Source organism: Artibeus jamaicensis, unplaced genomic scaffold, assembly GCF_021234435.1.
Source record: "Artibeus jamaicensis isolate MK-2021 breed Jamaican fruit bat unplaced genomic scaffold, CSHL_Jam_final contig_76, whole genome shotgun sequence".
In the NCBI taxonomy this organism is placed as follows: domain Eukaryota; kingdom Metazoa; phylum Chordata; class Mammalia; order Chiroptera; family Phyllostomidae; genus Artibeus; species Artibeus jamaicensis.
Window position 1 is genome coordinate 1,705,858 of NW_026521954.1, and position 246,643 is coordinate 1,952,500.

A 246,643-nucleotide genomic window follows, 5' to 3' on the forward strand; every position below is an offset into this window, starting at 1 on the left:
AAACGCACACCAGAGGCTGGGCTGGAGAACCGTCCAGACCCTGGGTAGGGGAGTTAGAACAAAGAGTTTGGGTGTGGTCAATGACCATCTGAAGAGCAACCACACGAGGTAGTCCTAAGAGCTGAGGTTACAGGTAACCCAGCTGAGTAGCTGGTGACAAAAAAACAGAGGAAAAGAGTCACCCCTGAATCCCTACTTCTGAAATTTGTCTGAATCAGAAAATATCATTACAACTAGAACCAATGGCCTAGTTTGGACATTCTTCTTGACGTCTATGTGCGCATATCTACCCACGGATATGGTAGTCAGGACAGGTTAGGGTAGGCTGTGATAACAAATATCTCCGATGCTAACCAACAAAAGCTTACTTGTTGTTCACACTAAATCCAGTGCAGATCCAGGCAGCTCTTCAGGGCATCTGCCTTCATGTAGCGGCTCACCATCACAGGCTTCCGTTTTGTTCACCTCCACCTCAACATGATGCTGCCTGGCTCACTGTGCTAAAAGAAAGGGGACGGGAGACAACACACCAGCATATCAGTGCTTTCCCTGGAAGGGACAAGCACTGTGTCATTTTTATTCCTAGGCTATTGGCTAGAACTAGTCACATCATTCCACCCAACTAACAAAGAGGCAGGGAAACATAGCATTACACACATCTAAGGCAGGAGGAAAACTGGAGACATCAGAGGGCCGCAGCAACATCTACCACAACATGTAAGAGCACAGTGCGGGTTTAGTTTGCTACCAAGATGGTAGAACCTTCTCTAGGCCTCAAGGACAATATGATTGTGCGTGGGACAAGTGCCGTGACGCGTGGGTTGTTGGCCAGCCTTGCCTCATGGTCTGTGGACAGGGATGGTCTGAAGGTGAATATGCCCTCAACCGGTTACAGCCAAGAGTGGCTTTGTGTCACTTTCTGCACAGATCTTCCTGCCAGCAATTACTCCTCTCACACTTTCTTATTTTTACTTGGTAATGAAGAAATGTGTTGGGCTCCCATATTCCTCTCCATCCCCAAGCCCACATTTCCTTTACACGACAGGCATTCTCTGAGAGCAAAAGCAGCATGTAATGGGCAGAATCATTTGTGCCAATGTATCTGTGTTGCCTAAAGAAGTTCTATCCTCTGCCCTGAAGTTCAAAAACAAGGCATCACATCGACGTATGCAGTGTTCGCCCTTGACCAGCCACCACAGCGCTTCCTAATTGTTGTGGACAGTTTTAGGTTGGGAAGATATATTTTCACCACAACTCACTATCTCTTCTTTAAAGGGACTTTCTTTAAGGAAGATTTTCTTACACCCAAACCAATGTCATGTTCTCTGTATTCAAAAGAGTGGGAAACACAAATGTACCCACTCCTTTCCTCCCACCCCTTTTTGGCTCAGTGGCCCCACCAATCCTTCATTCTCCCCCAAAAACTGGTTCGGAGCAGTCTGCTGTGGCAGAAAAATGCCAAGGCAAACGGGAAGGAAAGGAGGACCCCTCTGTGTCATGACTACATTCCCGGCAAACTTTCACCCTAACTCTGTCCAGCAGTGGAAAGGGTGGATGTGAGACATGCAAGACAGAGGCAGGGGCTGTTTCCACTCCTTCTGAGGCGTGTGCCTTGGCACAACACTCTCTTGGCCAATCTGTCTACCTGCCTATGGAAAGGAAGCCTTAATTCTGCTGATGTCATAGGACTATTGCAAGGAATAAATGAGATTATCTATGTGAAATGGCACAAAGAAAGTATTTAAAATTTATTTCTTCTTCTGGAAAGGACTGGTCCATCTCCCTCTCCCTGTCAAGCTCCCTCTGTCTCCTTTCTTCTTTGCCGAATTCTCTAGCTAACTAGCTAGCTGTCTCCAACCTTTCCAATCAATCCTTCTTGTGACAAGCTCTATTAAACACTGGCCAACTGAAATTCCACTAGACCTTAAACAAAGGGACAGTCTCTCATTATATTAGGAGGAGGCACTAAGGGAGAATTCCTAATAACAAACTTGCATATATTACTTATTGCTCCTTAATACAAACATATGTGCAGTGATCCTTGGCATATCTTCCTTAAGAAAAATGGTTTTAATATTAATACCCTCTCTTTTGACTTGAGTGAAAAATATCCCACAACAGAGAGTGAAGGGGTTTCAGGCGCCACATCTGGAAAGAACAAGGTAAGTTAACTCTTTCCCTGGAACCCCCTACCCCCAGGTTTGCACATCCCTATTAAAGTGCCTCCTGGTGCTTCCTCCTCATCAATCTCAAGCTGTCTTTTGGGAAAGCCAGGCCTCTGCTCTCGGGGCTTCAGCAGAATGGGGGCGGGGCCGGCTGCCTGCTGCCCTGCGCAGCACGGGGAAGGCACAGACCTACCAAAGTAAGTCCATTCGTGATCTCCTACCCGCATCCATGTGAACTGAAGGCACGTGTGTTTATTCACCCAGTTCTATAGCTAATGACTGTTGGGGTAAAATGATCGTTCCCCAGAGAATTCCCACTCAATCATTCCATACATATTTATTGGGCGCCTATGTGTTCCAGGAACTCTCCAAAGCTCTGAGGACCGTTGCTCCTCTCAAGAACCTCGTGTTCTGGTCATGGAGTGTGCTGAGTCTCAGCTGGGATCTCTGGCAGCAGGCCAGCCGGGAGATGGCAGTGACTGCAACTGGGGTGATGGTGGTGGAGATGGACAGCGAGCCGTGTCCAGGTATTTGGAGGAGGAACTGAAGAGTGAACGAGATGTGAGGACCAAGTTAAAAAGAGGAATCAGGGACCGCTGGAAGGTTTGGGACGTGGCACTACACAGGCAACGGTGCTCTTTGCAGAGATGGTGAAGACTGGGGGCTGCGGGCGGAGGGGACAAACCAGACAAGACAGTGAGATGCCAGGCTAAGGGAAGTACATGTGGGTGTCATCCACAGACGAAGGACTGAATGCATGGCTTGGGGGTGGGTCACACTGGTGGAGGGGAATATACTTCATCAGCACCATCTACAGTGGGGAGATAAGGGAAAGCACTCCTAACTGCTCAGAAACTTCCAAGTGCTGTTTTCTCAACAGCCGTGTGTCACATTAACATCCAGAACAGTGTTTCATTTCTTTCCTTCATCTCCTACTTCCAAATGGTGTACCTTTGGGCCAGAAAATAAGAAAAGGGCCCAGCTCTGGGCCATATACTTTTAACAGCTGTTCCCTCAGAAATGCAAAGAGAAGGCTTGACTCACAGGGGAGATCTGATTGTATTTTTTTCAGTGGACACTCTCCCTCCTCAATTTATCTCTGCAGGAAAGGAAGGGGTGGCTTTATTCACTCAGGTAATAAACAACCATTCAGCACGTACCATGGGCCCTCAGTGCCTGGGTGCCGGGGTTACACCAGCGATGAAAACAAACGAAGTCTGTGCCCTTATGGAACTTACTTTCTAGTGGGAAAAAGCAGAAAATAAACAACAAACACAATTTTGAAAATTCAGTGAGACAGTGTCTTAGAAACTGGTAGGATCTATGGAAAAACTAAAACAGGGTAAGAGGCATTCAGAGCACGGAGAATTCCAATTTGAAGTAGGTGGGTCAGGGTAGGTCTCCTGGGCAGGTGACATCAGAGAAGTGATGTGGAGGGGAGGAGTTGGCTGAGCAGGTTAGGGGACCGGCAGAGGGGACAGACAGGCAGAGGGGACAGTGAGGGCCTAGGTCAGGAACAGACCTGGCGAGTTGGAGGAACAGCAGTGAGGCGCTGTGAGTACAGTCCTGCCTGGAATCCGTCCCCTCCTAGCACCCCGAGCCTCACTCGTGCCTCCAAGCCCGGCTCAGTCCTGTCTCCTCCACGGTCACACTAGTGTTTCTCCTCCCAGCACAACCTCAACGCCCACACCCGGGGTCACACAGCTTAGCAGCTGTTTTCGAATAGATTGACCGATCTTGCCTTTCCAACCAAATCGGAAGTTTTCTGAATCTCAGGGACCGTGGTTTGTTCATTTTGTGTCATCCGTGGTACGTGCTAAGTAAATAAGAAATACGTGACTAATATATAAACTAAGTGAGCACTTCTTAAATGTTTATATTTGCACATAAATATGTACACACATGCACCTAGAATCTTCCCCTTATCTAATACTAACCTCCCCTATCCCCCCAACCAAGACCAGGCCTTGATATCAAAACACTGAGACCCAGATGGACGGGAGGGATGGTTAGGAGGCTTTGGGTGACTATGACTTGTCTGGAAATGAAGGGCTGTGTTTTGGAGAGGGAGACAGACCACCCTGCCACATCCTCCAGCTTTACCAGTAAGAAAGTTGACCCGCATTTCCCTCCTTATGTTCTCAATTGGTTAAGAACCTGGAGAGGTAGAAGAGTGATTAATTAGCATCCTCAGGCTTCCAACACAATTGAATTCTCCTGATAAGGCATCTTCGAGAAGTCTCTAAAATATTTAAACATTCAAACACATGAGCACATCAGTGATAAAGACTAGAAAGACGAATGCATCTACAACTATTTTTCTTTTTTTATCTTTATTATGTTTTCCCATTACCAGTTAGTCCTGGTCTGCGCCCCTGCCCCCCCCCCACCAATCACCACACTGTTGTCCATGCCCATGAGTCTACAGCTATTTCTCAAAGAAACAATGGCAACTTTGAAGGCTCTAATATGTCACATAATAACATTTTCAAGCTAAGAACTACTCCAGGGTCTTCGTTTTAATCAATGAGATGTAAAACCAGGGTCTTTGTTTTAACCAATGAGAAGTAAAACCATTGAACGTGTATTCTAATGCACATGAGAATTTTCACACTGGCACTGCGTGTCCCCATGGTGAGGCCCTGGGACGTGCGCGGGTCACTCTGGTGGTGTCCCTGATGCAAGTGCACGACCCGAAACAGGCCAGAAGGAACCAGCCCGACAACCCCAAACTGGGGGCAGCTTAAAAACAAGGGGCCGGTCCCCTTCAAAAAAAAACCCGCCAAAGTCAGGAAGTACCAAGAGAGAGCAAGGAATGCTGCAGATTAAAAGAGGGTAAAAAACACGGCATTTAAGTGCAACGTGTGACCCTGGAGTGGGGGAATCAATTGCTAGAAAGGACACTTTCGGGACCGTTCGCAAAATCTGAATATGAAATGTAGGTTAGGTAATAGCCCTGTATCGGTGTGAAATTCCCTACATTCAATGAGTTCATGAGTCGCTGCTCTTAACGTTCTTTGGAAATATTCACTGCTGCCATCATGGTCTCTGCAACGTGCTCTCGAACGTTCAGCAAAAGATCAATGAAATGTATTCCATATCTCATGTCGTATCACAGACATGCACAGACAGGCAAGTGGGGGAAACAGGATGCCCTGGGTGAGGATATACGGCAATTCACTGTATTGAACTTTTCAGTAGATATGCAACTTCCCAAATTAAAAGGTGAAAATCACAAGAAAAGATACAGCAAGATACGGGAATTCTTAGGCACTCTTCAAACTTTGAGAGAGGATTAAAGAAGCCTTGAGCATGCCATTAGAGACAGAAAATAATTTTGTAACAAATCCCCCACGTCTTAGTGCACCAAGGCTGTAATGTAGGTCAGCTCACAGGAGGATCTGCCCGGGCGACTGCTTTCCCGTCTGCGTGTCAGAAACAGACGCGCCCAAAGCGCCGGGCGGAAAGCGGTGGCGCACGCCTGGGGGCTGCTTTGCCCGCTCCCATTGGGGGTCATTCATCAGCCCTCCTCACTGCCGTCCCTCCCTGGCCTTGCTTCCTGCCATCTTCTCCGTGCCCATTTCTGCCTGTCCCTACACTAAAACACACTGTGCCTTCATAATGGCATTAGGAGAATCAAACAGTTGCCCAACACTCAGACTCGGCTACACCGGAGAACGTGTTTTTAAAATGCATCCCACTGCGCCCAGGGCTCTGCCATGGAGATGAATGCGCACGTGTACCCACTTTATGAGAGGACTGCCTGTTACACTGCCTTTTGAAGATCTTATTTATTCATTTCTAGAGAGAGGGGAAGGGACGGGAAAATGAGAGGGAGAGAAACATCGATGTGAGATTGACTGGTTGCCTCTCACATGCCCCCATCTGGGGATCTGGCCCACAGCCCAGGCATGCGCCCTGACTGGGAATTGAACCAGTGACCTTTTGGTTCACAGGCTGGTGCTCAACCCACTGAACCACACCAGCCAGGGCTTGTTATACTATTTTTTTTTTATTTCATTGAAAAGGACCCCAGACAGACATGCCTTATGACAAAGTGTTAAGGTGTGGTTACAATGAATAATTATGACTATTTTTATGTAATTCACTGCTATCATATATTTCAGATAATTTGCATATTTTTTTCTCATTATGCAGCCATAATACCTTCCATCTCCTCTTCATCAGAACATTCACAAGGCAACGCAACCTTTTATGGACTCCAGTATGTGTCAGGCACTCCGTTCCACAAACATCATCTTGTTGGCTACTCACTATGTTACTAGCTATATGGTCGTTTTGCCATGGATAATGTGTACTTTCCCCCCCAAATTTTTGAGGGGGAAATAAAGATATGCATTATATATAGGTATGATTACATACCATGGGTGTAATCATGGGTATAGCAATCCCACGTATAATGAGCACAAAGCTGTGGGTGCACATTATACACAGCAAAATGCAGGGATCTCTACTGCACAGACAAGAAACTTGAGGCTCAAGTAGTTAAGTTGCTTGCCCAAGGACACACAACTTGTTAACAGCGGAGCCAGAATCAGAGCCCGGATCTCCCTGAGTCCACCGTCCAGATCTTAACACTGCCGCTCACCCATCCCACCGTCTGCACAGCCCTGCCCTGGATGCCATCAGACCAACAGCGAGGCCACGTGGAGACTCCAGAGTCTTCAGAAAACCCAAGGACATGCCGAATAGGAGAACAAGGACATTTTCCACAGTGGGAAGAATGAGAGACTCCTGTTAAACCTTTACTCCTTTCACTGAATTATTTGAACTTCACACTCATGAGGTTGGGGCATGCCAATATATTTTATTGACATTTGTTCTCTTCCTGAGATTTTGTGGGACAATTTAAGACAGGCCTTTGAACCAGAATTGAGCTCTTCTGCCACCCACCCAAAACTTCAAAATGCCTGTTTTGTACAGATGCACCAAAAGCTTTAGGATTATAACTCACACATGAAAAGTACAGTCCCGACTATGAAAACCTGAAATACACACTGCACAAGTAATGGCAGTAAAAAGCCAATGATGTTTTAAAGATTTAGTATTTATCATTGTAACACAGCTTTTACATCTGATGCTGTATGAAGCTATGCGCTCACTTCGGAATCGATGCTGCTTTATTGCCTGCTGTTATATTTATGGAATGTTACTGTGAACAAAGCAGAGCAGGCCAGGTCTGCTCCCAACACAACCTATAAATAATGTAAATAAATAAACTAAGCAAGTCTTCACAAACCAGTGCATTATTTACTATTCCTTGTTGCTGAAATATGAGTTTAAATTGTGGTTACATATTAATATAAAATCTTAGCCATTTCTATTTCTCCCTGGCAGTCAAATCCTACAGTTTAACTCAGAATAAACCTTGCATGCCTTCTGACCTCTGTAAGTAAAAGTCACCCTCCCCCCCCGGAAACTAGTGTGGAAGTAACGTCTCCATCATAGGTCAACAACCTACAGTTCTCCCAAGGAAGTCTACATCAGCACCACAGCACAAACTGACCCAAGCGGGTGTTCTGCAGTCTTTGGCCAGTTGGATGTTGCAAGACAAAATGTTTAGGACTCAATCACACTGATCAAGGCTAGTATAACTTTCCTATATTATACTCCAAATTGAATCGCTTAGAACTTCTTGAAGTTTTTAAGTGTTTTTAATGATTAAATCTTTCATTTAAAAATATTAGTTGAGTCCTACCATGGTGGTGAGCTCTGTTCGCCTTAGGATATCACCATGAACTACAAAGATAAGAGTCTTTTACAAGACCACAGTTGAGGGTTAGTACAGCAGGAGATAGCAAACTAGTAAACAAATGAACAGGAGAAGTTCAGCAGTCATAAAGAAAACAAAACAGCCCTGGCTGGTGTAGCTCAGTGGATTGAGCATGGGCTGCAAACCAAAGGGTCGCCAGTTTGATTCCCAGTCAGGGCACATGCCTGGGTTGCGGGCCAGGCCCCCAGTATGGGGTGTGCAAGAGGCAACCACACATTGATGTTTCTCTCCCTCTCTTTCTCCCCTTTCCCTTCTCTCTAAAAGTAAATAAACAAAATCTAAAAAAAAAAAGAAAACAAAGCAGAGTAATAGGATAGAAAATGAGGGGATCGCTTTAGAAAGGGGGGTTGTTTTAAGGGAGGAACATTTGAACCAAAGCGCCCTATAGACAGACTAGCATATTTTAGCAGAGTTTCTCTTTCACTCTCCACCTTCTCCTCCCCTCCCACTCCTTCCTTCCATCTGTTTGGTGCCAGCTGAGGGCCTGTGAGGAAGAGACAGTACAAGCCCTGGTGAGGAACTTGGGTACCATTCCGCGGTGCGCTGGGGTGGAGTCCTCGTGGAGAAAGGAGCCGAGGGTAATGGTAGACAAGTGCCCATGGGTAGACAGCCATCCCACAGAGAGCAGTGACTCAGAAGGACGCCTGGGAACAACGGTGCAGTTGTGAGAGAGGGGAGGGTACCAGGAGATCACAGCAGAGGCAGAGGTGAGATCACAAGAGTTGCAAACAAACCGAGAGCGAGTACAGCCCTGGACAGCTTAGCCCGGGAGGAAGGGGTGGAGTAGGAGCTGAAGAGAAACGACAGCTGAAGGCGACATGGGCGACCTAGGGACCAACCCGACGTCAGCACCACCTGCACTCGGCCCTACCTGGTCCCAGCCTGGGATCTCTCCCCCTCAGGAGTGGCCTCGCTCAGAGCCCCAGGGCAATGAAGGTCTTACTTTTATCAGGAGGTTGTTCTCATCTCCTGCAGCTTTGCCATTCATGTATGGTGCCTCTGGTAGACTTATTATCTGAAATGAAAAGGCCAGAAAAAAAACTCCCAGAGTGTCCCAACCAGTGCCCTGGCTCTGGAGAGAATAAATGAACAAACGACCCAGGATAGAGGTGAAAGCTTCACGGGATGACCAGGCCCAAGGCAAACCTGTGGGTCCAAAGCGCTTTTCTGCCTACAATCATGGCATGCTTCACTCTGTGAGGTTAATGGGCCTTATTTTCCTCGTGCCTAGCACTATTCCAAGTTGTCTATTCTCTCTATAAGGCTGCCCCCTCGATAAAATATCAAGTGGAAAACACTATAATGACTGAGCGCATTCTAAGTAGTTAGACTCAAAGCAGTTGAATGCTAATCAATGTAACCCTTATTAAAGGTTCCTCTGCAAAATGGGAGTGGGACGGAGGAGGAAGAATGGTTTCCATCTACTGAGGACATTACCCAGGCCAGTTAAGGAAGGGCAGGTGAGAATGGCACAAGAAGTTGATTTTATAAAGCTTTTATTGACACATACGTAAGTATGCTCACCATCAGGTCAATGAATTTTCAAAAACTGAACATGCTCATGTACTTGGCCCCTGGATCAAGGCACTGAGTGTGACCAGCACCCCTGTCAGCCGCTTCCTGGCACTCCTGCCCCCTGGGGCAGCGACTCACCTGCTTCTAACACCACTGGTGCATTTTGCCTGTTTTTGAACTTTATGTAAATGGAACCATAGATTGCACGCTTTCGTATCTGACTCCTTGTGCTTACTACCATTATTGTGAGATTTTTTCATAACATTGCATGTACTCACAGTATTTGTTCTCATTGCTGTATAATGTAAGAAATCGCCTTGTAAATGTCAATATTTGACCCCCAGGAATGAATTCCAAGTGTGCTTCAAGAGGAAAAACATGAGCTCATCCCCAGAGTAAAATGAACTCCCTTGGCTGAAATCGTTTTTATTTTGCTCATTGAGCACTGAGCTCATAAAGCATTCTCTTAGACTTTCTTATTTAATTTGAAATTTACATCAGAGCTACTCTTAACATCAAGATACAGACAGATGAGTTCAAGTCACAACCCCTTCTGACTGCCAAAGGAACGAAGCCAAGCTGCTCCCTTGCTCCAATTTGATTTCTTTGCTCACGAGCAACTACGCTTGAAGACACACCAAGAACAGCTGCCAGCAGCCTCTCCTCTGGGACAGTCATCCGGCTCTGCCAGTGAGCGGATTGTTGGCATCTGTTCACAGGTTGCAAACATCAGGAGCACTTGTGATCATTACCGGGGTGATTCTAAGCCCTGCACACACACACATGCAAAGGCCTAGGCTCCTCTGCCCTCTGACTCCCCGGCAGGTTCTCCATCCCCCCTGCCAGTTTGCCTCTCCTGAATTACTCGTCCACGTCAGACACCCAGGGAACAGTGGGCTGGATCAAGAGGCTCCCAGCCCTCCCTCCCTGGACTGTAAACCACCTCTCGTTTTTGCTGGGACGGCAGTAAAATATGAAACGGGACAGGCAGAAACGGGCCTGAGTCTGACTTCAGGCGTCTTGCCAGGCCTGGCAGGAAATGGTCGCAGACAGCCCATGAAAACTTCCGTCTGCTCTGGGTCTCTGAAACCGAAGAGTTCAACCACGACAAGTTTTCAGGGCTCTATGATACTTCAGTTCACCACCATCGCCTGTAAAATCCTCAAGTTTCCTAAACTGGTGGGAGAAAGAAACATTTCCTTTTGGAAGAGGTTTACGCCCTTTGCCCACGCCGAGAGGCAGTGTGGGGCCGTGGGAAGAACACCACGTTCTAAGTCAGGTGTGAGAGCAAGCGCCCGACTTTACCGGCTGCAGGACCGGGGTCCTTTGGGAGCTTTGCAGGCCCTGGGCCTCTTCCTTTTGGAGGCTGACCCATCATTCCCCAAGTAAAGTGCTTTTTACTGTAATGTTTATTAAGTGTTAGGATTATCCAATGTATTTTTAGGGGGCAACATTGGTCATTTAGGTCTGCAGGGAGGTACTTGGGAACTGATGATCAGGACTTTGAGGACTCTTTGGGAAGTCATACCTCCTGCAGTACATTTTAGAAAAATATTATATAATTAGAGGAGAATTGGCCCTTCTTAATAAGCTGGTATTCTATTCTTGGATTCTAAAAAATTAGGCAGAGGTAAGAAATAATGCCAATCAGAAAAGGCATCTCATTCATGTCCACTATATGATTTGGTCACTTGAATATTTTTAAATATTTATTTTGGGAAAAAATACCAGCTCACTGACACCATTTAACACTGACAAAAAGTTGTGCATCTCCCACTTCCTGACCCTCCACTCTCCCCCTCACCCCAGAGAAAAGCAATGTTCGCAGCCAGCAGTACACTTCCAAACTTTTTTTATGTCTATAAAATATAAATAGCAATATTGGATCACACTCTTCACATGCTTTTAGTTTGCTTTTCTCCTTTAATTACATTATGGATATCCCTGTAAGCCAACACATAGAGGTAGAATCGTTCTTTTAAAGGCCCACATCAAAGTCCAGTGTACAGACCTTACTAAATAGTGCTGTTGGTGGGAAATGAGGTTGCTTCGGGTTTTCTCTTTTGTTTGCCAATAAAAGCAATGATGCAATATCAGTATACCTGCCCTTACACACCCGGTCTCCATTTCTGTGGGCCACCGTCCCACCCACGCTGCAAGGTCACAGCTGAAGTACATTATTTATTCTAACAGGTACTGACACATTACTCTCTTTAATCCATCAGGACTTTATTTTTTGTATGACAAGGTAGGGATTATAAATTTTGGTTTTTTCCCACTTGTGTGGCCAATTTTGCCAGTGTCATTTGTTAAATAAACCACCCTTTTAGGAGGTCGTGGTGTCACTTTTGATATAAGATCTCATAACGTCTGGATCTTTTCGTGGAGTTTCCGCTCTGTTTCACGGACCTATTGATCCGCGGTGACACCACTGCCTAACGAAGGTGATTAAAGTTCATTTTCATATCTAGCAGGTATGTCTTATTTTTCTTCTTTTGTATGTCTTTCTTGACTATTTTAAGATACACTTATTCTTCCATCTGAACTTTAAATTGTATTAAAAAATCTCATTAAGATTTTGAAAGAAATTGCAAATATGCATTTACTAATTTTAAAAGAAGTAAAAATTTTACAGTTTTAAGTCTTCCATATGAATGACTGTATATCTCACCACTTATTCAATAATATTTTTAGGTCTTTACTTAGGGAGATACAAGTCTTATAAAATTATTCCTAGGTATTTTTAATTTTTGTTGCTGTTATACATGTTTTTCAAAGTCTATTCCTAGCTGACACAAGTCAAATGTAGTAGATTTTGTATATTTATCAAATATCCAAACACTTTATCAAATCTCTTATCGAATCTAGTATTTTCTTTAGTCTTGTGGGTTTGCTGAGTAGCCAGTCTTATCATCTCCAAACACAGCAATTTTATTTCTTCTAATATTTATACCTATTTTTTTTAACTTTTTTCTCCTTGTTGTATTAGCTAGTACCTCTAAATCAATGTCAATAATTGTGGTTGCAGCAGAGAGCTCTATTTTGTGTCTGATTTTAAACAAAATAACTTCATCATTGAACTGTTCATTATATTTGCTAAAATAACTTGGTGGTCTTTTCATGTGTAAATAACTTTTCCTATATTCTTATTTTGCTTATAGTTTTATCAAAACGGCAGCTTCATTTTATAAGATCATGTTATCTAATGACTTAATACCATGATTTTTCTCCTCTTTTACTTTGTTGATTTGAAGAACTATTATGTACATTTTCTGATATTAAAACACCTTTACCTACAGAAATAAACCCTACTAAGTCACGGTGTGTTATTCATTTCATACAGAGCTACATTTAATAAACTAATGTTTCAGACATTTTCCATCCATATTTATAAATAAAATCAATAGATAATTATCAGGTTACAGTCACTGATTACGTTCACTTTGTCAAATGAACTAAGAAACTGTCCATTTTTTCGCTGTGGCCTAAAATTTATATAAATAACAGAAATTTCCATTTTATTTTATAACAACTTAAAGAGATATTATTAGATATTAACAGATGGGGTACTGTTGTTATACAAAGCTTTAAATACAACAAGGAATAAATATTAAGAAAAGCATGTACGTTGACTAAAGTCAAGAAACCATGAAGGGGCAAAGCTGGGAATAGAACCCCAGGCTTCTGATTCCAGGCCTGGACCTTGGTCCACGTACCATCTCACTTCCCCAGGCATGAGCCTGAAATCTAGAACTAAGCACACACGAGCAGAAATCTCACAGAAGGACCCGTGAAAGACAGCCTCGCTGGGAAAAAAACTCAATAGCACAGTCACAAGCCTCGCACAGAAGAGCTGTGAATTGCTGGAAGGCACGACCACGAGATTATATTCTCGGCGCTTGGTCTTCTGCCGTGGGGTTGCCCACATGGAGCCCAGGGAGCCCCACCAGTGCTTCAGGTGGCAGATGCATGAGGGGCGAGGTGCAGGGTTCTACACGACCGTGCAAAGTAATGACAATTTGTGCACACATGTTCCTTTACAATTTACAAAGAGTAAGTTTAGGGAGATTAAATTGTTTGTCAAAGATTTTATCTTAAAACTCCTTAAATTAGGCTCTTTGTGTGTTTCCTTCACAGCATTTATCACACTTACTGCAATTATTTTATTTATTTGTGCTACTTGTTCTTTGCAAATCCACTCCCCTCTCCTGCTGCAACAAAGGGGACATGAGGGCAGAGGCCACGTTGTGCTGCTGCTTTATCCACATACCCGAACACAGTGAAAAAGCATTCAAAACACATTTGTTATGTGAATGAAAAAATAAATACCACCTACCACGAATACCTAAAGTGATCCCTGCTTGAATTCTGTATAGAAAAGGGGCCAGTTTTCCCTCCGGACATGGCGTCCCCACCGCACACGCGGTTGGGAATAACACTGTCGGTTGTTGCCTTTCTAAATACAAAGTGTGCCGTACATCCAAGTCAGGGCCCTTGTGCCAATCTTACACAATCACTTCATGTGACAGTGACATTCTTTCTAAAGGCAAATCAGTGTGAACTCTCAATATCCCAAATTAGATCAAGCCACACAAGTTCAGATGAGTTGGATATTAATTACTCACCATCACTGGCCAAAGTCTGAAACCACCAGATGCCATTTTTCACGGGGCTGACATACTGAAAGGTACCATTTGTCAGGAGACTTCCCTTGCATTTTGGTCTCATTCCTCCACTGTTTTACTGAATTACCCAAAGCAATATTAGATGAGTTGCTAAATAATAAGCTCATTTGTAGCTAATTATTATAGGTAAATGGTGCAGTAAGTGAAGCACCCCACACCCTTCCCCAGCCTTTTTTTTTTTTGAAGCTTTTGAGATGTTCTCCAGGTAAATCCCATGCATAATGTAAGAGTGGCAATGTTGTTTGCATAATAAGCTATTTTCCACCACAGAAGCAGAAACATTTTATCGCTATAGAGAAAGCTCAAATTATGAATACATTTTCATATAAGTTGATTTATGTGAAAATTACAAATAAATGCAGAGCCAAGCTGCAAGTGAATTGTTTGTTCCCAGTTCAAGGAGTGGTGTTATTTGAAATTAAAAAAGAAAACAACCCCACCACATCCTGCTAAGAGAAATATTTTTGCTGTTATTCAGACTGGAGCATATACCATATGATCCAAGGAGAAAAGCATTACCTGGTCTGGCGGCAGGGCCTGAGCTGACATGAATTTATCCACTGATTTCTGAAGCCATCTTACCATGGACACTATAAACTATACATGTTATCTAAAATATAGGAATTTTTACTTGCACTTCGGCTGCAAAGATTCTCAGCACACTCTGTAACTACTTCTTCCGAGAGTCCAAGGAACTTGAAAGCATATAAATGGAGGTCCCTGGTCACCTCTTTGCAGGTGGAATCTAAATGTAGGTTAAAGACATAAAAGTGATTTCATGTAAGGCCCAAAGCTGCTCAGGTGCCTGTGGGATCCACAAAGTGGGATGCACATTTTTAATCCCAGGCAGAATTGTTGGGGGCACAGAACTTCTCCTGCTAGAAGGCTCCCCTAACTACTAGCCCCGTGTGCTGCTTCACTGGCAGTTGGTTGATCTGTTACAGGAATGTGACGCTGGCCACAAAGCTTTGGCTAATATTGAAGATGTGGAGAAGGCAGGTTTTAGGGGAAGGGAATGGTAACCTGGCACCTTGAACAAGTCTACACAGTAAAATAAATGCACCTTGTTTAGCAATTAAAGCAATGTATGTCTGTACTTTTCCTAGCCCTTTAACCTTGCCTAGGTTACCCTCACCATAGGCCATGGTCACTGAAAACACCCTGTCCTGGCTGTTGCCCCAGACCTCGGTCCACTGTGCTTTAACTGCTGCTGGATAATCCCCTAACTTTCAAGTTCTTTGTTCCTATAATATGGCATTTAGGTTCCCATAATCAGACCTACAGTGACTTACTGGACCTGGGTGTCTTATTCAGCTCTTAGCCCTGTGTGTGCCCCAGAATCTGATGAATCTCAAAGCCACAAAGGAGACGCCTATCACCACCGCTCTCTCTCCTGCTTCAGGAGGCCAATCTGAGAAGTGTACATAGCAAATGTAAATGTGAGTCTCAAATGTCAGTTCATTGACCTGTCAAGAGATGCTGTGTATGTAGATGTGACTTTTTGCAAGCCCTGTAAGCCACTGCTAAACCATCCAGTTTTTTATTTCTGTTTGTTTGTTTGTTTGTTTGTGTTTTGATAAGTATCTTGGAGCCAAAGCCTAGACAGGAAGCATGTAACTGGCCGAGCCTTGCTAGTTCAAAGAGACCAGAGCCAGCCCCTTCACTGTGCCCTGGATTCAGGCATTAAATGACCAACCAAGGACTCTTTCCATATTTATTCTGTTTTTATTTCTTATTTGCATGTCTTCGGTTGAGTCTGTGTTTTCTCTCCAATACTGTGCTGAGAGTCTGTGTGAGATGTGAAAATAAGTAATGTTGGGGAAAAACTGTCTTAATTAGATTGCCTTGCATTTTTACATTCCACATTCTGACAGACTGGGAGGAAGTACTTGGTCCACCATTCCCGCACCACTTAAATTTTTAGTCTAGTAACAGACCATGTGCTTGAGGCTCAAAAGTCAGGAGCATGAAGCAGACAATCTGTTCACATCTCTCCCTCTTCTATTATTCTCCAATTCTATCAATATGAATAGGCCAAAGATAAGCATGTTTCTCTTTAAATTAAATGCAAAATGCTAATTCTGACAAACACTATCAGATTAGTTTGTGTCCCTTGCTAATTCAAAAGGATGAAGGTAAAAGGGTCTCACCCCAGCTGGTGTGGCTCAGTTGGCCATTGTCTTGCAAACCCTGCAAAGGGTTGCTGGTTCGATTCCCAGTCAGGGCACATACCTGGGTTGTGCTTTGGTCCCAGTTCGGACGTGTAGAAGAGGCGGCCAGTCGATGTTTCTCTCCCTTTCTCTCTCTCCCTCCCTTTCCCCGCTCTCTAAAATCAATAAACATGCTCTCAGGTCAGTATTTTAAAAAAAAGTAAAAGGGGCTTTAAAGGACAATTGCCGCACGAGTCCACTTACCGGAGGTACACGGAACAGTTGACCATGTAAATACAGAAAGTACAGTGGTTGTCAGGAGCCGGGAGGAGAAGATGGAGAGTCCCTGTCTGACAGGTACAGTCTCGTTTTGCCAGGTGAGGAGTTCTGTGGACAGACGATGGTAACAGAACAATGGGAATGTACTTAATGCCACTGGGCTGCAGGCTTAAAATGATTAACATGGTAAATTTCACGTTAGTATATTGTACCACCAAAAATAATAAAAGGTATTTAGTGGGCCACAATGTTTTTAAAAATCAGATTTTCAAATTTTAATAGAACAACCATTGAGTCACTGATTTAATACTTACTATTGTGTTGGCCGGAAAGTTTGTTTTTTCTGTACAATGGCTCTAGCAGTGCTTAGTATTTTTAACTTCATTCAAAACAAGTTTGTTAGATTGTATTGTGATAGCTGTCATACAGCATGCATTTTTTTAAACTTATCAAAATTGGTGAATTTTTGTGTAGCCTTTTAATATTGAACATAGAAGAAAACAATGCAACATTTTTAGCATAGTATGCTTTATTATTTCAAGAAATGTAAAAATGCCACTGAAATGCAAAAAAAAAAAAGATTTGTGCAGTGTGTGGAGAAGGTTCTGTGCCTGGCTGGGGTGGCTCAGTGGATTGAGTGCAGGCTGAGAACCAAAGGGTCGCCGGTTCAGTTCCCAGTCAGGACGCATGCCTGGGTTGCAGGCCAGGTCCTTAGTAGGGGACACATGAAAGGCAACCACACATAGACGTTTCTCTCCCATTCCTTCTCCTTCCCTTCCCCTCTCTCTAAAAATAAATAAAATCTTTTTTAAAAAGTGATTTGCGAAGTTCCTTGGTACTGTGGACATTTTGGCCGAATGATTCCTTGCCGTGGAGCTCTCCTGTGCACTGGAAGGTGTGTAGCCCTGCCCCGGCCTCTAGCATTAGAAACCAACAGTGGCAGGCAGCCAACATACTCCCAATGTACAAGTCAATAAAGTTATTGGTGAAAATAAAAAATGTGTCTTTTATTTTATGGAAAAAAACCTAAATGGACTTTCTGGCCAACCCAATATACGCTTTGTACCCTGCTAGATATTGGGCATAGAGAACTACAAGAGACATATGCTCCGCCCTCAAGGAGGTGAGAGCTAATGGAGAAAGGCAGATAAACCACACCTAAAACAAAAGCAAACTAAGAGGACAGCTAGATCAGGAGTGAACCATAGAAATGAAGATCACATGGAGGGTTAGCAACAGGGGAGTGGGAGAAGGAGAAGGGGGGAGAAGGTACAAAGAATAAGTAGCATAGACGGTAGATAGAAAATAGATGGGAGGAGGGTAAGAATAGTAGGAGAAATAGAGAATGTAAAGAACTTGAGACGTGTTCATGAACTAAAGGGGGGATGGTGGGGGAGGGGTGTGCAGGGTGGAGGGGAATGAAGGGGGGAAATAGAACAAACGTAATGGCATAATCAGTAACATTTTAAAAATCTAAAAAAAAAAAGAAAGCGTTACAATTTGGTGAGGACTTGGGAAGAAAGGGGAAGCTGTTCAGACCTTGCTATAGACACCATCTCCTCACCCAGACTGTGGGATCAGAATATGCTTCCCAGAGTGAGGGGCACTTGAGAGATGAAGGGGAACTAACTGACCAGGGCAAAGGCTTCCACTTGGCACTTCCTCCCCCATTTCTCAACGTACCTTCTCCCCACTAAAAACTCTTGGATTTTCCATGAATCTGTAATTGCTTGTCACTTAGTAGTTTTCTGGAGATCAGGCTCACATCAGAAACAAACTTTCTCTCTCTTCATTCAATCTCAAATACCAAAAGAGAGTGCAACCCAGACACTGAGCCAAGGCCGATGATATAAAAAGAGATGGCATCATAATTCCTCCTTCATCTTTTGTATCCAAAGTTCTCTTTGGTATACGTTAAACGATGGGATTCTCCAAGGGCCCAGTAAAGCTTTTTAGAAGGCTGGAAGAAATTCTACAAAGGCGAAATGGTTGGCCAAAGTGGGTCCTTAGTAGCTCAGTGGTACGCTACATATTTGAGTCTATGCTTCTGTCCTCTCAGGCCTCCCGGTCATGCAGTTGACCTCAGTCTTCAGGCAGTTCTCCAGCATCCTTGGTACCTGCATGACCCCAACCAGTGGCACAAGTTTGGAGCAGCATCCCCACCCTCTCCCCACCTCAAAACATACATACGAGCCACACGCACAGCTCCTATCCCACTGGATTATGAATTTCACAAAGCCAGGACCCGGGCCTGCTTCGTTCCCTAATAAATACTCTCCATGCTTCTTACAATGTCACAGGTGCTCAATAAACATTTCTTAACAGAACAGAACCACCCTCTTGATCCCTGTCACACAGAGCTAGCCCCTGTCACATAGAGATATGACAGCAAGGCTCTGGGAGTCCGAGGGACTGAGGTTGAAATGCTGGCTCTGCCATTTCCTAACAATATGAATTTAGCCTAGTGACACTGAAATCCAAACATCAGTGTTCACACTTGTGAAATGGGAATGAGAACATGTTTCTCAGAGGTGTGAAAGGATGGGAGTTAATGATGTATGTGCCTGGCACATAAAAACAGTGTGAGGAGCACAGGCTGGTCGTCCCTCTCCACAAAAGAAGACAGCAAGGCCCCCCGAGGGGAGAGACTTCTCCAAGCACGCCGCTTCACCAGCTTCACAGACTTGGTTTGAAGGAAGGTTAAAGGGGTAGAATTACCAACCCTGGGGTTCATTAGATCAACATGATGTCTTGTAGCTGTGAGAAGAGCTAAAAATCAGGTCAGGTGGGACAATATGAGATAACCTAGAAGTGCTCCTCAAACTTTCATGTGCACATGAGTCACCCGGAGATTTTGTTAAAATGTAGCTTCAGATTCACTGGGTGGGGACTGAGATTCCACATTTGTGACAAGCTCCCTGACGCTCCTCGGGCTCCTGCTGCCTGCAGACCACACCGTGAGAAGCAGGGCTTTGAAGCGCTATGCAGAACACAAGGCGTTACCACCCCAAGGGCTGTCCCATCACAGCGAGAATATGGGACTGTCTCGTGTCCGGGCTCTGCGCAGCGACTTCCCCCAAGTACCGTGACTTTCTCTCTTAATGCCACAAAATCATCCTTTGACCCTGATAATAACCATGATAAACATCAGAATAAAGACCCCCGAGCTCCTTCTAGGCAGTATCTTTAGGCTGAGCACCATATTGTTTGTAGCTGCCTTAGCTTTTCTCCTCTTTAATCTGCTGTCAAGTCAGCGAACCGGATTCACATCAAAGTCAATTTGAATTCATTTTGTACAATTTCAACAGATACTACTTCAAAGGGCTCTGCTAACTTCAAAAATAATATTCATTACCTGGTTGTTGAAGGAAACTGCTCTCAGGATATTGTACACTGCCAACCCCTAATTTGGTAATTCTATCAGGAAAAGCAATTAAGTGTGTCTGACATGACTTGTTTTTATAAAACCATGATGCTTACTGCTCTTAATTTAATTCTCCTCTTACCACTTATAATTTCATTCTCATCTGACAGTTCATATTTTCTCTCTGAATGGTTCCACCCCCCCTTCTATTGCTAATCACAGAAAACTCAGTGAGTAACATCAGCCTTGATGTAGGAAGGGGACTGGAAAATGATGGGCAGTGCGCAGGCTTCCCTAAGGAAGGGCGGGGACTTCTGTTCCTCAGGGTCCCCGCAGCCCCTGGAGAAGGGTTTGGCACACAGATGGTGCTCAATAAATACTTGCTATCAAGCACCATGGCAGACACTGCAAAAGCAAAGAAAACTCTGACCCAGGATTTCACATGAGTCAGAAGGCAGACATTTAAAATAATAATAATACAAAGGAATCTAGGGGGGGAGAATGGTACTGTGAAAAGGTTTCCAGTGAAGAATGGACCCTACAATTTTATTTTATTTTCATTGCTGAAAAAGCATCCATCTAAAACACTGTCAGCAGTTTCTGTCTTATTGATTGCAGAGTGGAATTGCCTGTGATAATGTGTGAGTTATAGTAGCACAAATGAAGGGATGGCCAACCAACCTGGAAAAACAGAGGTCGGGGAAGACAGTGGGGAGGAGAAGTCACTTGGTGAGTTTCAAAGGATGAGCTGTGGTTGGAGGACAAGGAGACAAGAACACAGTTTATACACAGGGAGGAATGCATGCAAAGCTATAAACTCATGCAACTGTGTGGCGTGTTAGAACTGCAGGCATTTGCTTTGGCTAGAACAAAGGGCTCAGGGGGGAAGCAGCCAAAGGTGGATTTGATTTTAGGCAGGATGTCAATGTCTTTCCTCAATCAGGGAAGACTTGGGGAAGAATATGACTTGGGGAAAATATCATATGAGTTTAATTTCAGACATACTGAGGTCAAGGTGCTCATGGAACCTCCAGGTAGAATAAACAGCCAGATAAATGAGTCCAGAGCTCAGAGGTTTTAGCGGGGAGACAGATTTGGAAATTTCCCATATAGAATAGAGATAAGAATGGTGTGTGGTCAGAAGGGTAAAGCACCAACATTTCACAGACGGTCAAAGAACCAGAGAAAGGGAAGGGGACCCAGAAGGAATGTGAGAGATGCAGGATGAGAACCAGGGAAGATGGTGTCAGGATAGGCAAAGGAGAGGAAAGATTCAAAAAGAACAGAGTGGTCAGCATTGTCAAGAGCTGCTCAAGATAAATGCATTAACTCTGTTTTGAGAAGAAAGACATCACTTGTTCACTCAACATGTAAAAGGACCCACCTTTCACACTGTGCTCTCCACCGAAACTTTTCTTGTCTCTCAGAATATGGCAACAGGACAGATGAAAAAGCACCCCCGAAACTGAAGATAAAAGATTATCATCTGGCATTTGAGACCACCCATCTCGCACAAGTAACTCACCCTAAGGTGGTCTAGCAATTTGCTGACTAGGAGATAATGAAATTCTATGGAAATATAAAGAGAACTCCCCCCTGCTATATTCTGACTTACTTAGCATGAATTCATGAACTGTTATGAGTTAAGTGGGAGCACTGTGCTTATCGTCATCAATAAAAATGGATTTTTGAAGAACAAACAGCCAAATAAACACATGAAAAGATGTTCAACACCACTAACCACTAGGGAGATTCAAATCAAAACCACAATGAGATACCACTGTACACGCATTAGGATGGCCACTATTAACACACACACAAAGACTGAACAGTGTTGGCAAGGGTGTGGAGAAATTGGTAAGCCCTGTGCATTGGTGTTGGTAAAATGGTACAGCCACTGTTGAAAACTGCATTTCCTCAAAAAAATTAAGCATGGAATTAACATATAATTCAGCAATTCCATTCCTGGAATTGCTGAATTATATACAAGGTCTGTCTGGAAAATTCTTAGATATACGAGGTCTGTCCAGAAAAAGTCCAATCATTGTCAATATAACAAGAATGGTTTGTGCAACATCGATGAAACCTGGCAGCCAAGGAGAGTGGACTGGAAAGCACTTGTGTGAACAATGAGGACTTCACTGTACTAGTCGGTGGGGGCAGTAGAAGCTGTTGAGTGAGCAAGTATACCGTGTGGCCATTGCATTCAAAATGACTGAGCGAGTAGAGCGATAAATCTACAGCAAATTTTGTGTTAAACTTGAGCATTCCTCTGCAGAAAATATTCCAATGATTCAGAAGGCTGCAGCTCTGGGCAACTGGTGACTGGCAGCTTCATCACAACAATGCACCCATTCACACATCACATCTCATGCAGTGTTTGTCAGCAAAACATCAAACCACCCAGGAGACTCAGCCCCTTACAGCCCAGATTTGGTGCCCTGTGACTTCTGGCTTTTCCCAAAACTAAAATCACCTTTGAAAGGGAACAGATTTTGGATTGCATATAAGATTCAAGAAAATATGATGGGGCAGCTGATGGTGACTGAGAGAACTGTGTGAGGCTCCAAGGTGCCTACTTTGAAGGGGACTGAGACATCATTGTCCTATGTACAATGTTTTTTGCATTTTCTTCAATAAATGCCTCTATTTTGCATATTACATGGCTGGATAACTCTGGACAGGCCTCATATACCAAAATAACTCAAAGCAGGTGCTCAAACAGATACAGGGTGGGGCAAAAGTAGGTTTACAGTTGTTTATATGAAAAATAATAAGTAACAATACAAGAATAAGGTCTGTGTTTCATTTACTCACAGCTGTAAACCTACTTTTGTCCCACATTATATTTGTATATTAATGTTCTTAGTGGCTTTATTCACAACAGCTAAAAAGGTAAAAGCATCTAATTGATAGGTAAACAGATAAAGAAACTGTAGTATAGACATACGATGAAACACTATTCTGCTTTTAAAGGGAAGAAAATTCCCACACAGGCTACAACATGCATGGAACCTTGAAAACATTATGGCAAGTGAAACAGGCCCATTACAAAAAGACAAATATCATATGATTCCACTGACATAAGGCTCTTGTTCACAGAGACGGAAGGTGGAATGGTGGTTGCCAGGGCCCGGGGAGTGGGGGTGGGGGGTAGAGTCTCACGGGGACAGAGTTTCTTATGGGAAAATGCAAAGGCTATGGAGACAGACGGTGGTGATGGCCGCACAACCAAGTGAATGTACTTCACACCAGAGAACCGCAGGCTTAGAAGTGGTTAAATGGTAAATCCTGTGTTATGGAAACAAAAGAAGTCTATTTTCTTTTAAGATTGCCCAAGGGAGAAAAGGTTCTGATTGTGGGGGGCTAGAGATGAACAGTTTGCAAACGAAGAACCATCCTTAGAAAAGAAGGCCTTTCACGGAGCCAGTCGATCACTCTAACACTAACGCCGGCACCACCACCACTGCTACCATTTACTGTTTATTATGTTTCAGATATGTGAAGAATTTTACATACATTTTCTCATTTTCAGAAACATTGTAAAAGTAAAAAATGATTATCCCTAATTCATAGGAAAGAAAACCAGGTCTCAGAGAAGTTGTGTAAACTGCCAGAGTCACAAGGAATAAGAGGCAGAGCGGGCCCTGGCTGGTGTGGCTCAGTGGATTGAGCAAGGGCTGCAAACCAAAGGGTCGCTAGTTCAATTCCCAGTCAGGGCACAGGCCTGGGTTGCCGGCTAGGTCCACAGTGGGGGCCACATGAGAGGCAACCACACACTGATGTTTCTCTCCCTCTCTTTCTGCCTCCCTTCATCTCTCTCTAAAAATATATAAGTAAAATCTTTTTAGAAAGGGGGGGATTCAAATCCATAGGATCTGTCCCCAGAGCCTGTTCTCTCAGCCACTGCATCCCGGGCTAGGGCTCTGCAGCTGACTCCATCCAACACAAGGCTTCTGCCGTGTCCAGGCTGACCCGGGGAACTGCTGCAATGCGCCTGCTCCTTAATTCCCACTGAAAACTATTCCACGGGCCCTTCTGTCCTCTGTGTTTCTCGGTAGAAACAGCCTAGACCAATGCTTATAATGCGGGCTCTGCGGCCAGGCTGCATGTATATTTTTCCCCTTACAGTTGGGTAACTTAGATAATAGTTATTTAACCTGTTGGAGTCTTCATTTCCTCATCTGAAAATGGAGATTATAATCTTTTATAAAATTGTTGCTAGGATTAGATGAATTAATAAATGTAAAACAGAATGGCTCCTGGTCATCAGAAAGATTCAATTAGTAGTAACTATGTGTTTTTTATTAGTTTAAGTCACTTTGTGCCTCTGGAAGCTGATCGAGTCCTTCAAGTGGACCAACAATACTGCAGAACAAACGTGGAAGATTTGGAGATGCTCGCCAGTTCGATGCATTGCAGGGCCAGTCTCCAGTGGAAACCCCCAGGAAAGAATTCAAGCAGAGAATCTACCGTGTGCAGAGCACTGTGCTGGGAACCAAGATGAAGATTTCATCTGGATCCTTGAAAAGACCCCATGTGATAACCAATAACTGAGACACAGTATGCTTTGGAGTAGGAAAGGGCTGTGCTGAACGTATCACAGAGACAGAGACCTAGAAATAACACCGTTGCCTGAGTTCCTACTGCTGCCTGTAAAACGTCTCGTTACTCTGTGGAGTCTCAGACCAGGACGGCGCCTCCGGTGTCCCCAGCCGAGTCCAGCTTTTGCTGCACAGAAGCCCCGGCCTGGGCTGTCCCTTAAGCACCTGTCTCACAACGCGGAACCAGATTTAAGTCTTTTGTTTCCTTCTCTTGAATGGACCTGGAGCTCACACTTGGGATTACTAGAAAGGAAAGCACCTTGAAAAGCAGAAACTCGAAGTTACTATTTCACAGAGGACAACGTCGGCACATGGATCGGGAACAGTGTCTCTGCCAGTGGTTGAGAAGGAATGTCAGCTACTTGCCCTCGCGCCCACGAGAAGAGGGCCCAGGCTCTCCTCCGGGGCAGATTAGTTCCAAGTGGCGGCAAAGCATGATAATCCCTTAGAGTCACAAGCACGGGCCACTGATATGTACACAAATGCACTCAGCCGCATTCTGCATAAGAGCCAAATCCAGGAAACAACCCAAATATCCACGAAACAACAGAATGCTAAATGAAATGGAGTGTATGCGCACCACGAAGCAGTGCAAAGAAAAAGAACAAACTATGGCTCCACTCAACAATCCAAATGGCCCGCACAGACACAGTTTTGAAGAACTGAAACTGGACACTCACACACGTGTACACACAAACACACATATGGATCGTGTGAGTCCATTTATAAAGTCCAAATAGGCCAAACTGGTCTGTGCAGTAGAAGTCCAAAGAGCCCAGTTACGTCAGAACGAAGACGAGGGGGAAGTGAGTTGGCCAGAGGAAGCAAGAACTCTCCTAGGCTCCTGGTATTTCTTGACTTGTGTGTTCATTTTGTAATAGTTCACAAAGGCATACATTTATGATTGGTGCCCTTTATACGTATTTCAATATAAAGGATTTGTTTAAAGAGGAAGAGAAATTGGAAAAAACAAAACCCAAAACCCTGACCCAAAGCAAACTAAAAGTGCGCAGCAAACGGGGCTGCTTGCTGCCTCCCACACTAACAATCGCCCCACTGCCTGTAGAAAAGCATTCAAACTCCTGGGCGTGGAGCGCGAGGGGGTTAAGGTCACGGAGAGTGATATTCCCTGTCTTCACTTACCTAGCATTTGTACTCACCCTCCTCCACCAAGGCAAGGAGCCACTACCCACGTGGCAGAGTTTACATCTCAGAGGCAGCTAATCTCCCTGCATTCAACCAAGTCTCCCTGCCTTTGACTCATCCAAAATCAGTGGCCCAATTGTTTTGCTGACAAGGTAGCCATTTAAAGATTAAAATGTTCAACAAGTTTAATACAAGTCAGCGGCCCAAGGTTGACACAAGTAATGTTGCCTTGGAAGTCCAACAGCTATGTCCAGATAGGCAAAGACCCTGGGGTTCTCCTTTGCAGATTAGATTGTACTTGGGGTTCAGGTCTGGGCATCATGCTGTGAAAAGGGCAGAAATCAATCATACATGGCCATCAGAGAGAGACCATGATGATGAAAGAACTTGCGTCCATATCATGGAAGCAAAGGCTGAAAGCAGATCTTCCCAACCCATGTGCTTCGGCATCCTGGTCTGCTCCCAAAAGTCTGTCCCTTGAGCTGGCCCCGGGACAACGGAAGGCCCCACGCCAGCCAGCTCTGGTCTGGGCAGCCCTAGTAGGAGCTCTGCAAAACACTGTCCAAGCATGGGGGGTCTGAGGGTATCTTTCATGGTCCCCCAGGAGGTAAACAAGGCATGTGACATTTGCTGCTCACTGCTCAGCCTGGACACTGAGCACAGACAGGAAGCTGTTCCACCACCTCATTGACCTTGGCAGCCAGAGGCAGAGCCTTTTCTGACAATGGGGCCAAGGAGCTGCTGCCACCGTAGCTCGTATCTGGGTGCCCGAAGAACACCAGCGTTACCCTAAGTGCTGTTGGCCGGTGGCAGAAGTACAGAGGGCCCAGCAGGTGCTCCCGTGGATGATTCTGGCGCTGTCCTGAGCCTCTTCCCCTACAGAGACCAGCTTCCTCCCTCCGTGTGTGGCTGTTCTCCCCAGCACCGCACTGCTGTGCGCTGCTCAGACAATGCATGTGCATTTTGCAAAACAGAGCTTCAGCAGATTTTTAAATACTTAATATGAAAAAGTGCAATTATATTAGAAGTCCTTTTTTGCCAACATTGGAAATTTCAACATTTGTCAATAAAAGTAAAGAAAGAGCTATTAGAGTCTTTAACTATAATTTCAACTACTATACATTTTTGAATGGTTGTAAAAATGGGATTAGATTTTCTATCACAGCCACTTGTCTATCATGACTATCAAGAATTCCAAGAATTCATAGTTGACTCGTCTTGATCAGGAATTACATGTAGCCATTTCAAACATTAAACCTGATATGAAAGGTTATGCTTATGGATTCAAGCTAAGTTTCACTTTCAAACCTTTGGAAAGATTTTACTTGGAAATATGATACAAATTTAGTATCTTCCCTAACAATTCTGTATTTTATTTTCTTATCATAATCACATACTATAAAGATAAACATGGAATGAATTTTTCACCAATCCCAGAAAGACATCCCTAATTTTCCTCAGATTCACCTTATGGTACCATGCAAATATCATTTGCAACATCTGCCTTGGAGTTCAAAAGGCTGGGAAACACCGGTGGAAAAAATGTTAACGTAGGAGGAGAAACAGCATGGAAAAGCAAATCTACGGGGGTGGGGGGGCGGCCAGAAATTCAGTTGTTCTGAGTGCCCCCAAAGGGCTGCACTTGGGACTTAAAGTGAATTTCAGTCAAATCCTTAGAGTAAGCTCTGGCCGAAGAGAGAGGCCACGAATGTTCTGGATGACAACCTGTCAGAACGATGTACATGGAGATTCAAACATCAGAGCGAGACTGGTCTGGGGACCCTGTACGACCACCCCTGACTTCAGGCCCCGTGATTCGGTACCAGCCAGTGCAGGAAGCCTTCCAGCCTCTCCCACACAGAAAGCTCTTAAATTCTCAGAATGGAAAGCAAGAAGTCACCAAGAAATGTAAATAAAAAGTGATGCGCGTGCCACGCCTGGGAGAAAGATGTGGAAGTAAGATCGATGCGGCGCACATCGGGGCACCTCCACTGTGGCTCCTGTCTGCCCTGGGCAAAGGTGCCTGGGGACACAGGCTTTGCCAGGGCGCAGAACTCTCGTCTTTACTACACCACCCACTAACTACTAGACATCGGGGAAGTCCATTCTTTTTTCATTAATTTTCTCATCGATAAAAACAGTGGAGATGAACTGGGGAGGCTTGGTTGATTTCTAAGGTCTTCTCAGCTGTAAATTTTCATCTAAGATTGCAGCTGTAACTCTCTTGATTTAATTGTTCCTCATGTATACAATGAATAGGCAAGGTCTCTCATGTGAGGTACTTCCATTCAATTCAACATTTACTAAATAAACACACACTGTGTGCTGGACACAAAACTTTAACAGAAAAGGCACACTACAAAAAGGCGGCTAAAGGCGGGTACACTGAATGAGGCCCCTGAAGGACCTAAGGGCACTGAAACAAGTCCCAGGTCATACGGCACGTGAGGATGTGAAAGCCAACATGGTGACCACCAGAGTAATGAAATAAACCCCCCCACCCAATCCCGTCCTCCACAGAAACATAAGCAACTGCTGTGTGTGCCTTGAACAAAAAGCAGTCTGGACAGGCAATAGCTACGTCAGGACCCACGGCTTCCCTAGGGAGGAAACAAAGGATGGGAAGTTGAGTCCCGGCAGGGGTGGCTCAGTGGGCTGAGCGTCACCCTGTGAACAGAGAGGTTGCCAGTTTGGTTCCCAGTCAGGGCTCAGGCCTGTGTTGCAGGCCAGGTCCTCAGCTGGGCGCATGCGAGAGGCAACCGATCAATGTTCCTCCCACTCATCGATGTTTCTCTCCCTCTCTTTCATCCTCCCTTCCCCCCTCTCTAAAAATAAACAAATAAAATCTTTTTAAAAAGACTGGAAGTTGAGCAACAAATAAGCCTGAGTGGCACCAACAGGAGAGGTACCACCCAGTTCACCTGAGACAAAACAGAATGCCCGAAAACTTACCGATGGAGTCCAGGAAGCCAGGAGGCTCAATGCAACACACACTCCCCCGCGTAACCTGCTTAGGAAAGAGACTGGGGGGACGGTGGATCAGTTCCGCAGCCTGAGGTTCCCCAAGAATTCTGTGTGCGAACACAACCCACCCATGTAAATGTTACATGGTATCTTCTGTCCATTCAACAACTTGATGTCATTCTGTAATACAGTTTTGGCAAAATAGCATTTGTTCTATATGTCAGATAATCTCAGAAATGCTGGGAAAGGGAGATTTTTCCACTGGGCAGTGTTCTTCAGAACAAATTATCTAGGAACATTCATGAACAATTAAACAGAAAGGTAAATTAATAAAATAAATAAGACCCAGTTCCTGCAGCCATGGAATCCAAGAGCTAACTGCGCGCACAGGCATGTACCCGACTACCAATGTGCGAATACTGTGAGGATTGAACGGGGTAACATGTCCGGGGCGTTATAAACTATAAATTGCAACACATATCACATGTAAGGGTCTTTGACAGAGCAGCTCCTGATGCAGACCAACATCCCTTCAGTGAAAGAACATAATCCTTCCCTCTGATCACTCGAGTGACATCTAGACAGTGTCTGTCTCTAAAAATCATTATTCTAGGCAAGGCCGTGTGTGTCCCTCAGCTGAGCTGTGTCGTTTCCACCCAGCATCCAAGCACTTCAGTCCGTTGTAGACGCCCCCATCGTCCCCCAGTCTGAATGTCGCTTTGTTGTGGAGAGCTCTGCTCTCACGTAGAACTTGTCTGGAAGGTCGGGGCGCTTGCAGTCGGGCCTGACCAGAGATCATGGTTACTGGACCTCTCTGCGTTTTACAGCTTCCATCTCATTAATGCCAGCACTAATTTGTGGTCCAATCCAATACCACCCCCATAAGATCTGCATGAATACACACTGGATTTCAATCTGCCATTCAACAAGCATGAAGTCCTTTATGTTCATTATTAGCCAATCACGCAGCCCCAGTTTCTTTTCTCTGCATTTTTTTCCATAGTGAAATCATTTTGTTATTATCCCAGAGCAGTTGCTGGGTAGGACACATCAGACAGAAAAAACCCACAATGACAACAGTAACAGCCCTTCCCTCCTCTTTCTTTTCTCCGGCAAACACAACTGTTTAACCTGGAAACCCCAGTTCAAACTGAATCACCAATTTGTTCAAATCCTCCTTCCCTAAAATAGCTCTTACCTGGCAGTATATTATAAAAATAAGGCTGGTTTTTTTTTTGTTACCCTCTAAGAAGCAGAAGCACTGTCTAAATGAAAACTCACACTCTGGCCAAGAATCGAACCAGGATCCAAGGTCACCAGTGCCAGGGTGACGTCATTCCGATGCCCACCGTTTTCTTTTCCTGAAAACCGGGACCTGGGGTCGTTATCACGGAATTCTCTCGCCCTTGTGCACTTACGTGGGTAAGTGATTTCCCCTTCCCCGTCCCTGCGCCCCCATGTGTCATTACCAAAAGTGTTCCAGCCCGCAATAATGGTCCCCGTCTCCTGTTCCAACAAATGCCTTGTCCTTCAAGTTCCTCGGGTAATTTTCTGTTCTGCAATGAATTTCAGTTGCAAAATGGGTTCAGATAGGCTTGGCTATTCGTATTTTGAGCTAAATTAAAAGTAGGGTGAGAGTAAGTAAAGGGAAACAACAAACAGCTGAGTGTGTGGTTCAGCTGAAAGACCTGGCGGATTTCAAAGGGGGTCTTTTTTTTCTTTCCTTTTTGAGGATCAAAGACAGAAAATTTCAAAAGTATTTCCTCACACAAGAAGGACCTGCGAACTATTTTTTCTCCACCTCCTACTGAGACCTGGTCTCAAAGGTTGTGTCTCCCGGGAAGCAGATTCAAGCAGACTCGGAGAGGATGACTTAGGTGCCACGTGAATTGGAGGGGAGGGCTGAGTTCGATCCCTGTGGAAGAAAGGGAAGGAGGTGCGATGGGGCAGAGGGAGAAGCCCAAGGTCTTGGCCACCCCACAGGGAAGTCTGGAGCAAGAACGGCCCTTGAGAGCTGGGCCCAGTCAGGAGAACCCCTTCTCCTTTTATGTTTCAGCTTTCTGGATGCAAGCTACCTCCAAAGGGGGTGTGATCTTGGACCACAAGGCTCTCAGGCCACCCGCGGACAATTCCCTGAGACATTGGCCAACAGCCTTCCCAGAAGCTGAGGGACTGAGCCCTTTAGCCCTGACATGGGGAACCTGAGTGCGGCAGCCCACCACCCAAAGCACAAGGTACCCCCGTGTCACGGGAAATACCTGACAACCACCTTAAGCTGAAACAGGTTCCCTGAGACAATGTCTTGCCAAAGCTATTTAAATTCTGCTTTGATGGTTGGCACCAACCATAGCTAAAAAGTTTAATTTTTATGGGTTCAAAATATATATTCCTAAGCCCTGGCTGGTGTAGCTCAGTGGATTGAGCACGGGCCTGCGACCCACACAATCACGGTTTGATTCCCAGTCAGGGCACATGCCTGGGTTGCAGGCTGGTTCCCTGTAGGTCAGTTCCCAGCAGGGGATGCATGAAAGACAACCATACATTGATGTTTCTCTCCTTCTCTCCTTCCCTTCCCCTCTAAAGATAAATAAATAAAATATTTAAAAAAAAAAAATATATATATATATATATTCCTCCCATTTTCATGAAGTACAAACCTCTATTACTTGTGGTATAGGAGAAAATGAATGTCTTGGTGAATCTGGGGGGGTAGAACAATCCAGAGTTGGGAGACCTCAGCACACGTGACTACGATCCACCCCAACCAGCTGGAGTTAACTGTCATATTAACCCCACAAGGGCACGAGACGCGAGACAAAATCAGACTCTGCAACAGAAAACATGGATGGGTCTCCTGGTCTTCTCACGGCTTCAGCCATATTTCTCACATTCCCAAGGGTATAAAGAAAGAAAAGAAAACAAGTTCTCCAGCCTTCAAACAACTCAGAATAGAAAATGATGAGGTTTCGGATACAGTGGAAGGGTCGAGGGGCTTCATCCACACGACACGAAAGCAGACAAACAGCTTGGCAAAGGCTCTTGCAGTGACACACGCAGAATGAGATGGATGGCAAGACCATCCGAACACCCTACAGCAAAGTAAAAGAAGGAGAGGCAAGGGAAGAAAGGAGAAAAGGGGGAAGAAAGGAGAGAATTGGGGAGAGAGAGAGAAGGAAAGGAGGGAGGGCAGGTCTAGTGGGGGGTTGTGGGGCACGTCCTCACCCGACGCTCACCCAGCAGGGACCTCGGCTGAGGTTCCCCATCGCTCAGTCTCCCTGGCTCCTGAGCAGGAGGCCCGCCTGTGAGTCACCTCACATCCTTCACATCCATTCCTTTTCTGTTTAAATTCACCAAAGTTGATTTTTGTGGCTTGAAACCAAGAACCTGAATTCATTCATATGGTGAGCAACTAATTCATCTCAAAAGAAAACTAAAATTAAGTAACTGAGGAAATGAGAGATGCTAATAGGTGTAAATGTTATACACTTGGCCAATATACAATAAAATACTATAACTGACAAACCCAGGAGGTGGAGGAGGAAGGTGGAAGGAGTGCTAATTTCCTCACCTTTCCTAGCAGGGAATTAATAGGTACTAATTAAAATAGAAACGTGTAGTTTTAAAAATATAATGACTCATAATGTTTCTCATGATCATTTTATAAATGTTAGAGTGATGCTTAAGGTAATGCAGGTGAGGAAGCTTACATATAAAAATGTTAACTGACTTCACCAAAATCTAACAGCTAGCTCATTCAAACAGAAATTCAACAAATGTGCCTACTAGGGGCCACACACTAAGTGCTGGGCTTACAGTGGAAGCTGACCCGCTCTCACGGGGCAGCCAGACATTCATACGAAATTCCGACTGTGGTAAACACTGTGAAGGAAGAGAACGCACTTGACAGAGGATGGCCCAGACTCTCCTGACAACAGGGCATACATCGAACAAGAGACTTCAGAGTTGGCGAGGAAACTGCCTTACAAGGACCGCAGGGTGGCTAACGGCCGACAGAGGGAAGAGCAGGCGCCAAGTCGCCCAGGAAGGTGCACTGATCCGGCTGGGCCGCTGTAACATAACACCACAGACTGGGTGGCTCATGAACAACAGAAATTTACTCCTCACCGTTCTGGAGGCTGGGAGGTCCAAGATCAAGGTAAAGGCACATTCAGGGCCAGAGTCTGATTCCTGGTTCAGAAGGAAAGGAGTTGGCACGCTGGGAAAAAAAAAAGAAAGATGATGTGAATAAGTGAGGGAAGGGAAAGGGACATGAAATGGGGGTGACAAAGATGGCAGGAGCTACAACCTACCGGGCACGCTTGTGCGGACAAGCAATGGCTTTCAGCTTTCTCTAAGAGCACAGGAAAGTCTCTCAACCGTCTTCATCTGGGGAATGGTATGACGAAATCCACCTCGGGTACCAACGCCCAGGGCCGCCGGGCAGAAAGCAGTTTGGAGGGCGGGCTGCAAGGACAGAACAGGGAGCGCAGGTGAGGAGCGGTGGTCCGGGGGAGAAACGACTCTAGCTGAACCTGGCCGATGGCAGTAGAAATGGACAGAAGTGTATTAACTGGACAGAGATTTTCTGTTTTAAATTTTTATTGACTTTGTGGGGGTGACATTGTTAGTAAAATTTTACAGGTTTCAAGTGTACAATTCTATCATACATCAACTGTACACTGTATTGTGTTCAGCACCCAAAGTCAAGTCTCCTCCCGTCACCATTCACCCCCCATTTACCCTCTTCTGCTCCCCCGCCCTCCCTTCCCCGTGGTCATCACCATACTGTTGTCCATGTCTACAAGTTTTGTGGATTTTTTTTTGCTAAATCCCTTCACCTATTATACCCAGTCCCCCAAACCCTCTCCCCAAAATATCTTCAAAGTTAAGTCCAAAATCTTAGTGAGGGATTAGATGTGGGAGGTTTGGGGGAAGGAAGAGGGAAAAATCAGGAAAGACCCCCAGGTTTCTGGCTTGGGCTGCTGGGTGATATAATTCATTGAGAGGGTAAAGGTGTGGAAATCAATGTTTTGAGGAGTGATTATTAAGAATATTACACGTTTGCACAGTGTCTGCCCCAGTCCGCAGTCTCACCAACAATGTACGAGGGTTCCCTTTTCTCCACCTGCTCGACAACCCTGGTTGTTTGTTGATTTACTGAGGATAGCCCTTCTGACAAGTGTAAAATGATGTCTCCATATGGAAAACAATATGGAGGTTTCTCAAAAAATTAAAACTAGAATTACCTTATGACCCAGCAATTCCATTTCTGGGCGTTTATCTGAAGAAATCCAAAATAATTCAAAAAGATATATACACCCTTATGTTCACTGCAGTGTTATTCACAATAACCAAGATATGGAAGCAACCTAACTGACCATCAACATACATCTGGATAAAGAAGATGTGGTACATGTATGCAATGGAATATCACTAAGAAAAAGAATAAAATCTTAACATTTGCGACAGCACGGGTGGACACAGAGGGAGCTATGCTATGTGAAATAAGTCACACAGAGAAAGACAGATACCATATGATTTCACTTACATGTGGAATATAAAGAACAAAATGAACAAACAAAACAGAAGCAGCCTCAGCTACAGAGAACAAACTGATGGTTGCTGGATGGGAGCAGGTTGGGAGCTGAATGAAAAAGGTAAAGAGATTAAGTACAAACTGGCAGTTACAAAACAGTCACAGGGATGCAAAGCACAGCACAGGGCATACAGTCAGTAACACTGTACTAACTGGGATGGTGCCCCGTGGGTACTGGACTTAATGGGAGGCTGACTTCCTAAATTATATAAACGTCTGACCATCATGCTGTACACATGGGACGGAAAAAATTATATTGAATGTTAATTGTAATTGAAAAATTTTTTTAAAAGAAATCGCAAAATAAAGATTTTTAGACATTTCATGACTAAGATATCTGTAAAATATCCAAGTGGGGATGTCAATCCCCAGTTAGACCTGCAGTTCAGAAGAGAAGTGGAGGCTGGAATCATCAGCACACAAGACATTTTTAAACGTGGGAATGGAGAGAATGACCAGAACATAGAGAAAAAGAGGGCCTATGACCATCCCCAAGGAAATCAGAAACTCGGAGGTAGAACAGATCCAGGAGAGGCGATCTCGGGAGGCAGATAAACACCTAGGAGAGGAGGGTGTCCCGGAAGCTAAAAGGAGAAAGTGTTAAAGAGGAGGGGCTTTTCAACCTTGTTGACTGCTGCTACTAAGCCAAATAAAATGAGAGCTAAAGAGGGTCCATCATATCGGGCCATCAATGAATACAAGAGTATGTTGGGGCCCCAACCAGCTGGTCCAACTGGTTAGAGCACTGTCCCAATACACCCAGGTTGTGGGTTTGATCCCCAGTCAGGACACAGACAGGAAACAATAAATGAATGCATACATAAATAGAACAAAGCGATATTTCACTCTCTTTCCCTCTTCCCCTTCATCTCTCTCTCTAAAAATCAATACATAGAACAAAAGAATGTAAGGGATATTTTCGGTGGAGATGTGGAAACAGAAAATAGCCGTTTTGAGAAGTTTGGCAGTGATGAGAAGAGATACGGAGCAATTACTAAAAACGATTGGCTCAAGGGCGGAATCTGAGGACGCCCCTGAGACCCAGCAGAGAGGGAGGAAGATAAGGAGAGAGGAAGAGAAGGCACAGAGGCGGCAGGGGCGGGGCGAGCGTGAGAGAAACACGAAGGGATGGATGCAGACGCCGGAAGGGCTGTAGATACGATGATGGGAACACAAAGGTGCTCCCACCTGATGGCTTCCTTTTCTCAAAGAAGACAAGGTCACCGGCTAAAAACTAGCTGGGAAAAGGGAGGAAGGAGTGGGAGGGTTGAGGTATGAGCAAGTCATGAAACGGTCACTGGGAGAGGGGGGAAGCGAGCCCATCTCGGGTTTGAGGCAGGACGGCCACGCAGCACAAGGTGGCGAAGCCCAGGTGCTCCGGTGCAAGTTCAGAGGAAGCAAATGCTTGGGTTCACCTAAGGTCAGAATTTTGCCAGGTAAATGTGACAAAAGATGAAAGCCTCCAGGGAACTCAAAGTATTTATAAGGCATGATTACAATGACATGTCATGGAATCCAAGGTGTATGTAACGGGGAAGGGAAAGGGCAGGAGGGAGCTGTAAGATACAGAGGTAGGGGTTCGATCAGTAGACCAGAGATCTCAGACACCAAAGAACTGCTACAGCAGGGGATCACGCAAGAAACCTGAAAGTACAGGAGGTCAAACTGCAGAGTGGATGAGTGAGCCGTCATTTTGGAAGCGGTATGCACTTGATGATGACTAACATTTGGATGGAATGGAATGGAGATGAGAGTCACTGGGTTAGGTGCTAAATGGGTTAACACTTTGAACCTGAAGTCATCAATGGTGATAAGAGTTGGGCTGATTAAAAAGACTTGGCCAATGACAGAAGTCTCCAGTGAGTGAGTAGGGGTGGTGAACTAAGATTAGATCAAAAGAGCCCTGGCTGGTGTAGCTCAGTGGATTGTGCACTGGCCTGTGAACCAAAGGGTAGCAGGTTCTATTCCCAGTCAGGGCACATGCCTGGGTTGTAGGCCAGGTCCCCAGGAGCATTCAAGAGGCAGCCGCACATTGATGTTTCTTTCCCTCTCTTTCTCCCTCCCTTCCACTCTCTCTAAAAAGAAATAAATAAAATCTTAAAAAATAAAGATCAGGTCAAAGGACAGGCTCTTGAGCACCCGCCTCTCCCTCCTTTCGATTTCCTCAAGGTTCGTGCTCACACACTGGCCGGAGCAGACGAGGAGGTCATGGGATAAAGAAAAACACGGAGTGGAAATACCAGCCCTGACTCTGGGTAGGTGTGGAAAACCAACTTACTGCCAGAAGACAGTCTTGACAACTTTTGCTGCCCAGACAATCCTCAATAGGGGTCATGGCAACGCCACTCGGGATGAAGACTTTGCAAGCACAGCTGCAAGATCTACCTGTGGGAAGGTCCCACCTGGGCGGGAGGAAGGCAGGCAGACACAGAAGGGACATGGACGTTAGCACCTATCAGGTGCCGGCCTGGTGGAGGGCTCTGCACTCTGCACAAAGGCACCTCATTCCGAGTGCAGATATGACAGATGCACAGATTTATTCTGACCACTTTCCAGCGGCAACAGTGTTATGGAGTGAACTGTGCTCCTTATCCCCCAAATGTATATAAGTCAAAGCCCTCACCCGCCATGCGACTGTAGTTGGAGACAGGGCTTTAAGGAGGTAATTAAATAAGGCCATAAGGCTGGAGCCTTAATACAATAGGACTGATGATCTTACAAGAAGAAAGAGAGACAACAATGATCTGTGTGCACAGAAAAACTGGCAACGTGAGGACACAGTGAGAAGGTGGCCACCTGTAAGCCAACGAGTGCAGCCTCGGGAGAAGCCAACCCTGCCAGCACCTTGATCCTCGCCTTCCAGCCTCCAGGACTGGGAGAAATAAATTTCTGTGCTTTAAGCCACCCAGGGTGTGGCATTTTGTTATGTCAGCTCTAACAGACTATTATAAGCAGAAAAGTGTTTTTTGCTCTAATTATTAGTATACTAGGATGATTTCCCAATAGGGAGAAGTAAGATTGCTTGAGGAAGAAGTTAATTTTTTTTTTTGGAATTCACATAAAGATGCCATATGTGCCAGCAGTGACCCCGATAATTATAATGCCAGATATTTTCTCTTATGTTATCTCACTTAATCACATACAACTTTACAAAATAAGAATTTTAAGATGAAAAAAAGAAGCTCTAAGAAGTTCAGCAACTTTAACAGAGACAACCACATGCTAGTAAGAAGCTGATCAGAAATTTGTATCCAGATCAGCCTATTCCAAAACTCACATTTCCACTCTACCATTTCATATCCCAAAACAAATCCTGGTATAAAAAAGATGCCACTAATATCATTGTGCTTTTACTCTGTCTCAGCCACTCTGCTCGATGCTTTCACATACAAGAGCAATGTTAGAGGGGACAGAACTGAAGCCCAGAGAGGTTAAGTGACTTGCTCAAGGTCACACAGCTTTGCAAGTTGTAACCCTTTACTACTCCACCTTCCCCTTCCTCTCCTAACACTCCACCATGGCACTTTCTCTCTTCTCACATCAGCTGTTTCTGGGCAATTCATAAACACAAAATGGTCTTTCTCCTGTTTAACATGTTATTTAGATCCTTTTAGCATAAGCAACAGTATCAAAAGTTACTCACAGCCCTGGCTGGTGTAGCTCAGTGGATTGAGCATGGGCCTGTGAACCAAAGGATCGAGGTTCAATTCCCAGTCAGGGCACATGCCTGGATTGCAGGCCAGTTCCCAGCAGGAGACACATGAGAGGCAACCATATATTGATATTTCTCTCCTTCTCCCTCCCTTCCCCTCTAAAGATAAATAAATAAAATCTTTTTTAAAAAGTTACTCACAAGGTGAATAAGGTAGCAACTGTCTGATAATGCATTTGCTTCCAAAAAATAAGTGAAGATCAAGTTAGAGTCAAGCAATAGTTGCATTTCATTGAATAAATTTCTCGCTCTTCTTGATGCACATGGTTTTTATTTGGTTGATTTATGCGTTTCACTCTACAGATTAATTTGAGCCTCTATAAAAAGCAGAATTAGTAATATTCAGCCAAGATAGGAATCTTATTTTTGTTTTCATTTTAGTGGATATCAATTTGTTAGAATATTGTTAAGTGCAGTTGGTTATTTATTCACTCCCCCTTTTCCACTGAAGTTGAGTCATCTGAAAATCACTATACAAACACTTTCTGTCAATACTACCAAGATTTACCAAGTTACTGTAACTGGTATCTCTGAGAGCACTATGAATAATGCTATGTGATGTTACAGTTTATTGAATTTACGTAATAGAGAAGTGATCAATTAAAAAAATTCACAGTGAGTTTTGCCTGCAGCAGGCAGTATGTAGAAATGACCTCTAGACTGAAGAGATAAAACCAAAAAGCCTGGATGAACCCTCCTCATGTTCCCTCGTGTGGTTTGGAAGCATTTCCACGTATTCCTGAAAGCATTTCCTGTGGGGGTCACTAGGCGGAATGCTGCAGTAACAGTACCAGTGAGCCAGAGCCTTAGAATCAGCATTTGTTGAGCTCAGGATCTCTCTCTCTCTCTCTCTCTCTCTGCATCCCCCACCCTGTCTCCCATAACAAAGTACCATAAGCAGAGGAGCTTAAACAACAGAAATGTATCATCTCGCAATTCTAAAGGCTAAACGTGGGAATTTAAGGTATTGCCAGGACCAGGCCCCCTTTGCAAGTGCTAGGCAAGGCTGTTCCACGCCTCTCCCCTGGCCTCTGCTGGTCTGCTGCAATCTTTGACGCTCTCTGGCTTGAGGACGTTGCCCCGAGCTCTGTCTTCAAGTTCATATAGCATTCTCCCTGTTTGCCTATCTGTGTGCAAAATTTCCTTTCTCAAAAGGACACCAATCATATGGATAAGTATGACCTCATCTTAACTAATTATACCGATAAAGGCACTACTTCCAAATTAAGTCACATTCTGAGGTCCTAGGGGTTAGGACCCCAGCATATGAATTTTGGATTACACAATTCAATCCATAACCCTGTCACACTCAATATATAAACATGCTGTATAATCTCTCTTCTTACAAATAAAACTAAAATATAATAATATCTGATATGATCTTAATTTCCTCTATCCCTTCATAGCCAGCTTCTCAAAAAGTAATCTCTTTATTTCTTCACCCGATTTTTCCTAAACCCATTTTCATGTGGCTGGGCACCAAGGCCCTCAGTACTGTCGCCAACAACCACCTGACTTTGAAATCACCTCACGTTTTACCCCTCATCCTGCTAAACCTCTCTGTGGCTTCTGAAACCCTGAGTCACATCCTCCGTCCTCCTTCGGGATCTGCGTCCTTTCTTGGTATCGACATCACTGCCCTCGGATTTCCTGCTTCCTGCTCCCAGGCACCCTCAGCAGCAGCCCCGGGAAGCACGGTGGGAACTCTGGTCTCAGGCCACCTGTCTTCTCACTACTCTGCCAGTCCCTGCTCCTTGCTCCATCACTTGCTCCATCACTGTCTACTTCCTGTCGACTGATGTCTCCAGCCCATGAATCTAGCCCATCTGCCCTCTGAGTTCTAGGACATCCCCGAGAATCACCTCCTTCTGTGACTCCCAAGTGACCTAACACTCAACATATCTAAATAGAAAGCTTTCTGGTCCTGTGATCTCTGTGTTGAAGAATGGCACTACCACTGAGTCCTGGTCAGAAATCCAAGAATCACCCTGTCCCTTGTCAACCACTCTTACCCCTAAACGGAAATTCGCACAGACTCTGGCAGGGCCTCCCCTGGAAAGGTGTTGGAAGTGAAATTCACAATTCAGAACAGGGCTGAGAGGGGGCTCCCCAGTAGCTTGGAATCTGATTGTTCTCACAAGGACAAACAAGAAATTTGAGCTGCTCCAGGCCACTTGGTGAAATAGACAGCATTGCTCCCCCTTGCCTTTTAGAATTCTACTTCTCCATGTACTCCCCCCACCCCCCAAAGCTCAGCTCCTGTGCCCTGAGCCTCCCACCTGGGCTCAGTCGGCGCTCATTCCACCACTAGGCACCGTTAGCGTGGTGTCTGGAACCATGATCAAAGGAAGGGGCCTGCAAAAATATTTTAACTTAGTTTCTTTTAAAATCAGAAAACAACATGAATACAATCCCCCCTGGATTATAGTCACATATACATCAACACAACCATAAAAATAAGTTTTTTGACTTTTGATTTTATTGTTTTTAAGGAAGAAGGGGCCCACAAAAGCAAAATGCTTAGGGCACGGAACAGCCTGTCTGGGGCTGCGCTCCTTCTCTGACTGCCTTGCCCAGGGCCCTTCTCTGAGCTACAAAAGACACACAGACTAGTTCACACTGCAGCACCGAAGGCTGGTAATTTAACGGGGTGGCTGTCTAAGGAAGATTTGCTTCAAATTTGTCTGAAGTCAAAGAAAAGGCACTTCAAAAACTATGTATTTAATCCCCCTTTGCCTTTAAGTGTAGAGGAAATATATGGGCATAGTAAGAATTTCAGAAAACTCACAAAAGTTTAAAAATAGATATAAAGGTCATCTGTAATGCCAGAATAATCACTACCAATAATTTGATGTATTTTTCCCAGTAACCATGTGTGTGTCAGTTGGTTCTTAATAAAAAATGAGATTACCTTTTTTTGCTTATTATTTTGCCATGAGCAATTTCCTATAGCATTAGATGTTTGTGTTTTTAATGACATAATTAATATTTTTGTACAAAAAATTCTGTCCACAACAGTTGTTCCTTCAGTGAAATTTCTGTTCATGAACTTAAATTTATGACCCTGGGGTGATGATCTTTTCTACTTCTAAGGGCTCCCTATAGAACGATGATATTAATTTTTACATGAATGCACATTCTGGCTCCAGTTGACATGCTTTTCAATTGGGCATTATATTTTTTAATCATAGAGAAGTTCTTAGTTAAAATTTAATGAAATCTTGTTCCTGCTTTAGAGTTAGGCTTTAAAAGCCCTTTACCATCCTAACATATTTCTTTTCTTCCTAATGTTTTATGGAGTCTTGTTTTTACATTAAAGTTTTCTCCAAATGGAATTTATTTTAATACAAGCAGTGAGAAAATACTTTGTCATTCTTTTCCCCTCGGAAGTAGAAAATTATACAAAAATTATTTTTTGAATAATCCATCCCGTTGCTCCTTCACTGATTTTGTTTCCTTCAGTAAGCTGAAAGTGAGTCTGTTTCTTGACCTGCTAATCTAATTCATCATCTGCTGCCCGGTTCCTGGCAGCAGAGACAGAGAGAGAAAGAGACAGAGAGGGAAAGAGAAGAAGAAAGAGGGCGCTGAAGATGGAATGGGTCCAAGGTCACTGTAGTCCCTCCTCAGTCTGACTCACCCCAGGTGAAGAAATTTGGATTCCATCAACATTCCATGACTACACTGTGGCCTAAGGGCATTCTTACATATTATGTCAGTTACTTCCCCCTCAGTGTCAATACCAATCTTTTAATCAATTTCTTTCTTTCTTTTTTTTTACATTTTAAGACTAAAAGAATACAGACAAGGCTTTTATGTTCTCAGGCCCATGGAATAAATTTATTAGAGCAGTGACCATCCTAAGGACCGATAGTCCTAGAGTTCTCAATTTTTTTGAGGTCTGACCAATGTACCTCGGGATCAGGGATTCACATCCAGGGTCACACAGCTTACTGGAGAACACCCTTAATGCTATTTTATGGACATCGAAGTTCTGAGATTTTTTATCGTGTAATTTTTTATAAATCTATTTCACACCATAAATATCCAACCCCAAAAGAACACAGAAAGGCCGAAACGTTAAAGTCCCTAACCTAGAGCACGGGGAACAAGTTTCTAAGTGGCCACCGGACGATGGGCTCGAGTGAAGGTAGGTTTCACAGAAGGCTCAGCAGATGCGACACTTCTCTCTCTCCCGCCCTGATCCAGAACCTCTAGGGCCTCCCAGAGGAAAACCCCCTTCCCATCCCAGGAGAGGACCCGGCACAGCAGCGAAGACCGGCCCTGGGGCCAGCAGCCGACCTTGGGCGCTCCCCTCCTCCCCTCCTTCACTTTTGTACTAGGCCAGTAGCTCTACTTTCTGTGATTCAGTTTCCTTATCTATCATGTGAGTAAATTACTGGCAGGTGTGGCGTGGCTGTGGGGACCGAAAGGTCCGTTCAACACAGCTGAGCAGGAAGCAGGCCTCCTACAGGTAATGACTTCTACCTCAGTTTTGCATTTTGAAGAATTCATCTTTTTAAATTGGTCACATTAAAAATGCAGGCCCTAGGACATTGCTGACACTCCACAAGTGTCAGGCAAGGGTTTAACGAGGTGTTGCCTCTCTGGAACAATGGATTCAAACATTCATGAGAATTTCTTACAATGTCAATTTTAAAAAATTCAAACATCGGGGTTTTTTCCCCATTCACCATGTAACACGAAGGGAAAGAAGCAAAATTAACAGGTTCCATGAAAAGCCATGCTAATTTCCAGCCTGTGCTTTTAAGCCTCAGGGCAGGCTGGACCCGCAGCGCCGGCCTCGACTGCACAAGGCCCTAAGATGGGTGTGAACACCCGCCCGGCCTGAACAAGCTTCTGTTCCCACGCCACGAAAAGTGGCATAAATCCCCTATGTAATCCTCACCTTTCACTTTGCCCATCCCCTTCATAGTTAGCACAAAGGGACGATTTCACAGGCTTAAATGCAGACGGCCCGCTGAGGTTACGAACGACCACCACCTGCCTCAGACGGGTTTCCATCTTTGTCTTAATGAAGCAGAGAAAGCACGTGACATATTCACTTTCCTACCACTTCACTGTTGCCGCCTGGCCACTCATTTTTATAATACAATAGGCACTATAAAACAATAATTTTCAGAAGTTTTTAAAACAATAAGAACCTTTGTTTAAGCCAGACACCTAAGACAGATGACGGTGAGGTTGCCCTGGTGGCAGGGAAGTGGGAGACATTTAACCCTTCTCGGAAGCGCTGCCCCGGCCCAACCAGCATGCTCTCTGCCAGCCCGGGCTCTGGAACTAAATATAAGTCAGATCCCATCGGAGATGTGACGCTCCCGACCCTCCCTTAGCTGCCCCTCCTCTCACACAGATGGAAACCCGCAGTCCACAGCTGGCTGACTCTTCCGGTCTCTGACCACTTCTCAGTCCTGTATGTCCGAACACGCTCTGCCTGCTGCCCACCCCTGCCCCAGCACTGCCCCCATCTCAGTGCCCACGCCACCGCTATCCCCCCAGTCCTTAGGCAAGCCGGACAGACTCGCTCCTCAGCTGCTTTGCCTTGGCTGTTCCCCCACAAAACCACAGGCCTCAGATTAAATGTAATCTCTCCTTGGAGAAGCCTTCTGGGCTGCCTGTACGAAGTGGTCCGTTCCCACCCCTCTGGCTCTCAAACCCTATCATTTTTTCTTCTTAGCACTTACATTATTGACATACTTCTCAAGTGATGTAGACACTTTCTTACTGCCTGTGTCTCTCCATTAAGTGTGAGCTCACTAGGAGAGGAAATCTGTTTTGTTCACCACCAGTTCATAAAATAACACCTGACACACAGTAGGTGCTCAGTGAATATGTGCCAATGGAATGAGACACCTGCGCATGCTTCACAAGGCAGTTTGAAACTTCTGCAATGTGTTAAGTCAATACTATTCCAAGACTGATATGGGAACTCTGAAAATAACGGCATAAAAAGGCAACACTGGGGGTGTCACAAACACCAACACCAAAAGTGCAAGTTGTTTGCACATCGGAATTTTGTCTGAGCTTCGACTCAGGATGGGTTTGTGAATGGTGGAAATGAATCTCGTGAATCCAGATTATTTTTAACTCAAAAGCTTCAGGATATGAGAATGACAGAATCAAAGGCTATTGTGGGATGTTTCTTCCCGGTGTCCACCAGGGTTGTAGTCCACGATGCATAAAAAATTCACCAGCCCCGAAGATCTCCACACAAAGATGGGAGGAGAATCCTTGACTTCCCGCTTCTACCCACCTGCCTCCGGAAAAGTCCTGTGAGTCCCAGAAACACTTTATTCCTGTGCACAGGACATTCATTGTGCTTATCATCAAGCCGCGTCATCCAGGACCGATGTCCAGGTCTCCATACTGAAATTAGTGCTACATCTTTCTAACACAGTATCTTTTTTACCCTTCATCTGCTCCTCGGGATCCAGGAATCTCCCTTTTATGGACGTTTGGGGGCTTTCCATGGGCTCGATCTGGCTTACCAGAGCACAAAGCTGGTGAGCACTTTGAAAACACAACTAGAGAACACGAAATCCTGTCGCTTAAGCAAAAGACTAGACTATGGAAATGACTGAAATAAACAAAACAAAAAAAATCGCTCAACCAAAGTCCTGCCACCCTCATTAATACTCACAGGTTTAATGGTTTAATATAAGTTTTACCTTAACAGAGGTTTTGCCAGAGAAGGAGGCAGGTGGGAAGTGGTGTGGCCCAAGTCCCTGGGAATGAGGCAGGTTATTTTGGACCTTACCACCACCCATGTTTAAACTGAGGTTGAGGTGCTGCACTTGCCACTGCACTGTTGTTAAATTAATGTTTTACATATTTTATAGGTCCCTGAAACCTTGCTCTTAAGAAATTTCGTTGATTGCAGGGGGTTGGGGGGTGTCATAAGGGGTCTAAATGGTAATGGCAAAAAAAATGAAAAAAAATTTTGTTGTTGTTTTTCTGCCTAGAACATTCTTCTCCTCTGTGCTCCAAATAATTCCTACCCACATTGCAGGTCTCGGTTCCCCTTTCTCTGAGCCCCACAGGCCCCCCAACTCCTTCCCCACACCCTAAGAGGTGCCCTACCAGCCCCTCCCAGGCAGCCTCGGAAACCTGTACTTTTCCTTCAGTGCTCTTAGCTCACCTGGAGTCAATGTGCAGCATTTACCTGTTTAATGTAAACCTCAGAGAAGCTCCGTGTTTTTATTGCTCACGCTGTACCCCCAGCATCTCACATGGGTAAGTGTGCAGGCAATCTATGAATAAAGGAATTCATGAATGGAACACCTCCTACAGTGCATGTCGACATTGCCATAGCCCCACTTTATTAGGATAATAGGTCCCCTGCGCAAGAAAAAGCAGTGAGACTTGGAGGAAGATGTGAGTCATTTTCTCAAGGTTCCCATTCCCAAACCTCCCTAATGAGATCATTCAAATCCTTGCAGGTGCACACACAGGGTCAGGAAGCTCATGGAATCTTGGGCTTGAATTCTGATCAATATATAACCTTAAAATTTTTGAAACATTAGTAGGAATGGTAGAAGTCAAGTTAATCACCATTCTAAACCTTCAAGCTGACAATAAACAAACAGCAACCCCCCAAAAAAACCCCAAGCAATGCTTTTCAATGCCAAAATGCAGCAATGCCCTTGGCATTGGGCTACTGCCCCACATCTCAGAGGTGAGAACTCCCCAGGCACCCGGAGAACTGGCAGGCTTGGGAGCACTGGGAAGCGGCAGCTCCCAGGGGGAACCACGGCCACTGATGAAGATGAGAGTCCTTTGAGGGGCATCTTGGACACTGGGCATCAACTGCAAAGAGTCAAAGCAAGAAAACAGAATATGGCAGACAAGATGTGGGGTCTGTACCTGCCATCCAAGTTGTGGGGCTCGCTTTGGGGGCTGCAAGATATGTTGGCTAGGTGAGGTGTTTTCACGGCAAGAGACTCTGCAGCGCAAGTAAAAGTAAGAACAGGACGGCTAAATCGATGATGTGGGGACTTCATTTGTATCTGAAAGGTGATGTGCTTGGTAACCTTTGGATAATGCCATTGCACTTTAGGCATAAAGAGAAGGAAAAGAGAAGAAAGTTCAGGTTATGAGTATCGAGTGAGAAGATTCTGGCATGTAAAAAGTCCCCTCTTTGGGAAGAGAGAGACAGCATCAGAGTCACCACTATGGGCTGCAAATGCTACCAGGAGCAGAAACTGAGGAGTAAGTGCCAAAGCAGCAGTCACGTAGCATGACAATGCCGCCTGGAATGCTGAAGGCTTGGAAGTTTTCCTAATCCTTCTTTAATCTCCTGGGAGATATTTTTCCCCATAGAAATGCATCTTTAATTTTATAATGAAAATCAAGTGGCAAACAGATTTGAATTTACAGCCAACTGATGAAAAGGTATCTATTCCACTAGTGAATGGACATCTGTATTTATAAAAAGAAGGGGTTCTAGATGCTTAGCCTCTGAGGGAACCGTCTTCAGTTCATGCATTTGCCAAACGCTTACTGAGCCAGACGTGGGCTTAGGTGCTGAGAACACTGCAGTGAATAAAGCACTCTGCCCCCATGGGGTTTACATCCTAGTGAGGAGAGGCACCCCACAGACAAAGGGAGGAAGCAGAGAGCAATCAGGGAGGTTGGTGAGTGTAGGGGCAGTGCGGGACTCACTGAGAAGGTGAAATTTTGATGCGTCACTCAGGGATGTGCTAACTCTCACTGAACATTTAATCGAAGATTTAAAGAAGCCGAAGGAGCAAGTATCCAGAGGGCAGAGGGGCCCAGGCAGAGGGGGTGCTCCTCCCAGGCCCCTAAAACAGCAAGGCTGGTATGGATGGAGCGTGGAGAGCACCAGAGGGCGAGGTCAGGGAGCAGGGGTGAGGGGCAGGGCTAGTCAGGGTCTCTGCAGGCCTGAGTGACAAGGGAAACCAGTGTGGATCTGGACAGAGAAGTGACATGACCTGACTTCCCTTTAAAGAGCATCACCATGTCGGCGGCAGCCCAGACAGGGGATATGTCTGACCTCGTGCCCCTGAAGAAGATTGAGACTCGTTCCTACCCGACTGCCAACTCAACTTCAAAATTCCCACTGGGATTTTCAAAACTAGGCTGAGAGGGCATTTGGCACAATTGCTGAAAACAGCAGTTCTGTCATTTGAAACACACTGCAGAGACACGCAGGGCGGTGCAGGACGGAATGGAGCTGCCGCCCACAGGAAGTCCGCTTACACACGAGTCTGAGGCCGTGGCTTCTGGACCACGCCTGGAACTTGGTTTCCGTCTGGGCAGATGTCGGGTCTGGTCAGTGGCCAAGGGGAACCTGAGAGGAGACAAAAGGCAAAAACAGAACTGCACCTGACCCAAATCCTAAAGTTCAGTCCTGACAAAGGAACCAGGGACTGGTGCCCCAGACTGAAGCGTGCCCTGTCTGCCAGCACCTGAGCACTTACTCTGATGTCTGATGGAAATCCCAGGACAATGACTTCATATACTGAATCCCACTGGCCCCATGAGTCATTAAAACATCCCCGAAGAACTTCCCACAAAGCTGCCAACAGCAAGCATCAGAGGTCTCCGTCACAGAGAGAAGGGAAGGCTCAGGGAAGAGATCCTTCCAAGAGGAGCTAACTCTGAGGGGTGACCAGGAAGGGGACAGAGGGCGGGGGCAGGCAGTGTGTGGCGACTGAGTCCTGGCTGGGACCCCTGTCCATTCCTGTGTCCCTGGCCTCGCCATCCCGACTAACCGAGATAACACGCACAAACCCAGGCACTCAACAAAGCTGGCTCTCTCCCCTCTCCCTCAGCCATCCTGTTGTCTTTTACAAAGGCAGGAGGAGAAAAGCAGGCTTCAGGTGAGTTGTATGATATGATTCCACTTTTGCTAAACATACGTGTGAACACACACGTGCACATATTAGAAAAGAACTTCCAGAGGAATGGGTTTACCATCACTATCTCTGAATAGGGGTACTACGGGCAATGATTTTTGTTGTTGTGTATCTGTATTTTTCCTTACCCACAGTGAACACAGATTGATCATACTTGTTTAGAGGCAGAGAAATATGTATTACATTATAGAAAGGTTTCCAATTCTAGTGGTTCACATGAAAAAGAAAGGCCCTGATACGCTAATGTTTTGTCATCTGAATGTGCCAGAAAGTCGTTCCTGAATCACCCATCAGGGAAGGCCGCTTGGGTGTGGAATACCTGGCCGGCACATCACCCGACCCACAGACCACCTGGAGGAAGGCGGGACCCTAGGGCTCAGAGCACGTCTGCCACACCCCCTCAAGGCAGTGTGCTGTAAGCGCCCGGTTGCTCAATTATAAGCTTGCCAGTCAAAACACTTCAAATCAAGTGACTGGATTTTTGGAGGGTTCCACTGCCAAGGAAATGACTCCATGCAGTGTCTGTCTAGTGGGATACAGAAAAGTCTAAGGGTCGGCGATGGCTGCACTTGGCTTTCCATTTCCCCTTTTTTCTAACTGGGACTTTTTACTGCGTTCCTCTTCTTTGGCCACCATTATTACATGCTGGGTATTTTGGAGATGGTAAGTTATGGGGTTGCTAGCCTGTAAACAGCCACACTTGAACTTGACTTAGAGGAAAAGGCATTGTCCAGAAAGGCTGCCCTTGGAACTGCAGGTAGCAGTAACTAGATGTGACATGAGGTTGTTTTGAGGTAGGCTGGTAAGAAACTAGGAAAGTTCCCTGGCAAGAGGAATGAAGAAACTAAGACTAGTAGCTAAACAAATGGCCAGAATGGCTGAACAATTAACAGCCAGCTGATAAGTCATCAGACCCTACCCTTCGTAAATGAAGATGCCTAAGAGCAGATGGCTTAAAACCACCATGGTCAGGAAGGTAAATGACGAACACCAGTTATAGCCAGGCTAACCCCAGATAGAAACTAACCAGAAAACAACCCCAAAGCTCATTAAACCATCACTATAATGAAAACTGACACTGCAAGTAGAAGGGGGGCTGAGGGGGACAAGCACCAAGACACTTCCAGAAAGGACCATATTAGAACAAGACCTCCCTTCCCAACTAAAGGCAGCGTCAGAATTTGGCACCGCTAGGCTCAGATACCCTCTCACCTTGGAAACACATAAAATCTCAAGAACTCACTGACCACGTGTGCACCTCACCGGTCAGCTGGCCCACATCCACTCAGACGCGCACTTTTCACTTCGTTCACAGCAGCGCCAGCGCACTGGCTTCTTATTCTCCACCAGAATGAAACTTGCGCTGTTCTCACTGTCACCTGGACTCGTGTCTTGAAATTTTTCCTGCATGAATCAAGAACCTGGAGCCCACCTGACATGAGCCAGGTCCCGGACGGTGCCCAGGCAGGGCCAGTGTTCTATGCGGTAGCAGTCCAGTAACAGTTTATCTCAGACGGAGGAGTATGTGATTGCGTTTTGGTTAAACATGGGGCGGTCATGATAAAGGTATGCATTCTCGTGACTGTATGATGTGTATAGAAGGTGGTCAAGGGGTGGACCAACCTCGTGGATTTCCTTGGTGACTCCAGTGGCGACTATCTCATCCCTCTTCTCCTGGGAACACACTCTCTGCCCCTCGCCACAGTGGTAAGCATCAGACCTGGATCGACCAATCATAATATCCATCTTTTGGCAACAGAGTTTGATTGGTCCAAGGGGCAGGCATATGTCCCAGAGCAGAGCAAATCAGCGTCCTTGACTGGGATTCCCATACATCCACCAGGTGAAAGGAACTGTGGTTGAGGGTGGCTGTGTGCTCTGACAGGTGGACGGAGCAGATCTTCAGTAGAAGAGAAAGAGGGTGACACAAAGAGAAACCGGAGATCGGCAGGGAGGGAAGAAGGCCTGCCAGCACTGAGGACTGGCTCCCCGTTGCCGCAGCCTTGACTGCTGCAGTGAATCTCTGGCCCCTGTAGACTTGCCAGTGAGGTCAGTCACCCAGGCCCTTTGCCCCTTCAGTGCTGAGTTGGGTTTGTTGATGACACTTCTACCCGAGCCGTCAGCTGCAACAACTATTATCAAAGACGCACTGGATCCAAAACAATGTTGCTTTATCCTAAGAGCAGCCCAACTAGTTTATTTTTCATTCAAATCCATGCTGCTCTTCCACAGTTCCCTGTTCTTAGTCTACCTTCTTTGGTGTTAAAAGGCCTCGGGGTTACAATGACACATCAGAAAGAGAATGTAAACATTTTGTCATCGGGCCAACCATTTCAACATTTGTCCCAGCAACAACTGTTGTTAAGACAGACTTAGGTTTCCTCTGTGGAATTCCCTGGTAACGCAACATAAATAAAGAAATCAGCTCTGGGACGGGGGGCATCGTGGGGCAGCTGGGGTGGGGAGGGACAGCGCTCAGGGCTCCTACCAGAACTGTGTTTCCTGCGTGAGCTCAAATACTCAGGACCCTCCAGGAGTGCCACCTTGACAAATATGCAGAGAGTAGTCTCCCACCAGAGGAATTACCAAAGGAGCTAAAAGCAGAAACATGCTCTGCATAATCTCTAACCTCAGGGGACAACAAAAACAGAGAACTGCGTGTCAATCTCGTTTCCTTGTTAGCTGCATTATCATAAGTACGGGCCTTTCTGAGCACCATGCTTCGCTAACATCTACCCGGCTCTGCTTTTGGAAATAATAAATTCCATAGCAATTTTGTTTTCTGCCTTTGATCTTGACTATTTTGCTCATTTGTCCATAAACATGAGCTACTGAACTGAGTTTAAATTAAATAGTTAAGATTAAAACCTGAGGCCACCAGATTCGACAAAACCAGTGGCCCAAGAAGGGAATTCACTGTTGAAAGGAGTAATAATAAATGATTACATTTTTCTATCTTTGGATACCTCCATGTTAGGTTATTCGATAACAGCGTCTTGATTTATCCTGATGCTATGATAAGTCAAGAGAAAGGGAAGGGATGTACAGGACAGGATCTGCCTGAGTGTGGACGGTAAAAGGAGTTCTCATCATGTGAGTTTTACAAATCCTCTCCTTTTGTCAAAACACTCTTCTTATGATTCTGAGGAGGGAAATTGCTAGGACCAAGTCTGCACAGCAGAACTTTGTATCACTTGACTAATTTTAAAAGTACCAGTAGTTCATTCAACCAGCTTGGTAACTAGACTGTTAACTGAAATCTGGAATAGCAAAATCTTGAAAGCAAGACAGGGACAAAATGGGAGACTATTAAAAAACAAGTGACAGTGCACTTTAGGGTGTCTTCCGTTTACTGAAACATTAGCAGTGGGAGAAAAAGAGAGGCTAATGTGTGTCCGAACCTGTGGCCGCCCCCTGATGCTGAGCCTGGGGCAGCTGGCAAGCACGGTCTCCTCCATCTGCCCACCCAGCAGAGGAGTGAGTTCGGTGTCATTATCCTGGATTTGCAATGGGACTCAGAGCCCTACAACTTGTCTCAGAGCCTGTAAGTGGTGGAGGCTGAATTGGGGCCCAGGGCTGCTGGTTCCAAGGTCTGTGCTCTCCTCACTGCTTAGAGAGGGGCCAGGAGAGCAGCCCCAGCTACAGAGATCCTTCTCCTGGGCCTTTGTTCACTTGGGATTAAAATATACACAGAGGACTTCTTGTAATTATTATCTAATGATGACGAAGAAGACAATGATCAGAGTTTAGCAAGTGCCCTTTGTGTGCCAGGTTCTGTCTATGTGGCATGTATTAATTCCTTTCATCCTCAGAATGATGCGCCCTGGTGGGTATGATTATTATTCCCATTCTATAGATGGGGAAACCAAGGTTCTAAGGGTTAAGCAACTGGTGCAAGGACACCTAGCTGTGAAGTGGAAGATCCCATATAAAACCCAGGTGACTGGCTCCAGAGCGCACACCCCTCACTTCTGTGCTCTCCCGCTTCTAAGACACTCCGATGATGGCTGGTTGGCATGGCCTCCAGCTGTGTGATTCCACACCGTGCCGCTCAGACTCATTCAGAGACTCGCTCGTGCTCCCTCCTACTGGCAAAAATGTGACACGCGGGGCATGGAGCAGCTTACAAGTCTCGAAGAAAAAACAAATAAGATCTCTTTCAACTTTACTCCATAGAGAAACAAATCTACACTGGAAACCAGTATCTATGCTCTCGGAAACCTGAAACACCTGTGACAGTTTCAACAGGCTGAAACCCCTTGACCCCACAGGTTCAAGACAGGGGCTCCTCAAGGCAGGGCCCACGCCCAAAAGCCTGTTCTTATCTTCTGCATTTGTGGGTGACCTTTATTACAAAGCTGGCAGACCCACTTGGAGAAAGAAACCAAACCACACCACTAGGCTCTTTCATTAAATGGAAAGTAACCTCAGTAACAGCTGCTGTCATGAGTATTACAGAAAATACAGTACCTGCTTTCCAGAGCAGAATGTGTGAAGAGCAAGTCGAGTCATTGTTTGCACAGGTATATCTGTCCATGAACAAACAAACGCGGACCAATCCACTTGAATTTCACCAACTAGAAAAGACAGACAGCAGAGCATAAAACCATCTGACTCTTGCTTTTGACATTCAAGACTGTCTTCCTTTGCCATTTCATTTTTCTCTTACAATTCCAAAGAAGGCTTTTTCTTGACTTAAGGAACATTTTTAGCCCACAGAAAGGACTTTTAATACAGGTTGAAAGAGGAGCTTACAAGTTCACTCTCAAAGACACAGTAGAGCGCAGCTGCTTCTGTCTGCCTAGCACCCCTTCCTCAGGGAACCACACCCCCGGTGGGTACCAAAGGGTGGCCCTGGGACCCAGTGGGCCCATAACAGAACCTTCTCTTCCAAGTCGTAAAAACTGGTCCAAGGACGGCACAGGACAGCTCTTTCTGTTGTGGATTTAAGCTGGGGAGATGACACTTTGTCTCTGCCAGCCATCTTTCCTGCAACGTGAAGAGATGAGTTAGGTGGAGAGAGAGAAAACCCTGGCATCGGTGAGCCCCTTTCTCTCTAATTCTTGCAGCCCTTTATTCCTGCCTGTGAGACGCCCTAACAACCTCTGAGTTGAATGAGCCAATAAGTTGCCCTTTGTACTTAATCTGCTTTGAGTTGGAACCCAAAGTCATACTATGAAGGACTAAAAGTTTAAATCACTGCCTTGACCATGCACAGAGGGTGCCTGCCGGAGCTGGGGGTCTTTCCCTCTTACAAAGGACTGAGTTTTATACTCAACAAACCTGTCGTCTTGCTAGTCTCCATTGTCTTCCGCACTCAATCCACTGTTTCTTTTCCACTCCTCACTTAGCCCGAAATGCAAGCCAACATGATCGCTCTCTATCTGCAGTAACTTAGTTGTCTGGGAAGAGGCAGGGAGGTACCTTGCTTGCTCATATGCAGCGAAATTCTCAGACACCGCAAAGTAGACTGGTTTTCCAAGTGGTTACCTTGACACTATGATGTGTTTATTTCAGTCACACTGCCATTGCTTCAAGCAGTGGTGTTCAAGATAGCTGTATATTCAAATCACCCGAAGGGATTTTAAAAACACCAATGCCAAGGTCTCACCCCAGAGATTCCATTTTCATTGGTCTGAGGAAGGGCCTGGGCATAAACATTTCTCAAAATTCACCCAGCCAAGGTTGAGTCATCCAGGGCTGAGTCAGCCAAGGTCAAGATTGGCTGACTAGCCCCGGCCAGGTAGCTCACTTGGTTAGAGCACTGTCCAAATACACCAATGTTGTAGGTTTGGTCCCCAGACGGCTTGCATACAAGTATCGACCAATGAATGCATAAATAAGTGGAACAACAAATCAATGTTTCTCTCTCTCTGTAAAAACCAGTTAAAAAGCAGGAAAAAAAGACAGAAAGTATGTATATATGTTTTAATAATTTTTATGTTTGACTCAACTAGAATAACTTGTTGTCTGGCCATGCTTTAGGGGGCGGAGTTGGAGGAGGCACGGAAGCGTTAGCCCTGCGTAACCCACCTTCAGCATTTCCTGGGTGATGTTTGAATTCGTTAAAACATGTCGGGCTTTCTGCACACTAGCAGGCCCAACAGAGGGAGCCACATGCTGCGTGGATCACTGAGAGATCCAAACAGGTTGACAGGGCCCAGTCACAAGCAGCACCTGACAAAGGTCTGCGCCAGAGTCCTTGCAGATCTACCTAATACACAGAAATAAGCAGAAAGAAGCAGCCAAAATGGGAAGACTCCAGAAGAAAAGCTAGATGAAATGGAGGCAAGCTATTTATCAGATAGAGACTTTAGAGTAATGATTATAAGGATACTCAATAGCATGAAAAAAGAAATAGAAGCCATATAAAAGGTCTAGTCAGAAATAAAGAATGCAATATATAAAATAAATAATACACTGGAAGGAATAAACAGTAGGTTAGATGAAGCAGAAGACTGAATCTGTAATTTGGAAGATAAAGTTAAAAAAACCCAGGCATAGCAGGAGAAAGAAAAAGAAATTTTTTAAATGAGGAGTGCTTAAGAAACATTTTGGACAACATGAAGCATAACAACATCTATATCATGGGAATACCAGAAGGAGAAGAGAGCAAACAAGGCATCGAGAAACTATTTGAAGAAATAATGACCAAAAACGTCCTTAATCTGGTGAAAGAAAAAGACATACAAGTTCAGAAAACTCAAAGAGTCCCAAGCAAGTTAGATCTAAAGAGGCCTACGCCAAAACACACCATGATTAAAATGATAAAGCTTAAAGACAAGGAGAGAATCCTAAAGGACACAAGAGAAAAGCAGGTAGTTACCTACAAGGGAGCACCACGTAGATTTGTCATCTGATTTCTCAAAAGATGAGAGTGGTGTGAAATATTCAAGGTAATGAATAGAAAGGACCTACAAGCAAGGCTATTTTACCAGCAAGGTTATCACTTAAAATTGAAGGAGAACTAAGGAACTTCCCAGACTAGAAAAAGCTAGTTTATTAATGCCAAACCACGTTAAATGTTAACAAGTGTTAAAGAGCTAGCTTTAATAATAAAAAGAAAATTTAAAAAAAAACAGAGGAAAATAGTCTAATAATATAATGGCTCTACATATGTATCTATCAATAATCACCTTAAAGGTAAATGGCTTAAATGCTCCAACCAAAAGATGGAGGGTAGCTGAATAGATAAGAAAACAAGACCCATGTACATGCTGCCTCCAAGAGACTCATCTCAGATTGAAAGATACACAAGGACTGAAAGTAAAGGATAGAAGAAGATATTTTGTGTAAATGGAAAAGAAAAAAAAGCTGGGGTAGCAGTATTGATGTCCAACAAAATACTTTATTTTTGAATTTTGTTTATTTATTTTTAGAGAGAGGGGAAGCGAGGGAGAAAGAGAAAGAAAGAAACACCAATGTGTGAGGGATACATTGATTAGTTGCCTCCCCCACACCCCCAAATGGGGACCTGGCCTGCAACCCAGGCATTTGCCCTGACTGGAAATCAAACCAACGACCTTTTGGTTCACAAGCCAGTGCTCAATCCACTGAGTCACATCAGCCAGGGCCAACAAAACAAACTTTAAAACTAAGGCTATAGTAAGAGACAAAAAAGGACACTACATAATGATAAAGGGAACAATCCAGCAAGAGGATATAACCCTCGTAAACATTTATGCACCCAACACAGGAACACCTAAATATGTGAAGCAAACCTTGATGGACATAAAGGGAGAGACTGACAGAAATACAGTTATAGTCGGGGATTTTAACACCCCTTTGACTTCCATCATCTAGGCAGAAAATCAACCAGGAGACAGCGGCCTTAAATGACACTCTAGATCAGATAAATTTAATTGATATCTTCAGAGCACTTCACCCCAAAGCAGCAGAATATACACACTTTTCAAGTGCACATGGAACATTTTCTAGGATAGACCACATGTTGAGACACAAAACAAGTCTCGATAAATTTAAGAAGATTGAAATCATACCAAGCATCTCCTCTGACCACAATGCTATGAAACTAGAAATCAATCACAAGAAAAACAGTGAAAAACAAGCAAAAATACGGAAGCTAAATAATATGTTATTAAACGACGACTGGGTCAACAATGAGATCAAGGAAGAAGTCAAAAGATACCTTGAAACAGATGAACATGAGGACACAACAATCCCAAATCTGTGGGACACTGGGAAAGCAATTGTAAGAGGTAAGTTCACAGCATTACAGGCCTTTCTCAAAAAAAAAGCTCAAATAAACAATCTAACTTCACAGTTGAAAGAACTTGGAAAAGAACAACAAAGCCCAAAGTGAGTAGAAGTTATAAAATAATAAAAATTAGAGCAGAAATAAACAAAATGGACTCTAAAAAATGATACAAAAACATCAATAAATCCCAGAGCTGGTTCTTTGAAAAGATAAACAAGATTGACAAACCTTTAACTGGACTCATCAAGAAAAAAACGGAAGAGGACCCAAACAACTAAAATCATAAATGAAAAAGGAGAAATAACAACTGACACCAAACAAATACAAGGGATTGTAAAAAAAATGTTATCAACCATATGCCAACAAACTGGACAACGTGGAGGAAATGGATAAATTCTTAGAAACATACAATCTCCCAAAACTAAATCGGGAAGATCAGAGAATCTGAATAGGCAGATTACACTCATGAAACAGAAGCAGTCATCAAAAAACTCCCAACAAACAAGAGCCCTGGACCAGATGGCTTCACAGGAGAATTTTACCAAACATTCCAAGAAGAACTAATACCTCTCCTCAAACTATTTCATGAGATTTAAGAGAAGTCTCCCAAAGTCATTTTACAAGTCCAACATTACCCTAATTCCCAAACCAGATAAAGATTACAAAAAAATTACAAGCCGCTACCCTGATGAACACTAAAATCCTCAACAAAATATTAGCAAACTGAATACAGCAATACATCAGAAAGGGCACACACCATGATCAAGTGGGATTTATTCCGGGAATGCAAGGTTGGTACAACATTCGCAAATCAATAAATGTGATTCACCACGTAAACAAAATGAAGGATTAAAACCACATGATCATATAAATAGATGCAGGAAAGGCATTTAATAAAATCCAGTACCCATTGATGATAAAAACTAAGCAAAGTGGGATTAGAGGGACCACACACAAACATAATAAAGGCCACATGTGACAAACCCACTGCCAGCATCGTACTCAACAGGCAAAAACTACACGCGTTCCCCCTAAGATGGGAAATGAGAAAGGGATGTCCGCTTTCACCTCTTTTATTCAACATAGTACTGGAAGTCCTAGCCACAGCAATCAGAAAAGAAGAAGAAAAAAAGCTTCCAAATTAGAAAGGAAGAAGTAAAACTGTTGTTATTTACAGATGGCATGATAACGTACACAGAAAACCCCAAAGATTCCACCAAGAAACCACTAGAACTGATCAATGAATTCATCAAAGTAGCAAGATACAAAATTAATATCCAGAAATCAGTCGCATTTTTATATGCCAGTAACAAACCAACAGAAAGGGAAATTAAGAAAACAATCCCATTCCCAACTGCTACAAAAAGAATAAAATACCCAGGAATAAATGTAACCAAGGATGTAAAAGACCTATATTCAGAAAATTCTAAGACACTGAAGAAATAGAAGATACAAATAAGTGGAAGCATATACTGTGTTCGTGAGTAGGAAAAAATTGGCATAAACATCATTAAAATGCACATACTACCCAAAGCAATCTATAGATTCAATACAATTCCTACCAAGATTCCAATGACGTATTTCACAGAACTAGAACAAATACTTTAAAAATGTATATGGAACCACAAAAGGCCCAGCACAGCAATAGTGATCCTGAGAAAGAACAAACTTGGAGAAATCACACTACCCGATATCAAACTCTACTATAGGGCCATAGTAATCAAAACTGCATGGTACTGGCATAAAAACAGACATACAGATCAATTGAACAGAATAGAGAGCTTTTCTGGATTTTACTACACACAGGAGGAAGAGAGACGTGATTATATTTTATTTTTTAAATGTCCACTTGTTTCAAAGCAGTAATAATTCAAAATTATAAAACCCTTTCCACTGCTGAACATGTATTACAAGGTGAGGTTATGATGGGGAGGCTGGGGCCCGATGTGGGGGGTGGGGATGGAGGAGGAAAGGTGGGGGATTGAGGGATGGAGGCAGGGCAGCAGTTACAAGTGCCCAGCATCCCTCTGTGCTCTTCAAGGGATGTCCCGAGGGGAAAGGCTGGGCTTCCTCCACAGCCTCCAGGCAGTGGGAATTTTGAGCATCTGCCCACAAACGGGAAATTCTTTTAAAGATTTTATTTTTAGAGAGAGGAGAAGGGAGGGAGAAAAAGATGGAGAGAAACATCAATGTGTGGTGGCCTCTCACTCACCCCCTACTGAGGACCTGGCCCGCAACCCAGGCACTTGCCCTGGCTGGGAATCAAAGTGGCTACTCTATAGTTCTCAATCAACTGAGCCACACCAGCCAGGGCAAAGCCATGATTATATTTTAAAAGGCTCACTCAGTCACTGTTTGGAAAACAAATGGTTTCCCTGCTGCCAGTCTGCTCCATTGTCAACAAAGCAGAGGAAATCTTGTAAAACACCCCCGGACACTGACTCCCAGACAAATAAAACGTAACCACCACCACACTACATTCCGAGGGACTGTTCAGAGCAGCTTCATTTGTAAACAACCAAAGTGTCCTACAACAGGTGAGCGGTTAAACAAACTGTGGCACACAAAGCCATGGAATACTACTCAGCAATAAAAAGGAATAAACTATTGATACAACAATAAAGATGGACCTCAGGGGCATTAAACTAAGTGGGAGGTCTCAAAAGATCATATATTGCAGGATTCCATTCATATAACTATAGTTACCAAACAGGACCTGTTGGAGGAAGTGGATGAATGCTAATGGGGACCTCTCTGTACTTACTATCTGAGCAACTTCTTGTGAATCTGTTAACTATTTCAAAATTAAACATTTTTTACAGACAGCGTCATAGAAAATAAATTGTGTTTCAGTGGAAAAGTATGCACTGTCCAGATACAGCACACCCTCCTGGTTATCTGATTCCACTCTTTTCATTGCCTTTGAACTATTTTTACAACTTGGAAAGTTTAGATTGGTATCTGATAGACTTGTCTGGTAGCAGTTCCCTTCCCCTCTTCACCCATAACTCTCATAAAAAAAAAACATTTATGCATTCAATTGAACATTCCTTTATTTCAAATAAGTCCGTGTTTTTTGACTTTCCCCTTTGAATAATATGAGGGCAGCGAGGAAATTACAAAAAACCTTTAGCGTCCATTCACTTATCTGTCTGTATGAGAATCATGGCTGCACCTTTTCTGACAATTGCCTTTTGGGAACATAAATCTCATTCCCCAGTGTTACACCTCCAAGGTTCTCATTGGATTTAGGACTCCCAAACATTTCCCTGGGTATACGGCCTGGTCCTAGCCCGCCCCCTGGGCCTCATCTCCTCACTCAGCCCCACACTCAGCCCCTTGCCAGCATACTAGGAACATTCACCATCCTCTCGGCTTCCTGAGAACATCACGTTTTGTTCCTGCTCATGGCTCCTGCACCTGCTGTCCCTCAGCCTGGACTGCTTGTCTCATGGATTGAAATAATCTGCTTCATAGGCTTAAGTAAACTCTCAGCTCAACTGTGCCACCCCAGTGAGGTCGTCTCAACCACTGCATCAAAAGTAACATCCCCACCCTAATGTTTTCATCAGTTCTATCTGAAACAATAATCATATTATGTATTATATGTTTTAGATATTAGTATATTTATTATATAAGTATACTACATTATATTTCTTATAAGTTATAGGGACATATTCACTACAGATTATATAAACATACTGTGTTTATTATCTGCCCACTCCCATTCCAAAATAGTAGGATTTGGGAATCTGGTTCTGTTATATACCCCAGAGCTTAGAAAGGCACCTAGTGTACAGCAGACATTGAATAATCCCCTGAGTGAATAATGCATCTGGAAGGAGAAAGGTGCCCATCACTGGAGGCTTCTAAGCACGGTTTACACAACCACTTAACGGGGCCATAGAGAAGCTGTTGGCATAAACCTGGTCATAAGAAGGAAAGACCGTTAAGGCCCCTTCTAGCATGATGACCAGTCATGTTTCTGCTGTGCAATGGGAAATTCACAGGAATATTCCTCATTTTCCACCAAAGGACAGTATGCACACCCGTGTTCCAGCTGCAATATCATTTCAGCATTAAAATGTTGAAGCTAATCAGACATTTAATTTCAAAGTAGAAGGTCATTATCTTGTCACAAAATTTTATTCCAATTACTTTTTTTTCCTATTATACGAAATGAATTAAAAGTAGCACAAAACATTGGGAGATCAAACAGTCAATCAGAAGCTCATTAAATATCATTGAAATTGGTGCAATAAAAAGCATTTCCCATGGCTGACATTATTTAAAAGCTATATTCTGGATGGCTCAAGAAATTGACAAGCTGCCAATCAAAAAATCACCCGGTCCATAAATAGCCACTTGACTTTTAATAGTTCACTATCTATTTTTCTGAGATAAAGAGTAAATATCTAAAAAGATCTGAAGCAGGAGTGCAATTGCCATCCTATCAGCTCCTATGAGACCCTAAGAAGATATCAGCAAAGTCACCATCTGATAACTTAGACCAGCGATTTTCAACCGATGTGCCACAAGAATTTTCACAACATGCACCACCTGACTATTTGGTCAGGGGCACTGACGTCTTTTCCCTTAGACTGTCAAATGAGAAAAAAAACACGACATCCCACACAATAGCCATCCAGTGTTAATGAATCAAAATTATCCTATTTTTGGTCAGATCGGCAAAAATATATTTTTTGGTGTGCCACAGAATTTTAGTCATTAGTTTATGTGTGGCTGAGATGAAAATGGTTGAAAATCACTGATTTAGGCTATCACTTAGAGAAAGAGGCTTACAAAGTGCGACCAGTGATTTTATAAACACTTCAAAACATACATGTATTTAGATTACTCAACTAATACAATCCCAGGCAGGAATTAGTGGGTCAGTTGCAATTTTAAAATGGAGTTCAACTCCACACTTGGAATAAATGCCCACTTTATTTTCTAAAGAGTGATTATTAAACACTTCATTTTTCTGTGGACCCAGACATAGGTGACAGCTAGCGTGAGGATCTGAAAGCTAATCCTTTTTAACGTTATAATATTCTTCCTCTAGAAACACTCCCCCTCCCACCCCCACTTTTTTAGAAAAGTTAAACCACTAATTTTTAGCTTTTAGTTTTATAGAAACAACCAGTGTTTGACATACAGACTGGCAGGCCCTTTCAGTTGCTAAAATATAACACAAGTACTATTCCCAGTACTACTCTCTTAAGGTGATGGAGGTGATGGGATGATGCAAATTAAAAATACATAAGCAAAAGAGAAAGAACCCTACCCGCCAGCCACCACGGCTCACACACACACTGCCACTACCCTAATTTCTTTTCAAAAGCCTGGACTTACTGGCAAATTATCTGGGAGTAAAGTGGGAGGGAAAGATTTCAATGCAAAAGTCAGAACTGCTTTATAGAAAGAAAAGTGTGGGGAGGTTTGTTATCATTTATTTCCTCCAGTATATCATTCAATTTCAGCTGTCTCACATCTCAGGAGGAGCTCCTCCATTTCTCACTTATGTGCCTAAGAAATGTCTTTCTGGCATCTCATTCTCTCTCCCGTCTTTCACCAGCATTTCATTATTTTTTAACTGTCCCTCTCATCCCTGTCTCCCTTTTTCCTAGTGATCCACGTGTCCTCATTTAGCAGTTTTCAGAAGCCAGGGAGAAATGTTGCAAATAATGTTAAATATGATTAATATCTTGAATTCCTTGAAATATGACATGCATGAGTTACAATGAAACCTCTTTTATTTCCCCATGAAATGCTTTTGCATAATGAGAAAGAAAATGTCCTCTATGCCCTAATCAGCCCTGACAGTTCCTGGACTCCCAAATACTTTTATTTATGGCATTATTTATTTCATCTCTAATAAATGGAGGTTGGGGAGAAACCACAGCACAATCGGAGGAGGTTGCAGGAGACAGGGAGCCTATGTAGGGTGGAGGAATATAGCAGCTGAACCAGGAGAGAAAGAAGGCTTCCAAAGGAAGGGAGGGGCTGTGGGAAATGAGAGGCCAAAGACAGGAACCCCCAGAAAAAGAAAATGGGTCACTTTCCCAAGACTAAAGGGAAAGCTATGAAAACGAATGTAACTCAAGAGTGTAAAGATGAGGGTTTTACATCATGGAAGGAGATGTACCCAGAATTCAAACCTGGAGAATGAAGACTGAAGGCAGGAAAAACAAACCTGGGAAGGGCGTAGCTGGTATTGAAGTTCGCCTAAGGGAGGGGCGATCTGCTCTAAAAAGTGCCTGGAGGCCAGGAGAGGCCTCCAGATTTGAAGATATCTCTACCCCCATGAGACCCTCTTTCAAATGACAGAGGCTCACTAAGGAAATTGTGTGGCCTCCAGAAACCATGGCCTGGTGGCCCCAGACGCAGAGGGGAACTAGCTGGACAATACGGAAAGTGAGAGAGCTCTCGGGGCCGCATGGGTCCTACAAGCATACATATCAAATGACGGTTTTGAAAATATCTAATCGCCACCTCAAAGGGAGGCTTCAGATCATGCTTTACCCTCAATTGCTCAGAGTGTCTATATGCTATGAGAAGAAGTGAGAATCTGAATTCAAATGCCCTAGATGCATCTGTGTGAATGTGGGCTATTTCCTCGAGGAACCTCGGTTTTCTCATCTGTACAATGGGGGAAATGATTTTGTTGTGCACTCGCAGAGCCCCTATGGGGAACTAACCAAGTAATGTGAAAATCCAATGCCCTGTGCACCCTTAGGATGTGCACGAACTCGAAAGCCACTTGTTGGGTATGGGCAGAACCCCGATCGAAAAAAATGCACCGCGCCTAAGGTCAAGACCTTCGACAGGTTCTATTCAGAAGCCTGGTGGAGCAATTCCTGATCCGGGAAGAACTGGCTGTAACACCCTCCCAAGGCACGCACGCACGCACGCACGCCCTCTAGCCACCCCGCCCCGTCCGTCCCAACTATACCACCAGCCACGCGTGCAACGCCGAGAGTTTGGGGTAGTGCAGGGGGCGCCAGGAACTCGTTTCCGAAGCTGGACGCCGCCGGGGGCAGATCCTCGACTCCATCTCTAGGACTCCGAAGTCTCTCCTCGTTGGAAACTTCACCCCGTTACCAGGTCGCAACCCCCGTCCCTGCAGTCCCCTTTCCCCTTCCCGTCGAAGGCGCACACCAGCTGGCCTGCCCACCCTGCAGGCGGTGGCGGCGCCAGGCCCCGCCCCTCCCCCCATTATCATTAGCAGATATTACCCTAAACACTTGCTCTTTACTTCCTTTCTCCCTCCAGGCATTGGCGAGGCGGCCTGTCAATCAGCTCTCGGGCGGCAGCCCCCCGCGCGGGGGCTCAGCGATGCTAGGCTTAGCGACAAGCGGCAGTGACGGCGGCGGCGGCCAAGGCACAGACACACACCCTCCCACAGGCGCGCACTCGGGCAGCGCCGGCGAGCGGGCGGCGGAGGTTCCCTCGGAGCCCGGTGCGGGTCGGGGAGGGGGCGTGCGACCGGGGACCAGCCCTGAAGCGCAGCATGGAGGAAGAAATGCAGCCGGCGGAGGAGGGGCCCAGCCTCCCCAAAATCTACAAGCAGCGCAGCCCCTACAGCGTCCTCAAGACGTTCCCCGGCAAGAGATCCGCGCTGGCCAAGCGCTACGACAGACCCACCCTGGTGGAGCTGCCGCACGTCCGGCCGCCACCGCCGCCCTTCGCGCCGCACGCCGCCGTCTCCATCAGCAGCAGCGAGCCGCCGCCGCCGCAGCAGTTCCAGGCGCAGAGCACCTACCCCCCGGGGCCCGGCCGGGCGGCCGCTGCCGCAGCCGCTTCGTCGTCATCGCCTTCCGCCGCGTCCCAGGGCCACCTGAGGACTCCCGCCCAGCCGCCCGCCGCCCCCGCCGCATCTTCATCTTCGTCTTTCGCCGCCGTGGTCCGGTACGGTTCGGGCCCTGCGGCTGCCGCGGGCAGCAGCAGCGCTGGCAGCAGCAGCGCTGGCAGTGACGGTGCCAACCTGGAGCTCAGCGCAGGTACCAACTCTTAGGCGCAACTTTCCTTCCCGCCCAGGCTGGGGGAGGGGTGGGGACCTGGGAAGGGGAAGCTAGGGGACGGCGGACACCCTCTCGCGCCCAGGGCCTGGCGGGAGGGGCAGGAGTGGAGGGGGCCGGTCACCCGGCTGAGAGTCTGAGCGTCCGAGCGCACTCCGGACACCTCCCTGCGCGGGCAACAAGTTCTGGAGGATTGCGCTGCGCTGCCGCCGCCGCCGCCGCATCCCGGGCTTTCGACGGCGCGCGCGCATCTTTTAACAGGTGGCTCCGCCGCTGGGATCCGGATTGGCGCCCAGGAAGTGCAGCGGTAGCCTGTGGGCGGCGGGGATTGTTTGGGCGGGGACGCGAGAGGCAACCCTGGCGCCGAGGCCGCGGGGATCGGACACCCTAAGGTGACAGCCGCGGCCTCTCCCGGAATAGCTTGAACTGCTCCGGCAGCTCTCAGGGACGCCCTTACAGCCTCCGCTGCCCCACTTTTTCCCTAATATTTCTTTCCTTTATCTCCCTGTCTCCGATTGTTTTTCCATCTCTTTCCGCCTTGCCTTCTGGTCGTCTTTTTCTCCACCTCCTTGATGCACTCGGTGTTGCGGTCTACTCAGCTGGCTCTTAAGCGCGCGTTGTCCCTACCGCTCCTTTTCCCACCGACCCCTAGTTCCCATACCGTGGCTGGAAGACTCCGGGCTCCTCTGCCCCAGCCACGAGGTGTAACTGGCGCTCGCCCCTGCGGCCGACTTCGAAGAAGGAGACGTCCTGCCCCTCGCCCCAGCACCGAGAGTCCGTACGCTCCGGCCCCGCTTCCCACACACACCTCACCCGCCGGGTGGGACACTGCTGCACCGGAGGGGGGGGGGGGTATTCCACCCACAGTATCTGGGCCCGGGCCTGCGGAAATGCCTCGTGGGGCGCATCCACCTCAGGGAATGAGATTCCCCTTTTTTACCGGGAGCCAGCGGGCTGCCCCTTAGGAAAAGGCCAGCCCTCCTGTCCCAGCAGGGTGAAGAGAGATGGGCTGGTGGAAAGGCTAAGGCCTGGGGCCTGCGTACAAGGGCGCTCTCTGCTCCCCGAGGACGCGCAGCCACGTTTTTCCAGCTCATCAGAACTAAAAGTTCCTTCCTCGGGCCTTTTATGGCACCTTGGAGGCCCCCTCCCCCGCCGAATTCTGCATATCAGTGAATCTAAGGCTTTATTTCTCATGCAAATATGAGCATTGTCTCTAAGTGAGTTATAGGTTCCGACGTTAATATTCTGTTGTTTGTCAATATTTTGACACATGAAGGATTGGTTTTCAGAAAGAAAATCTAATTACAGGTTATAGTGAAGACCTGTTCTGTTATGTACCTCACTGATTTGGAGGTGTTTGCTTTGAGTGGTGTTTTTATTGTTTATGATATGGGGTTTTTTTTCAGTTGCTCTTGGCCCCTTTTCTGTTGTGTTTTTATACTCACAGTTACTTGCCCACTTTTATTTGTCTCCTTATTTTTCTTCTGTTTTACCACCTTAAGAGGTTTGTGTTCCTTCTTCCTGGGTTTTGTGCCCATTTATATTCCCCAGCTCTGCTTTATCTTTCTATAATTTTATTTTGTGTTTCAATGGTTTGGGTCCTTTTCCCATTTTCTATATCTTGCTTAACTCATTTGCATAACCTCAGTTCCACCATGCTTATCGGGGTTTTCCCCTTCCTTTTCTGTCCATTTTAGTCTTTACTCTTCTTGCCTTCTCCTTTCAGTCTTGGCTGAGTTTGTCTTTTACTTCCTTTTACACACTAGCAGTCTAACCCTTTGCCTTTTCCTTCTTTTCTCTACACCAGTCACTTGCTATCCTGTCCACCATCTTTCCTGCTCTGGCACTTTCCATGCTGCTTTCACTCATAAGCAGTTTCCTTTTCTTTCTTACCGTGTTCTAGATGCTCTTTCAGCATTTCTTTTGACTTCCTATTTAGTCTACTTTGTCTCCAGGTGGAAACCACATCACTGAATCTAAAGAAGTGGAAAGGGGCTTGTTGATGGCCCTGACACAACCTACATTTCTTATTTTCTTTTATTGTCAAGACTTCTTTTTTTTGGTTTGTTTGTTTTTCAAGAGAGGTCATAGAGAGGTAGTCTTAATAACACCAAGGGCAGGATGCCACATGCTTGTTGGAAAGATGAGAATTAAATGGTAGGTGTCTTCCATGTAGTGAAGAAAATGGTCGGGGGCAAAAAAAAATGCCCATATAACTAGGCATCATGAATTGTGGTCATATTAATCACTGATGGACAAAGCCATTCTTAACAGACACAGTGATGTGAGTGACCATCAGAGAGACGGTACCTGAAGAGCTGATTGGTTCTTTGAAGAACTAGTGGTTCCACTTTGAACCAATGAGCTTGTGTGCATAAAAGGATGGGCAGTTCAGCATACTGGATGGGGGTGGTGGGGAGCTTTGATTGTTGCCCCCTCACAAAAGTGTTATTGCAGTGTCTCAAACCACCTGGTAAACAGAAAATAGTCAGGGCATCATTGTGATTAAATGAGTCAAGGGTAGAAGAAGAGGGATGAGGGCGTCCAGAGTAAATGCAGTTGAAAAGATGAAAGGATCGAAGTGAGTCTTGTTTGCCATTAAGGGCCATAAACCATTGAGAGGAGGAGAACTATGTGATTAAAAATAGATTTTTTCAACATTCTTATAAAATCTCACGAACAGTATAATTTTCTTTAAAAGGGGTAATATACCATGGTTTTAAAAGCATATTTTTCCTCTGTGGGAGGCTTAGAGTTAAAACCCACGCAGATCTTGATACGCGGCCTAAATTTGGCGTCAGGAAATGGGAAATTGCATCTTTAAGCAGAGTACAATCAAAAATGAATTACAATAAATCCTATATAATTGCATAGGTCATTCTCTTTAATGAGATTTTATTAACCTGACTGTCAAGCTTTTGAGTCAGGCAGATATTTTATCTTCTTCAACTGATAAAAGTGTCAGCTATAAACCACCATATAAATATTCATAAATCTACACATCTGTGGCAGCCTATCAGCATCATTCTTTTGGACATTAAAAGCATTCTAATTACTTTCTGTCTAGCAGAGCTGAAATGCTGCCTGTTATAGTATGTGCTTGGCAGGCATGATTGCTTTTGTTTGCCATCACAAATAGCAGCATCCTATTTTATATACCGATGGTCCAGAAAATATTCAGGGATTGACTGAGCAGGATGAATATTAGGAAGCACCATCTGGTTTTGATAGCACCGAGTATATTAACTCATCTGTTAATTTTTGACACATCATTGATTTATTTATTTAGAAAAATTGCATCCTGTTTTGCTGTATTGATGTTTGCCATTATGAAAAAAGATGGGATGGCTTTTTTTTTTTTTTTTGAGACATAGTTCATTGATTTAACTCAAGGGTGATACTTCCAAAGAGGCTTTCATTTTCTGACTTCTATTCTCTATGCCATGGAGTCCTTTCTTAAAAGGAAGTCATATTAATGTTTTAAGGAAATGTATCAATTTTGCATTAGCTGGAAATCCTTTGGGTAGATATACTATACGGCTACTTGATAGTAGGTCTCAGAAATTTTTTTCTGCTTCTGCATTTTTAATATTAATATATTTCACCCTTCGCTGGGCTAAAATCAAAAGGTTACCACTAATCTCCACTACTGTGATCTCCTTCATAGACCCAGAATACTCTTGGGGATATGCCGTGATGGGCAAATTCCATTCAAGGCTTCACTTCCAAAGAAGGACATTAAAGTGGGTAGCCGGTGTTTGATTGCCGAGTCCCCTTCCCTCTTCTTACTCACTTGCCAGATGGATTAAACCACTGAAGTTCAGAAAAAAAATTGTAGGCATGAATTGTTTTGATTAAAAAATAATCATGGGTTCAGAGTTTGGAGTCAGACTAAGTGCAGTTTGCAGCGCGATACTGTCTCCCAACCGACGGCAAACTAAGTTAGAAAGAAGTGGTTATTTTAGAATGGTTTGTGACTGTGACATTTTGTGTTTGATTTTAGAGAAGTCCGGACACATAAGTATTTTAAAGCCCTTTTGTAAACTGTTGACTTTGTACTTCTCTGCCATCATCTGAGTGGAGCATTGTGTGACTAGGAGGAGTAGTGTTTAAAAATTTCAGAATCCACCTTCACACTTGCACAGTTAGGGATCACGGATCAGTGGCCATTCGGTTGTGTTCGTATGAAAACAGAACTTTTCTCTACTTCTTAGCAATAATGGGCACCATGCAATGCTCGAATTTCTAATCATGTTCTGTCTGGAAAGCTAAAAGCATTACTGGCTGCAGTATGTATTAAGTAGAAAGAGTTACTGTGTTCTCCAAGTGTAATAGTAATTATTTCTCATCATGCCCTTCAATGTATTGATGTTAACATTCTATTCCAATATTTTAAGATAGTGAAAAGAGACGAAATTAAATTTTAAGGCTTATGTTTGTTGTTTTTGCATATGTCAATTCTGAGGATAAAGCATTTTTTAAAAACTTCTAGCCAGAACTGTTTTATGATTGAAACTGTTCTCTCATGTTCTGAGTGTGCTTTATTTAATATATTATCTTCATAATGTAGGGTATTACATAATGATTTTTTTCTCAGCATATTATAAGTTTATTCTTCAATTAAGAAAACAAATTATAGTTGTCCCCGAGTCAGATTCTTTTCTCTTAATCTATAACCTAATGTGATTTATCAATATGATTAAAACTACTAAGTGTTTTTTGGGACATTGAACAAATATATTGAGAATTCTTTCTAGACAGTTCTACTTTAGCCTTTCCTTCATATTTTGTTCCTTTTATCAAGGTTATGGCAACCGTGTGTCGGCTTTAAATCAGTGGGGACTGTGCTGATTAAAATGCAAACAGTAAATACAACTTCAGGTCTAGAATGGGATTATAGGATTAAAATGCATGAAAACTGTTAGTGTGCTACCATTGAAAATTCCCAATCAATATCATCCTTTGATTTGACTAATAAAGAACAAAAACCTGGAAGTAAAAAAATGAGAGGACAACATCTTAAACCTCCCCAGTATTCAACTGTTTACTCCCTTGTTTCTTTGTTTTCTTGGTCCTTATAAAGAAATGATGCACAAACAGTTGAGGTCTTTCCCCATTAAGTTTTGGTTTAAATCTTGAGCTCAGTTCTTTATTCCACTGGGAAGGGGCAGAGGCATCATCAGTTCCAGTGGTTGGTGCAAGAGATACTTCCCATATCCACGTCCCTTTTTCTCCAAGGTAGTAAATGAACTTTATTCTGGCAGGTTCTTCAGCCCAGTTCTCAGTCCACGAATCCGTTCTAGCCTGAAACCGTGCCTGCCATCTGGGTCCTCTGTAGCACTCAAAGTAATTGTGTGAAACAACAGGCCTTCTTCACCTGTTATCTGTGGGATTCAGGACAAGAGTACGAATGCAGGCCCATACGTATATCTAGATAACGGAAAGGCCTGAGTCAAGCTATCAAACTGTTAAAATACGTTCTGTCCACCTCTCCTGACAAAGACACTGTCACAACAACTACATTTGACTTCAGTGCTTTCAGCCAGCCGGGGGGCCTTCTAGCACCTCCAGCTTCATCTTCCTGTCGGATGGACCACACACACACACACACACACTCACACACTGGTGGACGCCAGTTCAAACTTCCAAGCTCTGGAAGATGGCTCTGGGAAGAGACCAGCAGAGGCCTGCAGAGCAGTTTGAGCAGCAGACTGTGGGGCCTGGGGCAGCTCACCATGGGGAGGAACAGAGCCCTCCTGCCTGTGTCCAGGGCCGTACTGCTCCCTAAGAGTGAGGAAGCACCAGGCCAAGAAGAAAAGGTGGCGGATGCACAGCCCCCTCAAAGTGGCCCTGCCAGCCCCACCCCAGCCAGTGACCCTGAAACTGCTGTGAACTAAGGTCCCCTGTGTACAGCCACCCTGCGTGCACCTCAGGATTCCCTGAGGTCCTGTGCTGGCCCTCACACCCCGGTGCACTCAGACCTGCCCCACTGGTGGAGGCACTGCCTCTTCCTCTCCTGGACCCGGGAGCATTGGCCTCTGTGTGCCGGCTTCTCGTTTCTTCAGAGGGATGTAGGGATGGTGGCATTTTACAGGTTCGGGAGGTGTGAAGGGTGCTTCCTGTAGGCCAGGCACTGTGCTCTGCGCATCACGTATGTATTCTTATTAAATCACTGAAAAAGGAGACTTGGCCCCCTTCCCCCAATACCTTACTTATTTCAGGAAAGACTCCAAAAGCACAAAATGGAATCCGAAGTACTGCAGGGAAGTTTCTGAAAGGCGCTTGCCTTAATCACACATCCTGCATTTTCTGGAGAAAACAGTTTCTCAGTCACTAATCTAGGTCCTTGTTCCCATAGAAGCCCTTGAGCATGGCACCATTTTTCATTTTAAGTTACAGGGTTTTTTGCTTTTTTTTTTTCCAGAAAAAAATCCAATGTTTTCAGAGACAGCAAGTAGTTAGTTACATTTCTATCATAAGCAGTGGTACTGGCACCAAAAATCCACACTATTTTGTTTGTTGCCGTTGTTCTGGGGTGGGCATGGGGGGCATCCCCCTGCCTCTGAAGGCCCCCCCGCTCTGTGCTGTGAGTAGCTCCTTCTGGGTGGTGCTCGGGAAAGAACGGACTCCACCCTGTGACATTTGTGTTGAGAGTAAATTTTCAAGACCTTCAGACTGACAGTATTAAATCACATTTTCACAATTTGGGTTTTTTCCCCCCACTTTGTTTTTTGCACTGAATTGATTGCTTTCTGTTGGCTTTTTGCCTCTGCCGACTAAGAGTCAATGTGCTTTACGATTCACCTGTGTGAACTAACTGGCATTCTCAGCACATGCCATTTTAGGAGATTTGGCAACCTAATGGGAAAGGCTCTACTGCTTTTCAGATGATGCTGATACAGATCAGCCTAAACATTGGCCTTGACGAGAAATCCAAGTGAGCAGATAAATTGAAAGAGCCGTGGACACGGCTGTTGGAGAACACACACAGTTTTGCTTTGGGGGTCCTCATCGTCTGCCCGATGGGCCCACGCCTTGTTTTACCTCCCATATCTAGTGAGCTCTTATCTTTTCTTCTCCAGTTTGCATCTGGGAGCAACTACTCTCGGCAGGGATCGTACCAGCTGATTAATAGCAAGGGCATGAGGGCACTCCAGAAATAGAAGTAATGATTGCTCTAAGCCCACCTTTCAATGAGGAATTGAGTCTGCAGCGGCTGGCTCAATTCATTAGTGTAAAGACATTAATGAAGCCATAGGTGTGAGTTCAGACCTGTGCAGGCCAGTTACTGCCACAAAGAGGAAATTTCCACCCGGTGCCCAGAGTCACAGTCCAGCCATTTCCAGAGTGAGGGGCTAGGGCAGCTCATAGGGTGCCCCACCAGCCAGAACGACAGGAAGCTGTGCATCCTGTTAAAAGTGGATTCTCCATGTCACCTTGATGTGTTTAAAAAATGCATTTTTAAACATTTTTGAATGTTATACTCGAAACTGAGGACTTGACTTATCCTTCGTCTTTGACTGTTGGTCTCTGACGCGTCCGTTTGTGTGTTTCAGAGAGTCGCATGATCCTGGATGCCTTCGCCCAGCAGTGCAGTCGCGTTTTGAGCCTCTTAAATTGTGGAGGGAAACTTCTGGACTCCAGCCACTCTCAGTCCATGATTTCTTACGTGAAACAGGAAGGCCCAAGTTACACTGAAAGACAGGATCAGTGCCACATCGGAAAGGGGGTCCATAGCCAGACCTCAGACAATGTGGACATAGAGATGCAATATATGCAAAGGAAACAACAAACTTCTGCCTTTCTGAGAGTCTTCACTGACTCGCTACAAAATTACCTGCTCTCGGGAAGCTTTCCAACTCCGAACACCTCCTCGGTCAGCGAGTACAGCCACCTGGCGGACGTGGACCCTCTGTCAACCTCCCCGGTGCATACGCTAGGGGGCTGGACCTCGCCGGCAACGTCCGAATCCCATGGCCACCCGTCTTCTTCCACACTGCCAGAGGAGGAGGAGGAAGAGGAGGAGGAAGGCTACTGTCCTAGATGCCAAGAACTGGAGCACGAGGTCATTTCATTGCAGCAAGAAAATGAAGAGCTCAGAAGGAAATTAGAGAGCATCCCAGGTACAGGACAGCGGCAATTCGTTCCTTTCCACTGCCTCATTTGTGTGTGTGTGTGTGTGTGTGTGTGTGTGTGTGTGTGTGTGTGTGCGCGCGCACGCGAGCATGTGTGTGGTTTATTTGCTTTTGGCCAGTGATGGAGAAAAATTGGGAAAACAGGTATGCACAGGGTACCCTTAGCCTGCCCACACCTAACAGAATTTCAGGATGAGCCGCCCGCCTCGTCCTGTGTTTAAGCCACATTCTTCTTGGGTGTCGGCCTGAAGAGCACAGCCCCATTAAAAGATGTCTCGCCGTGGCTGGTTGGAGTGTCGTCCCAGAAACAGAAGGCCACTCACTGGCTCAATTCCCAGTCAGGGCACGTGCCTGGGTTGTGGGTTGGATCCCCGGTTGGATGCAAGAGGCAGCTGTTTCTCTCCCACATTGATGTTTCTCTCCCTCTCTCTCCTCTCCTCTCCTTCCCATCTCTCTTAAATCAATACGCATGTCCTCTGATGAGGATTATAAATAATAATTTTAAAAAGGTGTCTCTTATTAATACAAGTGACCCCTAGAAATGGTGCAGTGAGGTCAGAATAGGACCAGGGCTTTGAGTCTGAGTTTGCTTCAAAAAAATGGCCCTGTTCCTTTAAAATGGCTTTTGTATTTTTAAAGACTTTGACATATGCCTTTTATTAATCAGTGATAGAAATTAAAATGAAATGATACTTTCAGAGAGACAGGACTCAAGTAATAATGAACAAATGATCTCTTCTATTCCATTAATTTCTCATCTTTCTTGTTAAGTTACAACAAGCAGAGTCTCTTTTTAGCTTATAGACTCCCCCTTAAAGTTCGTAAGCAGCTATAAACTAAAAGTAACAGATCCAAGACAGAACAGTAACTAAGCCGGTCCCAGACTATTTGTGGCCCTCACTGAACATGAGGCAGGAATTTTCCAGTGAGCCACTGGATTTTCAGAAAAGTAAAACTCACCTTTACGATAAGGTCTTCTCTGGGTTGCAGGGCCTTTTTTTACTACTTGGAATGGTATTGATTTTGCTTATTTCTTTTAATTCATTCCGGCATGTCTGTGGTGGCTGATAAAAGATATTAATGTTAAGATCTTTAGCTGGAACAATATCTTCAAACCTTTTTAATCATACAGCCATTCATAAAATTGTGGAACCGACCCTTCTCTTGGGGGTCATTCTTACAGCCAGGCAGGGTGGGTGATCGTAGAGGAGAGGGTGGCGTCCAGCGGGGAGCAGAGGGGATAAGGTCATGGGGGCCCCTGCCGTAGGCCAGAGCCCAGACACCACTCCCCAGCCACTTCTCCGCCCTCCGAGTCATACTGCTGAGCACCTCTGAGATTCCTGTTCCTTTTTTCCCCCTGAAGTAGAGCATTCGTACCTGAGAGCAGTCCTTGAAGTAAAAGTTCAAAAGCAGTGAGCCTATCAGTTTACAAGGAAAAAAAGATTTCACCTGGGCAGCCGTGAAAGGGGGACAGGGAGGGTGCAGACCTTAGCAAAAACAAAGGTTCTTTCCAGCGCCACTCGAGAGGGTCTGTGTTACTGTATTACTTGTGAAACATTCAACAAAGTCCCACTAATTACCAGCTGCAGGCAAGCAAGGGGCTTCTGAACAGTATTGCTAACTTCCTTTCCGAAGTTAACTTGCAGATGTAGGCTATTGAACATGCATCCCAGAGAAGCAGCTTCAGCATGTTTTCTAATGTATTAGATTATCCCACTAGAAATTAGTCTGTTTAAAACTTTAACGTGTTTTGAAGAAAGTGAAAGTAGGTCAAAAGAAAAAAGCCACAAAAGGAAGAGGCATTTGGATCAGGAACACGAAGAGCTGCGAGACTGTTGAAGGGAGGACAAGGCTGGGGAAGCTGCTCAGTGAGGGGGTCAGGGCAGAGCACTCACGTTCAAGTTTAGAGGACCTGCCGTCAGCACTAGGTGGAGAGGAGTCTGGGTGGGTATAAAATACCGTTGCTTCATCTAAATTGAGCCCCCGGTGAGTGTAAGACACACTGGTGCTGCGGGTTCCCCTGAGAAGAGAAACGCTGCAGGTCATAATTGCGTGTTACAATGATCTTTGAACACCAAGTTCAGAGATTTTAAAATACGAGGAATATAGGTCTCAGAACCATAGATATGGTAATTTAAAAATAATTTCCTAAGTAAATAAGTATGACACATTATAGGGAAGATACACTTGTTGATATTATTAAAGAACTTTCTACTCTTTTTTTTATCCTCACCAAGGATATGTTCACTGATTTTAGAGAGAGGGGGAAGGAGAGAGAGAGAGGGAAACGTCGATGAGTTGACTCTCACACGACGGGAGCAAATCCACGACCTTCCGGTTTACAGGACAACATGCTCGCTGAGCCACACCAGGCAGGGCAGGAGCTTTTTACTCTTGGAGAAGTATCCTCATGATACATACTTCAGTTTTTCCTTGTCACTCCAGTATTTCCATTTCAGACAAAGAGGTTGGACCTGGGCAGCTGGTGTCTGTGGCAGACCTGGCAGTACAGTCCCAGTCTCCTGGCTCCCGATGTGTTTTATTCCCTGTTCCACCCTCAGAAGCTGTTGATTCTCGTTCTTCACGGTGGTTGTGTTCTCTAAAGTCGCTCCGAACATGGCACCATTACTCCTAGGGGAAATACAGAGCTAGGTTCCTCTGAGCCTCTGGCCACAGCATTGTCATCAGGCGATCTAGACGTAGCCGTGTTTTTATTTAAAGAGACCTTATTTAATGTATAGTGTTGGCTGATTAACATTGAACTCACAGCACTGTAACTAATGCCCAAATGAAACTTAACTAACACGTATTTTCTCCGTGAGGCACATTGCAGCATTCGTGCCTTTGGGAACATTAGTACTCAGTTGTACCTTCACAGTGTGTTTTAAACAGTGAAATCACCACCAGTGAGCACAAAAATGCAAAAACGGTGGCGCTGAATAGACCATGGAAAGGATACTTGTTTGTGGTGAAGGAGCTGAAATAGGCAGAGTGTTACCTTGTTCAGCCTCCGAGCGGGGGTGGGGGGGGGGGGGGGTGGTGCATCGGGCTACTCAGAGTTTTCCATGATCTGCGAATGACTACCAGAGCGCCACAGATACTGACCTGACCGGGACAAAACATGTTAGCGAATAGGCACGTTTGCAAATACAGAATCCTCAGACAAAGGGGATCGACTTCTATAAACTAGAGAACTATCCTTGGAGTATGCAGTTCTGATCCTGGTAGTCCACAGTGGTCGTTTTCTAAGTAAGAAGATTTTTTAAACGATAAATCAGTGTCACCTTTGGGGTAATAGTAATTTTGCTCAAACAAAAAGCCCTTGTAGTAAACTTAGTGCAGATTCGCTGGTACCCACCACCGCCATCCCCACCCCCAAACTCACACATACCTGTAGTGCCTGTGGGAGATGCTCAGGTTGACCCAGAGGTGTGGGGACAGCAAGGTTGACACGGGGCGTGAGGACATACATTCTGAGTAAAACGGATAGAGCAAATGACAGGAACAGAGAGGAATAAAGAATTGAATTCTGTAAGTTAGAATTCAGTAAAGGCCATCGCAAGTCCTGTTACAGCTTCAGGTGCGGCCGAGGGAGACAGAACAACGTAAGAGGAAAAGAAGGGATTTCGAGTACGACCTGAGTCTGATTTCCACTCCTACGTGCCAGCTGTGGTGTTCGGCACGTCACTTCACTGCTCGAGCTCACTTTCCCCTTTCTGTGAAGGGAGGCTGATCACAGTGCGAGAGTGTTGGAAGTACCAAGTGCATTTACAGCAGCCGAGTGCCTGGGTCTTCAGTAGGCACTCAAGAATGGAGGTGTTCAGAAAGAGGGGAACTTCTGTGCCTAGAAACACGGAAATGTTACATGTTTTTTTTTAGATTAGAAGTGGCATTCTTACCAGTCGGTTCATCCCCCAGGTTGGAAACCTCAGATCCATCCATAAAGCCCCTCTCCCCGCTGCCGCGGTCCGTCTCCTCTCCTGCGCTCCTGTGGATTCCAGCTCAGTCTGTTTGGGTTCCCCCCTGGCCCCTCTGCCTTCATCGGGGCCTGTGTCACACAGCACAGGCTCCTGCGGCAGCCACGCCACTCCTCTCCCAGACGCCACACCCTTCCCACTGAAAAACCTGGGCTCACCTACTGCTGAAGAGCCGCTGAGGGCTCCGCACGGTCTGCGGGATGAAGCCCAGTGCCCTCCGTGCGGCACGTGAGGTCCTTCACCGCCTGGATCTTTCCCTGCCTATTTTGGTAAACCTGACCCTCAAGTTCCCACCCCTCACCGAGCGTTCCAGCTCCACCAGACAGTTTGCGATTCCTGAGGTGCCACACACTTCTGCTCCTGGTCCTCCCTGACTCCTGCTGTTCCTTCTAAGAACATCTTGTCCTTTTCCTCACTTGAAAAACTCCCACTCATGTTTTGGTATCCAGTTCCCATGACACTCCTCTGTAACAAACCTCTCCCCCAGTTCCCAGGCAAGATTAACCACTTTCTGTAGCACATCGCATATTTCTGTTCATGTCGACGTCAGGGCAAGGTTTTACTTTCTGTGGCCTCTCTCTCCCGATGACTGACGAGAGGAGAGGCAGGCGCTGTACAGCTCTAGACGGCAGAGACTGAGTCATCTTTGTGTCCCCAGATATACCCCAGTGTCAGGCATGTAGCATCCACACACATCAGTTAAATTACACAGGACGCGTTGTCACCAAAAGCATAACCATGCCTCGAGTGTGCGCTGAGTGATACTTCAAGCTCATCGTTCATTTCTAGGTGTTTACAGTTCAGGAGCTTACACTTTACAGAGACGAAGTGAACAGGACACTTACGGGGCGATCAGGGCACAGCTGGCATGGTCGTCAAGGACAGTAAATAATTTCGGTCTCCCTGTCAAATTGTGTGTAGTGTGTTTTGAGATAACGTTTTGAGTTTTACAATTATCTAACGAGGTAGATTAAATAATGTGTGGGGAATGAGAAGAGAAACTACAGTCGAAATTGTAATGCAATGATCTGCAATGAAAAGTAGGCACTTGAAGCCCAAGTGCCCTTAATATAGGCAAAAACAGAACTGGAGCCTCGGAAGAGCCGCACTTAACAGTCACTCAGACGATAGACACAGCAGCCAAGGCAGCAGAGTCAATTAAGTGGCCTCTCGGAGGAATTAACTAGACTCCTAGTTGTAAAATAGCAACAGCTTACATTAGGCAGTATTTGCTGGGCGCTCTCTGCTCCACCTGTGTTATTTCTGTTAATCTGTGCAATAACTATGCAGTGGGTAATAGCCTTACAAATGCGATAAGAAAGGGTAAGTAACTTGGCCAAGATTACACAGTTCAAGAGTGCCAGAGTTGGTACTAAGAAAAACATACAGTGTTCAAGAATGACTTTGGGACCGATGTCCCGGCCTTCCTGCCCGTGAGCTCTTACGTACTAGTATTCTCGCAGACTGTGTGCAAGACCCTGTCTCTGCCGGCTCCACTCACCCCCCAGACTGCAGTGACACCCAGCCTTCTAGGCAGGGGCCGCCTTGGTGTCTGAGAGCAGCCCTGTCATGTATGTAGTGTGGGTACTTGATGGAGAATATTTGCAGTCCATCCTCTCAGTTTTTACTTAATGGATGCAAGAGAACTTTCTACTTTGTAACTTTTTTCCCCTGGGTATTTAATACTCTTTCCAGGATTGTCTAATAGGCATTTTAAAACGTTACTACATAAATACTAATTCCAGAATAGGTACTAGGGACATTTGGGTGCCTTCACGTTCTTTCTTTCCTTTTATTGGAAATTGCTATCATTTGGGGCTCCTCCTTGATTTTTTTCATTAACCCTATGAGATGGACCTGGCTTTCCTTGGCAGAACCTGCCTGGTGGGTCTGAGGTGGTAGCTTCTCCATCAGTAACAGTGCCTTGCTTAAAAGTCACAGTGTGCTCTAGGAGACAATTAGATGCGAAGGCCTCCTTGAGGATTCTGTTGGTCTTTTTGCTGCCCTAAGCCCTGACCTCCCTCCCTTCCAGGGTCTGGCCTGGACCCCACCTGAAACCCTGGCCCCTTACTCCCCGTTGGTGATGGCTCCACATCCTCGCTCAGAAATTCCACAGTGTGTCCTCGGAACTGTAGGTGGATGGAGCAAAAGGGCAGGACTGGATTCCCAGCACTCCCTGCTGGGTGCCCTGTGCATCTCGCAGGCAGGCAGTGTGGTGTAGCTGTGAGTCAGGGTAAAATTTCTTCCCCCTTCCATCTCTCCTTAAACACAGCTACCTCCACTTTCCAGACTGACTTTTTTCTCACACACAAAATATTTTACTTAATTCTGCAGCTTCCCTGGGTAAATCTAGGCAACCCTCCGCAGAGCCTTCAGTCAGGCATGACGTTCCAAATCCCTGACAGCAGGGCCTCTGGGTCCCGGAGGCCTCCGCCTTCCGGGGGAGGGGCTGCTCAGAGGGCCCGGACCCTGCTCATTTCAGTCTTTCAGCAATTGCCTGAGTCAGAGCCTTAGCTTCCTGGCCTTAAGCCTTGTGCCCATTTATCAACCTGCAGGACCCACTTGCCCCGAATAGAGCCCCCTACAGCCAGGAAATGCAACATGTTTGAATCAGCTGGCCCCACCCATAGCTCCGCACTGCTGCCTAAATACTGTGGGGTGTACAGAGTGGGGGAGGCAACCTCCGAGCCCTCCCAGGACATTGACCAATCAATGGGTGACACAGAGCAAAGGAAGGGCTGGCTCTATGTAGACATTCTTCAGACAACTTTCAGATTATTTTAATACGAGCCCACTGTAGAAATGTTTTAATGGTTTTTACAAGCATGATAAAGGATAAACATAATAGCTACCCTAATCTGCTAGTAAAATATAATCATGGTTAATTATTATTAACACTTGTTTCCAGTTTGTCTTCTATACATATAATTGCTTTTCGTCTTAATCCTTACGCGAGGATTTTAGAGAGAGAGGAAGAGAGGGAGAGAAACATTAGGGTGAGAAACATCGATTAGTTGCCTCCAGTCCATACCCAGCTGGGGATCGAACCTGCAACCTTTTGGTGCACAGAGTGACACTCCAACCAACTGAGCCACCCAGCCAGCACGACACATAATTACTTTTAACACGTGGAGGTCATAAGGAATACACAGGTTTTATTTTATTGAATTTATTGGGGTGACACTTGTTAACAAGATTATATGAGTTTCGAGTGTACAGTTCTGTACCCAGCATCTGCATATTGCAGTGTGTGCCCACCACCCAAAGTCTGTCTACCTCCTGTCTCCATATATTTGAGCCCTTTTCCCCTCCTCGGCCTCCCCCACCCCCTTTCCCTCCGGTAACCATAGCACTGTTGTCTGTGTTGGTATGAGTTTTTTGTTCATTCATTTGTTGCTTTTTGTTTTATATTCCACATTTGAGTGAAAAATCATATGGTTCTTGTCCTTTCTGTCTGGCTTATTTCGCTTCACTTGATATTCTCAGGATCCACCCCCATTGCACAACTGGCAGTATTTCATTCAGTTTTGTAAGCTTTTTGCTTCATTTAAACATTTTTTCATAAACATCTTAATGACTATAAAATATGGGTAAGGGATCAAAAGAAGTTTCATTCAAATCCTAGTCAGTCAGTGCTGACAAAGTTTGCTAAAACTTCCAAACTGAATCCTGCTAAATGCCCTGCCCATGTCCCAGAGCAGCGACACAAATACGGTTGCATCAGATTCTAACCGCGAACCGGGGGGGCAGAGCGCTGCTCTCAGGGTCCTCCTGCCAGCACTGCGCAGCGCAGACTCGGACACGGGAGCCAGGCGGAGCCCAAAGGCCACGGCGGGTGAAGGCCGGAACTCAAGCACGAACCTGTTCTCTGTCTCCGTTAGCTTCTCCAGTCGTCTGCTTTCCCCCCATAATTAACGCCCATTGCTAGGAGTTTCCATCACACACACACGCACACACACACACACACACACACCGTGGAATCAGAAGAGCAGATTAGACCTTGAACTAAGGAGTAGGAGTAGTTGACTGGTCTTACCAGACTCTGGCTTTGTCAAAGTCCTGCTTTAAACTGGTACAGCTGCACCTTCTGTTTGTTGACTTGTTTGGCAGCTGCCTCTTCAGTTTGAAGAATAGATTTAAATGGCCATTCAGGAGTGGCCTGTGACGAAAGACTAAGACACAGATCTCAAAAGATGGTTATTTAAGAAAAATCTTTTTTGGCAAGAAGAGGAATTTCCTAATCTACTCATACTTCCTGTCTTCAAATTCTTCAAAAGGATGTTGATGAAGCGTTCAATTTGTTATGTCACAATGTGATGTCTCCTAAAAATCCTAAAGCTGTTAGTGGGTAAAGATGATAATTTCTGTTTGCTGTCTTTTTAAAAAAGTGGTGAAAAAAAACAAAGCAAAGAAAGCCCAGTGGTGATACTTTAAATTTGGGGCTTCAGTTAAATCTTATTATCTTCAATATGACAAAAACATCTTAAGAAAACACACAGCTAAGACATGGTGACAGTAATTCACATATATTAGGTTTTGGGGTTTTTTAATATTTTATTTATTTATTTTGGGGGGAGGAGAGAGGAAGAGAAACATCAGTGTGTGGTTGCCTCTCATGTGTCCCCTGCTGGGGACCTGGCCTGCAACCCAGGCATGTGCCCTGACTGGGAGTCAAATCGGTGACCCTTTGCTTCACAGGCCCGTGCTCAATCCACTGAGCTACACCACCCAGGGCTATATTAGGTTTTTAACTGAGCTACCCAGGCCTTGAAAAACAATTAGTATTCCTGAAAAGGCTCTAATATAAATCTTAAGATGTAGGGATTCTTCATGCAGTGCTATAAAAAATGTCAGGCTCTATGTTGGCTTAATACCTGTTCAGTTTTATTTTAGTTATTCAATGATTCTATGAGACTAAGCTTCAAAAAACTAAGAACAATTAATGAAGTACACAATAACCAAATAGGAATTGGACCAATCAGTTAAGTTTCCTGAGAGAGAAGGGGACACTCACCATGGGAACTGCGTGGTCAGGGGTAGTCTGTTGGGAAACAGGACTACACTGCATGGCATTCCTGCTTCCTGAGGAGCTAGGCATAAAGCTGTCATTAGAAATGAGCGTTGCCCTGGATGATGTGGTTGCGCATCATCCTGCAAACCGAAAGGTCGCAGCTTCCGCTCCCGGTCTGGGCACACGCCTGGGTCGCAAGTTCAGGCCCCATTTAGGTGTGTACGAAAAGGTAGCCAATGGATTTTCCCTCTCACACCGATGTTTCTCTCTCTCTCTCTCTCTCCCCCCTTATCCCTTTCTCTAAAAAGCAATGACAAAAATCAGGTGAGGATAAAAGAATAAAGGTTATATTATTGATTAAAATAGTGAAACGTTAGTTTTTCAGCATTTTAATTTTAAAAAGCATCATCGGGTACTACAGTTACAACTTGAGTCAAAGAGGAAAGATCATGTCTCTTCTGTGAGCTGTTCCTGATCATTGTCATTGACCCAAATTCATCTTAGATTAAGTTCGTCTTGAAAGTTTTCAGGGAATTGTGCTGAGCCAAAAACTTTCCCCCAGACCGTGTCATCTGTCTGTATTTACAAACTGAAATAGCTCCAGCTGCCGTATGCAAGAAGATTCTGTCTCCTGTAGAAAATAAGTTCTTTTTAGAAGTTTGCATCAAAAGTCTTTTTCGACCACGTTCTGTTTTCTCGTGGCGGGACAGCTAAAGTCTAACTGTTGCCATTTCTTGCCCACAGTGCCCTGCCAGACCGTGCTAGATTACTTGAAGACGGTGCTACAGCATCACAACCAACTCGTGATCCCACAGCCCGCTGACCAGCCCACCGAGGTAGGTCTCCCTTTGCAAAAGCAAACGTTGTTCCCTTTGGAATTTCCTTAAAATGAAGCCCCCTGATGGCTTACCCACGTACATCAGAACAGATTGGCAGGCAAAACACATTTGCTCTCTGAGGCTTAGGGGTCTGTTACCCGTGACCTTGTAGACTGTGGCAAATGATGATGCATGCATTAATTCACACAGACTCAACTGCGTACTCGGGGGGAGTAAGAGAAAGAGCCGTAAGCACTGTGGGCAGCTTTCCACCATTCTTTGGGCACAGGGGGCCGGAGATGGGAGACAGCAGCCTGTCGTCCGCCCAGGTGGAGCCTGTGTTCCAGGATGCCCTTCTGTGACTTCCCCGACACTGAGACTCGAGTGTTTAGAAGGGTGTTTTCCAAACATCAGGGCCTCTGAACATGGGCATTTTGTACCCCTGGACCACCCATTTCTTCCACCGTGTAAGAGAAGTGGTCTGTTTCGATAGTGACGGTGATCTGTCCAACCACAGGGCACTTACAGGATTTTCAAGGCTCAGTCTTCTCTGTATGTTATCTTCACCTTAGAGGCGCAGAACCTAAATTCAGTAGAGGAAGTAACTGCTCTACCTTACAGGGTTTATAAATGCGTAGGGGCGATAGCAATTGATTTAGGTCATTGTTTGATGCGCTGTTCACGCTGGTGATCGTAGGGTGCTGAAGCTCTGTATCTGGTGGCCCAATATCCACCGGCATTTCCTGCGGGTAGTGAAGTGATACTACAGTTTATCCCTGTGCTTACTGTCTAGCAGCTGCACCTACACACTTGTTCCCACCAGGCCCCATGTCTCTCTGCTTAAGAGAAACACAAGCACACACAGCTGTGTCGTTTTCTGCTCACAGGAGACGAGGTGAAGAGGGTGGAGTCGGTCTGCTGTAGATTGAGACTGTCACCTTCCGTGGGACCTGAGACTTCTTGGGCAGTTGCTCCCTTTTCCTGTAATTGGAGGATTTCAAAGGTCCAGTCCTTTCCTGCAGCCCCAGCCTATGCCTGGTCTCACCACACTCCCTCTCTTGAATTTAGCAAAAAAGTGAGGTACCCAGTTGAATTTGGCCTGCTGGATTCGGCCACACTTACTTCAGACTTCTTGCGTGCCCCGCGCTCCCAGAGGAGGCAGTGCCCCGCACCCCCGAGACTGGCCCAGGTCTGTTTTACCCGGCGCCACCCTCCTCCTTCAGCGCTTGCCCCCTCGGTTTTTCCTTGTCTTGTGTGCTGATCTCTCTCCTGTGACTGGGTCATCCCCCTGAGCGGCACACACACTCGAGTCTTCCCACCCTGAAAAGAAGCCTTCCCTGACGCTTCCTCCCTCCATCACTCACTCACTGTCTTTTCTTTCTCCTTCCATCGCCCTAAGAACCCTCCGTCAGCACCTCCGTCCACACCACAGCACACCTTGCTCCCTGCGGGTTAGGTCCACAGCTCATCCCCATCAGCGTCCCCAGTGCCTACCATTGAAGGCGTTTGCTGAGTGGTGAGCTCACTTTTTCAAAAGAAAATAAACACTTGAAAGACGGGTGTATATTCGGCATCTCCACGCGTTTAATTCCCACTCGCTCTTCCACCTCCTGCAGTCTGTCTCACCGCACCACCTGTCGGGGTGCTCTGCAGGCGGCCGCCTCGGTGACTTTGCCAGGTACGCAGTCCAGGGGCCCTTTTATCAGCCTTCATCATCCCCCGGATCCCTCCCTCCTCCTCCTCCTCCTCCTCCTCCTCTGTCTTCTGGATCCCTGCCCCTTTTTAGTGTGCTTTAAGAGGTTTTCCACCCACTGCCCTCCCGAGTTGTATCCTGCATCTCTTCCTCCTGCTCTCCACTGTCCCCTCCGGTCAGTCACGTTCTCTCTCTGAACATGAACTGTGTGCAGGCTGACCTGTCCCGAATCTAGAGCCTGGCCAGCAGTGGAGCGCCCATGCAGCCCCAACTCAGGACACCTCTGAACACCCGTCCGGACTCCTGCTTTCCCCGCAGTAAAGGCGGCACCAGCCCCAGGCAGAAAGGTCCGGCGTCACGGACTCCTTCCTCTTCCTCATTCCTGACATCCACTGCTAGACAGCCAGGTTGCCCAGTCTTGCTTCTTGTGTCTAGGTCACTCTTGTCACTTTTCACCTGAACTGTGCCAGTGGGTTTTGTCTTCTCCATCCTCCATGCTAAAGTTATTTTTCTAAAGCACAGATCCAAAATACATGTCACATACTTAAAATCATTTGATTGCACCTTAGAACAGAGTCTGCAGTTTCTTAACTTTGACATTTCTGTTAAATAAGAGCACATCTTAAAAGCCCACTTTCTCCAAGAAGCCCTCCCTGATTGCCACACCCCCTCTGCGCTGCCAGAACACATTGTTCATGAGATGCATTCAGAACTTACTGAAAAGTTAGTGCATACCTGTGTCTTCCATGTGGTTATGTGTCTGGGAAACAAAAGGAACACGGTTCATCTTGGCTTTTCAAAGTGGACTCAACAGTAGGTCAGAAGAGGTGCTTACAGGGACCCTAACTGAGAAGATGATTTTAAATTAAGGGTGGTGGAAGTCCTCTGTCTCCAGCAGGCCTTTATAATGTCTCCTCGTCTTTGAGGGTCTCCTTCAAGTTCTTTCATTTTGTCAGTTTACTGTAATCAGAAGCTCTTCAACTGTCCCAGTGCTGCAGCAGTTAGAAAGAAAGAACAGGAGCTCTCCGTTGCAGCACTGTTGCTGAGTGTCCGCTGTGTGCTGGTCACGTCCCGTTCCCTGCCTCAGTCATTCAGCAGTGCCCTGCAGCACACACTGTCCTCGGCCTGGGGGAAGAGCACGGGAAAAAGCAGATAATAATCTCAGCCCTCATGGACTTATTCTTCTGGTGGGGAGTTGAGAGAACTCCTCACCACAAACCTGCACACTGGAGTCACTGCCCTTATTTTGACAGAAGAGCCCTGAAGTTTGGAGAAGTTAAGTCCCCTACTCGGGGCCTGCCCCAGAGCTCACCTGTATCTTGGCCTGTGGGGACGAAGAGGCCAGAGGGACAGAGTGCCTGTGGCCGACTCAGGCTGCTCGTCTGCACTCAGTGTGTGATGACAGTGTAGGAAAGGTTTCCTACAGAAATTCCTCCGACACAGTTCGTGGCCCGAGGCAACCAGCCCTGGCTCCCACCTTCCCCAGGCCCCAGTGGGCATCCCTGAGGGCTGAGGGGTCAACGAATCAGAACGCTGTAAGCCCTTCCCTCCCTGGGCCTAGGTGGTGGGGAGTTCCCTGGCTGGCTGCCTCTGCCTCCTCCCGGTCATACCCTCTGTTCCTCACCTGTGCAAAGGGCACCATCATTTCTCCTGGGATCATCTTGACCCCTCTGCGCCCCACACCCCCAATCTGTGAGTTGGTTGCCTAACCCCCTTGAGTTCAAGTCCTTCACGCTCGCTTCTCTGTCTGCTCTGCCTCAGACTCATGTCACTGCTCCTTCCCACCTCCTGCCATGAGACAGCAGCCTGGGCTGCAGGCCGTTTGGGAACCGGGGGTCCTGCCACCGTGTGATCATCTGTAGCACACAGAGCCGAGGTTTATGCTCCCGAATACTCATATTAAACCCATGCTCGTAGAGTTACGGGTTTAAAAAGGGAAACGTAAAAGTTTCCCTTTTGCAGACAGGGAAACTTGGGTTCAACAGATAGAAATAATAACTTGCCTGAAAAACACGACCAATGAGACCCAGAACCAAGTTCAGTTCACACCTAAGCCAAGTCTAAATTCAAAGTATAAACTTTGTGCCTCAGCTTCCTTTCTTAAAAAGGAAACTGAGGAATGTGGAAAGCAGGAGTGTGATTCAAGGAAACTTGAATCACAATCACACTACGGCTAATTCAGGGAAGGGTGAGTGCTGTGGAGATGAGCTTCCAGGGTGTGACCCGGTGACATTTTCATAGTCAAATCTGGCTGCCTCCTTCCTTCCTGTGGGCTTCTGTGCTGTTTGCCCTTGAGTGTTTCACTGAACAGAACCCTTTTGCAAATAAACCCTAATAGACCCAAACATTGCCAAATTTATAACTCGTAGTGAATTTGCAGAGTTGTTAAACTGAATGTGTTTTCCCTTCTTTATTTTGTGCACCTTAATTACTGGGGAAGGAGTCCGTTAAAACTGAGATCATGGGTTAATTAATCGTCTTGGACTGTAGAATTTTATGGACAACCAGAACGAAAGTAATGGTTGTGTAGGTGCAATTGACTAAACATGGCTTATAAATGTTACAGAAATTCCCATAATTAGTCCCATTGCAGCTATTTAGCTTGGGAATTTTATAGCAGACATAAATTACAAAGGTGAAAAGTGAGAAAAAATTGGAGTTGACATAGTGGCATCTGCAAAAGCTATAATTTGAGAAAATCTGTTATGCATTATTATTAATGATTTTTTCAGTTTCCACAGTCCCCCCTTTTAAAATTTACTCTTTAATGTTGGTTGTTTCCACTGTAATGTAGTGTCTTTCAAGTGTTAGGTGTATAAACACAATTAATACCTTATGAAAATAAGACCGACCACCAGAATCATTTCTGAAAGTACGTAACTGCCAACCGAAGGATGAAGAGACCTATTTGATCACACTCTTCAAAGTCATTCCTGCATATTTTAATAGATTGAAAAGGAAAGTTACGGCTTCTATTTAAATAGTGTTCCCTGTCATTGGATCTTGACACATTTTAACCTACCTGTTAAAACGCAAGTTATAAATAGCTCCTCTTTCAAAGGTGTTCATTATACCCCATTGGCTCTTGCTATAGAAAATGCAAATGTAATTTGAAAAGTGCCCGTTCTGAGTGTGAGCAATTATTTGGTGTGCTCTCCATACCTGGTCCACTGTCAGCACCCAGCCACTCGGCTGGAAAGCAGGTTCGCCTTTGAAATGGAGATCGCCTGGGCTCCTGGCTGGCTGGCTCCCTAGGTAATGAGAGACTGTTTCGCTTTTCCAGGGAAGCAAGCAGCTGTTGAACAACTATCCTGTCTACATAACGAGCAAACAGTGGGACGAGGCTGTAAATTCTTCAAAGAAGGACGGGAGGCGGCTCCTTCGATACCTCATCCGATTTGTTTTCACAACCGATGAGCTTAAGTACTCATGCGGCCTTGGGAAAAGGAAAAGGTCAGTGCAGTCAGGAGAGACAGGTCCTGAAAGACGCCCTCTGGATCCAGTTAAAGTAACATGCCTCCGAGGTACCGCATCCTTCCGCTCAGTGTCGCCATCTGTGATCTCATTTCACCGCATTGGCTGTGGCTCCCGTGCAAGTGTTCAGCCTTTACTGTTTTTTGGTTTTCCCCCACCGAGACCGTGTAGGCTTCGTGTGGCCCATCTCCTTGGTATCGAGAAGTTCTTTCTAAAATTTCTCGTGTGCTTGTAGCCTTGGTGTTCTCACTGAGTGGCACATAAGCATCACCTAGCACCTCATGTTTCACGCTTTAAACTCAGACTTTATACGCCGCCAGCGAAGGCCACCTCCAGCAGAGTGGAGTGTTGGGAGACGCGCCGAGGGAGGGAGAGGTGGGATGTTTTCCACTCATTAGGGAAAGGATGTGGCCGGTTTTCTTTCCCAGCCTGTGGACCGCCCCTCCCCCATCCCATCTACCTTCCTTCTCACGAATATTTGCCTCGAAATCCTAACAGTTCTTTAGTATTCACTTTCCTTAGTGCCTAAAATATTGTCCAGTCAGACTTCATTAGTTTCCAAAAAAAGGTCCCGTATTAAAAATGCTTAGGTTTCATCAGTATTAACAACTGATTGCTTTGCAGCAGAGCCGCACTTAGTGGCCAGGCCAGAGGGTGAGGAGGAGGAGTCAGCAGACACACAGCTCGTGCCGCAGGTGCACAGTGAACACACACAGCTAGGAAGGTCACAGAGCCAGCACATCGTTCACACCTGGAGAAACTCATACCAGAAAGCTCAGCTGTTACCTGTAGGGTTCAATAGTGATTTCACTGGTTGGAGACATTTGATAGTGATTTGCTCTGGACATGGATCAAAACGTTCTCTGGCGAGGAAGTCACATGGAGACAGGCGAACACTGATCAGACCTCAGTTGTCCCAGAAGCCAGTCTCTCTTACACTTTCTCCCGGATGCCCACTGGGGTTTGTGAACAGCTGAGATTTCTCACGCCCACCCGGAGCTCCGGAGCTTCTGACTGGCTGGGCTGGGGTGGGGGCGGGGAGGCACGTGTTGCCGCGCCTCTGGACCGCCCCCGGTGATCTGATGCCCACACTTCAGAAAACCACCCGGAATGAAAACACCCCTAAGGAGTGGGCACAGGTGCTCCAGAGCACCCCGCATTGGCCAGTCCGGAGATTCCACTTGCTCAGAGTGGGTGTGATGGAAATCTTCAGGGTCTTTCTGAGCAAAGTAGCCATGGTGTCCCTTCCTTTTCCATCATCATCAGAGGTGATGGAGTTACTCATCAAGCGCACCAAGGAGGCGAGGGGCCTGGGGGCTCCCCCGAGAGTACTGTCTCTCAGTGGGAACTCCAGAACTTGCCCTGAGGCTTCTAGGGGACTCGGGGTAAGGAGCGTCACAATGGTTTCCCTTTCCAGAAATTCTTATAAATGCTTCACATTTTAACTGGCAAGTTTGTGAGACTGGGGGATTAATATTCATCCCAAAGCACCAGTGCCGCTTTCCACTTTGTCCCCAAAGCCAGGCCCTCCGTGACGCTGCTGCAGCCCAGGCTCGCTGCCCAGACTCTGCCTCCTTCAGCTCATGCCTGCCTGGGGGCCGTGACCCACAGGCTTCGCCTGGAGAATACACGGGCAAGAAATGGTGACAACCTGTGTCCAGGGCAGCTGTTAGAGCATTTCCATGTCTGTCCCAAAGCCGAAATCCTGGGGCTTTCCTGTGACCTACATAGGATTTCTTCCCTAAAGGCTTAGGCCTGGTGACTCCCACAGTGGGTGTCCTTGTTTTGAGCCAGATTACAGTGGCCAGAGGAAGCCTCAGACCTTGGACACTTTGGGGAATAGAATCAAATCCTGGGCCGACCTGCTCCCGAAGGTGCCCTGAGGGAAGAGGACCTGTGAGAACAGAATGAGCTCTACTTTCAGCTCTGAGTTGGCTGTCACAGTGTTAGGGAAAGTCCGGTCACAGCAGTGGATGCTAAGGAGGGGGAGGTGCCCCAGAGCAGCACCCGCTCCCCGAGTGCCAGCTTGCAGTGTCCTGTCCATCAGCCTTTTTTCCCCTCATTGAGTCGTTGAGTCTCCCAGTGCCTCGTGCTCCTGTGAGAGGGGGTGTGGACAGAGACAGGTAAATCACTAAAACAGGTGCCGAGTACTTACTGAATACAGCGGGGACTCGAGGGGGTCAGAAGAGGAGCAGGAAGGAATCAGCTTCAGTAGCTGATAGTCTGGCTGGAGGTGATTGGAGGGGACTTGTGAAGAGCTGAGAACACAGGTGAAGTAATAGGAAGTGTCCATCTTTGGGCCCTTGAGGGCCCAGAATATCTCCTTTCTGTCTGCCCAGCAGTATAATGACGGTTACCCAGGCTGGAGAATTACCTGCATAGCTCCTAGGCTTGCTCCCCACCATCAGGTTCATGGCAGTTTGGCAGAGTGAGGAGCTGAAGAAGCAGTGCTTTCCCCAGGGAAGGCCACCGGGGCTGGTACTCGGGGGAGGCAAGCGAGTCTCTCACCTCAGGCACAGAGTCAAAGGGGGTGCCCTGCTTCTCTGAGACTGTACAGTGATGGGCACAGTTTCATTCATGAGATTTCTCTGGTCCGGGTCCTTGAAAGCATTCGCTTCTCCCAAGGGCTGGTAGAGCATGCATTTCGCAAAGACACTGCAGACAAATCCAGTCATACAGTCAGAACTGTTGTCTTGTGGGGGGGGGGGGTCACTGCTGGAGAAAGTGGTGTGTAAATAGTAGTCATCCTGAACTCAGCCAGCTGTGCAAAAAACACAGGCTGACTTAGAACCTTTCCTCAAGTGTTCACCTCATTGCACAACTGTTCTATTAAAAGAGCTACGTAGGAATGCGGCATGTGCCCTCGGGCCTGAGCAGACACAGGACGGGTTGAGGGTTGATGTTTCATAGGAGTCTTCATTACTTTTTATATAGTCACGCTCCCAGGTCTGCTCATTGCTTTCTGGTGAAGTTAAATATTTAGAGGACATTTCATCTTAAAAACATTTGTTAATGCATATATAGACACCACAAGTACAGAAAAGAAGTGTAGCCTGTAATATAAGATCTCAAGAATGTGCAAACCTTCTGTACTAAAATTTAGGCCATTCCTCACTTGTTGAGATTTTGACATTTTTTGCACTTAATCTACAAATCAGTAGCTGGTTGAAGAATACCACGTGAATGGTACTTGCTGTGTTCTGGAGATAGTTAACGTTTTAAAACTGTGTGGCAGTGACGACAGGGAGGGGTTTTGACTGCCAAGCAGGGCATCAACCCTGTCTTGCGAATCAGGTGTTCCCTGATTCCAGTAGCAAGTGTTCCTTAGAAGGATCTCCCACCCACTAGCGTGATGCTTACTCTTGCACACGAGTAGAAAGTAGGTTTGAAACGTTGGGTCTAATAGTGGCATCATCATGGCATTACATTGGAGTTCTCATGAAGCTTTTCTTACAGTGCTTCTGTTAACGTTTAAGCTGTCTCTCCTACCATCTTCTGCAAAAACCAGCTGTTTTTCCTCTCTTTTTTTATTGTCTCATGTATTCCTGCAGAATTCATTAGGATGCACTGCACCTCCAACCCCGACTGGTGGATGCCCTCGGAGGAGCAGATCAACAAGGTGTTCAGCGACGCCGTAGGCCATGCCCGGCAGGGGCGCGCGGTGGGGACATTCCTGCACAACGGGGGCTCGTTTTACGAAGGGGTCGATCCGCAGGCTGCCCAGGATGAGGTCTTCAACAAGAATTCCCAGGATGGGTCTGCGGATTAGCGGATAAAGCTTCTCCACGATAGCCACTGGTCCTCCCAAGAGTTCCCATTGCGAACATTCTGTTCCCGTGACTTTAGAGTCCAAAGCACCGCATTCTGTCACACATCCTAAATCTGAACTCTCCCAACCTAGTGACACACTTCCCAAACAGAAATCCATTTTAGGGTCATTTGGGAAGTCGGTGGAGCCTACCACAGATTTTCAGAGTATTATAGAAAAGAAAAAGCTACAGTTGATTTTGAAAGATTACTACTAGCTAGATGATGAGGGTGGAAAACAAAAAGATAGGCAGACTCCTAGACTCCTGTCTGAAATCAAGTGAACTCTGCTTCCTGAGCAGAGCTGGACCCGTGGGGACCACTTAAAAGGGACAAGGGGTGAGCATTCCCTTACTTTCACTACCCTAATCTCGATGTTTTCCGAAGACGTGAAGTCATACTTCTCAGCAGAGACACAGGACAGGTGAGATCATGTGCTGTGTCTGTGCTGATAGAGCCTGTTACTAACTAGAAACCAGAGAACAGACCACCTCTAGAAAGTGGTTAATGGGAAGTCAGCTGTTATTTCTCAGTTATTTTTACCAAAAAAATCCTACCGTGTGGATCAGGAAGACTCTGTGTGATCTCAGGAGTTTACAAGCAGTAATAGTTTCCATTATGTCAGTCAAGAAACATCCAAAGAACCTAAGCCATCATTCAGTGCTTGATTTTGTAGGCTCATAGATCCACAGTCCCGTAACCTTAAATCTGGCTTTACTGACACAGTGCCAAAGTGATGGGTTAAACAGACTCTCCATCAGTTAGTGTGGGGCACTGAAGGCCACACAAGTGGTGTGACTGATATGCTCACTGAATTGACCAGACGTTCTGGAATTGTGTACACATGGCTACGGGACCATTCTGACAACTATGCAATGGGCTTGTCTGTAATGTCTCTGAAATCTGAGGGTCTTTCTGTGCTCAGCTGGTCTTTAACATTTGCACAAAGCTTCTGTTTCTCATTGCCACTGATGAAAATGTTTCACCCCACTGTGTGCCTGCTTCCCCCAGTCCCCTCAGCTGCAAGCACTGGCTAGGTCACCATCTACTCTCCCTGGTTTCATTTGTTGAGTTCCATCTGTGAAGTCAGTAGTGTCTTCAGAACCACTTCCTGTTTGCAATGCTTCAGAGATGCTGGACTCTACTTCCAAGGGCTCCAGGTTTAGACAGCAGGAGAGTCTCTTACCAGACTAATCCACATCACTACGCCCTTCGTAAGGAAAGGGCTAAGTTGGCAGCATTGACTGAAGGCTGTTAATGTCGTCTATAGACATAACTAAGGATTTTGAAAATTGATTGGAAATTCATTTAAAGTTTATGAGCATCCATTTATATAGTGCTCTTTTTTGCCATTTTTTCAAAGTAAATAAATTGTCCTTTATGTTCAATAATTAGCACCAACTATATGCACAGGCCTAGTTTAGCATTTATAGAGATGGTCACTTACGAGATCTGTTAAATGATGTGGGGAAATTGAATAGTTTGGTCTTATTTGGGACCAGTTAGCTAAAATTCCCAGGCGTTTTTTTTTTCTTTAAGAAATAAAAGGGCAGATGTGATGTTGCTTATGAGAACTATAAGACTAATATCTTTGGCTATCCAGGGAAAAAGATAACTTCTTGAAGAGATTTAGAGGTCTAGGAAATTGATATATTGTAAGATTTTTTTGGTGGCATGAAATCTGGGCCAGAAGAAAAATACCACCGTAATCTCATCTGTCGATCCATTTTACATTTTTTGTCTTTTTGTTTGTTTTGCATTGGGCTTTAATTTTCTATACTGCTGAGGACCTATCTTTTTTGTATAGCAGCAATATTTGACCACTGCTTTTAAGAACCAAAAAGAAAAAGCCTTTCAGCTCTTACGGTTTTCCTGTAATCTTGAACATTCCACACATCTTCACATCTCAGCGCATCTTGGTCTGAGTCCGTCTGTGTTGCTCGGGGTCTTCGCCGAGGGCAGCCAACCCTTCGGTGATATGTGTTGGGGGACATAGGCCAGGAACCTGTGGGGGGAGCCTAGGGTCTGTGAGCAGTTTCTGGCCATCTCCGGGAAGCTGCACTGTTCAGGAAACTCACAGCTAACCCCAGTGCTGAGTGCTTTGGAGATACCATCCTTACTTGAAAGTTTTTCATCCAGCCCTTGAACCTGCCGTCACTGGCGTGTTCCTCATTTCTGCCATGGCATTCAGGTTGTTGTGTGTTCTGAGGCTTCACTAGGAATGTAGAGGGTAAGATTAGAGCATGTAATTGTCCTCATCTCCTTTGGTAGGGAATTGAGACAGACATGTAGCTACTTCACAGCTATAGAGCAAGAGGGTGATTTCATATTCTGGGTCTTTCTTAGCCCTCCCTAAATCATAAAACGTTGACCTAAGAGATTTCTGCATTAGGATTATAGGGAAATAGAAATTATTATGATATACTTGACTACTACATCTGTTTAATGTCAATAGCATGGTTTTTTCATCCTAGTAACTATTTCTGTATTATCAGATGTTTTACCCAAAATCTGGGCCATCCTCCAAACTCGGGAATCTACAAGTTCATGATTTCTACAATTTTTCTGCCACCTGTAATGGCTTCTCCCCCCTTCTGTTGCTGTGGGAATACAGAGGGAGCACCCGATGAGATGAGGCGCGCACTGTTTTCAGAAAAGCAAACAGCATTGCCTTCGTTTGGATTCTGCCATTTATCGTGTCCTCTAGAACCAACCCTAATCCCACTGGCTACCTCCTTCATTTTTTCTTAGATTGCGAACATTTGAAAAATCTCATCCTTGGGTAACTGCATTTTTAGAAAAGATTTAGTTGTGTAACTTTTCCTCAGTCAGTGCTGTGTCATTTCACAGAACCGAGAAGTGTGGTTTTTGACAGCTCATACACAGATTTTTAGAAACGTAATAGAAAATGGCTTTTGCACATATGGTGCAAGTCTGGATGATGTCTGTTTAATGTGGCAACACTCACCCAGAACTGCGCGGCAAAACATGTCAGATGGGAGGCTCGAGTCAGAGCTCCAGTGCCAATGTGTCTAAACAGTGTGCGTGTCGCTGTGATATATTTTTGTAAACACGGTGATGGCTTCTTTCAGTGGTGTGAGTGCTGGATAAAAATAAACACTCCACTTGGAATAATTAGGGAAATGTCACCCAGCTGAGGGCCCTGTGCAACATCATTAGCACTGTCAGCCAATGGCCTTTATTCTTTTACTCATGGTGTTTTTTAGAGGAGAGGGAAGAATTGGTACCAGACAACATGGGGTACAAAAATAACAACCCCTCGGCATTTGCCTCCTACTGTGTAAAATTCAAAGCTGTAACTGACACGTTTGCACACGAGACCTCACTTACATCCAGTTGTAAGAAATACTGAGTGGACTGGACTGCGCTCATCTGATGCTAGCTTGATCAGCTTGGCTACTGAAACCACTAAATTAGCAACATTTGTGGTAAAGGGACCAGATTAATTTTCCTCGTGACCATGCATAGCTGGCTAATACAAGGACTAGGTTTTCATTGAATCACAATTCCCCACATCACCATGAAAATACATCTGCTAATGAACAAAAACCTGTTCATTCTCAGAATAACTGCACCCAGCGGCCATGTGAGTCTTGACGGTGCTGGGAAACCCTTTCTGCCCATCCAAAACCACTGCCAACGGCAGCAGTGACAATGACTGCTTTCCATTGAGTCCTGTGCCAGGTGCTTGCTAACGCTCTACAACCACTTTCTAAGGCTGTTACCACTGATGATCCCCATTTCACTGATACGGACGCAGCCCAAGGTACTGGCTAATAAAAGGATGGACTTGGGCTCAGGAAGCTTAATGACTCGTTCAGTTTTCCCCACAAAGTGAAGTTCTCAAAAGCCCATTAATACGTTGGAAGAGGTTTGTGGTTTTACTTATGCCATTGAGGGAAAGTTGATATTTGTGTTATTAAAAACTGCTTTTAATGTATGTTGCCGCTTAAGTAGGAGCAGATAAACCACATATCCTCGGGGAACTGCTGAGGCTTCTGCTGTAGGCTTCACAGAACAAGATCCAGTGAGGAAGAGTAAAAAGTCTTTTGCAGTGAGTAAACTAAAACCAGTTATTCGTTCAGATTTATTTTATAGATTCCCAGTATAAAAATGCAGGGTTACAAAAGCAAAAATGTCCACTGAGTGAAGTGATATTTTGGGGAACTCCTGGATGTTAGAAAGGGCGTCAGTCAGCCAGTGTCCCGCGCCTTTTCACATTGGCTGTAGCCTAGAATCGAGGCATCTGCTTTGGAAGAGAGGGTTTTCATTTTTGGTGTCACTGTGAAAACTTGTGAAGAGTTTGTAGGAAAATACAGTGATCTGTTGATTCTTTCCTGTAGTCGTGGCTTTAACATCTCTGGCTGTGTTAAGTTCAAGAGCATGCCAAGGCCATGAGGGCCTAGCTTGTGTTTCTTTGGAACAGGGCATGCCGAAACCGAGAGATGGGTCCCGAAACTCGCCAGGTCGCTGGCCCGCCTGACCCTGCCCACTCTGAGCATTGCCTTTCTGCCTCTTCTCTGGAACTTCATGTAGCAGCCTGACCCTGGGGCCAACTTGCCTTTACTCTATTTTCTATAATGAACATTCATGGGGAAACTGTGACAAATCCATTGACCCTGATATTTTTATTGTTGGAGTCTTGTTGAATCCTCTAGGAATAATTTCTATTTGATTGTACTGTGTAGAGTTGATACCCACTAGAGATATGTTAATAAGACTATAATATAAATGCATAGTGTAATATAGAATAGCAAGATTTTTTTGTGAACAATTTATATAGAAGAGTAAGTTGTTTTTTAAGTGTTAGGCACATTTCTTTTAGGAACTTAAAATGTTATAAGAGTTTTTTAAGCATTCAATATTTTTAATTATAAGAAACATTTGTTACTAGAGCTGATTATTTCAGGTGTTCCAACTGGAGTATTGATTTATTACCTCATATACCTCTAGGATGGTGCGTGTTCTGTTGGAGATAAAATTGCACAATAAATGTCGAGTCTGTTTCGTGCTTTCACTTGCTTTGTTGCATCTTCCTCTACTTCTTTGAAGATACTTTTCGGGGGGTTGTTTGTTTTTTGGAAAAGGGAACGTTTTTCTCCCTCACGCTAAGGCTTTTCTCCTTGTCTCCAAATGCCGAGAAAATGGTATGTGCTTAATACCCAATTAAAAGCCACTCGTGTGTCCGGGGACTGGCCAAAAGTCATGCAAGAGATTCACTTGATCTAGTAAATGGAAGGGACGACCCGCGATGGCTCGGGAGCAGCATGAAATCCAAGATTCCCACCCGGCATTTGGTGCAGTCCCGCTGCGAACACATGCGTCCCGCTCACGGTGCCATTGGTCAGGGAGGGAGACCCTGCAGCGCCACCCTTGACCTTCAACAATGAACGAATGGTGGTTCACGGCTTCTGGACAGTGAACTGAGTGCGAGCGCCTCGTAGCTGTGGCTCAGGTGGCAGGGTTGTGGCTTTGCACTTGTCCTTAGTGTATAAAATATAAATCTGACCTACAGACCCTATAAAACAGCATCTAAGAATCATTTCACAAATCAGACTTAAAACTAAAATGAAACATTTCATTTTAGAGAAAAGGAAGACGTTTTATTTTTGCACTAGAAGATCTAGTGTTTTAACTGGGGGTTTTGAATGAAAGGGCAAGCAGGAATTTAATCCGAATAATCTGGGTTCAATTGAGATCTCCTGTTTTATTTTAAAACAGTAAAAGGATTAAGTGACCTGGGTTTTTTAATGTTTTGTAGCAGGACACGCAAGGTAAAGCTACAGTCCAAAAAGTATGAGGCCCTGGCTGGTGTGGCTCACTTGGTTAGAGTGGCATCCCATAAACTGAAAGGTCGCTGGTTCGATTCCTGCTCAGAGCACAGGTCTAAGGTTTAGCTCCCCAATCTGGGCAGGTGTGAGAGGCAGCCAATAGATGTTTCTGACATCTTGTTTCCCTCCCTTCCCCTCTCTAAAATCAACAAAAATCCTCAGGTGAGGGTTTTAAAGAAAAAGGTATTAGGAACAAGCTCTGCAAGAGCAATATACAAAAATCAGTTGTATTTCTGTGCACTAGCAAATCTGAAAATGAAGTTAAGAAAACTTTCATTTTCAGTAACGTCAGAAAGAATTAAATCCTGAGGAATAAGTATTTCACAGTGTTCAAATCTGGCGTTTGAACACTGTGAAAACTATAACACATTGTTAGAAGAAATTTTACAATACCTAGAAATAATGGCAAGACTGGCAAGACATCCCATGGTAATGGAGTGGAAGGATTAATACTGTTAAGACGGTGATACTCCCCATATTGATCGACAGGTGTATAGCCGTTCCTATGCACGTATCGGCTGGCTTCTCTACAAATTGGCAGGCTGATCCTGAAATTCACATGAAAATGCAAGGGACCCAGATGGCCAACAAAAATAAATCCTTACATTTGCAGTCAATGGATTTTTAACAAGGGTGCCCAGACAACTCGATAGAGAAAGAATAGTCTTTTTTAACAAACACTGTTGGGACCACAAAATAGCCACATCCAAAAGAATGAACTTGGTCCCCTGCCTCATACAATGCACAAAAATAACTCAAAATAGAATACAGACCTAAATGGAAGATCTTACATAATAAAACTTATGGTAAAAAAAAAAAGAGACTACATCATGATCTTGGATTAGGCAATGGTTTATTCAATACGATGCCCAAAAGCACAGGTTACAAAACAATAGGTAAGTTAGACTTCATCTAAATGACAAACTCGTGCTTCGAAGAACACAAAAATATAACCCACAGAAGGAGAGAAAAGATTTGTCAGTCAGATATCTGACAAGAGACTTGAAGCTGGCATACAGAGATCTTTCTTTTACAACTTGCCAATTAAAAGTGGTCAAGTAATCTGAATATACATTTTTCGGGGAAGAGAAGATGAGTGGCCAACGAGCACATGAAAAGATGCCCAACATCATTAGGCATTAGAGGAATGCAAATCAAACTACCGGGAAGTACCACTTCGCCAGGATGGCTGAAATGAAAAAGACACAATAGCAAATGCTGACTGCAACGTGGAGATGGAAACGTTCATACATTGCTGGTGGGAATGTAAACTAGTACCGTCACTTTGAAAAACAGTTTGGGGTAGACTTTCCGACTTCCGCCAAGATGGAGGATTAAGGTGGATGTGCCTGCCTCCTCTCACAACCAAGTTTAAGGACAACTAAATATTAGCATCAGAAAACACAACCAGAACACGGAAAACTGAACTTTTCGGAAGTCCGCAAACAGCAAATTCTCCGGCCCGGCCGGTAAGAGGCAAACCGGCGGCGGCGGGTGGAGGAGTTACAAAGGAGAACTCGTTCGACCCGGGCGCGGGCGCGGGACCCAGACGCGCGACTTTTCGGAAGTCCGCAAACAGCAAATTCTCCGGCCCGGCCGGTAAGAGGCAAACCGGCGGCGGCGGGTTGAGGAGTTACAAAGGAGAACTTGTTCGACCCGGGCGCGGGCGCGGAACCCAGACGCGCGAATCCAGACGCACGGGTTCCAAACCCAGGATTGGACCTAGTGAGCAGCCCACCGGGTGAGTGACTACGGAGGAGTCAGTGGGGAGGTGGTGGCAGCGAGTTGACTGTGGGTGCCCGGTTACGCGCGGGTGAGGGAGTGAGCGGGGACCGCGGCGGCGCCATTTCCCCCCCTCTGACCACGCCCCCCACATACAGCGTCACAACCAAGCGACCTGGGACTCCAAGGCGCCGCTTCTCTCACTTAAAGGGCCAGAACAGACCAAAAATGTCGCAGGGGGACCTCAAAGTCCCGGAGATAAATCTAAGTGACGAAGAAATAGCAAATCTCTCAGACGCACAGTTTAAAACACTGGTCGTCAGCTTCCTCACAGATCTGGTGGACTATAGCCACAAATTAGAGAAACATATGAAGGCTAAATTAAGGGAAATGAATGGAATTCCACAGGAAACCCATAGAGATGAAAAAAAACTGGGACTCAACTCAATGGAGTAAACCAGAAGGAAGAAAAAAATGATCAATCAGAAAGGAATGAAGAAATAAGAATTCAGAAAAATGAGGAGAAGCTTAGGAACTTCCAGGACATCTATAAACGCTCCAATATCCGAATTATAGGGGTACCAGAAGGGGGGAAAGACACAACCACCAGTGGAAAAACTATTTGAACAAATAATAAAAGAAAATTTCCCCAATCTGGCAAAGGAAACAGACTTCCAAGAAATCCAAGAAGCCCAGAGAGTACCAAAAAGTTGGACTCAAGAAGGAACACACCAAGGCATATCATAATTACGTTAGCCAAAATTAAAACGAAGGAGAGAATCCTGGAAGCAGCAAGAGCTAAGGGGACAATCACCTACAAAGGAGTCCCCATCAGGCTGTCAGCAGATTTCTCAAAAGAGACCTTACAGGCAAGAAGGGGCTGGAAAGAAATATTCCAAGTCATGAAAACTAAAGACCTACAACCAAGATTGCTCTACCCAGCAAAACTTTCATTTAGAACGGAAGGACAGATAAGGTGCTTCTCAGATAAGACCAAATTCAAGGAGTTCATCATCACCAAGCCCTTATTATATGAAATGTTAAAGGGACTTATCTAAGAAAAAGAAGTTAAAGAAACATGAACAGTGAAAGGACAACAAGCTCACAGTTATCAACAACCACACCTAAAACGAAAGCAAACTAAAAGGACAGCTAGATCAGGAGTGGAAACATAGAAATGAAGAGCTCAAGTAGGGTTAGCAACAGGGGAGTGGGAGTAGAAGACGGGGAGAGAAGGTACAGAAAACAAGTAGCATAGACAGTAGATAGAAAATAGATGGGGGGGGCAAGAATAGTATGGGAAATACAGAACCTAAAGGACTTGAGACACATGGACATAAGCTAAAGGGGGGGTAATCGGGGGGTTGGGGGGGCAGGGTGGAGGGGAATGAAGGGGGGAATAGAACAACTGTAACAGCATAAACAATTCAAAAAAAAAAAAAAAAAAAAACAGTTTGGCAGTTCCTTAAAATATGAAATATAGTGTTACCATTTGACCCAGCGATTCCACTCCTAAGTATAGAACGAAGAGAACTGAAAACATGTCTACCCAAAAGTGTACACAGATGTGGCCCCGGCCAGGCTGCTCTGTTGGTTAGAGTTGTCCTCAGCCTGTCAAGGCTGAGGGTCTCGTGCCTGATCGGGGCACATGCAAGAATCAACCAATGAATGCATTAAAAAAAAAATGGAACAAACCTTTCTCCCCCGCCTCCAAAAATTAAATTTTTTTAAGTATCCATTAATCCATGAATGGATAAACAAAATGTATATCCACACAGTCACATTTTATCTAGTTATAAAAAAGGATTGAAATACTAATGCACACTACATGGAGGAATCTTGAAAACATTATGCCAACTGAAAGCAGCCGGACAAAAAAGGCCACCACGTATCTCATGGTCCCATTTATATAAAGTATCCAATAGTCAAAAACAGGCCAGTTTCTCTTAGAGAATGCTGCTCAGTACACAGTTTACATAATTAAGGAACCAGATGTATTATGATGTAGTCCCTTTACAGTTGATTTCCCATTTCTGTAGTATATTTACTGAGAGCCGGATATGCTTGGCACTGTATAAGGTACCATCTCCCAAGAACCAAAGTAATAGAGCCAATAGCTTGGTACCTATTTGAAGAAAAATAACAAAGACCTATTATAGGAAAATCCAGCCGTAGTTGGTGCGGCTCAGTGGTTGAGCACTGACCTGCAATTCAGGGGGTCTCCGGTTCAATTCCCAGGCAGGGCACATGCCTGGGTTGCTGGCCAGGTTCCCAGTGGGGGGGCACATGAGAGACAACTACACATTGATGTTTCTGTCCCTCTCTTTATCCCTCCCTTCCCCTCTCTAAAAAAATAAAATCTTAAAAAAAAAAAAAGAAAAATTCCAGCTTCCACTGAGGAACTTGTTACCCCAAATAAAGTTGTGAAATTCAAAAAGCTATATGCATCAGGCATAAAATAAAAGAAGGTAAGTACCACTGAGTCTGTCTCTGTCACACCGAGGGACTTGAACCTGACCATCTCAGCCAACAGGCATGCCAGTTCAGGGAATGCATTATCCATGCGTGATTTTGTGTGCTCACAAATCCTGGTTCAACCTTTTTTCCCCTTTCCCTTTTCTCTCCTCTGCTTAGCGGAGGCTCAGACCTCACAGAGACATTGTCAGTGATACACAGCTGGTGTTTCAGCCCTTCTGTCAGGAGCACAGTTGATACAAAGATGTGGGCCCGGTGGACTGAAACTGCAGCGGCAGGGTGCTGTCAGCCTGAAGGGGTGAGGTGAGTGACAGGCTGGTGGCGCAGCAATTAGAGAGGAAATGTGATCTTCCAGCGGAGCCTGCAGGGAGGGAGCTGGGGACTCGACACCCTGACCCCGCCCCACTTCCCCCTGCTCTTCTCTGACGTGCCACTCTAGCTGAGAGCCACCCGAAACCAGAAAGAAGGGGAACGCATTGAGGTCCCTACAGGTCAGCCCCCCAGGGCATGAGCAAGGCGCAGAAGGGATAAAGGGAAGACAGTAGACACAATCCCTAACGGAGATGAGTCAGGCAGTTCAGAGGTCTCTTTGGTTCCACCTCGTTGAAATCTAGAGCGTTAACTTCTTTACATAAATGACTTCTTAATTCTTAATAATTTGAATAGCTAACGCATTAAGTCAGTAGGTAAGTGCTTTATTATCATTATTGCATAGAATCTTATTATGTAAACTGTAATATTATCCCCACTCTAAAGGTGAGCACACTGATGCTTAGAGGCATGTTCCCAAAGTCACAGAGCTGGTGGTGGTGCAGCCGGGAGGCTGACCCGGGTGAGCCAACTCTAGGTGAGAAGCCCGTGTTTTACCTCCAGTAAAAGTGATTTTCTAAGGTAGTGTCTCTAAGACTTTCAAGACAGAAAAAAGTTGCAATGATGAGGCTGACAAAACAGTAACTACCTACTAAGACTACCCACTGTATATATAACTGTCAATTTGGTTTTTGAATCACTGCTCAAAAGTTCTGGAAAAAACTCCTCGATGAACACTGGTGCAACCCTGGGTCCCCAGTGAGTCTTGGTTCTGACTGATTCTGACTCCGTCCCAGGGCTTCACAGAGACACAGACTCCATGCCTCTGCCAACAGTCCTCCGTACTCACTGGTCCTGCTTTGAAGAAACACGCTCCTGAATGAATGAACGAGGCCCCAGGCCAGGTATCATCCCGATACACCAAGGCTGCAGGTTTGATCCTCCTCGGTCAGGGCACATACAAGAAGCAACTGAGGAATGCATAAATAAGTGGAACAACAAATTGATGTTTTCTCTCTCTCGCTCTCAAATATCAATAATTTTTTAATTAAAAATAATGAAGTTGGATAAAATAGAATACCTTGGTCATTGTACTTACCAATTGTCAAATCTTAATAAATTTGGTTCAATTACTTTTTAAAGATTTTATTTATTTGCTTTTAGAGAGGAAGGGAGGAAGAAAGAGAGGGAGAGAAACATCAATGTGTGGGTGCCTCTCATGTGCCCCCTACTGAGGACCTGGCCTGCAAGCGAGGCATGTGGAATTGAACCAGCGACCCTGTGGTTCACAGGCTGGTGCTCAATCCTCTGAGCCACACTAGCCAGGTTTATAAACATTGCTTTAATGAAGTATATAATCCTGGTGAGAAGTATAAAGGAAGCCATTCCTTTGAAGTGTCATTAATAATTGAGAAGTTATGTATAGAAAGAATTTACAAATCTAATTCAACAGGCAGTTACCATCACTTATGGAAAAGTAAGGCCCAGCACCTTCTAGTAACTTGCTCACTTTACACACTTATTATCGGTGCCCTAACAAATATCAAAATAATGCAGTCCCCTAGGGCCATGAGGTTTTCACAACCACTTGTCCAAATTTCTTACTGTTGTCCCTTTTTCCCTTGGTTGCCAGGAAACTCAGTGTTAAGTTCTATCTCAATTGATGCTTCCATCAACCATCACTTTCTTGTCCTTGCATTTATCTTGTAAAGTTTCTTGTAAGTGCTTTATTATTATTATAAGCTGTCTATTTCTACCTGGAAGCAGGTACGTACATTAAAATGCTTCCTGGAACATATCTGGTGTAAAAGGTAGCCTGAGAAAGAAGACATCTCCTCCGCCCCTCTCTGCCACCTGCTCCCCCTTCCCCACACCAACAAAAACATTCCAAGTTGTTTGTTCCAGCTGACACACCTGGAGTCTGTCTTCACAACCGTGCTGTCGCTTCCCCTCCAGGGCTCTGTCCCTTCGTTGTCTACAATGAGGATAAAAATCTGATGGATAAGGGAGTGAGGCTCTTGCCCAGAGGAAAGGACAGGAGGTGACAGGGCACCTGACCGCTCCCTCTCTGGGGTCCCAGATGGGAGCCGTTGGGCAGAGCAACTCTGAACCTGTATCCTTGTCTGACTGGGTTCAAAGGGGATATAATCTGAGAGAAGTGACTATGGCTTTAAATTACACAGGTCTCAGTAACTTGTTACCGCAGCATAACTTAGTCTGCATTGGTCATTCACTACAAGAGTGAGTCTCAGTCTTTTGGGTCAAGACCACTTATGGGCCAAGAATCTTATAAGAATTAGGGACTCTCTTCCTAGATGAACATGTACTCAGGATTTCCCAGGAAATTCCAAGGGCTTCTTGAATTTAGGGGTAAAACCTATCCATAGTCCCATATTAAGAACTCCTAATCCAGAAACTTATTCTATGCTCTGAGTCAGTTTTTCCCTGATGGTTTATTTTACACTTGGCTCCTTCTTATAGCATTGTTGGCTACACAGAAGGACTTTGGAATAAAATACACTGCTCTAAAATGTTAAAATGAATTGCTTAAATTATTAATCTAGAAAGAGGGGATCAGAGAGACACACGAATGAGCCTGTTCTGAAAAGGAAAATTCCACTATTGAAAAGGCATTGTGCTACAATCATTATTGAAAGGAAGCAGCTTTGCTCCCCCAAATACCCTCAATATTAATGCATATACTTCTTGAAATTAGGCCAAGCCTTAATCTGGTGGATCCTTTAATATTAAAAACTTCATGATGTACTAAAATAACATTTATGAGGAAACATGTGTAAGGACACCTATTCCGTGCTAGAACAGCCCTCCCCACTCTGTCAGCCCGACAAGCCTGCCCACTTACTTTGCCGGCAGGCACACCCTGCAGACTCAGCACCCACGGCGCTCCCTGCCTGCCCCTGCTCTCCCTCCCCTCCCCTCTGCTCATCAGAAAAGCACATGGAACCGTCTGAGTGCCTTTATTCTGTGCAATGATATCTGTTTCCATGAACAGATGTTTCAATTGCCCAGGTACTAACTGCCTAGCCATGAAAATACTTGGGGAGAATATTGAAAATCTGGCTGCTCAAAATTTTCCCTAGCACAGAGCCAGGCCCATTGTACGGAGCACCAAAATATTTTCAACATGATAGCGCACTGTGTTCATGTAGGCGTGTATACATGCTGATTGACACAGCAAAACCTTAAAGACTTGATGAGGTCTGTGGGAAAGGATGTAGGCTGTCCCATGGGGGTCCACGAGACAAAGCCACAGGGCAGTGCCTCTGGTTGCTCCCACCGTCTCCCCCAACTCCCTGTGAAGAAAGGGGAAGCTGGGTGAGAAAACACTCCAGAAATAACTGGGTAGTTTTACTGTAATTTGAAAAGTGAGGATTTTAGTTATATAGGCTTGCAGAAATTTAAATATTGATCATATGCACAACTAATGAAGACATAGGTTTAGTTCTTCCAATCATTCTCCACACACAAGTAGCCAGAATGCGCGCACACACACAGTACTGTGATACCCTGAAGTGTGCAGAACTGAGTCAGAATCCCAGCCCATCATACCAGGCATGTCACGTTGGGCCAGTTACTTAAAACTTTCTGAGGCTCAGTTTTCTGATCTGTAAAATAACATTTACCTCTTCAAATTATTATAAGCATTGAAGCTGACACCTTGTTATTTTTTCTTTTTCTCATGTTTTCTGTATTCCTTGTTTACTGACTACTTTGGATCAGCTGAGTATTTACTGATCCCACTGACTCTCCACCTTTGGCTTGTTAGCCCTCTGCGTGCGTGCATGCGTGTGTTTTAGAAGTTGCTCTGACTTACAGTGTAACACCCTGGGACACACCCGGTCTGCCTGGACATGGAGTTAGGCCGCTTCACCACCAGCGTGAGAACTCCACCAGGCACCTCCACCTCCCCCTTCCAATCCTCCATGCTCTTGCTTTCATATTTTAATTCTACATTAAATTCCCATTTTATGGGTATTTAATTCAATTCCACTTTGGTCAAAGAACATATTTGGTATGATTTAAATCTTTTAAACTCTAATGGCCCATGGTTTATGGCCAACCATATGGCCTTTATTGGTAAATATTCTGAGTGCCCTTCAAAAGAACGTGCCTTTCTGTTTGGGGGTGGAATGTACTACCTGTGCAGATCGGTTGCTGTGGTCGCATCTTCTGTGTCCTTACTGATTTTTCAGCCGGCGTCTACTGATTATTGTTACATAGCTTTATGTGTTTCTCCTTCCGCTTCTGTCAGATTTTGCTTCATGTATTTTGAAGCTCTGTTTTTAGGTTCATAAGTACTTAGTATTGTTTTCACCTCTTGAAGAGTTAGCTCCTTTACCATTAAGCAATAGCCTTCTTTGTTCCTGGTAATACTTTTTATTCTAAAATTTATTTTGATATTAATATATCGATTCCAGCTTGGTATTGATATATTAATATCATACCAAGGGAAATGAAACAGATGGAAATCTGTATGGTATAGCTCACTCCATCCTATTATACTTGACCTATGTGAATCTTGATAATCACAGTGGATTTCTTATAGGCATCCTGTAAGTTGGGTCTCGCTTCTGTATTTATGCTGACCATCTCTGCCATTTAATTGCAGTGTTTAGATCATTGTACACTTACTTTGATTAATATAGTTTATCTTAAATCTACCATATTGCTATGGGTTTTCTAGTTGTCCCATCTCTTATTTCCTTTTTACTCTTTCTTGGCTCCGCTCGGGGTTTTATATTATTATGATTCCATTTTATGTCTTTTGTAGGCTTATTAGTTGTAGTAGTTCTTTTTTCCTTTCTTTTTCTTGTGGTTGCTTTGTGGCTTAGAGTATGTATCTCTCTAATTCATCACAATCTGCCTGGAAATATACCCCTGCACATCCAAGGACCTCGTCCCAGTTCACTCTTATCTCGTCTGCTGGCATTTGGACTATTGCGGTCACACGTTTCAGTTCTACATTTAATCTATACCACATATACAATATGTTATTATTTGCTTTAAACAGACAACTATCCATTAATATTAAAAACAAGAAAACATTTTTATATTCAATCACTTAACCCGGGCACTTTCCCTTCTTCGTGTAGGTTCCGATTTCCATCTGTTCCATTTCCCTTCTGCCTGAACAACTTGTTTTGACACCTCTCATCAGTCGGGGCCTCCTGGCAACTAATTCTTCCAGCCTAATACGTCTGGAAAATGCTTTATTTCACCTTCATTTTTGTTAAGACATTTTCATTGAGCATCAAATTCTAGGCTGAGCATTTTTATCCTTTAGCGCGGTAAAAATGCCTGTCTACTTTCTTCTGGCTGTTTCCGATGTTAAGTTTCCTGTATTTCTTATCTAAGTATCTCCATAACCACGTGTCTTTTCCCCCTTTGGCTGCTTCAAAACTCTTTATCACTATTTTTTTCAAATCTGACTGTGATATGCCTTGCTGTGGTGTTCCTTGTATTTATTCTGCTCGGGGTTTGTTGAACTTCTTGGATCTGCAGGTTTATCTTTTCATTCAAATTTAGAAAAATTTTCAGTCTTTTCTTCAAGTATATTTTCTATCCTCACTTCTTTTTTTAAAAAAAGATTTTACTTATTTATTTTTAGGGGGGGAAGGGAAGAAGAAAGAGAGGGAGAGAAACATTGATTGGTTGCCTCTTGTACACCCCCTGACTGGTGATCTAACCTGCAACCCAGGCGAGCGCCCCGACCAGGAACCAGTGACCTTTCACTTTGCTGGCGGACGCCCAACCAACCGAGCCACGCTGGTTTCGGCTCTGTCCTCACTTCTTCCTCTTCCCCCATTATTCTCTCTTTCCCAAAACACTCCAATTATGTGTTTTGGGAAAGAAAATAATGACTCCTCGAAGATCTCCACATCCTAACCCCTGGAATCTACAAATGTGTTAGGTTACATGGCAAAGGGGACCTTAAAACACAGGGAGTCCCTTGGATTATCTGGCTGGGCAGTGTAATCACAGGGGACTTGAAACGGAAAGAAACATAAGAGAAAGTCAGAGTGGCACAACGTGAAGGCCTGACTCTCCGTGCTGGCTTTGCAGTGGGTGGAGGGGGCCACGAGCCAAGAACGCAGGTGCCCTCTGGGCGCTGGAGGGTCCTTCCCCAAAGCCTCAGGAAGGAGACCCAACCCTGACACAACTGTGTCACAACTCACAATCTTCAAGACTGTGAGATAATACATTTGTGTTGTTTCGAGCCATCAATTTGTGGTAATTTGTTACCGCGGCCACAGCAAACTCACATGTTAGACTGCCTGATGTCTCACAGGCCACACGGCTCTCTGCTTCTGTCTGTGCAGCACTTTGGATGATGTATATAGCTCCAAATTCACTCATCTCATCTTTTTTAGTGCCTAACCTGGCACTCCCATCTAATGCATTCTTCTTTTCAAATATGCTATTACTCCTTAAAGTTTCATCTTTTACAAATATGTATGTAAATACATACATACACTCATGTATGTTCACTCACATCTGTCCTCAAAGTGGCTAAGAGAATAGATCTTAAAACTGCATCACAAGAAAAAAAGTGTAACTATGTATGGTGACAGATGTCAACTAGACTTATCATGGTGATCATTTTGCAATCTATGCAAATATTAATTTATTAAGCTGTACACCTGAAACTATTATAATGTTGTTATGTCCATTATACCTCAACAAAAGAAGTTAAGTAAATAACTTGTAAGAAAATGGAATTGCTTTAATTGGAAAACCCAGCCAAGCTCTGAGGGGCAGAGTCCTCGGCAACAGTAGGCCGGTCTCTAGGCCGCAACCAGACCCTGGGCCTCGGAGAAGTGACGGAGGCTAAGCGGCCGCAGGAGCAACCTCGCGGGGCTGGGCAAAAGAGAAGTCCCACGGGTCAAAGGAGGTGGGAACAGCTGCGACATGTACTGCTTTCCTTTTTGGAGGTCCAAGCTTCTTCACATTTAGAATAAACTGAGAAATCCTATATCAAATATAAACTGCCCATAAAATTGTAAATTGCTTCGATCTGAGTTTAACAGCCACCTCTCCTTTCATCTCTTACAAAATCATCTTAAGGCTACATCTGGAATTCAATAAGAAAAATTACAATAAAAATGGGTTTTAGAGTTTTCTCAGATTTATTTAATATTTCTACTGAGAATGGATAAATCACAGTTCCGACTCCAGGAAGAAACAATACCTTGAAGCTACACTTACGAAGAAACAAGTTAAGTACACCACAAGAGACACTATATATTCCATTTCAAAACAGGCGTGAGACTCTGATCCATTATGATTCTCCAGATCCAGCAGAAATGTAGCAAAATGGAATTCGCTCCATATTGAAGGCTATGGACCATCTGCATGAACACTCAGGGAAAGTGTTCTCAGGAATGAAAATGCACACGGAAATTCCTGTTAGAATAAGATTGTGTTAGCCTGAGTAGACGTGGGTACCAATCGAAAATCAATAGCCGTATGGTTGCACCCATTGTCCCTCTGGCCCAGAACACTCTCCACCCATCTCCCTCTGTACCTGGCCCCAAGGGCACTGCCAGGAGGCGGCTTTCCTGCCCACACTGCCCAGGTCGTTATGTGGTAATAAGAGTCTAGTGACACAGGGCACTCAAAAATTTTGTTGAGTGAATGTAATAATTAAAGTCTCAGTGTTTAAAAGTTCTTTTTCAGTCTTCTCTGACAAACATACTGTTTTCCAATGACCCACAGGGAGATCTGAGAGCATTGCAGATTGAATAGAGAGGGCATACTACCACCGTGTAGAGTTCCCACAGTGCACGCCCCTAGTACTGGGGGCGGGAATGCCTACGGGAGACTTTTGAAGTCTCGTGATGATAACCCAAGTTGAAAAATATAACTTTAATTCAGGGATTTTTACAACTATAGTTTTATGACACTAATGTTTTCAATGAGCTCAAGAAGATGAAAAAAATCGTTCCTTTTTCGTTACCTTTTTATTACAAAAGACAAGCTCATTGTAGGAAATATGTAAATAACAAGGGAGAAAAGAAAAATTACCCATTTTTGAGCATTGTGAACATTTAGTGTATTTCCTTTCAGTCCTTTTTCTATGTACACAAAATTGGAGTTATTCTGAATATAGTCACACATCCTGTTCTTATTTTTCCCCAAGGAGTCTTAGCATTTTCTAAAATTAACAAAACTAATGGTTGCTTATAAAAATGTTTGTGAAGCGCACACTAAAAACTAAAGGGCCTCTCCCACCCCAAACCCAAACCTAACAGTAACAACTTGAAGTGCTAGGTGTGTGTTCTTACTTAATTTCTATTATAAGCATTTTGCCATTTTATTAAATATTCTGCAGAAACTGCTTCCCAGACTTCATTATATTCAACCTTATAAGTATGCCATACTTAACTGTTTTCCTAAATTTTTTCACACTGAAGCAATTGTATTCCTAGAAGGGGAATGACTAAGTCAAAAGGTAAGAACATTTTCCAGGCGTTGATACCCACGACAAAGGTGGCACATCAGCACGCCTACTTCACAAACTTGCTCTAAGTCTTTCCGATTTCTCTACCCCTGGAGACCAGCATCATATGCGCCACATCCACTTATTCAACAGATAATCACTGCATGCCCAAGTGTCAGATGCCATTCTAGTGGCTGGAGATCCAGCTCTAATGGATGTCCCACTCTAGCAGAGAAAGGCAGAGAATAAATAAGAGTGAAATCAGAGTATGCCGGGTAACAAATGCTATGGTCAAAAACAAAGCAGGGGCAAAGTAGGGAGAAATGGGAAGGGTGTGCCGTTTTACAAGGGGCAGTGAGGGAAGGCCTCACTGATAAGGTGGCATTTGGGTGGGTATTTCAAGAAGCATGCTGGGCAGGTATGTGGGGGATGACTACGTCAGGCAGCGTAAAGGCCCCGGTTTGAGCACATGTTTAGGGTGTATGAAAAGCCGAAAGTCCAGTCTGGCTGGAACAGTGAGCGAGAGAACAGGAGAAAACAGGGTCAGAGAGACAGTGGGGAAACTAGGAAAGACTTGTAAGCCTTGTCAGGACTTTGTTATTCTGTGTGAGATGAAAGCCATAGGAGGGCTCTGAGAAATGTCATAATCTGACATATTTTCAAAACATGACAAACTGATGTGTTGAAATAAAATATGTGGGCCAGGATTATGGAGGAAACCAGTCAAGAGGCTCTTTTGAAAATTCAAGTCAGATATGCTAATGGCTGACATTAAGATAATAATTGAGATGATGATAAATGGATTCAAAATATTTCTCAGTAGATCTTGGTCAGCTGTTGAGTGTCCACTGTATAAGAAATGCAAGAGTTAGGCATGAATCCAAGGTTTTGGGAAACTGAAATGATGAAAATACCATTTACTAAGAAGGAAAAAACTGCAAAAGATTTCTTGAAGGTGAAGAAATTGGGGGTTTTGCTTTTGGATGTGTTGAGATATTAGTGATCTAGCAAATCTCAGTGGTACTTACAGTACATTGGTTGTCTTTCTGGTCTGGGTGTTTCAAGAATCTGGGTTGACAAGCAGCCCCTACCTGGACCACACTGTTCTCGTGGAAGGGGGAAGACAGCTATGGCAGAATAGCACAACAGCTCTTAAATACCTGCTCGGACGTGGAGTGTGGCACTTATGCTCATGTTGTATCGGCTAAAGCCTGTTGCATGACCAAGCCCAATGTCCATGGGAGGTACTGCAAATCATATAGCAATGGGATGAGTATTCAACAGGGATGTACAATATTTTTACACAAGGGCAGTGAATAATTGGGAACAACCATGTAATCTACCATATCAGCCAAGTAAGCCAAATCCAAGTAAGCACCTGGATTTGAGTCTAGGGTTCAAGGCTCAGGTTTCAATAATGGTTTTTTAGGTAATGGGATTGAACGGTCAGTGAGTGAGTGTAGACAAAGAAGAGACTAGCCCTGGCGCTCTCCAGTGTGTGCAGGTAAGAGAACGAGGAGGAACTCGTAAAAGGCACTGGAAACAAGCTGCCAGAGAGGTAGGTGGAGAACACAGAGTGGAGTTCTGGAAGCCAAAGAATTCAGTGTCAGATGCTAGCAGGTCAAGTTAGATGAGAATTTAAGATTGACCACTGTGGTTAGTATGGAGGTCAAGGACAGGGTGAGTGGAGAGGGACTGACAAAAGCCTGATTGGAATGGGCTTCTGAGAAAAATGGAAGGAGAGCTGCAAGAAGAGACAACCCCTTTGAGTTTTGCTGGAAAGAGAAACATCAATGGGAAAGTACTTGAAGAGGTTTTTGTCATTAGGGATTTCTCTGTGTGTGTGGATGTTTTTGCCCATTTTTCTAAGATGGGAGAAGTTACAGCACATTTATAAAAATCCAGAAATTTTGCGAAGACCTTACACATTGTCAAACTTAGTTAGGAAGCTCAAGTAAACCAGGAAAAGCAATCACAAATTAATTCTTTATGGGCATTGCTCAGAATACCTCCCATTAAGTGAATTCATATTAGGATCCCAACATCTTCTATACTTGAAATAGCCTGACCATCACTGGCCCATAATTACCAACTGCTTTCTCTGGTCCAGGCAGGCCTCAGTGATGCTAAGGAAGCCAGAGGTCACAGCCATGAATAATTTCCTCTGTTTTGGTTCTTAGAGGAGGGGGTGATCTGGAGGAGATATATACCCCTGACCAAGAGGAGTGATTTATTTTATCCAGTCAACAGTATTGCATTATCTTCCTTCTTCTTGAAGGGTCCCACTGGCATCTAGTACTATACACACACAATGCACACACACACACACACGTCTGTTTTTAAAAAGTCCAGCCATTGTTAATGAGAATGGTTTGCATGACATTGATGTAACCTGGCAGCCAGAGTGGACTGGAATGTGTGAACAATGATGGCTTCACCGTACTAGTCAGTGGGGGTGTTAGATGCTGAGTGAACATGTGCACTTTGTGGCCGTTACATTCAAATTTGCCTTAAGCTTGAACATTCCTCTGTAGAAACTATTTAGATGATTCAGAAGGCTTCCAAGGATGATGCAATGAGTGCAGTATAAATAAAAGTGTGGCACAAATGCTTCAAAGATGGTTGAGAATGTTGAGAGATCCACATTCTGGAAGGCCTGCACCAAGCAGAACACCTCAGAACGTTGAAGGTGTATGGGTCACGATCAACAAGGACTGGTGTCTGAGTGCAAGACTACGGGCAGAAGCTCATCTGGGGATTCCAAAACTGCTGTGTCTGAGATTTTGATGCAGGACCTTGGAATGAAGTGTGTCATGGCAAAATTCATTTGTGCTTTCTGTTGCCAGAGCAGAAGGAACATTGTGCTGCAGTTGCTAATGACTTGATTCAAACCACTACCAATGAACCAGATTTCCTCAAGGTTGTAACCAGAGCTGCATCGTGAGTCTACAGCTCAGGTCCGGAAACGAAGGCCTAGTCATTCCAACGGAAGTCACCTAGTTCTACATGCCCAAAGAAGGCGTAGTGAAGTCTCAGCAAGATCAAGACCATGTTAACTGTTTTTTCACTTGGAAGGTGTTGTCTATCATTAGTGTGCCCCTCCAGGCAAAACAGTTAATAAGGAGTACTACTTCAGTGTTCTTCAATGGTTGAAAGATGTAATACAATAAACAGCCACAGCTATGGGCAACTGGTGATTGGCAGCTTCATCACAACAATGTACCTGCTCATGCATCATGTTTTGTGCAGAGATTTTTGGCAAATCATCAAATCACCTAGGTGACTCAGCCTCCCTATAACCCAGTTCGGCACCCTACAACTTCTGGCTTTCCCAAAACTAAAATCACCTTTGAAAGAGAAGGGATTTTAGACCACTGATGAGTGTCGGGAAAATATGATGGGGCAGTTGATGGCAATTCCAACAAAAGATTTTGCAGTGTTTTGAACAGCAGAAGAAACGCTGGGAGAACTGTGTGAGGTCCTGAGGTGCCTACTTTGAAGGGGACTGAGGCATCATTGTCTTATGTACAATGTTTCTTGTATCTTCTTCAATAAATGTCTATTTTTCATATTACATGGCTGGATACATTCTGGACTATAGTATATAGTAAGTGCTCAATAAATAATGTCATGGGCTGTGTATCCATACAATAAGTATCACAAGGAAATTAAACCAATCCAAGTAATTCCTTAGAAATTCCAATACTGCTGATCACCCAACCCCTTAAAATCCTTCTAACCTCACCCTGGTCAGCCACAGTTCCCAGAGCAAAGCTAGTCATTCTCCTTTAAACAGGATCTAACAACAAAGATAATAGCATTCCTGTTACGAAAGGATTTTTTAAAATTTTTATTTCCTCGAGTGCTTTTAACAGTACCTATTTTAAAATATTTAATTTACACAACTTCAGGAACTCACTTCTTACATAAAATGTGGTAACCCTGTGACTCCTCCCTTTCTCGCCACTGGGCCCCCCAGTCCTCAGTTTCGTCATCATTAGAGGACATGGTGTCACACTGATTTAGCTCTTTGATGAAACACCATGTAAATTAACACTGACCTTCATAATCATATAATTAACCCAGGCAAGAATTTCTAATGGCTCAAGAACACATTTTAGGGTTGACTTGTTACTTAACATTCAGAATGTTGACTGTGTACTTGAATGAGAGTTGAAGTTCATTTTTTTAAAATCCTCACCTAAGGATATATGCATTGATTTGAGACAGAGAAATATTGATCAGCTGCCTCATACACATGCCCCCCAACCAGGGATGGAACCTGCAACCGTTTGGCCCAGGACGATGCTCTAACCAACTAAGCCACCCAGCCAGGCAAGTTCAAACTATTTTGAAGATGAAAAATTTTCTTGTTCTAAGTAACATTAGTTGGTAGCTTCAGGTTTTAGTTCACAAGCTAATTATATATCCATACATTTCTGAGTATGGATATATAATTAGGTGAGCTAGAATTTCTTAACCCTTGACTCCAACAGCAAAAAATAGGCACTATTTTATCGTACACTATAAAGCTGCTCTCAAACACTAAAGAGAGATTAGGTAGCTTTATTCTACCATATTAGTGCTGCCCAAAAGAACTTCCTGTGAAAACGGAAATGTTCCATCTGCACTGTCCAACGGGGTAGCCACTAGCCAGCAACATGTAGACTGGGGAACTGAATTTTTAGTGGTCTTTAATTAACTTAAATGTAAATTGCCCCATGTCATATCTGCTTGATGTAAAAATTTTCAGTGGACACAAAACTCTGAAAATTGGCTATGTACTTTTCAAATTGTAAGGAGATCCATTGAGGTCTATGTATTTCATTGTCTGGTAAGACAGAGGAAATATATATTCTAAACTTACCTATATGCATACATGTTTGTGTGCCTCTATTGATCAAATATCTGTAAGAATACACCACAAGTTTGTAACATTAGTTGCTTCTGGGAAAAATAAATGGGTACCTAGGGATCAAATACAAGTTTAAAATATTTTTTTGAAATTTTGATTAATGCTAATTTCCACACGTTGTCCTAAACTTCTCTCCTATATGGTTCAAGTCAATGACTGGTCAGTTGAACTGATTATCTTCTGGATATGTCTATAAGGTGGCCTATAAGTAATGCTTGAAAATAAATCTCCAGAATAACAGACAATTCCTTGCCCTCCATAAAACATCAACGTCCTACTCCAATCCCATCCTGATGTCTCCATCTCAAGCAGTCAAGCAGTCCAACTTGGACCTGGCTTGTTGTTCTGATGACTGAAAGTTAATTCATTTGCTTATTTTATAACAAAATGAGTGTTTTGTTTCCACTTTCTCTATAGTGTTACTTTGCTTGGACTCTTCTGCTCAGGAGAGTGACTTGGAGAACTAGACTGACTTCCAGTCCTGACTCAGCTCCTTAACAGCTGAGTCTCCTCGGACAGGCTGCATATCTAGTGTATCTCCATTTCCTCTTCTGCAAAACTGTGAATAACAACCCACACTTCACTGGCTCATACAAGGACTAGGTAGGCTTGTATATGTAAAATGGTAGCTGGTACAACTAGCTCAAATTATCCTGTTGATGGCCATTATAATATAAACAGGTATGCTTTTACTTTAAAACCTATTTTAAACCTCTGCAAGCCCTTAAAGACACAATTCTGCTGTAGTTTATCAAAATGTAATATAGTACCTACCACTAACAGACACACCTTTTTAGATTCGTGCTGTAGCAAACACACTGACATCCTAACAGCATGTTAATAATACTTCTCTTTACACTGAAAACTGGTTACAGTGTGACTGAGTTGCTGTATATTGGTTTTGTAAAACCAGAAACTTACAAACTAACAAGCATACTCAATGAGTAATAAATGCTATTCAAAAACAGGCATGATCACAGGCATGATTTTTAAGGTAAAATGTATCAATTAGAGTTTAGTTCTTAACACATGAGGTAAAGAAGAATTTATGTGTAAAAAACATTTATTCATCAGGGGAAAAAAATCCCAAACTAATAGTGAACTGCTCTTATTTACATAAGTAAGACGGTTATTAAAGAAAAATGCATCCTGAGGGACGGGGACCATCTCATCTGCCAGCGAAACTGGACAACTGAAATACAATGTAACAGAAACAAAATTTTTCTTTTTCCATAAAACCAAGTCTAGGAATGCTAGTAAACTTAAATGTAAATATAAAGGCTGCAAGACCAATTTTCTATATAAACACCTTCCAAAGTTCCATTTTAGAGACGGGAACAAGGGATTTTGGAGAGACAATCTTTGAATCAACATTTTACCTTCAATTCTTTGCTTCACTGACTTCTGACAGTTTGGCACACTGGGGGTCATCACATTTTTTAAAAATGCCAAAGCTTGATAGTGTAAATTCCAAATGTCTATGCAATTTTCTGTACTTCCCAGCATTCTACCTCAAAAAGTTATAAGATTTAAGACTTAAGCCATTTCTTGTAGATGCTACAATTTTAGCAAAGAGCATTAGCTAAATTATAGGATAATTAAGGTTACACTAAAATAATATACCCCAAATTCAAGTCCTGTGCCATTCTGTTATTCTGGGTTGTTTGGTATGTACGTGGGGTGACATACGAAGACATTAACTTTTGGCGGGGGAAATTTCTAATCTGATACTAGTTCAGTTTCCTTTACATGTTCAGGAATCCTCATCTTTGGAACTGGATACTCTTGGCCACCAACATGGTCCACTTAAAAATGGGTCTCCATCACTTTCCCTCCCTCCCTCCGCCATGGTCTAGACAATGTGCTACCCTGCCCTAGTGTGGGCCCTGAGGAGAGACCCAGTCTCAGCCGAAGCTGAGCACGGGTGAACCCCACCCCCGGAGGCTCCCAGATTTCAGCTCAGTACAAAGAGGAGTCATGGGCCCTTGACGGTCCTCTTCTCTGCCCAATGTTATTTTTGCAAGTATTCTACTACAGAAGCTATTTTCCTTGAAAATACTGACACTTATATGTTTAAATATTCAAATTATATGGATCTAGGCAAGACTTAAAGAACTATTAATTTGAAAAAAAACACAAGAACCTCAAACAAGATATTATCTTATTTTTAAAGAGAAAAGTCCAAAATCCTTGGTTTTCAAGTTAAAATTTGACTCGTTTAAAAGGAAAAAAGGTCCAGAGGTGTCATACGGTTCCTGATTCCATAAAAGTATTCAAATTGCTTGATATGCTGTACTTCTTCACATCAAATTTTGCTTAAATACACCGTAAAATATCAGTGCTGTTCTGCACTGAAAATAAGACAGAAACATAAGCCTTCAATTATTATTTAAGAATAGGTCTGACCTCAATCACATCAGATTAGAAAACTCAGAAATATCAGGAATTGGCTTCCTTTAGAGACCTAAAATATCTACCATTTGGAATAACTTCTGCACATCAACTTTAGATTTTTTTAAATGAGTTAAATTATTCTTGCCTAGCAATATAAAAATTTTCAGAGTAATTTCACCAAAAGGGGATTGGATGTCATTTGGTACCTTCCTTAAGCGGCAACATGGAATAACAAATGGCAGGTGGGAAAGGGGAGGGGAAGCGAGGGGGAATGGGAAGTGTGGAGGGAATTACAATGGGTAAAAAAAAGTTTCAGAAAATAGTAGGAAAACCATAAGAACAGAGAACCCAATTGTGTATGTATATGTATACATATAAAATAATTTTGCATCTTAAAAAATAAAACTGGAATGTTATTTTACTTAAAATGTACAACATGCAGAATGTTTTGTAATGGTAAAAAAAATGTACCACAATGTAAATTTTCACAATTTTCCAGTAAATGACATTTCTGGATCAAAAAACCTCTGAATGGAAAACTTAAAAACTGCTTCCGGCATTACAATTTGCTGTAATTCATAAACTGTACCCTAAGGGAGCTTTAGAAACTGACCTTACACAGGCAGTCAGGTCCTCCTGCCCAGCACTCCCTCATCCAGCAGAGATCACTCGGCCACCACTGTTGCATGGACGGGCCCAGTGCTACCTGAACAATTTAAAGTGCGTATGAGTTGTTCTGATGAATGGAAACAGAGCTATAGCTTTGCACTAAATTTTCAATTTCTGAATTTTGGTTTTCTGATCTTGATACTTTTATGATTGCTAGAAAGCTACCTACATGATACTGTAGGCCTATATTATGCTAAATGCCCATTTGTAACTGCAAAAAAACTCATGTTACAGACACAATACTGACTGTGATATCATACAAAATCACGGCCACGATTTCTGCGTAAGAGATTCACTTTACTCTTTCTTAATCTTAAAGCAAGAAATATCCCATAGTTCAGATTTACATAAGTAGTGCCTCTTTTAAAATAAATTAAAAATAAAATGCTGTCCTGTCTATAAAATTATAAATATTCCCAGTCCATTTTACAGAATGTCAAAATACTTACAAACCCATTATGTCCTAGTAAATACATACAATGGCACTGAAGCCAGTTAGAAAAACCAAACCAAACAAAAAACAAGTCATTACACTGGCCCATACAAAAAGCAGGGTTATTTTATATCTTTTAGCATTAGAAAAATTAAACCAAATAAGAAAAAAAAAGCAAATAAAAGATAAGAAAATTTACAAAATGGCACCTACAATGACCTCAAAGAGCATATTGGAAGGCCATCCTTCGATTCAGTAATTAAGGGAATTCTGGAATGAACATTTATGGATAACCAGGATAGGAGATTGTTCCTCTTAGTGCTCAGGGCAAAATCACAAGGTATGTGGAAATTATTTCCACATTCTATAGACAAACAGACTGAAACGAAGTGACCATTTAAAAACCACAAACCAAGATTTAGCCAGCATGTTCAAAATTGGCAGGTTTGGATGGAGTGAAATCTTCCATGGAAACAAAATTTAAAAAATCGAAATCCTACAGCTGCTGCTTATTTTTACCAATGTGAAGAAAGGAAACATGATTGCAAGGTACAACATACTCTGACAGGCCCAAATGAGAAAGTATCATCGACTTAACAAAAATGTTTCCCTACTAAACCATAAAAACATGATTTCCAAACTGATTCCGTGTGTGACGTGTCTCTCAGAAGAAGTAGTTTTAGTTCTGTGGATTGTTAAATCACCCTTTACATAAACGATTTCCTTCATCTTTTAAAAAAATGGCTTTTGAATGGCGCTAACTCCTTCAGCGTGGGAGAGAAGGCTCAACAAACTTGCTTCTGAGGCTTGTCCCGAAGTCATTCATTCCATCAAATCTATAATATCTCCAAATCAACATGTCGAACTTCAGGATTTCGTTTCTGGAAGGAAAAATCACCACCACATTATTTGCAGCAAAACAGAACCTTCTGGGTTTTTTAATTATTATTATTCCTTTGGATCAATAAAGCCATTGAAAACATTTGGTCAAACTACTTCACTATTGTTTTAATAGCAAGAAAAATTATGTAACAACAAAAAAATCAATATATTAATAAATCAAATATACTATGAATGATACAGTAAGTATCACCAACCTGGGTTTGTTCATATGTTCATTAATAAAGTAATAGATTAAGAGTCTATTAGGTGCCAAGATTGCAAAGCACTGAAAATATGCTCATTTGCAGTGAAAAGAAAATCACTAAAACAATAACCAAAAAAATACATTGATATTCATTTATTTTTGTAACAATCCATATAGTCTTGGGCCAGGCATTAGCAGAAAGTGGGGCTATGATTATTAAGTAAGACTCTGTTCCTGACCCTGAGGAACTCAGTTTAGCCAGGGAGACAAATGTAGCAACAGCCATACATGAGCTTAAGCATATTGTTAATAATAGTAACTGTTAATATTTAATGAGCACTTACTCTTGTGTCATCTATTGTGCTAAGGGCCTCATGTGCACGTACTTTAAAATCTTTCATAACAACCCAATTATTTCCATTTTACATACAGGAAAACTTAAGTTTGAAGAAATAACCTCACTAGTCCAAAGTCACACAGCTAGTAAGTGATGGAACCAGGGGAGATTCCAGATCTCAAGCTCCTATTACAATATACTAAATCACAACTCTAGGAACAAAAGTGTGAGGCTTATAACTTATGCTCATGAGTTCCAGAAAGACTTCACTGAGGATATACTAAGTGCAGTTTGAACGCGGTGTTTTTACAAAATAATGAAGAGGGTCTAGACTCAGCGGTGTCCAACCTTTTGGCATCTCTGGCCACAACAGAAAAAGAGTTGTCTTGGACCACACATTAAATACATTGTGACACATATTACAAAGAAATCTCATTATGTTTTAAGTAAACCTACACTTTTGTGTTGGGCCACATTCATAGCCATGTGGCACACAGGCCACAGGTTGGACACCCCTGGTGGGTATCAGCATGATATCAGAAGACACCAGGTAGATATCAGAAGAAACAGCATGAGCAGAGTCAGAGAAACTGGAAAGTCAGGCAGAAGCCAGGTTGTCAAAAATCTTAAATGCTAGCTTAGGAACATCAAATCAGTAACAACAAAACTATCTTCATTGTATGTCTATTTTGGGCCGGGCACCTAAGTATACAATTAACGGGAAACAAACAGTCCTTGTCTCTGATGAACTTACGACTGGTGAGGAAATACAGGTTAAGCACGCGGGCAATCACAACAGTCTGCTACTACAGAGCAAAGCACAGACTTCAGCTTTTCCCCCCATGGGTACATAGAGGAAAGACTCCTAACTCAATTTTGTGGGAATCAGAAGTGCAATAAAATGTAATATGATATTGTGAGAATGGAGGACAGAAGAGAGTGTATATAATAACTAAGTCTACATCTGTCGGAGACAAGATAATGTTTAACCCTGCAGAGGTTACAGTTAGAGAATTACAGCATAGGTTGCATGTGTCCTTGTGATACATTCATTACTAGCATGTGCCGAAATGCAAAAAAATTTCTAAAAATGCTGCAAATTTGTGTTTATTATATTTGTATAAGAAAATACTTGATTTTATTTTCAGTTACAATCTAGAGATTATTAAAGAAATATGAAAACAAAGAATAAAAATGTTTTTCAAATAACAGAAACATGGATATTGCTTAAAATTACAACCAAAAATGCCTTTAATATTAATTAATCAGAATCTTTGATAGTTGGCTTTGTAAAACGTTTGTAACAGTCACTGGGAACAATATTCCTATGCTTCAGGCATAAATACTTTTCACAACACTTGCAAAAATATTTTGATAAGCGACTCGAGTAGCAGTCACTAAAATTCTTCAACATCTCTTTATTGAATTGATATATTTTTCCAGAAATTTTCAATGGTAAATGAAAAAAAATACAACACTGACTTCAAAGCTTGCAAAAAAAAACATACACCAACACTGACTTTGGAGTTCGCTGTATCTCTCAGATACAATTTACTCTCAAATATCACGCACCATTACAGAACATGTTATAACCAAATTAATGGCTTAAATGTTATGGCTCAACATCAGTCATGTACAAATGTGCAATCTGTCATAATCTTGAACCTATGCACCCAGTATATATAACAATATTTAAGAAAAGAGTTTGTTTGTGTCCCTCATTAGCTGCGACCTCCACAGGGTTAAATCAGGAGTAGTAGTAGAAGACTTTAAGTAAAAATCTGGCAGTAAGTATTTTAAAAGTGTGAAATGTATTAAAAATGATTATTTCTGAAAAATAAAATTTAGCACCGAGGAGGGTGAGGCAAGTGACACTCATAAGCTTTTTGGTCCTGATTTTACAAACTTTGTGTATTATTTGATATAAAATAGGACAAATGAATCAGCAAGGGAAAAAGAGATCCTCTCTCAGTGATTCTGATAACCGGCCAGGATCAGTACTTCCTCACTTAAAAAGTATGCTAGGAACACTCGCACATTAGTCACCCTGAAGGAATTCAGTTGTGAACGCAAAACCTCGAGTTGAGCCCCAGCCCGAGCACCGCACTGGGTGTGCCCGGGGCTTCTCCTGTACCTTGTGTTGCTGGGTGGACCTGAGGGTGCTTTCTCTTGGACGCTGACTAGGAGTGGCCAGGGACTGCCGGACATGGGCACACTCTTCTCCTCACCATTTTCTTTACCTTAAACCATTTCTGCATCTAGAACTTTTAATTCAATACGGAATAAAAAAAGACTTCCTCAAGCTGAAATGAAACTGAATTTTATTTTCTTAGTTCATTCAACCCTTACCGATCCCAATATAACTTGAAAAAGTTTAGCTGTTCATGGAAAGTTTGAAATTATTCCATCTAAAAGCACTATGGGACAGATGTGTACTAGTAAAAATCTGATCTCAAGATAAAGAAGTCAAAAGTTAATTTACTTTGTTCCTTTAGATTGTTTTCAGAGAGAAAACTAATCAAATTTCTAAAATATAATGTGTCCAATACAAAGTAGACACACAAAGGTTTGCTGAATGAATAAATGAATAAAAGAAATATCTTAAAATTTTAATGTTTAATGCCTAACAAACTATCATGTACATAATAGAAATGGAATAAATATTTGTCAAACAGAGTTAAAAATCATTAACTGGTGTCCAACTTGTAATTTTCATTCACATATTCAACAAAAACTTACTGATCTATTATGTCCCAAGTACAACTGTTCAATGCAAACTGGAACATTTTATTTTTAAATTTATTTGTTCATTCACCCATCCATTCATTTATTTATTTGAGGGAGGGGAAGGGAGGGGAAAAGGGAGGAAGAGAAACATTGACGTGAGAGAGAAACATGCACCCCGACTGGGGACCATAGCCCAGGCCGTGAGCCCTGACCAGAAATCAAACCAGTGACCCTTCGCTTTGCGGGACAACACCCAACCTACTGAGTGACCGCACTGGTCAGAGCTAATTGGAACATTTCATACACCACAGATTTCATTCCAACACTCCTATTATGGGGAGAGAAAAACCAAATTATGTATTTATTTTGCAATGTTGCAGTCTCAAGGTAAGAAAATGGTACAGGAGAATGCAATTAGAGAAGCAAAAGGCAAAGTAAAGGGCAGAGTATTTAACTGGAACATTACTTATTATGAATTTGCAAATGCTATGGCATCTTCCCATTTCCAACAGACTTATTTCCTCCCAAACACAAAAAACTTCATGGAAGTACAGAAAAGGGTTGATCAACAGACTGAAATATAGAGGTAGAACAAAAAAAAAATCTTTCAAGTTAACAGTTCAAAGAGCTTCAAAACAAGAACAAGATATATTTCACATTTATAACAGGGGACTTTATAAATCAGCTTCTATTATTTTGAACATCTTTACATGAAGTAAGCAAGTGACACAGTTTAAGCTAAAAATACCACCTACTCGAATACTTGGGTCAGTGGCACTACTCAACGGAGATCGCTATTGTGCTGCAGAATTTTCTCACTGAGGGTGACCTTCCAAAGTAAATCAGTAATTACTAAACTTTAAACTGAGAAGGCAACCATGCTTAGATACTGAAAAGGAGGGAATATGCCACTGTACCAAGTTTCCGTTTTCAACGAAAATCATCTTATTTTGATGAGAAGGAAGAATAATTATATTCATGCATTTGGTTTCTGTCTTAACCCTGGAGAACTGTCTTTAACTTAATGTTACTTATACCTTATTACCTTAGTTAGAAATATTTCCACCTGAAAATGTGGGTTCAACTTGGCTTCCTGGTTTGAAAGGCTTACATAATTCAAAACCACTTATGAGATAGTTTGAACAGTTAATGATTAAATAGTTCCTAATTAAAACACCAAGTTATTAGCAAGAAACAAGCTTATCTGGTTATCGTAAGTGAATTTTAGAATGATTGACGTTGTATTTATTGTTAAATCTAGCTTCTGACTTATTGTTCTATTAAAGAGAATGGGTAAATAAGAATAGACAGAACTCATTCTCATGTCATCCTGTACAAAAACAATCGTTCCACATTTTACTCGGAACAGCAGTTCTCAACAAGTGTACTCCAGGGGTCACTGGAGTCTTGAGACCTTTCAAAGGGAGCTGCAAGATCAAAACTATTTTCATACTTTTGCCTAAGATGATATTTGCCTTTTTTTTATGATGCTGACATTTCCTCTGATGGCATAACAGCAATGGTAGATAAAACTGCCGGCACCTTTGCAAAAATCAGGGCAATGGCACAAAACCATATCAGCAGTCATTCTGTTTCTTGACTGCCAGACACTCACAGTATTTTTTTTAAAAGGTAATTTCACTTTAAAATGTCCTTTATGAAGTAGTAAAAAGTACTGATTTTTACAAACCTGAACTTGTGAGTACACTTTTAAATATATTATGTGACAAAATGGGATGCACAAAGCCCTTCTGCTTCATACTGAAGTCTGATGTCACAAGAAAAGCACTTCTGTGACTGCTTGAGTTAGGACCTGAATCAGATGGTTTTTTAAATTTAAACACCATTTTTATGTAAAAGAATAACTAACAGACTATGGTTACTCAAATTTGGATATTTGGCAGGGAGATGCTAAAAAAAAAAATAAAATGAGCCTGTTACTTCAAAGAAAACCACTAAAAGTATTTGTTGCTAATGATAAAATGCAAGCTTCTGAGTCAAAATCAGAATGTTGGAAAGCCCATATCCACTGTAAGCCTGACAGCTTTTACTTTAAAATTTAACATTTGAAAGCTGTGCTCAGATTCAGTCAACCCATTATTTTCCAAATGACCAATTTATAATACTACAGAGTCATGCATGGGTAAAATATCCATTCAGGGACAAAGATAGGCCAACAGATTTTAATATAATAGTATATAGTAGAGAATCATACCCAAAGACAGGTCTGGCCGTTGCCCTTGGCTACTGGAAGGTGATCTCTAAGCCCTCGGGATGTCCTGTCTGAAAATTACATCCTCGTTCACTTAGGCCGGAATATCTGTTCTGCCTCCAGAAGGAGCTGAAGATGTCAAGGCCAGCTACTTAGACAGTCAACTATGAAGCCCAATACAATCTCTTAATGCCAGGCTTAGTAGAGCTTTCCTGATGGCAACATTCCCTGCAAACTTTCAAACACAGTTGCTGGGAAAGAAATTCTGTCCATGGCTCTATGGGGAGAGGGCAACGGAAGCTCCCTGCTGAACTCGGACCTAGGTACCTCTTCCCTTGGCTAGTTTCAATCTCTGTCTTTTCATTGTAATAAACCATAACTGTGAGTTTAATAGCACTTAGTGAGTTCTGAAATTCCTAGTGAATCACCTAACCTGACAGTGTTCCTGGGAACCCCTTGAACTCTGCAGCTGTGTTAGAAACGAGGGCGTCCTGTAGACTCTGCTGCCTAATTTCACAAACATATAAAAAGTTCACTGATAGGGTTTCAGATTCCACACTGCAACTAAGCTTTGGTGTCATATCAAGAGAGAATATCACAATCACCTGAAAAGGCAGACGTTAAGAATACGTACAAAGGCTGTTCCCTTTCTGCATATTCTTCAACCAAAACAATATATGGGAACAGACTGAATGCAGAATAAGATATAGGAATCTAGCTATCTTACATTTTTGCCAAAATATAAAACAATACCACTGTTCTCACTAATTTTTCATTTTGGAAGAGTTTTTTGTTAAAATATTATTTATATTAACATGTAATAGATTTATTATGCTTTAAAATATTTTTTACTTTTCAGTTTTAATGTATGATTTGATAAATAACTATAAATCAAATAAAAGCCCTTTGGGTCTTCAGTAATTGTTAAGAATCTAAAGGGCCCTACCACCAAAATATTTGAGAAGTGCTTATGTAAAAACTTCAGAAATAATGCCTGACATACCTTGTGAACTATAACGTTAACAAAATCATCGTATTTGCAGTACTTCTATTAATCTGATCAGCTATCTAGATTCTAAAAGAGTAAATAAGCAGAAATAAAAACCTTTCACCCTCCATTTTTGTTTTTGTTGTTCTTCAGTTTCTTAAAGAACTAAAGAACAGTCAACATCAACTGAAGAAAAAGCATGGCCTTCAACACACTACACATGTTAAAGGTGGTTTACAAGTTTTGTTCACTGCAAACGAACAACTCCAATGTCAGTAAATGATCATTTGAGAGCACTGAGCGCTTTTTAAAACAGTCTGATCAAGTAATATTTCAGTAAAACAGACAATAGATTGTAGTGACCTCCAACTGAAGAAAAACAAACAGAAAATACAGAATAACATCACACAGACTACAAAGCAGGGTGTGTGTGTTTGTTTATGGTCACATGCTATTTTTTCCCCAACTTTTCAAAAGTTTAAAATTTCCCTTTTACCTTTCTATAGAAACCATCTAATTCTTAAAAATAGTAGAAAATGTTTGACTATTTTAGATACTAAGCAAGTTGTATGGAATAGTGATTGAAAGGACAGAAGTTGGAACTGAGCTACACAGGTTCAAATCCCAACTCCCCTACTTTCTTGGATAAACCATCTAACTTCTCTAATCCACCATTTTCTCACCCAGAGCAACCAACACATCATGGGTCACTGAGAGAATATACGCATGACGCAGTCAGCACAGGGTCTAACAGAGTAAGTGCTCAAAAAATAGGTATTATTATATCATAATGAATATATCTTACTTTTAGTTCTTTCTCAAGTCTGTCTACTTCAGCTCCTAAAGTATCAATAATATTTTCTCCATGTTTAAGCATAAAGGTCTCTAGTTCTTCAGGAGTTTTCACTTCTTGAATTTCCTATAAAGAAAATGATAGTAGAAAAACAAAATAAAATTATTTTTAAATCACAGTAGTACATTGATGATTTCCTTTAAAAACTGTAACACCATTAAGTTTAGTGAAAAATAAAAAACTTTCAAGTCATAGGTAATAAACCACCTGCTTCTGAAACACTTAGATTCAAGCCCTGGCTGGTGTCACTCAGTGGATTAAGTGCCAGCCTGTGAATCAAAGAGTATCTGGATCGATTCCCAGTCAGGGCACATGCCTGAGTTCTCAGCCAGGTCCCCAGTTAGGGGGACGCACAAGAGGTAACCACACATTGATGTTTCTCTCCCTGTCTTTCTCCCTCCCTTCCTGTCTCTGAGAATAAATAAATAAAATCTTAAAAAAAAAAAAACAAACCCTTAAATTCAAGAAAAAAATTGAGTAAAATGCTACATTAAGGTAGCACTAGAATTTAGTGGTAAAAGAACAGATTATTCAATAAATAGTGTCAGGGCAATTATTTTTCTATAAGGAAATAATATTAAACCCCTACCTCAGATTATTAAACAAAACAAACAATTTTCAGTGGATTAATAACCTAAGGGTACAAAACACACCATAAGCCCTGGCTGGTGTAGCTCAGTGGATTGAGCTCGGGCCTGCGAACCAGACAACCACGGTTCGATTCCCAGTCAGGGCACATGCCTGGGTTGCAGGCCAGTTCCCAGCAGGGGACACACAAGAGGCAACCACACATTGATATTTCTCTCCCTCTCGCCTCCCCTTCCCCTTGAAAAATAAATAAATAAAATCTAAGAAAAAAGAACGAAAACACACCATAAAACTTTTAGAAAAACAATGTTTGTAATAATGAGATAAGGAAGAATTACTGAGGCAAGATTACAAAACATAGAAAAAGAACACAAATTTGACATTAAAATTAAAAACCACATTAAATCTTCTGTAAAATAAAGTAAAATGGTAAATTACAAAATAGGAAATGACATTTGCATATACACGACTGAGGAAAGATTAGTATCATCACACATGTTAAATACAGAATGTTTACAAATCTGTCAGAGAGCAGAAATGAACTAAACAAAAAAACAAGGAGAGGCAATCCCAACGGTCAATAATCTCAATGTTTATTAACCTTACTACTACCAGGGAAATATAAATTTAAAACAGGATAACATTTCACACCTATCATGACAAACATTTCAAAACTCTGTCAATATAATCTATGAAGAATGTGAAGCAATAGAAATTTGATACACTAATGGCAGGAATTAACTGGACCCACTTTGGAGAAAACTTTCCAGCACCTAGAGAAGCTGAAGATGTGTCCACCCCGGGCCCCCTAGAGCCGACCCTAAAGAATCCCTTGCACATGTGAGCAAGGACACGTGTATGAACATAACACCGCGGCACTGTTTCTAACAGCTTAACATCAGAAACAATATAAATTCCACTAACTAGAGACTGGATAAATTGCAGATATTCGTAAGATAAGATAATATAGGAATTGAAATAAATTAACTAAAGGTCTATATATTAACATGGAAAAGAAACATGCCATTAAGGAAATTGTAGAGGCAATCATATTGTATAGTATCATTTATATCAATTTTTATACATCTAAAATGTTATTATATATTATGCTAATAAAAGTATGTTGAGAAGTATAAACACCTAAAAAGAAATGTACATACTAAATTCAGAATAATTGTTAGTTCTAGGGATAAAAGAGGGAGGATGGGACCTATAAGGAGAAAACAAGGACTTCAGCTATTTTTGCAACTGTTTTTCTTTCTTCCTTTTTTTTAAAGATTTTACTTATTTATCTTTAGAGGAGAGGGGAAGGAGAGAGGGAGTGAAATATTAATGTACGGTTGCCTCTCATGGGTCCCCTGCTGTGACCTGCAACCCAGGCATGTGTCCTGACTGGGAATCGAACCATGATCATTTGGTTCGAAGGCCCGCGCTCAGTCCACTGAGCTACACCAGCCAGGGCTCCTTTTTTTTTTTTTAAAGATCTTAAGCAAATACAGTATGGTAACATGTTAGGATCTGACAAAGGCAAGTGGCAACCCCTGCACTGTTCATTGTATTATCCTCTGTAAATTCCCTTTTAAACTATTCTTAACAACAAAAAAGCAGGGACTCTGGAGGCGCAGAGGTCTAAATTCACATGTAACTCCATATTATGGCCCTGCCATTTTAGGCGTCACTTAATCTCACTGTCTCTGCTCACCTACATAGAAACATGAAAACATCATCTCCTTAGCTCACAGGGTTGTTGAAGGTGAACCAGATGACATATATAAAGTGCCTGGCAAGCACTTCGATAATAAGTTTGCACTTCTATCTCCTCTGACCCAACTCTACAGTAAATAAAAGGGTCTCTGTCAAATTTTGAAGCCATAAGAAGTTGGCAGTTGAAGTGATTTTATAAGCTATAAAAGACAAGTTTTATTTTATGTACTTAAAAAGTAATTTTTCTAACCATTGGCTTTATAAGAAAACAATACATAAACTTACCTGTAGCATCTGGTCAAAATCTTGTTTTTCCAAATATGATCTTGTAACAACTCGTCCATCAAAATCTACTTCTGCCTTAAATCTCACTTTACCTAGTCCCAAATCTGTGGCTTTAACATCATGAATTGCCCTGCAATCAGTAACAATGGTTATAAATTTTTATGCATACACATATACACATAATACATTTTAATGGCACAAAGTCAAAATTACTTTTTCCATCAGTGATGAAAGTGGGTTGGATGACTCTGAGTGGTCACCAGTAAGTGCTACCTATCATCTGCCAAACAAATGTCCATTTAGCTATTTTTATTTTTACATAACACCAAAGGTGTAAACTTAACACATACTGTCTTATATCTGTATACATATAAATTAAAAAGTTAGTAGATTAAAAAAAACCCAACTTTAGCCCTCACCATTGTGGCTCAGTTGCTTGGAGCATCGCCCCATACACCAGAAGTGTATTCCTGGTCAGGGCACATACCTAGGTTGTGGGTTTGATCCCCAGTCGGGGCACATATGGGAAGCAACCAATTGATGTTTCCCTCTCACATCAGTGTTTTTTCCCTCTCTAAAATCAATAAACATTTAAAAAATAAACTCTGAATTATTTTTCTACAATCTAGTTATTTTATCTAATAATCCCCTTTTCCTTTTTTTAATAGTTTATTTAAAAGTTTTCAAACAACTTTATAAAGTACTCTATTAGAATAACTTAGTAAAAACTACCTAATGAGATGACTTAGTAAAAACTACCTAATGGGAAATAATGAGCCAACACATATATAAAATGCCTAATATATTACCAATTACATGACAGGCATGTATTGAATGGCTTTTACAAAGTACTATAGGAAAGATGGCATCTTTACAGACGGTAAGAGTCCCACGAGGGCGTAAGTGACTTGCCCAAGGTAATTCAACTGGTCAACAGCAGAGCAAGGACTCACTCCTAGACCTTCAGACTGTCCCACCCAGTGGTCTTTCCTTTATACCATCCTGCCACCCAGAAAGGGAAGCTCAAGCCTAATGCTTTTCATCCTTCCTGCCCTAACCCTTCGAAATCAATCTTCCCTAAAAAAAATCGAGAAATTATTTTCTTTCTAGGATAATCACTGTAACATATTTTCTTTACAAGATATATAGGAGAATAAGAAAACACCGTAAATCCTAGGAACATAGCTTCTAGGAAAACAAGCCTAAATGAGACTCGAGTACACTTAAAACATTTGACTCTAATTTCTGAGTGATCTTTTTTTTTTTTTTTGAGAAGAGATTTTATTGCCCTGGCTGGAGTGGTTCAGTGGACTGAGTGCTGACCTGAGTGCTCACCGCTCACCGGTTTGATTCCCAGTCAGAGCACATGCCTGGGTTGTGGGCCAGGTCCCCAGTAGGAAGCATGGTCCCAAAACCCAGGCATGTGGGAATTGAACCGGCAACCCTCTGATTCACAGACAGGCACTCAATCCACTGAACCATACCAGCCAGGGCTTTCTGAGTAATCTTGGGCAAGTCACTAAATACTGAGTCTGAAATGTTTTATCCATGTAAGTAAAGAAGCATATTTATTAACTATCTAGGGTAATAATAAGAATAATATTTATAATGAGTCTAAGTTGACATAAAACTTGTCCAGATTGACTAGAGGCTATATAATTCTTAGTCCTCCCAAAGTATTAATAAATTTGGTTATTTGGCTAATAATGGAATAGCAGCTAATGAGAATATTCTGTATATAACTAGCTACAGATAGAAAACTGTGATGGGCAGCTTTAGTCACAGCCCCGCCTCCTGTTATTTAAAGGCCTTGTACAACCCTCTCTCCCTGAATGTGAGCTAGACAGTGTCTTGCTCCTAACCAACAGAACATGGCAGAGTGATGAGATGTTGTTTTCAAAATAAGATGACTAATCTGTAACTTTTATCTTGTTTACTCTCAATCTTGATTGCCTTCTCAGCTTGCTTATTTTGATTAAGTAAGCTGTCTATGTTGGAGAGGACCATGTGGCAACAAAACAAAACAAAAAACAAATAAAGCAACTACCCTGACTGGTGTGGCTCAGTGGGCTGGGCGTAGACCCACAAACTGAAAGACTGCTGGTTTGATTCCCAGTCAGGGCACATGCCTGGATCGCAGGCCAGGTTCCTGGCTGCGGGCGTGCGGGAGGCAACCAATCAATGTTTCTCTCACACATGGATGTTTTTCTCCTTCTTTCTCCCCTCCACCCTCTCTAAAGATAAAGATTTTTTTTAAAAAAACACTGTTTTAAATCATGTCAATAATTGAGTAAGCTTACAAGCACATCCATCCCCGGAAGATGTCTCTAGTCCTAGCTAACACCTTGATGACATTCTGAAAAATGCTGAAGTAGAGGACCCAGATAAACCACGGCTGGATTCCTAGCCCACAGAAACGGTGAGGTAATAAATGTTGTTTTAAGTCACTGAGTTTTAGAGTAATTTGTCACATAGCAAAGATAACTAATAAACTCTAGAAAAATTCCAATTTGCCAGAGTCAACTTTTCCATTCATAGCTCTTTTTTAGACTTTAATTATAAGCAATATATGCAAAATGATAAACATACATGTACCTACCAACATAGTACCAAAATACATGAAGCAAAAATTGACAAAAATAAAAAGAGAAATAGGCAATTCAACAATAATAGCTGGAGACTTCAAAAATCCTACTTTCAGTAATGGATAGAACAATTAGGCAAGGCTATCAACAGGAAAATAGAAGCCATAAGAACTATAAACCAACCAACCTAACAGACATCTATGTAACAACAGCAGAATATACATTCTTCTCAAGTGCAAAAGGAACATTATCCAAGATAGATCATATGCTAGGGCATAAAAAAAAAAACCAGTACATTTTCAAGGACAGAAATAATACAGAGTATGTTCTCTGACCACAATGGAATGAAGTAAGAAATCAGTAACAAAAAAACATTTGGGAAATTCACAAAAACATGGAAATTAACACACTCCTAAAGAAGAAATCAAACGTGAGATTAGAAAATTATCTGAAATGAATGCAAACGACACATATACTAAAATTTATAGGATGCAGCAAAGTAGAGCTCAGAGGGAAATTCAAACTGTGAAACCCTACATTAAGAAGAAAGATATCAAATCAAAAACTTAACCTACCATCATAAGACACTGCAAAAAAAAGCAAACTAAACTTAAGCCTAAAGAAAAAAAATAATATAGATGACAGTAGAAATTCATGAAATAGAGACTAGAAAAACAATGGCAAATGTATTCAACCAAAAAATGGTTCCCTGAAAACATCAACAGAATTCACAAACTCTCAGTTAAACAAACCAAGAATAACGAGAGAAGACTCAAATTACCAGAATCAGAATTGGAAGAAGAGATATTACTCCCAGACCTAAAGAAGTAAAAAGAACTATAAATACTATGTACTGTTGTATGCCAACCAATTAGATGACTTAGAAGTAACGGACACCAATCCAGAAGAACCTATGCACCCTAATGTTCATACACAATTCAGCACAAGTTACAATAGCCAAGTGCTAGAAGCAACCTAGGTGCCCATCAGTAAATGAGTGGATCAAAAAACTGGTATCTTTAGCACAAAGGAATTTTATGCAGCAGAAAGAAAGAAGGAGCTCCTACCCTTTGCAACAGCATGGTTGGATCTGGAAAGCTTTATGCTATGCGAAATAAGCCAGGTGGTTAAAGACAAATACCATATGATCTCACCTTTAATAGGAATCTAATCAACAAAACAAACAAGCAAAATATAACTGAAGGCACTGAAATTTAGAACAGGCTGACAGTGACCAGAGGGGATAGGGGAGGGAATTTCAGGGGGAAGGGGAAGGGTTTGCAGGAACAAGTATAAAGGACACATGGATAAATAACAAGGGGCGGGTGGGGGGATGGAAATGGGAGGGAGATGGGGAGGGCTGGGGGGGTAGGCTGGGATGGGGGTAAAAGGCAGAAAACTGTACTTGAACAGCAATTAAAAATTTTAAAAAAGAAGAAGAAATGGACAAATTCCTAGATACAAAGTACCAAACTGACTCAAGCAGAAAAAGGCAACCTGAACAGATTATATAACATAAAGAGAATTAGTAATAAAAAACTAATTACACAGAAAAGCCAGATGGCATCGCTGCTGAATTCTACCAAACATTAAAAAAAGAAATACCTCAATTTCTTTTCAAACTTTTCAAAAATATATGGAGCAGTGAACATTTCCCAACTTATTTTATAAGGTATTACTATGATACCAAAATCAGACAAAGATATCACAAGGAAAAGATATCAATGTGGATGATTTTACCTTAAGCTATTAAGCCTAATACTTATTTTAAGAATGCTTAACTTGTCATCTTTTTTTTTTTTTAAAGATTTTATTTATTTGTCTTTAGAGGAGAAGGAAAAGAGAGAGGGAGAGCACTATCAATGTATGGTTAGTTGCCTCTCGTGTGTTCCCTGCTGGGAATTGGCCTGCAACCCAGGCATGTGCCCTGACTGGGAATCAAACCATGATCCTTTGGTTCACAGGCCCATGCTCAATCCACTGAGCTACACCAGCCAGGGCTTAACTTGTCATCTTGATTCAGCTAAGCAACTATTTTTCAAGATTAAACATATAGGGCTTAATTACTTATATGTTTTACTCATTCATATGGGCCATTCATTAAAGATATAATTTAAACATTTTAACAGAAAAAAATTCTTATCTTAAAGTTTAAAATATATGTAGCTAGTTGAAATTAGGATTTTAAACAACTGTTCCTTCCACTTCACTCTAAAACCACACTACTACTGAATTTCACGGAAAAATACTATTAGAACTCTACATCTCTTATGTCTACGGCCATACCACCCTGAACGCGCCCGATCTCGTCTGATCTCGGAAGTTAAGCAGGGTCGGGCCTGGTTAGTACTTGGATGGGAGAACTCTATATCTCTTCTGATTCTTCCCTAAGCCTTCAGTTCTTTATTCTTATGTAACTTAAAAAAACTTTTAAAACAAGCTAAAACAATAATTTTATTTTCAAAGTGAATATAAATTAAATTTAATTTGCTAATCACTTCCCCATGAATAAAAATCTTCTTAAATCTAGTATATTCAATTTGTAACTGTAATACAAATACAAGGCAAATATAAATATGATAGTTCCATCTAATTGGTTTCATGTCAAGGAAGCAACTAGTTTGCAAACTTCTGCTCCCATCTAACTGTTCCTAAATTCTAAAATTAAAGATACACAAAATTTAAAAGAAAACTTGAGGAATTTTCCAAATGCTTTCACTTGCTTTCTGACAAGGCTGCAATTCTGAAAAGTAACAGATTAAAAGGTTCTGAGGGCTAGGAATCCAAAACCTCTTCTGGATGTATTTATATAAACCAGCATATCTATTTCTTAACGACCTTGTAAACCCCAACAGCATCTCTGGAATAAGCTGACCTTACTGACGGGTCGTTCTCCAGGAGTTCAGTTAGCCGCTGTACTTGTTCTGGCTGGATGGATCGGCCTAGCAGTGCTTCTGTGTTAGTGTAGATGAGGAATGCTGAGACCACACCTAGTAAGGTGCCCACACCCAAAGAACCGAGGCTGTCGTACAGTGGATTGCCTGAATAAAGCACATAAGAAGTCAGTAAATTAGCATTTTCTGTTATTTCAATGAGCTTTAGTGAGCAAAGAATCAGTAAAAATTCATTCTGATTCCTTTCATCACTTTCTCCTAGTCGTTTGAAAACATACTACAAAATAGAATGATACAAGTTGCTTCATATTATATAGGAGCATTTCGGTGTTTAATTATTTAAGATCTATTCTTGCATCTGGTCATTATGTGGGCGAGGATTCAGGGCATTTTCAGATTAAAGAATTCATGTACACATTAATAAGGTAATAAAAAGCTCATCTGTGTTAGTGATATCAGTAGCACTTTTCCTACCCTCAGTTGACAAAATAATTGAGATCAAAACCTGAAAGAAATAACCATTTTTGTGTCTTATTTTTACCAAGGTTCTATGAGAGAATTAATTAAGCTATACAAAAAATTATATGGGTCACTCCTTTATTTTCCAACCAAGGGTGATACATATGAGGGCAGACCCCCAAAGCACCTGAATTTATTTATAAAAACTTGTGTATTTATTCTTACATGCTTAAATTCCAGTCACCTTCAAAATACTCTCCAATTGCTGCAAACATCTATTGAGACATTTTTTTCCACTGCTCTACAACTTTTGAACTCGTGATTTTGATGCCTTTTACTGCTTTTGACATTTTTTGTTTCACTTCTTCCACTTCAGCAAATACTTTCCCTTTGAGGACTTTTTTTTTTCATCCAGGGAAATGAAAAAAAGTTGTTTGGGGAGAGACTGGGTAAAAAGGGAGGGTGGGGAACAAGGGTCACACAGTTTTTGGTCAAAGGGTGTGGGTGGGTGGGCTTATAAATCACCCATCATGAAATGGGCAAACCTTTGAAAAGTCTTCAACAAAAATTCATGGAAGCCGAACACAGTCTCTTACAACAATGCCAGCTGGTACACTTGATATAAAACATTTGATACAGAGGGTTTCTAGAACACTCACCTAGTGAGGAAAGCCTGCCCTCCAGAAGATAATTCTTGGGTTTTTTGGGGTCCCCCTCATAGCTAATACTGTTCTAGATACAGAAAAGAAAGTTCTCTTGTTGCATGTTATGGGTCCTTTGGAGCAGTGGTTCTCAAAGTGTGGACCCCTGACCAGCAGCATCAGCATCACTTGAGAACTTAGTATAAATGCAAATGCCAGACCTCACCCCAGGTCTTCTGAATCAAAAACTCTGGAGGTGGGGTTTAGGATTCTGTGTTCCCCATCTTCATGATTCTGAAATTGTCTTCAATTGTTAGGGCTTAATCCTCTCCCAGAACCAATGAGAAGAGCTGCTTTACTATCTATAAAAGTGTAGTTTAATATTTATATAACTGAAATCAATATATTTTAAATCGTTACAAATTTTATATACAAGGATTTTATAATTAGAGGCCATTTTAACTCTAAAGATAAAATCTCAATATAAAATTTAAGTCTCTTGATAAAACATTTTACTAAAAAAGAACTTCAATTCAGATACTAGTTTTACTAACATTTAGTCAAAAATATAACACTATAAAGTAAACTGACTTATCTGTACTAAAGTGTTAAAAGTGATCCACTTGTAAGTAAAATATAATCTACTAGGAAGCCTATAATTAGACTTCAAAATCAAATGCATTGCTTTTTAGAAATCTAAATCTAACTATTTTTATTTAAAAAATATTTGTATAAATAATCCTACAGAAATCACTAGGTTATTTTATTTATTTCTTGACATGTTATTTAACTTAAATAAATTATTTTAACTAAATAAGATTTAATTCATGTGAAATACTCTTTAAACAAAAACTTTATAACTTTGATTTGACTGGTTAACATTACTGTATAAAAAAAAACTTATTAAAAGTTGACTTATTCATCAATCATACTTTTCTTAAGCCTAAAATTTTACTAAGTAATAATTTATATCCAAAAAAAGTCTAAAATGATAAAGGCAACCAGAGAAACAATCAAAACTTTCAGTAATATCCTGGATCACCGTGAACATCAGAGAATGATGGTTTAGTCCTAAAATGTATATTCAAAATGAGAAAATCCTATGCATATTTCAGAGCATTTTAAGAAACACTGTGGAACTATGAGAGCTCATCACCTCAAATTATTTGAAATATGCAAGAACAAATGGTTAAGAATGGAAGAAGTTCCATTCCAAGAGAATTCCAACCTGAGATATTTGAGTCTTTACATACTAAATGTGATTTTCTTTTAGAAAATAAAAATAAAATGATTCTTCTGTCTTCTGCTTCATCTCTATGGTACTGGCCTTCAAAACATTAATCACCAAAATGAGAATGGAACCAACTTGAGAGTTAAGGAAAAAGGAAGTTTTGCAATAGCCCTTACTATTGGTACTAACAGTGGAAAAGACAATTAACAAGAGCCACAATATATATTTATTTAGAGCTTCAGGGTTTCTTCAAGTTCTCTCTTGCATTTATCTTAATAAACCTGTGAGGTCCCCAGGACAAAGACTGATACTTCTAGAGGTAAAGAATAATTGTATAATTTATTAAGTCACAGTTTAGAAAGGTCTATAGCATCACAGAAATGCTCTATTAACAGTTTTCTTTACTTCATAGAGAAATTCCTAACTTAGAGAAATATTACATTTTTACTAAACAAATGTTTTATACAAAGAAGTTATTAGTTTAGGTTAGCATGAAATAAGCATCTAACAATCAACTGGTTTAAAATTATTCAATGATATAAAGAAAATTTCCACATATTAGAGAGTTATGTAAGCAGTACCAATAAATCACTGGTAATGTGAGAAATAATTACCTGTTATAGAAGTAAGGCCCATACAAGTGGCAGCTATTATCACTCCCAAGACGGCTGCAGTATCCTCCAATAATATAACATTGGTACTAGGATCACGACTTTGCATTACTTAATCATTGGTGGAGAGACAAGAAAGAAACGTTCTTAAATCTTAATTTGATACTCTCAGGTAACATTTAAATAAGTATACATTTAAAATGAGCATACAGGCCCTGGCTGGTATGGTTCAATGAATTGAGTGTCAGCCTGTGAACCAACAGGTCACCGGTTCAATTCCCAGTCAGAGCACATGCCTGGGTTGTGGGCCAGATTCCCAGGAGAAAGCACATGAGAAGCAGCCACACATTCATGTTTCTCTCCCTCTCTTTCTCCCTCCCTTCCCCTCTGTCTAAAAATAAATAAACTCTTTAAAAAAATTAAATGAATATAAAAATTAATTTTAAAAATACATGAGATTCCAGATTTTAAGAACACTGCTCAACACAAAAATAACTTCTTGGTTTACATTTTCAAATTGCTTTCTCAAATTATATAAACATATACAGAAATATTGTAAAGTTAAATCCAAACATAAAGTATTCATGTTCAAATTACTTTACATTTCTTGTTTTACAACATAAGCCACACATAGAAAATGAGATATATTTTGTACATATCTTAAAGAATAAAGCAATAGTACTAGGCAATTTTAAGCAAATAAGAGATGAAATAATACACCTGGTTTCTAAAACACATACCATACTGGTAAAACGACATTCCCTTGGCCTGAGCACTTCTACGAAGTTCATTCACAGCAACAAGAAGTGTTGCTGAAAGAAAAGCATTCATATCAGCAAGGAAGAAACTTCATGCCTCTAAACTTTAAAGATGCCATCTCAAACAATAAATACATATACACAATACTCTAATGCCAGAGTTGAAAATAAGGAAAAGTTCTCCATTAACTAGTCATCATCAAGACTCCCAACTAATCATCACAATATAACGAATCCTGTATTTCTAAACCATAACTTAAAAATCGTTACCACGACAACAGCCTTAATTTATTGGACAGGTACTATCTGGCAGGTACCATACTGACCACAGTCCCTTCTGGTCCTCCCAACCCTTTTGAGGCAGGTGGTATTAGCACCATTTTATAAACTGTCAAAAGTTAGGGAAACACTATGTACAGAAAGTGACAGTGTTGCAGAGCAAATGTGCTGTGAGTAAAGCAGTGAACTAGGCAGTTTCGTACGTGACAGTAGCACTTCTCTCATGACGCTGCTGTAGCTGAAGCTCTCAGAAACTGAGATACTTGTAGAGCAAAAAAGATAGCCTTTTCTAACTTACTATATCTCAATGTTTAAAATTCAGTGTGTAGTTATACTTTTATACCCCATTTCAAATGTTCTAAGCTTTAGGATATGATACTCAAATGAAAAAAGGCTTTTCCCTTGCTCATCCATTACAGAATCAGCCACAGTGCATCACACAAGGAATCTGCTCCCTGAAAGTAGATGAAGCTTAGATTCCCATTCCACATTTTTTTTACTGAACTGCTGGATATGTATCACCAAATTAAGAATAAAGAGTGACTATGATAGTACGTACCTCCTTCAGACACCAATGATCCTGCTAAAATACAGTATGCCTAGAAAATAAGTATTAAAATAAGGCATAAATTAATTATTTCTCTAAAAACCAACAATTCTTCATGCATAAAGTTGGTAATGTTTAAAACAGAAACACGAATTTGAATCCAAAACAGATAAGGATCTTGATGGGAAACAGCTCAAATGAGGAAAGATAGATGGCATCTTCATATGGGGAAACAGCTAAAAACTTAAAAATTTGATGGTCATCTCATTTTTTAATACTTAGAAGAGTTATATATATTTTATATGTATACGGGGGTGAGCAAAAGTTGGTTTGTTTACAGTTGTGAATACACAAAACAGAATTTCTTATATTATGTATTATTTTCTGTACAAATATGAGGTATTCTGTACAAATATAAGATGTAGTAACAGGCAGGTTACACAGTACCCGCAATCCAAAATGAGGCACTGTACCATTATATTACAGAATATTGTACCATGACCTAAGCTACATTCATGATTTAAGAAATAAAAGTGTTATTAGTATAAAAAATTTTCAAGTTCAAAATTAACACAAATATTTGAACTGTGGGGCTGTGAATACAAGATGTAGTAAGATCCACTCCCACAGTCAAGTAAAATTTGTCTGGATATCCAGGACAAAAAGAATCCTTTCTGATCCCTGACTCAGAAAGATAACTAACTATAAAAAGTAATCAATTTTTTTCTGTAACATTACTTTCCTTGTAGTCCCAAGACACTCTTGAATTTAATAAAGATATCGAGAGTAACTTTAATCCAAAGTACATAGAAAGAGTTAACCTAGCAACAAAATTTTTAAAGATTTTTAAATGAAATTGAAACCAATCATGTGTTGAATTTTTAACATTACATTTTTGGACCCTTATCCTTCTCTAAAATGGAGGTTTGGACATTTCAAACCCTGTCCAAAACTTTCCCAATTCTGTTAAGGATCTCCAAAGGCTGTGTGACTGGCGTGAGCACACCAAAGACATCACAGGAAGAACTGGGACACGGGCTTTCCGGTTTCAACCCCAGGCTCTTCCCACTCAAACAGGCTGCCAATCTGACAACTAAACTTCCAAGTAATTCTTTTTAGTCCTTCTACCTTCTTCCAGAAAGGACTTAAGACATGCTCATCACCCAATAAAAGGAAACAGGATACATCCACCAAGATTCCAAGATAATACCTAATAAATATAAATTAGTCTACGGTGTGCTGAATCTATTATTTATTAACAAAGAGTCATAGTTTGATGGAATTTCATTTAGTTGCTAAATGACAGAAAAGCTTCTAGAAGTTTTAAAACTTAAACACAATTGAAACTTTAATCAGTCCCTTACTCCAGAGTCATCAACTTCTTTGCCTCTATAAACTAATATTGTACAAATTAGATGAACACTAAGATATCTATAATGTGGCCAAATCTTTGAAGGATGGAGGAAATATCCTTCTTCATTTTAACTATATGAAATGTATTACAGTAAGAAACTAGTCAATAAAAACTGTAGAAGAAGCCTAGTTTAACAGGCTTGTTATTATGTAGGTGTACAGGTGTAACAAGATGTTAAAATGAGGCTCACTCCAGTTGAGAACACAGCAGGCTCCAAGTATCCCACATAACCAAAAAGTGGTGCTATACCATCTATTCAGGACTTGCACAGAAGGTGATCCAAGCCTGGTTTTATATCTCCTGGCTCCACACCAACTAGCCCACATAAGCTGAACTGAGGTTAAGGAGGCTATTGGGAACCACCCTGTCTAGTTTCAGAAGCTGTAGCCCCGGATGGCTAAGGCTGAGTAAAAAGACCTTGGAACCATAAGCCACTAAAGAGACAAATCTTATCTTCCCAGCAGGGGCACTGCCTCTGCCCCCTTTACTTCACCCTGCTTGACCCTGGACCAATGACAGGTAAGCTTCCTCAAGGGAGGGGTGACCTAAGACATGAACTGTTGCAAAGGGGCCATCGGGGAAGGACTTGGGGGGACTACAAAAAGGGGGTAAAGGATCCTCACCTCTTGGCTTTGACATAGCCTAAATCCTCATTCTGTCTGTAAGAAGTCTAATCTCTTGGCTGCCTCACTTCTCCCACCTGACTTAAGCCTGAAACATCGCCAGAGGTGGGTGTGGCCCTGTGCTGGAAAGAGCGGGTTTCTGGGGCAATCAGGCCTAAGAAAGAATGCATAAAATCCTGTGAAACCTGCTTTGCTAAGAACACCCTCAAGTTAAATAAGGGTCCAAACCTAATATGGGTTTGTTTCCCAAAGTTTTATTGCCCTTTGGCATTCACTCTTATCTCTTCAACCCTAACTCAGAATAATCCCTTATAGTTCTTAGAATGTTATCTATTCCTTGATCATTACTGCCTGAGAATGACTGAGTTTTACATATAAGCCCTGTATTCCTATGCAAATTAAACCCAATAAAAACCCACTGAGGAACAGGCTCCAGGCCCTTCTTCTTTCAGAGGTTGGCCACCTTGGTTCCCCAAGCAGACTATGTTTTGGTAGGATTTATTCTCATCCACTGTGGATGGTGTGTGTGTACTGGGGGGCGGGGGGGCGGGGTGTGTGCTCTGTAGGCAAAGCCCGCCCCCAGGAGGCCAAAGTGAGGATTGCTTTGGAAAAAACTTGAGCTGTTGAGATTGCTAATAAAGCTGGATGTGTGTCCCTAGAGGTTAGAGACCACAGTGAACTGTGTCTATAGCACACCTGAAAAATAAATGTATAGGCAATTCTTCTAACTAATATTGGCTGTATGAATAGAGTAAATGTCTGGGTTTGGGGCAAAAACTGTACTCTCACAAAGAATGTGTTAAAGGTATATGTTTTAAAGGACCAGACATGGAACTGAGTGGGGGCCTTGACACCAACTGTCCAAAAGCTTCTTGCCAAATGCAAATTTCTCAGGAGAAATAGTCCAGAAACACACTATGAACACAGAAGGGTGGACAGTGGGGATGACTGGGGTTGGGGGAAGTGATGAGGGGAAATTAGAGACAACTGCACTTGAACAACAATAAAAAAATTAAAAAAGAAGTACAAATTGGTAGGTACAAAACAGGGGAATGTTAAGAATAGTATAGGAAATGGAGAAGCAAAAGAATATGCACTACTCATGGACATGAACTAAGGGACGGGATCACTGAAGGGAGTGGGAGTACCTGGCAGAGGGGGACAGAGAGGGGAAAATTGGGACAACTGTAATAGCATAATCAATGGAATATATTTTTTAAAAAACTGAGCAGAGGGAGATTACCCAGAGAAGGGATTCCATTGGTTGAGGATTAAGCAATCCCATAATTCCATGGTACCAAGATAATCCTGCACCCATCATGAAAATACCAACGCCACTAATAAGTGAAGCAATATAGCGCATGTTTGAAAATCCATACCTGGAAAATAAAAACGATAATATACTTTGTAAGAAATACAAATGGTTTCCTTTCAAAATATGTTTACTAGGTCAATTAAAACAAAAATAAAAAGTTCTTACAATATTATAAGTTATAGTTTTATATTTAAGTAAAGTTTAAGTGCCAAACACAATCTAATCAGAAAAATCAACATATAGAGTGGAAAAGCCTGCAAGATCTTTGAAAACATATAAATTGAGTGACTATGACTTAATACAGGTACTTGCTAATTCCTTTACCAGTTAGTCTATTTTGATTTAGTAGAACAACTTTACTTTTATGTAGTACAAATGCTGGTAAAATTAATCTTTTAAAAAATGCTTTCAGATGTTTAATGAACAGAATAATATTTAAATTTCCTTGTAATACAATTTTTAATTGAGTTATTGTGACGATTTATACTACATATAATTTGATGCTGAATAGTTGTTGCTGGTTATATATAATAGTTTAGCACACAGCAACTGATTACTATTATTAGGACTAAGAGGTTCAGTTTTCTGGGTGTTTTTATGAGAATTTTTTAAAATCTCTATTATTTTTCAAGCATATTTGTTTTCTATGTGCATTCTTTTGTATTTCTGTATGTACCAATTAAATACTGAGCATTAAGTTAAAAAATAGGACATACTATAAAAGGAAAAGAATCATTCATTGATAAAAATATTTCCTAGGAAATTTATTTCCAAACCCAAATATATGGCACCCTTTTGGTGGATGAAAATTTAAATAAGAATTCTTGTTAAAAACTGATTTTTAAATTCTTTTTGTAAATATATAATTCTAACATAGGCAATTCTTAGTTTATAGATGTGATAGTGTTTTACAAGCTTGCTTTAGAAAAACTTATTTTCTTCTAAAAGTTTCCCCCACCAAAGTAATACAGGAGATGGAGATACATACATACATATACATATAAATATACATATATATCTCTCTATATACACACATGCACACACACACGCACACACACACATATAAGGTCTGTCTGGAAAAAGTCCAGTCACTGTTAATATAACAAGAATGGTTTATCAATGTTGATGTAACCTGGCAGTCAAGGAGAGTGGACTGGAATGTGCTTGTGGGAACAATGACAACTTCACTGTACTAGCAGTGAGATGATAGACACCCTTGACTGAATATGTGTACTGTGTGGCTGTCACATTCAAAATGACTGAGCGAGTAGAGCAACAAATCTGCATCAAATTTTGAGCCGAGCTTAAATAGTCCTCCACAGAAACTATTCGGATGATTGAGAAGGCTGAAGCTCTGGGCAGCTGGTGATTGGCAGCTTCATCATGACAACGCACCTGCTCATGCATCAAATCGTGTGCAGAGTTTTCTGGCAAAACATCAAATCACCCAGGTGACTCAGCCCCTCTACAGCCCAGATTTGGCATCCTGAAACTTCAGGCTTTTCCCAAAACTCAAATCACCTTTGAAAGGGAAGAGATTTCAGACTGTTGGTGAGACTCAGGAAAATGACAGGGCAGCTGATGGTGACTGGGTACCTACTCTGAAGGGGACTAAAACATCACTGTCCTATGTACAGTGTTCCTTGTATCTTGTATCTTCTTCAATAAATGTCTCTGTTTTTCATATTACGTGGCTGGAGACTTTCTGGACAGACCTCGTATGTATATATATATATATGTGTACATATATGTGTGTGTATATATGTAGATATGTGTGTTAAAGTAAATGAAGATATAAATTAAATAGCATAACTTTCATTATGTATTTTCAGTAAATTTGTAGGTTCTTACTGAAAATTTTAACTCAGTAGATCTGCACTGTCCAAAATAAATCACTAGCTACCTAAGGCTATTAAAATTGAAATTAATTAAACTCAATAAAATTTTAAGTGCAGTACACTAGCCACAGCTGCACTAGCCACATTTCAAGTGCTCAACAGCCACATATGCTTAGTGACTATTATATTAAAACAGATTTTTGTAAAAAAGTCTACCGGGCAGCACTGAAGTTATTGAAAATACCTTGAAAAGAAATCTTTACAACCTAAAATTTTAAGTTTTTACCCTGTTTTTAAAATTTTGGTGTATAATTTTCATCAGAGGAAAATAATATTAAAAATGTTACTATTTATAAGAAAACCGCGGTGTCTTGTTTTCAAACAAAGAAAGGCATTTTTATAAAGCACCGAGGCAGACTCCTTTACAGAAATAAAAGTACACTTTTTACTTAAGGTTGATCAAATTCTACTACTAAAGCGAGGTCTGAAAAATGATACATATAGGATTCAAAAGTTTAGCTGGTTATGTTAGAAGCAATAACAACAACAAAATCTCTGTATCAAATAACTAGTAGGATTCAAAATAATATATTCTAAGAAGCATACATATCTTACAAATAAATAATTTGAAATATTAACAGAATGCTATTTCAAATCACAGCAGGAGGCTTAAAACAGATTAAGAATGGATTTACTAGAAGTTAATGCTAAGCTTTTAGATTGAGTGGCCTATTAATCTAAGTATGAAATGTATGTTTCCCTTGACCAAGTAAAAAAGATAAAAAAATATGTGCTTTGTTTTGGGGAAAACAAACAAACAAAAAACAACAACCAAGATCTAGGCCATGTTACAAAGCATACAAATAATTTAAATTCCTTTTCAAATTATATGTTGTTTACTTAGAGCAGTGAGTCCTACATCATAGATGCTTTAGTAGAAGAAATAACTAAATCTTTAACACAAACTGCAGGTAAACAGCAGGTTCCTAAAATTCAGTTGCTTTTATTTTAATGACTTGCTACCAAAACAAACAAAAACATAAAAGCAATTTCCTTACGGATGAGTAGGATCTGGTGTTTGAACAGACTTACTGATGCCCAATGCTAGTAAACCCTACGAAGAAAGAAAAGGGTAAATAAATAATCATCAGCAAGATAGAGAGTATAATGTGGTAAAGCCAATCCAGAGGATGCAATCTGTAAATGACAAAGAAACACTATATAAACAATGTCCAACAGCCCAGTCATTCTGGTTTCTAATACTTAATGCTCCCCCTTCTGCAATCATCTTTCCCTTTTATGGATTTCCTCAAACTATCATGCTTAAATGCTGTCTCAGAATATTTTCTGGTTGTTTGGGGTATAAGACAGAAGACAGAGCAAGGACCATGTCTTCTAAACTCTCAATACACATCAAACTCAAGTGTGCAATACATTCATATAAATTAATCCTTAATACTTAATTCTACTGCTATTCAATCTGTTACAAAAATTAATTTGTTCTTCTAGTTACAAAATTAACACATGCTCATTGTAAAGAAAATCAAACAGTAGAGAGGGAACCATTTAAGGGTCTGGAATATGTTTCACACTACCTTTATGTACAACTGTATATAATTTTTAATGCTGTTTTGCATATAAAGACAATACCGGATTGCAGAGAGTGTTGTGTATGCATTTTGAAAAAATATGATCACAATCTATATAATGTCTTTTGCTTAATTTTATGGACAATTTCCAATGTACAGATGGATGTCTAAAACAAAACAAAACAAAAACCAGCAGAACATTTCAATAAACCCAATGCATCCATTACTCAGCTTTGACAATTACAAACATGAGACCATATCTGTTTTACCTACTCTGTACCTACTTCCCTATGAATACTCTGAAGTAAATTCCAAGCATCACACCATCTAATTTTTAAAGAGCTTGGATGAATGCCTAAAAAAACCTAAGTCTTTTAGAAAATATAGTCACAAGACCATTATCAGACTTTTAAAACTCAATGCTAAGTGCTCAATATTAACAAAAGTCTACATATTATAGTATTCACATTTCACCTATGAAAATTTAAAATTTTGAGCTAAAATTCGCATACAATGCAATGTACAAACCCTGACTACATACAGCTGAGTTTGAAAAATCCACATACCTGAAACATATATTCCTATAAAGACCCAGACCCTTGGCACCACCTCAAAAATATTCTTTCAGGCCTCTTTTCAGCAAGTCTTCCCCACAGCTGACAGAACCATTTTCTGAGCCTTTTAACCAAAGACTAAGAAGTTCTACTTAGAACTTCATATAAGTAGAATCGCACAGTAAGTACTGTACTGTGTTTGCCTTCTTTTACTCAGCATATTGTTGGAGATAAATATGTGCTTCTTACTGGGCAAGTATTTCATTTTTTATTGCTACATAATCACTACTTGAATACACTATGCAACAGTTTGTTTATCTCCTCCACTTTGACGGCCATTTGGGTTAATTTAGATTTTTGTCTATTATAAGTAAAGGTGTTGTAAACATTCCCATACAAGTCTTTGTAGACATTCATTCCCATTTTTTCTTGGGAAAATACTCAGAAGTGGAATTGCTGCATTATACATTAGGCATATGTTTACAGGAAACACAAACATTTCCAAGAATGGTTTTAACATTTCACACTCCACCAGCAACGTCTGAGAAGTCTAGCTGCTCCACCTTTTCACCAACATTTGGTCATCAGGGGTTTTCAATTTAGCCACTACACCAGACATACGGAGATGTCTTCTTGGGGTTCTAATACACATTTCCTTATGACTTTTCCACGTGCCCACTGGCCCCCATTCATGTATCTTTATTTGTGAAGGACCTGTTCAAATACAGAACCTCTCAAAGAAACTGAGTTGTCTTTTTAATACCGAGTTGCAGAAGTTCTTTATTTATCCTGGATACCGAAGATCCTTTGTCAGATTACTATATGCTTTGTAAATATTTCCTCCTAATCTGTGGCTTGCCTATTTATTTTCTTAAGAATGTCTTTTAATAAAAAAGTTTTCAATTTATGTTGTTTCATCTGTAATATTTTTTCTTTTATGGTTTTGTTTCTGTGTCCTGCTTTATAAATCTATATGTACCCAAAGATCTGGGGGATAGTCTCCTAGGTTTTCTTTAGAATCCTTACAGTTTTTGCTGTTATGTTTGAGCCTATGACCTACCTCAAGTATATGGTCTAAAGAGGGAGTCAAGATACTTTTAATTTTTCCCATAAAGCTATCTAACCTTTTCAGCACCATTTGTTGAAGAGAGTTTCCTTTCTTCATACAACTGCTTTGATGCCTTCGTCAAAAATCAGGTGTCCGTGTAACTGTGATCCTATTGCTGCATCCTCTGTTCAGTCACACTAGCCTGTAAATCCTTGGGCCAGTATCTCCCTGTTTTAATCACTGTAGTTTTATGGTAAGTTTTGAGGTTCTCCAAATTTCTTTTGTTTTCGGTTGCTTTGAATATTGAGTTCTTTGCATTTCCATATAAATTTTTGAATGTATTCAGTTTCTCAATTTCTATCACAAGAAGTCTGCTTGTGATAATTGGAGTTGTATTAAATCTATAGGACAATTTAGGGAGCTCTGTCATACTAACACCATGTCATCCAATTCATGAACATGGTATATCTCTCCATTTCTTTAGGTCTTCTTTAATTTCTGCCGGCACATTTTAAGTTTTCAGTATAAAAGTCTTACACATCTTTCATTAAATTTACTCCTAAGTATTTAATATTATTTAATGTTAAACAGAATGTATTTAAAATTTCATTCTCCATTTGTGTGCTGATAGTGGAACTGCAAGTGATTTTTGCGTAGCAGCCTTCTATACCTATTGATCTTGAATGTTAAACTAACCTTATATTCCTAGAATACTCATTTACTATGGTTATTATCATTTTCATATATTACTGGATTCAATTTGATTATATTTTAAGGATTTTTGCACCTGTGTTTGAGGGATACTAGTCTGTATTTTTCTTTCATGTGATGTCTTTGTAAGGTTTTGATATCAGGGTTATGCTGGCCTTATTAGAGGACTTGAAATTTCCTTCTTCTCTATATTTGAAAGTCTGTATTACTGGTATGATTCCTTCCTTAAATGTTTGATAGTTATTTTCTTGATACTGTCTCACAGGTCACTGAGTCTCCTTTCATTTTTTTCAGACTTTTTCCTTTAGTATGACCATTTTCTACTGCTATATATTTAAGAGCACTCCTCATTTTTCCACAGTGTCTAATCTGCTATTAACTCTATAAAGTTAATTTTTCAAATCAGATATATTTTCAGCTCTAAAATCTCCATTTAGTGCCTTTTAAAAAATATTTCTGTATTTATCTATTTTTAGAGAGAAGGGAAGGGAAGGAGAAAGAGAGGGAGAGAAATATCAATGTGTAGTTGCCTCTCATGCATCCCCTACTGGGGATCTGGCCTGCAACCCAGGCAACATGTCCTGACTGGGAATTGAACAAGCGACCCTTTGGTTCATAGGCCAGCACTCAATCCACTGAGCCACACCAGCCAGGGCCATGTTTTCCTTTCAATATATGAACATAACAGCCATTTAACATTCTTAGCTATTAATTCTATCATATGTTAATTGAGTCTGTTTCTATTGACTGATTTTTCTCTTGGTTATAAATCAGATTTTCTGCTTCTTGGTTAATTATTACACTGTGAATGTTATACTGAGTGTATGGATTTTGTTGTCTTCCTTCTAGAGTGTGGGGCTTTATTCTGGCAGGTAATTTAAGTTACAGCTTGATCCTTCAGAGCTGTTATCCTCTGTGGAACTCTGCCTTGTAATTTCTAGCCTCCTCACACTCTAAATTCTTTCTGCCTTCTCAATTCAACGAGACTTGTATCTCCCACTTCGCTCCACTATTCCACATGTGCCTCCTAGAAAAAGGCCAGAAATCATCCAGTTCAACTCATTTGTTTCTCTTCTCTTAGTATTATGGTGTTGTTCTGTTATTGTCCAAAGTTTGAAAACAGTTTCATATAGTTTATCTAGTTTTTTAGTTGTTTACAGCAAAATACTAAGTTCAGTCCCTATTAGTCCATCATCACGGCTAGAAACAGAAGTTTTTCACATAATGCTTTACAACTTGATTTTTGTACTCAAATTATGTTGTTATTCAGGTCAGTACATAGCTTATACCTATATATTCTTTTAAACCCCTGAATAGTACTTCACAATATGGACACTAAAAAACTATCTTCAATGTTTTAATAATAACTAAGAATGAAATTAATAATCTGGATGTATCTCTTTGTCCATGTGTCCAAATATTTTTGCATTTCAATTTTCTTAAGTTCAAATAAGCTTTCAATAAAATAGACATACTGTGTTACGTCTCTCTCCCCAACCCCACCCTTCCCTCCATTCCACAATCAACTGGGAAAATATATTGATAGTAGTTATTATGTATTTACTGTACAAAAATTTAATTCAAAGAAGAGATTTGTTAGTACGAACAGCAAATGTCTGACTTCTTTCCTTACTTTTGCAAACCATCTGAATCAGTTAGGTGAGTCCTTGAGTTTAATTTTTATCTGAGATTGCTCTCCCTACTCCCTATAATTTTATTATTTTTTAATTATGTCTTAAATATTCTTATTGAACCTTTTATTGTAAGTTCTCTCAAATTCATATTTACATGAACAGAAGTATAAATAAATAAATACTGAGAAAGCATTCTATCAATATACTACATTCTTTAAAAATGTAAATAGTAACACAAGCATACATTTTTATTGTTTTTTAAAAAGGCTTAGGTTTGTAGTATTTAAAATTTGAATCAAAGAAGGTATTTTAACTTTATAAAAATCTTTCTTCATTTGCAAATTCAGGAAGGGAATTCAAAATACTAGTCTAATGTGAAATTTGAATTCACCAACTACATGAGAGTAATTTATATCGTTATTCAAACAAGTGAAATGCACTGGCACTTAGAGTTGTAAGAACGCATATTTAGACATGAAATTTCCACCTAACACAAGAATTTCCTCTACAAAAACTTCTGCCCAAACACTAAGTGACTGATAATCTCATACTTCATATTCTACTATTGGAAGTTCTTAGAGCCTAACATCCTGCTTTAAAATACCGTGATCATATTTCTATGAACTTTGTCATTCAAAAGTCAAACAATTTTCTTTTTCTTCCACATGCCAACTATAGGAATTATTTAGTTTTTAAACAGGCTAACTTTTAGATTAAAGCAGTAAAAAAATTACTTTAAAATTAGTAAAAAAAAAAAAAAGCTTTTACCTCTCACCTGATTACATGTATCAGATAAAGAATGTATAGCTTCAGAGAACATACTTGCTGAACCCGTATAAATCCACGCAAGAAATTTAAAGAAGCAATTTAATCCATTGCTAGGAGAGAAAGAGAAAACAATTTAGCATTGGTTTAGACAAAAATTTTCACCAAAAGCTTATTTGACTATATATACCTCTATACTAGATTATGTTTAAAGCAAATTAAAAAGAATCTACAGCCTTCGAGAACTTATCTTTTAGGTAACAGAGTACAAATATGAAAATTACAGAGTATGGTATTATTAAATACTCAAATGAAGAGGTATGATGTATGTAAGCAAATTAAGTGCATTTTGAGAATTGATGAGAAAAGAAGATGTTCTACATTTGAACAAAATAAAATTAGAAAGAAAATTATGTCTCTTAAATAGGTAAAAGAAGATGTTCACTCAATATGGTCCAGTAGACCAAAGGCAATGTCAAAGGCAAAACTTTGGTGAAGGGCTGTTAAATAGGTGAACACAAATACAGACCCAGCAGTCTCTGGGTCATAGTCGACCACAGATGTTCAAATAAAGTATGATTAGCTCTGAGCCTGCCAGCTGCTCAGATGCCTGCAGTAATGACTAGCATGACTTACCTGAGGCACCATACTAACCCTTTACCATGATTTATTATACCTCTATTGTACAAATACTAACATCATTTTATAAAGGAGGAAACTGTACACCCCTTCCTCCATTTATTCCCTCTCCTCCACTTCAAACAAATGTCCTGGAAGAATCATGTCTGCTCTTGCTTCTCAGTTTTACTCACAGTCTTCAATTGGCTAAATAATGGGTGAATGGCTGTTTCCAATACCACCAACTACTTCTTGCTATAAAGTTCCTGAAAACATTTTAGTATTTTTCTTAATCTCACAAAAGCATTTACCACTATTTTCTTTTTTAAAGACTTTGTTTATTTATTTTTAGAGAGGGGAAGAGTGGGAGAAAGAGAGGAAGAGAAACATCAATGTGTAGTTGCCTCTCATGTGCCCCCTACTGGGGACCTGGCCTGCAACCCAGGCAAGTGCCCTGATGGGGAATTGAACCAGTGACCCTTTGGTTCACAGCCTGTACTCAATCCATTAAGCCACACCAGCCAGGGCTGCCACTATTTCTGCAAATCACTGTCTTCTTTGGCGTCCATGAAGCTCCTGGTTTTCTTCCTATCTTGCTCCTTATTCTTCCTCAGTAGGCTCCTTTTGTTCTACTCATTTCCTAAATGTTAGCCCTCATCAAGCATTTTTCCTGAGAGTTTTTCTTCCTCATACTATACACATTCTCCCATGGCTTTAATTATCATCTATACACTAACTCTCAACTCTAAATCTCTAATCCAAATCTCCTTCCTGAGCTTCAGATTATATATTAATGATAATTACGAAGTACATATTATGTACCAGGTACTTAACTGCTGCATAGTTAAAATATATTATATAAATTCCTCTGACAAAGGAAACTTTAATTGCTAATCCCATTTTACTGGCAAAATTAATCCTGTTGACCAACTCCGCCTGGGTGATCTACAAAAACTTAAACTGAAAACTGACCTCCACATTTCCTCTGCTTCCACCCTGACCCTCCTTCTCTCTGTGATGGTGCAGTATCTATCTAACTGGTCAGAAATGTAGGCAACATCCTTTTTTCCATCTGCCCTAAATACCTTCCGAACCGCACCAGGTCTCTCTATCCCTACCACCACTCCCTTAGTGTAGCACATCTGTATTGTTACACACGACTTCTTCTAGTTTAGTGCCCCTCCAATTCTTGAAAATAACATTGTATTTCCTAACCCTATCACAATTCTTGACGCATGTAATATATATATTTCCAAAATAAAAGAACTAATGAATTATGGAATTAATGCTTTTCAACATTTTTATATAGATTATTCAACAAAATGGAGAAAAGATAAAACAAGAGGGATCAAGAAGACAGAGGATAAAAGATGGCAAAAATATCAACTGTTTTACAGCAAGTGGGAGAAAAATAAGAGTGCAGATACTCTTCAATAGCTATAATCCAGGTTGATTGAATTACTCTAAAAATAACCTTGGCTATCTCCACTTCTTTAAAAAGACTTCTATCAATTTCAATGAAAATAAGAAACAATTTTCAGATTGCAACTCTTCTGAGATCTTACTTAACCACATTAAAAATACACACAGCACAACGTGGGGTGGATAGAACTTATCTTTTAGGTAACAATACAATATACAGAAGATCTATTATAGAATTGTACATCTGAAACCTACCTACTTTTATTAACTAAAAGTAGGTATTATTAACCTACTTTTATTAACTACTTTTACTACCTAATGGCATTATTAACTAATGTCAACTAACTATTGAATAAATTCAATAAAATTTATTGAATTTTCTTTTTTATTGAATTTATTGAATAAATTCAATAAAAAAAATATGTACATAGCACAAACATGGGTATTTATATGGACTCTTCTCCATCAATTTACTGACAAAAACAAAGACATTCAACTTCCTGTAATAACATAAACCTCTAACTCTGTTAGATGCCAACTGATAAATTTATAATTCAAGAATATATACATAAATAATATATTCTATTTTAAAGGGCTTATTTTTTTAGCACTTACATACAAATGGCAACCATCACCACTTTTCCTGGACCCTTAAGAAAAACTGATGACAATCTGGAACGTGGCTGTAAACAAAAAACAATTTAAAATCACTAAAATTTCTAGTTTATAAGTAAATGACACACCAGAAAATATCTCCTCTATCAATACCCATAAACAACTAGGTTTACTTATTTAATTCTGTTTCTCCAGAATTTCCTCTACAAAAAGTGGGAAGATAGAAATTCAAAGTACATCAGGGTCCTTTTCCAAAACCTTGTTTATTGTTTTCTTGGAACTGAATTCCTGCCTACTTCCAGAAAGGATCTGAGTTGGTTACATAGAAATTAAGAATGAAGTCATACAAGTGTATTGAATAAAAACTGACTCTAAATTTTTTCCATTTCTTGAACAACATTTTAACTTTTAAACAGTGGAATACCCTATGTTTGCTGCTCTAATTTAACTTCTGACTGTTGAATGAAAGCCAATGACCTCAAGTGATAATGTGTTAAATTCCAAAAGACTAAAACAAAAGGAAATAAAGTAGAGAAACATATTCAGGGAAAATATATTTGAGTTAAATATTCTTTTGCTGCTCCTTGGTCAGATACTTTCTGTGTTTTTTTCCTCCTGTTCTTTCCTTCTCATCTTCCACTCAATCTATCCCAGTGTTACTCATCCTTTTCCATGTCTGGCCAAGTGTCACCTTTGTATACAAAGCCTTCCTTGGTCCCCCACTGAGAATAAACACTCCTTCTGCAAACAAATGTATGTTGCACGTTACATTTCTATTAAAACACTTCACATATTCTGCCTTGTGTCATTTATTCAAGAAATATTTATTGTGCAACTATTATGTGCCAGGCACAGTTAGATGCTGGGACATGACAGTAAACAAAAGAATCCCTGCCTTCACAGACCTCAGTGTAGTACAGAAAGATAAAGAGTAAATCCATAAAGAAATACATAATATCAGACAGTGATAAGTATAATAAAGAAAATAAAACAGAACTGAGAAATAATGTGGGGAGTGGGAGCTGTAAGGTGGAAAGAGTTATTTTACCTAAAGCAGTCAGGGAAAAAAGCTCAATGATAAGGAGACAACCACTGGAAAAATCTAGAAGAATGTTTCAGGCATAATACAGAGCACATTCAAAAACTCTGAAACAGAAAAAAGTTTGGCATGTAAAAAGGACCAAAAAAAAACTACCCCTAAAAAACAAAAAATAGGGAGAAGGAAGGTGGCGACAAGGTAGGAGGGAACAGATTCTACTTCCCCCTACACTTGGGAGAAAAACCTAGCCAATCTATGGGGGAACAGAGCAAACAGCCAACAGTACCCCAGGAAATATGAAAATAAGAGACCAGAAATTGTAGTGGACACTGAAAAACCAAACGGTAAGGAGTGTGCTTCAGGACAATAAGGTTCCAGGGATCAGCATGCGAACCGGGGCGGCTGTTGCCCCAGGCCCGGCACCCAGTACCAGTGCTGGGTCTACCACAAACTCCACGGCAGAGAGCTGGGTCAACTGCTCCCTCCCTCCCTGGCCAAACAAGGTTTAAGCAACACCAGAAGAGACCTGGTTGCTGGAAGTTGAAGAGAGGGGAATAAGGACAAAGAGGCAAACACACAGAGACCGGGATAACCTGCGGAAACTGTAGTCTCTGGCTTGGAAGAGTTGAGGGTCACAACACAGTGATGCACACTGACCCCGATAGTCACCAGTCTGGCTGGAGAATTGGGCTGTACAGAGCAGAAGGCTTGAGTAGGAGGAATTTCTCAAAAAGAAAACCTGTTTGGGGAATTCTCCTGTGACTGCTGCTAGACTTCCTCCCCACCCAGCCAGGCAGAGACCCCAAGATGGTGCAGAAGGCTGCACACAGAAGGCCGCGAGGAAGACCCTGCGCACCCCCATACCACTGGGAAGGGACTGAGGCAGCATGGCAGAGCACACCTGCAACCCAGCCCACAGCCGTAACTCTGGGATAAGAGCCTCTGTGGAACACCTGGATCCCACACCAAAGGCGCTGGGAAGAGGCGCCAAGACTAGCTCTTGGGAGAGCGCTGGCAAGACTGCCTGAGTACACATAGGGAAGAGAAAATAGTCATACCGATCGCACCTTAGCTTGCTGCAGCCAATAAGACCAAAAAAAACCTGTTTGGCCAGTTTGAAACCAACAAGAGGTGTTTTTTTGTTTTTGTTTGTTTGTTTTTAGTAATCTTACATTTAAAAAATTTTTATTATTGTTTTGTTTTTCAATACCTTTTTCCTCTCTTTCCTTCTGTCGTGTTTTAGTCCTTCTTTGTTTCCAATTTTATTTCTTCTCCCACCCTTCTGCATTTTTTTTAAATACCCACAATTGAGACAAAAAAATTTAGAACTGTGAAAAAACCAGAGTTGGACCCAAAGAGGGGGCACCCCAACAGCTGAGACAGTGAGACAAATTTCACTTTGCTATTGCAGAGAACTGCAAGTCAGTGCATATTTGTATTATTTTTTTCATTATTCTTACATCTTTTATTTTGATGGTATTTTTGTATTCTTCTTTCTGTACAGTCTTCTTTGCTTGGCTGGTTATACTGTCCCATTTGACAGGTTTCCCCTGTTCTCTCTTTCACAGTGTATTGCTAATTTACTGTCCTTCACATCACTTGTGTTCCATTAGCACACTACTATGGGTCCTATACCCCTTATTCTTGTTACCCGGACCACACAGATTCTGTCATATGATTACTGCTCTAATATTATTGTGAATAACAGCTGTTCCATACAATTGTAAATACTTCAAAACACCCCTCCCGCATCTTAGCCCACTTCACGGTTTCCTGAACTCTATTACTGTAGTGGTTAACTCTATTCTCTCACACACTACACCTATTTACTATTCTTTATTCTCACCTTACCTCAAAATCTGACCTCCCACAACCTCTCTGCTTTCTAGATCCAACTCACAATCCTTCCCTCCCCAACAAGAGTCTTATCTTCTTTCCATCCTTTCTTAAAAGTGGCTAATTGGGTGGAAAATCATGATTAACATACATAGTCAAAGGATCTCCTATCTCTTCTCTACCAGCTGCTAATATAAATATCATAGAATACTCTCTTGCTGTCTTAAACCACTTTGCCTTCCCCTCCAACTGATCACAAAAAACAGTAAGTGAAAGCAGTGAACACCAGGACACCCACTGAAAGAGGAAACCCAACAACAAAGGAACCAACAACAGACAACAACAGAAGAAGGCGAAGGAGGCACTGGAAACCACACAAACCTCAACCCAGGACCTATCTGGAAACACAACTAGATAGTGGAGAAACTACCCACTAAAAACAACTTAACAAGAGCAAAAGAGAATCCTCAAAATCTTGCACACACAGAAGAACCAGCTTCAACACAACCTGCCCTCACCAGCACAAAATACGAGATGTGGTGGACAAAGTGACCCTCAGTTAACAAGCTGGTGGGAAGGACCCGCCAAAGAAAGACCCCAAAACAATCAAAACCCAAAGACAAACATAGAGCCAACTTAAACGACAGCCCAAGACCAGTGAGCTTGGGAGATTAAGGAGGCTGCACCACTAAATCTCACAGGTATTCTACCACAGAAGTTCACACCATAAACCCAGGGAACCAGAACAGATCAATTTTAGAAGCTGAAGCTAACAAGAAGAGTCTCACAAACACTGGGAAGACAAAGAAACAATCCCCAAATGAAAGGAAAGGAGGAAGCCTCAGAAAGAATAGCTGCTGCAATTTTGAGAAAGAAGAACAAAGTAGGAGGGATCACAACACCTGATACCAAACTGTATTACAAGGCCACTATAATCAAAACAGCCTGGTACTGGCTTAAAACAGGCACATGGACCAATGGAACAGAACAGAGAGCCCAGAAATAAACCCAAGTCTCTATGGTCAATTAATATTCAACAAAGGGGGCAGCAACATAAATTAGAGTAAAGATAGCCTCTTCAACAAATTGTATTGGCAGAACTGGACAGCTAGGTGCAATAAAATGAAACTTAAGCACCAACTTACACCATACACAAAAATAAATTCAAGGTGGATAAAAGATTTAAATATAAGCCATGACACCATTAAAGTCCTAGAGGAGAACCTTGGCAGGAAAATCTCAGATACTTCACATAGCAACATATTAAGTAATATGTGCCCTAGAGCAAGGGACATAAAGGAAAGAATAAACAAATGGGATCTCATCAAAATTAAAAGCTTCTGCATGGCTAGAGAAAAGAACATTAAAATAAAAAGAGAACCAACTGTATGAGAAAATATATTTGCCAATGATACCTCAGACAAGAGTTTAATCTCCAAAATATACAAAGAATTTACACGACTCCACTCTAAGAAGACAAGCAACCCAATTAAAAAAGTGGGCAAAGGACCTGAATAGACACTTCTCCAAGGAGGACATACAGAGGATCCAGAGACACATAAAAAGATGCTCAATATCACTAGCTATCAAGAGAGATGCAAATTAAAACCACAATGAGATAGCACTTTGAACTGGTCAAAATGGCCATCATAAACAAAGCAACAAACAACAAGTGTTGGAGAGGTTGTGGAGAAAAGGGGACCCTAGGTCATTGTTGGTGGGATTGCAGACTGGTACAACCACTATAGAAAACAGTATGGAATTTTCTAAGAAAACAAAAAATGGATCTGCCTTTTGACCCGGCAATTCCACTGCCAGGATTATATCCTAAAAACCTTGAAACACCAATCCAAAAGAACCTATACACCCCAATGTTCATAGCAGCACAATTTACAACAACCAAGTGTTGGAAGCAACCTAGGTGCCCATCAGTAAATGAATGGATCCAAAAACTATGGTACATTTACACAATGGAATTCTATGTAGCAGAAAGAAAGGAGCTCCTACCCTTTGCAACAGCATAGATGGAACTGGAAAGCATTATGCTGAATGAAATAAGCCAAGCAGTGAAATACCATATGATCTCACCTTTAACAGGATCCTAAACAACAGAACAAACAAGCAAGCAAAATATAACCAAAGACACTGAAATAGAGAACAGGCTGACAGTGACCAGAGGGGAGAGGGGAGGGAATTTCAGGGGAAAAGGGAAAGTGTTTACAGGAACAAGTATAGAGGACAAATGGACAACAACTAAGGAGGGTGAAAATGGGAGGAAGGTGGGGAGCACTGGGGGCGGGGGGGTTGGCTGAGATGGGAGTAAAAGACAGAAAACTATACTTGAACAACAATTAAAATAAAAAAAAATTTAAAAACGACTTTCGGCCAAGATGGAGGTGTAGGTAGACACACTGTGCCTCCTCCCACAAGCAAAATAAGGACAACAACACTTTAGAAAAGAAAAACAACCAAAAATTGATTGTAAAATTTCTTTACCGACAGAAAATTGAACTGTGTGGAAGTCCGACAACCAAAAATTTAAAGTTGACACATTTATCTAGACTGGTAGGAATTGGGCAGCTGGGCAGAGAGGGGTCGCAGCAAAGTGGTGGCTGGCAGAACCCGGGCACACAAGGCAGCAGCTGGCAGACCCAGTGAGGCAGCAGACTGTGGAGGGGTGCAGTGCACAAGGTGGCTGGTGGACCGGGTGGTCCCAAATTCGCACACAAATAAGGGAGACAGTCCGCAACTCATGGTCCCATCGCAGGGAAATAAAGCTTCAAAACACCGATTGAAAACACCTGTGGGGGTGAGGCGCTGGCAGAAGCTCCCAGCCTCACAAGAGAGTTCGTTGGAGAGACCCACAGGGTCCTAGGATGTACACAAACGCACCCACCCAGAAATCAACAACAGAAGGGCCTATTTTGCTTGTGGGAAGCGGGGGAAGTGACTGAAATCCAGCAGAGAGTGGAGCAAGTGCCACTGTTCCCTCTCAGACCCCTCCCCACATACGCATCACAACACAGCCACTGGGTTGACTCGCCTGGTGAATACCTAAGGCTCCAACCCTCATACATAACAGGTGCGCTGACACCAAAAAAAATGACCCAAATGAAAGAACAGATCAAAGATCCAGAACTAATACAACTAAGCGACAAACAGATAGATAGCCAACCTATCAGACGAATAGTTCAAAACACTGGTGATCAGGATGCCTACAGAACTGGTTGAATTTGGTCACAGATTAGATGAAAAAATGAGGGCTATGCTAAGTGAAATGGAGGAAAATGTACAGGGAACAAATAGTGATGGGAAGGAAACTGAAACTCAAATCAATGGAGTGGACCAGAATGAAGAAAGAAGCATCCAATCAAAAAAGAATGAAGAAAGAAGAATTTTAAAAAATGAGGAGAGGCTTAGGAACCTCCAGGACATCTTTAAATGTTCCAACATCCAAATTATAGGGATTCCAGAAGGAGAAGAGGAAGAGCAAAAGTGGGAAAGTTATTTGAACAAATAAAAAAGGAAAACTTCCTCATTCTGGCAAAGGCAATAGACTTCCAAAAAGCCCAGGAAGCTCAGAGTCCCAAAGAAGTTGGACCCAAGGAAGAACACACCAAGACACAACATAATTACGTTACCCAAGATTAAAATGAAGGAGAGAATCTTAAAAGCAGCAAGAGAAAAGGAGACAGTTACCTAACAAAGGAGTGCCCATAGACTGTCAGCTGATTTCTCAAAAGAAACCTTACAAGCAAGAAGGTGCTGGAAAGAAGTATTCCAAGTCATGGAAAGCAAGGACCTACACCCAAGATTGCTCTATCCTGCAAAGCTATCATTTAGAATGGAAGGGCAGATAAAGTGCTTCCCAGATAAGGTCAAGTTAAAGGAGTTCATCATCACCAAGCCCTTATTATATAAAATGTTAAAGGGACTTATATAAGAAAAAGAAGATAAATACGTACAGTAAAATGATAGCAAACTCACAATTATTAACAACCACACCTAAAACAAAAACAAAAAGAAACTAAGCAAACAACTGCAACAGGAACAGAACCACAGAAAGGGAGATCACATGAGGGTTAACAACAGGGGAGTGGGAGGAGGAGGGGGGAATGTGGGTGGGCGCGGTTGTGCAGGGTGGAGAGGAGTGAAGGGGGGAAAATGGGACAACTGTTATATCATAATCAATAAAATATATTTTTTTAAAAGAAAAAAAAACAAAAAATAGACTGGTATGGCTAAAGCGGACAGCAAAGAAAATGGTAGGAGTTGAGGCCAGAGAAGGAGGCAGGGGTCATATCTCACAGGACTTTGTAGACTACGGTAAGAAGTATATATCTTATTCTAATTGGAAATAGAAGGCACTGGATAATTTTAAGCAGAACCTTGACATAGTCTGATTTATGTTTGAAAAAGATATAGTGTATGATGTAGAGAATGAACTAGGGGGGCAAAAGCAAAGGCAGAGAGGGCAGTCCCTCAATTAGGAGGGCAGTTCAGGTAAGAGATGGTGATCACTAAGGTTTCAATACGGTACACAGTGAGGCGCAGTCATACTAGGTATCTACTTTGGGGAAAATGCCAATGGAACTTGCTAATGAATTTATTTTTTAATATTATTTTTTATCCTCAGCCAAGGACATTTTCCCTTTTTTTACTGCTTTCAGAGAGAGAAGGAGGGAGAGAGAGAAAAATATCGACACAAGACAGAAGCATCGACTGATTGCCTCCTGCACATGTGCAAACCAGGGATTGTACACAACTGGACTGGGGATGAAACCCACAACCACAGTATATACCCTGGCAGAGAACCGAACCCACAGCCTTTTGGTTATGGGGCAACACTGCAACCAACTGAGCCATACCGACCAGGGCAGACTTGCTAATGGATTTCAACATAAAAGGGCCTATAATGATTCTTTAACATTTAAAGGAAGAGATTAAAAAAGCAGGGTCTTTCACAAATACAACAGGGGAGGAGGAAGAATTAACAAAGAGGAAAACCAGGAGAAGGGCCATCTTAGACTTCTAGAAATCAAGGTGTTCCAGGAGAGGAACACACTGGAGGCACATGAACACTCCCTCCTCATTTCCTTCATTTTGCCCCCCACCCCCGATAAGGCTGGCCTTTTGCATGTAACCACCGTCTCCTCACCAGGGACCTCTGGAGGTTGACTAAGTTTAGTGAGGCAGGTAAACTGGGAAGTCTGGGAGAGAATGCTGGGGATGCTTAGCTCCTTCCTTTATTCGGAGATTCTGAACACATTTTCTGTTCTTCCCTGGCTCTGTATCTGGGCATGAGGGATAGAGTTGGCTACAAATTACCGGGTTAAGTCTAAATAAGAAGTCTTTATAATCTAATGCAGCGGTCTGAAACTTTGAGAAATGGTGGGGAAAACAAATAAGGAGTGAAATTTTAGGTTGTTAGTGGGATTGGAGCAAACTTTTACCAAGAGTTTATTCTTAGTAAGGTGCCATGGCCTATGGCAGTTTTGTCCCCTGGCAAGCAGGCCACCATTGCCCTGAGAAAGTAGACACAGCCCTCACTGTAGGTGCTGGCTCACAGAAGTCTCTGCCACTAAAGAGAGTGCCACCCCTTCAGTGCAGCACTGGGGTGCCAGAAACACAGGACAACAAGGGAAATGGAAATTAAGAAGTTTTCAATATAATGAAAGGGGAAGAAAAGCATCTCATCATTGACAGTTTCTAAATTTTACAATGTCGTGAGTATAACTCGGAAGAAAGAAAACGATTTGCTATTAGCCTTTCTCCAGGTAGGACATTCACTTCTTGAAAGGAGATACTTCCCAGCTAAGTTTAAATGCAAGTTGACTCTGCCCATGAATACTTGGCATCTTGGTGGTGTTGGTGACTTTGGTAAGAGCCACTGCAGTGTAGTGGAAGGGATGAAAGCCAGTTGAAAAGGATTCAGGAGAGAGTAAGAGGTAGGATAGTGAAAGTAAATTTCTATACTGGTCCCAGTATTAATTTCCTTCTAGTTGGAAGGAAAATAACAGAGTATTCTGGCACACATGCAGATAAGTTAATAAATTTGGTGATATAAAGTGAGGTACTTTTATAAGATGACATCTATTTTTTCAATGAAATATGAAGCAAAGTCATCAGCTGATGTGCAAAGAGGGAGGGCCCAGGCTGGGTAGCTCAGGTGCTTGGAGTGACATCCCAATATGCCAAGTTTGAGAGTTCAATCCCAAGTCTGGGTACATACAAAGTCATACAATGAATGCATAAGTAACTGGAACAACAAATTAATGTTTCTCTCTCTCTCCTGCTCCCCTCCCCCTTTTAAAACCAACTTTTAAAAAAGAATAAAGAATAAGGCTGTAGGAAGCTTGAAAAGAGAGGAAAATATTCAATAGCTATCTCACAGTGGGAAAGTGAATATACTATGGGAATCTAGAAAGACTGTCAAATGATACTGAGTGTTTTGTATACTCATATAATAAAGAAAGAACAATCAAAAGAGCTGTGTAATTTTATCCTGCAGGGTTTGAACTTCTGGAGTATAAGCAGAAAACTGGCACTTTAAATGTTTAACCAGGGTTATGAGTAAGAAATGGGATAAAGAAAATTAAAGGTGGCTATGAGAGAGCTAAATCTTGCTAAAAACCTGAGAAAATGAAGTCTTCTCCCTCACCTCTATCTGTATACTCACAGTTTACAACACAGTCCTAAATTTAAAGAGAACTTATGTCCCAATTTTTTTAAATTTCAAAAACCAGACAGAAGCAAATAGATTGTAATTCAGTAAATTACAACATAATCAAGAAAATCTTAAAGTAGGATCAGACATGCTGGTATCTCACAACGCACTTACACTAGAAGGTCACTGTGTAACACATGCAGAACGTTATCAGAAAGGTATCCTTACCTTGGTATTGCCCAGGAAGTCTTTATATTCTTTTAATATTTTCTGGTTTCTAAATAGCCCTATAAGAATTACAAAACATATTTAGCTCATACACATTGTTATCATTCATATTTCAGATTAACACAGTAAGACTACATTACACATGCTTCATTTGCTACCAGCAAAAATTATCAGAAATCTGGATTTGTAACCCAATTAAAAAAGGACCTGAATAGACCTTTTCCAAAGATAATATACAAATGGCCAACAAGCACATGAAAAGATGCTCATATCACTAATCATTAGAGAAATGCAAATCAAAACCACAATGAAATATCACCTCATACCCATCAGAATGGCTACTATTTGGAAAGAAGGAGGAGGGAAAGAGGGAGGGAGGGAGATAGAAAAGGAAGAAAGGGGAGAGGGGAGGGGAAGAAAGAAAGAGAAAGAAGGGAGGGAGGGAAGAGAAAGAAGAGGAGAGAGGAGAGAAGCACAAAGAAAAGAACACCCTGGCTGGTGTAGCTCAGTGGATTGAGCGCGGGCCTAGAACCCGATGTTTCTCTCCCTCTCTCCTTCCCTTCCCCTCTAAAGATAAATAAATAAAAATCTTTAAAAAAAAAAAAAAGAAAAGAACAAGTATTAGTAAGGATGGGGAGAAACTGGAAACTTTATGTACGCTGGTGAGATTGTAAAATGGTGTGAATGCAATGGAAAGCAATATAGAGGCTCCTCAAAAAAGTAAAAACAGCCCTGGATGGTGTAGCTCAGCAACTGAGCACTGGCCTGTGAACCAAGGGGTCGCCAGTTCAATTCCCAGTCAGGGCGCATGCCTGGGCTGCCAGCCAGGTCCCCCATGTGAGGCATATGAGAGGCAACCACACAATGATGATTCTCTCTCTCTTTCCCTCTCTTCTCCTCTGTTTAAAAATAAAATAAATCAAAAATCTAAAAAAACACAAAATCTAAAAAAACAAGCACAAAAATCTAGCAATCCCACTGTGGGTATATATATTTAAAAATTATTAAAGCAAGATATCAACAAGATTACCTATCAGCAATAGCCAGAAAGTAAAAGCAAACACAATGCCAGAAAGTAAAAGCAAACACAATGTCCACAGATGAACACATAAAATGTGCTATATACATACAATGCAATATTACTCAGACTTGAAAAGGAAATCCCTTCACATGGATAAACCTTAAGGACATTATGCTATGTGAAATAACTCAGTCAAAAATACAAATGCTATATGCTTCCACTTATGTGAGGCATCTATAGTAGTCAAATTCATAGAAATAGTAGAATAGTGGCTATCAGGGGCTAGGGGTAGAGGAATGGGGGGGGTTCTTGTTTAACAAGTATAGTTTGTTTCGTAAGATGAAAAATTTCTGGGAAAAAGCTTTGCGGAGGTCTGTTTTATAACAATGTGAATACAATGAGCACTTCTGAGCTGTTCTGAGCTTCTGCGACATCTCCGAACACACCAACATCCGAATCATAGGGGTGCTAGGAGAAGAGGAAGAGCAGGAAACCGAAAACTTACTTGAAAAAAAGAACAAAAGAAAACTCCCCTATCTGGTGAAGGAAATAGACATACAAGTCCAGAAAGCACAGAGTCTCAAACAAGTTGGACCCCTCCAAAAAATCAAGGACATAAAGTGTGTTTAGTATGTCTTATTTATGAAAGGGGGTGGTATGCTATTTTATTATATCTTGTATGTAATATATGTATGTGTGTTTGCTATTTTATATTTTTTGAATGAAAATAATAATCCCCAAACTAACTTTTTAAATGGTTACGTATGCTAGACAAAGGGAAACAAGGTGGAGGAGACAAGAATGGAAATTAAATTTCTCTGAAGTATTTTGTCTTGCAAAATGTGACTTTGGAATCATGTAAATATCTATCAATATTTGATGATTTAGTCACACAGAGGGAAATTTCAACAGTTATCTCTAGGAAGAAAAATGAGACAATATTAAAGGAAACAAAAAGAGACTTTTTACTTTATATTTCTGTATCCTTTTTAAAACCACAAGTAGTACTACTTTTGTCATTAATACATATATAGGTAAATCAAAAATTAAAACCTATTTCATATATTTTTTAATAATTCATTTATCTTTATAGAGAGGGGAAGAAAGGGAGAGGGAAACATCGAAGTGAGAGAGAAAGGTCGCTCAGTTGCCCCTCACGCACGCCCCATCCGAGGACCAATCAGCAGCCCAGGCACATACCCTGCACTGGGCACGGAACTGCCAACCTTTCACCTGGAGGGATATGGCCCAACCAACTAAGCCACACAGGTCAGGGCCATATTTCATGTTACATTAACCCTAATTCTAGAAAGTGGTTCCGTTACTGTAACACTGAGTTGTTAAATTCCCTGAAAATCTTATGTGCATCTAAATCTCAAGCACCAAGCAGTTTCTAGTTCACAGATGTTTGATAAATATCTGAATTAGTTAATTAAAGTAGAAATGTGGTAGCTGAATTAACAGGCTTTTCCATAAAAAAGCACTATCCTATCACTTTTAGAATAAGTAAAATCTTCAAATGAGACCACCATTTTATTTTTATTTTTTTAACATTAAAAAAAAAGATTTTATTTATCTATATTTTAGAGAGAGGGGAAGGAAAGAAGAAAGAGAGGGAGAGAAACATCAATGTGTGGCTCCCTCCCATGAGGAAGGGGACCTGGCCCACAACCCAGGCATGTGCCCTGACTGAGAATCGAACCCACACCCTTTGGTTTGCAGGCCCACACTCAATCCACAGGCCCACACTCAAGCCACTGAACTACACGAGCCAGGGCTTATTTTTATTTTTTAAAGACTGTATTTATTCATTTTAAGAGAGTGGGGAAGGGAGAAGGAGAAAAACATTAACGTGTGGTTGCCTGTTGCATGCCCACTACTGGGGACCTGGCCCACAACCCAGGCATGTGCTCTGACTGGGAATCGAACTGGTGACCCTTTGGTTTGCAGGCGGGCATTCAATCCATTGAGCCACACCAGCCAAGGCCAGACCTTATTGTTTTAATACTCATGTCTTATAAGAAACCACAGACTAACTTCACTTCCTCTCACCATCTTGAAACAGCTATAGAGGATAAAACAAATAGATATAGCTTTTATAAAGTAACTGTCCCAAAATGGACACTGCTATACACTAGAAACAAAAGAGCCAAAGCCAAAGGTACGCGACCACCAGGGAGTGCATAGTGCCTGTCCTTTCCAATTAACTTGGCTTTAAACTCAATATACTTACTTTCTCTGTATTCTATCTCTGCTTCCTTACGCAGTTTTTTCTCTCTGGCAAGAGCTTCACGGCTTCCCCAAACTTCCAAAGATCTGTTTGTGAATACATGACCCACAACAGTGAACAATTTTAATGACTTTACTGTACCATATTTAGCTCTAGATAAAGCGTATTACTATTATAGAATCTTACAACAAAGCATAAGGTCCTTTAGAAAAACTTTTCTAAACTAAGAAAACTTAAACAGCCTTTCTAAACTAAGTTTATTTTAAATAAAATAATAAATTCAACAGTAGATTTTCTTATAAATTAGGACATTTTTAGTTAAGTAGTACATACTAGTAACTCCCAGATAAATTTGCCAATATGAAAATATTCTACTTCAAGAAAAATGTCATTTAAAAATCTCTGGGTCTGTCTAAAATGTGTTTGTATTAATCTGAAATTGAGCCGGTATTGTTATTCTAACGGAACTGTGTCCTCACTTTGCCTCCACGTCGGATCTCAAGTACACAGTGAAGGACTCAGTATCTTCATGGGGACTTCGTCGTCGGATTTTTCGAAGTTGCTCCAGATCACTGAAGAAAGAAACATGTTGAATTTATTCACAGCGTTCAAATAGCTTATGTATTTAAAGAATTATTATGAACAGAGAAAAGCTACTACATTGATCCTCATCTTGAAAGATCATAGATCTGTACAGCACTGAAAGACCGGTGTATAAAGATTGCATTTTGTACACAAAAACTGGTCTTGAGACAGTGAAAAAAATTATTCTTGACATTCAATACAGATACATACATAACATGTGGAGATTAAGTTCCTTCCTAGGTGCTTACATTTCTCCTGCTATGGATAAACCACTGCAATGTCTGATATACTGTATTTTAAAAAATGTGAAAACTAGTAAAAAACATGGATTAGAATATCATCCCTCTACTTAAGAATTTAAATTGAAAATTTATAGCCCTCTTTGTTTACAGCCAGATTAAGTATTAATATCGTTCAAAGTTACAAAGATAGTATTTTAGTTCCATGCCTGATTACTAGTATTCCTAAGAAAATCCTGTAATATCAATGAAAAGACCGATAAGTTAAAATGTGGTAACTGTGGAATATTATTAAGTTCTAAATTAAACCTGGAGTTTAAAAGCATCAACAATCAGCTACCACATGTAAGTAAAACAGCTTGGATCAGCTGTTAAAAAGATGACCCTAGTTTCCTCTCTGTCACTGGTTCACTAAATGAGCCGAATCACCACTGACATCTTTATTATTTTTCCTGGCCTATAATGTGCAAATAGCAATACCTAACCTACTTCAGTCACAGAATTTTTGTGAGAATTAAACGAAATACTCTATGTGAAACAGAATATAGTTTCACCTCAATGTTACAATTGATTATTGCTTTACTAGTTATGTAGGTTAAAAAACTGATTGTAAGATTCCTTATTTCTTGATAATACACAATTGAGAATAACCATCAGGGAAAGGGAAAAAAAAGGCCAGTTCACATCTGGTATCTCTAAAACACCAAAAAATCTTCCACATAAATATGGCTTTTCTAGGTAAACACATAAAGGAAAATTTTAAAAATATATGACACATATCATCTCAATAAATCTCTCTGATTACAAGAAAATTCATAACAAAAACATGCAAGATGTAAAAATAATTTACAGAGGGGCACCCCCCAAAATCCAGAATTTATTTATAAAGAATTGTATATTTATTCTTATACGTCTAAACTACCATCACCTTCAAAGTACTCTCCATTTGATACTATACACCTATTGAGACTTTTCCACTGCTCAAAACAGTTTTTGAACTCCTTGATTTTGATGCCTTTACTGCTTCTTCCATTTTTTGTTTCATCTCTTCCACATCAGCAAAACATTTCCCTTTGAGGACTTTTGTCCACAGGGTGAGACTGGGTGAACAGGTAAGGTGGGGCACGGGGATGGGGGATGGGGGTGGGGATGGGGTCACGCTGTGTGTTTCGTCAAAAACTGAACAATCAGTGCATGGTACAGGCAGATGTGCTTGTATGTCAGCCATTGTGAAATGGGCAAACCCATTTCACAAGAGTCTCTTTAAGACTAAAGAGTCTTAAAGAAAAATTCACTGAAGCTGAACGTAGCCTCTCACAAGGCCAGATGGTGCACTGACACAGGCGGGTTCCTGGAACACTCACCTACAGTGGGAAGCCTGTACCACAAGGGGCCCGCCCTCCAGAAGACAATTCTGGGGGGTTTTTTGGGTCCCTTCCCTCGTTTACTCAACAGAAACCACACATGGAATATAAATATAAATGTACGAATTAAGAACCACTCAATTCTGCTGCCCCAAAAAACCAAAATTTAAAAAAGTCAAGCATAAAATATGCAAATAATCTTATTATTGATAATTCTGACACAAGTGAACATAAACAATAAAGCCCTTAACGTATTGTGTGACACACAGGGCTTGAAAACTTGCCTTTCTGAGTGTAAGAAACCCAGAAAGACAGAAACTGCTCATGCCGGAGCAGAATTCAATCCAGTAAGCAAATAATTTTAACACTTTTTAAAATAAATAACAATATTTAATTTAGGAAGAAGCCACGGGGAAGTTTCCACATGGGTGGTAGCAGGTAACACATTCTAAGAAATAAATGGTTATTTAAGATCAGAGATCAAAATTCTACTTTTAAAAAACTATGCCATGACCAGTGCAGCTCAGTTGGCTGGGTGGCGCCCCACAAAGCAAGGCGTCACTGATTCGACTCCCAGTCAGGGCATGTGCGAGAGGCAACCAACTGATGTTTCTCTCTCACATAGATGTTTCTCTCCCTCTCTTTCCCTTTGTCTAAAAAATAAAATCTTAAAAAAAAAAAAAAAAAAAAACTATACCTGGCTTTAAGGCAGAACTCATTTATTGCTCTGACTCCAGTGATGAAATTATTCTGAGTGTACTTTGGTCCATACTCCCTCTTCTTAAGGACTGCTTTGACTAAAGCCAAAAAATATAGGAAAACAAAAAACATACACAACAAAAGTCATATTTAGAGATACATATACGCTGAAGCTTCACTAATGAATTCCATAAAATATCAAATCTATTTTCTGATACACTAAATGGCATCATAAAAAACAGTTCTCCAAGTGCAGAACAGAATGGAATTACAATTGTAGTCATTAAACTTATATCCATGGTTCATCTGTAACTGATGCCAAAATGCCACCCCTTTGTCTAAAGGATACCTTGTATAGGCAACACTGGTCAGTTTAAAACAAATCGTTTAGGATCGAAGGGAAAGTGAATTTAAGTTTCAGTTAAAAATTACAGGCTAGTTCAGTGTTTTTGGTAAAGGTGAAGGATTTACACGATCTGAAGAGAAACCACAGTATTGGGTCAGTGTTTTTAAAACTTGAGTAAAAACAACATTTTGCTGTATCAAAAAAATGTAATCAAAAAGTACTGCATGAAGTTAAGAGTAAGTACTTTTCTGTGAAAGCTTTTGTTTCAGTTACATATAATAATCTATATAAAAACGAACTTATTAAACAGTATTTTTTAAGTGGGTTGCAGACAGAAAGTTTGAAAGCCACTGGACTGCTTCCCATAATGCAAAAAGCTGAAGTAAACAAAAGAAACATTTGTATCAGTTAAAAATTATAGAAAGTTTATTACAAACTATGGGTAAAATACTACCTTCTATTATTTACCTATTATCAAGTATCAAACTGTTCATAAAAAAGACAGAGACATCAATAATGAGATGCCCATTTGGCATCAATTGTAATCTGTGAATTAAAAATTACATTCAATATTGGCCTATGTTCATAAATCATATTATAAAGTGAGACTTTTGGTCATATGATACAGATAAATAACATAAGCAGATAACTGAAGAGCAAGAGCAAAATAACAGAATAAACTCAGGTTCTGTTACAAAGTGACACCCGGTCACTTCACATTCTATTCTCACGTCTATTAATTCATAAATTTTCCGTTCTACTTTCAAGTTCAAAGAGCAACTTAAGACTAAAATTATCTATAATCGCAGTAGGTAAAAAGACTCTCAACACAAGAACTTTTAAAATCAAATGCACAAATAATACTTAAGAAGAACATTTCAAAACTCAAGTCCAATATAAAAAGCAAAACCCTGTTTGAGCCCTGGCTGGGTAGCTCAGGTGGCTGGAGTGTCTTTCTGTACACCAAAAAGGTTGCGGGTTCAATTCCCAATCAGGGTACATATCTAGGTTGCAGGTTCAATCCCCAGCTGGGGTGCATGTGGGAGGCAACCAATCGATGTTTCTGTTTCCCTCTCCTTTCCTCTCTAAAAATCAGTGAAAACATAGCCTCAGGGGTGAGGATTAAAAAAAAAAACTTGTTAAAAAAAACAGTATATAAAAATGTTCAGATTTCTTTTCACATGAGTTCAAGTCTCTGAACTGCCGAATTCAAAATCCAGATTAGCTCCTCTGGAATAGAGAAGGAAATTACATCTCTCTTTTTAAAAGATTAGGGTTTTTAAAAATTACTTTGTCTTCAAAGTAGCTAGAAATCCCTGTTGGCCTGTGTCTGGCCCAGATTATTAATAATAATGTCTGCTATCACATTAATTATTCTTAATGGTGACAGCAGCAGGTATCGTCTTTGAAATTACCCTACAAAAGAAGTTCCACTTTTAGCACCATATTATAGAGAAGAAAACTATGGCTCAGAGAAGCCAAGTGAGCTGCCCAGCGCCATACAGTTGGTACATGTGGGGGCCACAGATTAAATCCTGCTCTGCCTGACTCCAAACCCAGGGTGCTCCCAACCACACGGTTGCTGCCTCTGTGAAACCCACCGCCTGGGATCAGGGCCACAGCTCAGCGGGAGCCGTAGGGCGTTACCAGAGAACAGAGCTGCAGATGCCTTACACACAATTACTCCCAAAAGAGAAAGTCAGACAAGGACGTCCAAACTATCTGGATTTGAAAAAGTTGTAGCTGAAAGGTACTGACCTCTGGTTCTTTAATCACATTACTTTTGTAAAATAATAAAGTAATTAATGGTTTTTCTTTGCCATTACTCTGTTCTTTGGGCTTTTTAGGAAAAAAAAATTACCACAAAATTTGTGACTAAAATGCAAAGTTAACTTCAGAAGAAAATCAGCTTGTAAACAGGAGAATAAATCCTTATGGTCAATAACCCTAACCCTCATAAAAAACCCTATATAAACTAATTATATATATTTAATTTTAAAACACCATTATAAAAAATAGAATAAAATATATTTACCTCTTACTTGGAGAGGTTCTTGCTTAATCAGTGGAGCTTTGAGTTCTGCACCTATATTTTCTGCTGTAAAGTTAATTAAAAATTTTGTAATAATCAATGGCTTTCATACAAACCTATAAACTTAATTATTAACTAACAATCTGGCAATGTGTAAAAAAGGTAATATATCATAGACAAGTTGGATTTATCCTAGGAGTGTTAAAAGCACTTAAAGAAAAGCACTCATTAGAAAAGCTAGTGATTCCCATCATTACCAGATTTAAGGAGAAAAACTATAGAAGCATTTCAGGAGCTAAAGAAAAAACATTTAATAAAATTCAACACCAATGCAAGTTTCAAACCCTTTCAGAAAATTAGGACAGAAAGAAATTTCTTTAAAGGGTAAAACAAACCTAAACATTGTATTCAATGGTGAAACTTTACATCATTCCTTTAAAATAAGGACCAAAACAAGGACAGACACACTGTTGATTCCTCTACTTAAAACTGTTCCTGAGGTGCTCTTCAGTGAAAAATAACCATTAAGAATTACTGAAGCTACTGTACAGCTCCCCCCCAATAAGTAAATAAGCAAAAGGAAGTTGAAATCTACAATAAAACTGGAAGTTGAAACTGGTTGTTTTTACATTCCTAACAGACAACAATATTGCCCATTTTTGTCATAGAGTCAGACTGCTTAATAAAGATAAACAATACAAAGAAAAATGGACAAATTCTGCTAAATTAAAATTCGTAACATCTGTTCATGAAAAGAACCCATAAAAAATAAGGGCAAAAATAAAAGCCTCAAACTGAGAGAATATATTTCCAACAACTAGAATCAACTAAGGATAAATATCAAGAATATTTAAGAATTCCTTCAGATAAAAGACAAATAACCCATTAGAAAAAAAGGGCTGAGAACAAGAACTTGCATAGAAAAGGAAATAAATAGCCAGTAAACATATGAAGAGATGATTACCTCATTATTAATAGAATCCAAATGAAACCACAAGATACCATTTTACAATCTTCAGATTAGGAAAATGAAAAAGTATGAGTTTATACACTCACGCACTGCTGATGGAAACATGAATAGGCACAAGTTAAAAAAAAAAAACCTTGGTAAACAAGTTGGCACTACCTAACACAGTTAAACACAAGCATAATTTATGACCTAGCGATTCTACTTCTGGGACAGTATTGGGTTGGCCAAAAAGTTCATTTGTTTTTTTCCATTTACATGCCTCTAGTAGTGTTTAGTTGTCTTTAACTTCATTAAAAACAATTTTGTTAGAGCGTACTGTGACAGCTGTCATACCAGCATGCATTTAAAAAATAATCAAAATTGGTGAGTTTTTGTGTAGCCATTTTAATACTGAAAATGGAAGAAAATATGCAATGTTTTCAGCATATGATGCTTTATTATTTCAAGAAAGGTAAAAATGTAACAGAAATGCAAAAAAGATTTGTGCAGTGTATGGAGAAGGTGCTGTGACATACTGAACATGTCAAAAGTGATTTGCAAAGTTTCGTGAAGATTTCTCGCTGGACGATTGGGTACACCAGTTAAAGTTGATAGCAATCGAGTCATTAACTGAGAACAATCAACACTGTACCACACAGGAGGTAGCCAACATACTCAAAATATCCAAATCAACAGTTATTGGCAAAAATGAAAAATGAATTTTCTATTTTATGGAAAAAACCATACTGACTTTTTGGCCAACCCAATACTTAGCTTACAGAAATTTGCCTGAGGGCACAAGAGAGGGATATGAATGTACAGAGCAGCATTATGTTGTGTTGTTTTAAACTGTGAACAACCTGAATGCCCATAAGCAAGACAATAAACTAACCATGTTCTAGTATATAACACTTCACACAGCAGGGAAGAATAATAAACATAATGACTATCTCTCTTTAAACCCTTACTGTGTGCCAAGCACCAGACTAAGTACTTTCCATGTAGCAACTCATTTAATTCATACAGCCCTAAAATATGCATGCTATAATTATCTCCATGAAAATTAATGAATTGGACACATATACTATTAGGATAAACCTTAGCAACAAAATTTAATGAAAAAAGTAAATCACAAAAGAATACCTACTATAAGCTATTACAATAAAAGTATAAACAAAAGCTAAATTAACAATTAGGGATATATATACAAATGACTAAATGTGTTTCTTTCTCTTTTTTTAAAATCAAGAGACAAACACAAAGTTCAGGATAGTCAGACTGGATACATAGGGTGAGGGAGAATATTATTAAGATTGTACAGTTTTGAGGAAACCCAAAACATTAATGCGAAGATCACAAGCACCTCTCTGTTCACTGCAGCATTACTTACAATCACCAAGGTATAAAAGCAGTCTGAGTGCCCATCAGTAGATGACTCAATAAAACAACTGTGGGACATTTACACAAAGGAACACCACTTGGCCATGAAAAAGAAAGTTTTACCCTTTGCAAGCAACAGCATGGAGAGACCTGGAGAACATTATGCTAAGAGAAAGAAATGAAAGAAAGAAAAGTTCTTAGGTTGGGTGGTAAATTCCCAAGTGTCGATTTTATTATGTTTTCTAACTTCTAACATTTCCTAAGCATTTGTCACATGCCATGTATCACACTGTGCGCTCTGTGTGCATTTAGTCCTTACAAAGCTGCTGAGGTGAGTACTATTATCTTTACCCTACAGCTGAAGACACTGAGGCACAGGGAAGTTTTAGAGCTTCCCCCAAAGTCACAGAACTACTATTCTAAATACGGAGTTAGTGAAGAACTGAAACTCAAGTCATTTTGATTAGTCTGTGTCTAAACCACTGTTGTTTACTGCTTCAATGTTTAAAATACCGTTTAATTTATGAGTAGATGCTTGTGTAATTAATTTCCACGAAGGCCAAGGTTAGAAGTGAATACGGGAGTAGCAAAATGGAGACCCCTCGTCATCTTTTGGTAACAGCAGTTTCAGAGGAACAGTAAGGATGGAGGCAACAGTTGAAGCGAGAATGTGAGATGATGAAGTAAAAGCAGTATTTGTGCTCTCTGCAGGAGCTGGCATGAAGAATGAATGGAATCAAGGAGAGATTGACAGTGTTTTATATAGAAACGGGAATGATGAAGTGAAGGGAGAAATTGTTGGTGTAGGAGATTAAGAGAATAAAATCAGAAGAGCAAAGTTTTTTAACAGATACGATAGTAGAGACCCAGCACACAGATCTCTGAAAATCTGTACAAACAGAAATAAACTGTTTCCACCTTTTCAGAGGAGGAATGTATTTAAACAATATGCAACACCATGAACTCTGACTTGATTAGTGGTACTTCTGGACTCTGCCATCTTACTGTCTGTTTTCAGTTTACCAGTCTTTTTCCTTTGCTTTTATATTTATTTTGCTTTTCCTGCCACCTGTTAGATAGATCAAGTTTTCTACATCTTCCTCTCACCCCATCCCATATGCTGGTTTGGAATCCACAATATTCTATTCTTACTGTTTTAATGATTCCACTTAAAAATTTAACATGCATACTTCCCTCTTCATCTTTCTTAACCATATGTAAAGTTATTCAGCATCTCTACATTCTTCTAGAACGATAAATCTTTAACCACTGAAAACTTCTACCTTACTACTCTTGACTAAAACTTTAACTATAGAAAAGTTTATTATTTTTATTATCAATAGTTAATTTTACCAACACATATTATCCATTTCTTGCTCTTCATTGTCTCTTATATCCCAACCCTTCTGTCCCTCTGGGTTTACTCTGCATCTTACAGAAATATATAGTTTGCCTTGGCCTTTGTGCCTCAGTGGGTTGGGCAACATCCCACAAAGTGAAAGGTCGCCAGTTCGACTGCTGGTCAGGACACATGCATAGGTTGCAGCCCTCGTCCCCAGTTGGGGTGAATGCTAGTCAACTGGTTGATGTTTCTCTCTCACATTGATGTTTCTCTCCCTCTCTTTCTCCCTCCCTTCTCCCCTCTCTAAAAAATAAATGAACAAAATTTTTGAAAAAAGGAAAAATATATACTTTAAATGACAGCTAGTTGGGGAGAGGTTAGGTGGTGGAGAGATTGAGCAAAAAGGAAAAAGCACTTCGTGGACACGGACAACAGTGTGGTGGTGACTGCTGGGGTATAAGGACTAAAGGTAATGTGAAAATATACAATAAAGATTACATTAAAAAATTTTTTAAATGTAGGTGGGTTAGTAATCAATGACATTCTCTTTACATATGTGAAAATGCTTTTATTATGCCTTCACTCTACAATGATGATTTAGACCAGTGTAAAATTCTACGGTAACATATACTTCTCCTTCACTCTTTCATGGATATTGAAATCACTCTTCCCTTTGTTTACTGCATATGGTTGCAGATAAAAAGTCTGCTTCCAAAGGGCGACAACTGGCCTTTCTGACTTTTCTCCTTGGAAGCTTTTAAGTTGGGTTGTTTCTTGTTTTGGTGTTCAAATCTGTGGACTTCTTTGCACTTACACTGCTTAATACTCAAAGTATACTTTTCATCTGAAGATCCTTGTTTTTCTCAAATTCTGAAAAATCCTCATCCACTATCTATTTTCTTCTCTATCATTTCTCTATTCTCTCTCTCTCTGAAATGCCTATTAAATATGAGCTAGAGCCTCATGACTCTTAAATGCTTATCATTTTTTTAAATCTTTTTATTTTCCTTTATGCACTCAGGATGAATTCCAATTTATGAATTCTCTACTTGTCCAACACTATTAAATTTTTATTTTAGTGACTACATTTTCATTTCTAAGATTTCTAGTTGGCCCTTTTCCAGATTTGTTCTAGTTTCACATCTGCTTGTTTCAAAAAATATGAGTACTTCATTTATTCTTTTGAGGAAATTTAATTCACTTTAAAGCAATTCAGGCTGTTATTTTAATATCATCTGGACTTAATTCATATTTGATAGTTGATTTTTAACTTTCTTATTAGACTTCTTCATGTATTTTTTACTCTTATTTTTTATTGAGGTATAATTGACAAACGACTATAAATTTAAGGGGCAGATGGATTGACTTGATACATTTATATATTGCAATATGATCCTTCCTGTATTTTTTAGTTTTGGAATTTGCAACATTATTTTGAATAAGCTATATCCTTTTACTCTCCTCCTCATGCTCCCATGCTTACAACACAATCCGACCCTTCTATCCTGAACCAGATTCACACTGGCAGTTTGAAACTCCTATCCCTCAGTCCAGTCTCCAAGCCAGCAAAGGGCAGGTTTCAGTTCCAATCTGTCCTCTGTACTCCCTACCCTAGAGCCTCCTACATACAAGACAGAGCCTCAGGTAACAAATGGAAGAGGCTATTTTCAGCCTCCTGTGGCGGGTAGGTGCTTAACTTCAAACAGTGAGTCTGACTCCAGCAGCTGGCTATGAACGTGGCACTTGCAAATCTATTACCCCAAATAAGCCAAACTCCTGGCTGACAGTGCCTGCTTACTGATGCAGAGTCAGGCACTTTCTGTTCCATTTCTCGGACATAGCATGTTTCTGAGTCCTGCTATTTATTCAGTTTTCTCTTTTTATATTTTACCTATCACTCCAGTGAGTGAGAAGTGAAACAGGTACCTTAAAGCATCTATTCATCACAATGCTACCTTGCTTAGAATTTCTGATTTATCTTCTTTCAAGGCTTTTATGGCTGAATTAAATGTTAATAGACTAGGTACTAACAAAGGCAAAATTGCCTTTGAAATAAAAGCAAAAAATCTTTTATGTAACTTTTAGTGTATTTCTTCATTATTTTTCAGTGAAAACCAATGATTAAATGACTTAACACAGTATATTATGTTTTGATAACTACAACATGTACAGAAAATCCCGAAAGGCTATTTATAACTATTCACAAAATCCTAAGGAGGTTATAATGGCATATTGACGAAGACAGGCTTAAAAACACTTACCTGTTTAACTTACGATAGCTTGTAACATTTGGCATTGAACAGTTAAATGATTATTACAATTTTAGTACTGTCTACCAACACAGCATGCAAATTTTAAAGCATCTTTATAGAACCTGTATCAAGTTCTTAAAATTTTGCTTTGGTGAACAGAGAGTATGGTGATGGTGGAGAAAAGTGAAGGGAAAGGGATGGCAGAACAGCAAGCTTCCAACCCTCACCTAGTGTCTGAACAACTGAAATCTACCGTCAAAAACTTCAGACAACCCTCCCTCCCACAATGATCAAAGTCATTCAACCAAACAGAAAATGAGTTGCTCTAAGACTGACGTCTCTGGATTTTCTTCTCACTACAAACTGTCTAGATGATACTAACCATGTAGTGTTAAGAATCCCAAATAAGAAAGGTTAGCGCGGGGGGGGGGGGGGAAAAAAAAAAAAATAAAAAAAAAAAAAAAAAAAAAAAGAAAGGTTAGCAAATGGCTCAAACATATGGATGAACAAATACCTAATTTGCACACTGCCACCTTAATAAACTTAGAGGTATCACTGGAGTAGAATTTTTATGGTTTCAATAAGTAACCAGACAGTTTATCCACGAATATCTCTAGACATTTTAAGTTCAAGTCCTGGCTGTTTGCCACACATCTGCTGTCATTAGCAAGATTAAAACTAATTTTACTAAAATTTTAAACATCTGAATGCTCCTTAAAAACTTAAGGATTCCTTAGCAAATCTCTGCCTCTTGATGAGCTGTTCCTGACTTCTTCATGCGATTTGAATTATTCAAAAGTCAATCTCAAACCCTTAAATATACCAATTATTGTTCAATCAAGCAATTACTTGTTATCCATCTGATGGCTAACAAGGCCTAATCTGGCCGAAATGAATTCTGAAAAACTGAGCCCAAAACAAACCTTCATAAACAATGTATTTCTTTTCTTTTATTAGGATTATTTTTTATTGTTGCTCGAGTACAGCTGTCTCCATTTTCACCCCACCACACCCTCTGCCCCACCCACCCCACCCACCCTCAATCCTACCCCCTTTGGCTTTGTCCATGTGTCCTTTACACATGTTCCTTCATGGCCCCAATATATTCCTAATATAAGAAAATACACTAACATTTTTATTCCAGTCAGCATAGAAAAAAGAAACCTAGTCATAGATTTCAACTTCAAGCATTCTGTATAGAAGAACCAACATTAAGAACTTTTTGCCTGAGTCTATGTTCAACTCAAAAGAGCATTATAACATATTCTGCCCTTAATTCTATTTTTTCATCACTTGTTTCTCCTCCCATTTTGACAATTTAATAAATATGCTTATTTCTAGAGCTTAGGGACTCACTATACTCTCAATTCTTTCATCCTTTAATATCACACTCTCAATTAATAAATACCCCAGCAGTTCTCCATCACCAAAAGAAAAAGGAAAGAAATTGGCTAAAATTGCAGAGTAAGCCCAAAGGGAAGATAAGATTTAGGGGAAACAGAGAAAAACAGGCATCCTAAACATGAATACAGGTTTCTCAATGAATCTAAAATCTAAAACCTTATCCTGTGAAAGGTACCCAACTAAAGACCAGACAGCTTTGAAATGTTTATTATTTTCCAAACACTCTCTCCTCCTGACACTGTATTTATTCTCCTTGCATCTGCTCCTACCTCTTTAGGCTGCTCCTCCTGAAGTATCCTTTGCAGGTTCCTCTTCTCTCATCTGTTCTTAGCCACTGGGGGTTTTGTACTGAGGATTTTATCTGTCTCCAAACTCTAAACACTCCCTGCACTGTCTCAAACATACCAATGCCTTCAGCTACCACCTGGGTATAGCCAGTGTCTCTTAAACCTATACATCCAGGTTAGAATTCTACACATTCACTCATTTACACATACTTATTAAACTATGTGCAAACCACCGCTCCACTCACTGAGGTTCCTGATGTCACTGGAATTTCAAACAAGTGGAAGATAAAGTAAATAAATATTGAAAACACCAGTCAGTAATAAGTGCAATCTACACAGAGAATTAAAATTAGGATAATATTTATGACTGACTGGGTGGCTACTTCAGATTGAGTGATTATGAGAATGACTGCAGAGCTGACATTTCAACGTAATGTAATGACCAGCAGGGGTTGTATGTGCAGAAGTACACCTTGGAAAGAGGAAGCAACTAGGTAGAGCAAAGGCCTTATAAATGAGAACAAACCTGGTATTTTCTAAGAACCAAAAGCAGACTGGTTGGGATGAAAGGTAACGATCAAGGAAGAGAGTGAAAGCAGGGAGCCCAGGGAGGAGGTTCCTGCAGGAACCCAGCAGAGATGCTGATGTCCCCTCTCGCACAGCAAGGCAGCAAAGGCACGGTTTGTTTCTTTGCCCTGCTTTACTGCACTTCACAGATAGTTTTACCAACACCGAGGCAAGACCCTCCATTAACAAAAAGATTGTAACTTGCTGACGGATCAGATAATGCTTAATTTTTTTAGCAATAAAGTATTTTTAAATTGAGGTGTGTACACTATTTTAGACAAAATACCATTGCACACTAAATAGACTACATATAGTGTACCCATATCTTTTATATCCTCTGAGAAACCAAAAAATTCATGAGACTCACTTTATTGCAATATTCGCGTTAATTGTGGTGGCCTGGATTGAACCCACAATATTCCTGAGGTTCACCTGAAGTATATCCAGCTGCCTACTAGATCTGCTCAGATGTCCCAGAGGCACCTACTGCAATTTAGATACCCAAACCTGAGTCATCTTCTCAAAGTACTCTGCCTGGCTGTGGTTTTCCTAATTTTAGAAACAAATGAAAGCACTACACATATGCCCGGTCTAGTAAGCAGGCATTAACCTTTACTTGACCAGCTCCTTCATTCTTCCAAATTCAATCACCAACTCCTAACTATTCAGCTCCTAAATCTCTTGAGTGCTTCTATTCCTTTAAAAAAATCATTGCCATTAGCCTGGTCTGAACCCTCATTTGTATCACCGCTTCCTTTGCAATCTGTTTTCCAGTCTGCAACTAGTTATCTCTTTAAAATCTTAAATCTGATCAAGTATTTCCTCAACTTAAAATACTCCAATAAATTTCCATTGCCTACAAAGTCCAAACTTCTGAACACAACCCTCATCTAATTGCTGTTTTACGTCCTGAGTTTCATCCCTTGAACTTCTGAATTCAAAACTACCAATCCCACCACCAGGTCCTCCACTCAGTAGTTCAATCACACTGTATTACTTGCAAGTTTGCCTTCTTTCTCCACCATTCATCCCTCCAATATCTACTTTCTTCAGGTCCCTATTTAATTATCATTTCTTTATGGAAACCTTTCCTAACCACTCAAGAGTCAAGGGCCCCTCCCAAACGCTCCTGCAGCTCATAGCATTTCCCTTACAACAGCACTTAACTCTACAGTATTTTATATCTGTTTACTTAATTTTCTGTTTTAGCAATAAAAAGACCATGAACTCCAAGAGTCATTCTCTTGCTACCATATAAATACTACCAAAAAACACTTCTTGAATAAAACAACAAATAAATGAATAAAGGACTTCTTTTTAATGCTGCAGATCAACATTAAAATTGGATAAAATTTAATGTTGGATAAAGTTTTTCAAATGCATTGCTGAACTAGCAAAAAGTGTTCTGAAGAGGGAAAAATGAAGGAGAAGCCAGGCTTCCACAGAATAAGTGGGCACACCAAAGCCAGCTTTTGGGGGGGGGGGGGCGGTGCAGGATGATTTTTGTTGAAGCTTATACTCTGAGCTTCTACAGAACTGCAAGGCTGCAAGGGGCATGGGAGACCAGAGAATAAGACTAGTTCTGCTCAAGATGGAGACACTAAACAAAAACGTGTCTGCTCACAGAAGACACTCACAAAGAGAAAAGCTACACACGTGGTGTAACTGTGACTGGAAACAGGACACACAGAGGCAGCGGCAGGGAAGCAGGCCCACCTTAACTCTCCTGTTGCGTAGTGGAGGGAAACTGCCCTGAGAGTCCTAAGAACAAATCAGCCCTCACACCAGTCTGCAGTCTGAATTCATGCTACCAATGTGATCTAAAAATGTAAAGAAGAGAATTTAATGTGGTCCCAAGCTGTATTTTCAGCAGCTAAAAGGCAAAAACAAACTCTATGCAGGACCACATTTTCAGTCTGGAGAGACATGAAAGTGTTCCAAGATATAAAACTGCATAGAAAATGAACAGATCTCGGTTAGAAAAAAACACAAATAAGGCATCATAAATGAGAGCAAGAAACAGAGAAAAAGAGGATAACATGGGGCAAACCAAAAAATTTCAGATAGCTTCATTTTCAGTCAGTATATAACATAGCTATGTTTAATATGGCTCAGTAACAAAAGAGATGTTTGAAAATATAAGCAAGGAACATGAAACCAACCAAGCAAGGTGAAAAACACCTTCTAGAAAAGAAAAATAAAATCGTTGAAATTAAAAGCCCAACAAATGTATCAATCATCAGATTAGAGGTAACTAAACAGTTGATTAGTGAACTAGGAAGAACTAAAGAAATAATCCAGAATTCAGGCCAGAATAGAAATATAAAAATGACAGAAAGAGAAATATAAAATTCAGTAATAGAAAATAGGACAGGTTCACACACATGGAAAATAAAGCAAGATGTAACATATTTATAATTAAGAGTTCCAAAAGTAGATAATAGAAAAATGAAAGAGATCATTACATTTGAAAGGATAGTGGCATAGAATTACAGAATTCCAAAACTATAGAAAAATAGCAATAAAACAGTTTTATAGGTAAGTTCTATCAAATATTCAAGGAACAAATATTCTCACACAAACTACTCCAGTACACAGAGAAATTGATTTAAAAACATTTACACATACCTGCTTCATCCAATGATGGTACTTTTTCTACTCTGAGGGTTTCTGACCGCTGCCCTTCTTTCTGAACATCTGTAGAGTACAGCTTGACTTGACTCAGCGTACAAAAGTATGGGTGACCACAGGGAACCACGTTTGAGAAGCTTCCAAAGGCCACTAAATTCTGCCATTCTAAAAGAAAAAAAATATTTTAAGTACAGAGTCACCAGGATTTTGACACCCAATAAAATAGGTCACCTATGATTAGAAGGAGAACGGTTTTACAAAACAACAGGGAAACTTTCACGGTGCAAGACCCCCAAAGGTACAATGCCAAATCACCCTCTCCGCTGGCGGAGTCTCACTGACCCCTAGGAATACAGGGACTACATTATGTACAGAAAAAGTAAAGGATAACATTTAAAATATATTTTAACATTTCGTATTATTCCGCTGTTCTGAAAGGTGTCTGGCATATAACAGATACTGTGCATTTGGTATGCTCGTTATATGGCAAAAATATATCAGCATAACGTACTTCTCTTAAGATGGAATGAGGTCACAAGGGCTTCCCACTCAAAATTATGCTGGGTCCTCTTTCTATTGGCTGCATATTTATTCCTTTCATTTCATGATCAGTAAGTGAACTATGTTAATGAGTCATTCATACTATCACTTATCATTTGGTGAAATGTTGGTAAAATCCTCAGTACACGGGAATTTTAATTGGGGAAGAACAGGGTATCAATTATGAAGCACTTCAGCGGCCGCATGCAGGTTGGCTGTGGACTTGACAGAGCTGGCACACAGGACGACACACACACATTCCCTCCCCACCTGCCACAAAGTGGCAGGAAAGCAAGTCTGTCTGTTCCTCTGTTCCTACTTTTATGTGACCCCTCCTCCCTTTATTTTTATATGAGTACTTAGAATTTTTTTTTAAAGATTTTATTCATTTATTTTTAGAAAGAGAGGAAGTGAAGGAGAGAGGGAAACACCAATGTGTGTTGCCTCTCCCACGACCTCTACTGGAGTGACAGCCAACAGCCCAGGCATGTGCCCTGACCAGGGATCAAACTGGTGACCCTTTGATTCACAGACTGCTGCTCAATCCACTGAGCTACACCAGCCAGGGCTAGAACTCTTTACAAAAGAACTCAAACATACCTGTCTAGATATAATTTATGTACTTTTTAAAGTTGTAGGTATATTAACAAAATTATATTAAATAGCCGTTTTTCCAAGAGTGGTGAGTTAAGCATTCAAGAGTTAAAACTTTTTGTCCTGGATGGTGTAGCTCAGTGGATTGAGCACGGGCCTGTGAAGCAAAGGGTCGCTGGTTCAATTCCCAGTCAGGGCACATGCCTGGGTTGCAGGTCAGGTCCCTAGTGGAAGACACATGAAAGGCAACCACAAAGCAATGTTTCTCTCCCACTCTTTCTCCTTCCCCTCTCTCTGAAAATAAATAAATAAAATATCTTAAAATTTTATTTTAAAAAAAGTTAAAACTTTTCTAAATGCTTAATAATGATCTTACAAAAATGTTAGTTCGTGTATGTGCATGTGCAGATAGATACATGCCTTCTGAAATGAAAAAGTAAATTTTTTCGTAATGGCTCGGTGAATTCATCACAAACGTAAGTTACAGTAAATGTTGAAAATAATCTGAAGAACGTGAGGGGCACAGGCAGCATAACTATTCGCTCAAGTTTCAGGCTCAGGAATTATTTGCTTTAAAAGCTTCCTGATACCGACTTACTTTTTCATTTATTAAAATATGTAGGCTACTAGCAAAATGAATTTGTGAAGCAAAGGCTGAAGCAAGTTCTGCCAAGGAACCACCCTCCAGGAAAGCATCTTCACAGCAGGCCACGGGTTTGTCAGCCCCACTCAAACACCTTTTGTGACTATTACATAACAAAGACATCTGCCACATCTTTTTTTGCCCACTGAGGAAATGCTTTCATGGAGACTGCACTAAGATATTTAAAGAGGGATTACTCCAGTCTAAAAATCCGTCAAGAGATAACAATGTTTCCATGACTTGATCCTAGAGTTTTTTTCTCCTTACATTTTAAAATTTTTGTTACAGAACATTTTGAACATATGCAATGTAGAAAAAAACAGTACAATAAACAAAACCTGGGTTAGGCAAACCTGTTGCCCACCTTCAACAAGTCTCAACTCATTCCCCACCTTGTCCCATCTCTACCTACAGCACTACCGCCTCACCTCCGTATTGATTTGATGCAAATCGCAGACATAAAGTAATTTCATTCATAAACATTTCAGTATGCATTCTAGAAACAATAGCTTTTTAAACGCAGGCACACTGTCATCACAAGTAAAAAATAATAATAAGCAATTCTTTAATGTCAATTTCCAGTTGTTATAAGTATTATCATTTTTGTGTGTGTGAACAGATCCTAGTAAGGTCCACATACTGTGATTTCCTGAGACATCTTTTTTTTAAATTATTATTATTATTTTTTAGACTTTATTTATCTGTAGAGGGGAAGGGGAAAGGAAGGAGAGAGGGAGAGAAACATCAACGTATGGTTGCCTTTCGTGCGTCCCCTGCTGGGAACTGGCCTGCAACCCAGCCATGTGCCCTGACTGGGAGTCGAACCGCGATATTCTAGTTCACAGGCCCGCGCTCAATCCACTGAGCTACACCAGCCAGGTCCTGGGACATCTTTGAAGTCTCTTTTAAGCTACAGCATGTCTTTTTTTAAGAGTAAGTTTTTATGTATTGAAAAGACCAAGTTGTTTGTCATAAATTTTTATCCTGGTAGTTTTCTAGTGTGAATTTTGTTGATTTAATTACCTGATGTCATTTATCCTATTGTTCTTAATGTTCTATAAATCAGTGGCTTTAAAGGCTTTATCCCAATTCTGATTCTTTTAATTAAGACAACACTATTTGTTAGGAGGTGATGTGTTTTTCCACCAGGAGCCACATACTTGTGATAGTGTACGCTGTTGTTCAACGCCTAGAACCATTTATTCATTAGGTGGTTATCAAATGGTGATATTTTATTTTTATCATTCATTATTAGTCAGAATGCTCCTACAAAGACAGCATTCCCTTCATTTATTTGGTTATCCAGCAGTACAGTCCACACAGGAAAATCAGGATAAATGCTTAATTGCTTCCTTTTATTTCCTAGTTTTCAAAATAATGAGTTCATTTCCCCACCATCCTGCAGTAGTGACACATTAATGTGCATGAGTTGTTATGATTTCATTGATTTAAGCATTATTTCAATCCAGTTTAGTCATTATCCTGATTGATGCTCAAGTGGTCCCATTCCTGGCTAGCATTCTCTTCAAACTGACTCCTGATTTCATTTGCCACTCACTATCCTAGGATCTTTGATAGTTCCCTTGCTGTTTTGAAAAGTCCTTAATTTTAAACTTTGGGAGAATTTCAGGTGTCAGCAACTTTAAAGTACACGTATTGCATTAAAACAAAATTGAAAATTGCACAGAACTTACATTTCATATTCTAAAAGATACACTGGACCACAACTGAGACAATAAAGCAAATGTAATTCCAAACACAAAACAGTGGAAACATAAATACGTGTTTACGTAGTAACAATAACTGGAAACAAATAGGACCAGAGTCAAATGTGTCCCCTAAGTCTCCCAGAGGTCAATCTCATTATTTACGATAATTTTTTCCCAAAACGTCTAAAGCACTGACATATTAAAAACTAAATCATTGTTACTAAATCACTTATTATTAATGAGGTTAGTAATTGTGACTTTAAAATACACAATAATCAGAGTATCACAGACTAGACTGAGGATCTGTTTTGTGGTGATCAGTAGCAGTAGTCATTAGGTTTTATATATTTTTATTGTGTATTCGTTAAAAACTTTTAATAACATGTAAAACACTTGTTATAATGATTTTACAGGAAACAAAATAATACATATGAATTCACCTATTACAAATGTGACTGGTGAAATATCTGGATTCTACATAACTTTTTCTCTAGACCTTACACTTTTCTATATTTTCAAAATAAAAGCCTAAATGTTAAAAACAAAAAGTATTTGCATTGCTGAATTACTTTAATATTATTACTGCTAATATTAACACACTAGCCCTAGCTGATGTAGCTCAGGATTGAGCATGGGCCTACGAACCAAAGTGTTGCCAGTTCAATTCCCAGTACATGCCTGGGTTGTGGGCCAGGTCCCCAAATGGGGACGTGTGAGGGGCAACCACACACTGATGTTTCTCTCCCTCTCTTCCTCCCTTCCTCTCTAAAGAAAATAAACAAAATCTTTAAAAAAACATTAACATACTATTTCTAGTTTACTTTTATGCTTCCAGCTAGGCAAAAATGCAAGAAACTCCTTTTATGCATAATCATCGAGCAAGCAAAAGTGTGACCTAGACAGGGTAGCCCAACCTAAAAGACTATTGCTGATGTGATTTTTCTCCAGAACAGAGTAAGGGAATCCTCCCCCGCCCCAAGTAAAGAATATGAGATGCTGGCAACTTCCTGCACTGCCTCTTGGCATATATCTCCACTGCCTTGCTTAATTATTGTTAATATTTGCTTTAAAAATGGAAAAACAGCAACAAGAGAAAAGGTGAAGTCCCAGGCCAGCATTTCTAATAAACAGCCCTTGCTGGCCACTTTCTAGCCCAGAACCCAGTATATTTCTTTCTTTCTTTCTTTCTTTTTTAATTTATCTTTAGAGGGGAAGGGAAGGAAAGAAGGAGAGAAATATCAATGTATGGTTGCCTCTTGTGCATCCCTTGCTGGGAACTGGCCTGCAACCCAGGCATGTGCCTTGACTGGGAATCAAACTGTGATCCTCTGGTTCACAGGCCTGCATTCCAGTGAGCTACACCAGCCAGGGCCCCAGTATGTTTCTTGCACAGTACTTGTATTGGCTCATCCCTAGTGTCTGCCCAGTAACAGTGCACATGGTTGTCTGTCTGGTTTGGCACTACACCACCAACACCGGCGCCTCTTTGCTGAATGATCCTCACTCACAAAAACCCCATGAGGCACACACTAAGGCTACCCTTACTCTACAGTTATAAATTCTGTCATTAACTTCAACTACACAGAATCATGCTGTTGATCTGTCAATTTGATCTTTTGTAATTGTCAATGTTCCTATCAGTGATTTAAGGGAGGGGATGCTGGAGACAAAAGTTAAATTGTTAAACTCCCACTCTACGTTTCTTGTGGTAATAAATATGAGCACATTAGAGGCATATAAAATACAAAGGTTTAATTTCTATCTTTTTATTTAAAAAGTACACTTTCATGAATCTCACACTTAAGCAAAAGCATGTAACAGTTAATTTAATATGTAGTACCTAAAGGAGCAACCTCTGACCTCAAATTTTTGTCAAGTGAGGCAAGGCATAAAATACATGAAAAAATAACTACTCTATGCAAAGCCAAAAAAACTTAAGAAGGCTATACAAGGAGGGACCAAAAATGAAATTTATTTATATAAAATTGTGTATTTATTCTGATGTTTAAACTTCAGTCACCTTCAAAGTACTCTCCATTTGATGCAATCTCCTTATTGAGACGTTTTTTCCAACGCTCAAAACTGTTTGAACTCATTCATTTTGATGCCCTTTAGTGAGTGCTATCTTTTGTTTCACCTCTTCCACATCACCAAAACCCTTCCCTTTCAGGGCTTTTTTCATCCCAGGGAAACAAAAAAAAAGTTGCTAATAGGGAGGGTGGGGCACCAGGGCAGGGGGAGAGGTCATGCCTTTTTTGGTCAAAAACTGCTAAGAATGCAGCCTCTCACAAGAAGGCCAGCTGGTAAGCTGATACGCGAGTTCCTTGAACATTCACCTGGTGGGGGAAGCCTGTACTACAAGGGCCACCCTCCAAAAGATAATTCTGGTTTGGGGGAGGGTCTCCCCCTCTATTTACTACAGCAACTAAGTAACATTTTTATTACTTAAAACAGCAGCCCCAACCTCTTTGGCTCCAGGGACCCATTTCAAGGAAGACAATTTTTCCACAGACAGGGAGGGCAGGAGGCAGAGCTCAGGTGGTATGCGAGCCGAGCCGGGCTTCCCTCACTGGCCTGCCACTCACCTCCTACTGTGTGGTCTAGTTCCTAGCACGTGTAGACCAGTACTAGTCCACAGCCCAGGGGGTGGGGACCCCGATTTAAAAATATATGGTTAGTCATCCCTCTATGCCAAGGTTATAGGTTTGATCCCCAGTCAGGACACATAAAAGAATAAACCGAGTGCATATATAAGTGGAACAACAAAGAGATGTTTCTCTCTCTTCCTCGCTCAAAAAATCAGTAAATTAAAATTAAAAAATAAAACTGTACATTTATTATAGATCTTCTGAAAAACACATAAAGTTAAAAAAAGTTTAACAGCTCTGGCCCAGGAGCTCAATTGATTAGAGCATCGTCCTGATACACCACGCTTGCATGTGGGATCTCCGGTCCTGGCTGGTGTAGCTCAGTGGATTGAGCACGGGCCTGGGAACCAAGCAACCACGGTTCATTCCCAGTCAGGGCACATGCCTGGGTTGCAGGCCAGTTCCCATCAGGGAACTCACAAGGGGCAACCATACATTGATATTTCTCTCCCTCCTTCCCTTCCCCTCTAAAGATAAATAAATAAAATCTTTTAAAAAACTAAAAAAAAAATTATTAAAAAAAATTTACCATTAATATCACAGTATATATTTTTACTTTTTTCTAGTTTTACCTAATACAGTACATCAAGAGCAGCTTCCCATGTCACTGAATATTCTAAATTATTATTTTAAAAGAGTTGCATGTATCATGAACCCATATTAAATGTACCATAATATGGATGGATCCTTTTAAGTAGAATCTGAATCAGAAGGCATTAATCTTTAAAGTTCTTTTTATACAATGAATAACTGATCTCTAAAACACTGTTCAACTCTATCCCAATCAGCAGTAAGAGAGCTCCTGCTTTCGTACAACATCAGCATGAGGCATCACTATGAAACGCTCGGCCCATACAGGCAGGCAATGAGTAGTGAATTCTTAAACTTACATTTCTGTGTTTATTAGAGAGTATAAAACAATTTTGCATTTTTGTTGACCACATGAACTTTATAAATTTCTTATTCATTTCCTTTGCCCACTTTTCTACTGGTTTGTAAAAATTATTTATAAATTAGGGATACTAACTCTGTAACTGCACTGTCCAATACGGTAGTTTGAGCTACACTGTTATTTGAGCACTGGAAATGTGGCTACTGTCAACCAAGATGTGACTTCAGTGTAATATACTGGACTTCAAAAACTTAGTACAAAAAACAATATAAAACATCTCAATAACTTTGATATCGATTACCTGTTGAAATACTTTAACTATATTGGATAAAATAGATACATTAAAATTAGTTTCACCTGTTCCTATTTTTAAACATACAGCTATCAAGATAACGGAAAATTACATACAAGGCTCGCATATCTCTTTGGACAATGCTGCTCTAGAATGTTGTTTTCCTTTTCATCCTTAAATATTTTCAGTGTTAGTTTGACAAACAGGCATTTCTCATTGTAAGAATGCAAATGAAGCCGCTGCTTCCCTCAGGGTTCCCTCCTCTTCTCATTCTTCGTAAGATTTTTCCCGGCCTCATATTCTTTCACGCAGCAATTTTAGAAGCATAAACTAAATTGTATTTCTTGATAAAGGAAAATGTTTTTGGAAGTTTTTTCCAAAAGTTCTTCAAATATTCTTTACTTCTTACATGCATCCAACTTAAACAGCACTTTTTCTAAATAATTTTTAAATTTTACCATAATTATAATAGCCCTTTAAAAAACGGTATTATTGAAATTAAATTTTCACAAACAAGGTTTTTTTTTTAAACCTACTAGGTGTTTTTTAGTGTGAAAACATATTTTAATTTCTTGGTAATAAATATTCCAAACAACTCTGCTAAATCATTCTGACTGATGAGATAGGTAATTATCTATGGTTCACAGATGGATGAGACAAAGAGCACATAATTTTCAACATGAAAGCTACAGAAAATAGGGATTACAAATTACACTCTTTCAACTACTTCTAAGCAATACTTAAAGGGCACTTTAGCCTAAATTCAACAGTCACTTCACCTAATTTAAGTGTAAAATGCAGAAACTGCTTGGTCAATAGAAGCCTTCACCTGGGTATTTTGGAGTGAATATAACCAAATGATTCATTCTGTTCATAAAAGAATCAGGTACATTGCCGATATGGAAAAATCAATAATTATACTTTTCCATCATCACCAAAAAGCCCCAAGAACATCTCCAAAATTTTAAGAGCCAGTTGCTACACTTACTGCACATAAAAAATACAAATATGTTATTTGTACAGTATAGGCGTTACCATAGCTTTTACCATAACCTTGAATGACTTAACTACGACTTCCAACTTCTATTGCGAGGTCACAAAAATGCTACAAGTTTTTCAAACATGAACTTTTGAGGAATGTCTCTGTAAATACTCTTTACATCCCCACGAACCTGAAGATTAGGGATGGAAAAGATTAGGGGTGGATTTGGTTCAAACTTCTCCCTCATTGTTACTTTCATTGTTCCGAAGTGTCAAGATCTGGCAAGCCAATCAATGGCAGGCGCCAATCGATGGCAGAAACGGAGGGTAAGCCTCATTAAAACTTGTAAGTTCGACGCTATTTTGGAAACTCTGGGGCAATTTGAGTCAGAAAAAGAAAAAATGCTTAAGCAGAGGGATAAAAATTCTCACCAATCACCTTTTTCTGGGTTACGGCTCCAGTGGACACTTTTGCACCAAAAAGGCAGCTCAACGAAACTGAAGAGTGTTGTTTTCCAGCCCCAAAGTGGGCTCGTTCAGTGACTGTGTGATGGTCAAACCCTCCTACTTAAGAATGACTCGTAAAGTCTGAATAGCAACCCCGCCCCCCGCGCGTTGCTCCTTTTAGAAAACTTAAGAAAGCAAGTTGAGACTCCAAGAAAGGAGGGCAAGAAAATCTGCTCGGTTACGAGTCCTCACTGAAGGGGAGTCGTGAGCTCCAAAGACCCCGGAATTTTGTGGAGCCAGTTATTTCCCACTGCCTAGGGTGTGTGTGGCTGGGGGTGGAGATGTGACCGTGGGACACCGCCGTGCACACGGGGAAAGTGGTCGGCTTCCCGGTGGAAACCGGCTGCAGGCTGCCCTCAAGTGTCTGCGGAACCTGTGCTAGTATCCGAGGCGAGACCAGAGTCGGGAAGGCCTGTCAGGGGCCCCCCAGGCCAGGCGGGCCAAAATGCAAAGGCGGAGAACCAAAGGGAGTAGGGGCTGGGACTGGGCAAGGACTACCGGGCTACTGCCCGGGCGAGGCGCAGAGGGACCGGCCGGACCCCTTCCTCCAGTCCGGCTTCCGCGGGAACAGCGGCCGGGGACGGACACTCACCCTGGCGCTCGCTGGAGCCGCGGGCCGCCGCCCTGCAGCGCAGACGGAGCCGGCACACGGAGGACCAGCCACATCTGTGGGCCGCAGCGGCGGCGGCCAAGCCCGGTAGCATCCTGGCGGGGCAAAGGCCCCTCGATCACTGCCTCCTGCCTCCGCGCCGCCGCCCGCACCAACTGACTCCATAGACCGGGAACCGGCGAACAGCGACGCCCGCGCCGCCGCGGGCGGCCTCAGTAACCCGGAAATGGCCTACGAAACGTTATTTACCGGCGCCCACCGGGGAGGCACAGGAAGTGACGTGAGCGAATCGCCAGGCTCTGCCGTCGTGGGACTGGAGGGAGCAGCGTGGGTAAGGCGTGGCTGCAATTGAATATTGGGGTGTATTCTTTGTGCAATTGCACTTTTTCCCCTTCCCTTGAAATAACGATGTAAGTTGTTTTCAACTTAACAGCCAAGAAATCCTTCAGAGAATTGACAGCCTTTGGAACTTTTGTGTGCTGGGTTGTTTTTTTTTGGGGGGGGGGGCTTGAAACCAAGGCCATGTGTTGGAAGCAGGATGAAAGTTGGGAAGAAAGTGATAGGGGACTGGAGTTGGAAAATTTTAGTTTAAGGTAAAAAGTTATAAGCCTAGTAAGTAATGTATATATTAAAGCTTTTGTTTCAGAAACTACAGATGAGGTCCGTCCTGGCTCCTGGGAAAACAGCCGACCTTCTGGCGCAGCGCTAAAGATTACCGCCTGGGGACAAGTGGAGGCATCTGGACCTTTGTGTTCCAGGGAGAGACAGACCCGCCCCTGGGAAGAACTAAATGCCCAGGACAGGAATGTCGCCATTTCTTTCACCTAATCCTCCCTGAACTTAACAACCCCTCACTGCACCTTATTTATTCCCTGCTATAAAAACCTTGGCCTGGAAAGAAAAGACAAGATGGTCTGTTAGGGTATGAACCCGCCACCTTCTCAGATCTTTGGCCATCTGAATAAAGCCCCCCAAAAAGATTGAATTGCTTTCATTGCTTATTAGGGTTGGTAGTGACAGGAGGAAAATAATTCCGTCCCTGCCCTGTTTCATGGTTAAGAAAGAGCCAAGTTTGGAGAAGGGAAGCCAAAGCATGGTTTGTAACATGCCAAAAATATGCCCTTGAATGCTGAAGACTGAAGAGTGCCCATGAAATAGTAAACTAGCTTGACTGTGGCTTTGGCTTATTTACAATAATGAATAAATCAATTGAAGAACTTCACATTTCTCTTTATAGAAGAGACCATTAAGAGAAGTAGAAGTAAACAGAAGTAGACCATTAAGAGGCATGAGACTTTCCAAGGACTGGGATAATTACTAAACCAACATGGCTGTAACAAATGAACTGCAATCAAAGGTCAGAGTACAAAAAAATAATTATTCATTAACTTGCACTGTAGCATCTGCTAAATGTTACTTAAGCAACTGAATTATGCAACAATGACAGTGAATTCTAAACTTAAATATCTAATAATTTAGCAGTCATTCCTGTTCCATACTTGCAAAAAAAGAAAAAGAAGAAAGTTATTGAAAAAGTGGTTCAATGGTGTCAAGACTAGCTATGAAATCTAATACATCATTTGAACTGGGCAGCATACTCACTGACCTAGTTGTTGAATACAGTGGTTTTTGCAGTAACAGGTGAGAAGCTCTGAGACAGCCCAATATTTTACAACCTTGCTGGGGTTTTTTTTTCCTGATAATGGGCTGATACTCTTACTCCTTTTGCATAAGTAAAGAAAGCATTAAATTGTTTAGTCACTGCACCCCCGCCACCAAGAATTACAAGTCCATGATGGAAACCATACTTCAGGTGATAGGTTTTAGCTATTTACGAGGATGTCAAAAGAGAAAATATGCAACTGATAAAGCTTAGAACAAAGGTCAGGAATGAAGACACAAATTTGAAAGCAGACAGTCTAACAGTTGCTATTGAAAACAAATTCTGGATTAAACGTCCAGTTTTCAACTAAATGCAGGTCTCCAGATCTGGAAAAAAAAATTTTTTAATGATAGAACTCAGTTCCAATGAAGGACATTTGTATTTTGCGGCTGCCCAGCACACTTCGAATGTAGTTCAAATATCTGGGGAATTTCCAGTCTTGTGGGTTTACCTCCCCAAGGTAGATGTTTGAAATTTGCTTTCCCAGGTTCCTTTGCAGCTAGGGTCCACAGGTATGATAGAGGCTCGAAGCAACCACCAGAAAGGCTTCAAATTGAAAGAAAAAAAAATGGAAAGAGCAAGGAATTTCATGGAATACATTTTGGCGAGAGAGGAGATGTAAGGCAAAGACACATCCAGTTTTCAGAGGTAACAGGTGCAGAAGTCCAGGATAGTGTCCCAATAGTGATGACTATCTCCAATGGAAACTGCAATAAGAAGCTGCATCCTTCCACACCCGATTCTCCCCTTCTGGATTTTGTTAGCTACCCAATATCCTTTTTAAAAAAATCTGTTTCTGTTTAACTGACTAGAAGGTATTTTGTTAAAGTAATCTGTGTGCATTCATTAAGTGCCTACTATGTTCTGGGAACTGGCTTTTAGCAATCAAAAAACAGAAAGTGATTCTTGTCCTAATGAAGCTTATACTCCAGTGGGGGGAGACATGATAAAAGAAATAAGTATATGGTAGTTCTATGTGTTATATGATAAGCACTATGAGAGAATGATAAGTACTGTTGACAAACAAAGCAGGGAAGGAGAGAAGAAATGCTCCAACTGGTTCTGCTATTGAGAGTGGGCAGGTTTCAGAATTTGAGTGTTCACGATGAGGTTGGGGGCACTCCATGGGGGCCAGACTCCTAGATAAAATATCTGATGCAATTAGCTCTTTCCTCACTACACTGATACTTTTTCTACTTCTCTAATTTAGGTAATATCATTTTTAAAACACTTCTATTTTTTAAAAAAAAACCCTTCTATTAATCTAGCCTCTAGAATTCAGCATTCTAGAAAATGGAAAGGAACGACAGGGAAGAAAATCGCATCCCATCATACATTCATTGATGATTTTGACCCTATATTACTCTATTTTTCAAAAAAGGGAAGAGACGTGAAGGGTGATTAAATGCATTATTACCCACCATCACAGATCTGTACAAGGCAGTTACTACTGAAACCTGGATTCTGACCCTTATTCTATACTCTTACTATTATATCACAATATGCTGTAGTCTCCAAAACGTAAACTTTCTTTGACAATTAAAAAAGTTAGCGATGGCCAGGTAGCTCAGTTGATTAGAGCTCTGTCCCAATTCACCAGGGTTGTGGATTCCATCCCCAGTCAGGGCACATGTAAGAACCAACCAATGAGTGTGTAAATGAGTGGAACAACAAGTCAATGTTTCACTCTCTAAAATATATTTTTAATAAAAAATTATTATTATTATAAAATTAAAAAATAAGTTATTAGTACCTGGGTAGAGGAGAAAATGGGATGTGGTCATCCATTATTACTAAACAGTACCTAGAAAATAATTATTGTTTTTTGGCTCTTTGGGATATAAGTGGGAAATTATGATAACTACTCAATTTATTCCGTAAAGCACTCCACCGAATTGTTCTAAAAGACGACAGCCAAAATGTTTTGAGCCCTTTTATGTGAAGCACTATGTTAAAACTCTCTGTGCTTGGCACGTTTTATTTTGTAACATATGGGGTATTAGCTCCATTTTACAGGAGAAACAGGTCACGCAGCTAAGAAGTGACCGAAACCAGGTCTTTCAGACTTCAGAACCCTAGAGCGGGGCCGGGCTTCACTGCCTTCCTGGGAGGATGGTCTTATGTCCTCTACTTCCCAGGCGTGTCACTTAGGATAAGAATCAAGTCATTCCCAATTTTTAGGAGATTCCATAAAGAAGACAGAATTCTGAGCCTCATTCTCTGCACATTATAGATGAATTTAGTTTTGAGCATTTTATAGGATATTTTTGCACCCTTTTTATGCATTCATTTGGCAAAGTTTACAAAGAGCATGTGCTGGAGGCCACTGAATCAGTTACTGATTTTGAAGATGTACTTCAGGAAAGAGCTTAGTCACAGAAGCTGGTCTGAGTTTACTAAGTAACATTTTTGTTTTCTGTTCCTGGAATTTACTTGAAAGTAAAAAAATAAAATCTGTCAACACAAGGTTGTGTACTTTACTGAGGAGAAAAAAGAAAAGTAAAATTCTCTTAAAAGGTCCAGAGTTTCTTTTTGGCCCAGAAAGGTGTTGACATAAAACACAGCAACTTAAGTTTTAACCAACACAACACTGATTCATTAAGTAGGATCTTGAGGGAAATTCTTTAAATTTCAAGAATCCCAGAATCTCCTAATGTAAAATGATAATATAAAATGTAGCTATTTGTTTATACACACCTTTATAGTATACAAATATGTTCAGCTTCAAAAATCTTCAACATAATTCTCTGCTTGCCACATTCTACGAATGAAGAAATTGAGGCTCAGTGAAACAGAATGTCCACAGGCTGGAAGGACCATTTGTGGACTTCCTGACATTATGCTGATGTTAATATGTGTTTGTAACTCCTTGATCATGTTTTGACATTTGAGCTGGTATATCAGTTGAATCCAACAGGAGGAACGAAACCAGACACAGCCTGAATTAAAAAAAAAAAAAAACAACTAGAATGTGGTGAAACATTTATTTACTTTTCCCATGAAGTCCCTTGTCAGATCACAGTTGACCTCAGACAGATATTAACCCTCTTTCTCTCTTGGTTCCTGTTCTCTCACCACCTACGCAGCCTCTATCTGCCCTTTCTCCCCAAACTTTTCCTGTCCTCTGTTTTCCATTATGTTCCCATCTCTATCTTGATGGGCAATAAAAGATTATTCAGGTCCCGTCTGTCTTTGGAGAAAACTTGGGGGCATTTTGAGTCTTCAGAATAAAACTCTACCAAACAAACCTTTCCTAGAATGCTGACCGGCTCTCAAAGCTCAAAGCCGAACTTTGAACTGTTTCTGGTGTGGCCAACTAGACACACCCCAAATAATCTTTCAGCTAAAATCAACCTAAAAGTATGTTATAAACATACATGCACACACCTCAGAAGCAACTCCAAGGAGGCAAAATGTAAAGAATTTTCAGGAGGCATGTAGGCACACACGTAGTCTATTCTCACTACTAGTACACTTGGGGTGGGGGGAGGGACACTGAGTGTGAGACAAAAAGAAGGCCCACCCAAGGAGGGGAATCTAATAGGAAACATTTGCGTAACCACTGCATTCGAAGTCTAATGAGACAGCTAGGAAAGGTGGCCTGTCTACCTTGGTGCCAGGTAGAGAGAAGAAAAATTTCCCCTAAGAAGTCACAACCACAGGCCAGTATTCATGACATTGTGCCCCAAATTTATACTTATAAATAAAAAATCTAGAGCTAAAAATTTAGTTTAAAGTGGTCCTAGTTTGGTAGTGCCCCATGGCACCTGGCAGAAGTAAATGTAGATCCTTTTAACCTCAAACACTCTTAAGCATGCATCTTGAAATTTCTAAAGTTTAAATGAAAAAATATAGAGTAGCAAGTGTGTATAAATGCTGGAGGAGAAATGGGATGGGGAAACTCAAAGCAAAACCCAAGCAAAGATTATACAGAAATGGCACAGATGTCTGTGAGTGATAATGTATTAATGCAAGGAAAGAATTTTGAGTATTTGGTATAAATGGTTATGTAATACTGTTTATTTCCCTGGCATGGTAGTTAGATCCATTTATAAGAAAACCATTACTGATAACCCAAAACTGTTCACTTATGGGAGAAAAGTATTTCCTCTCATTTCTGCTCAAAACTTTTTTTGAAGACAATTTCTAGGATGACCTTCTGAGGTTGGGCAAACAGCAAATATATGGAGGCATCTACTAAGTACTGAATCATTTATTCTACACACTTTAAATAAAGAACAAGCTAACTATGAATAGCCATTATGCTGGTATCCCCCAAACATCCGTGGCTGCTGTTTCCTAGGACTGCCACTTCAACTATAAAATGCATCCTCCATGAGCATGGTTTGGGTGAGGGTTGTACTCTATTAATGACTTCCTTCGTAAATCATCAGACGGGAATTCCCACAGACCCCTCCGTGGAATTGTGGTTTTCCAGTCTTAAAATAGACACAGGTCTAGCTATTTGTCTCATAAATATAATGCAGAAAATTAGTTTACTCAGGCATCTTGAAAACCAATAATAATGATAATGGTCTGAAAACCTTTATACACTAAAAGGTTGATATTGTAATAAGCCCTTTATAACCCTGATTAGGTGTTTGATGTCAAAACCGACTGGAAATAAAATCAAGAACCAGGCAATGTTTCTCTCCTCCCCTCACCCTATGGTTTCTTATTCCATGCGAAATGAGAGCCACTAGAATTATTTTTCAGAAAACTTGCCACCAGGGGGCAGTTTGCTTATAATTAAAGAGATTCCAGTATCTTAAAATTTGAAAATCTGGTAACAGTATATAGAAAATAGATGAAGACTTTATAAACCTGTTTCAAAGTTATTTGTACATTTTAATGCCAAATCATTAAAAGATACTGATATTATTTCAAGCATATTGGTACTATATTAATGTGTATAGTTATAGTTTCTGCCTCCACAACCCTTTTTAAAGCAAATACAATAAGCATAACCAGTTGTAATAAGCCTTACATATCCTTTGACTTTACCACGATATTAAAAGGCAAAGAAAAAATACCCTCTGGTACATTTTAATTATTAGGGTAAATGTTTAATTATTCACTTAGAAAAATATTTTCTTCCCAGAAATATATCCATAACTAAAAATATAAAAGACCCCAAATTATTTTCTGCAAGTTGTTCCAGGATTTTTGTAAGAAGAGTTCTTTTATTTTGAAATTGAGGATTGTCCTCAGAAAAGGGAAATATAAAGTTCACATAAAAAAACACATTCAAAATAAGCCCAATAATACAGTAAATCCAAAAAGGAAGTTTAGCCTTTTAGATAAAGGGGCAAAGTGTAACTTCTAGGCATTTCAAAAGATGTCCTATATGCTTTGGATGTTACTAAATTGAACTACAAAAAATGAACCTGGTAATTCAGTGTCAAGGACCATTACTCCAGATTGGAGAAACCTGTTTATACAACTATCTTTTGTGAATTAAAAAAAAAAAAAAAAAAAAAAGACATAGCCACATTATTCTGGATCACTGCCAAGTTTCACCTCTGTCTTCAGGGTTCTGGTTTGTTTGTTATTTAAGTGAAATGGCCTATTGCTCTCAGAACTCTAGGTAATGATGGTTGTAGAGTTCCAAATGTGAAGAATTTTATTTAAAAAATACTACAAACTACTGGGTATTTTTCAATGAATATACATTTAAAAATAAAATTGGGAATACATTAATCTAAATTTCACAATGTATCTGTAAATATTTACAAAGCAATTTACTGAAAACAATGGTTCTAATGTCAAATCTCTTTAATTTACATCAGCCCCAAATTACTTACCCCCTTCTTTGCCTAACACCACTCCCTTCCTTTGAACAACCTGCCCCCCCATCTGGTAAGACTGCCCAAGTCCCACACTTCCACAGTTTAAAGGAAAACTCATTAGATACACTTTTCCCTTTAGTAGGGAAGAGGATAGTGAGGGAAGGCAAAATCTCCCTTTCTACCATTTTGCCAAGAGGATGGTGGTCTCCGACTTTCTCCGAGAGGAGAAATAGGGGAAAAGTCTTCCTTCCACTAAAAAAATACAAGAATTTTCCTCTTTATTTTATGCTTGTTATAAAATTGTACAACCCTTTTTCATATCAGGGTACCATTCTTAATCACTTCCAGTCATCCAACCTAAAAGATTTGTTGTTTTCTAAACATTAATCTCAAAGATTTGTATCTGAGACACATAATGAAAATTTTACTAAGGGATGCAAAATACTGTGCAACTACTTAAACCAGAAGGGAAGGTGAACACAAGTGAGGGTAAGGCAGGGCTGGAGGATTGGCGAGGCTGGGTGGTAACAGGAAGTTTTCATTATACCATTCTATTTTTATGTATGTTCAAAACCCACCATAATAAATTTTAAAAAGCACTTTGTTGACAAATCACCTGCTTAGACTGTCAACTCTCAAGGATCCCAGCTGACCACTTCTTTGAGGAGTCTCTCCACTCAGCTAGCCGTGAGGAATGAGATGACCCTTCCCTTCCCAAAGTTTAGATTTTTATAAAACAGCTCCATGTATTCCCATATGCTAAAGGAAAGAGCACGGGAATCAACAATGTATTAAGTCCCTAAGGCTCTACACCGTTAAATCTTTGGGAAATCCATTTTCTTATACTCTTTTCCCCTTATGTGGACAACTCGTTTACTAATTCAATGTTTACTCAACTGTCACAATTGTCTTTATATAACTGATTTTCTATAATGCCTCTTAGACTCTAATCTCTAAATGGACAAGGATTTGTTGAGCTTGCTTGTGCTGTGCTTTGCTTACCACAAATAGTTAAAAATTGCCACAGAAAATAAGTATCTGCCAACTCTACACACCTGGAAGGAAAATGTATTCCTGTGTTGTCCTGAGTTGACTTACTTCTTTGGATATATTGTATGTTGTAAATCATTTGAGAGTTATAAGTAACTCATACCCTAAAGGCTATAAATCTCACTAAACGAAAAAGGACACCAGGAAGCAGGCGAACAGCTGAGAGACCCACTGTAACCTTTTTTTCAGTCTCACCTTAAATCATTATTTTCCCCCATTTCATACTAGATTACTAAACTATACCATTTCTATTACTTGTGACGAACTGAGGACAAGGGAAGTGTTCAAAACCCCTTTATCCTAATAATAAGGCAATGAAGCACAATGGAAAGCTGAATTCTAACTAAATGTTTTCTGCAACATAACATTTTCAAATCTGCTTAAATCCAGAGAGGTTTTTATTACAGAATTTGATTTTTACATCAATAAAATCTTAGCTATAACAATACAGATGAAGGAACAACAATTTAATTTGTACCGAAATAAATATTAGATACACAAAGCACATACAGTGAAAGAGGGGCCCAGTAAGTTACAAGTGGAGACATTATTTTGGTCAATTACCAAAGAAAGCCCTTGACACGTCCAATTTCACACCATCAAATTTATCATTCTTGCTGATTTAAGCAGAACACAAAACAAATATGGATCCCAGGGCTTACTTTCACAGGTACCAGCACAGATAATTTACTACAGTGATCCAATTTGGAAATCAGTAGGGACCAGTAAATCGCTGCATAAAAGAAAGAGCAAATGAGGTCCTTTTTCCTTAGTGTCAGCAGGCTATGATTACTATGCTTATTAGATTTTCTTGAAAGGACTTCACATTTTCTCAAATATTGAGGAGAAATGTATTTTCCCTCTGAGCCTTACATTAGCATTTATGTGCTCTGGTCTTGAATACAGGGGAATGATGAATTTTTCAATTTATTTTATAAATTTATATAGTCTGGATGGTATTGGCCTGAAGAGTGTAACTCCCCAACCTGTACAATATTAGATATTAAAAATGGATTCACGAGAAGTTACTAAGAAATGCTGACATACTGTATATACAAATTTTTTAGTTCAATATATCCCATTATATAGAGCACCAGAAAAATGCATTTATAAATCAAGCAGTTTTTTATGACTCTAATCCTTGCGACCCTTGTACACCCGTTCCAATGTAACACATCACAAATGTCACCTGCCCAAGACTTTGCCCATTTGGTCTCAACTGATGTAAGCAAAAATGTATGTCAGAAGCAATTTTTTACTTTAAGGTAAAAAAAAAGTCAAAGTTTAGAATTAAAGTGTCATGAACCAAGAGGGAAAAAAAGGTTTAAAAATACTGAGCACATCAAAAAAGTAGCTTCAGAAGGATACGAAGGAAAAAGTGAAATGATCTTGGGGCCTTTTTCTCCTGGAATGCAGCCTAAATTTTAGAGTCCAGCAAAGATACCCATCAATAATTTTTCACTATCACTTTCTAAGAAAAAGAATCAGCGTTAGATTTTTAAAAATACTGTACTTTATCTCTTCTCACGTCAACTGAAAGTCAAGGCCGGTCAGTCTTCCTACTCGCTCTGCACAGAAGGAGAAAGGCCATCCGAGAGTTGATCCTCACACAGGAACGTGTTCCTTTTAAGAACCCACTTGGATGTCACCTTAGAAGATACACATGTCCTAGAATAATTACTACTACCAGGAAGCCTCCCTCAATTTCTTATTGAATTTATTGGGGTGACACTGGTTAATAAAATTTTGTAAGTTTCAGGTATAGAATTCTGTAATACATCATCTGTATACTTTGTGTGTTCACAATTCCAAGTCGTCACCTCCCCAAATTCTAGTTACTCCTTTCTTAATTCCAGATCCCGTAACAACTTTCTGCCCAGAATATTATAAGAGGACTGCTCATTAAAACAACCCCTGGAAAAAGCTCCCGGATATATAAACACATGCTTTGGTATACTCTCTATTGAGCTATACTACCATAAAGCCTCTGCAGAACTCTAATCCTAGAGAAATTCCAACGAGGTATTAAAAGAAACTAGGTGTCTCTGCAACTCAAACTGAATTTACCAATCTAGGTACCATTCCTAATACCCAAAAATTTCAATATGCATTTTTATTTCTATAAAAGTTTAAATTTTAAGAGGTCAAACTGCCTATACCCTCTAGTATATACAAAATAACCATGAAAAAATTTTTAAGTATTGTTTTTCTACACACCTGAAAAAAGAACAATTTTATGACTGATTTTGCTTGGGTGATGTAGAAACTTACAGTAAGAAGAAAAAGAGACATGATCTTAATAATACCTCTCACAACTGTAGCCTATTCTACTGTTTACCTAGAAAGCTGTTATTAACAGGACACATTTTCCAGCTTCTGAGCATTTCAATACTCTAAATATGTACTCAGAATAAATGCTTGCCAAATACTTGAATATTGAGTAATTACATATTTTAAAAAGTCATGGAATTAAAATCCTTAGTTTTATGGCTGACTCAGCTCTTTTAGTGGCTTTTTAACCTTCCCACAATGCAGGTGAAACTGGGGGGCCACTTGAGGAAAGAGCGCCACCTACTGATCAAAACACACTGACCTGTCGGTGGTTACTTTCCCCCCTGAGGTTTTTGTGCCAGAATAGGTAGCAAAATTAGTTGGAATCTGGTTAACAGCTTTGAGGCTAGCAGATCCTAAGGGATTTTGGGCAGGGAAGAAGTTTTAGAATAATTATATTAATCAAATTAAATTCTTTAGCATTAGATAAGTATCTTCACCACAATCCCTCAAAATTAATTTTATTCATTCTGATCTCAAACTTTCAAAAACTACGTTAGTTCCACTTGTCGTGTTACATATATAATCATTTTCTTTCCAAGAGGAATAATACTTATATCCTAAGCCTACAAACCTAATCTGAATGTGTGATCCTGACTTTCAGGAAGAAAGGAAGTATTCTGATAGCACTGTATTTTAGTTCTACAATAGACCTCATAAATCTTTTGTAACTTCTGGTTTTAATATTAACATGCCTTGATTTTCCCTGTAAGGGAGATAACCTAAATATCTAAAACAAATTTTTTTAAAGGCAAGCTTTCATTCTTGCTTACTTCCAGGACCATCTATCTACCTTGGTAAATTTTATCCCAAATAAATTTACTAGTACAAATTGTTATTTAAGAAATTTCTCTTTGGAATGATGTTCAAGTTTAAATTCATGGGGAATCCAGTATAGAAATGGAATATACACTTACTACTGGATAAAGGAAGTTTTGTATGAAGCTTCCCCTGTCCAAGAAAGTGTAATATCTAAAAATGGTAGAAGAACAGAATCTGCTACAGTATTAGATATTCTGGATGTTAAATCATTTTTTTAAGCCTGCTTAAGCAAGCCAGCTATGCTGCTAATTTTCTCCTACTACATTCATTCTATATAGTGCTATTGTAGTTCCTTAATTTTAACTGATAGGTATGCATGTTACACTATAATTTGGGATGCCGTATCAGCTGGTTGTACGTATTCTTATTAGAGTCTGTGACTGTAAGTTCATGCAAACTAAACATCTAGTAATGTTCAAATCGTAAAATGTACTTTTTCATGAGTGTAGGAATATTTCATTTATAAATCAAGCCTTCCTTTAAAGAACAGCCAAACATGAGCATGTCAGAAATATAATCCTGTTTTTGATAAAAAGCCTCGACTTTTAAAGCACAGTGTTTTAATCTGTGAAAGTCCAAATGTTAAAGACCAGATGAATTCTTTTCCTTAGGAAATTTTTTTAGCCAACAGTAATTTTCAGAGTAAAAAAAGAAAAACTCAAAATACAAGCACATTTATAGGTCACTAAAAGTAAATAATAAATAATCACAGTAAAACAGAGCGCACAGAAAGAATATTAACAAGTGTAAAAACTGGTGAAATTCTGAATAGGTCTGTACTTTAGTGAACAATGTTGTTCCAGGATTAATTTTTTAGTCACCTCTATAAATCTAAAATTATCATGAGATTTAAAAATTTGTAAAAACAAAACCAAAAAAACTAGTAACTTAAAAATGTGCCTTCACTGCCAAAATTTCAATATAATTCAAGACATAAACTTTAAAAATATCTTTAGATATCAATAATATACTGTTTACTTAACATTATAGTCACTTTATTGCTCTAGAAAATTTAGTTCTTAAAATAATCAGATTACATATATGGTAATAATGAGGCTAGCCACACACACACACACACACACATACACACACACACACAATCAACTATTTTATGAGGCTGCTTCTCTGAGTAGAAAAATGTTACAAAAAGAGCTGGTTATGGTTGAGCTATCAAGTAGATATCACATTTCTACAGATCAAAAGTTGAACAAAAAGAAAACTGATCTTACTAATAAGTTACCAATGAATGTATTTGAGAAATCCAAATTACATGCAGAAAGAACAGGTTACAAAAACTATTACATTACTCTGTACTAGAATTTTTGCAATGTTTTAAACATTTCTAATCATGCAACAATAAAGATCAAAGTAAACTTTCTAGAGTTGATAGAAGGTCAGTAAACAGGATTTAACATATCATACAACCCAAATCACAGCTGCAGCAATACATCCAATTCCCCCAAATTTGTCCATCATGAAATAGGAAATGTATGTTCTTCCCCCGAATCAATTACCTCACTTATACACCTTCCCATTTAACCTTTCAATCAAACTTGATGGGTAAAGAATGTACAGGATAATCTTCATTATTATTTCAGAAGAAACAGTGAGTATAGTCATATAATAAATCTTCAGTTACAATCCTTTCAAAGGTACCTGAACTGCTACAACTGTCTCATGAAAATTCAAGCGTAAGAATCTGAGAAAAACAGTAGTCAAGAATTTGATGTAGGAACTATAGTAACACTAGTAACATATGTGTCCACACTGTAAAAGAACGACTTCCTAAAACTGTGTGACTACTGCTTTCTGATATAATGACTAGGGGACTCCAAATATTTATCTCATTGGCCAATAAGCTTACAGTTGAGCCTTTAAAAGAAAAATTCAAATCTACAGAAGTATTCATGGAAATAAAATTTTGAACTCCTCTTATAATAGCACATCCAAAATTAATCTGTCCTAACAAAGCAGCACAAAATCAATTTAATAACAATTTGAAGTCAAATACAGTGGGAATGTGGCTTCAATCATCTACCAAAATTTATAAATGGCAAAATACTGTCTCAAAATATGCTGAATTCACATATGTAAATGTTACCATAATGAACTATTATGGTATAAATAGTTATATAGCTAACTATTTATATAACTATTTATATATCTTCCATGTTTATGGATATAAATAAATTCAGGTTACCAATTAGGTTGAAACAAATTATAGAGCTATTGTTACAAGAGAAATAAACATACATGATAAAGGCACAGCAGCATCTAAAAAAATTTGATACATTTATTACAAAATACAAACTTCCTTAACCATTAACAACACAACACAGAATTTTCTTAGAAACTTTTTTATAAAGGCTTGATTCAACATGCCAGGAAAATGTTATTTTCCATTAAGATGAATTTATGTAAATTGGACTGAGGTCAGTTTCACACCTGGAATTAACAATCTCTAGCAGAAGTATCAGCTGCTACTAATGCTTATTTATATTTAACTTAGCTGGATATTATGCTACGCAACTGTTGGTGCCAATCTGCTTATAAAGGCGATGCTCTGGAGACAGAGTCTTCTCACAAACAGTGGGCAAGCAGGTTTCATTATTATATGTTCGACAATAATCCTCAATTCATTAAACAAGGTCCTGCAAAATAAAACAGTTTTCTTTCACAAACACAAGAAAAAAAAGCAACATGATACAAAGCAAATGCTGATGAAGAAATTTCCCACAGCCATAAAGAATTTGAAGAAGTAATAACTAGAATGAACTGCCAACAGTTTTTCACGGAAAACACAAAATAAAATTCTTACATCAACACCTGTCTTTTGGGGGAGAAAGTTCAAACAAAAGCATTTAATAAATGGCTACCTGTGAGGGCTGAGGTTAGGGATGATTTACAGCTTTACAGTAAAATCATGTCTTAACTTAGGCAAATTCAACTAGTTCTAAAAAAGAGGGCAAGACAGTGAAAGTTACATAACATGGGTAATCCCACGTACTATTTCCTTAAATGAACACACGGCCTCTTACAGCTTCCATTTATAAAACAGGAATACGTATCTCAGGGTGAGAGCGAGGTTTCCGTGGGAGAACAAAGAAGATGCTCACTGGATGTTACTGCCCACCTGGATCATTCCACTGATCAAATAGACACTTGTTTGCCTTCAGCCTGAAGCCCCCCAGAACCTGGTTTCCATCACATTCCTGCTTCTCCCCCATCACTCTGCCATGACTCCCATGTTCACTTATGTTGCATGTTTGCAGACTCTGACTTTGCCTTAACTGTGCTCGTTGCCTACAAAGTACTCTTTACTACATACTGTAAACGTTACATAAATTGTATAAACTAGCAGACACAATACCATGTATACTGTAATCTATAGGTGATTTGAAGGATCAACAAAGGTAATTTTTGACTATTCACAACTCCTGCTCTATCTTCCTATATCCTCTGTTATTTCTATGGTTAGGAAAAAGTAATAATCTACTGTTTAAAAAAAGTAAGAATGTAATATGCTCTCACACAAAGACAGGAAGAAAATTTGGAAATATTCCTATTTATCCCAAAGCCTGCCCTTCTTCTTGTACCTCCTTCGTGACAGCCCTATTACTCACAACTCAGGTTCCCAGGCTTGAAACCTGGAGGGCGTCTTTGTCTCATTCTCCTTCCCCAGACCCTAAGTTCCTACCCTCCTAAGTATCTCTCACATTTATCTCCTCCTTTACCAGTGAGTTAGGTCAGGCTCTGGACTACTCTAACAGTCTTTGATCTACCTTTTTCTCCTTTTGGTGAGCCTGTAATCCACCATCTGGAATGATATTTCTAAATCAGACTTCACTACATTCTTAACCCCTCCACATTCGAAACTTCAAGTGTTCTTCTTACTTTGAAATAAAATCCAAACTTTCACGACCCACCTACCTTGCTTGGCCCAGATCTTTATTGTTTTCCTATACACTTCTCCTCAGCTCAAGCAACAGGCACCGCTGCTATGCCAAGCCCGTTCAGGCCCCCCGCCAGAACTCAGACTCCAAAAGACTCGGCTTATGTTACCAGCTCCTCAGTGTATTTTCATCCCTCTCCCTCTGTTCTCTGTGCATTCACAGCAGCACCTTCGTCGTCATCACACTGCCTTATATATAGCTGTCTAATTCACTTGGCCCTAAATTGCTAGAAAGCAGGTACTTCAAAAGTACAAAAACATGTTATCACCAACACACAATCATATCTTCTAAATAAATAAATCTAATGAATAAAGCTAGCAGGCACATGAAAAATACTCTAGTCGAATACTCTCAAGTTACAGACATGGCTGAAAGAGGCTGGCCCAAAGCCACACGGCTGGTTCCTACCCTGACATAATCTAGATAAAGTCACAGAGTTACCTGGTTTGGAGAGGCACTGACAACAGAACTTTCAGCGATGACCAAAATGCACTTGAAATGTGGTTAGTATAATTAATTCAAAAACTGAGTTTTAAATTTCATGAATTTTAATGTAAATGGTCAAATGTGGCCAGTGGCTACCATATTACACAGCTCTGGACAATCTACAGGAGGCATCTATAAGCACTGATACCACTAACTTGAGAATAAATATCATAATAGGTAAAAATGGTACAAATTGGCCATTAGACTGCCTCAAAACCCTTAACAAAGTGTGGTATAGAAATTGTGGCTTTACAGCCCATATACCAATACCTACAGGCTCAAATACCTTCCATTACCTTTCCACAGTTTTGGTTAAAATGTGCACTCATGTGAGAACTCTGAGGATGTTTATTACTACATAACTGTGTTATCTTCATCCACTGTTATGCTTCCCTTTTTATTTCACTGGACACTTCTCAATTTGTTTGTTTTGACCTTATTTAAGGGTATGTGGAAAAATGTGAGTGGAGAAGAGGGCATAAAGAAGTAGATAAAAACAAATCTGATGAAAACTGGATGGCAGGGGACCAGAAAATATCTGAAATGAATACATGGACCAGAAAGGAAAAAGGCAAAAGCTTATGGAATCAGTAAAATGGAAGGTTTATTTGCAAGTAGGGACTAGTTAATAATCTATGACTAATGTGAGTAAACTCTATTTTAGGAAATATTGTAAATTGTCTAAGAAAGTGTAAAAACTCTAAAACAAAAAAGAATCAGTATCTTCTAAACCATTACTTCATTTCTCCCCAAGTTTTCTCCTCTACCAATGAAGAAATAACTTGTCTAAAGTCACATACCTAGCAAGTAATAGGCCAGCATTCAAATTTAGTTCTATTTACTTTGCATGTGAAAATACAACAGAAATCATGCTAATGTACTCAGTGGATTTCTGGTTGAATTCTGTTACATGCTCGACTTATTTTAAACTCGAAAACAAAAACTACATTAACAACACTATCTGAATAACACATTTCAGAGGCTATTAAAAACAGCTATTCATTTCAACTTTATAACTTTTGAGATAAGCATAACAATTTAAGCCTCCATTCCTGAACACTACAGTAAGTCACTAACATAATCTTCAATTTTTCCACTCGAGGGGTTCTGCAAAAGGCTATCTGAAGATTATTATGATCACATCAAAACCACTGTCCCATATTCTGAAAGATAAATTCCGCACTTCCTACCGTGAAACTCAGAACGTTTTATGATATGGCTCCAAGACACCATTTTAATCACTGCTCCACCACCCACCATTCAAAATCTTCCTCAGGTGCCCAACAGGTCCACTCAATGCCCCTTAAACATGGCTGTTACCTCCAAACCTGTACTCCTACTTGTCACTGCACGTAAAATGCTTTTACCCATTCTCACCACTGACTCAAAGACTTCATTCCTTCCAGAACCAATTAAATCTCTATTTTGTGAAACTCCCCCAGGCTCTTCTACATTCTGGCTCAATGATTCTTCCCTCCAGTGGACGATAGTACCAATATGATAAGTAAATATACAACAACTATAGTCACAAATTGACTTGTGAATACTGTATCCTCAACCAGTGTTTTCCTCTTTTATTATTTGACATATGTTTTGTTTCTTCAGCTATGAAAATTCCTTACGACTTGTGGGACTTGTCTTACCCATCTTTAAATCCCTGAAGCTTTAGTACTCTTTTTGAGGTGGTCAAGATAACTCCAGTCTCAGTTTTTGAAAGAAATACAAACACCTTCTCATGCACCCTAGATAGTTCTGAGGCCTAGAACTTAAATGTACAAAAACACTGCTTGCTTCTAAATTCTAACATAAAAGCTAAATCATATAAAAGTTGTAAGTACTGCACATTACAATACTCTTAACAAAACATATTTGAACTAATCACCAGCTTACCGACAATACGGATTTCTTCGAGAGGAATATCGGAGAGTAAGGAATCTATAGTATATAAAAGGCTGGAGCAAACTTCCTTGACCACTGAAATAAACAAATACAAAAGTAATAAAAATACATTATCAATTCATACACACACTCTCAAACTTAAAGGCAATTTAACTGCAGAGTATGTCTTTATTCATCAAGTGGTCATAGTAATACCTATCATTATCTAAATCCAAGTTACTGTCAAAAAGGAAATAGAAAAATGTATATATGATTAGTAGAGAATAAAATGTTAGTTTAAATTTTAATGAGCATGTATGTATTCATGCATATATTACTTTTTAAATTTTTAAAAGCTACTAAATAAATCAGATACATAAATGTTATATATGCTTCCATAATTACTAACAATTGATTATTAAGTTTTAAAACTTTGTAGCATATTAAAAAGCCATTCATTTTATATTTAACAACAAAAAACACTAATAAACTCACAAAAGCTCACTTACAAATTTTCATACCTTATTCTAATGATTTTTCTTAGTTAAAAAGTATAATTACAATACCCCAAGAGTCATACATGATTATGAAATTTTAATTCTGGAATTCTTTCCTAGGAAAAACTACCTGGATTAAGAAAGATATTTACTGAAACAACTACAGATAAAATGCAGCAACAACATGGACAGGCAGGTAGCAGGGGTAAACATATTATGTTTAGCTGATGAACTTAGCACACAAGAACTTAAAATCCTGATTATGAAAACTATACAACAACTTTGGAGAAAGCAGAAAACTACAGATACTACTATTTTTGTGTGTAATGAAGTACATTAAGATGTGAAATGTTTGTTTCTCAGGTTAATTTTTTAGCCTCTTCTTCTAAATTGTGATATTACCTTCATAACAAAAATAATTTATACAATCACATATTTATCACTAATTTTTCTTAACAAATCCTATAACAAATCTTTAACTTTAAATTGAAAAAGTAATATACATACTATAGAAAATACTGATAGCAAAGAACATTCAATGAAGAACAAACTTCTCATCATCCAAGTCAGCTCCTTCCTCAAAGTTATAGCACCATGTCCATCCCTCCAAAAATTTATACACAACAAGTGTATCTAATAACTAACACTGTATAGTGCTCACTTTACAATTCACTGAATCCATTTAACAACTTTAGGAAAGAAGTGGTTATTATCATTCCCATTTATTTTTTTAAAGATTTTATTTCTTTTTAGCCCTGGTTGGTGTGGCTCAGTGGATTGAACGTGGGCCTGTGAACCAAAGGGTCACCAGTTCCATTCCCAGTCAGGGCAAATGCCTAGGTTGCGGGCTGGTCCCTAGTAGGAAGCTCGCAAGAGGCAATCACACATTTATGTTTCTCTCCCTCTCTCCTTCCCATCCTCTCTCTCTAAAGATAAATGAAATCTTTAATAAAAGACTTTATTTCTTTTTAGAGTGAGGGCAAGGGAGATAGAGGAGGAGAAAGATCAACTGGTTGCCTCTAACATGCACACAACCAGGGAATGAACCCGCAACATAGGCAGAATCTTTTGGTCTGTGGGACAATATCCAACTCACAGAGCTACACCAGTCAGGGCTCATTCCCATGTAAATATGAAGAAACTAAGGTAGGAAGAAACATATCTATGCCATGACACATAAACACTCCCCAAAACATAAATGCAGAACACCCTGGAGTGTTAATAAACTTTTAAACTTACTCTATCTTGGAGATCATCCCCTATCACAACAAAAAAATTCACCTCATTCCTTTTACAGCCTCCAGTAGCCTATCTCATGCATGTACTATTATGCAACAAGCTCTCTACGGACCAATATGAAGCTATGGTGTCATTCTTTTGTCTTTGTACACTGCACATGTGTGCATGTATGTGTAAGGTAAACTCATATTTTATGTTCATTTTAAAACTCATACAGAGCTTTAAGCATTACTGCTCCAAATATAACTTAATAAAGCTTTTTAATATTAGGTAAGCTTTTACCATGAAGGTGTCACTTAAAGAATTTAAAGTGGCCCTGGCTAGTGTCGCTCGGTGGATTGAATGCCAACCTGTGAACTAAAGGGTCGCCAGTTCGATTCCTAGTCAGGGCACATGACTGAGTTGTGAGCCAGGTCCCTGGTTGGGGGCGTGTAGAGGCAAAAGGTCAATGGATCTCTCACACATCGATGCTTCTCTCTCTCTCTTTCTGCCTCCCTTCCCATCTCTCTAAAAAAATAAATAAATACTTAAAATATATGTAAAATGGTCTTTAATTTTATAGCCTGTCTTATATTCAAGTGACATAGAGCATTAACAGCTTTTCCTATTAGGGATTACATAGAACTTTATCACCTTACTTCAATTTTTTAGAATAACAAAGTGCTTTCTCTATTTGCGTATTTCTGATAAATTCTCATCACCTTTATAGTAATCTTGAAAGACTAAAATCACTTTGTACATAAGCAGTACTTCAATAAAAGATCAAGCAGCACAACTGAGTTAATGTACCAGTACAGTCAGAACCTGGCACTCCAACAAAAATTCACTGCAGTTCCCCAAAGGAGGTTTTTGTCTAAGTGTGCATGACATCTTAGCATTTCAGTATAATTATCTTAAGCTGATTTAAGAGAATAAATTATTTTGCTTGTTAAACAGAACTATCAAGTGTAAATATTAATTATCTTCATACAAAGAACTAGTTTTAGAATCTACATTTTAACTCTCATCCAGTTACATGAAGCAAATCACAGAACCTGGTGTGACCCAAGAAACAGAAAAACAAGAAAGTAAGTGGGGGTGGGGGTAGCAGGGACCTTTACTAAAAGAGTCTAAACGTCTGATCAGAAATCACGAGAGAGATGAACTACCTTTCAGGACAAAAGTTTTAGAGCAGAATAATAGACAAATACAGCTGCATCAAAGCTCACATTCAACATTCATAGAATATAGGAGCCGGAAGGATTTTAGGCAATTTTTTACTTCTACTAGTTTTTTGAATGTGGAAAATCAAGGTTCAGAAGGTTAAGTTAATGGTCAAATCAACTAGAATCCAGATCCCTAATACCCAATGAGAAGTCTTCCCATTGTATCATTCTAGAACTTTATTAGGTTACATTATCTAGTTGGGACCCCACAACTCAAGCAACAGGTGGTAGGAAAACAGTTAAAAGAATAGAACAAATGCCTTTATGAGGAAATCGATAAAATTATTAGTTTGAAAAGAAACTGTTAAAGAAAGCAGTAACTGTCAGGTACGTAAAAACCTCAGGCAATAACATTAAAATATTTCATAAACAAAAATAAGTTTGATGTTAATAAGACTATGGAAATTTATCCAGTTACAGAAAACAGGTAGTATAGACATTTTAGATGACAACCTGTCATGTTCAATTATACACAAAATGCACCTAGCTTAGACTGAACAAAGTCAATTCAGGTATCCAGGTGAGAGATAATACTGATTAAAAAAAGTGAGTATTTGGGAACAAATGCCCTTCCAAACAAGGGAACATGTAGTAAGATGCAGCATGCTAACATGATGGAACACGACACAGTCACTAACTTAAACAACAACTCTGTACGTCAACATAAGTAAGTCACAAAAACACTATAGGAGTAGAAAACGTAAGACGCAGACAACTGACGCATTGTAACTTTGGATATAAAATAAAACCTAAACAAAACCCCACAACCATAATAGAGTAATATATATTTTCTAGCTATTTGCATAAGCATTTTTAAAAAGATTTTGTTTATTTATTTATTTTTAGAGAAAGAGGAAGGGAGAAAGGGAGAGAAACTTCAATGTGAGAAACATTGACTGGTTGCTTCTTTACGTGCCCTGACCCAGGACCACACTTGCAACCCAGGCATGGACCTCGACTAGAGATGGAACTGGCAGCCTGTCCTTTGCAGAACACCCAACCAACCAAGCCACACCAGTCAGGGCTTAGTAAGCATTTTAAAAGGATGACACAACACACGTTATCAAACTCCTTACCTCTGCAAGGAGACAGAAATACTATTACGATTCATAGCCAAATGGTATTGTAGCTTTTATTTGTAGTGTCCTAGTACATGTGAAACTAAAAACTGAAAAAGCAGTAATCCAGGCAGAAATGTAGTTTTAAAACTTAAATGCAAGAATGTTGATGAAATAGTCAATACTCTACTTTTCTAACATTCTAATTTTTAAAAGGATGGCTTTCCATATTCAAGCATTACTTCTTTTTTGCATTACTTCTATAATTAAGATACAAATAAAATATGGAGGTAGTAGTAGGCAACAATTAATACCAGACTATAATTTTTTTAGATTTTTTTGTCTGGGATAAGAAAAATCATCTTACTAATAGAAGAATGGACTAACCCAGACTTCCCAAGATTTTTCAAAGGTAGTTAGTTATTCTGAAATTAATTTCTGAACATTAAATAATAAATCACAAAGACTGATACATAATACCTGTTCCTAGGTTTACTATGTCTCAGATATTCCACTACAAAGTGAAAAGATAATGGCTAAGATTCATCTAGCTCTACATACCAGTATCTACTTCAACGGATTTAAGCAACATAAAATTTGTTAATATATTTATATTTATTCATATACATTTATTGCATCAATAAATATACATTATATATTTGCTACATTTATTACATTCACTGGAGTTAATATATTTATAATATTCATCAGCCTCCCAAAACAAATGTATTTTTATTCTTACCTAAAAAGCATAAAAACTGTAGCAGGCATCAAGAGTATTTCATTACAAGCAATGAATTTCAGAATATTCTGTTGATTAGCGCTTAATTTATCCAACATAGATCTCAGCAGAGGTAAACTATTTGAACCTTTTGCCTAAAACATCAGAAAACAAACATTAGAAATAATAAAGCATTTCTGATCAATTATTATCTTTCTTTAAAATAGCATATTCAACAGGACATACAACCAAAAGACAATCATTTGGAAATGATGATATAAAGTACAGCAACTATTCAAGGACTTCAGTTAGTGTGTTCTCCTATTTGATCATATTTTTTGTATTTGAAGATTTAAAAAGAAAAATGTTTAACACAAGTCCTTTTCATTCTTAGATGCTTCATTTTTCTTAAGATTAGATTATTTCACATAAATGGTGGTTATTTCTCTCCAACCATAATGAAATCTGACTACCTAGTAATACAGTTAAAGTATCTGTGACTCCTTAGCTAACTAGAAATAGAAATTCCCAAGTCTAATTACTCCTGTAAACAAAGAACTAGAGAGATTAAAAAAGCCAGCGCAAGGCAAAACTGGATTTTTAAAAAAGACTGCTTTATTTTTAGAGAGAGAGGAAGGGAGAGAGAGAAGGAATGAAAGAAACATCAATGTGTAGTTGCCTTTAGCAAACCCCATATTGGGGACCTGGCCCATAACCCAGGTATGTGCCTTGATTGGGAATTGAACCAGCAATGCTTTGGTTCGCAGGCCTGCACTCAATCCACAGAGCTACACCAGCCAGGCCAAATTTGGGTATTTTAAATCAAATATCAGTCAAGCTATGCAGTCGAGCTACCTGGCACACTTAAGTTAGGCTTAATAAGAACCCCAGGAATAAGAAATTTTAGGAAAGTACCAGTTCTGAGCAGTAGAGTAAAAGAAATTCAGTATACTCTACTCAGCTTATATATTAGAATTAAATACTGACAGCACAAGACATTTCTGCCAACTTGTCAAACCTAAAAGATTTGATTCCTTTAAATGATAGAGATCTATTTCAAACTTTACAAATTCCTGGAGCAACTGGGGGTTAATTTTAAATACAACTTTTTGTCAACAAAATATACCATTTTGTGAAATGTAAATAAAATATTCCAAAGTTCGAAGTTTCAAATCACTAAATAATTTAGGGAAGTTTGTAAGGATTAGAGAAACTTTTTGTGACAAAAGCCAAAATGTTGTAGAGCTCAAATTCAAGTCAACTGGCTGTAATGTGGGAATGTAAAAAAAAAAAAAAAAATCATAGTTTTACTTACGTCAAGAACCTTTTTTGTGTATGTCGCGGCATGAAGCAAAGAGAATAACAAGACTGGAAAAATACTCACTAAAAAAAAACAATTAAGGAAAACAGTCAAAATTCATCAACTACTTGGCAAACAGGCTATGTGTTATGTCTGAAATGGCATCTGCTAAAATGAGTTCAGCGACAACTTTTCTTCAGTGTTGCAAGGATTAAAAGTCAAATTCGTATGAAATGGCAAACAGGTGTTCAAAAAATGTTTCCTCCTATTCTAAAAATTATCTAAAAAGGTAGTATCTAGTCTGAAAGATATATTTTCTTGTGCTTCTAGTAAGTATACTTGTATAATACTCAAGAACTCTTAAGAGCAGCACTTCTCAAAGAACAAAACACTTTCTTTCCTGAGGGATGATCTGCAAAAGGAAAATAACAATGAAGACGATTAAGTTTAGGAAACACCAGAAGTCTTAGTCTCCCGATGTACATCAGCACATCAAAGGTCCTATAGTAAAGAAACCTATTTACCAGTTCACCTAGTGTGCTTCCCTAAGGTACTAAATACTCGCCCCCTTCTTCCATCCCTCCCTTTTGGGGTTTTTTCTTTCTAGAATACTTATTATCACCCCACAACACTTTCAAAATATGTAAACATATGAATTCCAAATGGGTGATTTCATTCTTATTATCTCCAGAAATCAACCATGTGTCCCTATTTTCTAGTCTATCCATAGCAACAGGCAATATTATTGTCAATAAGGTACAAAAGGATACTTGTAACAGGGTAGGAATTGACAAAGATGAGTGAATACAGCAGGTAGTGGCAGCTGTCCTCCAACAAAGCTTGGGCCAGGAATGCTCTGCTTAACTGGAAGTGCGGTAATCTTTGATGCAGCCTCAGAGCACTGGTAAGAGCATTTGCCAGCAAAGCACGTTGGTAAAAGCTTGCTGCTTCATGCAACCTGCAAATTACCAGAGGAGAGGTTATCATGAGACATAAACAGCTACCATGCCTCTTCCTCCTCTGTGAATTGCATCATAATTGCACAACACCTAAATCCATTACTTAATTATAAACAGAAAAAATTTTACTAGAATCTACTGTACATTCTTACAAGCATCACTTCATATATGTAACTGAATTTAATAAAGCAGTCATTCTTTCCATTATGTTCAAAAGTCCAAAATGCAAAAAATATGAACTCATTTGCACAAATCCATTTTTCTCTCAGATTTTCAATGTGATGTTAGTTTCCACAAAGCACATAATACAATATATCCCTCCAGTGAGTGACATTAAATTATTAGTGCCTTAAAGACAAGACTTGTGTTTAACCCCTTGCAGTTTAGTAAGTCTTGAAACTAAAAGATATTGCATAAAAACTGACTGGAGTATCAAAGACAGAAAAAGATATAGTACATACCCAAGAAGAGGCAGAACAAACAAAGCAGAGCAGTAAACTGTGAACAAGCGAGAAAGCCACATTGCTGTGTCCAGTTTATTGGTCATCATGAATTGCTGGATTTAAAAAGAAAAATATTGTAGTAAGCTAAGGCTCCAAATTATGTTTATAAGGGTAAAGATTATGCAGTTTTATTCCTATTCAAAAGGTTTTAATGATTGTGTAACAATAGTATTGCTTTTTTAAGATCATAAATGAAAACTCTTAGAGCAATTATTTTACCTAACAAGTCTAAACACCTTAGAGCCTTACACTTTTGATGTGGAAAGCACTAGAAGTACTTAAATACAAAAATACCAAATAGACTAATTAGGAAAAAATTTTTGAAAAAATTCACTACAGTTGTCTGTATTCCTCCTGCACTTGTAACACTGACTTCATCTGTTTTAAAAGAACATTATAAGAACTGCTTTCAAGAGAACTATAGCCTATTCTTTAAAAAATCTCAAATTCAAATAGGTATGTCTCGGATCTGAATAAAATGGTATCGTACAAAGCCACTTGGGATTAAATAAAACTTTACAAAGGACAATGCTAACAGCCCTCACTACTGAACCCGGCCTACGGGGGAGCTGCCTATGTACACAGAAGGGCCTGACTGCTGCTCTAAACAGGTGCTCCTGGCAGGACACAGGAGTTAAATGGCATCTGCCTCCCTGATTTTATGACTTTCTCATCCCCCGGAAGCACCCCGACAAGTCTTACCCTGGCCTCAGTGGCCCTATACTGAATTTCCATACCACTTTCTTCTCCCGTTTTTCTCATTCTCTGTTCCTTTGCTTCTTTTTGCCAATAGATGTGTCCATCACCACTAACGCAGTAACTTCAAATCTGTCCCACATTCTAAATCACCTGATATCCAGATTCTAAAGTGGCTTTTGTATTTGTTGATAGGATCTACATACGTAATTTTTATATAAAGGTCTAACACTAACAGCTCTGGCTGGCGTGACTCAGTGAATTGAGTGCTGGGGCTACAAACAGAAAGGTTGCCAGTTTGATTCCCAGTCAGGGCACATGCCTGGATTGAGGGCCAGGTCCCCATTTGGGGGAGGCATCTGGTTAATGTTTCTCTCAAACATCACTGTTTCTCTCTCTCTGTTTCTCCCTCTCTCTAAAAAGAAATTTAAAAAAAGATGTAACATAAACGTGTGTGGATATATAAACAAGTTTCACAAAATATACTTATCCATACTACATGTGATGGATTTTAGCATTCTGTATTCTAGTTAATGTTCTTTCTTAAAGATCTTATTTATTTTTAAATAGATGGGAAGGGGAGGGACAAAGGAGAGAAACATCAATGAGTGAGAGAGAGAAACATCAATCGGCTGCCTCTAGCACCTGCCCCCAACGGGGGACCAAACCTGCAACCCAGAAATCGAACAGGCGACCTTTGGCTTTGTGCCAACAACACCCAGCCAACTGAGCCACACTAGTCAAGGGTTTACTTAATGTTTTAAAAATATTTATGCGGTTCCACTAAACTGATTTAAAAACTCATTAATGGGTCTTAACCTAGAGTCTAAAACCCTAGTCTAAGCAATCTAATTATTTTTTAAAGGAAGATGCACAGGGTGGAACAAAAAAAGGTTTACAATTTGAGTATGCAAAAACAGTTTCTTCTTGTATTACTATTTATTAATTATCGTATCATTTTTCATACAAACAACTGTAAACCTATTTTTGACCCACCCTATAAAAAGATTTTGGAAAAAATGCAAGTAAATTTTAAAATTCGAAGATGTTTTATTGCATGTCTTTTTAACAAAATGCAGATTACTTCAGAAATATGCCTCTAGTCCATCCTACCCAACTATACTGTTTACTCCTCTAAATTTAAATGATCACCAGCAGTGAAGAGGAAGGATGAATCCAGCTCACTATGCTCATTTTCTCTACGGATATTCAGATTCTACACCACAGTTAGAAATTTAATTTAGGAACACTTTCTTTATTACTTAAAAATGTTTTTCCTTTTGACTCCAGAGGGGAAGGGAGGGAAAATGAGGGAAACACTGATGTGAGAAAGAAAGATGGATTGGTTGCCTACCGCATGCGCCTTGCCTGAGGACAGAACCCTTAATCCACCCATGTGCCCTGACCAGGAATTGAACCCAAGACCTTTCAGACTGCAGGACAAAGCCCAACAAACTGAGCCACACCAGTCAGGGCTAGAACATTTTCTTTAAAACCTGTTTGTTTAGGGTGCTTGCTTTGTGATAACTCATTGAGCAATGCATCCTATTTTGTACAGTTTCATGTACATATATTTTATTACACAACCAAAAAGATTTTTTAAAATGTACTGCTTTAAATTTTAAGAGTGAACTACCTAATCATGTTATAAACAATTGAAGCAAAAAACAGCACTGGATCTTTGAATGAAAAACTATTCATGCAGTCTCAAAGTACCATGTCACAGATTACTTTTTAATAACAAAGGCAAAAAAGGTATCTTTACAATGGAGAATCTGGTGGATACCACCTTAACCATATAATCAAATTTTGTGTCTCCAAAGATGGGATAAATCAACATAAGATGCTTCCTACTATATACAATGCACTGAGAAGGACAGAATTTCACTTATATAATATTCCTGCAAAAGTGCTTAACCTGAATCTAGTCTTCAGGAGTGGAAAAATAAGATCAGACAACTCCAATTTAAGGAGTATTCTGCAAAACAACAGCTCTGAGCTCTGGAAAGACAAACAGGAGGAGGGCAAGGGACCTATTCTAGGCTAAAATAAAGGCTGAAGGCAGGTAAAGGCAATGCATGCTTTTTGATTGAACCCTGGATGAGGAGAAGGCAGCTTTACAAGACAATTGAGGAAATCTGAATATGGACTGACTGAGATTTTAACATGTATCAACGTTAAATCTCCGAACTTTAACTGCAAAAACTGCACTGATGACTGTAGGATGAACTATCATGATATATGCAATTAACTCTCAAAAGGTTCTGCAAAATAAAGAAAATAGGAAGTGTACCTATAGAGATGCCGCAAAATGTTTAAAAAAGAAAAACTGCTCAATTCACATACTCATAGTGTTTAAAATTAGAGGGCAATACTGCTTCGGGTACAAGTAACTCGATGGCAGTAAATCTCCATCTTAGGGATAAGAAATTCACAAAAGCGTAATATTTTCCTTTGTAAAAAATGACGAAAGGAAGAAAACAAAAGACCACTCTCCTCCTTTGCCTAGTTTTCATATAATGACATAAAAGGGGTAGAAATGTTCTCTTGCCCACAGGCGTGTGCGGAATGAGCAGTATCATGGCACAGTCTCATGTGGCACCTTTAACCTTGGGACCGAGGGGGCGAAGAGGCAAGAAGGCCCGATCTCCACGGCACACAGGTGTGGGCCACCTGCTCCAGGCCGGCCCGCCCACGGGTCTGACTTCGCTTCCGAAAAAGAAAAGTTGTAGCTGACTCTACTTCTCCCCTCTCCCCCCAACGCCCAGCTCCAGCCCAATCACTACTTCCAGTCCTGAGAGCAATGGGCTTCTGAAACACCTCACACACGACTTGCAACACTTCCTGCTCTTTCCAACCTCTTGCAAATCAAGCCAGACCACTCTGCCCTCTCACTTACCACTGCGCCTGCCCCTTGGGGGCCGTTCGGAGCTGTATCCGCCATAGGGGGACACACACGCGTCTGGACGCTGCAATTGGGAAAAGAAATAAATGTCAGCGCAGCAGCCACGGCTACGGTAACCGGCTTCCCTGCCCGGAGCCACACGGCCGGAGCGCCCTGCGGGAGCTCCAACCCACCAGGGGAAAGTTCTCAGTGCAGAGGACTCACCCGCGGACACCTGCAGTGGCCCGGCAGTACCAGTCCGGCACCGCCGAGGGCAAAGCTGCGTTTCTAGAAAGACCGGAGCGAAGGCGGAGCTTCGAAACCTGGACCTAGAAGGCCGCTCTAAAGCCGGGGCCGGGTTATTGACGGAACAGGAAATGCTCCTTTCACTTCCGTGGGAAAGGGGCGGTGGAGAAAGGAAACCAGGAGCGGTGCCCCGGTGCACAACGGGAAATGTAGTAGTTCTTGTGTCAGGTTCAAGGTGAACAGCGAGGCTGTTGAAGCCCCTTTACTCTCACTTCCAGCTTACAGATGGTCTCTCCTGCTATGTCCAAACCACAAACTCTATTTGTTCCTTAACATAGAAGGCTCAGCAACGTCTTCTCTGCTGTTTTTCTTCAGGGGCTCATTAAGACCTATGGTTCTACTTCTATAATTAATTCTTCCGTAAGGACTTAAGGAGGCCTGCTATGTTACAGAAGCCAGGCTTGGCAGAGAGGATAAAAAAGATGAATGTGCCCTGGCTGGTGTAGCTCAGTGGATTGAGCTTGGGTCTGCGAACCAGTGGATTGAGGTTCGATTCCCAGTCAGGGCACATGCTTGGGTTGCAGGCCAGTTCTCAGCAGGGAACCCAGGAGATCAACCATACATTGATATTTCTCTCCCTCTCTCCTTCCCTTCCCCTCAAAAAATAAATAAATAAAATATTTTTAAAAAAAGATGAATGTGAGACAGACTGCAGGAGTGTTACAGGAAAGACTCAGACCAAACACTGGAGGAAGTGAAGTGGAACCTTTATTACGCACGTGGACCCAGAGGAGGCAGTCTCCAAATTCCGGGCCCCAATCAGCAGGGAGCAATTGCTTATATAGGGTGAGGGGTGATCTGTCAATTAGACCGTTACTTCTGGTGAAAAAGCAAGAAGCAGCTTACAGAAGCAAGAAGCAAAACGTTATCTCTAGCACACAGGCAATCATTATCTCTGACGTGCAGGGACAAGCAAGAAACAAAGGAAAAAAACAAGTCATTCCCTGGGTGCTGCGCTATGTTTTAAAACAACTGCCAATTTCCTTTAACAGGAGGAACAGACAAGTAAACCGACATCATAGCACAGTGCTTATGTAGTATCAGCAGAGGCCAAGCTAATTACAGGAAGCTCATAGTAGGGGAACTAAATCAGAAAGGGTCCAGGAAAATTTACCTGGAAAAGGTAATTCTGGCCCTAGGTTTTAAAGGGCAAGAAGTTGGCCCAGTGGAGGAGGGGATTTCAGATAGCAACAGAAAGTGTATGAAACAACAGGACAGAGTCCAGCAATTAGTTCAGTATGGCCAGTGAGGGAGACTGAAAAATGTGGACTAGAGAATCAGGCAGGTGGGCTAAAGGGACTATCTGAACTTAACCCAGCAATCCAGGTAACCAGGGTACAATTTGAAATGGAAGTGTGACATTGTGAGATTGAGATCATTCTGGTAACCAGATAGGAGATGCTTAAAAGGGCAAACTAAAAGCAAGGAGACTAACTGGGAGGCCATTGCATATGTATAGAAGTGACGAAATCTTAAACAGAAGCAATGTTCTGGGGGAAGAGAAGAGGAAGCATGACTCGAGGCCATCCAAGACTTGGGAAGTGACTAGGTATGGGTGTGCCGGAGAGGGAAGGTTATGGTCTGAGACCTAGAGAAGAGCAACAGGGAGGGGTTAGAAGAACAGGATTGAAAAAAAAACCTAAGGGGGTAGGGGAGAAAAAGCTGACTAGAGATACACAGGGAAGTTGATACCCCACTTGAAAAACATGGACCTGTATAATATTCTGACTCTCCCAGCTGTGTAGTTTCTTGCCAATATCCATGAGCACCCCTGGTGCCAGTCAGCTGTAGCTGACCAGTCATACAGTGCCCTGCTGAAGTCCTGTAGACTTTTGTGTTTATAAGACCACTGCCCAGTCTCTAGCCTGGATCACCTATCCGCCTAGTTAAGGTAAAATACTACCTCCTCTGTACTTTTCACTATTATTATTCCATATTTTTATAGCGCTTGTCACACTCTGACATTTCTTGTCATTATTTTCTATTACCAGGAGTGTGTATGTGTTTGTCAATGTGTGGGCAGCCATAACATAATACCACAGGCCAGGTGACTTAAACATCAAAGATTTATCACAGTTCTGGAGCCTGGGAAGTTAAAGACCAAAGTGCAAACAGGTAAGTCTCACTTTGAAGCCTCTTTTCTTGACCTAGATGGCTACCTTTTCACTGTGTATATATGGGCTTTCCCAGGTGGGTGCATGTGTGAGGAAAGGGGTGAGGGTAGGGGGGAAGAAAAAGCATTTCTTCCTTTTTAAATGTATTTTATTTATTTTTTTAGAGAGAGGGGAAGGGAAGGAGAATAAGTGGGAGAGAAACATCAATGTGTGGTTGCCTTTCATGTGTCCCCTACTGGGGACCTGGCCTGCAACCCAGGCATGTGCCCTGACTGGGATACAAACTGGCAACCCTTTGCTTCACAGGCCCGTGCTCAATCCACTGAGCTACACCAGCCAGGTACTTTCCTCCTTTTTTAATAAGGCCACTCAGTCTTATCAGACTAGGTCCCTGATAACCTCATAGTCCCTTAATTACTACTGAAAGACTTTATCACCAGACATAGACATATTAGAGGTTAGGGCTTCAACACATCAGTTTTGGAGGGACACAATTCAAACCATAGTGAGATATATATATATAATACTGATTTAAGGAATGTTCTTTTTTTTTAGATTTGAGTTATTTGTTTTTAGGCAGAGGGGAAAGGAGGAGATAGGGAGAGAAACATCAGTGTGTGGTTGCTTCTCACGTATCCCCTACTGGGGACCTGGCCCCAGACATGGGCCCTGACTGGGACTCAAACCAGCGACCCTTTGATTCTTGGCCAGCACTCAATCCACTGAGCCATACCAGCCAGGGCAGGAATATTCTTACGACAAAATTACTACAATTTAAAATGTCCTTCAGTGTAAATTACACACAGCCAATTGATTCTCACACAATACTTTTGATTTTTACCGAACTATTGTATCTGTAGCAACGTGCGGTTGCCATCAAGGAATCAGTGTGATTTCATGAATATTGCTTGCTATTTTCATTAAGGAATAAAATGAAAATGAAACACTTCAGACGTTTATTGAATGTTCAGCCCTGACCAGTGTGGCTCAGTTGGTTGGGCATTGTCCCGCAAAGCAAAAGGTCACCAGTTTGATTCCAGGTAAGGGCCTGGGTTTCAGGACTGTTCCCAGTCACGGCGTACATGAGAGGCAACCAACTGATGTTTCTCTTTCACATCGATATTTCTCTCCCTTTCTTTCTCCCTCTCTCCCCACTCTCTAAAAATAAATAAAGAAAAGAAAAGGAAAAAAGAAAGTTCAGTCTTCCAACATTATGTGATCAACTTCGTTGGACTGAGTATTCATTCTTGAATACTAGATGAACATTTACTCAATTTTAAAATGCTAGTCAGTTTAACAGCTACAGATATAATGCACTTTTAAGTTGAATCTGTATTATTAACATTGTTTCCATCACTTTTAAGTCTAAACAATCAACAAAACAATAAATGGAGCCCTGGTTGGTTGTGTTTGTTGATATTTCCACGGTGTAAATGCTCTTACCATAACCTATGTCAATTTCTAGCACAATGTCACTAAACGTGGTGTTGAAAGATGTGCATTGCATATCATTGTATACTTTCATTGTGCAGATACAGTAGACATAAATAACATTAAGACATAAATAATGGTAAGATATAGTAAAAATAATTAGGAAGTAATGAGTTTTTAATATAACATTGTAAATTTATACAAATTTTAATAATGGCTGCACATAACTAGCTCACAAAATTCTTTTTTTAATGTTTATTGATTTTAGAGAAAGAGAGAGAGAGAGAAAGAGAAACATTGACTTGTTGCCTCTCACACATGCCCCCACTGGGAATGGAACCCACAATCCAGGTATATGTCCTGACTGGGGATTGAACCCCCAGGCTTTTGGTGTACAGGACCATGATCCAACCAAATGAGCCACAGTGGCCAGGGCCTCACAAAGTTCTTAACAACTTAAGAATCAAACCAATAGGAGCCGACTCCAGCCTGTCACTATACGCCTTTACGATATTCTCCAGCCCTTCCATGCCCTCCCAGAGGTTTTGGAATTGTTCTTAAGCTTAAATGCTCTCAATCCTACTGTCCAGTGACATCATCACCAGTCTTTTCTTTTCTCACCAAAAAAATTTCTTATTATAAAACCCTTGAATGTATCACTATTCTAGGAGGGCACTTATTCAATCCTCTGTTGTATTATAATTTGTTTTATATTCTTGTCAAACATCTTAAGTTTCAGGAAGGAAACATGAGAAACTGTTTACAATACAGAATAGAAGAGGGTGAAGGACTTTCAGTTGATTTATAATTAAATTTTTAAGCTACTCAATTAAAAATAAATTTATTAAAAATGGTCAGAAAATAATACTAACAACAGACTTTTCAGTGGATGCTAAAATATTTATGGGGTACAGTAGTGATACAGTTCCAAGGTATCACTCTAAAGAGTTTTTTTAACTAAATACACGGGAAAAATGAATATTTTACAGGAGTGACACGGAAGTTAAAACCTTAACCAAGAGATCAAATTTAGCATCACAAACATAGTGGGTCATCCCGACACTGTCTCCTGAAGTGATGCAATACAATATCCACAACATCCCCTATAAAAATTCTTGACAGAATAGTTATTCCAAATCTAATCGAGCCCTTCTAGACCTAACTTCCAGCTTACAGAAAATGTGCAGAGAAGTCAAACAATACCATGAGATAAAAAATGCAGGATCTTCCACAAAATCATTGTCCTGTAATCTTAAACTGTGTCAGTATAAAAGGGGGGAGAGCCATTTCAAATTAAAAGAATGTACAAAGTCATGAAACCAAATGCATGATTTGATTGTTTAGATTCTAGATTAGGAAACAGCAATAAAGGAAACCTGGGGGACAGTGACAGGTGTTTGACTGTAGCACACTTTCATGTCCTTTTACCTTTTTCATAGACGGCACCGTACTTCCTGGATCCCCCTGCAACCTGCTCTTCTCCAGTCAGCACTGTTGAGGTGCATCCGTCTTAGGACACCTGGGTTTAGTTCTTTTGTTTTCACTCTCCCACAGTATTCTACTAATGAATCACCAAAATTAATGTCCTGTTAATGACCTTCAGTGTCTCACCTTTTAAATCAATCTGCAATGAACGGTTTTTTCATGAGAGCTCATCTAGAGTAAATATTTAGAAGTGAAATGGTCCAGAGTATCTTCAACTTTGCATATTAGAATAATTGTAAATCTTCTCCCCTGAGTGCTTCTTCTTGGTGTGTGAGAATATCCCCAACCCCTTCCAGCTTGTGTTTTCCTCAGTTCTCACCAATCTTATGTGTATGAAATGGTGTATCGTTACTGTTTTAATTTGCATTTCCCTGAGTTGCAGTGAAGTGGAGCATCTTCTCAGCATTTTATTGGCCATTCAGGTTTTTTCTTTTGTAGCCTCTTTTTCTGTTGTGTTCTTCGCCTTTTATTATTCTCCATTATTATTGGTTTGTTGGAGTTTTTAAAAAAATTATGTGTAAATGTTGAAATTATGTTTTGATGCTAGTCTTTTGCTATGAGTTGAAAATTTTCCTTTCCCTTTTGAAGCTGAAGAAAAAAAACTAAGTGAATACATGAGGGAAGGATGGAGGAATAATCTGCTCCACAACCTGAGACCCCACACTGAACTAGAAACGGCCAGGCCACGGCTCTGGGAAGTTGCTCGGTGAAGATAAATGAAAAGGGCACACAAACCAGCTTGCTTTGCAAATGGTCCACGGTTTGCTTTCCTGATTTACGAGAGATGATACGCCCCATTAAAACTCTTTTTTTAATAGTTTGACTTCATTTTGCTGACTGAACCACCCTGATCATATTATTCTAATAATTGAGTTATTTCGATTTCATTCTCTTTGCTTTTTTTGCTTTCTCAGATGTGCTGAATGTAAGCCAAAAAAGGACCACAGATGTAGGCCTACAATGGAAGTTGTAGAAAGGTTTCAAAGAAAAAAAAATCATTTGTGTTCAAAGGATAAAAATAAGAACTAACAAATTATCAGATCGTGCTAGAGTTTTTCTTACAAATTGGGGTCATTTTTGGTAACAGCCAGGTTTTCTTCTCCTTCAGTCTCTCCCTGGAACTTAAGTATCTCAAAGGCAGACTGTATTTCTCCCTGTCTGTATCATTGCCCCAGGCTTCAGATGCTGCTGGATTCCCAGACAGTGTTTCAGGCAATTTAGGGACAGTACGAAATAAACTGTGATCATAACAGAAGAAGTTGAAGCCACTTTGCCAAGATATTTATTTCTATTAGAGCCTTTAGTGGTTAGTGTTAAATACAGAGATTATCAAGAGACATTGCAAATAGGTCTTGTTTTGTATTGTGTTTAATGTATAGATGATATTTAATCCCCCTTTCTTTTTGAATTTTTGTCTAGCAATTGGAATTCATCTTTTTCCCCCCAGGTGTATTTCTTTACTCTTTAACTTCATCAGTCCGTTTGGTAGTGTTAAATTAATTATATACAGAAGCCATTAGACCAAAGTGTTTCTAATACCTTAGCCTATGTAACCCATGCAAAACCTAATTCTGTACATGCCTCAGGGTTAAGAAGGAAAACCTAGGGACAACCAGTCACAAACGGCCAACTAGACTTTTCCAAATAAGGCAAATGTTTAAGGTATAGCTTATCAAATAATTGTGTTGCTGTGCTTCTGCCTTTTCTCTCTTAATGTGTTTCTTCCAGCTCCTGTCACTGGAGTGTGTCTGGCCACTTCTGGCATGGTGCTGCCTGATTTGAACTGATTTTTGCTCAAATAAACTTAAAATATTTGATATGCCCTACGTTAGCTTTTAACAGTAGTGAGGTACCTTATCAAATATACGTAGTTGTCTCAGTCAGGACTTTCCTGATGGCACATAACAGAAATTAAGCCCTAAGAGACTTATGGGGGAAGGGTGGGAAGTAATTGACTACTTGGAAGAGACCAGAGGTAGATGATCTTGCAATAGACATATCTAGACTTAAGAGTACAAATTACATCAAAGGAATCTGTGTTTTCAGTTCTGTTTGCCTGAGTCGACTTCATTGTCAAGCTCATTCTCTCTCAGTTCCAGTCCATATTCTACCATGTTAGCTAGCAAGACTAGCCCATAGAAAATGCCTCTTGCCTGATATTTTCAAATAATGATCTGAGCTTGATTCTTAGTGGGTCCTTTGGTCCCATAAATTCTTAAATCTGTCATTGAGACAGATGGGCCATGCCTGGGTCATTCACCCACTCTTGGAGTGGTGAGAGGGACACCTGTGAGATCTGCATCCTCTGAAACTCTAAGTGTTGCTATGAAAAGAGCGAGGTGTAGATGCCAGGAAAGCAAACAATACAATTCCCCATTAATCTTCATTTTTTATCTGATGCCTTTTATATTTTTTCCTAGTGTCTGTCAATCAATTTCTACTGGATAAGAGTTTCCATAGGATGATAGTCAAGTTCTAAGTGTTACCCAGCGTACTTTAATTGAAGGAAAGAAAATTCTATTGTAACAGAAACCCTGAAGCTAAAGCAGTGGGATATCAAGCAGCTGCTACTCCTTTTGGCTAGAAATTGGCTGATGGAGCAAGAATTGACTCCATAGTTATTGATGATTTGGCTCTCTCCGGTTTCCAAGGGAGATTCTACTGAAACATCAAGTCATCAATTTGCTCATTTCTGCTTCCATCAGTGATTAATGATCCTGTGGTTGGATAGGGCATCTTTGTTATTGCTAAGTGCTGAGTCATTCATCTCATTAGGAGTACGTTCCAACTTTTATTTGCTGCCTGAAAAGTGAGCTCCATAAACTCTGCTGATATAGCATGAATATGAAGTCTTAATTATGTGTGAGAGTGCGTGTTTATGTGCTTTGTCTTTGACCAGGCTCTTTTGAAATTTTGTGAATTGTAGATAACTGATAGCATTGCCACTGATTCTTGTCTATTAGGTTATTCTGCTACTGCTTTAAAAACTTACTGCAAATTTGGTGCCTTAAAACAACACAAATTTGGTATCTTATCAGTCTGGGGCCAGAAGTCCCACGCAGGCCTCACTGGACTACGACCAAGGTATTGGCGCAGCTCCCCTTTTCTGTGGAGCGTGTAGGGGAAAATTCATTTTCTTGCCTTTTTCAGCCGTTAGAAGCCACATTCCTGGGTTCTTGGACCCCTTTTTCCAACTTCAAAGCCAGTCACCTTGCATCTTCCTGACCTTTCTTCAGTGGCCACCGCTTCTCTTTGACTCTCTTATGCTTGCTCTCTTCCACATTCAAGTCCCTGTGAGATTCTACTGGGCCCACAGGGATAATCCAGGATAATCTCTCTCTAATAAGGTCAGATGATTAGCAATCTTAATCCCATCTGCAACCTCAATTCCCCTTCACCTCGTAACCTAACATATTTTCAGTTTCTGGGGTTTAAGAAATGGATCTCTTGGAGGCCCAGGGAGGGAAGCATTATTCTGCCTTCCATAGCTGTAGACACACAAGTAAATTCTACCTGGTGGTGGTGGAATTGACTTTTCTAGCAACCCATTCATTCCTGTAGAAAAATCCAGTTTTACTTCTCTTTCTAAAGTTATTTCAATATTCCTTTACTTGATATGAATTTGTAGTTCTTCCATTTCTCCTTTGAATTGATTTTAACAAATTTTCTGGTTGTCTCATTATTTAATGAGTTGCATAAAATCCTTGACATGTTTTTATTTTATATATACTAGAAAATAATCTTTTATAAATATGTAGCATTTATAATACACGTCATAATTTTACCTTGTTTTGAAAATTTATCAGAGACTTAGCTCTTCTAGATAGCAAAATATATAGATACACTAGAAATATGATCTAAGGCTTCAGAAAATTACCATATTTTGAAATGCCATTATATATTGTTATACTTTATAACAAGAAAGAAACTTGGTTGAGGTTTTCTCAAATTTGCCATTAATTCTAAAAGTGTAATTACCAATAATGTTGTGTGAAGCTGAATAGAAATGTTCTAAATTACTGGTAATAACTTTTTTCAGTCAGTCATGCTAAAGGAAAGACTGAATGATCTTTCTGATCTTTCTATAGAAAATAAGTTTTCAAAATGGTCCTCTTCTGAAGAGGAGTTCAAAGAGTTTGCAGTCAAAACATGTATGGAAACGTATTACAGAGGTGAGTCAAGCAATTAATTAATAAACATACCATGCTATTTTCCTAGACTTTTATAATATTTGTAGTATTTTAGTCCTCAGATCTTTTTAATATTTTGATTTCTTTTCTTAGTCTAAATAAATTTTCATTTTTGAGATTTTTATTTATTTTTAGAGAGAGGGGAAGGGAGGGAGGGAGAAGGACATTGACTGGTTACCTCTCACCCAAGCCCATTTGGGGACTGAACCCCAACCCAGGTTATGTGGCCCAACAGGGAACCAAACTGGTGACCTTTTGCTCTGTGGGACAACACCCAACCAACTGAGCCGTACTGGTCAGGGCTAAATTTGCATTTTTGGAACATAACTGTGTATTAGTAATGTTGGAGGGTTTTTTTCCTTAAAAAGTGTTTTTCTCTAAATATGTATGAGCTTCAAGCCCCTTTAAACCTAGTCTTCATTCATGTGTTTAATAAATATTTGTAGAACACCTACTTTGTGTTGGCCATCAATTTCTGGCCCTCACCTGCCAAACTGGAAAAGCTTAAACTTGGTTCTGGTGCTGAAGAGATGGTAGGTGATTTCGGCCATCTCCTGGGAGAAATCTTTCTTCTTACTCGGTCACATATTCCTCAAGGGTCAGCGGGGACTCTGCTCAGTGCTGTCTTCCTTCGGGTTGTAGGAACTGTCCCTTGTGGCCCAGGACACAGAGAGTCTCGGTGCATGGCGCATCATGTGATAGTTCTTAAAGCATCTGCTCAGGGTGGGATACGTCATCGCCACTCACAGGTCATTGGCTAAGGGAAGTCACATGACCAAGCCTAATGCCCGAAGGGTATTTCTATAGGAAGAACTCCAGATATGGCCACACAATGATACACTCTACCTCATAAGCCCTGTGGGGTTGATTAGAGGTAAAAGTTAGAGATAAAGATATTAGAAATGTTTGTAAGATACATTCCAATATCCATTTGTAGGGTGTAATTAAAACTTACGTGTTCCACAGGTACGCGGTGACACCGTGCTTACTGAAGTGCTTCCAAGTAAGTGATGGACCAGAGCTGTCCGCAGAAAAATGATGTGGGCCACATATGTGATTTAAAATACTCTGTTAAAGTAAAAAGTAACACATGAAGTTAATTTTAAATTCTCATTTAGCCATTATATCCAAAACATTATGATTTTGTGATATAACCTATATAACAAAAATTAATCAAAATTTTTAAATTCTTTTTTTCACGTGAGTCTTCAAAATCCGGTGTGTGTTGAAGCACACTTAGAGTAACACTCAGCTTGGACCACTCACGCTGCACGTGTTCCCTAACCACATGTAGCATATGGGACTGCGTGTCTAGACAATCCAGCCTCTGAACATTCTCACAGAAACAGACTGACAGGTTGCTAGATAAACCCTTAAAATGAAAGGTCAACATTCTTCTTGGTAAAATGCAGGTTCAATACTTATCAGGAGAACCAAGAAGATTTCAAGTTTAATTTTTTTATGGTTATCAATTTTAATATTTATTAAAAGGTAGAAGACATGAAAAATTCCTCTCAAAGTCCAAAAAAATTTCTTGGGCCTTTGCTAAATGTAAAATGAATTTTGAGGTACTTGCTTTACATGACAATGAACTTGTCCAAAAAAATAACTGAATGCAACTTATCAAAATAGTGCTAATATACTATTTACAAAAGTGATCTTACCTGCCATATCTGTTTAAGAGAAAAAAAATTGTTTTATACTCTGGAATACTAAGGAAATACCTTGAAGGCTTAACCCAAGATATATTGACTACTTAGCTATATCCTCTTTCACATCATAAAGAAATACATCAAAGCAAATTAAAACTTTTTTTCAACTTTTACTCACTTTTCATCAGCCTTTGATTTGGCGAGCTGGAGCCAGCTGGACCAAGAGTGTATACACTTTACTTGCATTTCTGCCAAATCTATCTTCTAATGCCATTCTGCTAGGTAGTACCAGAACTAGGGTGGGCAGGATTGGCCTCTTGACAAACCATATCACTTTAAGTGTGATTATAAACAGTGTGCCTTGAAAACTACTTCCTTTTAATGTATGTTAATGGTTTAGTGTCACTTTTGGATGAAAGGATAGAAACACTCACCTTCTCTCCTGAAATAGTAAATGGGAGTGTCCTCGCAGACCTGACGAAGTTCATCTATTGTCATGAATCTGCCATAGCGCTGCAAGACAGAGTTTCTGGTATCAGCAAGATGGCAGGATCATCATTAACTGTGAAAACAAGAAAGATAATAATAATAATAATAATATAAATTTAAAAAATCTAAGCTAATGGCTCTTGAATTTTTATGTGTTTAATGTTAAACGAAGCTACATGGCAGGTGAATTTGTTCACTTAACCCAGTGGGGTGGTTTGTGGTTAATTCATGTTAGTAGGTCCCTGTTTTAGATATGCTTATACCCCTAACACCTGCCTCAGCACTGGGGACGCAGGGTGCGGTCCATAAACACACACTGCACTGAGCTGAAGTTAGGCCTCCAGAAGCCTGGGGAGTGTGTTTCAGAGGGAGAGTATATACTGGGGAAGGCAGGGAAGTTGAAACTGGGCAGAGAATTCTTAAGAGAATGGCAAGAATCCTGGAAACATTCACACTGAATGCTGAGGTGACTTTAAAATCTGGCAGAAATCCTAAACTTCCAGATAAATAACCAGCATTAATAACATACCTATAGCCAAATAAATGCTATACGATAATAAGAAAACCATTCATAGCCGATATAGTGAGTTTAAACATCTGAAATATTAAAACACTGTGTGTTTTATTTTGCAGAATCTTAACCCAGCAGTGATTTTAGGGCTATCCCTTTAAGGGGCCTAACGTCTTCAGAAGCAGCCCAACAGTGTGAAATAGTTTATGTAAGTCCCCAAAAGGGACAGCAATTACTCCACCAGCTGCATTCCTGCGTGTCAGGAAAAAGAGAGTCCAATATATTTCTTGTCTAATACAAAGTCTCAGAAGGTTGAAACATACTAACACAGAACAGAAAATGCAGTTAGGATTCAATGACTTGCTGTCATGAAAAGTATCAATAGTTAATAACGTTAAAAATTCATGGCGTGTGAGAGACGAAAGAGTCCTGAAATATCACCAGGCACAGTCCCTGCCCTTTCACAAACGGGCACCTGTGGTCACGGAGACTTCGGCCCCTGGGTGTGACCTGACAGCCACCTTATAGCTCGCTGTCAGGCAAGCCCTTCCCACCAGCAGTGCTCCCTGCCTCCAGGAGGGAGATGCATTTTTTTAAACTTCCAATTGACACATTCTTTTTTTTTAAACTACCAATTTGTACTTCTCAATTCCTTCACCTTTTCTACCCAGTTCCCCAAACCTCCTCCATTCTGGCAGCCATCAGTCCGTTCTGCCGATGAGTCTGTCAGTTTGGTTGCTCATTTACACTGCTCTTTAGACTCTGTGTGCAAGTGAGATCACACAGCACTTGTCTTTCTCTGACTGGCTTGTTTCACTCTAGGTCCATCCATGCTACTGACGGGGACACATTCCTAAAACTGAACTAGAACATCAAGCTATTACCAAATGCACTTTTTCCACTTGCATTCTTCACTCACCAGTTATTTAGCGCTCTGTGCATTTCATCAGAGTCCAGAGAGTCCAGACACTTGTGCACACAACTCTTCCAGGGGGTACACAAATGGTCATAAATACGTGTGTATACAAATCTGTGCATAAACACACATGTATATATACACACATGCATGTGGTTATATACATCTTACACACATATATTGATATATTGACTAATACATAAAGAAACATCATCAGTAGTGAACCAGCATTAATAACACACCTATCTATGTACAATAACATAACCACTGTTGGATGTATTGGAAAAGAAAGTAGGGTACATTGGCTACTTACCAATATTTTGAGGTGTTTGTAAAAACTGTAGCACTCTGTGTTTCTGTAGGGTCAGCTGTCAGTTCTTAGACTCTGTGACATCTAGTACTAAGTTTTAGAGCAATTATACTAATGAAAAGTGATCCAGGCTGAGATGTGTGTTTCCTGTGAATAATCCAAGATTGTGAAGGAACATCAACTTTTACAGCAGTCCTCTTTTGTCAAGTGTTACTGACATAATTCGAAACTGTTCTTCTAACCCTAACCCCCCCGCCTTTTTTTTTTTAAAGGAAAGTGAGTGTATTCATTGCCCTATGTGGTATATCAAATCCAGACAATAATGTAAGGAAACTCTCAGGAAATTAATTCAAAATGAATGAGATCTGCTTCCAAGTATTTGTTTGAATTATGATTTTTGGTGATATGTGTGTGGGGTTCTTTTTGGGGGGGCCTTTTGGAGGCAATAATGCATTTTCTCAGTAATACAGTTCTTTTGGGTAACAATATAAATATTGTGGTATGTATTAGCTAAAAGATCGTGTGTGTCTGCATTATTACCCAAGAGAAACACGTTACTGAGGAAAAGCATTCCTCTCCTTCCCCAGAGATAGTGGTGTGATTCTTGAACGTGGACCTTCCCGCGTGACAGCACAGCGGAGTGGCTGAGAGGCCTCGGGACTCACCGGCACCCTGTCACCCCCCATTTCCCCATGCCCAAATACCATCACAGGGCCAGTTACCACTTCAACCTGAACTTTGGGGGGACAAAATTCAGTCCGCAGCGACCAAGAAACCCACGGGTACCAGATGTTACTTTCTTCTGAAAGTTTGTCAGCGATGATGTAGCCATGAACAGGGAGGGGAGAGATCTACTCACCTGCTCCCTGCACCCCGGCCCTCCCCGACATGTCTGGACTAACTGGATACTGCCTCTTCTCGGGGCTTTGCCGAACCACATTCAAGCTGTCCTCTCAAATTGCCCAGCCAAAATTTTCTTCTGACTCAGAAGTACTTTTAACAATATAATTGGTGTTAACAGAAACGTACAAATCATTGCTAATTCATAATAGTAAAGTAATTGTCATTATAGGTTGAATTATGTCCTTCCCTACCCACCCACCCCCAAGAAATACTGGAGTTCCTAACCCCAGTATTTCCCAATGTGACCTTATGTGGAAGTGGGGTTGGTGCAGACGTACTTAGCTAAGTAAGGCCCGCCCGTTGGGAGGAGGGATCTAAGGTGACCCGTGTGCCTGTAAGAAGATGACTGAGTGAGGACAGAAACCCGGGAGAACGCCGAGAAGAGAGTGCCACACAGGAATGGGAGTGGCGCGTCTACCAGACAAGAGTGCCAAATGTCCCGACAGCCACCGAAAGCGAGGCAGAGGCAAGGAAGGATTGTACTGCAAGTTTCCTCGGGAGAGCGGCCCTCTGAACCGAGCCTCCAGACCACCGGCGTCTGGAACCACGAGATGACAAATGTCTGTTGTTTTCAGCCCCTCGTTTGGAGCGCTGTGACGGAAGCCCTGCAAAATGGGAACCCTTGTCTGTCTCCTGAAACTGGGTGGTAATAGCATATAGTTAGAGGCATTTTATATTCTTATTTTGGATTTGTCCATATTTTTTCTTCTTCAGATGTGGTGAGAAAACAAAAGGTGATCAGAATTTACTTTTTGTTTTCAATGTTCAGAGCTGGCAGGAGGAGTGGCAGCAAGTGAAACCCGAACGAAGATGAAGGTAGCTGCGTGTGACCCATGAATCCGAGGAAGCCAGCGCGCCCGCCGCCCGCCGCTCAGCGTGGCTTCTTGCCAGCGCGCTGGTTGGGAAAACAGTCGTAAGTACATTAAAAAGGACGTTGACAGAATCAACCAGCAAATTATTTGCGGAATCCATTTAAAAATGAAATTTTCATTCCCAACTCCAATATCAAAGAGCATTCTTAATATTATTTACAATGTTTATTATGCAAAGTAGATGGAGGATATGAGATTCACAAATAAATTGCCAATTTAGGTGGGAACTGCTCCACTCACTCTGAGGAGGCTAAAGGTGTCTCTGAAGTGCTGCTACTTCAAATTCAGGGAGGGTCCTGGAGAGTCGCAGGGCGCTGGAAAGCCTCGCAGTTTACCAGAATCACTTTTGAAGTTAAAACAATTCTTGTGGGGGGGTGGGGGCGGGCTGGGAGTAAAAGACAGAAAACTGTTTAACAATGATTAAAATAAATAAATTTAAGAAAAACAATTCTTTACATCTTGTCAATCATAAAAAGAGAATATACTGACGAATATGGAAAAAATCCAAAAATGCCCAATTCAAGTTCCTTTGTGTATACTTATCCTCTGGGCTGAATACAGAAAGCAGAAAACCTAACAGGAGAGATGATGTGCAGAATAAGCAAGACTTAACTGAAGCGTGGCCTCATGGTTTAGCACTCTTTTACCTGGAAATGGAGACTGCATGTTTTAGTTACATGTTTTACCCCCTAAAAATACTCATGAGTAAGGGTTTGCTGCAAAGGTGTGGTCGGGATAATAAGGGATGTACGATACACACATACACTCTCTTCTTCACAAATTCTAAGGGATTATGTATGATGCCTTCTTGCTAAACAACTTTGGTCTGGCACCTACTGTGTGCTGGAGACACCTGTGCCTTGAAACCACCTATTTTCAATGAGATTAGGTTGTTAGCTTTCAAACAACCTAAAGGCCCTATTTTTCTGGAGCTTGCTTTTACTAGACTGATAAATGTATATTGTTCTATTATATGTTCAATTAAGTTGCCTAAGGACTTAACCTTTGCAACTAAAATTATGAATCACGCATTGCGTGAGAAAGTGAACTTGATGGTTTTACCCAGTGTGTAAATCGAAAGCCATATTTAAAAGTCTGTCTTCCGGGATGATTACAGCAGCGATGGGTGGCCTTGACTACTAGTGCAGCCCAGTTGGCAGCGTAACTTGAAAGGACCCCCCGTGGAAGTTCTGGAGAGTTCTTGTCACCCTGAAATTCTTACCACCGGCAGCACATGTCAACACCCGTGTTTTGTTGGGGGCTCTCTCATTTACACAGCTCCATACCCTTTTCCTGGTGTAGAGTAGACACATTTTTGAGTCCAGAAAAATGCTAAATGAAGTTAGCATCAACTTGCTCAATACAAGTTGAACAATCCATTTTCCCATAACAAGCAGATGAGTCTGAGCTGTCGGTCTACCTTTTACAGTTCCATGAAAGGCCCACGGGAGAAAACACCTTGGACTTGAGTCATTTCATACAAGGACCCCCCTCATTTTTTTTTAATATTAAATTTTATTTAGTTACTTTTCAAGCACATTTTTTTTTTATCTATTTCTCCCATCCCACCCCACCCCCCCGCCCGGTCTCCCCCCTCCCTCTCATTCCCCCCCCCTCATTTCCTTTACATTTCCTCCGACAGCTGTCTAACAGGCTCCCCAGCTTCAGGCCCAGCCCTCCACAAACACTGCCATCCAGTGACTTGGGAAGTCGGGACAATGACTGAGCTTTCAATGACCTGTGTCTGGCCACTTGGTCTTCCTGTAAAGGGAAGGGCTCGATTCTGAAATTCCAGCAGGCATGCCCTCCATTCTCCAAGATCCTTAAAGTGTCGGAATTATTCACTGCAATCAAGAGAAAGCAAATCTGGCTGTTTGGAGGAGAAAATGCATGCATCAAAGGATCCTGAGCAGTTCACCTGGAGAACACGGCTAGAGCAAGGCCCAGATCATGTTCTGGAATTGGGTCCGTGAAGCCGCCACTGCTGCTGTCCTGGGCTCAGGTACCACCCCTTGGACCACCTCCACCACCTGCACAGAACAGGACACACCTGTGCTGAAACTGCAGCTGCTGGCAGCTCTTCAATTGTGTGTTTCTGCCGCCTGGGCTGCAGCTCTCTGCAGCACGTGCTCCTCAGATTCTACTTCTTTCTGCATTTTCTGCTGACAGTGATGTCATCCCATGGCTGCTGGGAGGCTGGGAACCTGAGTAACTGACATCTTCAGATTCTAAAGGGAACTTCCTCCCAAAAGGTAGAAAATGCTTCTGACCTAGGAAGGCAGTTCCGTATGAACCAGCATACGGACTTGAGACTTTTGCTTTCTTATTAGGTAACGTGACAAAATTAGCTGGCTCTTTGGAGAGGGCTGCTGTGCTTCCTGCTGCTTCCATCACTTGCCCCTCTAAACACAACTCCTTACGTCAGATGGAACTGAGAGATGTCCAGTCCCATGCCTGACCCACGCTGTGTCCACTGCCTAGAAGGCCTCCTGCCCTTAGCCACCTGCATGACCCACATGGTCTGACTCAAATGTCACTTCCTCCAGGAAGCCCGGACATTAATTTGCAAAGGGAATTCCTCACAGCCTCACGGGAATTGCTACTCCCTCAGCTCTCAGGTCCTGCACAGTGCTCTGCCCTTACCTTCCAGGGTGCTTACCCACCTTGCAGGGCTGTGGTTTGCAAAGTCATCCAATGTTCAGTGCAAGTTCCAGGAACTTCTCCAGGAGCACTTGGTGTAGGAGTCAAGGTCGTGGTGGGAATTTGGAGGCTGGAGCTGTGCATCTGCTTCACCCTTCATGTGTGACTAGACATAATGAATCTCATTAGAAGAAGGTTCTGCGGGTGTGTGCTGTGGCCCCCTTCCCCAGCCATCATCTTTAGCTCTGCTGCATTCTAGTGTGGGCGCTGAGAGCCTGTGCTATGCAGCCAGCCCTCTGTCCCTGCCAGCTGTGTGGCCTTCCTGGTTGTTGGATGTTTGGACAGAGACTTCTCACATGCTCCACAGGTTGTGTGGAGACCGACTGCGTTAATACTTCTAAGGAGCCAACAGTGGGTCCTGACACCCCTGAGCCCTGAGTCAGTTAGTAGTATCACAGTCTTCTAGGGGACAGAGAATTCTCGGTTCTCTTTTGCACTCACCTCTGCCCAGCCCCTCCCCCAGGGCCTTGCCAATAGAAGAGGCTGGTCATCTTAGGTGAGACTTGGCATCTAGAGGGCTCTGGGCCGAGGCTGTGGCGGCAGGTCAGCACACCGCAGGAAAATCCGGCCACGGCAGTAAGTAAACGGAGGTAATCTGTGTCAGGGCTTGCTCCGGCTTCAGGGGCAAAATAAAGCGGGGAGGGCTGAGACCCACCATTTGCAATATGTCAAATAAGTGATCCTGGAAGGAAATAAAGTGTCCACCTCAGTCCATATAACTTATTTGGTCAACCTGATGAGCTATTACATGGGGCCTGCTTGATTTCACTGCCAAGAAATCCAGCCTCGCTCATTTACTCCTTCCTGAAAATGGCTGTTGTCTGCATCTTCCGTGAGCGCCGGGATCACCTGAGGTCTCGGTCAAGTGCAGATTCTGGTTCAGTAGGTCTGGATGGGGCATGAGATTCCGTATTTCTAATAAACTTCCAGCTGCTGCTGGCGGCCCACGGGCCACAGTTTGAGTAGCAAGGTTATACTACATGGGTTGGGGAATCTTTGGGTTCACACAAACATCCTTAGAAGCCACTGAGATCTGGTCCTGGCCTCGGTGCTTTTTGCTGGTGTTCGGTGCGTATGTAATACAGCAGGGCCAACGTTGTTGTCACAACCCGTGCAGGTAATAGAGTACTGGACACCCCCGTCCTCTACGCAGCCCGTGCAGAGTCCTCCAGATGAAGTCAACGTCCACCAAACCCTGCAGTGATTCACTTGGGAATATGTCCTCCCCCAAATGCATGGAAAAATAAGGGTATTGAACAGAGAAGGGGGAGTTAAATTCATGCTGTCCCTAGGATGAATGCCGTCCCTGACTAAGTGGCTGCTTGGGAAGAACAACAGCCGTGTGGGGGTCTCTTTCGGGCTGGAGGAGGCTGTGGTCCCTGCAGGACCTGCACTGCTGGGCGACAATTGTGTGTGTGACTGTGTCATATCTTGAAGGCATTTTCTGTGTGGTTTTATCAGGGGACAGCAGAAGTTTACCAGAACCAAAAGTACTTTTCTTCACGTTGTTAGGAGGACTTTCATGCTTTTCATCCATTCTTTTGAACATGAAAAGCTAATGCCATGTAATCACAATTTCCTGGGATTCTGAAAAACCAGTCAAGAGGCACATTGATGCTCTCTGAATGGAAATGCGGTGGCACGTCTGGGACCGGCCCTGTCGTGGGGGTTCTCGACACTCCCGTGCCCAGATCGGAGTTTTCAAAGGTTTCTTTTGTGTCCGAAACACCCAGACTGTCTGATTTCAGCCGTGAATGTGCTTCTGGGTGAATGCAGATGGTAAGTATGTTTTTTCTTTAAAGGGGAAAAAAGGACAGTTCAAGCCTATATTAATTATATCAATACTTCAGGCCTGAAAAGTATCAGAATTTCATTTTTGCATATGTAGAAATGTAATGTTTTAAAGTTGCATTGTCAACCAAAATGTTTTTCTCTTTCTAGATTTTTTAATACTAATTTTTTTAAGATTTTATTTATTTATCTTTAGAAAGGAAGGGAAGGAGAAAAGGAGAGAAACATCAATGCGTGGTTGCCTCTTGTGAGTCCCCTGTCGAGTACCCTGCCAGGAACTGGCCTGCAACCCAGGCATGTGCCCTGATTGGGAATCGAACCACGATCACGTGGTTCACAGGACCACACTCAATCCACTGAGCTATGCTAGCCAGGGCTTCTCTTTCTAGATTTACTGAAGACCAACAAGACACCATAAAAAAATAAGCTTTCGTAGAAGCAGGGATAAATAGGAGGATTTCTGGGCCCCTTACTATGTAATTTAAAAACAAGGTGACATGCCTGTGTTACTAGAACTATTAGATTGTATTCTGAACCATGTTCTTGTCAGGCCACTGAGAGAGCGCCCTCTGCTTAGTGTCCTCAGCAATATCTCGGAAGTGTGTGCTTGTTGTTTGAGTCCTGACGCAGTTTCCAAGAGCTTCACTGATGCCCAGGAAAATGGGAGTATGGAAACAGAGTTGGCTTGTGGCGCACCCCCAGGCACGTGCGACAGCCAGCATCATTTGTGAATGCTGACTGCACATCCGGGTGGGTGCGGCGATGCCCACACGGTGTTATACACAGAGAGATTAAACAGCGTGGCTTGGGAAATGCCAGGAGTCCATATTTCTGTGTAATGGGAGATGTCCTTGGTTTTCTGAATAGGATGTGGCTCTTGCTACCAAAAGGGAGGTCAAACCCCTTTGAAGATCAAGGCCACAGGGCAGTCAGGAGGGAAAGACAGCTGCAGCCCGGCCTGCCATGCTCTGGTTGAGTAAGCAAGTCCACAAAAGCCTGAATCCCAAGGCAAATATTCCAACAAAAATTACACGGATCACTCTGAAAATTTCATCCAGAATAGCGTTCGGGACGGGCCATGCTCCCCAGCCACGCTTGGGAGAGTGAACCGCAGGCTTTGAGAGTGTTGGATATGCCTCATTCTGGAGGTCAGTGGTTTTCAATACATCACTGGTGTCATAGAGCCCCTTTCAAGGCGTCTGTGTAGAAATGTGGACCTGGTTTGTCTGACTCGAACAAAGAAAAATTGCCTCGAAAGGATGCTGCCTCCCTTACGAAACTGCGTAAGGCCTGTCTTGGTCTGGGTGTGCTACACGGGGGTCCGGCCAGTGTGAAGAACCTCCTCTGTTATCTTGAATTAAACAGTCCCACTGCCGGATTAGGGTTCTATAAGACCCTCCACGGTTTTGTGAAATAGAAATGAATGACAAATGGAGAGCTGAGAGTTTCAAGAAAAGAGTTTGAATAATCCAAGCTTGTTAATAAGAGAGATTAATTGCACCTCTAATATGTCCCTCCGGCAGGTGGCCCAGTGGTGGGGGTGGTGGAAGGCGCAGGAAGGGAAGGGGACGTGGCTGCCATAGGTTCGTTCTAACCTGCACAGTGTCTGGGTGGAGAGCACAGAGTGATGGGCAGTGACAGTCAGAACAGAGGCCTGCGGCGTCCGGGGGTGCGCTGTGCTGCGCGGCTACCAGAGTTAAGAAGATGCTCCCTGGAGCCCGATTACCAGGGTTTTCAATTCCAGCGCCGTCACCTCCTCGCTGGTGTGCAAGGTCTCAGTGTCCTCACCTGCATAAGGGCAGCGGCCCCATCTATCTCAATGGAAAGCGGAAACTAAAAGAATTAAAATTCCTTAGATGGTGTGAGTTATGTATTAGTTATTATCAAGTACTACTGAAATTGACATGTAGCGGTCCATGTATTCCACTGCACACTCTGCGCTCACTTTTTTGCAAATAATTATTTATGGTATCCGTGACTGTGAGGTAACCTGCTGGTTGGAACTTATAAGCCCCCAACCACTCCAGAAAACTGGAAATTTACTTACAAAGATTGAGAAAGACCCTGTCCTTGTGCTTGAGGATGTTACGAGACTATATGAAAGAATTTTAGAGTTCTGTATTTTGTTGAAGTTGAGATATTTGGATTCAATTCTTATTGTTCAGATGAATTTAATCCATATTAACTGAAGGAAAATAACCCCAACGATTACCTGGAGTAGCAAAAGCACTAGTTTTCATGTGAGCTGACAGCTCTTGTCCACCAGGGGGCAGTCCACTCATTAAAACCAAGGACATAAATGACAACGAATAAAAGTCATCTTTTTTAAAATTACATTTTAAATTAGTTTATATTTCCTTTTTATGGATTGATTTGAGAGAGAGAAAGAGAGTAGTAGATGTGGAGAGAGAAAGAGGAATATCCTTTAGTTTTTGCACCTGGTGGGATGATGCCGTATCCAACTGAGCTAGCCGGCCAGTGCCAATTTCTACTTCAGTGAACCTTTTACTAGAGCTACAACACATGGCAGAACTGGTCTACCCTGTTAGGTAGCGTATCAAGAGTCGAGAGAAATCAAGAGGTAGTAGGGATCTACAACCCAATCTCACAGCCAGGTAGATAAGTGAGGAGCCAAGACGGACTCTAGGAAGTGAAGTGGACCAAGGCTAAGTTCACTGTATGGAACAGGATTTAAATATAAGAGAACTAGGTAACAGGAAGCTAAACAACAAAACAAACAAGCAAGCAGAAAAAAAACAAAGACACTGAAATAGAGAACAAGGGGACAGTGACCAGAGGGGAGAGGGAGGGGAATTTAAGGGGAAAAAGGGGGAGGGATTTGGAGGAATAAGTATGAAGGACACAGGGACGAGAACTAAGGGGGGTGGAAATGGGAGGGAGATGGGGAGCATGGAGTGGGGGAGGCTGGGATGGGAGGAATAGACAAAAAACTGTACTTTAAAAAGAACTAAATAAAATTTTAAAAAAAGAGAGAACTAGGGACAATTAGTGGGATAACCAATGCTTCAAGTACACGGTGCATACCTGTTCACCAAAGGTTGTTCTATGTCTCCTACCTCCTCCAGGGCTTGGTGAGAGAAACAGTGTCTGTAAAAGCAGGACAATGCTGAGTGTCCCAGTGAGAAAATTCATCCTTAAGTTCAGGGTGACTGGTACACATTTCAGCAAATCTGAAGGACTTCACATCCAAAGAGATGACCAGAATTGAGATTTGGGCCTTGAATAGATGTGCCCCACTGCCAGATTATGGAAGCCATACTGAAAGCCATTTTAAATTCTTCTCCGGATTTGGTGAAGCCAATGCTACAACTCCAAGGGTCAACTTTGCATAACAAGGAACTAAGGGACGGTTCCTTGGGACCAAAGGGACCAAAGACGCTACCATTTCGAAATTACCCAGGAACCAGTCAAGTGAAGTAAAATATCAATTATCTCACTGTTAAAAGGGCCCTGTGTAAGTCCTAGTGTCTTTATTTCTCAGCTTGAGCAGAGATATGTAAAAGAATTTGGGAAACTATGCGGGACTAATAATTGAAGGCATAAAAAAGAAATACAGTCACGTCAGATCCATAGGCTTTTCCACCATGTGGAGCAGGGTTGCCTACATCGTATGCTCAGAAAGCCTCCCCAATTACAAAGCACTTTTCAATGCACTGTCTCCCCAAAAGGCTGTTCTCAGATGGGATTTTGCAAGAGCAAAGTGAGATAATTCCCACAAAGCCCTTGGAGGCTGCCTGAGCGGCAGAGCAAGCACACAGTGAGCGGCTGCTGCTATAATTTGAGCCTCTAACAATCCTGTGCATGAGAGATTGCTGTCTCCACGTTGCCAGATGTTCAAAAACTGAGAAGTGTGGGACTTGTCCAAGGTCACAAAGCCTGAGCTTGAGCTCACGCATGTTTCCTCCTTTCAGTGCACATTCCCAGACACAGTCACGATAAACACAAACTGTACTGTAAAGAAGAGGGGTTTTTCCACATTATATAACAAAATGGGATTCCAAGTCAGATGCCCCACTGTGGGCTTTCACACCCTTCTGGCCTTGTAATTCATGGACCCCAAGTGCTATGTCAGTGCATTGGAGCTAAGGGGATGTCCATGAACTTGACTAGTAAAATGTTTTGGTCAATGGATTCTACTAGACATTCTAATTTATTCTCTGTTCCATATTACACTCTTATTAAGTACAAAAAAATGTATGAACCCATTCTCAGCCTAGAGGCACACATCTCTATCCAATAGTATAAAGGCTCTTTTTTAAAAAAAAAAATCTGCTTTTTTGAGATATCATTAACATATAATGTTGTTGAGTGTTAGGTGTGAGCAGAGGTTCTAAACCTTCATTTTACATAAGAATGCACTGGTGAGTTGTAAAAAGTACCGAGGTTCAGATTCTAAATCAGTCTAATGAAATGAGAATGTTGTATAAAAGATTTTTTCCTTTTGTATCCACACAGTGAGCATGTGCGAAGCTGGAACTCAAAGCCAGTTCGTCCAACTCCAAATGCAGTGCTCTTTCTGCCCCCACGTGTGGGCCCTAGCCGTTTACAGGAGTGAGGCCACAGCGACAGCTGTGCAGGCCCCCCCCCCAAAAAAAAAGATAAAAGATGGAAGAGAGTCAAAGAAGTAGATTGACAAGAAAATGTAAAGTTTAGGAGGCCCCTTTTCATTATCTTCCAGTGACAACTCACCAAGCCCTGTCCTTATCACTGCTGCCCAATGCAACAGGCCCCGGGGCCCAGGGGCAGGGGGATCAGAACAACTGCCCGGAAGTTACCCCTGGAAGGGGTAAGCTTGCCCAGGTCAGCTGCCAAGGCGATTGTGGACATTTAGAGGCAAATCCTCCAGCTATCCTGGCCACCAATGTTGGCACAATTATTGCCTCCTCTCAAGGTAGAAACCTCCCTCCCCAATGTAATTCCTCCAGATTTGGTAGCAAGTTCTCAGAATTTGTCTCAAGTGGGTAAAGTATAAGTCCCATTCCTGTTTAAACACATTTCTTTCTTCTCTTTGCAAAACCCCACTCTGTCAACCCGTGGACGTATTTCCTGCCCCTTGCCAGACTTCCCGTGGGTGGGCCCTTTTTCTGGTTGGTGCCCAGCTCCAGCAAGGCTCTGGGATCTGTAAGTTTCCCTGTCCCGAGTTAACCATTGCCTTTTATGTAGAATGCTGTCCTGGATGGAATCAACCCAGAAATCTTAAAAAAGAAAATATGGGCAAGGCTTTCCCACTTTGGAGGGGTAAAGAGAAGAAGCACAAAAGTTTTAGGCAGACCACAATAGATCCTGTCAATTAGACTAGGTGAAGCCAAGCAAAGAATGCTTTGCCGGGGAAGATGGAACATGGTGGGGGAGAGCGACGGGGCTGGAGGAGCACGAGGACAATGAGAGTGACACTGATTGTGTGGAAGACCTCTCAAAGCAGGGCGCCAATCCGAACGAAGCCTTGAATAAGAGCAAGGACACAAAGCCTGCTCCCGCTCGCCCCAGGATCACAAATCACCAGAATCCAGAGGGAAAACCCGTATTTAAATCTAGCAGGAGTCTGCCAGTACCAGACTGGGCACTCTTCCCGAGTAATCAAAGACATTTTCTCATCTGATAGGATCTCAAGTGGCAAGAAGGAGTCAATTCCTGTTTTAAATGCGTGAATAATAGAAAAAAAGGGAAAAGAGGCATCCCTAAAACACACCCTCGTTTTGGAGAACCTTGCTTTTCCCTGTTGGTGTCACCGGAGGGGGCTGTGTGTGCGCCAGGAGAGGTCTGGGGTGTAGAGCTGTGCAGATCACATCATTTGTAGTGATTTATTAGTTAAGAAATAAAGCATGACGGGTGGGTGTGGTTACCACAGCGTAATCACACCCCCAGGGTGAGACTACACAACACACAACCAAATTCCCCCCAGGGGTGTGATTAGCTCGTAAAACCCTGCCTCACAGAACTGCCAGGCTCTTTAATGTCATTTATTTATTAAAAAAGAGTGGGCCAGTCAAATCTGTTTTGTAGAGCTTGGCTGTCACTGAGGCTGGTCTTCCTGAAACATAAGAAAAACCAACCAACCCAGTGCCCTGAAGGATCTGCTATTCGCTACTAAATACCGCTTCTTGTGAAGGTTTAAAGTTAAGCCCATACAAACCAAAATAGCACCAAGGCCTCCTCACCAATCCTTGCAAACTTTTGTGATGAATCCAGTCACCATTTGGACCAGGCAGCAGAACTAG

At 41.1% G+C, this 246,643-nt stretch overlaps 3 protein-coding genes and 1 long non-coding RNA gene across 5 annotated transcripts; 2 read left to right on the plus strand and 2 right to left on the minus strand.

Annotated features, from left to right (window-relative positions):
• The first annotated feature begins 63,070 nt into the window (after positions 1–63,070).
• BEND4 (BEN domain containing 4) lies at positions 63,071–96,062 on the plus strand. 2 transcript variants are annotated; one of them, XM_037138094.2, is made up of 6 exons: positions 63,071–63,195; positions 63,364–64,091; positions 71,666–72,232; positions 81,977–82,068; positions 87,027–87,267; positions 90,769–96,062. In XM_037138094.2, the coding sequence occupies exons 2-6, from the start codon at positions 63,602–63,604 to the stop codon at positions 90,984–90,986; spliced, it is 1,608 nt and encodes a 535-aa protein (XP_036993989.2). In that variant the 5' UTR covers positions 63,071–63,195; positions 63,364–63,601; the 3' UTR covers positions 90,987–96,062. The 2 variants fall into 2 exon arrangements, with proteins under 2 accessions (XP_036993989.2, XP_036993990.2); XM_037138095.2 differs by having other exon boundaries at positions 87,027–87,196; positions 90,769–90,861.
• A 1,543-nt stretch (positions 96,063–97,605) lies between these two features.
• LOC119043861 (uncharacterized) lies at positions 97,606–231,263 on the plus strand. The gene is made up of 3 exons (XR_008392823.1): positions 97,606–98,617; positions 230,159–230,242; positions 231,227–231,263. It is a non-coding gene; the product is annotated as an uncharacterized LOC119043861 (long non-coding RNA).
• On the minus strand, positions 115,789–191,794 carry SLC30A9 (solute carrier family 30 member 9). Its single transcript, XM_037138092.2, has 18 exons — positions 191,683–191,794; positions 182,282–182,449; positions 171,476–171,538; positions 169,093–169,192; positions 166,687–166,779; positions 166,211–166,293; positions 162,957–163,015; positions 153,187–153,254; positions 150,542–150,644; positions 145,289–145,344; positions 142,321–142,456; positions 139,053–139,092; positions 138,197–138,268; positions 137,460–137,567; positions 134,496–134,661; positions 129,036–129,165; positions 126,411–126,524; positions 115,789–119,135 (listed from the first exon to the last, which is right to left on the minus strand). Exons 1-18 carry the CDS (start codon positions 191,792–191,794, stop codon positions 119,091–119,093), a joined length of 1,716 nt encoding a protein of 571 aa, XP_036993987.2. The 3' UTR covers positions 115,789–119,090.
• On the minus strand, positions 200,583–221,102 carry TMEM33 (transmembrane protein 33). The gene is made up of 8 exons (XM_037138091.2): positions 220,960–221,102; positions 220,750–220,819; positions 217,113–217,207; positions 216,463–216,650; positions 215,708–215,775; positions 214,414–214,547; positions 209,685–209,768; positions 200,583–206,006 (listed from the first exon to the last, which is right to left on the minus strand). Exons 2-8 carry the CDS (start codon positions 220,792–220,794, stop codon positions 205,877–205,879), a joined length of 744 nt encoding a protein of 247 aa, XP_036993986.1. The 5' UTR covers positions 220,795–220,819; positions 220,960–221,102; the 3' UTR covers positions 200,583–205,876.
• Positions 231,264–246,643: the final 15,380 nt, after the last annotated feature.

What these genes read in the sequence shown, in the direction of transcription:
- SLC30A9 (XM_037138092.2), bottom strand. Translation starts at nt 191,794, where the DNA reads ATGCTACCGGGCTTGGCCGCCGCCGCTGCGGCCCACAGATGTGGCTGG. An exon ending in ATCATTGGTGTCTGAAGGAG is followed by an intron (nt 138,269 to 139,052) that starts GTACGTACTATC and finishes CTTTTCTTTCAG; the next exon opens with CAACACTTCTTGTTGCTGTG. An exon ending in ATTTTGACCAGATGCTACAG is followed by an intron (nt 126,525 to 129,035) that starts GTAAGTTTATGT and finishes TTTTCTTTATAG; the next exon opens with GAAATTCAAGAAGTGAAAAC.
- TMEM33 (XM_037138091.2), bottom strand. Translation starts at nt 220,794, where the DNA reads ATGGCGGATACAGCTCCGAACGGCCCCCAAGGGGCAGGCGCAGTG. An exon ending in TTTGTTCTGCCTCTTCTTGG is followed by an intron (nt 216,651 to 217,112) that starts GTATGTACTATA and finishes GGTAATTTGCAG; the next exon opens with GTTGCATGAAGCAGCAAGCT. An exon ending in ACACAAAAAAGGTTCTTGAC is followed by an intron (nt 214,548 to 215,707) that starts GTAAGTAAAACT and finishes CTGATGTTTTAG; the next exon opens with GCAAAAGGTTCAAATAGTTT.
- BEND4 (XM_037138094.2), top strand. Translation starts at nt 63,602, where the DNA reads ATGGAGGAAGAAATGCAGCCGGCGGAGGAGGGGCCCAGCCTCCCCAAA. An exon ending in CCGCTGACCAGCCCACCGAG is followed by an intron (nt 82,069 to 87,026) that starts GTAGGTCTCCCT and finishes TCGCTTTTCCAG; the next exon opens with GGAAGCAAGCAGCTGTTGAA. An exon ending in TAAAGTAACATGCCTCCGAG is followed by an intron (nt 87,268 to 90,768) that starts GTACCGCATCCT and finishes GTATTCCTGCAG; the next exon opens with AATTCATTAGGATGCACTGC.